Consider the following 265,493-nt stretch of genomic DNA (forward strand, 5'->3'; position numbering starts at 1 on the left):
CATAAGGTGGCGTGAACATAAAAAATCTCGTAACTAAGTGGGCCATGGCAGGAAGTCACATCTTTAGCTTCCTTCATAAAGTTAATCTGGGCCTATCTGTTGTCTTTTTGCACCTAAGATAACATCTTTGGAATGTCAGTAATCCTTTTTCCGCACCAGGGCTAGAAACTGCAAAATTCCTCATTATTATGCTGTCTCCTGATTACCACCTCTATGTGCTGTAAAAAGCAAACTGTTAACTATCCTGCACCCACCTATGTAAAAGAAGGACCTGTCTCTCCAATGTACTTTAATCCAATCCCAGTGATTTCCCCCACTTTGCTTTCTCCCACCCACTTAATCTATCACCAATGGATTTCATGTAACCTTCCTCCTTTGGTTTTATGTATAAAATAAATGTAAACAGCTATTTCGTGGAGCATTTTCAATCTGTTGAGATTTTGCTTCCCGGCAATTGTCGGTTTGGCTCAAATAAACTCTTACAAGTTTTCTCTTAGATTGGGTGTTTTTCATCACCAAAACTTTAAGTCAGATTTCACTTTATTTCTTTCTATCCATGGCAAAACAAACTCTTCAAAGATTTATAAAAATATCACAAGTTGGCTGTCACCTGGAAACAATTTATTATTGGTGGATTTACATCAAGCAAAAGCATCTAACACACTCAAGATTACGATGAAACAATATACAGGTACATGTCTGCCTTGACTAATAAATCAACGGCCCCTGAGAAAACTCCCAATACTCAAGAGACATGTAAAAATAAATGTCCTGTTAATCTCAATGTTGCCAGCAGCAGATCTCCCTTGATCCTTAGATGATGAGGTTAAAACTGACATAATTACAATTTAGGGGAGGGGAGGAGGAAGAGAGCATGAAAACCCAGGAATCACAAGTGGGAAGTAATCCAATTAACAGCAGCACTAAAAATAGGTTATCATATGACAAAAAGAGTAACAATTTGGAAAATTAATGTCTTTGGGCATTTTCTTCCCCAAATAGGGAGCAGAGTGAATGTGAGAAATTAGATTTTTTAGCAATATTCCTAGGACCAAAGGAAACCAGGTATCTGGAGCTACTAAACTCTCCAATGCTTGAGTATTAACAAACTCTTCATGGAGTTAATTATCCTAATAGTTTAAACTTAACTGAACCAACCTCGCAACAGCCAACAAATTCAAATTTTTATTAATCAACCTCTAGTTCTCACATATTCTATGAAAAGAGGTACATAATTGTGCCCTTTTTAAAGATTCAAATGATTTGCCCATTATGCAAATGAAGCTCAGCAGGTCTCCACAGGCAGTGCCTGCCCTGGGTTCCTGTGGGGCAGGAAATGAGGGCAGTTAGAAAGGCATCCAGTACCGTGTGACTTGCGGGTGCCAGTCACTCAGCTGGAAGCGCCTCCTGCAGCTGGAAAGAGCTGCATCCTAACAAGAGACTGAGTGAGCAGTAAGCAAAACCTGTGGGGGCGGCTTCAGGCCTGATAGCGGGTGGGCCAGGTCTGTTCTTTTCTGACCTCTGCTGGTCTCCAGGAAGATTCCTGAAGGCAAGCCGAGTGGCTCATTTTAACCAGGCGCTGCTCTGCGAGTTTTAACCACCTGATGGGATTCTCACACCTTGGCTCTCACCCCAACAGCATTCTGTGCCCCTGCTTGGGAAAGTCCTAGGGAAGCAGATGAAACTAATGAGGACACAGCTCATCCAAAGCAATGCAAATATTTTACCAGCTGTGTACAGGAACTTCCCCACAGCTGTGCCAAAGGCCAGGGAAGAAACGTTTTTACCAGAGGATTCCACAGTCACTGTTCTCTGACTCTGTCCTCTCTTCTTTAGCTCTCTGTCCCAACAGCCTCAGCCTATCTTCACCAGGTTTCTTCTCCCAGAGGCAAAGTATTTCTTTTCAGCTTATTTTTGAGAAAGGCTTATTTTGGGGATTTATCCAACTAAGCATGAAATGGTTTGTTGGCGTAGGGGGTAAAACTAAACAAAACAATCTTCGATGTCTGCAAAATGGCTGCTGGGCCTTTCAACGTCCTGAGATGCACGGGCCAGCTGTGCTCTTCTATGCAGGGTCCTCTTCGTCCATTGTCCCATCATAGTTGGTATTTGTCTTGTGCTCAGTGTCAGGGCCTGCAGGCAGAACGCTTGTGACAGTGTGGAGGAGTGCTTCAATCTGCTCCTCTGTGAGCCGTTCCTCACTCTCTTCCACCATCTGTGGAAGGAAAGAAACCCTCCAGGGGTTACCAATGAGCCTCAGAGACTGGGCCACCCATGTGGGTCCCAGTCCCAGCCCAGCCTCTTAGGCACAGAGCTCGGGGCCAACTGAGCCACCTCAGGTCTCTAGCTCCTTTCTACCGTGGTTTCACAGGAGGGAGAAGCCAGCTCAAATCCAGGGTAAGCCAGTGCGACAGCTCAAAATGGGGCAGTGAAAACAAAAGAGTTGCAGGTTAGCAAATTTCTGTAAAGAAAAAGAAAACCCTAATAGTTCTATACTCGTGTGTATGTGAATATGTTGTATATGCAAAGAAAACTCACCACTGGGGAGTAAAATATGCTTTAAACATGCTTGTATTTCACAGCCAGCATACCTGTAAGTCAGGAACTGCATCAACAGCTGTGCGCCAGGTGACTTCTGTAGCTCCCTAACCCTCACTCATCCCCGGCGCTCATGACAGCCCTGTGGGAGCTCGTAGGCCTGGCGTTGCACCCTGCATTTTATACTAGTCTTTCCCCACCCCCAGCAGCCCTGGCGAGGGGCAAAGCCAGAATTCCAGGCCAGGCCTGCCCAACTCCCATGCCTCCAATCTAGCATGTCACTGGGCCTCAGTCCCCTCCGGGGAAGGCAGAGCAGGAGTGCGACGAGTGACAGCTGGGAAACAATCCCACACTGCCTCACCAGTCTGGTTTCTGACATGGCTCTGGAAATCTGAACACAAAGGTGACAGCCACAGTCATAGGCCAGTTTTCTCCACCTCGCCTCCAATTCTCAAGGTGTTAATGAATACAAACGTAACGCAGAGCCAACCACCTTTTAAAGCAGTGTGCGGACAGTCGGCTGCTTGCACATTCACTTGGTGGCATCGGCGTCTCTCACAAACAGCTTTCTCAGCTAGAGGTGTCCACGGTCCTCTCTGGCATTTCCCACAGCAATCCCTGACATCTGGCAACTAAGACCGAAAGGAATTTTAGAAAGAAATCCTGGCATATTTAAGTACAGAAAGATGAAAGGCTAAGCTTATAATACTGAAATCAGCCTGTCTCACTTTACAAATAGTACAGAAGCTAAAGAAGTCAAGTGACACATCCAAGATCATATTGCAAACTCCTGGCGAAACAAAGGTCTCTTAATGAAGAGGTCTCTTAATATCTCAGTCCTAAGATATTTCCAGAACTACCGTGTTTCCCCGAAAATAAGACTTAGCCAGACCATCAGCTCTAATGCACCTTTTGGAGCAAAAATTAATATAAGACCCGGTCTTATTTTAATATAAGACCGAGTATAATATAATATAATACCGGGTCTTGTGTTAGTTTCTGCTCCAAAAGACACATTAGAGCTGATGGTCCAGCAGGTCTAACTTTCAAGGAAACACGGTAGAGAACAGCCCTGGGTGTTCTAGGGTGAGGAGATCCTGAGTGAGCTGATGGTGGGAGTTATATCTCACCGTGCTGGGAAATAACTGACCATTTTCTAAAGATTCAAAGGTTCAGCAAAACTTCTCTACTGAACAAGAAATAACTCTCAAAACCCCATTTTAAAAACCAGACATGCAAAAGTGGGGTTTGTAAAAGGCAGTAATCTCAAACAGACTGCTTCCAAAGAACAAAAGAGTTGGAAGGAGGGACATGTCCAGTTTGGTTTAATCCTGAAAAAAGATCATCTCCACCTGAGAAGAATGTCTCCACGTGTCTGAATAACTGGCACATGCAGTCACTGATGGAACTGCTTCCCGTGGCAGAGAAGAGAGTAAAGAGCTGAGCCATTGTTAGAACGGGGCCGAACTCCCACCAGGATGTACCGTGCCCACAGTTCACCAGGGGCTTTACTGGAACCACAGCGACCAGCTTCTCGAGAACGCTGCATACCAAGTCAGGACAATTTACAGGTAGGTAGAGGCTCCCTGTCCCAGGAACACTGGGCCTCACAGCAAGCAGGGAAAGGCCTCCTGCCTCTGCATCCCAACTCCTTCTAGGACACCACACACTCCAGCAGGAGGTTTCTGTCACTTCCTCTCACAGATGCAGACTAGAGCCCACTGGTTGAAAGGAGTTGGTTATTTGACCTCTGAGGGGCCTTCTTTTATAGAACACCAAACAGTCCACCTTCCTACATCCTCATCTCTGGATGTGGCAGATGCAACACTAAGATTAGGTGTCAGCTAGGTGTGTTCTTGGTAACAGGGCTTATGTGCTTTCTATTTTGCCAAATTCTCCAAGAGCAGAAAAGAAGCTTTGATTAGTACAGAAACCTCAGGGATAATCAGAGACAGGAACTTTTCTTTTCAAGCCAAGAGTCCCAGTCACAGGAAGAAAACCTAAGCTGCATCAAGCAAAATGAAATATATGCTAAAAGAAACTTTCAGAAACCAAAAACTTACTAACCCATTTAGATCACAAGGGTAAATGATAATAACTATATTATTCTTCACCTTTTATTCCCAATACATAAGAAACAGAGCCCAAATAAAAAAGTGCAAAACACCATCTCAACATTCTCAGATACCCAAGGTTTCGAGCTGTTCAGAATAGAAAGGCAAATGAAATTTAAAAATCCAAAGTATTTGCACGAGGTCAACATAAATGATAAGTGTTTTTAATCATATACAAAGATTATATCAATTCCCAGGGGCTGCCAAACTGAGCTGGTGTATTCCCAAAATGGTTGTTTCTCATTCTATGCTGCCAAGCCTAACCCCCTGCTTTCCTCAAAACATCTCAAAATCTAATAGCCACCAACACTTTCAGCTCTTAGACCCAGAACAGTTCACTTAACCTCTGTAAATTTCAATTTCCATTAATATACTGTGTTTCCCTTAAAATAAGACCTAGCTGGACAATCAGCTCTAATGCGTCTTTTAGAGCAAAAATTAATATAAGACCCACTATTATATTATATCATATTATACCCAGTCTTATATCATATAAGACCCGGTATTATATGTTATGTTGTGTTGTGTTGTTATATTATACCCGGTCTTATATAGTAAAATAAGACCAAGTCTTATATTAATTTTTGCTCCAAAAGGCACTTTAGAGCTGATTGTCCGGCTAGGTCTTATTTTCAGGGAAACATGCTAAAATGAAAGTAATGCCCATAGTAAGGACCAAATAAGAATACACATTATAGTGTTTTCTAAGCCATAAAACTCTGTAATTCAAGACCTGTTATAATCACTAAATTTTCATAAGCACAGATGGGTAGTGCTGTTCACAACAGTGGCCTGTGAGATGACGGGGTTCACTGTCCTAATGACTAGAGGGCTCCCAAACTGTCCCAAATGAAAACACAACAGGGGATGGCAGAAGTCACAGAGGCTGGGTGGCTTCCTCATTTCTCCACAGATAGCAGTCACCTATGCGTCTGAGAATCACAACAAATCATAGCTGAGGTATAACTGGAAAAGAGAGGCTTCAGCTTCAAAACCTAAATAGTAACAAATGTTAGATGCTGGGATTACTTCTGGACTCAGGAAGAATAAATGGTTGTTAAGTTCACATGGGGAAATTCTCAGGTCCTTTGCACTTTCTGCTCTATGTGAAAACCTAACTTCTTATCTCGCTCTGGTGAGAAGATATACTGCTACAAGCCTTGGTAAATGACTTGGTATCTTTTACAGTCAAATCCCAGGCTGGGAAAAATCTGGCTATGAATGGTCCAACTACTGGGAAACAACATACACCATTTTTACCAAGGAAAGAAGACGAGAACGAACAGTCTGATGGCACGCCACACGCATTTTTCTCCTCACCATGGAAAAGCACGTGGCTTGGAGGGACACAATTAGACTTTTGAATCAGACTCTCACTGGCCAAGACTACGGTGAGGGCATTAGAGACAACATATACAAAGCCCACACTACATCTGGCATACAGCAGGCGCTCTTCATAGCAGCTTATCTCACCAGGCAATGACAGAGCTTTCTACAGGCTCTGGGATGAGATCACGCTAATCCTTCTGCATCTCTTCTCTCCATCTGTCATTAAGTCACGAATAACATATGTTGCTGATTCAAGTTGGAAGAAGAGACATGACATGTGATCTTTAACCCAGAGGGACATGGATTAGTTTCTGGCTGTTCTGTTTTCTCTTTTCTAAGTGGAATCTCCACAACAGTTGAAAGCATCAGAAGAATGAGGGTACAAACAGGAATCTCTATGTAGTCTAAAGGCCAGTTCTCCCAGAAAGGCACGCTTTGTGGAAGGAATTCTTCTAATTTAATTTTGAATGCATTTTGAAGGGTAGAAACACCACCACAAAGACAGTAAGTTCTGGTCAAAAATTATATACCCCATCACCCTTTACTTACCTGGCAGGGGAGATACCATGACCTTTCAAATGTTTTTTGTTTGTTTGTTTGTTTGTTTTTAAGCAACTCTAAAGATCAAGGTGTTTTGGCCCATTTTCTTCCATACTTTTCTGAAGAAAATTTGACAAAGAGCTGTATTTAGCTGTACTTCTAAAACTGACTTTGGAAACAGTTTTATTCTCATTGTATTAATTCTCCAGCCACAGTTTCTTACTGGTAGTTAAATGGCCTGCCTAGTACATGCAGCTTAATGATGCTCTCTGCTATGTACAATGGAAGGAAACTGCCAAGTGTGCCGATGCGGCCACCCATTCAGTCTGTTACTGGGACTCGTTTTCACATGCCACTTACACCACCCCAGCTGCCTCCCATAATTCTGAAGCTTTGTGCCATGCCTGCAATTTAGACTTCCAAAGCAATGAGGCTCCATTGAGTGGTTTTATGCAGGGAGACAAGATAATCAAATGTGTGGTTTTAGAAAGTGAACTATGGGGGTGCTGTAGAAGATAGACTGGAGGAGCCAGACAGGGGCAGGGAAATGGTGAGAGGGTAACTCCAAGAGCTGAGCTGAGAAATGATGACAGAAAGTAACGCAGTGCAGCAGGGAGAGAAGAAAGACTAAGAGGAGACAGAAGCAGAACTTGGAGACTAACTGAATACGAGATAATGGGAAGACAATGGCTTCCAGGTTTCTGGCTTGGGAGACTGGGCCAGTAGGGTGAGAGAGAAAGAGAGCACGTGGGAAAGTGCACAGATGCTCCACTGACCAAGAAAAGAACTCAGGAAGAGTAGGTCAAAGGGTGGGTGTGGGGGGTGATTTACACCAGAGTCATGTTGAATCCAATGTTTTTATGCAACATCTGGGTTGGCAATAACCCTACAGGGAAGCACTGGCCAGAATGGGGAGGACATCAGGGGAGATAAATCGCTACCAAGTCACAGGCCCAAATCCTATAGAAGGAATCACATTTCCTCCAGTCTTCCACTTTCCCTAGGTCTATACTAACTCGTATCAAATTGGTGAGGTTTCCTTTCACTTATAAAATGGGGTGGTCCGGCAGTCTTCTCAAGAAATGTCAGTTCCTGGCTGTCTGTTCTCAGCCTTCCTCATGCGTCCTACGTCTCATACCCAGAAACCGCCCCCAAGTACAGGCCTCCTTCACTCACCAGCTGGATCTCAACAGCAGTCATAGGCCTGTGATTCAGCAGCTGAAGTTTTTCAGCTCTGTCAAAAGAAAAGCACAAAGCACTTAAGTTTTATATTCTGAGGATCTTGAGTCTTGACCACGCTGTTCAGCGAACACTTTGTTAGGGGAGGACGACTTGGAACGTGGCCCTCAGTTCCTCCAAGTATAAGATGGCAGGATGGGAACAGGAACAGGGACTTACTCAAGGGTCCAAATGTGTATTAGAATTATTAGAATCCTGTAGGATACAGAGGCTTGGATTGTAAGAAATGGAGCAAACACAGAAATGCAGCTTTAATAAATTTCATTTGGAAAATGTGAAGAAAATAATGTTTTTTTAATTCAAATTATAGCAGGTACTCGTAAAGTAGGATAATGTACAGTCTTCTGCCTTCAAAGAGCTTACAATCCAGCTGGGAAAAGACAAATGACAAACACAAGCAAACTGTACAAAAGACTTAAGTAACAGTTGAAGATAATAATTGCCATCTGTCACAAGGCAAATACAAGCAAATTGTACAAAACACTTAAGTAATAGTTGAAGACAATAATTACCATCTGTCATATACAACTCATTGCAGAAGGGGTGGTTGAAATGTTGGGACTCTCAAAGATGACAGGACTTAAAAGAGAATGGCTTCAACTGCCACCCCTGTGCAAGGAATAACTTCTAAATTTCTCTCTCAATCTGACACTGGAGCTCCAGATTCATCTTTCAATTCAATTAAATAGTTTATTGAGTTTAAAGGTATTCTAGAATAAAAAGATGAGTCAGCCACAATTCCCAGAGTTGTTTGTGTATTTGGAGAAGCAGCACAAGTTACCCAGCCTCCTTGAGCCTCAGTTTCATCATCTGTAAAACAGGCAGGATAATGTATTTACTATCTCACAAGAGTGAGGAAGGATGAAAATCTTATCATGGATAGTGGCAGCAGCTACCATGTGTCACTTACATTCCATCAGGCAAGCACATTTAACCCGCAGACTTAACTGACACTGAGATGGTAAATAACTTATCCAAGGTTACAGAGCTAGTAAATGGCAGAGCTGGGACTCGACCCCCAAAGCACATGTTCTTAACCATCTGCTTCTAGTAGTCACAGTGTACATAAGGCGAGCTGTCATACCATAATTTCTCCATAAAAGGCAGTCATTATTAAGGAAGTTATAGTCAAGTTCTACTCCTCGTAAACCCATAAACATCTAGACTCAAAGATGAAGACCTCACAGAGGAGAAGACCTTACACTGGGCTCTGAAGGATTTTCTGGGTGGAAAGGATAAAAAAGAACGGGCAGTCAGAGCAGGAACAGCACCAGTACAGAACTTCAGAGAGCTTTAGGAAATGGCTCCTAGAGAAGCTGTGACACAAGGTTGAAAAAGTTATCTGGGCGAAGACTCCAAAGGGCCCTGACCACCAACAGGCAGGATGCTACTTTGGAGACACTGGAGGGCAACCAAGGAAAGGACTACCATGCTTGGGCCGACACTTGTAGCAATTCTGGAAGACTTAAGAAAATGGTGGCAGAGACTGGAATGCTCAGGGGAGAGAACAAAGTCGTGAATTTGGGCGGCAGCAGCGGGATGGCAACGAGAGTCTGGACATATGAAATGCCGTTGGTCACCCTCAGGGACAGTCAGTCAACCTGACAGCTGCCCAGATTCGGTGGGGCAGGGGTGAAGGAAAGGGAAGAGTCAAGGTTTACTGTCAGCGTTGTAGTCTGTTTGGGGAAAATATATTAACTGAAATGTTTGAGTTTGTGGTATTTTTGGACGATACTGAAAAGGTTTCTGTCATGCACATTGTCTAGTTTTAGTTCTAGTTTGGTCTAAAACTGAAGAAAAAGACAGAGCTGGATTTATTAGCAAGGAGTTATGTGAAACCTTGACAGTGGATATCAGAGCCCAGACACCAACAGCGGAGTAAGTGAAGACCCAGGACAACACCATAAAGCACCTCCCTTTAATGGGCCAAAGGGAAATGAGAAGGAGCAGAGAGGAAAAAAGAAGACACGGGAGAGTGGTGTTAGGAAAGCCACAGGAGGAGCTCAGAACAGGGATTAGCAACAATATCAGATGCTGCACAGAGGACAGCAAGCTGACAGTACGGAATCACTGGATTTGCCAAAGAGGGCACTAGTAACCTGCAAGCACTTCAGGGGGACGACATCGTGGTGACAGCTGGACTGTGGACATTGAGGGATAACTGTGGAGGAAATAACCTCTTTTTTCTGTAACGCAATGTCTTCATTTTATTCAAATCTTCACAATAGTTTTTATTCTACATTTTTAGTACAAAAAATTCACAAAAGTGCACTACAATGCCCAGAGAAACCTACAACGCTGAACTTCCCTAACAGTCAACAATACAGTCAAACATCGCATAGACAGAACACAAAATTTAGATGAACTGAAATTATAAAATCAAATTTCACAAAACAAAAATCAAAATATTAAGGGTCCCAAAATATCCTTAACCCCAATGAGATCTCACTGGCCTCAAGTCACTTTTCAGTGAGGCAGTCACAATATGACCTATTCACTCAGCTTAGGAATTCTCAGAACCATGAGTGGTTGCATCAGGCTCTCTAAACAATAAATGGTAATTTCTGACCTAAAAACTCCCTTTAATTTGGCTCTAATGTCATCAGCCTTTTGAAATTCACCCTCCTCGTTGCCCCTCATATTTTAAACAAACTGCTGTGCAAACAGTACTGCAAAGTACTGTCTTTGTTGATATCCTTCGTTCAAACAAAGTTGTTTTTCTGGCACCCAAGCAAATCTGGGTTTGGTTGGTGTACGAAGAGACAACCTATGAGGAAGTCCAAAAGGCACCTTCCACTTCTGCCTGACGAGACGCAAAAGCAGAGGTAAAGGAGTCTGTGCTTGGGGTACAAGGGGTTTCAGAAGATCCTTGTGAAAGACTACGGAAAAGCTGACAAACGGGGAGAGGGCAAGGAGAGGAGGCATTAGTGTGCCTGGGTCTCTGTCCTGGACCACTGATCCAGTGGAGACTGGCGGGAAGACTAAGGTTGAGAGGGGCATGTGGGCAAAGGATGGAAAGGAAAAGGCAGACAACAAATGTTTCATTTATAACAAGTGACAGAAATTAAATACTTAAAGGAGATTAATAAAGACCCATCAAAATAATTTGGCAACTTTAATTCTTAGGAAGGTCAAAGTTCCTTCCAAACCTAATTTGATGTCTTACCATGTTTCCCCGAAAATAAGACCTAGCTGGACAATCAGCTCTAATGCGTCTTTTCGAGCAAAAATTAATATAAGACCCGGTGTTATTTTACTATAATATAAGACTGGGTATAATATAATATAATACCAGGTGTAATATAGTATAATATAAAATATAATAAAATATAATATAATACAACATAATATAATACCGGGGCTTATATTAATTTTTGCTCCAAAAGACGGATTACAGCTGATTGTCCGGGTAGGTCTTATTTTCGGGGAAACATGGTATTAAAAGCAAAGACCAGTATGGTACAGAATTATAATTCTTGAGGAATTAAAGGACGGTAAGATCCTTAGGGCTGCCTCCTCCCCATTCGTTTCATAAATTGATACTCCCCTACTTCAAAATGCTTTAGGGAGGTACTTCTACCCATTACATGAAAAGTGCCTAAAGGTCTGGGCATCAGGAAGATACCCAATATGGGTGTGAATTACAACTTCAGGTTAATGTGGCTAAAGCATTTACTGAGAAGCGCTGAAGTTACATGATGTCTTTCCTTGCACAGAGGTGGCCTTGGTTCCTCACCAGATGGCACAGCCACCATCTGAGCCACCCATGAAGGAGTTTCCCGCCCGCTGAGTCACGGGGACACTGGCTCCTGCATGACTGCAAGCTGAGCAGCCCTGGAGGACGTTCTGGGGTGGAGAGGAATGCTGCCAGTGCTGCCCCCACTCCAAACCTGGCACTCCACCATACCCTCCTTCCACCAGCACTGCTGAGCCAGGTGAACAGATGGGCCAAATGGACAATAAGCCATGGGGACTGTGGAACCTACAGGGCCAACAACCACAGACTAGGCCATAGGAACATACAGTGAGGCGCCAGGAAAAGCAGCTGACACGGTAGGGCCTGTGGCAGCCCCTGGGTGCACAAAGCCAGGGGATAGAGCTCTGAGGAGGCAGGTGGCAAGGTCTGAGGGCACACTACATTCCCAGGAGGCTGTGCAGGAAAGGCTGGCTGTGTCGGACACTGACCTTTGCTGTTCCTGGTGGCTGTGGGTCAGCTTGCAGCCCAAAATAACCTCTTGACAGGATGGAAGTAAAAAAGCAATTATAGCCTGAGAGCGTAGGTTCTGGAAGGAGACTGGAACATGTCTGCCAGCTAAGGAGACAAGCATGTGGAAAGGCTGAAATTATAGGCGAGAGAGGGAAAGACCCTTAGAAAAAGGGTCCAAGGTTGCAGTGAAGGGGCCATACTCCCAATGAGACCACAGCAATGTGGAAAAAGAGAGCGGATCTGAGGAGAGGTGAGAGAATTGGGTTCTTTGTGGATAGTTTTCTTAGGGAAGCAGAAGGGAAGTAACCATCTGAGAGGTCTGGGTACGAAAAGGGTCGACAGGACTAAAAGCTGCAGAGAATCAACAGAGGGGACAAGAGGTGATATCAGCAAGCAGTTCTAAAGGCCCAAGTGAGCTGGAAAATATGAACCCTCCCAAAACCAAAATTTATTTTAACCATCATCCAACAATATAAATAAAGACTAGAAAGAGCAGGAACAGAAAAAAGATACAGTGAGTAAACGAACATCTCAACTACAAATCAATTAAAGCAACGGAACTCAGCTCACAGAGCAGTCATTATCCTGCCAGGCTCGGACCTGCTGCACTGTTCCTACAGCAAGAGAACGGATCTTGCAAGTCTTCTAGCAACAAAACATTCACAGCTGCTCCCTAAAAATCACCACCTTGTGGCCCAGCCAACAAGCCAGCCTCTGCTCCTACACCCAAGGGGCTGAGCACTGGAGTAAGATCAACACCAAGTACACTGGAGGCTCCAGTTTTGGGAGGAGGGTTACAGACACCCCCGACTTCATAACCAAGCCTACTTTTATCATCCCTACCTTCTTCCGTCCACCTCTTAACCCGCGGCACTTCAGCTCCTGTCCCAGGTGATCACCAAACCTGTTTTCGCCATATTGACAACTGTGGTGGATGTTCCTGCCCTGCTCTGCCCTGCCTGATACCTAACACTGCTGATCACTCCCTCCTGCACACTGTCTATTCTCATGGCTTCCACACTGCCATTCTTTCCTGATTCTCTCATCTTTCTGACCGTTCCTTTTTCACCTCTTTTCGAGGTTCTCTTCCTCTGCTGCCTCTGTAGACGTCCCCTGGTGCCATCTTCTGCCTGTTCTGTGCTCCGCATCCAAATCTCACAATTTTATCTGCTATTATAGGTTTTAACCAAGAAATCCACGTTTTCATGCTATGTAAACGTGAGGAGGCAGGTGCTATGTGAGCTGAGCTCCAGACCTTTGTAACCACTGCCACCTAAACATCTCAGACACACTTCAAACTCAACTCATCTCAAAGCAATCTGACTATCCCTCCCAACAAACCAGCTCCTCTCTCTACTTCTCATCTTGGTGAGGAGCCAAACGCTTGTGCCAGAAACCCAAGGGTTATCTTTGACTCTTCCCTCTCACCCACTGCCCATATTAAATCACATAATTACTGATTATTTTTTCAAGATATCTGCCCCTCTCATCATTTCTACAGCCACTTGAATTCTTCCTGGTTAGAAGTCTATCCTCAGAGGTCTGCCACTTTTTCAATCTATCTTCACTCTTACAAATAAAGTTTATTTTAAAAGATGAAAATCTGCTCATCTCATTATCCTGCTTATAATCCTCCTGCTGTCCCCACAGGTTTTTGTGTGAGCTTGTATTTCTTTAGTTCAGCCTCCAGAAGCCACTGAAATTCAGTCTTTGTCCGTCTCGCCAGGTTGATATGCCTTCATTTTCCCTAAGCACTCACACCTGAATTACAGTAGCCCCCTCATCTGCGGTTTCACTTCCAATGGTCCAGTTACCCTCAATCAACCACAGTCCAAAAAAGTTAAATGGAAAATTCCAGAAATAAATAATGTATAAGTTTAAACCCACACACCATTCTGAGTATGTGATGAAATATCCCGCCATCCCACTGCATCCTGCCCAGGCCATGAAACTTCCCCTTGTGCTGTGTACCCATGCTGTCTACACCGTACAGTAAGATAACTGAGAGTGAGAGACCACATTCACAGGACTTTTTTTACACTGTGTTGTTACAACTGCTCTCTTATTAGTTACTGTTGTTAATCTCTTAACTTAAACTTCATCACAGATATGTAGGTACAGGAGGAAACAGGATATATAGGATTTGGTACTATCACCAGTTTCAGGCATCCACTAGGGTCTTGGAAAGTATTCCCCTCAGATAAGGGAGGACTAAATGAAACTGCAAACTCTACACAGGAAAGCATCGGGCTAGTTCCTGACTCCACGACTTAGCACATCACGATCTTTCTACTTAGAAAGCACTAATTCATCTGCATTTGGCCAACTCCTATAGACAAAATGATATACTCAAATTCTGACCCTACAGTGTCTCTCTAGTATGTCCTCACATAGCACTTACAATGTATTCATATCTTTGTATCCCCAACAACTGAGGCAAAGCTGGCATGAGATAAATGTAATCTGGAAGATAGATTAAAGAAAGAGCTAGGGTAGCACCGACTTCCAGGAGAAGTTCAAGGGAGAGACAACTGTTAACACTAGGGAGACATGGGGCAGGATTCCATGTTCTGAAAGCAGACAGGGTAACCACACTCCAGACACCAGGGAAACCTGACAAGCCACCCATCTACAATGAGTTTTGCTGGTCCCACAGGTAAATGCCCCAAATATGGTGCCAAATCCCAAGAGTAATCTGTACACAGAAGAGCCGCTTTCAGGGACTGAAGTTATTCACAGGCATACATAAACTGGGTCTCGAAAGCAAGCCCTTCCTCCATTCCTGGCAGTCAGTCATAGCTGTATACCTTAGGGAGGTCTCAGGATGAAGTCTGGGGCTGCAGTTCTAAGAAGTGCCTTAAGCAAAAGCTTAAAATGATTAAACCACCAAATGCTTTAGGAAATTAACATGCTGCGCTCTAACCAACTGAGCCATCCAGCCACCCACTTTAACAATGGTTTTGTTTTCAACCTAATTTAAAATAATTTAAAATAATTATGAGTACCATATTTTGCCGTGTATAATGTGCACTTCTTTGCCCAAATTTGTGAGGGAAAAATAAGGATGCACATTATATTGGGTAGTACTAATTCCGTATCTATATAAATGCTTTTAATTCTTTTATTTATGCTTATGAATTAAAAGTGTAACTCCAGAAATCAATAACGATATCCGTATGCAAAATAACACCCTAGAATCCGATAATCAGTTTTGTTAAACCTGTAATGAACTTGTAATGATAAAGAGTTCTTGGCCTTCTATGATGCGTAAATGTCGTAATTTTGTCATCGATACACAAAATTTCTTGTACCTTGTAACTGTTCTTGTGTTTTTTATTTGTTACATATAATTTCTTGTACCATAATATGTTAAAAAATAAATGCTAAAATTCCTTTATAATACAAAAACAAGTACCGAAATGTAAACAAATAAAAAATTGAATTAAACAATTAAATCGAAAGATTTTTTTCTTGGAAAGTTTGGGCCAAAAAGTGGATGTGCATTATACACAGCAAAATATGGTATGTTCTGGGGTACACAAGGTATAAATAAATAATTTTGTTTTTTCAACAACTGAAAGGGATGGGAATGAAGCTGTAAGGGAGCAGAATTTTTGTATGTTACTGAAGCTAAAAAAGTATAAATTCAAATTAACAGTGTTATAACTTCAGGATGTAAACCAGGAGCTAGGGGGAGGAGAGAATGGGGAGTATTGCTTCATGGGTATAGCATTTCAGTTTTGCAAGATGAAAAGAGTTATGAACACAGTTGTGATGGTTGCATGATATTATGAATGTATTTAGTACCACTGAACGGTACACTTATAGTTAAGATGGTCAATTGTATGTTATATACGAGGTCTGACAATTAAGTTCATGAACTACTTGCAACGATGTTGCTAACCGTTTTTGATATTAGAGGAATTATTCATTATGAATTTGTACCAACTGGACAGTTAACCAAGTTTTTACTATTTGGAAGCGCTGAATTAAGCTGTGTGAAAAAGTTAGATGACCTGAACTTTTTGCCAACAATTCATGGACCTTGCATCACAACAATGCATCAGTTCACAGGGCACTGTCTGTGAGGGAGTTTTCAGCCAGTAAACAAATAACTGCATTGGAACACCCTGCCTACTCATCTGATCTGGCCCCCAATGACTTCTTTCTTTACCTGAAGATAAACGAAATATTGAAAGGAAGACATTTTGATGACATTCAGGACATCAAGAGTAATACAATGACAGCTCTGATGGCCATTCTAGAAAAAGAGTTCCAAAACTGCTTTGAAGGGTGGACTAGACGCTGGCATCAGTGCATAGCTTCCCAAGGGGAGTACTTCGAAGGTGACCATAGTGATATTCAGCAATGAGGTATGCAGCACTTTTTCTAGGATGAGTTCACAAACTTAAATGTCTGACCTTGTCGTGTGTGTGTGTGTGTGTGTGTGTGTGTGTGTATTCAGCCATAAAAAGAATGAAATCTCACCATTTGTGAAAACATGGATGGACGGAAGGGCATTATGTTAAGTGAAATAAGTTCGACAGAAAGACAAATACCATATAATTTCTATGTAGAATCTTAAAAAAACAAAAATAAACAAACAAACAAAAACCCCCAAGCTCACAGATACAGAGAACAGATTAGTGGTTGCCAAAAGAGGGTGGGAAAAATGGGTGAAGAGGGTTAAAAAAAAAAAACAACTGTAGTTGAATATTTTTAAAGAATTTATATAAAAAGCAAAGGAAGTAGAAAAGTCAAAACAAGCTGAAAAAGAAGAACAAAGCTTAAAAACTCATATTATTTGATCAAGCAGTGATCAAGACAGCAGTACTGGCAAAAGAACAGGCACATCAGATCAATAGAACAGAATACAGAATGAAGAAATAGACTCAACAGATCTCTTACAAAACTACAAAGGCCACTCAATGGGAAAAGGATAGTCTGGTACTAAAATGGTACTAAAACAGTATGAAATCTGCATACACAGAAAATGAATCTCAACCCCATCTCACATAATACTCTCAAAATTAACTTAAAGTGGATCATTTTTTAGAAGAAAGTATGAGAGAAAATCTTTGTGACTTTGGGCACAGCAGAGTTTTTACATGATGTTTTACAACATCAAAAGCAGGATGCATAAGAGAAAACAGAAAGGATAAATTTGCCTTCATCAAAATTAAAACCTGCTCTGAGAAAGACAGTGTTAAGAGAATGAAAAGACAACCACAAACTGGAGAAAATGTTTGCAAATTACATACTGAAAAAAGAAATTATATCCAGAATATACAAAGAAGTCTCAAACCCTATAATAAAAAAAATAAAATAAAGGGGAAAATACTTGAATAGATACTTTATCAAAGAATATAAGCGAAATAAGAATAATGCTCAGCATTATTCATTATTAAGGAAATGCAAATTAAAACCACAATGAGATACCATTTCAAGCCAATATGAACAGCTAAAAGTAAAAATACTAAAAATACTGGGGAGGATATGGATAAGTGAAACTCTTACATTCTAGGGCAAATGCAAAATGGTGCAGTCATTTTAGGAAAGAGTTTGGCAGTTTCTTATAGTTAGACTTACTCTTACAGTATGACTCAGCAATGCCTCTTCTGGGTATTTACACAGGAGAATGAAAACTTATGTTCATACAAAAACCTGTATGCAATGTTTATAATAGCTTTATTTATAATTGCCAAAAACTAGAGACATCTCAAATAACTTTCAACTGGTGAGTGAATGAACAAACTATAGTACATTCATATAATGGAACACTACTTGGCAATAAAAATAAACTGATATATTCAACAACATGGATAAATCTTAAATGCATTAGGCAAAGCAAAAGAAGCCAAACTCAAAAAGTACATACTAAACGACTCCATTTACATGACTTTCTGGAAAGTACAAAATTATAGGAAAAGAAAACAGATCGCTTGCCAGGCACTGGGCACAGGGGAAGGGATTAATTACAAAAGAATAGGTAATTTCTGGAAGTGGCAGAACTGTAGTACACTTGAATTGCTTGTGTATACTAAAGCCATGATAAATCATTTTAAAAGAAATATTTGTATGAGTCCAGCATTGACTCAAAATTTTTAGGGTGAAAAATTCCCTTGCCTGACTGCTGGAAGGGAGTAGCTGTTCTTTTCCCTAGAAGAAAAAGCTCCTTCTCAATGCCCAGGCAAGGACACAAATAAATGGAAAAACATCCCATGTTCATGGACTGACAGACCTCATCTTGTTAAGATGTTAATAGTACCTAGTGATGAGCTACAGATTCAATGCAATCCCTATCCAAATCCCAATGGCATTTTTTGCAAAAATAGAAAAATCCATCCTGAAATTCATACGGAATCTCAAGGAACCCTAAACAGCCAAAACAATCTTGAAAAAGAAGAACAAAGTTGGCTATCTCGCACTTCCTGATTTTAAAATTTACTACAAAGCTGCAGTAATCAAAAGAGTGTAGTACTGGCATAAAGAAAGACATATATATATACCAATGGCATAAAGAGCCCAGAAATAAACACTCACATATATACAGCCAATAATTTTTGACAAGGGTACCAAGACCATTCAGTGTGTAAGGACAATTTTTCAACAAATGGAGCTGGGAAAACTGGATACAAACATGCAAAGAATGAAGGTAGAGCCTTACTTTACACCACACACAAAAACTAATTCAAAATGGATCTAACACCTAAACACAAGAGATAAAAGTATAAAACTCTCAGAAGAAAGCCGGGGAAAAGCTTCATGACATTGGATTTGACAATGATTTCTTGGATATGACACTAAAGGCATACATAACAAAAGAAAAACAAACTGGATTTCAAAATTAAAAACATTTGTGCATCAAAAGACACTAGCAACAGAGTAAAAAGGAAACCCACAGAATGGGAGAAAATATTTGCAATCCCTGATAAGGGATTAAGATCCAGAATGTATAGAAGACTCCTAAAACTCAACAAGAAAACAGAAACCCAATTCAAAAATGGGCAAAAGACTTTGAAAGGACATTTCTCCAAATAAGATTAGGAATGGCCAATAAGCACATGAAAAGATGCTCAACATTATGCAAAACAAAACCATAATGAGACACCATTTCATACCCATTAAGATGACTATTATCAAAAAACTTATCAAGAAGATAAGTATTAATGAGAATGTGGAGAAATTGGAAGTCGCGCACAATGCTGGTAGCAATGTAAAATGGAACAACAGCCACCAGGAAAAACAGTACAGCAGTTCATCAGAAAATTTATAATAGGATTATTGTATGACCCAACAATGACTTCTGGGTATATACTCAGAACTGAATGCTGGATCTCAGAGATAGCTGTGAATTCATGTTCAGAGCAGCATCAGTATTCACACCAGAAAAAAGGCGGAAACAACCCAAGTGTACAGCAATCAATGAATAAACAAAATAGGGTGGATACATAAAATGGAATACTGTACAATATTCAAAAGGAAGGGAAATCTGACACATACTCAGGGATGAATCCTGAAGACATTATGCTAAATGAAATAAGCCAGTCACAAAAGGACAAATACTATACAATTCCCTCACAGGAGGTGATCAGTCAAATTCATGAGACAGAAGGATCGGTGGTTACCAGGGGCTAAAGGGTGAAGAGTATGGGGAGACACTGTTTAATCCCTTCTGTGGATGGATGGCAGTGATGGTTGTAAAACGGGAATGTACCTAATGCTCCTAAATTGCACACTTAAAAATGGTTCAAACGGGGCGACCGATTGGCTCAGTCGGTTAGAGCACAGTGCTTATAACACCAAGGTCGCCGGTTCGATTTCCAGGTAGGCCAGTGAGCTACGCCCTCCACAACTAGATTGGAGCTGAGCTGCATCATCCACAACTAGATTGAAAACGACTTGACTTGGATCTGATGGGTCCTGGGAAAACACACTGTTCCCCAATATTCCCTAATAAAAATTTATTTAAAAAAAAAAAAGGTTGCAACGGTAAAAAAATAATAATAAATAAATATATAAAACAATATTTTGATTTTTATGAAGATAAATACTGTATGATTCCACTTATATGAGGTATCTAGAGTAGTCAAATTCATAGAAACAGAAAGCAGAATGGTGGTTGTTGGGGACTGGGGTGAGGGAGAAATGGCGAGTTGTTCAATTGGTACAGAGTTTTAGTTTTGCAAGATTAAAAAGTTCTGGATATTGGTTGCACAACAATGTGAATATATTTAACACTAATAAACTGTATACTTAAAATATTAAATTGATAAATTTTATGTTGTGTATTTTACCACACTTAAAAATAAAACAAACTTGACACATACACAGACACACACGTACACACATTTGAAAGACGTCTGTCTTTAGAGTTCATTTGGAGAGATGCAAGGGGAGAAGTGCACTTAGTTTACTGATTGTGTACCAACTGTGTGCCTGAAAAATAATACCAATGGTTCCTCCAAGATAAAATTATTGATTACCCTGAATGAAATGACAAAAGCTTTTGGGATTTATCAACTCTGGTATTAATTCTAAAAGCCTAGGGTTAGTTTTCTTCTCATGTAAACTCTTAATCTAATTCTTAATGATTTAATTCCTAGAAGCATGTCTTCCTTACTCAAGAAAGTCACCAGAAAAGTAATCAGGCACTAGAACAGCAGACAGAATATTATTAAGCCGTTTTTTTGCCCCAAGCAAACACAAACTCATAGACTTTATAAAAAGTTTAATTTGCAAACCCTATTTTTCAACCAATTTGGTCTAAATGCTTGGAGGGGATGATGGGACAGGTCATAGAACTGGGACTCAAAAAGAAGATTTTGAGATTAAAAAAATCCCATTATGTTCTGTTCCTGGCTCTAGAAGGATCCCTATGTCTAAGTTTCAGTTGATACATCTACAATACTATCACACTACTTTAAAAGAGCACACTGTGTGTTAATTACAATTCAAAACCCAACTAAATATAAATACACAGTTGCTGAAGTTGGCTTTTGTAAGTTACCTTCATTATGTGTCACTCTTCCTACAAGATAATTTTTACTTACTTGGTCAACTTGTGGCTTTTCATTGCAGTGAGAAATTCTCTGACAATCTCAGGAGTCTGGTGCCTGCATGGTGTTTTTGATATGTACTTTAATGTCTTAAAAAAAAAGGAAAAAGTAAGCATAAGATCAAGAACCCTGAATAAGAAAAAGGGAAGGCAATGACTATAATTTAGTACTCTAAAATTTTGTTGCAAAAACCTTCTATAAAACAAATGCCTTTAGGCGAGTCAATCTTCATATAACAGGAATTCCTTAAAAAAAAAAAAAAAACAGTAGCTGGAAGAGGAAAAATAATTAATGAAATTTTAGAAGAAAACTTTGATCTTAAAAAAACAAAATAAGAAAAAGCAATCTGACAACTGCATTATAGTTTAATTTTTTTTAAAATACGAGGAACCCAAAGAATAAAATATATAGCCCTAAAACCATATGGATATAAATGACTGAAAAAATAAACAAATGGATGAGAAGTAACAACTCTTTCTTATAGCAGAATTCTAGGTATTAAACATAGAAAAAAAATGAGGAAAATAAATCACTGCTAGGCGGTCCTACCACAGTAATAATTACTGCATGAAAGACACACCAACGAATGCTAAAATTAATGGGCAAAAGCTTAAGGAGAAATGGGATATTTGCATAACCTCAAAGCATCTTGTTATTTACACTTTTTTATAAACATTTATTAAATTACTGTGATGGTTTTAACACGTCCTCAAATTCTTTGATATCCCTCCCTTCAAGAGGTGAAGCCTAATTCTCTTCTCCTTGAATGTGGGCTGCACTTGGTGACTCCTTTCTAACTAACAGAACATGGAAGAGGAAAAACAGCAACTTTACAGTGGAGTAACCAGGCAGAAAACACCTTAACCAAGTGATCCAAATTAACAGGATCAGTAATAAGACACTGACATCATGTACCATGCATGGTATCATGTAATATGCATGTAACATGCAATTAGAAGAGCACATGGCCTCGGTGGTATTCTTCCCCAAAAGCCATAACTTCAATCTAGTCATGAGAAAATATGAGACATATCAAAATCGAGGCACATTCTACAAAATACCTGATCAGCACTCTTCAGAAGTGTCAAGGTCATGAAAGACAAGGAAAGACTAAGGATCTGCTACATATTGGAAGATATTAAGGAGACATGTTAACTAAATGCAAAATGGTGTCCTGGATTGGATCCTTGAACAGAAAAAATGGAGATGGGTGGAAAAACTGGGAAATTCCAAATAAAATCTTTAGTTTAATAATACGTACCAATGTTAATTTCTTAGTTTTAATAATTGTACCATGGTTATATAAGGTTTACATAAGGAAAACCAGGGGAAAGGTACTTGGGAAATCTCAGCACTATCTTTATAAATCTTCTGTAGGAGTAAAATTATTTCAAAACAAAAGATTTTCATTTGTTTTTTAAAGAGGGAACCTACTTAGACATATTTTGAAAGGAATTTTAAACCTGAAAAAATAAACAGTAACCTAAGCATCTAAGAAAAGACTCTCTCAAAAGTGCACACATCAGGCTGGTCTCACATTTCTCCATAACAACAAATACTAATAAACCCAGTAATACGTATAGAGCCCTGCAGAATAGAAGTGGAAGCCAGGAACTCCATATTCAGATAAATAGTCATTCACATTAAGAACACTAGAAATATATTCTCAGGTATAGAAAGTCTCAAAACATTTAGTACCACAATAACTTTCCGTAAGGCACCATGAATTAAAAGCAAGAATTTAAGGAGGGGCAATGAGCTGAAACAATTAAGTGTGTAATTAAAAATTACGTGATGGTTTTAAAATTTGTTTATAAAACTAATTACCAACAAATATTTTTTTCTTCTTTGAAAGAAATGAACTATATAATGTAAAAGAACATGAATGAATAAATGAATGATAGGGTTTTAAATACATGATTAAATGAACAAACTGGATGAGGAAGGGTGGTGACAAAAGTGCTAAACCCCTTATTTCCCTTAAAATGGATTACGATAACTTAATTCAAATTTAATAATTCTTTGAAAATATAAAGAAATTAAAACCAAATTCTCTAGAGAGACAAAAATCAGACTTGGAAGGAAATAGGAAGAAAACAAATTAAAATGACAGATACAAAATCAAACATCACTTATAATAAATATAATGGCTTAAACTTTTTTAAGGACAAAGCATGAAGTTGGGAGAGAATGAGTTTGGGAGAGAACGCAGCAAAATGTCCACTAGATATTAAGATTATTAATTACTTTTGCTTTCTTCTTCATGCTTTTTGGTACGTTTTGGGTTTTCTACAATAAAAAGTGTCGCTTTTTGTGTAATAAAGAGTTTGACTTTGCCCAAAGAGAAGGTCCAGCCTTTAACCTCAGCTTCTGGATGAAATCTCCAGACTCTTGGAATGTTACACGTAACAGGAATATCTCTGTCTGGGGCCTGAGATCGTCCTGGATTGTCTTAACAATGTAACTTAAGGTAGAGGCTTTGGTTCATGCAGTATGGCTGGGCCTGGAAGCTGAGATTAACTACATGGATAATTAATCATTAATCATGCCTGTGTAACAGAGCTGAGCTTCCCTGGTTGGCAATACTCTGTGCATATTGTGACACACAAACTTCAAGAGAAACGTGTGCTGAGTCCACATTAAGAGGACAAGGGAAGTCCTACATTTGATATTTCTCCTAGAATCTGCCCTATTTGCTTCTTCCCTTGGCCAATTTTAATCTGTAACCTTTCCCCGTAATAAACAGTAACTGTGAATATGATAGCTCTCAGTGAGTTCTGTGAGTGTGTCTAGTAGATTACTGAATCTGAGGGTGGTCCTGGGATCCCCGACTTGAAATTGATGTTAAGAGTGAGGGCAGTCTTATAGACTAGTTCCTTTAATTTTGTAGTTGGCTAATCCTCCAATTGGCCAAATTCTTTCCACTTTTATAAACAGAATAAAAACTGGGTAATAGTAAAACTATTCAAATCAGGTGACAGGAAGTCATGATTGCTTTGGTGGCAGTCAGCAGCAGAACAAAGCAACCCCCTCAATGGTAGTTCAGGCAGACCCTCCAGAAGCCTAGGCTTACTTCATAGGTGATAGTATTCAAATTCTGTTGCCCAGAACTGTGTTTATTCTTTCCACTTTCTTTACGCTGCTCTTTCAGATCAGTTAGTAACTGGAACACCTAGGAAGAGATATATAAAAGATTTTTATAAAAACACTTGAGAAATGTATCTCCAAGGTCAAATACTTCAAAGGATAAATAAGATAGTACCTCTTTTCTTCCCACAAACCCTCCCTCCATCTCTAGCATTAGAGCAAATATGAATCCAACAAGTATGTGCCTTTTTTTTTTGAGATTTTTTTTTTTTAATTAAAATTTATTGGGGTGACAATTGTTAGTAAAGTTACATAGATTTCAGGTGTACAATTCTGTATCACATCATCTATAAATCACATTGTGTGTTCACCACCCAGAGTCAGTTCTCCTTCCATCACCATATATTTGATCCCTTTTACCATCCCCTTCCCCCTTACCCTCTGGTAACCACTAAACTATTGTCTGTGTCTACCAGTTTTTGTTTCTCATTTGTTTGTCTTGTTCTTTTGTTGTTTTTGGTTTATATACCACATATCAGTGAAATCATATGGTTCTCTGCTTTTTCTGTCTGACTTTTTGCTTAGCATTATAAACTCAAGATCCATCCATGTTGTCATAAATGGTCCTATTTCATCTTTTCTTACTGCCGAATAGTATTCCATTGTGTATATATACCACAACTTCTTTATCCATTCATCTACCGAAGGACATTTTGGTTGTTTCCATGTCTTAGCCACCGTAAATAGAGCTACAATGAACATTGGAGTGCACTTGTCTTTATGGATAAATGTTCTCAGATTTTTTTGGGTAGATACCCAGGAGAGGGATGGCTGGGTCATACGGTAATTCTATTCGTAATTTTTTTGAGGAGCCTCCACACTGCCTTCCATAGCGGCTGCACCAGTCTGCATTCCCACTAGCAGTGTATGAGGGTTCCTTTTTCTCCACAGCCTCTCCAACACTTGTTACTATTTCTCTTGTTGATGATAGCCATTCTGACTGGGGTGAGGTGATACCTCATTGTGGTTTTTATTTGCATTTCTCTGATGATTAGTGATGTTGAGCATTTTTTCATATGTCTATTTCCCATTTGTATGTATGTGACATTTTTAAAATGCTCTTGTATCTAAGTCAATTCAAATTCATAAGTTTACTTCAAATATTTCAAATATTTCCTACTAATATACACCGCATCTCTGATCTCAAAAATATTTTGTTTAAAAGTAATTTTCCTAAAATAAATAATAAATTTTCCTAAAATAAATAAACTTTTTTTTTTTATTTAAAAAAAGGTTCTACTCCTCTAATATAAAAGTCTAGCATAATGTATTTCTGGAAAAGAGAAATTATGAGGCAAGTACTAAAATATAGTTTACAAAAAAAAAAAAGGAAAGGAAAAAATGCTATAGAACTTTTGAAGTAAACTTTCCCCAAGAGGAAGAAATGGGTGTATTAACTCTAAGTAGGGTGTGGGGAGTAGATCTCTTTCTGTTTTAGAGATTATTCCAGAGAACTGAGGGAAGTATAGACTCACAGACCATTACTAGATACCTGCCTATCCTTTTCAGAAACAGTGGATGAGACCCTATTAATGCAATCAATGTTTCCCCAATGGATAAAACACCCAAACACCTAGCAGAATCCAAACTGAACAAGAAGGTTCCTAAAAGCCCATGGCTTGACCAACAAGCATTTCTTTCCTGTTACAAGCAGCAACCATTTAAGGTGAACTTTAAGAAAGAGAAGAATATGGCCAACTGTGTTAATTCTACTACTTTCTAGACATATCACACAGTGGAGAACCAAATCTTCTGTAAGTGTTCATGAGTTTAGTCTCTGGAATATGAAAAATCAACAATGACTGTATAAATGGTTCTTTCTACACCTGGCATTAACCTATCAAATGATTTTGCTAGTATCAAACAAGATCCAGGCAAAACAGAAGATAGGCAAAATTAATGTTTATCTCCCCTCTCTCCAATCCCTTTCCTTCTTTGCTGCCTTTCCCCAGCAACCCTAAATTCCAAATGTTAGTTCCTACTAAATTATTCATAATGGTAGATCAACAAAGCTCTCACCTTCAAAATGAAGGTTTTGATGCTTAGACTATCATGAGCATCACAGTAATGATGTATAAAAGCATTTTATAGGTAAAGATAAAGAGTGGTAGTTAGGAAAAGACACATATTTTAATAGAAACTTTTGCAGACAGGAACAGTTGCAAAATAGATGCTTTCATCCCATGAAGACATCCCAAATGAAGATCTAAAATTTCTGGATCTGAGAAAAGTTGCCTACTGTACACTAAAGTCGTCCCAGCTTCCCTGAATTACAATGTAATTTACTAAGCTTAGAATATTCCAAGGTCCACCAGATGGTGCCATCTATCCTATTTTAAAGTGGAAAATCCAAATGAATTTAGTCATTTCTAACCACAACTGATTCAATAATCTTCAGAAGCAAAGAGCAAACGGTCAGCAAGGAAAATACAAAGTCCACTTCAAAGCTATTTACCTCATAGTTACTGAGCAGCGCAGAATTGGCGTCCTTCCTGAAAAAGAAAAGTAAATTATCATAGTCTGGGCTCACAACCATTTGTGTGAATTAAATATCTGTAAAATAATTCCTCTGTCAAAATTTAGTCATCCAGTTCAGGATTTAGTGACTACAACCCTTAAAAGAAATGTCCGAGGCCCTACTGGCTTAGCTGGTAATGGGCAATTCCAGAACATACTTTCCTTTTCACAGCCAGAGTACATCATACATCCATTACCACATACGTGATTAAAATACTCTACTTATCCCTAGTCTATGGAGCCAGAAGTTCAGAGAAGTCAGACATCCAGAAGAAGTTAGTTACAGGAAGAACACCAGGGGCGGTGTGGGGATCGATAAACAGTATGAGGGCGCTGGAATTAGCTAAGAAACAGAACGCTGGCTCGTCCCACAGCCATGACCTCTCCCCAATACCATGTGCCTTTCACCAGCCATTGACATCTTGGGCAGAAACACGAACATCACCACTGGGAACTCCAGCAATGTCAAAACTCCTGCCAGACACCCACAAAACTACTAAGATGTTTGTCTTCTGTATCAATTCAGCAGGTACAGTTCATGTGTCAAGCAGAGGTCAAAAGCCTGGCAGCCCTGTGTAATAATCAAGGCAAAACATCATCGTTCATTGATGAATGAAAAGAGCAATGTGACTTGCATTAAATTATAATCGATCCATTCTACAATATCGTATCAGAATTTACAGTTTTTAGTAGTCTGAAGGCAGTATAGTATGATAATTATGAACAGTTTTGAAAACAGACAAATCTGGGTTCATATTCCAGCTCTGCTACTTAAGAGGTATATGAGTTTTAGTAAGTTAATTAGCCCCTCTAAACTTCTCCATCTAAAAAGAAATGGAGACAAACTAGTACCTAGAAATATAGCCTGGATTCTAAACCCAGCTCTACTGTACATTAGCTATGTGAATTTGGACGGGTAGTTTAACCTCTCTATGCTTAAATTTCCTCATCTATAATGTAGCAATTATAGTACCAACTTCATAAGCTTGTTTACAGGATTACATTGAAATATGTCAGGTACCCGAACACAGCAAGTGCCAGGTAAATGCCATCTATTGTCACTACTTCCTGTGCTGCCACCACCACCACTTGTTCCTGCCTCGTGCATCCACTGTAAGGATGAAAAGAGAGCACAAATTTTTAAAGTGTAGCATAGTTCTTGGTACTTATTAAGATCTCCCTAAATGAAGGATACTATTTTTACAAGATATCACTTAATCCTCATTAAAAATCCTGTGATGTAGAAACTATTATGACCTCTTCTTTATTGATGATGAAACTGAGGCTCAGAGTTAAACACCTGCTCAAGGTCACATAGCAAGAAGCCTAACTGAAGTGGAAGGTAACTATAGTATTGTGAAAAATTTGACGGGACTGGACAAATGGAAACCGGAGGTGATGCAGAATCCTGAAAATTCAGGAAGGAGTTTGGACTTGACATAATGGGCAACAAAGACTACTGTGTGTTCTGAAACCAAGAGTGAGGCTATATAATGAAAATGATGATACAAAATTTCAAAAATATGGGTAAAATAGATAGGTGATTTCCCCCGTCAATAAATAAAGCGAAACTACTAGGTGGTTCACATAAGGATAGGGCGTGACCTAGGCCTTAGGTCACCAGCACAGCGATGTCAGCACTGGAATCCAATCACCATGAGAAGCTTGCTAGTCATTCAACAAATAGCTGGGGTTTCACAGAAGTGCTGCTTTGCCCAAATGACCATAAGTGCACTCAGGTCACAAAGAATATCATATTTAAAAGGAACCTACCATAGGAAGGACAATGCGTAATTAGTGTATTGATATGGTTCATTTAAAATTGAAAATGACAAATTAAACCACATGTCATCTTTGCCTGCATAATCAGGAAGTCAGCCCACAAGGCTTCCTCCCATCTTTGGCAGAAATTGAGTTACAAGTCCCTGGGTGCCCTACAATACACAGCAACTAAGACATCCCTGCCTGGAACAGACTGGGGGAAAAATACAAATGGTATTTTTCTTCAAGGCTAATGGATCCATCCCAAGTGCCATTGTTACAACTTCATTTCCAAATCATGGTTCCTCCTGTCATGCAGAATATTCCATGCCTTGGGAAATCTGTCCCTGGCTCTTTCAAGTTATTACCTCACTGTTCAAGTCAATATTGTTAACGCAAGATTCCAAAGAACATCACCTGCCTTTTCTAGAACCAATATCTGAAGAAGGGAAATTCTCTCTGTTTATTTTAATGAACCTCTGTTTTGGAGCTAGGAGCACAATGGATGTTTAAATAGTACCGTATCCTGCAGAATCTGGCTGGCAGAAGCTGATTAAGTCATTGATTCTTTTATTAGGAAGAGAATTATTTTTTTAATCCAGCTAAATACTAATGTAGTAAATGCCAATATATGCGAGGCCTTCCTTTATTTAGTAAAATGTAAATAACTGTACAGTATCTACCTTTTATGAAGTCCTAAATGAACTGTGTGTACAGGGAAATTTTTTTAAGGCAGTTTTTATCCTAAAGAAGTTACTGTAAGCACCACTAAATGGCAGATTGTTAGGAACAGGATATGGTAAGATTTTTTTTTTTTTTTTTAAAGATTTTATTGGGGAAGGGGAACAGGACTTTATTGGGGAACAGTGTGTACTTCCAGGAGTTTTTTTCCAAGTCAAGTTGTTGTCCTTTCAATCTTAGTTGTGGAGGGCGCAGCTCAGCTCCAGGTCCAGTTGCCGTTTCTAGTTGCAGAGGGCACAGCCCACCAACCCTTGCAGGAGTCGAACCGGCAACCTTGTGGTTGAGAGCCTGCGCTCCAACCAGCTAAGCCATCCGGGAGGCAGCTCAGCTCAAGGTGCCGTGTTCAATCTTAGTTGCTGGGGGAGCTGCCCACCATCCCTTGTAGGACTCGAGGAATCGAACTGGCAAACTTGTAGTTGAGAGCCCACTAGCCCATGTGGGAATCGAACCAGCGGCCTTCGGAGTTAGGAGCATGGCGCTCTAACCACCTGAGCCACTGAGCCGGCCAGGATATGGTAAGATTTGACCATCAATCAGGTTTAACAGCACCAACAATGATGACGTGATGGACTGAGAGAGACACTCCTTATAGCAATCCTGTCAAAATATGTTTAATTTGAATCTAGCCATGAAGATATAATCAGACAAATTCAAATTCAGGAATATACTTCAAAACAGCTGGCCTAGATTTTTCAAAGTTGTTTGTCAAAATGCCAATGTCACACAAAAAAGGCTAGGAAACTATTCTTAGAATAAAGATTAAAGGAACATGACAACTAAACGAAATGTGTGATTCTTGACTGGATCCTAAATCGGTTTAAAAAAAAAAACCCAGCTAAAACAACATTATTGGGACAACTGGAGAAATGTCAATACAGGTTGTTATTTTAACAATGGTGTATCAGTGCTAAATTCCCTGGGTACGATCATGGTATTGTAGTTACACAGGAGAATGCCTTTGTAAGATTAGGTAAAATGACATATCTACAATTCTCACATAGTTCAGTGAAGTGTGTGCACGAGCCAGAAAGCAAATGTGCACGTGTAAGAGAGATAAGGTAAATATATCAAAATGTTAACAAATGCTGACTCTAGGCAAAGGGTATAAAGGTCAGTGTGGTGCTCTTTTTGCAACTGTTCCATGGATTTGAAATTTTTCAAGGTAACATGTTGAGAAAAGTAAAAATGTACAATAAAAGCATTCCACTAGGTTAAAAACACAACATTAGTATAACTTATAATTGAGGACATAAAATGATTTTTCTTCAGTGTTTTTTAGGGTAACTAGAATCGGTCAGTTACCACCTCTGTCAATTATATTTACAAGCTGTTGATCCCTACCTAGCAGGAATTGTCTGCTCTATAGCTAACATTTCAGTATTATGGGGTGTCCAAACTGCGGCCCGCGGGCCAACTGCAGCCCACAATCCATTTTTAATTGGCCCGCAGCAAATTCCAAAAATATATTTAGTTTACTTAAATAAACCAGGGGAGGCAACACGTACTTTACCTCGAGTGAGTGGCCCGGCTGTTTGTGTATTTTACCGCATATGCCCCTTGGTGAAAAACGTTGAAAAACGTTTGGACACCCCTGATGTACTATATTTACAAGCATTCAGACTTTTAGAAACTGCTGACCTACCCAAAACTCTATATTCTCTTGTAGGACTTGGATTATTACTGATTTTTTTTTACAGGTGTTTAAAGCAAATACACCAAGTGAATTTTAAAGATTGTCTAAATCTATACTTATAGGTAAGCAGTCACTTAATTTCCTTAAGTAATGAATTAATTGACTGAAGTTGACTTGCTGTTTGAAATTTAACCTGCAAATTTTGCTTAACTGGCTGAATCAATTTAACAGATGTAAACAACTACTTTCTAAAACCGAATTCTGAAAAACAGAACAGAATGATCTATTGGCAGACTTTCCTTAGAAACACACACATACACAAAAAGCCCATGCAAACAGTACCTACTAATTGCCACATAGTTAACTCTTACGAAAGCCGTGACGACTGGAATTGCTCAAATTCTCCTATGTTCAACCTATGTTATCTATTCAAATCATGTTCGGAAAAACTAAACTCTGGTACAAGAAAACTGGGTGGCCGTCCAAGTCAATGAACAATTCAACCTGTAGCTTCACGTGGGAGCTAACAAATAAGTATTCTCTTTCCAGTCCTGTTACTGAATTGTTATAGGATTCATTAGTTAACTTCTTTAAACCTCAGTATTTGCAGCTATAAAATGAAGGAAATTCTGACAGTCTCTCAAAAAGATGGTACAGAAGATAAGTAGAGTCCATTTTCCTATGCGTACTAAGTTCAAGAATAAAAGAGTGAACAAAAGCTTTCCAGGTATATAAATAATCCTAAGGCCTTAGATAAAGTTAGACAAAAAGCAAATACCTTATATACAGTACATAAATACTTAATTTTGCTATGAAAATTTTGTATCCTTTTACCTGAGGAAAATAAGTTTCCAAATGATAGTCAAAAAGATTTTATTTTTAAATTCTGTCATTCAACCAAATAAAGCATAAATATTCCTCACTATGAACAATTTATAGTGTATGTCTAGTATATATTATTTACCCAATAGTTATTTACTCAGTGACTGAAGGAAAATAGTAGTAATAACTCAGGGGAGTTTTCTATTCATGCCTTCTTGCTCCAGGTCCTAGCGGTGATGGAAGAACAGTAAGTCTGCCCTCTCAGAGACTCAGGGCTCTACCGAAGATCCTACGGACCACAAGCCAGAGGTTATGCCTCAGGTTGGAGGCCAGGCAGGAACTAGAAGTTAGGCCTCCAGACCTTTCCATTTAAGGGGCCCTTCTATTCCCAAATCACATGCCCACCTCAGAAAAACTCATTTTCCCATAAACTGCTAGCTTCAAAATTTTTGATTAGCTTCAGTAAGTCAAGAACTCCTTGGGAGAAGTGGAGAGGTTGCTACAGAAGAAAAAACTCTTGATTCAAACCATTTCACTTAGGAAAATCAGAAAAATCTGTATGCCTAGCAATTAGGAAGCTAGCTAATTAACTTACATTTATTGAATTAATGAAGTGTTATTACTTCATTCAACAAATATTTGCTGAATGCCTACTGTGTGCCAGATGCTGTGCTAAGCACTAGATGAACAGACATTGTTCCCTGCCTTCATAGTACTTACACTCCTGTGACAGAGACAAGGCACTAAACGTACATGTAGTATAATTGGTAACTATTTAAGGGAAAGGTGAACCAGGGTGCTATAGAGAGACAAAAAGCAGCATTATTTTGCATTGAACAAAGAGGAAAGGCAATATTGAAAACGGACACTCAACCTGAGCTATCAAAAGGATAAGAGAGCCAGACAAGAGAAAAAGTATACCAATGCAAAGGTCCTGAGGTAGGAAAGAGCTTGGAAGATTACAAAATCTACCCAACTGCCAGTGGAAAGTGTATGTCTGGGGGGGTGAGGACAGTGGCAAGAGCTTCGGTTGGTTGAGTAGGTGAGGTTATAAAGGATCTTAAAAGTCCTAATAAGGAATGTAGTACAAGAGAAAGCCAATGAAGGGTTTGGTGGGGGTGGGGGGCTGACTTCATCCAATTAACATTTTAAGATCACTCTGGCTGCTGTGTGGAGAATAGAACAGGGGAGGAGGAGGGGACAAGAATGAAAGCCAAAGGCTACTGCCTGCACTATACACAATAGCCAAGACACGGAAACAACCGAAATGCCCATCGGTAGATGACTGGATTAAGAAACTGCGGTACATTTATACAATGGAATATTACACAGCCATAAAGATGAATGAAATCTTACCATTTGCAATGATATGGATGGACCTAGAGAACATTATGCTAAGTGAAATAAGTCAGACAGAGGAAGACCAATACCATATGATCTCACTTATATGTGTAATCTAAAGAAAAGAATAAATGAACAAACTAATCAGAAATAGTCTCAGAGACATAGAGGAAAACCTGAGGGTTGCTACATGGGGGAGGGATAAGGGGGAAGGTGAGGGGGATTAGAAAGCAGGTGGTAACCACAAGAGGGCCACGGGGATAGGAAAGTAAGTTTAGGGAATGTAATCAATAATGTAAAGATTTTATAGAGAAGCCGATGGACACTTGTCTCATTAGGGAGACCACCTCAGGGATGATGTAGATGCCTGATCACTGCACTGTATACCTGAAGCTGAAGCTGAACAATAATGAATGTCAACTACAAGTTTATATATATATATATATATATATATGTATATATATATATATATTTATATGTATGTATATACATACAAGAAGTGGAGTACAGCATTAGGAATGGAGACAGTGGAAATGTAATGGCTCTGTGCGATGTCAGAGGGGTAGTGGATGGGGGGAGGGGGGTTGTCACTTTGTGAGGGATATAAATGATAAATGTCTAACTATTACATTGTTTTGTACACCTGAAACTAATTTAAAAAAAGGCTACTGCTTAATCCAGATCAGAGTTGGAGTAGAAAATTAGTATTGCACATGGTTAGAAGCAACTACATTAAAATATACTCTGAAAGTGGAGATGACAGAACTGGCTGATGGACTGGATTTAGGGGTGAGGAAAAAAGGCTAGATTCTTGGGGTGGCCAGTGAGCTCAGTTGGTTAGAGCATGGTGCTAATAATACCAAGATTGCTGGTTCGATCCCCACATGGGCCACTGTGAACTGCGACCTCCTTAAAAAAAAAAGCTAGATTTTTGGTCTAAGCAACTGGATGAATGATGAGGGGAAAGGGCTAGAAATGTACTTTTGGGAATCATCAGCATATAGATGGGTACAATGACCAGGGGAGACAGTGTGGAGAAAAAGGGTCCCAGTATGAGTCGTAAGATACCTCAACATTTAGAAGCCAAGAAAGGGAGGAAGGGGGAGCCAGGAAAGGAGACTGAGAAAGTCTTCAGGAGGAAATCCAGGTAAGCATGTCAGAAAGCCAAGAGAGTTTCTAGTTTCTGTACCAACTGTTGCTAAGAGATCAAGAGAGTTAAGGCCAGAAAATCAGCCTTTGGAAGTGACAACACGGAGGGCTCAGGTGATCTTCACAGACCCATTTCTGTAGACTGGTGAGGATTAAAGCCGAACAGAATGATTGAGTGAATGAGGGGATACACAACACTTCTAAGTTTTGTTGTGACAGGAATGATGGGAAGCAGAAATGGAGCAGTAAGTGGACATGAATGTGGAAACAAGGAAGTTTTTAATATAGATAAATTAAAGCAGGTTTGTATGCTGACAGGAAATGCTCTAGTAAACGGGGAAATTGATAATGATGGTTTGAGGTAGAGTAATACGAACATTTTTCCAGTTGCAGATTAAACCCCGTTAGTGAATAGCGAAATCAATTTAGAGGGTCAACATTCATTTTTAATAAATGAGTAGAAACTGAGGAAAGAATGAAGATGGGGAAAATATAAAATGGAGTCACTTTAACCAAGCTGCTAAATTATTAACATTATGAAGGTTGAAGTATGAGGAAACGATTCTTTGTCTTTTCTTAACTAGCCCCGGACCTGAAACTTTGGAACTTTCTAGTCCTGCATCAATACCTAGATATATACCAGTCTGTTGAGTGTCAATGCCCAGACATACATCAAACCTGCAGATAACCCTCTGACTACTCCTAAGGACTCAGAACAGACCTCCTGGCACTCATCCTCCAGACCATGGGCATTCATCATCCAGACCACCTGACATCTGACTGATAACTGTCCTCAACCAATCAGAGGCCCTAAAATGCAGGACTGTTTATTCTCAAGGATATAACTTTTACTACAAGAACTCAACTTTTCTTTCTTCTTCGGAACACTTCTTGAGAGTTTTGCCTAGCTGTGCTTCCACTTAGCAAACTCTTAAGACCCTTGAATAAATCTTTTTATTTAAATATTTTTATTCATTTATTTCTAGCCAGAGCTTCCTGACTCTTTTTCAGTAGTTTTGACAATATCAAAGTGTACTGCATACGGTAGGTGTTGTTTCATTAAGTTTTCACTTAAGGTACATATACGTATTGTGTGTTTTTTTTAAGTTTGAACAATAGTAGTATATATAACCATTAAACATGAGGCAAAAGAACGTAAAGAAAAATGTATTAAATAATCAGTGCCAAAGATGACACAATATAGGTATGCGTACGAATTAATGTCAACCATGTGAAAACACACATGCAGAGTAGCTGCAAAAGCTCCATTTGCATGTAGTACAATGAGCAAACATGAAAAAGACCAGGTGGAGTTAAACTGTCAGAATGGCTGTTCCTTCCTCCCTCCCTCCCTCCCTCTCTCTCTCTCTCCTCGGCTCTTTCCGTGGTTACAATCCAGGCTCAAGCACTTTCTTCTTCCCAGAAAACTCGCCTCTTCCCTCCCAGGGTTAACTGCTCCTCATCAAACTCGGGTGGCACTTCTGAGTCAGGGCCGCCCAGGAGCCCACTGCCTCGGACAGTTTATCCGTCTGTCCCGTAGGTACTTCCAGGGCGGACTCCAGGCTTTCTACCTTCTGAGTTCCCGCTCGGACACCCGGCCGGACTCCCTACTGTGACTTAGAAGACGCTAGTAAATGAATAACGGAGGAGGCAGCCACCGTGAAAGGCACTTGGCCCCAGTCCTAGGCACCGGGTGGGAGTGCGGGCGGAGGTTCAGAAGGGCAAAGCGAGGCTCTTTCTTCCCCGCCTCCGCCGCGTCACTCTTCCCACAAGCCCGGGCTGGGGGTCGCCCGGTGTCCCCGCCTCTCGGCCCCCAGCATGCAGCCGTCCCTCGCCAGGAGCCTCGGCCCACAGCCGGAAACGCGCCCCGGGCAGCTTACACTTCCATGCCGACCCCGCCTCGTCGCCTCCGGCCGCCAGCACACACACGACCTCAAACCTCACGGCCGCCGGCGTCGAACGCCAGGTCGCCCGCTCCGCGCGCCGCGGGGCACGCCGGGAGCGCCGCGCTGCACGCCGGGAGCCCGGCGGACCGGGCGGTGCAGCCTTACGGGCGGCTGCGCTCTCTTTCAGGTGTAGGTGCCATTCGCCCAGCCTGACGTCAGCCTGTGAAGCGTTTGCACACAGAACTTAGCTCATGTTAAGATTTCAAAGACGTCACCGCATTAGTAAACCTTTGCGACGTTAAAATCGTACCCCTCGGACACGTTACGGTGAGGGGGTGAGGCGGCTTTGGGCTGCTGGAAATAATCTTTTCATGATCTGAGTGCTGGGTACGCGGTGTGTTCAGTTTTTGAAAATTCAGTGAGCTGTACACTTATGTCCACTTTTGTGTATATATGTTTTAATTGGATAAGACATTTTAAAAGGGAAAAAAATCCCATCCTTCCTTCTCCCTCTTTCCATTCTTCCTTGAGAACGACTTGGCAAAAAAAGAAAAGTACGCATAAAGAGCCTTACCGTCAAGCACAGTCTGATCTTCCGGCCTTTCTAGGAACTTACCAAAGGCAATTACCAGGTGCTTTAAGAAAGATGAACGTGTAGTGATGTTTTGACTCGGAGATGGTCTAAATGCCCAACACTGGGGAATTAATAAATCATGTTTCAGTCATATAGTATAACATGCGGCCATGACAGGTTATGTAGCATATTTGGTACCCTGGGGAAATGCTCAAGATAGGGTTTTTTTAAAGATAGAAAATGATGTGGTGTGACCCTAACCTAAGGAAAAATAATGCATACGTAGGAAAAAATAAGGGTTTGGGAGGTAAAGCAACCTAATCTACCACATTTCAAGCCTTTTAGGGAAAAAAACGGGTTGGAGGTTGTGCTCGCTTCGGCAGCACGAATACAAAACGGGTTGGAGGTTGATGTCTATTATTTTCTGGATTTTTTTTAATATATCTGAAATATTTCCTAAAGACCGGATGGAAATGTGCCAAAATATTAACAGTGGAACGTGTCCTTAGATGATGAGTCAATTGCTATTTTTTTCTTTTTTATAGTTCTATTAGTTATCATTTACTAAACTCATTCTCTTCGTAAGGCCCTTGCTAAGCACTTTGCTATTCCATGATATTAACAGTTAATTGTGCAGGCTTTATAGTCAGAGAGCCTGTGATTCTGTTTACCTCCATCATTTTCTTAGGGACTGTTTGACCTTGAGAGATGACATACCGTCTCCTAACCTCAATTCCCTAATCTGAAAATCATAGATCCGTTAGGTAATCCTTATAATGTACCTGGCATGTAGTAAGGGCTCAACAAATATTAATTACTGTGACAATACAACCATAACACTATATGAGGTCAATCCCATCATTATTCAAATTTTATTATTGAGGAAATAGAGGCAGGCTTAGAGAGATTGCAATTCACCCAAGATCACTCATCTAAGAACTTGCCCAGCAGGGATTCAAACCCAGGGAATCTGAACAAATACAGGAATTGTATTTAATTGTTAATAGTGACTGATGATTGGATAAATAAAATGTGCTATATTAATTCAATGCAATGCTATATTTAGCAATAAAAGGAATGGAGTTACTGATACATGCTACTACATGGATGACCCTCAAAAACATACTAAGTGGAAGAAGCCAGACAGAAAAGACCAGATGTTTTATGATCCCATTTATATGAAATGTCCAACAATAGGCAAATTTATAAAGACAGAAAGTTAATCACTGATCACTGATGGCTTAGGGCTGGGAGAGGGGAGGCAATGCTAAGTGACAGTTAATAGATACAGAGTTTCTTTGGGGGAAACAGTGATGTCCTAAAATTAGGTTGTAGTAATAGTTGCATACCCCTATAAATATACTTAAAAAAAACACTGACTTGTAGACTTTAAGTGGGCAAATTGCATGGTATCTGAATCGAATATTGAATATCCACAAAGCTGTTAAAAAATGTTTTACTGGTGTTTGCCTATGGGTATTGGATTAGAAGAGAACTGAGGGGAATTTTTAACATTTAACTTTACACATTCAGAATTTTTAAAATATTTTTCAATGTACATGTTATTTTTAAATTATAAAAATATTATTTTAAAAAACACTAATTTACTTAAAATTTTTTTTTAATAAAATGCCACCCCAGGCCCCAGCAGTGCTAAAGACACACATGTGTTCTGTACTCAGCAAACAGTGGCGGTGGTGAAACAAATGTGAACAATGTATACTTCTTGCCTGGCTGACAGCCTAGTCTGGGAACCAGCTCTGGATATCGATAACTACAATATGTTGTGTTTAAACACAAGGAGCAGAGGAGGAAATGACTAATGAGGTGGAGAGGCATCATAAAGTCAGGGGGTTTGAGCTGGGTGAGGGGAGGAGCACACAAACACAAAACTGCAGGGATGAGCTTCCATACAAGAGAGGCTAGTGCCTCTGAAGGCCCCACAATAAAATGGCTGAGCTCCAGGTACTCCAAGGGTGGCCACCCTAAGACCTTGGGAATCACATGCAGTCACCTGACTTATCCCCTACGAGCAGCTTTGTAGTCAGGAGTGAGACCCTCTCCCAGGGGAAGGCTGCCCAAAAGGATCCTGCAGGATGAGCTAACCCAGCCAACAAGCTGGGACAATCAAAGGCTGAAACTCCCACCTGCACTGGCCCCAGGCGGGGCCTCCTTGCAGCTTTCCTAACTTGAGGATGCCTAATGAGTCCCTGTTCTTTGCCACCCAAAGCACACAAACCTAGTAAGTGTCTTGTTTTTCTTTTTCAACAACTGGCCTTTAAGCAGAGGTAGCAAATACATAAACAAAAGCACAGAATTTGAGCAAAGTCTGTATGTCTTCCAAGTGGAAAGTTCTGTTGAACACTGAAGCTATTAGGTCTAGAGCTCAGAAGAAAATCAGGAGATGGAGCTTTTGAAGTAGAAATGAAGCCTTCAAGTTAAGTCACCCAGGGAAGGTCTAGAAGAGTAAGACTTATTGCTTACCTGATGCCAGGGATTTGATCTACCGTATTTCCCTGAAAATAAGACCGGTCTTATATTAATTTTTGCTCCAAAAAACAGATTAGGGATTATTTTCAGGGGATGTCTTATTTTTTCATGTACAACAATCTACATTTATTAATGTACAAAAATCCACATTTATTCAAATATAGTCATGTCATCATCTTCTTCTGGAACATCGTCATAACTCTCCAAACCCCGAATTGCAGCTTGAATTTCTTGCGACTCCATTTCCTGTAGAACCATTGGCCCCAATCTCTCATGTCCAGCAATAGAGCGCTCCTTAAATGAGCACTTCTTGTCCATGTAGCCTGCTCATAGTGCAATAGTAACACAGCTGTCAGTGATTTTATCCCATGAATTCTTCACCCAAGTCACGACCTCTTACAGGCTAGGCTTCACAAAGTTTCCACAGATTTCCCTCCATTCTATTTTCAATGTAGTCATTGATTTCCATACACAAATGGTCCTTGAATGGCTTGTTTATTGCCATATCAAGAGTCTGGAGACAGGCAGTCATTCCTGCGGGAATAATTATTTGATCTATTCTCTCTGCAAGGAAGTTCTTCATGTCTTTAGCGCAGTGAGTGCTGGCTGAATCCCAGACTAGCAGACCTCTTTGGCCACCTGGCAAAACCAGTGGCAGCATTAAATTGACCCACTTCCTTATAACTGCTTGTGTGCACCAGGTTTTTTCGGTTTCAAGAACATAAATGCCTGAAACATGTTCAAACTTATTTTTCTTGCCCTTAGTGACGATTAGAGGTGGGGCTTTCTTTCCACCCAGAAGAATTGCCAAAATACAGGTAACACATGCACTTTTGTAACCAGTGGAGGGAATGTAGATTGACGAGGCACCCCTCTGATCAATTGTCATTTGAGATCCTTGGCCCATAAACACTGCAGTTTCATTCATAACAATCATGTTGGAGAGCTGGTATTTATAAAAGTTGTTGCCATCGACAAAGGACTGGAATGCAAGTGCACGTTTAATAACTTCAGTATCTTCCAGCTTTAACAGTGTTGTCGATCTTAGAGACAGTTCATATCGCTGAAGGAAGACATCCAGCCAGTGTTGCGAGGCTTTGAATTCTTCTGGGGTATTTCTAACTGTGGTGCCACTACAAGGTCAAATGCTTGAATATCAGCCCTGTGCACAACCAAAGCCTTTGCTCTCCTGTCAGCAGTCCATTCACAGATGATGTCTTCCAGCTCAGGAAATAATGATTACTGACCTGATCCACACTTGTGCTTCTTAGCGTTTCCCTCGTACACCTGTTGACTGAGGCTATTGTACTCTGCTCGCCATTTTTGAACCATTCGGAGATCCAACTTCTTCTCTTTGCAGAAAGCCTTAAGATTCTGGCCCCGGGAGTCCCCCACGATTCCTTTCTTGTACTCGACGGAATAGCTCTTTTGTTTTGCACTCATCTTGTCTGGGGATCAAAATATTATTCCCTTTAAATCTACCATTAAATCAAGTGTTACTTGAAGACTTACGACACAGGAGTGGCAACAAAAATGATGGCAGTTAAGATGATGGTCCACACAAAAGCGACGAAAAATTGTAGGCACCAAAATTCAGAAAATGTTTCTTTATTTCACATGAGTGCAATAAGTACATCCATTACAACACATGATGTATTGAATTCTGAAGATTCATATTGGACACAACCACGTCCGTTTGTTATCAAGTGCACACGTTATTCATGCGTTGTGCCTGTACACTGATCGGTCATTTGGCAATAAGTCTCAAGTTCATCTGTTTACATAGGCATTTGCCTCTCATCCAAAGGCACTCACTTGGGTATTTATAGATAATTAATTATAATTTATATTATCATTTATTTTAAGTATTAATGTCAATAGTATTATTTGTTTATATTTAATTATATATTAATATTATTTTATAATTCAATACATCCGTTGTGTGTTGCAACAGACGTACTAAATGTGTCCATCTTGCTGACAATCTTTACTGGGGCTTAGTTTTGGGGTACAGCTTATGTTACAAGCATCCTGAAAAATCATACTGGGGCTTATTTTCTGATTAGGTCTTATTTTCAGGGAAATATGTTAAGTTCTTCACATGTGTGTACTTTTTAATCTTCAGAAAGTTCCATGAAGGTGTGTGCCAGGCACGGTCTCATTTACTTCTCTCTGGAGGTCTAGGAGTTAAGCACTATGATGTAGGAAGGATGTTAGGCTAGGAAGATGTTAGGTTAAGAAAATTTGCCTTCATTGGCTAATGTTAACTTTTGTCTGTTAGCTTTTTGTTCCCTCACATGAGGTGCTGCTGTTTTTCTGTCATGTGAGGTGATGGTTAGGGTTTGTGTGTTAGCTTTTTGTTCCCTCACATGACGTGATGGTTAGCTCAGGGTTAAGAAAATTCTCCCTCGTCTCATCCCGGGCAGGAGAGATATGGGATTATGTTGCTTTCTGTCTGTTTCGCCCATATCAGCAGATGAGGTGAAGAAGTAACTAAGTTATATCAGAGTGATGTAACAGTCATGTTGCCAGGCTTTGGAAGGCCTTGGACCAATGGTCCCAGGTGAGAACAGTAGGCATTGTTTGTCCGCATAAACTGGCTCTTCAGCCGGATAAGCAATATTTTTATCACAGTAACTGCTGAACCCTCCTGGAACTGACCATTCCCTGAGAGTGGAGGGGGTTGGGGGGAAGCAGAAACAAGAAACTTGGCTCAAAAATACATCTAAAGAGATATATAAGAAAGACCTCAGTTGGCAGTACCTTCATCATTCGTCATCATTCGGCATTGGCATTGGGAACTTGTATGCAGCCTGCAGTATCAAGAGACGTCCTGACTTCGAGTTGCAGACCTGGTGAAATCTGATCAGTTCCCAACCTCTCCAGTGTTGCTTCCCCACGGTTTGATGAGTTTTTGACATCTACTGTAATAGTTGCTATCCTATAGAATTTATTACTGCTTTTGGATGCGCCCTACGTATTAACTTTCTTTAGCTAAGTGATTTTTGATCGATGGTAAATATATATATATATATATATATATATATATATATATATATATATATATATATACTAAAACCTTTTTAAACTTGTGTGGGTACTCCTTTGTTTTCCCTGCTCGTCATTACATATGCCCAGCCCATTTCCTAGAGAGGACAGTGAAGCTCAGAGAGGAGTTAGGAAGTGGCATAGTTAGGGTTGTCCTCTTTGGCCAACTCCAGAGCCTATGTGCAGCAGCACCACCCCAACTTTACCTCTCAGTCTCAGAGCCTGCCAACGTTAGGGGTACCTCCCCGTTCTGCACTAGATACTTCCTCAGTTATTTTGATGCACCAAGGTAGAAATTTCAGGGGAGAGGCCAAGCAAAGTTTTCACTCTTCCGAGGCAGATAAATCCTGTACAGCATCAGCCGTCAGCTAAAAATGGGCATTGTCCATTGTCTGAACAGTTCTGGACCCTCAAGGTGACATGAGGATGGACACAGAAAGTTTGTTTATGGTCTAGACCCTGAAGGAAATACCAGCAAAGTATAATGGGGTTGCGATCCCTTTTTTATTGTCCCAGGAGCAGGAATTGTAGACCCTTGGTGACACCCACTCATGGGTTATATTCCTGGGGATACACAGAAATGAGGCAGTCAGGTGTGGTGGTTATAGATATGGGCTCTGTAGCCAGACAGTCTGAGTTAAATGTGGGTTCTATCACTCACTAACTGTGTGGCTTAGGCAGGTTTCTTAACCTTTTTGCATCTGGTTAATTCATCTGTGAAACAGTAATAGCAGTACCTCCCTTACAGACTTGTTGTGCCTGGAATAGCACTTGGCAAGTGGGAAGCATAGAAAGAAAAAAAAGTTAACTATTATCCTCCTATATCTACAGCAAGGAAATAAGATTTTGAATAAAGAAAGCTTTAAGCATAAGGTGATACTTGCATATCATCTAGTTCTCATTGCAGATATACTGTCCATCTTTCTGGGAAAATAATGGAGTCCTTCCTTACCCACCTTACCTCAGAAGAGTTGACATGAGTTGAGTTAGAGGTCTCCAGTAGGTAAGAAAAATGTGTTGCCTGACAGTACAGGCCTGGGGGGTGGGAATGGGAACGAGTGGTCAGCCCTGTTTAGAGACGTTTTCCTGGAGTCTCTCCATATGGCAGAATAATGGTTCCCCAAAAATTCCACACCCTAATCCCCCCAAACCTTTGCGTGTTACCATGCATGGCCAAAGGGACTTTGAGATTATCCTAGATCATTTGGACAGGCCCAATCTAATCACATGGGTCCTTAAAAGAAACCTTTTCCAGCCAATGTCAGAATCAGGTGTGAAGAATGGTCAGAGACGTGCAATGTTGCAGGCTCTGAAAATAGTGGAAGGAGCCAAGGGATAGAGGTGGCCTCTTGAAACCAGAAAAGGCAAGGAAATAGATTCTCCACTGAGCCTGGAGGACTACAGCCCAGCCAACACCTTGATTTTAGCCCAGGGCGGCCTATGTGCGACTTCTAACTTCTGGAATTGTGAGGTAGTAAATTTGTACCACGAAATCTAAGATTTTGTTCCACGAAAATGTTTCTTTATTTCACATGAGTGCAATAAGTACATCTGTTACAACACATGATGTATTGAATTCTGAAGATTCATATTCGACCAACGTCCGTTCGTTGTCAAGTGCGCGCGTTATTCGCACCATCTCATGGTGTCCTGTGCACACGCAGGCATGAACACACCCAGAGCTGCGGGCCTCCCTGTGGTGACTGCCACTGGCCTCTTTGCAGTGATGGCTGCTGTCTTGGTGCTGCAGGACAAGGTGCCACTGTTCCTGGGTCCCCAAGGCATGCCTCCTACCTGATACCATTGCTGCAGCGCCTTGGGCTTCTTTAGTTTGTTTTCATTCTCTGGCTGCTGAAGTCCATGCAGAATGACAGGCATAATCCTCCTGCCTTCCAACCAAGCAGAGCCTTCACTCTGCACTCTTGGGACAGAGATTTTCCTAGAGGCTTCTTGGTCCTGGTTGCGCCTGCTCTCCACTCCTGGCCCCGTCAGCCCGAGCCTGGCTCCTGGGGCCTCTCTGTGCTTCTTTCACTTACCTTACTTAGTTTCTTATTAAGTGCTTAGAACGGTGCCTGACATGCAGTAAGCACTACACAAGAGAGCTTATAAACAAATATTCCATGTATTTTATGCTCTTTGTCTAGCCTCATTTTTAGAGCATAGGGATTAAGAACACAAATTCTCAGGTTAGACTGCTGCCCTTAGTTTGGATTCAGACTCTACTACCTACAAACTTTATAACTTTGGCTGAGTCACTTAATCTTCTAACCATTTAATCTTCTAAATTTCCTTATCTGTAAAAGAGTGATAATTGTGCCTACCTCTTAAGATGATTAAATGTGCTAATAAACAGGCAGTGGTTTTAAAACATGTCTGAATTCTTTGACACTCCTCCCTCATGGGGGAGGGTAACCCGTCACCCTTGAATCCCTTGAATACAGGCTGCCTTTAGTGACTCACTTCTACTGAACAGAAGGCAGCGGAAGTGACACTGCATGACTACTAAGACTGAGGCAGAAAAGACATCCAGCTCCCACCTAGAGCTTTCTCTCTCTCTCTCTCTCTCTCTCTCTCTCTCTCTCTCTCTCTCTCTCTTTCTCTCTCTCTCTCTCTGACCCCACCCCCATGGGTCTTTGGAGCCCTGAATCACCCTGTAAGAAGCTAAGGTACCTTCAAACCACCATGCTGGAAGGACCACATAGAGAGACCACACAGTTATGCCAACTATTGCAGCCCCAGCCATTGAGTCTCCCAGCCTAGGCCTCAGATATGTAACTGAGGAAGCCTTTGAAATGACCCCAACCTCAGCCAGTTTCTGACTACAACTGCCTGAAAAACCCTAAGCCAGAACCTCCTGGCTGAACGCATTCCACCTCCATAATGACCAAAGGTAACAATAATTATGATAGTTTTATAATTTTGGATGTTTTGTTTCACAGCAATAGAAAACTGATATACACCTAAAACACTTTGCACATAAAAGCACTGAATAAATAGTAGTCTTAATTATAATTATTTCCAACCAGCATCATCCTGGTCCACAAGGGCTTCCTTTATTAATAATAGCACTACCATTTATTGACTACTTAGTATAAATCAGACATAGTACATATACAATTTCTTCCCTACTCAATGCCTGGGTATCATTATCCCCTTTTTACTAACGCTTCAAAGGGTTAAGTCACTTACCTGACATCACACCCAAAGAGTGATGTGGCTGAGATTCAGCCCCAGCTCCTATGACTCTAAGAGCCTGTCAGGAAGCATACTTCAGTATGGTAACTGTCGCTTGAGCCCCTCTAAAATGTGGCCAGCCCTTTGTGAGACCTCTACCCAGGCTGAGTCACCAAGAACTGTCTCCATGAATAACTAACAGGACTGGTGCTCTTGCCATCCCTTGCAACATTCTTCCAGGATAGCTTCTGCACCCTCAATCTTAATTCAGCATATGAAAAAGTATAGCAACCCACATAGCCTCAAGACCCCTTGTCCAACTTTTGTTTTCACCACAAAGACTGGAAAGTTGATTGTCACGTGAGATTCAGTAATGATGCTTTTAGCCAGTTGTTCTTAACTTGATCCCTCGGGTAATTAATTTCGGATAAATCAACCTCTTGGCATGCACCCGATATGGATGTTATTGGTGCCCTGGGCAAAACAAGGCTTTGTGGCCAGGCTGCTAGGTTCAATTCCTAGCTTCGTCACTTCCGAGCTGGGTGTTGTTGGGCAGGTCATTTGGTCTCTCCCAGACTCAGTACCCTCATCAGTACAATGGGAGTAATTACAACATGACCACAAGGGGCAGTTGTGAGGATTTTAGGAGGTAAACAATACCTTATATATAAGACGTTTGGCATACTGTAGTGCCTGGCACTCTGTTAGAGCTCAAGAAATTGTTACTGAGGGGCCGCCAGTGGCTCAGGAGGTTGGAGCTCCGTGCTCCTAACTCCGAAGGCTGCCGGTTAGATTCTCACATGGGCCAGTGGGCTCTGAACCACAAGGTTGCCAATTCAATTCCTCGAGTCCTGCAAGGGATGGTGGGCTCCTCCCCCTGCAACTAAGATTGAAATGGCACCTTAAGCTCAGCTGCAGCTCAGTTGGTTAGAGCACTGTGCTGATAACACCAAGGTTGCCAGTTGGATCCCCACATGAGCCATTGTGAACTGCGTCCTCCTTTTTTTAAAAAAAAGCTCAGTGCAGTCATTAGGGAATGCAAATTAAAACAATAACGAGATACCAGTATGCACTTGTAAGAGTGAATATGTTAGTACACCTGAAACTAATATATTAATACCAATCATAATTGAAAAATAAAAAAAAATATTTTTAAAAAAGAGTGAATAAGTTAAAAAGACTGACCATTCTAAGTGTTGGCAAGGATGTACAGAACTGAACTATTGTATATGCACTTCTGATGGGAAAAGTAAAATTGTACCATTGTGGAATACTATTTGGAAATTTCCTAAAAAGTAAAACATACATTTACCACGTGATCCAGCCATTCTACTCCTAGTATTTACACAAGGGAAATGAAAGCATTTGTCCATAGAAAGACTTGTACATGCATATTTTATTTGTAATTGCCAAAAATTGGAGGCAACTCACGTTTCCACCAATAGGCAGTTGGACAAAAAAAAGTTGTATATCCATACAATGGAATACTACTTATGGATAAAAAGGAATGAACTATTGATGCATGTAATAACATGGATAAATCTCAAAGTAAGTATGCTGAGGAAGGCCAGACATGCATACACTCATATATGTATAAACTATATCTATATAGATAGATATAAATATAATGCAAATCTATAGTTACAAGAAGCATATTAGTATTTTCTTGGGGGTGGATGGGGAGAGGCAGGAGGAAGGAATTACAAAGAAGCACAAGGATACATTTGAGTATGACAGATACATTCACTATCTTGATTATGGTGTAGTTTTATGGGTGTATGCATATGTTGACACATCAAATTGTATACTTTAAATATTTGTATATTATTGTGTATCAATTATATCTCAATAAAGCTGATATATATACATATATACATACATATATATCCTACTCATGTATATACATACACACATACACATACAGGTTCATTTGGGTCCATTAGGGTTTTAACAGTGGGACTGTTTTTAACACTTTTTTAACACTTGGAAATATTCAAACATACCCATTTCAACAACTATTGATATTTTACAAATCTTCTATCTTACCCACTTCATTCCTTTTTGTTGTTGTCTTTGTGGCATTTTAATATAAACTCCAGATATCATATCATTTCACCCAAAAAATTCCTCAATATGAATCTCTAAAAGATAAGAACTTTTAAAAAACGTAACCTTATGGCATTATCTATTGTAGTTATTTTCTAGAGTGAATGTAAATGGCTTTTGTAATATGTTTTTATTGACATTTTTCTTGAGATAATTCTAGGTTCACATGCAGTTGTAATAAATAATACAGAGACATCCCTTTACCATCTACCCAGTTTCCTCCAATGGTCACATTTTGCAAAACCATAGTATAATATCACAGCTAGGAAATTGACATTGATAAAATCAACTGATCTTATTAACATATCCCCATTTTACTGGTACTCTTTTTATGTGTGTATCTATATACGTATTAAGTTCTACACAATTTAATCACCTGTGTAGGTTCATATATCAAGATACATCATGGTCAAGATACTGAACAGTTCCAACACCACAATGACCCCTCATGTTGCCCTTTTATAACTGCCTCTCCCTACCACCCCTAATCCCTGGCAACCACTACTCTGCACTCCATTTCTAAAATTTTGTCATTTCAAAAATGTTGCATTAGTAGAATCAATGTTACTTGCTTCTTTTGGGATTGTCTTTTTTCTTTCCCACTAAGCACAAAATTTCATGGTGATTCAGCCAAGTTGTTGCATTTCTTTTTATCACTGCTATGTCCACGGTGTATATTTACGCTGTAATATTTTTTATGGATCATTTTTAAATCCAAAGCTTATTATCATTATCAGCTGCTTGCAAAAGGCACCAAGAATTTATTTTGCAATTGTTGGGTGACATGTTGTATAAATATCAATTAAGTCAAGTTGGATCATGATTTTGTTTAGATCTTTTATATTTTTCTTTTTTTTTTTTTTTGAGTACTGGTTCTGTCATTATAGAGATAGGGATGTTAAAATCTTCAATTATAATTTTGGGTTATTTATTTATCCCTTTAGTTCTGTTAATCTTTGCTTCATATATATTTTGACACTATGTAATTAGGAGCACACCCATTTAGGATTATTAGCACTTAATGATTAATTGGCCCTTTTATTATTATATAATGATCCTCTTTATTTCTGTTAACATTTCTTGCCTTAAAGTTTACTTTGTTATGAATTTATCCACTCCAGATTTCTTATGATTAGTGTTTACATGGTATATTTTCTATCCCTTTACATTTAACTTGTCTTTATGTATTAAATGGATTTTTTACAAACAGCATATAGTTGGACTTTACTTTCTTAATGCATTCTGACAACCTCTGTCTTTTATTGGAGTGTTTAATCCATTTACATTTAGTGGAATTATTGATATACAGTTGACCCTTGAACAACATGGGTTTGAACTGCGTGGGTTCACTTACATGAAGATTTTTTTCAATAAATACATACAGTTCTGTAAATGTATTTTCTCTTCCTTATGATTTTCTTAATAACATTTTATTTTCTCTAGTTTATTTTATTGTAAGAATACAGTATGTAATATAACATACAAAATGTGTGTTAATTGACTTTGTGTTATTAGTAAGGCTTCCAGTCAACAGTAGGCTATTAGGAGTTAAGATTTGGGGGAGTCAAAAATTATATGTGGATTTTCAACTGTGTTGGGGTCAGCACCCCTAACCCAGCATTGTTCAAGGGTCAACTGTAGTTGTTTTTCTATCATCTTGCTATGTTTTTCTATCTATACTTGTGTCCTTTATTCCTGACTTCTTTTGGATTGAGAATATTTTAAAATCCCATTTTATGTCCTCTATTGGGTTTTTAAACGTACATTTTTTTTGGTCGTTGCTCTAAGAATTACAATATGAATCCTTAACTTATCCCAGTTTGCCCTGAATTAATATTATACTTCTTCATGTACAATGTAAGAACCCTACAACAATATAATTCCATTAGTATCCTTCTCCACTTGTTATAAAACTAATAATTCATTGTACTGGTTTTAAATAGTCATTTGTTTTTTAAAGAAATTAAGAAGAAAGAGAAAACTCTTCTATACAGAGTTGTCTTTTCTGATGCTCTTTATTCCTTCCTGTAGACCCAAGCTTCCACTTGATATCATTTCCCTTCAGCTTGAAGAGCTTCTTTAGCATTTATTGTAGTTTGGGTCTCCTGGCAATGAATTTGACCATGTGTCATTTAATAAGTCTTGAGAATTTGACTCAATCCCATCTACCATTTCTGCTGCATTATAGGATTCAGACAATTCTAGCAATTCCCTGGGAATAGACTCACCCCAGTCCCCAAACCCCAGCAGCCCCATCCTGACAATCTGAAAAGGAACTGGGTCTGATGATGATCAAAGAGGTCCTTGAAAATGAGATACCTGCAACTGCTTCCCAGAGTGGCCGAGAGCCCAGTCTTCCTTCCAGTCATGCTCCCACAACAAATCCAGCATCCACCTAAACCTCCACTTGGAGCAGGAGCACTAAATTGTTATATGGGCTGAGTGTTGCCTCTTGAAAGCCTAAGATAGCCTTTTTTTCTGACCTCTCTATGGACTACAGATAGCAAAGGGTGCCATCCTGGTGGCTAGAGATGACCTGCCCATCTTCCCTGCACTGGTAACAGACTGACCACTGGCAGGAACACTTTTCCCAGTGTCTCATAGCCTCCCAGAGGTTTTGGCTCAGGAGCTTCGGCCTTTTCAGAGGGAATGTGGCTAATCAGCTCCCATGAGTCTTTAAGCTAAGCACATTTCTTCAAGATTAAGGGTCATGCCCACTTTGGTGTATACTGTCAGGGCCTTAGCTGCAGACTCCTTTGATTTGTCTGGTGTTTTCTTTACAAGCCTTTATACTGCCTCATTGTCTTCCTCCTTCCCTTTCCCAACCATGCAGTGGCCGCCATGCAGGCCACGTTTGCTATTTGCAGCAAGCAAAACTGGGGTGATGGACTCACTTCTGTTATGTGGTGCAGTGTGGGCAGCCAGACTGTCCCCTTCTAACTGGGTGCCCATAGGTACATCCTCTAACTCCTAACACCTTACAGCTTCAGTTTCTTCATCTTTATACAGGACTGTTGTGAAGATGAAATAAGATTAATCATGTGAAGTCTTTAGCGCAGAGCCTGGAACCTGCATTAGGTATTGTGGCTACAGCCCTGCTCTCAAACATCTTCCCCAACTCCCTTTCGAATCTCAATTCATTTGCCAAAGGATTTGGCTCCTGTATATTAATATTCAGGAGTGTGATCTCATTTTGCAGAGTACTACTGGCTTTCACACGGCTCCCAGGACGGGATGTCTGGCCTCATACACTAACAGGTAGAGCCTAAGGACTTGCCATATGCTCTCAGTTTTCAGGACCACATACATGGCTCATAGCTGATCTTACTGGTTTTCCTGTCCACCTAATGGCCTGCTGGGGGTCACAGAGGTAAAATGTCTGAGGTCTTGCTTCCAAGGAACTCACATTTGTGTAGGGGAGAAGACCCAGAAACACAATTGCTGTGCTCCCAATTGAGGAAAAGGCTGCTAGATGCCCCTATGCTCAGGATCCCTTGGGAGCACCTGGATCCAGGATGCACCTGGATCAGCTGAGTGGCTTCCCAACATTGATGATGCTTGGCTAGAATGCTGATGGACTAACGGGAGGTAGCAAGATAGACAGCAATGAAGGGCATTCTAGGCATAGGGAACATTTAAAAAGGCTTGGAGTTCTCCAAGTAGGCCTTTGCCCAGGCTGCTGCCTCTGCAGGGAATATTCTAATCTCCACTGAGCTAAGTCCCTCTCATCTTTCAAGACCCCACCTTGGATCTCCACCAGAAGCCCTTCCATGGCAGGAGTGCGAGGCTGTCCCCCCAGTGTGTAGAACACGGTCTGCTATTTTTGTTTAATTAATCATGTCAAGGAAATCTTCCTTAAGTATTCTAGATAGACACCCCCTCTGCTCTGCGCTGCCCTTTGTGACCCACCCGCACACCTTGTCCATGCTTTGTTAAAGCTTCTTGAGGCACGCGTCATTTCTAATGCTTATTTCTTTTTCTTCAGTATCTGTGTACCTAGTACATAGGAGGTACCCAGTTCGTGTTTGGTGAATGAATGAATGAACGAATGAATGACCGCGCATGCCATTTCACATTATACTGTATCTTGTGGGCCCGCCAGGCCCGGCCCGGCGTCTTCGCCTCTACCCTTAGCCAGTGTCTCCAGCGCCCGGAGCATCTGCTGCCTAGAGCGCTGTTCCCAGGCAGCACCCTCTGCGTCCCCTACCCACCCCCTGGGGCCGATCGGCGCGAAGCCGGGTTGAAGACCGCCCCGCCCACAGCCGAGGCTGAAGGGCTGAGGCAAAGCCCACCTCGCCCGGCCTCCTGGGATTGGTGCGGCCGTCGCCAGGAGGCGGGGACAGGTCCAGCTGCCGGTGACGCACCCTCAGCCATTAAAGCCCCGCCGGCTGGCTGGCGCGACAGACCGAGCGGCCAGGGGCGGTGAGTGCGCGGCGGCCTGGCGCTGGGCACGGGCGGGAGCGCAGGGCGCGGAGGACCGAGGCGCTGCCCACGTCCGCCTCCCCACCCGCGGTGTTCCGCCACGTGCAGTGCTGGCGCCGGAGGCTGGCCCCGCCCTGGGGACCCCGCCCGGCGGTGGAGGAGGTCGTCAGTCTGGTCTTGTCTTCCAGACCCGTAGGATCGAGGTTCCCGGACGACTAGGAACCACCCAGCATGGCATCGGAGGTAAGTAGGCCTTCAGGGACGCCGGTCCTCCGAGCTTCAAACCAGGGGTGGGGGGGGCGCCCTGGGGGCCAGCCGGGTCGTGACTCTGCACGAAATCTCCTGGTGCCAGACCTGCCTCCGCCCGCCCTCCGGGTGATTGTCCTTCCTGGCTCCAGGCAGTGGGCACTCCCGTCTCTCACTCTTCTCCAGGCAGTCAGTGTGGCAAACCCATCAAAGCATTCTGCTGGGGAAGGTGGTCCTGACCTGACCTCCTGCTGTAGCAATTGTCCTTGTGTAGCAGAGTCCATATGACTGTGCTGTGTGGAAAGATCCAGGAGGTAGAAGGCTGTGCCCTGTGGCCCCAGTGCCCAGAAGCTTCCTGTCTCACTGGCCTCTCTTTTTTAGAGACAGAGGACTCCTGGGTTCTCTTCCTGACCACTGAGTGGCAGGAGTCTGAGGCACAGGTTGCTTTTCTTGGGCCTCCGTTGATTTATCTGGCAAATGGGGATAATAATAGCCGTCTGCCTCCCTCTGTAAAGTACTGGGTCATGAGGTCATTGCTTTGAAGCCTTTGAGTAAAAAGGGGGCTGTTTTCTTGATGTCAACCGGCCTGGAAAGCAGTAGGTCTGGGTTCCAGTCCCTTCTGGCTTTCATTAGCTGGCAAATCACTTCCTCTCTCTGGGCCTTAGTTTGTTCATCTGAATAAATGGGATAAGAATGCCTGCCCTGCTAGCGTGGGTCATGGTGGAGGGCCAGGGGCAGGGCCTAGACTTTGGAGCCAAACAGACTTGGTTTCTGAAGCAGTCACTTGACCACCCTGGACCTCTTTCCTCCTTTGTAAAATAGGGGTGACATGCCCACCTCATAGGAGGCTGTAACAACACATAGAATGCCTCCCACAGGGCTAAGCAATAGTAGGTGCTCAGTAAGGAAGTGGTAGCTAATGGTACCAACAGCAACAAAGGGTATTCTCTGTGCATTCTCAGGGGCTATTGCTCGTTCATCCCAGCCCCACCCGGTGTCCCTGCCCCTTGCCCCAAAGGGATCGTTCTGGCCCAGGTGTGCCCTGGTTTGGAGCAGTGCCCTCTCCCACCACATTGGTCCTCCCCATCACCTCAGTGCCCAGGTGGAGGCACCTCACTCTGACATCTTCCTGGGGTCTTTTTAAGCCTGCTAGTAGGGTGGGAGCTTGGCCCCAATGCAGAATGGGGCGCCAGGTGACCTCTGCTTCCCCCAGGCTGCCCTGTGGGTTGTAACTAATTGGTTTGGCTGAGGTCCTGCTCGTTAAGTTGTTATTACTAACAACACAGGCAGGGAGTCTTGCTGGGGGAGGAATGCCAGGCTTCTGGCTGAGGAGCAGACTGGCTCCCTATCCTTACTGGCTGGCCCTGACCTTGTGGCCCCAGTAGTCAGGACCGGAGCCCCAAGTGGTGCTTTGCTGAAGATCTGGGCTTGCTGGGGCAGCAGAGGGCTAAGGGCAGTCCTGACTCAAAGGCTGAGGGGGGTGGAGGCTGCTGATGCAGGGCAGAGTCCTCTGGTGGCCAATGCTGGGCACTGAGGGGTCAGCTCACAGCCTGTGGCTGGAGCATGCTGGAGGCCCTGTGGTGCACTCCCTGGCCCCAGCAGCCCTTGGCCTCTCCCTTAGTAATACCTAGAATTTACTGAGTGCCAGGCACTGTGCTATGTAGGTACTTAGCAAATTTTATCAAATGGGCAGAGATGCAACCCTGAGGCTTGGAGAGGTTGTATAACACACCCATGGGCCGGAGGCTAACAGAGGTCTGAGATGTTGCAGGGGGACAGAGGAGGACAGTCCCCAGTGGCCATTTAAATGCCCTTACACAAAGAGATGCACTGAAGTACCACGCACACTCCCTGCCGCACTCTCCCCTCCCAGGCCCTGGCACTCTGGCTGCTTGGACTGCTTCACACGAGTTCTGCACCCCTCCCCCATCTGTCCCATGGCCTATGCCCTCTTTCAAAACAGAGGTGACTCTATCTCTTCCCTCTGCCCTTGGCTCCTGGGGGGCAGAGGGTCAGCTAGTGACCTCCAAGAAGGATAGTGATCACGGGTGTGTCAGGGGAGCTCCCCAACGGAGTGGTGGGGGTTGAACCTTCAGGCTCTGCTCCAAGCTACGGGAGGGCAGTGCAGGTAACTTCAGCCTGATGGGGCCCCTCAGGTGCCTCCTTGCCTGTCCCTACAGCAAAAGTTCAAAACAAAAGAGCCAGCACAGAGGTCCTGGCAGCACGTGGGGTTCAGAGCGTGGGCTCTGACTTCAGACGGCTGGGCTGCAGTCCTGGCTCTCACTCCCGGAGAGGGCAAGCTACAGAGCTGCTCTGGGCTTGGCTTCCCTCTCTGTAGCAGCAGAGTACTGGTATCTGCTTCAGAGGGCTGCTGTCAGTACATGCAAGCGATGAGAAAGGGCCCAGCAAGCAGGGAGACTTTCGTGCGTGATAGCCAGTATTACCATCACTGGTACATCAGAGCTGGATTCAGACTCTGGGTTCTGGAGTGACTTCCCACCTTGTCAGTGGCAGGAAAGGCTCCAGGAGTTCTGCTGTGGTCTCAGGGTGCCTTGTACCCTGCTACCGTCTCCCTGGGGCGGTCTCTTGTGGTGGGAAAGAGCCCTAATTTCAGTGCACGGCCACTTTCACACACTCACTCCCTGAGTGACTTTGGGCAAGTTCCTGACTCTGAGCCTCAGTTTCCTTCTGTCTGGTTCCCACTGCCATCACACTTGATCATTCTCCTGAGGGCCCTTGTGAGGGGTACTGTCCTCGCAGGGTGGAAGGAGATTAATTGCTCCTGCTCTCCTGACCAGAGCGGGAAGCTGTGGGGCGGCCGGTTTGTGGGTGCTGTGGACCCCATCATGGAGAAGTTCAACTCGTCCATCACCTACGACCAGCACCTGTGGGAAGTGGACGTTCAGGGCAGCAAGGCCTATAGCCGGGGCCTGGAGAAGGCAGGGCTCCTTACCAAGGCTGAGACGGACCAGATACTCCGAGGCCTGGACAAGGTACTTCCCGTGCCTCGAGGCCCACCCCGGCCCCTTCCTGTGGCCCCCAGCTCCCACCAGATCCCCAGGTGCATGTTGCAGTGTCATCGCAAGCCCTTCGTTTGCCCTGTGGTGTCTGTGTGCCTGGAGAGCTGCCCTTTACCCACCTGCTGTGCTCACCGTCTCTCTGCATCCTTTATCACCCCATGGCTCCACGGCTCATGGGCACAAGTGCGCTGGGCCTGAAATGCTTCCTCGGATGTGGGCTGCACGGGGTCCTCCTGTGGCTCTCCCAGGACCAGGGCAAAGGTGGGGACAGGGCTGGGCCCTCTCGGCTGTCAGTGCCTGCCTGCCTGACCCCGGTTACTGCCGTCGGCTACAGGTGGCTGAGGAGTGGGCCCAGGGCACCTTCAAGCTAAATCCCAATGATGAGGACATCCACACAGCCAATGAGCGGCGTCTGAAGGTATGACCCCTCCCACTCCCCTGGCGTGCCCGCGCCGCCTTGCCCTGGGCCACTTTGAGCATAAGCACCATCATTCTGTTCCCTTCGTCACTGGCAGAGTACAGGTGGGAACTCAGAACAGGAGGCCTCGGCAGAGATGGCAGGGCTTGGGCAGGACCAGGGGCCCTGGGGCAGGGAAGGGGGCTACATACAGGGAGGGAGGAAGTGCACCCACCTGAGGGGACTCCTCTGGGCTGCAAGCAGCAGACCCCAACCCGTGCCTCCCTCCACCCCTAGGAACTCATTGGGGAAACTGCCGGGAAACTGCACACAGGACGAAGTCGGAATGACCAGGTGCCGCCAGCCCCCCTCCCTACCCCGCGCCCAGTGCTTCCCAACCTTGGGGGGTTTCAGACAGCAGAATTGGAGCTGTGCAGCGGTCCTGGCTCCCCAGGGAAGTCACACATCTGTCTCCCTGAGTGCCACCTCCTCCTCCCACAGGTGGTCACAGACCTCAGGCTGTGGATGCGGCAGAACTGCTCCACACTGTCTGCTCTCCTCTGGGAGCTCATCAGAACCATGGTGGACCGGGCAGAGGCGTGAGTCCCCTGCGGACACCCAGGTGGCAGAGCGGGCCAGGAGGGCAGCCAGGGTTTCCTCTCCCCTGACACAGGCAGCTTGAGTGCCAGACCTCAGCAGCTGGGATGAAAAGGGTAGAGGAGCCAGGCCTGGGGTACAGGGTCGCAGAGCATCTGGGAGTGGGGCATTTCTTGCAGTGTCCCCTTCCCCTGTGCCAGCTTAGTCAGGCAGGGCAAGCTCCCCGCTACGACGATCCACAAGCAAGAAGCCGAGGCACTTGGCAGGAGTTCTGAAGCCTGAAGATGGGGGTGCTGGTGCCTGGGGCAGCCGCGTGTGCCCCACGTCCCCACCCCACCCCACGTCCCCACCCCACCCAGCATGGCAAGGAAAGGACAGCCGAAGGCCGCCTCCCACCAGCCGCCTCCTAAGCTTTAGCTCTGTGCCCTGACTGCTGAGGTGTCCCTATTTGTTGTCAGAGACAGGGTTGACCACACCTCCTCCCTTGCTCCCCATGACCCGTGTTTCACAGACCTCACCCTCTGGGGGAAACGAGCACAAGCACCATTTTGGGGATAAGGAGTGCCTGCTAATGGGACAGGGTTTCTTTCGGGGGTAGTGAAGTGTTCGAAAATTGATGTGATGGTTGTACACTGAAGTATACTCTTTAAATGGGTGAATTATATCTCAGTAAAGCTGGTGACTTAAAAAAAAAAAAAAAGACAGAACCACCACCACAGCCCCTCTGCCTCTATCCTACCTACTTTGAAGTGCCCCCAGCTTTTCTGGGGAGCTTCCCGCCTGCTCACAAACAGTCCCACCAGGTGCCTCCTTACTCCTACCCACCACCGCCCTGGCCCCTGCTGAGAGATGCTGCAGATGCAGACACCACGCTGAGGGTGTAATCCATGCTTGGTACTGGCCAGGCCTCGCCCTGCGGAGGCCCCACAGCTCTGGTCCAGGCCTTGGATCACACTGCCCCACTTCTAGTCTCTTCCTGTACAATGTGTCTGTCCCCAGGAGACCACCGTGCAGGCCGATCCTTCTTAGGCCTGCCCTGCTCTTCCCTGGAGGGGCCCAAGGCTGCAGGGTCCAGGTGTCACAGGCAGACCTCACTCAAGCCTCCTGAACCCCTCAGGTCCCCTACCCCTACTCTTCCTCCACAGGGAACGTGACATCCTCTTCCCAGGGTACACACACCTGCAAAGGGCTCAGCCCATCCGCTGGAGCCACTGGATCCTGAGGTGAGCTGGGCCCTGATGGAGGGACTGTGGACGGAGGGCCCCTGGGCTGCCCTGACCTTCCTGTCCCTGGCTCCCCACAGCCATGCCGTGGCACTGACCAGAGACTCTGAGAGGCTGCTGGAGGTGCAGAAGCGGATCAACGTTCTGCCTCTAGGGAGGTGAGTAAGGTCCCAGTGCTCGAAGGGTGGGGGCCAGGGTTGCTGCCACAGAGTTAGCATGGCCCTTGGGGACTGACAGAGGAAGAGCCAGGAAGGACAGGGGAGCAGAATACCAGGTAACCTGCCTCCTCATCCAGGGGTTTTCTACATGGGCAGACAGGACCCTGTATGGACTCCCAGTTCTCTTTATGATGTGGACGACTGAGATGACAAGTGTGTCAGAGCAGGGTCAGAGCTCTCCAGACAGACAGCCATTTGCCCATAGCCTGTCGTGTCCCCTGCACGGGACAAATTTTTGGGCACCAAGCTGACTGGGCTCAGCTCTGGGTGTGAATGTGTGTGTGTGCCAGGGCCTGCTTGCCCGAAGCCCTGGTCACTCAGAACCCCTGTCCCTGCAGCGGGGCCATTGCAGGCAATCCTCTGGGTGTGGATCGGGAGCTGCTCCGAGCAGGTGAGCCCACGCCCCCCTGCAGATCCCGCCAGGTCTGGTAGAGAGGGCAGGGGCCTGGGTGAAACCTCCGTCTATTACCTATGGACACTGAAGTTTGAAAGGTCAGGGAGGCCTGTGGTGGGGTGATGGCCCTGGGTAGACTCAGGGCTCCTGCCTCCCTCCTGGGACCTGTACCAGAGACCCTCCCCCACCTGCCCCTCTCCACGCTGCTTCCCTGCAGAGGGACCAGGGAAGTGGCTGGGCAGCTGGGTCAGGTAGAGGAGGCTCCTCCTTGCCCTCCAGCCCAGCCCTGTTGCTTCCCCACCCTCCCCTCATCCAGCACTGAACTTTGGGGCCATCACTGTCAACAGCATGGATGCTACCAGTGAGCGAGACTTTGTGGGTGAGTCCTGGGGCAAGCCCGCTCATCCCCTGCACTGCACCCCACCTTTGTCCCTCAGCCCCGGCTCCTCTCCAGCCTCTTCCCACCCCCATGTGGTCCACCTGGAGCTTCTCCAGACTGGGTGAAGAGCAAGAGAAGCTGGGTGACCAGAGAGCCTGCTCTCCCTTCCCCTCTCCCAAGCTGAGTTCCTGTTCTGGGCTTCGCTGTGCATGACCCATCTCAGCAGGATGGCGGAGGACCTCATCCTCTATGGCACCAAGGAGTTCAGCTTTGTGCAGCTCTCAGATGCCTACAGGTAAGGCTGCACTGCCGTGCCCAACTCTGCTCCCACCAGCATGGCTTCCTTCCTCTCACCTCAGCCAGCAGGCCAGCCAAGGGGCAGGGGAGCCCCTTGAGCCCTAGCATCTCTGTCCCCAGCACTGGAAGCAGCCTGATGCCCCAGAAGAAAAACCCAGACAGCCTGGAGCTGATCCGGAGCAAGGCCGGGCGAGTGTTTGGACGGGTGAGAAGGACGGGAGGGGGTGAGGCCTGTGGCTGACGGCATGGGCTCCGAGGCCCAGTCTGCTGACCCTCACTCTTCCCTTAGTGTGCTGGGCTCCTGATGACCCTCAAGGGGCTTCCAAGCACCTACAACAAGGACTTACAGGTACAAGGCTGGAGGTGGTGGGGACGGGGCGGGGCAGGGTGGGGCCCACCTGCATGTGCACCACGAAGCGGTTCTCAGGGCCCTGGCACTCACAGGTGGGGGCCCCACAGAAATGCCACTTTCTGTCCTGTGCACCCTGAGCGCACTCCTCTCACTCGGTGCGGGCTGTGCAAGGGCTGAGTGTTCCCAGGGGAAGGCAGAGAGGGACCCTGGGGGGACGGGGCTGTAGGGCCCTCACCCCTGCCACGTGCCTCCCAGGAGGACAAGGAAGCCGTGTTTGAAGTGTCAGACACCATGAGTGCCGTCCTCCAGGTGGCCACTGGCGTCATCTCTACGCTGCAGGCAAGACAAGCCCCTTTTCCCCTCAGTCCCTGAACTCGGGTGGACATGCCAGGAGGGTGACCTGACAGGAGGCGAGGGTGGGTGGTCCTCGCCTGGGACAGGGAGAGGGGGGTGCTTGTTCCTGCCCTTGAGGAACAGTAAAGGGACAAAACTTTAGCTGCTGCAGTACAGTGCATGTGGGTTAGACTCAAGGAGTCTCATCAATTTGTCCAACCAAATTTCGTTTTTAATCTCTTGTGGGAAGTTTCAGTATACAACAGTTGAGAGGATGTATAATGAACCCCTATGTGCCAACATCCAGCTTCAGCAGTAACCACCTCATGGCCTTTCTTGCTTCAGCAGCTGTCTTTACCCACAACCCCTCCCCTCCCCCTTATTTTGAAGCAAATCCCCATTTTCATATCATTTCATTCCTAAATAGTTTAGGATGTGTCTCAAAAGCAGTGGTTCTCAGTGTGGTCCTGGGACCACAGCATCACCTGAGAACTTGATGGAAGTGCAGTCCAGGCCTCACTCCAGACCCACTGGATTGGAGAATGGGGGTGGCCGTGGGGATCTGTACTTGTAATAAATCCTCCAGGTGATTCTGATGTGTGCTAAAGATAAGGACTCTGAAAACATAAAGGCAGCCCACCTCATAAAGGCAGTCGCACACCTCAGAATTACCAATTATTATGAAAAGATGGCTGAAACAGAGAGAGCAGAACAGGGTGGTAAGAGTGGATCTGCCCAAGGCAGGGGACATCCTGGCTTAGGGGTGGGCTTGGGGCTGGCAGCTTAGGCCCCGAGTCCCCAGGACTCACCACCCCCCGGCGCCTGCCTCCAGGTTAACCGTGAGAACATGGCGCAGGCTCTTAGTCCTGACATGCTGGCCACTGACCTCGCCTACTACCTGGTCCGCAAAGGGGTATGTGTGGGGTGGCTGGGGTGGAGGAGTGAGGGGACGACGGGTGGGGTGGGCAAGATGCGCGGGGTGCCCACCACCGAGCAGGGCACCGAGGCAGCCAGTCAGCACTGTCCATCCGGCACCCGCAGATGCCATTTCGCCAGGCTCACGAGGCCTCTGGGAAAGCCGTGTTCATGGCTGAGACCAAAGGGGTCGCCCTCAACCAGCTGTCGCTGCAGGAGCTACAGACCATCAGGTGCAGCTCCTCCCTTCCCTCTGCTGCCTCTCAGGGCTGGAGCTTGGGCCCCTGAGGCCCAGGTGACCAGGCGGTCCTGGCTCATCTCCTTCTTCCCCCCAGCCGCCTGTTCACGGGTGACGTGAGCCAAGTGTGGGACTACGGGCACAGTGTGGAGCAGTATGCTGCCTTGGGTGGCACCGCGCGCTCTAGTGTCGACTGGCAGATCGGCCAGGTGCGAGCACTGCTGCGGGCACAGCAGGCCTAGACCCTTCCCCACCCTGCTCCCAAATAAAGTGGGCCCAAGGGGAGGCTGCTGCGTGTTTCCTGCCTGGCCTGTCTCCGTCAGCGGTGGGCTTGGGGGCTGCAGAGAGGCAGTGGAGGTCGTCAAGGAAGTGGAGAAACGGCAAGAAAAGCCAGTCCCCCGTGGGGAAGAGAGGAGCGGGAATTGCATCTCACCAGAGCTTGTGCCCTGCTGAGGTCTCACCCCCTTTCACTGCTGGGCATCACAGTGACCTCCTGCCTTGGGTGTCTTGGTAGGACTGGCCTCCCCAGAGCCCTGGTGGGAGCTGATGGGCTTGGTTAACCCAGTCAGTCCCTGCCCATCAATCTTCCTTCCAGTGTCCCTTGGGCTCCCCTGCGCCCATTCTCCTCTTGCTTAGCCTTCCTTTCCCTGGACCATCAGGAACAACAGCAGGGTATCGTTGCCCTCCTGAGGGGATGAAGTACTTGCTGTGATGCCTGGCCCTAGGTGAGCTTCATACACAGGCTAAGAAGATGCCTCCTGTACCCTCCAGAGTGACGTGCACATGAATTCCAGCACTAACAAACCTGGAGGGTCACAGCTAGGTGGTGCTGCAGTCAAGGGTGGGGGGAGTCCTCACACTGAGACTGCAAGGGGCCTGAGGCCAGGCCTGGCACACAGGACGCGTCCAGTAACACAGAGTCCCCAGAGCCAGTGGAGCTGCAGACCTGTTCTGCATGAACCTCACCAAATCCTTACAAGCAATGCCTGCAATTTACACTTAATTAACAACAAAGATAAGCTAAACTCAAGGAAGAATGAATAACCCCTCCAAGTGAATCTGGGAATGATGAAAAGACTACAGAACCAAAACCCAGCAGTGGGGGCATGACACTGAATTCCAAAAGGGGTCACAGATACAACCTTCTAGAGTAGTGGTCCTCTAAGTATGGTCCCTAACAGTTATCACCATCACCTGGGAACTTGTTAAAAATACAACCGTTCAGGCCCTACTGAAGACTCATAAATAAGATTCTGGGTGGGGCCCGGCCATCTGGTTCAAGTCCCTCCACGTGGTGCTGATGTGCACTCGGGCCTGCGAATCACTGGTTTCTAGAACCTTGTTACGTAAAGTTCCTGCAGACCAGCTACATCCGCCCTGGGTCCCACCTGACATTCAGAATCTGCATCTAACAAACTGCCCAGGTGCTTCTGCTGCATGTTAGAGTCAGAACTGCTGATCCAGAGAATACTTAAAATCTACTCAGAAATGAATGAGGGAGTTAGTCCATCAGACAACTGATAGGATTAAAATAAAAATTGTAATACATAGGACATGGGACAAAGCCTATTTGACCACCTCCATCAATGGGGCACACCCCAATCTAATTATGAACTGTTTCCAGACAGAAGATTATCCTTAACTAGAATCAGCTCCTAGTGCCTCCCACCAATGAGCTTGGCCACCTGTGATCTGAGCTGAACAGAGGGAATGAGCCTCTCAGGCAGAGCAAGAGTCTTATCTTTTCTCCAGACTGCCCATATGTGACAGCCGCTCCCCATATCTGTCTCTTTCTGTTCTGCTACTAATTGGCTTCATCTTTTCCTCACATCTTTTTTTTAAAAAAAAAAACATCAAAACCCAGTGTGACCTTGTATCGGTTTCCTGTTGCTCCTGCAACAAATTAGCACTCACTCGGTGGCTTGAAACAACAAACATAATTCTTGAGCTCAGAAGTCTGAAATGGGTTGTACTGAGACAAAATCGAGTGTCAGTAGGACCCTTGCTTCTTCCAGTGGCTCTAGAGGAGAATCTGTTTCCTTGCCTTTTCCTGTCTCTAGAGACCACCTGCATTCAAGTCCACCAATAAAACATCTTCAAATCTTTTTCTGACTCTGACCCTTTGCTTCAGTTGTCAAATCTTCTGATTTTCTACCTCCCTTGTGATTACTTTAGATCCACTTGGATAAACTAAGGTAATCTTTCAAGATCCTTAACTGAATCACATCTGCAAAGTTCTGTTTACCATGTTAGATAATATTCACAAGTTTCAGGGATTATGATACAGACTTCTTTGAGGGATCATTATTTAGTCCACTACATTGTACTGTCTGGCTGTCAAAGATGAATGTCCATCCCTATGGTGCAGGGAGTCACGTGGGGTCTCTGGTCCCGTTCCCCACATAAGAACGCAGGACATGGTGAGGCCAAAAAGGAACACCCATGGAGCCATAGATAAGGGAGTCATGCCACTATATTCTCGCTGGCAGCTGGATTGGAGACACAGGAAGCAGGAGCCACACTGTCCGCAACCCGCCGTCCTAACTGAAATTCGCACTTGCCAGCCACCATCTTCTTGCTAGCCCCCATTTCCTGCTAGTGTAGCCACAGCAGTTATATTCGTGGCCAATGGCTCACTGGTTACAGCTGACGGCCAACTAGCCACAGCTGATGGCCATCCAATCCCAGTTGATGGCCATTTACTAGCTGAGCCAGCACCTTTCTATGTGAGGCCGAGAGCCTGGAAACTGCTTTCTAGGGATCTGTCCCCACAATCCCATATGCAAAATACACTCCATCTCAAGTTTCCCCAAAGACTCAACCCATTACAGCATCAAATTTATGTTCTGAATTTCCTCAGAATCTCATCAGCTCAAATGTCCCATATTTCATCATCTAAATTAGGTATGAGTGAGTGTGGATATGATTCGTCCTGAGGTAAAATTCCTCTCTATGAAACTGACACTCATATGACTGTTGTGAGTTCACACATACAGACTCAAGAAACAAATTACTCCCAAAGTACAATGCTGGTTTAGGCATAAGAGAATAGTTAACAGATATTTCAATTTAAGGAAGAACATGGAAGGACAAATGGAGTTACTGGTTCCGAGCAATTTTGAAATCCAACTTGGAACCGGTTTCAGGACCTGAGAATAATCCTCCGTGGCTTTCAGCTCTGTCCTCTGTGCCTGCACCACCATCCTGAGTCATCTTTTTCTTAAAGGGTAGTACATGTTTGCAGTTGAATGACATCTGCCTATTTCCTGCTTGTAGAATTTTGAGAGAATTTTGAAAGCCTTCTTTATTTCCTCCTCTCTCTGTTCCTTTTAGCCCTTGCTGGTAACGTTTTTGCTGATATAAAGGACTTTGTGGGTCTCCTGTGTATGTCACACATGTTTACTTCACTATACAATAGATTCCTCCACAGATCTTTCCTGGACAATCCCCTCTCTATTCCTGGCTTCTGCTGAGATATCTCAGGGGATCCATGAGTCATGTGCCAAATCTTTTCAAAGAGCACACTTAACTACAGAATACTCTGACATTTTGATCCTTTCCAGGCACTAGCAAAAGATTGTCCAACCATACCCTTGGCTTTCTAAAGTATGCTTTCCTGACAGCGAATATCCTAATTTTAGGGTCTTTTGTAACTGGATAGCCTGAAAATTTCCCAAATCATCAAGTCCTGGTTTCTTTTTGCTTAACAGTCCTTACCTTAATTTATCTCTTTCTCTTTGCATCTTACATCCTTAGCTGCAAGGGATGCTGATAAAGCAAGTGCCTGGCAAAAGGGAATGAGGTTGTCTTACCAGCTCTTGCATTAAATTTTTTTAAAGAGTATTTTGTTTTTGTTGAATTAAATTTATTGGGGTGACAATGGTGAGTAAAATTACATAAGTTTCAAGTGTACATTTCTGTATTACATCATCTATATATCACATTGTGTGCTCACCACACAGAGTCAGTTCTCCTTCCATCACCATATATTTGACCCCCTTTATCCTCATCTCCCACCTGCCCTTATCCTCTGGTAACTACTAAACTGTTGTCTGTGTCTATGAGTTTTTGTTTCTTTGTCTTGTTTCTTTGTTGCATTCAATTATATATCCCACATGTGAGTGAAGTCATATAGTTCTCAACTTTTTATGTCTGATTTATTTCACTTAGCATAATAATCTCAAGATCCATCCATGTCACAAATGGCAGTGTTTCACCTTTTCTTATGGCAAAGTAGTATTCCATTGTGTGTGTATACCACATCTTCTTTATCCAGTCATCTATCGAGGACACTTTGGTAGTTTCTATGTCTTGGCCACCATAAATAATGCTGCCATGAACATTGGAGTACATATATCTTTGAATACATGTCTTCAGTTACTGGGTAATTCTGGTAATTACCCAGTAATTACATATGGTAATTACATACGGTAATTCTATTCTTAATTTTTTGAGACACTTCTACACTTTTCCAAAGCAGCTGTACCAATTTACATTCCTACCAGCAGTTATGGGGGTTACTTTTTCTCCACAGCTTCTCCAACACTTATTATTATTTGTGTTGTTGATGATAGCCATTCTAACAGGTGTGAGGTGATATCTCTGTGATTTTGATTTGCATTTCCCTAATAGATAGTGAGGTTGAACATTTTTTCATATATTTGTTGGCCATTTGTATGTCTTCTTGGGACAAGTGTCTGTTCAGGTTCTCTGCCCATTTTTTAATTGGATTGTTCGTTTGTTTTGGTGGTGTTGAGTTGTATGAGTGCTTTCCATATTTTTGGATATTAGCCCCTTATTGGAGGCATTGTTTGCAAATATCTTCTCCCACTCAGTTGGTTGCCTCTTTGTTTTGTTGATGGTTTCTTTTGCTGTACAGAAGCTTTTTAGTTTGATATAGTCCCATTTATTTATTTTAGCTTTTACTTCCGTAGCCTTGAGGTCAAATTCATAAAATTCTCTTTGAACCCAGAGTCCATAACTTTAGTACTTACCATGTTTCCCTGAAAATAACACCTAGCCAGACAATCAACTCTAATGTGTCTTTTGGAGCAAAAATGAATATAGACATGGTCTTATTTTTCTATTATATAAGACCCAGTCTTATGTAATACAGTGGTACCTCGGTTTTCTAACGTAGTCCGTTCCAGAAGACCGTTCAAGTTCTGAAACATTCGAAAACCGAGGCACAGTTTCCCATAAAAGTAATGCAATAATGGATTAATCCATTGCAGACCTTTCAAATCAATTTAGCATGAATTGATTTAATGGTAGATTTAAAGGGAATAATAATTGGACTCCCAGACAAGATGAGTGCAAAAAGAAAGAGCTATTCCGTCAAGTACAAGGAAACAGCAATTTAGCATGAATTTTACTATCTAATGATACCATAGATCCATAAAATGAAACACAATGAAAGCAATAAACACAATATACTGTACTATAAAAGTAATAATAAATAAACAATGTAAAAACAGTACTGTAGATGATAAAAATGAAAATGTAATTTTTTTTTACCTGCAATGATGATAGTCATGGTTTGGATGGGGGGGGGTGCCCTTCAATAATCACAATAGGTGAGTGGTGTTCAGGTGTTCTGTGGCCCTCTTCCAGAATCACTGTAGGTGACTCCTCTCCTGCCATTCCTTCCCTTGATTTTTTTACATCACTGACACCTGGTTTAGACTCACTGGATCTTTTCCTCACTAAAAATTTTTCAATTGACATTTGCTTTTTCCAATGTGTTAAAATTTGTCTAAAGTGAGACAGCATTATCATTGAAAGTGTTAGTGGCATGACTTACAGCAGCTTTATCAGGGTGATATTTTTCAACAAAAATTTGCACTTCCACCCATTTTGCACACATTTCTTTCATCAGTGCAGTAGAAACACTTTGTCTTCCCTCCTCTTCTTAAGACAGTTCCTCAGTTGCTGCCTGTTCCTGCTCCATCAGAATGTGCTGAAGTTCTTCTGTGGTGAGTTCAGTCCTGTGGTCTTCTACGAACTCCTCCACATCATCACTGCTCACTTCCAAGTCCATGGACTTTCGCAGAGACACAATGTCCTCAACAATAGGAGCATCCTCTTTAACATCCTCAAATACATGTTCAGGGACAGCGTCTGGCCACAATTTCTTCCAGGCTGACTTCATTGTTCTGTGAGACACGTCCCTCCATGCTTTGTCTATGAGATGTAAGCAATGTAGGATATTCAAATGATTCTTCCAGAACTCTCTGAGGGTTAGCTCTTTGTCCGAGGTCACCTCAAAGCACCTTTGGAACAGTGCTTTGGTGCAAAGCTTCTTAAAATTAGGTATAACCTGCTGGTCCATGGGTTGGATGAGAGGAGTCGTGTTGGGGGGCAAAAAATTTACATTGATAAAACTGAACTCTTCCATCAACTCGTCCTCCAAGCCTAGGGGGTGAGCTGGAGCTTTAGCCATAACAAGCAGGCACTTCATTGGAAGATTTTTGTCTTGGAGGTATTTTTTTACACTTGGCCCGAACACTTCATGAACGTACTCAATGGAAAATTGCCTGGTTACCCAAGCTTTGCTGTTTGCCCTCCACATCACAAGCAATTTGCTTTTTTATTGTTTTTCTTAAATACCCTGGGGTTCTCAGAATGGTAGACTCGCAAAGGCTTCAACTTAAAATCCCCACTTGCATTCCCACAAAATAAGAGGGTTAGCCTGTCTTTCATGGGCTTGTGTCCTGGCAATGGTTTCTCCTCCTTTGTTATGTAGGTCCTCTTTGGCATTTTCTTCCAAAAGAGGACTGTCTCATCACAGTTGAAAACTTGTTGGGGAAGGAAACCCTTTGTCTCTACATAATCTTTAAATTCCAAAACAAATTGGTTGGCATCTTCTTTATTGGCTCTGGCAGATTCACCATGTCTCACCATATTGTGTATGCCATTTCTCCTCTTAAACTTTTCAAACCACCCTCTATTTGCCTTGAAAATATCACTCTCAGCACTTGTTCCAGGGGTGTTTTTGATGAGGTCAGCATGCAAATGTAAAGCTTTTTCACAAATTATGCTCTCAGAAATGCTGTTACCGGCCAACTGTTTTTCATTTATCCATACGAAAAGCAATTTTTCCACTTCTTCAATTGTCTGTGTTCTTTGTCTTATAAGTGTTTTAACACCTCTTGCAACATTGACTACTTTAATGGCTTCTTTATTTTTTAAGATGGTACAAATTGTAGATTTGGCAATACCAAACTGAGTTTCCAGATCACATACATGGACACCACTTTCATATTTGGAAATAATTTCCTTCTTCACCTCTATTGTTGTTCTGTTAATGATTCTCTTGGTTTTGCAGCTTTTATCCATTTCTCACAGCAAGGCGTGATTGGCAGAGGGCTCCACAGATGACATGAACACAGATTGATTGCACACAGTCGCAAAAACAAACTGGTTGCAAGAGTGCTCCTGAGATGAGATGAGCACAGATTGATTGCGCACAGTCACCAAATAAGCCCAAATATCACCTCCGTGTTGCGCAGGTGCTCAGGACTCAACAGCCGACAGCTAGGCCTCAGGATCTTGCACTCAATGGGAGCTGGGTAACATGTTCATCTTTCAAGGTGTGTTCGAAAACCGAAACATTTACTTCTGGGTTTCCAGCATTAGTAAACCAAAATGTTCGTCAATGGAGACGTTCAAAAACCGAGGTACTACTGTATAATATAATATAATATATTGTAATATAGTATAATACCATGTCTTATTTTAATTTTTGCTCCAAAAAATTCATTAGAGCTGCTTTTCTGGCCATGTCTTATTTTCGGGTAAACAGGGCACTATTTGATTTATTCTCTCTGCAAGGAAGTTCTTCATGTCTTTGACGCAGTGAGTGTTGGCTGAATCCCAGACTAGCAGACCTCTTTAACCACCTGGTAAAACAAGTGGCAGCATTAAATCGACCCACTTCCTTATAACTGCTTGTGTGCACCAGGCTTTTTCGGTTTCAAGAACAGAAATGCCTGACACATGTTCAAACTTATCTTTTTTGCCCCTAGTGATGATGAGAGGTGGGGTTTTCTTTCCATCCAGACGAATTGCCAATATACAAGTAACACGTGCACTTTCCTAACCAGTGGAGGGAATGTAGATTGACGAGGCACCCCTCTGATCAATTGTCGTTTGAGATCCTTGGCCCATAAACACTGCAGTTTCATCCATAGCAATCATGTTGGAGAATTGGTATTTAGAAAAGTCGATGCCATCGACAAAAGACTTGAATGCAAGTGCATGTTTAGTAACTTCAGTATCTTCCAGCTTGAACAGTGTTGGCGATCTTCTTAGAGACAGTTCCTATTGCTGAAGGAAGCCATCCAGCTAGTGTTGTGATGCTTTGAATTCTTCTAGGGATATTTCTAACTGATTCCATTGCAAGGGCAAATGCTTGAATATCAGCCCTGTGCACAACCAAAGTCTTTGCTCTCTTGTCAGCAATCCATTCACAGATGATGTCTTTCAGCTCAGGAAACAGTGATTGCCAACCTGATCCACACTTGCGCTTTTTTCCCCTCATCCACCTGTTGACTGAAGTTATTGTACTCTGCTCGCCATTTTTGGACCATTTGGAGATCCAACTTCTTCTCCTTGCAGAAAGCCTTAAGATTCTTGCCCCGGGAGTCCTCCACGATTCCTTTCTTGTACTCGACGGAATAGCTCTTTCGTTTTGCACTCATCTTGTCTGGGGGGTCAATATATTATTCCCTTTGAATCTACCATTAAATCAAGTGTTAATTGAAGACTTATGAGACAGGAGTGGCAACAAAAATGATGATATTTAAGAATGATGGTCCACACAAAAGCAACGAAAAATTGCAGGCATCAAAATTCAGAAAACGTTTCTTTATTTCGCATGAGTGCCTTAAGTCCGTCCGTTACAACACTCGACATATTGAATTCTGAAGATTCATATTAGACACATCCACGTCCATTCGTTATCAAGTGTGCACGTTATTCGTGCATTGTGTCTGTACTCTGATTGGTCATTTGGCAATAAGTTTCGAGTTCATCTGTTTACATAGGCATTTACCTCTCGTCCAAAGGCGCCCACTTGGGTATTTACAAATACTTAATTATAATTTATATTTTCATTTATTTTAAATATTAATGTCAATAATATTTATTTATATTTAATTATACATTAATATTATTACTTTATAATTTAATACGTCCACCATTTGTTGCAACAGACATACTAAATACATCCATCTGGCTGATGATCTTAACTAGGGCTTATTTTCCAGTCAGATCTTATTTTCGGTGAAATACGGTATGAGCACTGCTCTCTAACCACAGAGCTAACCGGCTGCCCCCATTCCTTTATTTTTTTAATAATAGCTTTATTGAGATATACTTCACATTCCATAAAACACAACCTTTTAAAATATTCAATTTAATAGTTTCCCCCAGTTTGCCCTTTAGTTTCCGCTAGGATACTTTCTTCTCATCTATTATGGACTGAATGTATCGGTCCCCCCCAAATTCATATGTTGAAGGCCCAATCACCGTTGAGCCTATACCTGGAGTAAGGAAGTAATTAAGGTTACATGAGGCCATAAGTGTGGGGCCCTGATGTAATAGGATTAGTGTTCTTAGAGAGTCTGCCTCTGTGTGCACACACTGAGGAAAGGCCAGGTAAGGACACAGTGGGAAGTCATCTGTCTGCAATCCAGGAGGAGAGTTCTCACCAGAAACCAAATCAGCCTAAGCCTTGATCTTGGACCTCTAGTCTCCAGAACTGAGAAAATAAATTTCTGTTGTTTAAGCCACCCAATCTGTGGTATTTTGTCATGGCAGTCTCAGTAGACGAAGATGACATCATATTTGGAATTTGATATGATTAGTAATACTGAAAAAAATACAAAATCAATGTGAAATTAAGGCATATACAAGAGCAATTCAAATACACTTAACAATAGCTGCTACGTTGGTACTAAGCTACATACTTATGCAATCAAATTACTCTTCTTCAACACCCATCGATTTGTTGATAAATGCATGTGGGTGTTTTGTTACTGAAAGTTTTGTTTCTTCAGCCACGACTCGTGCCATCTCTGTGGCTCTAAGGCCTACCACCTTCAGAAGTCTACCTGTGGCAAATATGGCTGACCTAGTAAGTGGAAGAGAAAGTACAACTGGAGTGCCAAGGCTAAAAGATGAAATAGCACCAGGACTGATTGAATGAGGCACCTAAAAATTGTATACTGCAGATTCAGGCATGGATCCCATTAAGGAACGCTTAAACCCCGGAAGGCAGCTGTTGCAACATCCAGTTCATTTTAAGGATTTCAACAATGAGCTGCAACATAAATGTTCTGGTTTAAAAAAAAAATAGTGCCAAGCCTTCTGGCTTTCACATTGTGCCCTATATTGTTAGTTGGCTGAACGGAGCCTGTCATGCCTTTTTCTTCAAGTTTCTCTGGGCACTTAGCAAAAGTAGCTAACTCGACAATTCTTGTAATTACCTTTACTCACATTTCATTCAAGTTATGTTGCATGATCTAGTGGTTCCCCTTGCACCCGTACCTTAACTCAATTCATAACAGATAATTATGCTATAACACCCCAAAACTATCACCCTCTATTTACTAGAGCAACAGCCAGTCCTTGCTGCTGAGTGACTGGAAAAGTAGTCTAGTTCCGAACCCCATCCTGAGAGGTGGCTTTCTAGAGCTGCTTATGGTTGGATTTTCTCGAAAGCAGAGCTTAAGATGAAGACCTATTCATCTTAGGCATTTATTTAGGAAGTGATCCCCGGAGTATGGTAACAGGAAGAGTATGACAGAGAAGGAAAAAGCAATTATCAAAGTGCATTATCAAGGTCACTTCTTGACTGCACATGTCTCCCACAGTTGCCTTCCTAGAGGAGGAAAGGCTGAAGCACTCCTCTAATGGTTCCTGTGTCCCTTTGGATGAGGTGTCTCCAAGTTATTAATACCCATTTCACCCCCACTTCTCAACTCCATTGAAGAAGCAGAATTTAGCAATTTAGAACCTGCTTGGGGTGGGTTGCTGTTATCAGGGGTGAGCCCGAGCTTTCAGGGAATCGGTCATTGGTAATGGAGCTTTCAGGGAATTCAGCGCTGGCTGAAATCAGAGGCTGCTGAGGGGAGGGATGTAGGGCACCAGAGGTTCTGCTATCTCCTATAAACTATCGCCAGCACCCCTCTTAGGGCCTTAGAAGGAGCTCTGGCAAGTGAGGGGCCCTGAAACTTAAACTTTTATCTTCAGGGTTAATCCATCTCTGCTGGGAACTCACAGTGAGCAGGAATGTTTTACTGAAGTCAACTCTCCACACGAGGGTTTGTCCTCCTTTCCTGGTCTCCCAGGATCTCTCTCAGACACATTCTGCCTGGTCCTCTGTCTAGCCTTCTAGAATCCCATGGGTGGGGGAAAGGACAGTTAGAAAGCGTCAGTCTTGTCACGAGCTTTATTGGGATGTTACTGAGTTGCTAAGGGTCTTCGTGTTTAAGAAGGATGAGTTCATGTGTCAATTGCCTCATTGAGATAAACTAGAATGGAGATGAAAAAGGTTGGATTTAGCAATTGGCAGACAGGAGGACATTCCCTGGGGTGCTTATTCCAGGTTATGGAGGAATTAGTCCTTCAAGGCCACTTCAGATTTTCAAACTGTTCTCTGGAGGTCGAGGGGACACATGATCTGCTGGCCAGTTGAGGCAAGTCCCCTCACAGATAGGACTTCGGAGGAAAGTCTCAAAATAAAGGCAGGAACTACAGACCAGTGCCCATGAGAGTTGGAATTCAGTAAGTAACTTACCCGCATTTGTTAGCTTGGTTTCCCCTTTCTCCTTCTGGCAGGTGAGTCCTCAGGATAGAAAGAGTTTGTGCACCTATGTTTGAGAGCAACCAAGAGGGAGCTGGTCTTATTCCCAGGCCAGGCTTGGGGTCTGTGGAGGAGGGTTCCCCTAAGGATGGCAGCTAGTGAGAAAGAGAAAAGGGGAGGCAGGGGTGGAGATGCCCCAGAAGAACAGCAATGCAGCAATGCAGTAAAGACCCGAGGGAGACACAGGGCGTTGGTGGAAGAATGGCTTACAGGCTGAAAAACCAGGAGACGACATCTCTATTCAGAAAAAATGGGGAGCTTCAGTCTGGTAAAGGAACAAGTTTAGAGTAAACAGGGATTGTGAAAATAGGAGATGGTAGGCTGGGAAAAATTTCAGTAGTGGGGTTTCAGAAAATGAAAGAATCTACAGTACGGTCCAGTAAATGAGCAACTATGGGAAAAAGGAAAAGACTAAAGTCAAGGAGGTCACAGAACTAAGGCTCAGTATGGGAAGGCCATTCACAGGGACATGCAGTGGATGGAGAAGAATAAAATTATTTCCTCATGCCTCAACCTACTTGATTTTAGTAATTTATTTAGTAATTTAGTAATTTATTTCTTCACTCCATTCCTCAGCGAAAATCAATGTGTACTAATTAAATAAATAAAGACTTGGGGATAAATGAAAAATCAATTTATTGATTTATAGGAGCAGACAGACCTTCATTGATTTAGTTTTGCCTGTTTGTTGTTTTTTAAAAACACTTGTTGGTTTGATTCTGATTATAAATATTAATGCATGTTCACGTGAAGATTTTTAAAAAAGAGAAAAGTATGAAGAACAAAATAATGAAATAATGAAACCGGAGGCCAAACGAATCCGGGGCTCGTGCTGCCTGCGCCGCTCAGCCAATAGACCGACACAGGAGTTGGCTCAGAATAAGCGTTTATTATCAGAGCACCAGTGGTATGAGAAGGCAGTGGGTTAACACCTCCAAAAACTGCCTTAACATTCTCAGACTAGCCTGGGGCATTTAAGGGAAAATCTGGGCATTCCTCTAAAGGCTACGTGATGGTTCTGGGGGACTGCATGGAGCCTCCCCTCTGGCGTTGTGGCTCTCTAAAGTGATCACCAACCCAGGAACAGTGATGACAATAACCTGGAAAGAATGCTAGGCCATAAAGATCCTGTTCCCCTTCCCAGATTAAAAAATAAATAAATAAATAAGATTGTAATTGGCAAGCACAGGGGGCATTGTGACTAGTAAGCAAGCATAAGTTTCAGGGTAATTATCTAAAGCAGGGAACTGGGACAGGGGACATTCCAAGCTCAAACTGCAGGAGGGGGTTGATCATTTGTCAAGCTCTAGGGCAGGGAGAGGCGGAGCCGTCTTTTGTGGGGGTCAGAATGAGCTCTGTTTCAATAACACCAGTAATATTTCACACCTATCTTATCTCTATTTAAGTGGGTTAACTTTAACAATATTGTATTGTATATACATTTACATCCTACTGTCTCTTATTTTTATATTATAAGCACTTGGGGAAAAGCCTTTAGATCTTGTCAGTTCCTAGAATGTTTTATTTTTTTCTGTCCTGGGCATTCACTCCATTTCCAGTATCAAGAAACTTGCTTAGGTGAGCATGAAATCAGAGCAAGAAATGAAAAATAATAATTAAAAAAACTAGGCAATTGTACGAACAATTGTATCCAGGCCATAAGCCCCCCTCCTCCTCTTTCCATATTTATGTGCCTGCAATGCCAAGAGGGAGCCCTTGGGTTTGGGGTCCAGGTGACTACAGTTGGAAGCCCGAGGTCAAGGCTATGGCCTAGTCCTTGAGAAAAGCGTCCCTGCGGGAGACGCCTGGGCATGATAAAGACTTTGCCCGGACTCACTGGGTGTCCGGCAGGCATAAGCAAGTGAAGATGTCTCACACTGGCCTCCTTGAGGAAACAGGGGCCGGGGCGGGGGTGGGGAGGCGGTGAACTCGGCCATTTCCCAGGCTCTCGCTCTGGCCTGCGGTCCTGGACCGGCCAGTCATGGAAGGTACGGCGGGGAGCAGGCAGTGACCCCCCGAGTGCAGGCGGGGCGGGCGCAGAACCGGGGACCTTCGCCCTTGGGAGCCGGAGGCTCGAGGGTCCCTTTCCCTCAAAGGCCCCCTCGGGGTCCCCGATGGCCGTCTTCCATCTCCGCCAGCCTCGCCGGGTCCCTCCAGGGGCGGCATCCGTCTTAAACCAAAATGGCGAGTGTCGGGGGCGGGACTTCAGGCGGGGCACGTGACTGCGGGCACCGCCCCGTGCCCGCCTCCTGGGCCACTCCAGCCCTGCGAACCACAGCTCTGGGCCGGCGGGAACTATGGCCCCGGTGCAGGCGCGGGCCTGGGCCGTGCTCGGCGCGCTTCTTTGGGGCTGCGGGCTGGCGCTGCAGGGCGGGATGCTGTACCCTCGGGAGAGCGCGTCGCGGGAGCGCAAGGAGCTCGACGGCCTCTGGAGCTTCCGCGCCGACTTCTCCGACAACCGGCGCCAGGGCTTTGAGCAGCAGTGGTACCGAACGCCGCTGCGGGAGGTGAGGGCTCCATGCATCGGGCACACGGGGCCTGGGCGGGGGAGCTCCTAGAAGCCAGGCGCGGGGCGTGGGAACCTCCCCCTGAGACAACGGAGCTGCGGGCCTGGAGGAGGGAAAGATGAACGCGCTTGGAGGCCTGGGGGGTGGGGGTGACGGGGGACGAGGCACTGGGGTCTGCCGACCCGGAAGGAGGATATGGACGGAGGGGGGGCCAGGACCGAAAGTCTGGGGCGCGGGGAAAGGGCCTCTGCTCCAGCCCAGTCGGGGAGGCCCAGTCAGAGTCGGGTCCGCGGCACGGAGCTGGGCGGGCAGCGGGAGGAGGGCAAGCTTTGGACGTCTTGGGACCAGCTCTGCCCTGGCAGGCAGGACCTTGGATTCCAGGTTCAGCTGGAGGACGGGCCTTGGCACCCAGCCAGCCAGAGACCCTGCTGCAGGTCTCCGCTCTGACTTGGGTCGGGTGGCGGAGAAGTGGGGGTGAGGGCAGGCCTGTGTGCCCGTTGCGGTGCCCGCCTCTCCTAGATCCTCTTTTCGGTCTTTGTCTCCCAGCATTCAGCAGGGGAAGAAAACGGGGTGGGGTGGGGGGTTGGGCTGAATGCTAGGCATGTGCCCCACTCATAGGGTAGTTTCCTCAGCAAAGCAGCCGCTGCACGGACAGCCTTCCTCCCTGGGCAGTCAGTTGATCATCTTCCTCTTAGTCAGGGTCTGGTCTCTGCAGATGCTTCTTCCTTCATTCAGGCTGTGTTGTGGCCCTGGGCTCACCCCTTTCAGTGGAGACCCTGGATCCTGGTGCTGGCTGCCTTGAGAAAGAACCTTAAGTCTCACCAGCCCTAGGACACAAACCATCCTGTCAGTTGATCTCTCATCAGCAAGTTATCCATCCATCCAGCCATTATTTAGTGGGTTCCTATTGTGTGACAGGGCTTGTGTCAGGTGTTGGGGGTGCAGCTGTGAAGGACAGAGGAAATCCTCTCCTTAGAGGTCACACATCTCCACTACAAGATGTCTTCAGGAAGGCCAGGCTGCTTCCAGGCTCACTGAGCTATCTGCCCCGCTCCTGCCTAGCCTTCTCCTTGAGGGACTCTGGGGGATTCCCTGCGGGGCTCAGGTTCACCCAGTTCTGTCAGATTGTCCTGAGGCAGTATCCCATGGGCCCTGGCCCCAAAAGACCTTCCCTGACTCCTAAATAGTCCCCTGCCACTCTCCACACTCTTAATAGAGATGATCACCTGACAGCAAAGGCCTGTTCACCGTTTTATTCCTGTTATCTAGAACAGCACTGTAGGTGTTCACTGTCCATTGTCCACTGAATGAGTGACTGATGTCTACTTCATGGAGTTGTGAGAATTAAATGAGCTCGATAAAGGGCATTGTCACTTGCTGGCAAGGAATAACAGTGGTGGGGTGGGTGGTCTGGAATTCCACCCACCTGTTAGGAGCCTTCTTCCTGCAGGTAGGATTGCTGGGGGACCTGAGATTCCTAGGTGGTCTGCACCTGATCCCCCGCCCTTCTTTCCCCAGTCAGGCCCCATCCTGGACATGCCGGTTCCCTCCAGCTTCAATGATGTGGGCCAGGACGGGCAACTGCGTAGCTTTGTTGGCTGGGTGTGGTATGAACGGGAGGTGACCCTGCCCCAGCGATGGACCCAGGACCTGGGCACGAGAGTGGTCCTGAGGATTGGCAGTGCCCACTACTACGCCATTGTGGTCAGTGCAGCAGGCGAGTGGGCGGGTGCAGCTGCTGGGCATTCCTGGGGCTGCCTTGGGGCGCTGGCTCCTAGCTGCCACCTGGCAGCCTGCCCCCTGGAGTGGATGGGGGAGGAAACACTCATGCCCCACACTGGGGTCTGTGCCCCGGGGGAGGTGCTGCGTGATCCTCACTGGAGTCCCTTCCTCTCATCAGGCTGGTGAGGCAGGTGGCAGCTCAGGGCACCTCTACGGGCGTGCCTGAGATGGCACTGACCCTTCTCATGCTCTGCCCTGCTGCCCTCACCCCGTATCTCCCTGTGTCTGCAGTGGGTGAATGGGGTCCATGTAGCAGAGCATGAGGGGGGCCATCTTCCCTTCGAGGTCGACATCAGCACACTGGTCCAGAGTGGGCCCCTGTCTTCCTGCCGCATTACTATCGCTGTCAACAACACACTCACCCCCTACACCCTGCCGCCAGGGACCATCCTCTACAAGATGGACACCTCCAAGTGAGCAACACCACGCCCCACCCCCCCTCCCAGTCCCAGCCTGCCACTGGTTTTCCCACAGGGTGGGGGAGCCTTAGTAGGGGTGAGGCTGAAGAACTCCAGGCAAGGCCCACTTGGCCATTGTCCTCCCACCCTAGGTACCCCAAGGGTTACTTTGTCCAGAACACAAACTTTGACTTCTTCAACTACGCGGGACTGCACCGGCCGGTCCTCCTCTACACCACGCCCACCATCTATATTGATGACATCACCATCACTACTGGCGTGGACCAAAACACTGGTGAGGGCTCGCAGCAGCATCGGCCCTCAGCCAGGCCCAAAGTGCCTCTGCTCCCTGTTTGAAAAGATGCCCCAGGAGAATGGTTCTCCCAGACCTGTTAACCCTCATAGGTTCCCATCTACCTGAGAAGCTAAAATCCAGCCTGTCTGAGCTGGCAAGGGTTTCGGAAACCCCCATCTGGTCCGACCTCATTTTGTGAGGCGATCAGGCCCAATGAGAAGTAAGGCTTGCCTAGAATCACATCGCTCAGGATGCATCGCTCAGGGGCCCCCTTGTCCTTTCTCCATTGTGCTGCCCTCACTCAATCTCTCCTCACTGCACATCAAGCTCAAGAAGTAAATGGTTGTTGGCTGGGGTCTCAGGGACCAAGCGGACTCCTCAGAGTGGTGGCTGCAGGTCACGTCCCTCCTCTCTTGTCTTGTCTCCCTTGTCTCCCACAGGGCTGGTGAATTATCAGATTTTCGTCCAGGGCAGTGAACACTTCCAGCTGCAAGTGTCTCTTTTGGACAAGGAAGGCAAAGTCGTGGCCCAGGGGCTGGGGAGCCAGGGCCAGCTGCAGGTGCCCAGTGCCCACCTCTGGTGGCCGTACCTGATGCATGAGCACCCTGCCTACCTATACTCGTTGGAGGTAATGGTGGTTAGGACTGGGGCTACAGGAGGCCTTTTGCCCCCATCCAGCAGCCCTGCCTGGCTTCAGCGGGGATGCAGGACAGATGGGCAGGCAGGCATGTTCCCAGCCGGAATTTTTCAATCCTTGGTGGGGTGACCCAGATTTGAAGAGCAGGCCCCAGGGGCAGTGTGGGCAAAGGTTCCCCCTTTCAGATGGCAGGAGCCTGTAATTTCTGCATCTCTCTGCTTGCCATCCGAGAGGTGGGCCGCTGTGGTTTACCAGGGGCCTTCCTGCTGACGGGCGGGCTGTGTGGGGCTCAGGCCATCCAGAGTGTCTCACGCCGGTGCTTGGCTTTCACAGGTGAGGCTGACGGCACAGACAGCAGCTCGGTCCGTGTCTGACTTCTACACCCTCCCTGTGGGGATTCGCACTGTGGCTGTCACAGAGAGCCAGTTCCTCATTAATGGGAAGCCTTTCTATTTCCATGGGGTCAACAAGCATGAGGATGCTGATGTGAGTTGGGGCTCCTGGGTCCCTGTGGGGGATATTTCTCATCTTTACCTGCCCCGTTCCCCCTGAAACGGTTGAGGGCCGCTCAGAGCACTTAAGCAAATTGCTCAAAACCACCACCTGATCGGACCTCTGCTTGGGCTGGGTAGAGGGCTAATGGGTGACTCTTGAGGGTCCAGCTCTAGAAGGAAATGCATCTTGGACACGGATGGGGCAGGGAGTCATTCTACTCTGCTGTCCTCTAGATCCGAGGGAAGGGCTTTGACTGGCCACTGATGGTAAAGGACTTCAACTTGCTTCGCTGGCTCGGTGCCAACTCCTTCCGCACCAGCCACTACCCCTACGCAGAGGAGGTCATGCAGCTCTGTGACCGCTATGGGATCGTGGTCATTGATGAGAGCCCTGGCGTGGGCATCGTGCTGGCGTGAGTGCCCACCGCCCGTGCTGCTCAGCCTGCTCAGCTTGGCGGGCGGTGGTGACGCCCTCCCCCTTCCTCCCTGCCCACAGGCAGAGCTATAGCAATGCATCTCTGCAGCACCACCTGGAGGTGATGGGGGAGCTGGTGCGCAGGGACAAGAACCACCCGGCCGTGGTGATGTGGTCTGTGGCCAACGAGCCCGCTTCCTCCCTGAAACCTGCTGCTTACTACTTCAAGTGAGTGCCCCACCTGCCCCGGGCTGAGTCAGGGAAGAGGCCTCACCTTTGGCCCAGCTCAGCCTTGGCTGGCGGCCGCTCCGAGGTGGGCTTGTGCTGCATGAGTGGGCCCCGCTCAGCCCAAACGTGAGAGTGCATCCCACACCCGGTCAGCTCAGGGGACTGAATCTCTGCCCACTCACGTTGTGATGTTAGCCCAGAGGGACCCCGTGTCTCCTTTTCACGCCTGAATTTAAATCCAGAGCTAACCTAACCTACTTACACAACTTCAAATGAAAAAACAAACTGTTATCTAAAGGAGAGTCATTTATAAAACGATACATGAATGCTTTGGCCCAGTGAAGGGGCAGAGGCTTACATGTAGGTGTAGAGTCTCTGGAAAGCACAGCTATAATCTTCCCTTACTTGTAGTGCAGTCTCTAGTCTTGGGAAATTGAATGTGTGTTAGGACTTCAGAAAAACACTTTGGGATGCTTTAGGTTCATCTGTAAAGTGGAGTCAGGCTTTATAAAACCAGCTTACTGGTGCAGGTGATTATAAACAGGTTTGGCAGTGATGTGCATAGTCGAACTAGTCTGGTTACATTGTTGGGCAGGACCAGGCCATCCACAGTTCATGGTCTCATTCACTGAAAGCCAGTAGCTCCCCCCTCCCTGCCCCGCCCACTGCCCTGCCATTGCAGTGGAAGGGAAAGAAACACCACTTGGGTACAGTGTTCCCGAAGTGGGAGTGTCTGCCCTGGGCGTGTTCCTCGGCCCCTTCCGTTTTTTACAGTCTGTAGTTGTAACTTGGCCTGCAGAGGGGACTTATTTCACTTGCTATAGAGGCAGGAGGGGCCATCAAAACTCTCTGAGGCAGACTCTGCGTCCTTGACTCTCGGGGCGCTTTGAAATGAGCCCCACTTGTGGAAGGCTCTGGGGAGTGACCCCCTGGGCAAAAGACAGCTCAGACCACATAGCCCCTGAGTGTGTGGGGCGTGGGGGTGTGTTGAGCCAGGCTGGTGGGCATAATTTCTGTGGTGAGGGTGAGAGGGGTGTATGTAGTCTGCTAGGAACGGGTGCCTGAGGTTCCTGTCAGGATGGGGCGGGATGTGGAGAGCGCTGCCTGGGCTGCAGCCGCTCGGCTAGGCTTTGAAGCTCCCCAGCTGACAAACAGGCCGTTTCAGAGTGTTGGTTTGGGACTTGAGAATAAGGGGTACTGTTCTGGCCTGTGGAAACTACAGCCTTTAAATGAGAAGAGCAATTATGGGTCAAGGGTGTGAAGGAAAGAAAATTATCTGTGCGGAAAGAGAAGAGAAAAATAGCCTTAAACAGTGGTTGAGGGCGACCTGCGGTAGGGAGGCCTCTGACAGCTTCCTCTGTCGGGAAGCCTCTTGCCGTCCCTCCTTGGTTAGTGCAATTCAGCATAAATGTCCCTTCTTCAGAGGCTGTCACTGAGTCTCCACTCTCAGTTGTGTGCCCTGTACTGTCTCAGGAACCCCCTTTCCTGCCGCCACTGGTCATTGTAGTTTGTAAGCCCTGCCCCCCTGCTGCAGGCGGCTGTGGAGGTAGCTGCTGAGGTATCCGGTGAGTCCCCGGCACGCGGCACACGGCATGCAGCCTAGCACACACTCCCTCATTGTTAAGTTAACATCCATCCTAATCCACACGCGTCCATTCCTATTTTCAAGAGTGTTTTCAGATTCAGAACCTGGTTGTTGGCAGCGCCCAGCCCACGGACCTCAGCTCTGTGTCTGCTTGTCCTTGCGAGGTGGCCTCTTCTGGGGGGGTGGGGCGACATTTGGTGAGGGAGAAAGAATGTCAGGGAACATGATGTAAGACCGGAGGAACATGCTTGTTTATCTAAAATGCACTTACAGGTAGCGAGGAAAGCAGGTTTTCTTGTTTTGGGAAGATGGACGGGAGAGGATGAGAGGTGGGTCTTGAGAGCCCTTCGCAGCCTGATGCAGCTGTGTCTCCTGCTCTCTGTGGACAGGACGCTGATTGCCCATACCAAAGCCTTGGACCCCTCCCGGCCGGTGACCTTTGTGACCAACTCCAACTATGAAGCAGACCTCGGGGTGAGCCTGGGGTCCACGTACCGCTTCCCTCTCCTCCCTGTCCTCTAGTCCTGTCTGATGCTGGCTCTAACGAACGCCGTGTACGTTGTTAGTCTGCCGATGGGGGGCCTCGGGTCACTAGGGGTACATAGTAGGGGCCCCGCGTCAATAAGGGAATACGGTGTATGGGGTGAGCGCGGAACTGCCGGGCCTGCTGCGCTAGGGGAACACCTGGCACGGGGCGCGCTCCTGATGTGGGCGGGGCCGGGGCAGCGGGGTGGGGGGGGCTCCTGGGCGGAGCGAGCCCAGCATTTTCACAGATGGTCTAGGTTCAAGTGCCTGTTTATTCGCTAGGCACTGTGGCTTCCTAAATTCAAGGAGGCTGGGCACAGGGAGATATAATCCATTCTCAGTTCAGACTCAGCGTTTTAGGCACCTGAGTTTAATTTTATGCACCTCAGTTTATTACGCTCATAAAATGGCAAAGGTTTAAGGGAGCTCAGAGCCTTCATTGTCCAGTGTTTCTCAAACCTGGCTGACAGAAGGAAAGCTTTTTGCAAGTATGGATCTCTGGATTCTAAGATTCTGATTTAGTCAGTCCACGGTGGGACTCTGAGTTTTTTTTTTTTAATTAGTTTCAGGTGTACAAAACCCTGCAATAGACACCTATACCCCTCACAAAGTGATAACTCCTCCCCCAATGTACCCCTCTGACACCGTATGTAGCTGTTACAGTTCCACTGTGTCTGTTCCTTATGCTGTACTCCACGTGCTGTGACTATACATACACATCTCACAAAACTGGAAATGGAATCTGAGTTTTAAACAGCTCTTCAGTGATTCCAGCCATCAACCAGCATTGGGAACCACTGACTGCATCCAGGCTGAGATCGAAGGGACAGGCTCACACAGCCAGCTGGACCACACGGCCTCATGCTGTCCCGGGCACAGCAGTCCCTCAGAAACCATGTATTCAGGTGCACTGCAAGCTGTAAAAAATGGGAGCAGGAAAATGCTCCTTCCCTAGAGAGCCGAAGGCCAGTACTTAGGAGGAAAGTCGTACAGAAAGAAAAGTCATCTAAAGAAAGAATGGATGAGAAAACATTTGTACAGATACAAAGTGTGAACACTTATTTTAAAACATGGAAGGAAAAGGTTTGTAGCCCTGGTGCTCCCTTGCTGTCTCTCAAGAACACCCCCTTCAAAGAAACATGAAGACTGTGGTAAAACACCAGCGGGGCATGAGGCAGCCCTGGGTGTGGTAGGAGGCCGAGGGCATCTCCTCCGCTCCCAGTCTTCCATGTGCCGAGCACCCTGTGCCTACCTCCTCAAAGGTTACCCGACTCATCCGGTGGGACCTGTGATCCATGGACCTGTGTCCACGCAAAGGCCTCTCTCCCACTTCCTCTTCCTGTCTGCATTTTCCCACCACCACAGTTTGGAAAGAGCAGGCCATGACTTGGAAAAGATGGACCACGTCAGTCCCAGTGCATGTGTTCAGGTGACATTAGAGACTGGACATTGTCCTGCCTCTTCTGCTGCTCAGTCCTGAGTGCCACATCATTGATACTCATGGCCATCCCACCATGTCTCCTTGGCTTCCCTGCTGGTGGGGAATTTTCCAGGCACTTGACAGCTTAGCTCAGGAACGGTATGGTGAAGGAAGACTCTTCGTGAGAAGAGCTACGTCTATCCCTCAGTTGGGAATGTTTCTCCAGGGCCAGCAGCACCACGGAGAGTGGAGCAGGCTGCAGTCGGGATGGGCCCAGGCCTTCCACTTAGGCCAGCTCACTGGGCGCCTGCTCTGCCCTCAGCAGAGCCCCGCTGCAGCCTGGTCAGGAGTGTCAGTCCAGATTTATAGACAGGCTCCATTCAGGTCACTCCTTGACTGTATTTCCTACACATGTAAGCGTCTAAATCATTTTCTGTCTCGCCTTCTTACCTTTGCCAGAAGAGCCCCGAGTATGAGAGTCCTGACACTTATTCAATTTTATGGTTCATGAACACGATTTACCACCCTTGTCCTAGGCACCATATGTGGACGTCATCTGTGTGAACAGTTACTACTCCTGGTACCATGACTATGGGCACCTGGAGGTCATTCAGCTGCAGCTGGCCACCCAGTTTGAGAACTGGTATAGGACATATCAGAAGCCAATTATTCAGAGCGAGTATGGAGCAGAAGTCATCTCAGGGTTTCACCAGGTAAGAAATGCAGAATGTTCTGTTTATTGTTCCACTCTCTTGGGCAGTGATGTCCCTCATTGCCCCAAGGTAGGCATGTGCCTCCTTCCTCGGCCCTCACCTGTCCTGATGCTCTCTGCAGGTCTTCAGGCTTAGCCCTCACACTCATGGCTGCCCTGGACTCTGGCCTTGGCCTGGCTTGGTTCTGAGGCAGCCTCCTTACTGGCTTTGTTTCCTGTTTCCTTGTTCCCACTAGCTGCCCAAAAGTAGTCTTGAACAAATCCAAACCTTGGGAGTCATGTCACTGGCTTCCCCAGCCCATAGGAGGAAGCCCCATCTCTGGTCAGGGCAGTCAGCGCCCTTTGCTCCCTGCCCTCTCCCAGGTTTCATCCTCCTCTGCCTTTGCTCTTGGTCACTGGACTGTGCTCTGTGCTCGTTGGCACCTGCTCTGGCTTTGGCTGTTCCTTCTGCCTGGAGTGCCCTTGTTAGCACCACAATCGCCAACTAATGGATTCTAATTCCATGTTCAAGTCTCAGCTTAGATGTTCCCTCTTTGGTGAGGTTCACCCCACCTCCCCTAGCCAGAGGAAACTGTTCCCACTGCTGGTCTCTGTCTCGGCATTTCTCACCATGAGCTGTCATTATTTCTTTGGCTCTCTCCTTGACCACTGTGGGTTCCAGAGGGAGACTGACTCCTATTGTTGCTTCCTAAGCAGTGGTCAGCACACGGAGGGTGCCAAACAATATTTGTTAAGGGAATGAGTGAAATCTTGGAGCAAGTTTTTGTCACTAGTTTTCTTCTCATTGTTTTGTCTACTTTCTCGCCAGATATGCTGCTTTGTCTTCTGAGGATTTGTTTCATGTGCATTCTTGAACCACAGCCAGCCCCTCATCTGCACCCCAGCCACCTCACACTTGCCTGTCACATCTACTGGGGTTCCTTGTTGACACACATTTCTTAATTCACTTATCCTTGCTCTGTTGAACAGCTGCCCACGGGTGCTGTATTACTCTGTTCATCCCTTAAATGCATCTTGCTTACACAGGATACCACTGCTGCAAACTGGTGAAGGGGGTATAGCTTATGGAGACGATGTATATGTACATTTGTTTTCCCTCTTTGAAAAGGTAGCCAACTGCATGTTTAAGACACTGAAGAGTCTAGCTTAGCGCTCTCTGACAGAATCTTGAGCGGTGATGGAAATGTCCTGTATTTTCGCTGTCCAAAGGGGCATGCACGAGCCACCTATATGGCTGCTGAGGACTGGAAATGTGACTAGTCTGACTGAGTTGATTTCTTTTAGTTTTAAGTTTAAATAGCCATTTGTAACTAGCATTAACCGATGCAGGGTCATTTCCATTAACAAAGTAAACAAATCTGAATTGTGCCCTGCTCTCAAATTCAGCTTTGGAACTGGAATAAAACATGGCTCAGTTTACAAGTTACGTTTTCAGTGGATCTTATACAACATTTTCATCCTCATTGGAAAAGAAAGCCAAAGCTAACAGGGTGTTCTCTCACAAATGACTGGAATGCTGCGTCCTCCAGCACATAAGACTTGAGCTCCCCAAGTTCCCATGAGATGAAAACTCAGACTCAAGAACAAGAACCCATACCTAAGACCATCTGAAAGATCGTTATGTCTCAGTACAAGACACTTCGGAGCTCTTCATCAGATACTGGATGAGTCCACACTTGTGGCCTCTGCGTTTGCTGTGGATAGATAGCCTTCTCACCGGGCAGGTCTTGGCTTACCCACTTCCTGAGGGAAGCTCCCTGTGGCCCCGTGTCAAACATCCTGCTAAACATCTGCCCCCCCCCCCCCCCCACCTCGGGCTCCAGCTTTGCACTCTCTTTCTCTACCCTCATTACACTTACAACTTGTGTCTTTCCTGCTGGATTGTGAAGCCTGGAGGGCTGTGGCACTTATCTTTCTTGTTTATCACTTTATCTCCAATGCCTGCCATATAAGCACATACCGAATAATTATTTGTTGAAAGGATGGATGTGCAGCAGCTACTTACCCAGACCACATACAAATGAATCTGAAGTGATTTAGACTGAATTCTGAGTTCTCAGATTACACACTGGCAGCTACTTGAAATTTTAGCTTTATTTATTTATTTTTTTCTGTTTTTTTTTAAAATTTTTATTCTATTCTATATATTTCACATATAAGTGAAATCATACAGTGTTTGTCTGACTTATTTCACTTAGCATATACTCCGTTGTATATATGTACCATCTCTTCTTTATCCAATTATCTATTGATGGGCATTCCGGTTGTTTCCATGTTTTGGCTATTGTGAATAGCGGTGCAGTAAACATAGGGGTGCACATATCTTTACAAATTAGTATTTTGGATTTCTTTAGATAAATACCCAGAAGTGGAATTGCTGTGTCATAAGGTACATTTTTTAATTTTTTGAGGAACCTCCATACTGTTTTCCATAATGGCTGCAACCAGTTTGCGTTCCCACCAACAATGCACGAGGGTTCCTTTTTCTCTACATTCTCGCCAACACTGGGTTGTTGATTTATTGATGGTGGCTAGTTTGACACGTGTGAGGTGGTATCTCATTGTGGTTTTAATTTCTCTGATGATTAATGATGTTGAGCATCTTTTCACATGTCTATTGGCCATCTGTATGTCCTCTGGAGAAATGTCTATTCAGGTCCTCTGCCCATTTTTTATTTGGATTTTTTTTTTTTGGTGTTAAGTTGTATGAGTTCATTATACATTTTTGATATTAACCCTTTATCAGATGTATCATTGGCAAATGTCTTCTCCCATTCAGTAGGCTGTCTTTACATTTTATTGTTTTTCCTTTGCTGTGAAAAAATGTTTTAGTTTGATGTACTCACATTTGTTTATTTTTGTTTGTTTCCCTTGCCCGAGGAGATAGATCAGAAAAAATGTCGTTAAGAGAAATGTCAGAGAGTTTACTTTACTGCTTATGTTTTCTTCTAGGAGTTTTATGGTCTTGGGTCTTACATTTAAGTCTTTAATCCATTTTGAGTTTATTCTTGTATATGGCATAAGAAAGTGATCCAGTCTCATTTTTTGGCATGTACCTGTCCAGTTTTCCCAACATCATTTATTGAACACATTGTTTTTACCCCACTGTATATTCTTCCCACCTTTGTCATAGATTAAATGACCATATAGGCGTGGGTTTATTTCTGGGCTCTCTATTCTGTTCCATTGATTTATGTATCTGTTTTTATGCCAGTACCGTGCCATTTTGATTACTATAGCTGTGTAGTATAGTTCGATATCAGGTAGCGTGATACCTTCAATTTGTTCTTCTACAGGAATGTCATGACTATTCCGGGTCTTTTGTGGTTCCATAAAAATTTTAAGATTATTTGTTCTAGTTCTGTGAAAAATGCCAGTCGTATTTTGATAGGGATTGTATATAATCTATAGATTGCTTTAGATGTATGAACATTTTAATGACGTTAATTCTTCCTATCCATGAGGAGCACGGTGTATGCTTCCATTTGTTTGTATCTTATTCAGTTTCTTTCTTCAGTGTTTTATAATTTTCTGAATACAGGGCTTTTCACAGGTCCTTGGTTAAATTTATTCCTAGGTGTTTAATTTTTTTTGATACAATTGTAAATGGGACAGTTTTCTTAATTTCTCTTTCTGACAGTTCATTATTGGTGTATAAAAAGATAACCTATTTCTGAATATTAATTTTGTATCCTACTACTTTACTGAATTCATTTATGAGTTCTAATAGGTGAAATCTTTAGGGTTCTCTCTATATGGTATCATTTCATCTGCAAATAATGACAGTTTTACTTCTTTCCAATTAGGGTGCTTTCTATTTCTTTTTCTTATCTGAGTGCTGTGGCTAGGACGTCTAAAACTATGTTGAATAAAAGTGCTGAAGGTGGACATCCTTGCCTTGTTCCTGATCTTAATGCTTTATAGCTTTTTCCCATTGAGTATGATGTTAGCTGTGAGCTTGTCATATATGGTCTGTATTATTTGAGATATGATCCCTGTATTCCCACTTTGCTGAGAGTTTTTATCACAAATGGGTGCTGGATTTTTGTCAAATGCATCAATTGATATGATCATATGATTTTTATCTTTCATTTTGTTTATGTGGCATATCACGTTAATTGATTTGCTGATATTGAACCAAGCTTGAATCCCAGGAATAAATCCCTCTTAATCATGGTGTATGATTTTTTTCAATGTATTGCTGAATTTGGTTTGCTAATATTTTGTTGAAGATTTTTGCATCTATGTTCACCAGGGAATTTGGCCTATAATTTTCTTTCTTTGTAATATCTTTGTCTGGTTTTTGTATCAGGGTAATGGTGGCCTCATAGAATGAGCTTGGGAACCTTCCCTCCTCTTGAATTTTTTTGGAATATTTTGAGAAGAAAAGGTGTTAATTCTTTTTTAAATGTTTGGTCAAATTCACCTGTGACGCCGTCTGGTCCAGGACTTTTTTATCTGTTGGGAGTTTTTTTATTACTGATTTAATTTTGTTAGTAGTAATTGGTCATTTCAGATTTTCTGTTTCTTATTGTTCAGGTTTGGAAGACTGTATGTTTCTAGGAATTTATCCATTTCTTCCATATTGTCCAATTTGTTAGTGTATAATTGCTCATAGTATTTTCCTATAATCCTTTGTATTTCTGTGGTGTCCACTGTCACTTCTCTTCCGTTTCTGATTGTATTTATTTGGGTCCCCTCTCTTTGCTTTCTTGAGTCTGGTTAAAGGTCTGTCAATTTTGTTTATCCTTTTGAAGAACCAGTTCTTGATTTCATTGATCTCATCTATTATTTTTCAGACTTTAATTATTTCTGCTCTAATCTTTATTATTTCCTTCCTTCTACTCACTTTGGGCCTTGTTTGCTGTTGTTTTTCTAGTTCCTTTAAATATAAGGTTCGATTGTTTAGTTGAGATTTTTCTTGTTTCTTCAGGTAGGCCTGTATTACTATGAATTTCCCTCTTTGGACTGCCTTTGCTGTGTCCCATAGATTTTGGGTCATTGTGTTTTCATTTTCATTGTCTCAAGGTATCTTTTGATTTCTTCCCTGATTTCATTGTTGACCCATTCATTATTTAGCCTGTTATTTACTCTCCATGTGTTTTTGTGTTTTTCCTTTTTTTCTTGTGATTGATTTCTAGTTTCATACCACTGTGGTTGGAGAACACACTTGATATAATTTCAATCTTCTAAATTTATTGAGACTTGTTTTGTGCCCTATCTTGGAAAATGACCGATGCACACTTGTAAAGAATGTATATTCTGTTCCTTTGAGGTGGAATGCTCTAAAAATATCAATTAATTCCATCTAGTGCAGTGTCATTTATGTCTGCTGTTTCCTTGTTGATTTTCTGTCTGGAAGATATGTCCATTGGTGTCCCCTACTATGATTGTTACTGTTGATCTCTCCCTTTCTGTTGGTCAGTATTTTCCTTATATGTTTACGTCGGGTGCATAAATGGTTACTAGAGTTAAATCGTCTTGTTGGATTGATCCCTTTATCATTATGTAATATCTTTCATTGTCTGTTATTATAGTCTTTGTTTTAGGTGAAAAGACATTATTGTTTTACTATATCACATTAGAGAATATACGCGACTACATTTTCTCATATGGTAAATGAGACACAGGATAACAGTTCTCTTTGATTACAGAAATCCTCAATATCATCTTCCTTTTGGAGAATTCATTTTCTTACGACATCTATGATACTGTCCATCAGGATTCCAGTGATGCTTAGTGATAAAGAACATTTTGCTAAGTTGTTCTATCATGGGTCCTTGCTCAAGGTGTTCATCTTTTTCTTCCAGTCTGGTTTTTAGCACTTTGTCTTGGGTTTCTTCATGATTATACACAGGATCTGGCCAATGGATAGGTTTTGTGTGTTCATATGGAATGTCCACAGGATGGTAGCATACTATTGTCTTGCCATTATATGTCAAAGCAAGCTTTACTTTGCAATTATATTCATCTGGAAGAGAAGAATACATGGATTTCTGACAAACACAATAAAAAGCTCCATTTTTAATTGGAAATAAATGTTTCCGGATGGATCTGTTTGATTGCGCCCATTTTACTGCTGCAACCACCATGGTGAATCAAGATGCTTATCAGGTGGTTTGAAAAAAGGTGATTTGAAGGGAAACTGCTTTTAAAATTTTCTCTAACATTTGCTTCTAGGCACACCTATTTTTATCCCTTGACAGCTGCTCACTGTGAGCCTACCATCTTGCCTCAGTCTGGGTCCTACAAGCTTATAGTCTTTGTTTTAAAGTATATTTTGTCTGATATAAGTATTGCTCCTCCAGTTTTTTGTTTTGTTTTGTTTTCATTTGCATGAAATATCTTTTTCCGTCTCTACATTCAGTATATGGGTGACTTTCAATCTGAATTGGGTCTCTTGTAGACAGCATATGTAAGGTCTTGTTTTCTTATCCATTGTTCTACCCTATATCTTTTTTTTTAAAAAAATTAATTTTATTGGGGAATATTGGGGGACAGTGTGCTTCTACAGGGCCCATCAGCTCCAAGTAGTTGTCCTTCAATCTAGTTGTGGAGGGCGAAGATCAGCTTCAAGTTCAGTTGCTGTTTTCAATCTTTAGTTGCAGGGGGCGCAGTCCACCATCCCATGTGGGAATTGAACCGGCAACCTTGTTGTTGAGAGCTTGCGCTCTAACTAACTGAGCCATCTGGCCTCCCCTACCCTCTACCTTTTGATTGGAGCATTTAATACATTTACATTTAAAGTGATTATTGATAGATACATCAATAAAGACTTCTTAAAGAAGTCCCTCTAACATTCCTTGTAATACTGGTTGTTTGGTGGTGATGAACTCCTTTAGCTTTTTCTTGTTGGGTAGAGCAGTCTTGGTTGTTGGTCCTTCGTTTTTATCACATTGAACATTTCCTGCCAATCCCTTTTTGCCTGCAAAGTTTCTGTTGAGAAATCAGCTGACAATCTTATGGGAACCTCCTCATAACTAGTTGCCTTTGTCTTGCTGTTTTTAGGACTGTCTCTGTGTCTTTAACTTTTGCCATTTTAATTATAATATGTCTTGGTGTGGACCTGTTTGGGTTCATCTTGTTTGGGACTCTCTGCGCCTCCAGGACTTGTATGTTTATTTACTTTGCCAAGTTAGGAAAGTTTTCAGTCATTTCTTCAGATAGGTTCTCAATCCCTTGCTCTCCCTTTTCTCCTGGTACACCTATGATGTGAATGTGGTTACAGTTGATATTGCACCAGAGGTGGATTAAACTATCTTCATTTTTTTTTTTTTTTATTGTTTTTTCTTTTGTTGTTACCATTGGGAGTTTTCTGCTACCTCGTCTTCCAAGTCATTGATTCGATTCTCTGCTTCATCTAATCTGTTAATTCCTTCTTATGTATTCTTCATTTCAGCTAGTGTGTTCTTTATTTCGGACTCGTTCTTTTTTATGTTTCCTGTGTCATTTTTTATGCTTCCTATCTCTTTGTTGAAGTTCTCACTAAGGTCGTTGAGCATCCATGTAACCAGTGTTTTGAATTCTCTTGTAGGTTGGTTGCCTCCATTTCACTTCTTTTCCTGGAGTTTTCTCCTTTTATTTGGGACTTCCCCTCCCCACCCCACCCCCCTCATTCTGGCTGCCTCTCTGTGTTGGTTTCTATGCATTAGGTAGATCTCCTATATCTCTCAGTTTTCGCTGGGTGACCTTATACAGTATGTGTCCTGTATGGCCCAATGAAGCAGTCTTCCTGATCTCCTGTGCGTGTGCTCCAGGAGTGTCCCTTATATGGGCTGTGTGTGCCTTTCTGTTGTAGTTGAGCCTTGACTGCTGTTGGCACATAATGGGTGGGATTAACTCTCAGGGTGACTGGCTGTGAGGAGTGGCTATGCCCACAGTGTAAGAGCATAGTGTGTGGGGGACTTGCCCCAGGGGGGTTCCTGTGCCTGTTGTGGCCACCCTTTGGGTATGCTGTTTGTGGAGCTAATTGGGTAGTGCTCATCTGTGATCTGAAGCTGGCCTCCAGGTGTGTTGTTTCTGGGGCCTCTTGAGAGGGACTCCCATGTAGGCGAAGGTCAGCTGCTACCTATGACCAGCATGTGGCTACCTGGTAGGAGCTACAAAACTATCTGTGGTTGTTTGCTGTTTGTGCTAAACCTGGAGGTGCATGGGGGAGGCCATTGTGAGAACTGAGGCCGGCTGCCACCAGTACCAGGCCTGGGGCAACTTAGCAAAAGGCCCAGGGCACCCTGAGGCCTGATGCCACCTGCTGGCTTTTCATAAAACTCAGCCGCTGAAAGAGCTTCAGTTGGTATGCGAGTTGGGTGAGGCAGGGTCCCAGGTAATCAATGGGGTAAGGTGAGTGTTCACAAGGTTAATGCAGATTCATCTTTGGCAGCCAGTGTTGAGCCCAGAGCCCCTTGCAAAGGTCTCAGAGCACACCTTGGCCAGCTATCGCCTGACTTGGGTGTGCAGACCCCTGAGAGTTGTTCCAGAAAGATTTTAGCATGAGTTGGTACTGGTTTGCCAGCGCGCAGAAAGTGCCTCTGGTCTTGCTGCATGAGTTAGCTGGGGCAGGTTCCCAGGGAGTCACTGTGGTGGGGTGAGCAGAGTTCACCAGGCCAGTGCAGTTTCAGGTTTGGTTGTGTGGGAAAGGTCTCTCGCCTATAGGCTACACGTGAGGCAGGGTGAACACTAATGGAAGCTGTCCCACTAGCCCTCGCTTTGAAGCCACACAACTCAGCCTTTCCCTGTATGTCTCTGATGCTTCTTTAGTTGCCTTCCCTCTGCCAGTGCCCATGGTGAATGCCTGCAAGCGAGTCTGTGTGCAGGCCCTATAAGAGGACATCTGGGTTTCCAGCAGCCTTCTGTCTCGTCTGGATGGTCTCGTCTGACACTGCTTTTCACTGTCAGATGTTGTGGGGATTTCTCTTCCCAGCACGGGAGCCCTGGGCTGGGGAGCCTGGTGTGGGGCTGAAACCCCTCACTCTTCAGGGGGGACCTGTGGCTGAGATATCCCTCCTGATGCTCAACTACTACACGTGGGTGTGGGACCAGCCAGTTTCACGTCTCTGTCCCTCCTACCAGTCTCGACATGGCCGCTTTTTCATATCCTTAGTTGTGACACTTCTGTTCAGCTAGTGTTCAGATGGTTCTCCATGTTGATTGTTCTGTAATTTAGTTGTAATTTTAATGTGGTCATGGAGGTGGCTGGCATAGTATTGATCTACTCTTCCATCATGCCCAGCCACCTTAAAACTTGAGGTTTAAATTTATTATTCAAAGATATTTTTACTTCCAGTGTAGTTTAGCTTTTTTTTTTTTTTCAGTGTAGTTTAGCTTTAAGACTCCACTGGTGAATAGAAATGGAAAAGTAAGAGAAAGCAAGTATCACATTATGTTGATAAATTAAGTAGTTACTAATTAAGGGTTTTTTAGAAATATTTTTCCTCTGGACTGCGTCATACCCTGGTGGTGTCTCCTGCAGTCACTGCAGCCCCTAGGGACAGATGTTTAGGTCATTATCAAATTTTTTTGACATTTACACTTCTGCCATTCCTGACTCTTAACTTCTCTCTTTGCCTTGCATTCCAGGACCCACCTCTGATGTTCAGTGAGGAGTACCAGCAAGGCCTGCTAGAGCAGTATCATTTGGTTCTGGATCAAAAACGCAAAGAGTATGTGGTTGGAGAGCTCATCTGGAATTTTGCTGATTTTATGACTGACCAGTGTAAGTGGCAGTTTGGTTTAGGGGAATGTACCATTTCTGATTTTTTCAGGGTGGCCTTTCAGTTCAGGACATTTGGTTGTAAGAACAGTGGAAACAGGATGGGAAAGTTTATCTAATCAATGCAGGTGACAGAGAATTTCCTAGGAAAAGTAAGTTGCATTTAGCAAACAGCAATCACTTGCCTGCTTCCTACTGTGTTTTCCCAAAAATAAGACCAAACCGGAAAATAAGCCCTAGGATGATTTTTCAGGATGACATCCCCTGAACATAAGCCCTAATGTGTCTTTTGGAGCAAACCTTAATATAAGACCCAGTGTTATTTTCGGGGAAACATGGTAAATCATTTCATGGTAAAAAGAAAATGGGTACTGTCTTGAGGCAAAGTGGCTGACTTGCCTTGTCTTTTTAACAACAGTATGAGGAAGAAATGGACCTTGTATGGGATTTACTTGTGGGATACACTCATTCCAGGGTAGTGTATAAAGGCTGAGAAATGTGATTAGTTCAAGTCTGTTTATATATACACTTTTACAAGGCAGGTTCACTGAATACAGGAAAGCATTTTGAATGTGGGAGAGTTTAAAAGTGGTCAAAGAAAATAATGTATGTAGTCTTTCTCAAGTGGGGATCGATGAGGGCTACTTCATTTAAGTTCCAAATGAATGCTTCTCATTTCTTTATACACCTCTGGAGTACCAGTTTCTTGTTATACCATGAACTTGGGATAGCAATTGGGGGGTAGGGAAGGATTTGGTAGTCGTGGGAATTATAATACATTACTTATGGAGAAAGACCAGTCTTTCTGACAGTTAAAGTTTAACTAAAAATTAGGATGGAAGAAACAATGAGATGAGCCTCTGCTCTGCTTGGCAAATGTGATTAATGGCTTCTGTAAATATCCCACATGGCCGTCCAGTTTCATGAATGGGTGCACCAGCTTTGTGTAGTGAGAAATTAGCTTTGTGACCTTGGACAAGTGACCTGACCTCATCCTACCACCTTGCAGGTTCATATAGGGATTCCGTCTGACGATGTGCTTGTTAGTGCCTGGCATTTGCTTATTGTGGAGAGATTATTAGTGTCTTGAACTTCTTGGTGAAGAGACCTACTTCCCATTTCACAGAAGCTGTGGTTTCACTGGAGGGTGGAGTGTGTGCTGAGAGTACACTTCTGACAGGCTTTCCTAGCTTTTCTCCTTTCACAGCTTCAGCAGAAGTGGGAACTCTACTGGAAGTGTGCCCAGGACTCTGAAATCTAGTAGATCCTGCCCGGCACCTTGACTGCTCAGGACTGTAGCTCCCACTAGGAGTCTTGTCTTCCCAAGAGTAACTTTTGTCTCAGTCCCCTAACAGTTACCAGGTAGCTGGGTACTGTAATGTTCTAAACCTTATTTTGCAAGGAAAAGGTTAACAATTTTGGATCTTTCCCCCTAACAGATGAAAAATCCACACACCAGTGAGCTGAGGTGTTTTGGGGGAGTGGTGGTAGTTAAAACTTTAACCCATTAAGTGGCCACTTCAGAGCAAGAAACCCTGACTATATGAGGCTATTTCTATTTCGTGCTCAGCGTGGACCCATCAGAAGTCACCTGAAACATCTTCTGCTTTGTTTTTAGCACCAATGAGAGTAATAGGGAATAAAAAGGGGATCTTCAGTCGTCAGAGACAACCAAAAAGTGCAGCATTCCTTTTGCGACAGAGATACTGGAAACTTGCCAATGAAACCAGGTACCATCGGTCAGCTGTGAAGTCACAGTGCGTGGGAAAGAGCCCATTTACTTTTTAAAGAACTACCTCTTCAGACAGCAGCTGTGTCAGCCCCTTCTCCCCAAATAAGAGGCAACTTCCTGGACTGTGTGTGGCAGATCAGAAAGTTTCTGGTCTGGATTTTGTAGTAATTTGCTAGAAGGGAATGCGGAGATGAAAATCAAGGCTTTTGTAGTATGGGAATAGAGTTGGCTCAGAAGTGACCATCCATAAATTAAATGATCTGTACTGCAGAAAAGCATCTGAACTTATCTTTATGTGTCAAGCTGTTTTCATAGGCTTAACTGTGTGATTCTTGTGGAAGGCCTGCTTCAGCACTCCAGCCACATGCAGAGCTGGTGACAGACTGTGCTCCCAAAGGGACAGCCACGCAGCCTTAGGCCACCTGTGCTCGTGCCCCAAACCAGCCCTGCCTCGACTGAGGAAGGGAAACGCCACAGATGATCTGAAGTCCCAGCACACTTAGACATGCTGCCATGCTGGGATAAGGAACAAGGTCTGCGCACTGGTTTCCACACCGTTAAGCAGACAGGTACGCCTAAGAGGTGAGAGCTGAGGAATGTCTGAGTTGGGAGGGAGCTCAGAGGTTACCAGTTCCGTCAGGACATCATTCCAGCCTCAGCCATGCAGTCTGGTCTTGACAGAAGTGGGCAGATGGTTGTGAAGGCCCTGTCGCCACATCATGACCGCCTCCACTGAGCGTGACGAGACCTCTGTAATTAAACAGGCTGGGCCTGTGGACAAGTAGTTGACTTTTGAACAACATGGACTTAAACTGTGGATCCACTTTACACATGGAATTTTTTATTGACCATTCAGTCCAAACCCGTGCTGTCACCTCCGCAGTGGGGGTCGCGTACAGGGAGGGCCAACTGTAGTTATACGCGATTTTCAACTGCACAGGAGGCTGGCACCCCAACCCCCACGTTGTTTGAGTCACCTGTACTGGAGGCCTTTGTGCCCCTGGGTGACACCACCTGCCCTGCTCCCAGAGGATATTCTTTCCTTATGCAGTCGTTTCTCCTCTTCACAGGCTCCATTAAGGCAAGTAAGGTCCATTAGTCCTAAGGTTCGGTATTCAGCAAGCCTGGCTTCAGGCTGAATGCTTTGGAAAAGTACTCGTTGGTATCCAATCACACGGAATACCACAAACCAAGACAGTTAACACAGAACTTGATCCACTTCCTTTGTGGTCAATTCCACACATCTCGACACGTCCCTTTCCAAGCTCCATGAGAGAAACAGTCAAGGTAATTGGACCTCATTTTAATGGTCATCTTTAGACGACTTTTACGAAATCAGAGTGCAGTCAGTTCAAATAATAAGTTAGGAATTCTAGTGATTACATATTACTTTTTTTCTTTTTACCACTGACCTTATTAAGTTCCTTTAAGGAATCAAGTTTTGTGTTCCAGTTTAACGTCAAGGAATAGTATATAAAACTGTTTACTTGACAAACATCAAAAAACATTAAACATAATAGACTCTTGAATGTTTTATAAATTAGGGGTAAGGCCCATTTCTTTTTTTGATTTTTTAGAGTAGAGGAGTTTATAGGTTTATTGGATTTGTTTCTTCTCAGCCACAGAGAAAAACACCCAAACAGAAGTCCCTACATTTTCTTGTATAACTTAAAATATACTATATCATTACTACATATTTATACTTCAATAAATCTTAATCTACAAAGCACATTTCTTATCACTGTTATCAGAATGTTGCAAAAAAGCCTATTCTGCCTTGAGTTTATTACTATGCTTCTTAAGAGGCTCATGCAAATCTCACCTTCCATTTGTTAAATTTGATCCTAGAACCAGATATAACCAAAATCTCTGGAACTATGAAATATTTTTATTCTCACGGTTCATTTTCCACACAATGATGCCCACTCTAGAAAAGCCTTTTCTCGCATTCTATATTTTAACTTCCAGAGTTTTGTACTAAATAGTAGAACCACAGTACTTGGGAATCTCAGCCAAGGAGTATATAATTCTATTACTACAATGTATTACTCACACATTTAAAAAAATGTATTGACTTAAAATAGTTCAGTCAATTCTGACAGTCAATAAACTAGTTGTTAATAACTTATTTTTTAAATAGAACAATCCATTCAACTTACCATGTAAGTACAACCTCAGTGCTACTACAGATTAGTTTTTTAAAAAAACCCACAAACCTCCAAACTCTGATAGAAGGTATCTTGGATTCACCTCCGAGAACTGCTGGAGAGATGGCTAGCTCTTCCTTTCCCCCAAGTATAACACCCTGGTAAGAGAACTATGGCTCTGGGAATTTCAGAGGTGACCTCCCCCAGGACTGCTCAGACGAGCAGGAGGCTAAGTCACATAAAACCGCTTGTAGGAAACCCCCAGTGATTTGCAGTGGAAGAAGTACCTACCTACTTAGGGTAGGGTTCCAGTACCCAGCACAGTACCTTGTCTTAATAATAAATGAACGCATGGCTGTTCTAGCCTTTTGTACTGGAGTAAAATAGCAAACCTGGTGCTTGTTGCCCACCTGTCAGGGACTTTTTCTGTCTTAACAGAAATGAAAGCAAAATAATAATGAATTAGATCTTCAAGTCTTTTGTTTTCTGAAAGCCAAGACAGACCATCTCCCTTTTATATTTGCCCTTCAGCACTGCCATTCACTGCAAATTCTCCCATCGTGTTATCATTTCTACTTCCTATTTATGATTGTTTATTATTTAAACTGTCCACTTTCTAATGATACATGGAAGAACATTATTTTCATTTGTGGGATGCCTTTAAATTACAGACAGGGTATGCTGTTGTTTTAGTTTTCTTGCAGATAGATAATTACATGTAGGTAAATTCTTGATACACTTCAGTTCTTGGATCAAAGTATTTTTGTATCTTCCTCAAGCTAGGTGTCCCATTCACTTCTGATGTCTTATCACAATCAGATCTAATCTGAGTTTTAAGACTCATTTTATTTAAAGGCTTCTAGTCATCCTTTGTCTTCTATTTTCTGAAATGCATCTCTAATTTGGGTAAAAGAAAACAGAAGGGTAAATTTTGAAAAGATGGTTTCGGTTTTCAGAGTTTATAATCCCCGTGCTGCCTTTTAACGTAAAAGGGAAAGTCTCCTTGCAAAGAACATTCCAATGATCAACGCAAATAAGCTGGGCATCCATAAGGCCCACTTAGGTCCTAAGGTTCTAGCACAGAACAAACTGTTCCAGAAAATATGGCTAAATGATATGGCAAATGGATTCATCTTTCTTGTAGATGTTATTTTTTAGAAAAATTGTAAGAGTGGAGTACTCAAGGTGAGCTGAAGTAAAGCAGTGAAAACAACAGCTGATTAATACATTCTGTGTGCTCACAAAACTGAAAGCACTAACACCTTTCCATTAATTCTTGACAACCGCATACATCATAAACCTACAGGAATTCCAAGAATTAGAATCTCTAAGAGAATCTCTTGTGTTTTCTATAAGTTACATACAATTTAAGAGAAAAAGAATCAACTTAGTACACCTGTAGAAATAATGTTACAGTATGAGTTTGAGTGAATTCCTTTCAGCTTTTTTGAAATGTCATACTATAAGAACGATGGCAGCACAATTTACACTGGCAACTTCTACATTTATTTTATACCAAAAAAGTTATGTGCAACAAATAAACATTCTTACATATTTACATTTGTTTTTACCAGTTAGCAAAACTGTGTCCTAAATCTCTGATAAAGAATATTCCTCTCTATATTTAAAGGGGAAATCTGCCCAGTGAACTCCATTTTAAATGAATGTTTACTATGGAGTGTAAAGCACTAGTAATAAATATTTTTGATGGAACATATTATACAGATCATACACCTCATACTTAGGCCATGCTTAATACAGTTTTATAACAAAGCATTTTACCTTTTCTGGGCTAATTTGTCAAAAACATGTTGAACCAAAGTAGCCTGGACTCCCACCCGGTTCATTTTGTTTTACTGAAGGGAAGTTCTCACAGATTAGGAATCCCAAGTGCTGCCTAACACGTCTGAATAGAGATGTTGTAGGACTTGCATGTGGAGGGAAAATACGTGAGGACAAAGGTTGCATATTAGGTACTCCTTCCCAAATAGGTTATCAAAAATGATAGTTGGTTTTCTGTTGGCATCTGTTTAATTAATACTGATTTTCAAGATCTGTCTGCAGTGGTACCAATCCAAGTTAGGAAGTAACTGCTGAAGATAACTCTGCACTTTTGCTGATGTCTTAAAAATAAATAGAACTACAAGCAAACTAAAGCCAACAAATAGTTTTAATTTCACTGTAGTCTTGGTCCTCTACCCTACTAATAGGCCCAGAGATCTCTTGTACCAAATGACAGATCTTTGTCTCTTCATATGAAAATAGTCAATGCTTTCACCATCTTTAAAAGTAATGGATTTAAGGAGGGTACATACATCAAGTAAAAGTAATTCCTGGCACACAGCTAGTTAAACCTGAGTTATTTCACCAGAAGTTTACCCTCACTGACAGCAACTAGCTGCAATGAAAAACCAAATGAAATTCTCCAAACCACCTAGAAATTGTCATCTAACCAGAACTCTTATTTCTTCAAATGATGTGACTGTCAAGTAAATAAGAGGCTTCATTTGTTACAAATCATTTCAGAAACCAGGAAGCATGGAATTACTGCCAAAAACAGAAATCAGTTTCCCCCCAATCTGCTCTTCAGTGCTGGTGGCTAGTAATTTTGCAGTGTTTGAATATTCAGTCTAAAACAGTGACAACAATCCTACAATTTATAACACGTGTCCCGTCTCCCCCGTTCTGTGGGGGCACAGACGATGCAGAGAAGAAGCCTGGATTCGTCCAGGGCAGACACACCCAGTGACACCCAGCAGGGTCTGCCGCTCACTGAGGTGCTGGCACCACAGTGCTGGCACTCACTGATAGATGAGAAAAAGGACATTCATTCTGGGTCAGAGGAATGTGGCAAAATTTTTTATACAACTGAAACAGTGGTGTTTTCCCCCAGGCTTAGGAAAGCAAAGGAAAACTTGAAAGGTCTGGCTGAACATTTGTGAACATTTGTACATTTTCTCATTGAGTTGTAGACATTTACAAGAATGTAACATCAAGACAAGCTTTAACTATACTCTGCTGACTGATCTAAAATATCAGGAAAAACCATTTTAAATTGGGACACAAGGACCTTTTAACACAACCAGTGTTATATATACCACAGAAGTCTCAACCGTTAGCCTTCCACGCTAGCGGGAAAAGAGAAGCAGTAAACGGCTTGGTAGAACTGAAGCACTTTTAACACATGACTTCATTGTACAGTTCAACTTCAATATTAGGACTTGTTCATAAACACGAGACATCTACTAATCAATGCTTTCTACAGTTCTTTATAGAAATAAGAACAATACACACATAATAAAGTAGGCATTGAAATATTCACATTTATGGGAAAACATCAGTCTGGATGAAATCTGAATTAAGCTATCTTTTACCAAACTGATCTAAACTCCTTAATAGGTCATTACAATTCAAATTTTATACCTGCTCTAGGCCAGGAGAATACCCTGCATCAATTATGACAGTAGTTGGAAATTGCAGCTGACTACACACATACGTTTACAGAGCAGAGCCTGACCCCTCCCTTCAAAAGGAAGGTGAACAAAGCATTCAATTTACGGGTCTATTTTTAACATAATGGTTAATCTAATTGGAAGCAAAACATTGCTACTACTTCTCAATCTAAGGAATAAAACGATCATAGAGAACTTTTCTATAGAATGCAGGCTGTGTAGGGAGGAAGGGAGGGAGGGAGGAAGGACACTTCTGCCCAAGTTCAACACAATATTTGGTTTGAGATTTAAGACAGAAGGCACTTTTAACATTTTGACATAAGGTGTTAACCATAGAAACACTGTCACAATTTTAGCTGGATGTATTCAAATCACTTAAAAAGCCTGCATTTGTGGAGTTATCAGAAAGAGTAATGACATTGCTGCATTTCACCTTCAGATATTTCTACTGGAGTACGCCTCCCAGTTAAGCAAATTGAGCAGTGAGCGTGTCAGCCCTAAAGTTTACAAATCCAGTATTTGACTCTAAAACAATTAAACTAGACATCTAATTAGTGCAGAAAGAAACGGAAAACACTACCCAAGAGCAATCGTACTCAGGAGCGACTGGGTTATACTGATTATTTCAGAGCCATAATACTGTTTGGTTGGCACCAATGTTAAGGACAAATGTCTGTGTAAAAATTCAACTGTTCTAAGAGACTACCTTAAAATGCCATATGAGTATTTCCAGCTTTTCTCCAGAGACATTGACCCATTTTCCCATCCCTGGTGTCCTGAAGCCTTGGGCTTGACGGTTTGGTCACGTGACTCCGTCTGTAAGGTTAGCAATGATGTTTGTTTGAATATCCAAACAGTTTCTTCCTTTCAGAGGAAGGACATGAAAGGGAATCAACCACCGTATTATTTTGGCTGTCAGTGCTGGACCCACAGCTGTCAGTACTTTTCACAAGATGCTCTCTGTGTGCACCTAATACTTTCACTATTTCTTCAGTTATTGCTGAGCTGACAATTCTTCATTGCTACACTTCAATTAAACTGTGCAGTAAGTTTTGTAGAGTTGGATCCAATATTTCTACCTTTATTTACAAATGTCACATAAATGGATTCTAGTTGACACTACATGTTTAAATCCATCGACTAAAAACATATTACATATTGTAAACATGGCAATATTTAATACAGTATCTATTCTAAAATATTTTCATGTCATGATCACATATTGTTATACCTGAATTGAATTCATACACATTGGAAAATTACTAGCAATGGTTGTTCACTTTACCATTGAGGGGAGGGGACTAGGGCTACATTTAATTATTTCAGAAACATCTTCAAAGTAAAGTTAAAGCTTGTCTTTGATTGGTTCGTCATATGCTTTTTTTTTGTATCCATAAAATGAAGATTGACACAGAAAATACCCTTGTAATTTACAAGATATCAAAAAATCAGTTTAAGATTCTTAGGGAAACTGTCTGTTTTGAAGAATAAAAAAATGCTGCAAAATAAACTTAATGGAAAAGGGACTTCAGACTGTCAGGTAAGAGTTTGTCAGGTGGTCAGTCCTGCTTGGGCTGCAGCTGCCGTTTCCAGGCCTCATTCAAGTAAACTAGTCGTTTGTAGTTGATGATAAGAAGAATGAAGTTCAGCACGTAGGTGACCACGCAGATGATGCAAAACTCCTTCAGCACAAAGTACAGAATGTAGGCCAGGTACAAAGAGCCTACCACAGACACGATGGAGGATGTCATGAGGATTAAAGCTGCAACTGCACTTGCTGTCATGCCTGCAAGAGAGAGAGACACTGGGCTCAATCAGCTCTGACACTGAGAGGAAGTTGCTGAGTTAAAAGGTAACATTTTGTGATTTGCTACAGGGTTGGAATACTGATCTTACTGCAAAACACTACTGACACAAGAACTACTGGCCTGTTTTGTTAACATTACGCAGGTTGACTTTGCATACAGAATACCAGTGTTAGAGCTGCAATGTTTTTGACTTGTCAATATTTAGACAAAATAGTCCTTATTTCATAAACTAGCCTTAGTTGAGACATACAAAGAAAATATGCAATCTTGCAATCACATTATGCAATGAAGCTGATTTGTGAAGCTGACAGCCCACTTTTTTCCTAATGAATAAAGGGACGTGAGGCCCACAACCTTCTCTTCCAAACAGGACACATTCTCCCTGGCCTTTTCACTACAGCTCCCCATCTGTGGAAAGTAACATTTGCTTTCCCATGTTTAGATCAAATTTATCAAAAATCCATAATGGGAGATTATTACATCAACATGCTCCTAAAGAAGGAAAAAAAAAACCCCAACATTTCAGAAAGCGCTCACCCTGGAGGATAAGGGAAACCACACTTGGCCAGTTGGCCATGTGTGGGTCAAACCAGATCAAGAAACAAGGCAGTTATGTGTGTGAAGTGGGGGCCCTCATGGCAAAAACCTGCCTGAATTCTGGATGCTATCTGACATCTTTACACATACTGCTTTGTAATTTCCTGCAGCCAACAGTACTGAGAATGTACATTTATTTTCAAGGACAGAGGAGACAGCAAAGTATATTAAACTACCTTCTCACCCAATAACTAACTAGTGGGTAAGAATAACAGGAACAGGAGAAAATAAGAATAGGTGGCTAGGTAGCGGCATGGCTGCCAGGTCAGGTTAAGGAGCTGAACAGCCTGCTGCCTGTAGAAGAGGAGCTGTGTGCATGGCCCCACCTGCCCAGGCACCAGTCAGTACCAAAGCATGAGGCTTTAACGAGGCCCTTTAAGACTACGATGCTGTCGGGTTACTTATGTTAGGGACTGGCAAATCCAACTGGCCACCTGCTTTTGTAAATAAAGATTTATGGGAACCTGGTAAGGTCCCCACTGACTCAGGTAAGGTTGTGGCTGCGTTCACACTGGAAGGCCTGCGTTGAGCAGCTGCAACAGCAAGCAAAGCCTAAATTATTTTCCATCTGGCTCTTTACTAAAAAAGTCTGCTGACCTCATCTATGCTAAACATCTAAAACTTCAAAGATTATGCTGTCACCTTAATTTTAACCTAAGAAATTAGTTTCAAAGTGGACAAGTTATTTACTTTCTCTGTGCCAATCTTTTCCTTAACCGTAAAACTGGGATTATAATCATGACCACCTCCTAAGACTATTGTGTGCATTAGAAGAGCAAATAATTATAAATGTTCCCTAAATACTAGCTGTTAGTTAAATACTTGAACCAAACTTGTCCTAATGTAATGCAACTGGTGGCTTGGGATAAAATTCCCAATGGAATTTAAAATGTAATAAATGATTGTATAATCAAGCAGTGGAATTTTTGCAGCTGTAAAAAAGAATGAAGACACTTAATGTACTACTATGGAAAGCACCACGATATATGTCAAGCAAAACAAACAAGAAAAAAACTACAGAGCACAGTGTGTAGTATCTACCTTTTATGTTTAAAAACCAAGGAAAAATTAAGAGTATATACTTATATGTTCTTGTGTCTGCCTGAAGAAACTATAAGGACAAGAAGAAGCTACTGCTCAGGGATCAGAGGCGGTGGTGGGAAGTGGGCAGAGGGCGGGACAGGCTTTTCACTGCATAGCATTTTACTTTTTTTTTTTTTTTACTTTTGAACCATGTGAATGTATTACCTATGGAAAAATTAAAGTAAAAATAGAGTATCTCAAACAATGTAGGAGGGAGTGAAGATGATGCGCTCTGGAAACTTAGATGATTTTAAATGTGCCTCCCATGGTAAAGACACTGATATTAAAAATGAATGTGAACACATAAATGTGAATAGAAAACAATACATGATACGTGATTTAAAATATGTATATAATGGAATTAGATATGATAAACAGAAATTTGTTCCACATCTATCTCTAAAAATTGACATAGTCAAAGCATTTCTTAGATTATTTTAATTTGGGCTTATATTTTCTAGAGTGAAAGTCTCAGCCCAGCCCCCAACCACCAGACCCTTTTCTGTGCATTTACATGCTTAGAAACATACAGTTGTCCTATACCTTTTATACCACAATTTGCTTTCTTCACTAAACTACGTCTTGATCTTTCCAGGACATACATGTAGACCTACTTTTTATTTAATGGCTACATTGTTTTCTAATATGGATGTAACCTAATGTATTCAACCATTACGTTTTGCTAAGCTACTTCCAATTTTTTGTTATTTTAAACTGTACTGCTGTGAACATCCTTGTGCGTTATTTTTGTGTTGCTGCAGGACACATAGGTATGGAATTGGGCAAACTTGATAGGACTATTGAGAATTTAGATTCACAATTTGCTCATAACAAATCAACTTTTGCTAGACAGTAGAACACAGGAGAGCTGGCAGATAATAGGATGAAATATTAACAAAATACAAGGGCAAAAATGGATGGATTTAACTCTAAAAGTATAAAAATTTGTACAATCAAAATTTACAAAACTAATATAAAAAAGGACAAAGAATGGGTTAAGTGTTTGTAACAAATATGTAAATCAGGGATCCCAATTACTAAATTGCCAATAAAAGGAAATTAAAATATCGTAAAATTAATAGCTACTAATATGTAAGTATTAAATTCTTTTATAGAAAACACTTTTTAAAAGTGAACGTGGGTAAAGCTTTCGGAAAACCTGACAATTGAAGGAAAAGTAGTTTGCTAATACCTATTAAAATCCATTTAAAAATCTGTTTTAGACTCATCCATCCCATGCTTGGAAATCTATTCTATGGAAATAATTCAAAGAGGGAAGGGTCTGTGTATGTGGGATTTTAAAGATGATCACCAGTGTTACTTAGAACACACACACACACACACACACACAAATTGAAACCTTGATGTCAACAATAACAAAACACTTAAGAGAGATAATATAAAAGTTTGTATAAAACTAAGTGAAAAAAGCAGAAGACAAAGGAAATAGTGGGTATGTAAAAGTGATGGAATTATGAATATCATTTATGATCGTTTTCTCAATGCACATATTTTAAAATAGCTACAGAATATGTAAAATAGCAGACGCAAAGTTTTCCAGGGAAAACTGTTTATAGAGGAATAATTTCCCTGAAGAGGACTGGTTTTTCTGCACATCATGGGATGCCGCTATACCTGATTAAACACCAACAGATGCCACGGTCACCATGAGCAACATCAGAATCTTAATGAATCAAGTTTTATGACACAAAAATGTGTAACAAACTATTGGTTCTATCATTAACATGCTTTTATTTAATAAAGACACACTTCAGGGAAAAAACACAAAGTACTAAATGGAATGTAACAAAAACCTTATTTTTGTATTGCTGTATAAATACTTACCAAGTAATAACTGAAGAATATAAAATATAAGTCCAAAGACACTGTTTGGCTGGTTTAATACACCATCCTTTCCAAAAATGGAACCCAAAAGACCAAATCCTCGACCCCATCTGTAAAATAAGGAAAACCAGTAACCCTATATTTGAGTTTTCCAATTCTGAAAAATGTGAAATTATCTGAGAAAGTCATGCCAAAATACCCATCTGAATTGTCTAAGGAGCCAATTTCTATATAGTCTCTTTTCTAAAAGGTCAGGCAAAGTATTCTTTTTCTGAGGGGATCAGAACGGCTAATTTGCAGAAGAAGGGTTCTCTCAATTTCAGCAAGGGTCTCTTAGCAGCAGCAGCAGCAATGATATTTTGGGCTAATTCTTTGTAGTGGGGCGGTTCAGTGCATCACAGGGTGTTTAGTTAGCAGTATCCTTGGCCCCTACCCACTAGATGTTAGCAGTACCCTGCCAGTTGTGACAACCAAAAATGTCTACAGCCACTGCCAAACGTCCCCTGGAGAAAATCACCCCAGTTGAAAGCCATTGATGTAAGTTGTCTTAGTTCTTCATCCAAACTATGTAGACTGAAAGACTACCAAGAATGCATGGAATGTACACCTATATTTAGAGCAATTCCTCCTGAGAGACAACTGAGAACCAGTTGAACGGTTTCTGCACAACAAGCAACAGAGACCATGTAGAGAAGGTTGGGGACCCCTGAGACCTCTCTGGGAGCTGATGGACGCTCCAGGACCGTAGGAACTGGTGAGCGCCACTGCTTAGTTTCCCAGTGGACAGTGAACAGTGGGCAGGAGCTCCATCCAGGTTCTCTGGTGGACCTGCAGGGCTGCTGCAGCGCACACCAGGCCAACCTTCCCAGAGCTACTAGCTCCAGCAGAAACAGAAGGGCGTCACAGTGTGCATGCAGGAGGCCCCTCTGCCTGGAGATTGATCCAGCAAGGAGGCAAGGCACTGAAGAGAGTGGAGCTAGCAAAACACTGTGGTACCCGCTTGTAGGGATGCCCTGTCCGTAAGCTGCAGAGATAGTGGGGCGCTGCTGTGCATGAACGTGGGGCTGCCCCACTGGGAGAAAGTGTAGAGCCAGCAAAGCATTATGGTACTGACAGCAGGGCTGCTCTGTGCAGAGTGAATGGGGAGCTGCTGCTCCTGCACGTGGGGCTGCTCCAACCCAAGAGGGTGCAAAACGAGAAATGTGTACACTCATGGTCTGCCCCATCTAGAGAAAGTGAGGACATAGTAGGGTTTTGCACTGCACTCAGAGCAGCCCTGCCCAGGTCCAGCTGGGGCCATAGATATGCACCACATACCTACCCTGACTGCAACTGGCTTGCTAAAACCATCCTGCCCAGTCTACACGGAGACTACTTTCTCAAGATTGGGGGAGATAGCTATTTCATCAAACTCACAGGAACAGAGAAAGTCAAATAAAATGGGGAGGCAGAAGAATATGCCCCAAATGAAGGAAGAGGGGAAAAGCCCAGGAAAAACAACAGAAGAAGGGTTCTCTCAATTTCAGCAAGGGTCTCTTAGCAGCAGCAGCAGCAATGATATTTTGGGCTAATTCTTTAGGAAATTACAACAGGAAAAACAACAACTAATGAAATGGAGAAAAGTAATTTGACTGATAGAGAATTCAAAGAAATGGTCATAAGAATGCTCAACAAACTGGAGAGTATAATAGAGGAACTCGAGAGAGCACTTTAAAGAGTTAGGAAATGTTACAAAGAACCAATCAGAGATGAAGGATACAATAACTAAAATGAAAAATACATTAGAAGGAATCAGCAGCAAATTAGTTAATACAGAAGAATGGATTACTGATCTGGATACAGAGTAGTGGAAATCACCCAATCACAACAGCAAAATGAAAAACGAATTCTAAAAAAATGTGAGTATCCGGGACTTCTGGGATAACATCAAGTGCTCTAACATTCACACTATAGGAATTCCATAAGATACAGAGAAAGGAGCAAAAAGTTTATTTTGCTCAAAAGCAAATAATGGCTGAAAAGCTATCCTAATCTATGGAAGGAAACAGACATCCAAATTCAGGGAGCACAGAAATTTCCAAACAAGAACCCAATGAGGCCCACAGCAAGACACTTAATTAAAATGGCAAAACTTAAGGATAAAGAGTCAATTTTAAAGGCAGCAAGAGTGAAAAACAAGTCACACACGGGAAACCCCATAAGGATATCAGCTGTGTTTTCAGCAGCAACTCTACAGGCCAGAAGGAAGTGGCAGGAAATAAAGTGCTGGAAGAAAGGAACTACAACCTAAAATACTATATCCGACAAAGTTATCATTCAGAATTGAAGAAGAGATAAAGAATTTCCCAGACAAAAAGTAAGGGAGTTCACTAACACTAAACTGGCTTTACAAATGTTAAAAGGTCTTCCTTATGCAGAAAAGAAAGTCATAATCAGAAATAAGGAAATACAGGAAAGAAAAAAATCTTACTGATAAAGGCAAATATATAACAAACACAGTGAATCAATCACTTAAAAAGCTACTATGAAGGTTAAAAGACAACACAAAAGTAGCAAAATTAAGTATAACCACAATAGTTGGGATACACAAAACAAAAAGATATAAAACAATGTCAAAAATAGAGCGGAGGGGGAAAACTGTAGTGCTTTTAGAATACATTTGAATTTAAACACCTATCAGCTTAAAATAGACTACTATAGATACAGATGGATATATATGAACCTCATGGTAACCACAAACCAAAACCTACAAAACATACACAAAGAGAAAGGAACCCTATCAAAACCAGTAAATGACAAGAGGTCATGAGAAGGAACAGGGAAGAATAGCCAAAAAATGATGAACAAAATGGCAGTAAGTACACATCTATCAAAAATTACTTTAAATGTAAATGGACTAAATTCTCCAATCAAAAGACAGAGGGTGTCAGAAAGGATTTAAAAAAAAATAAAACTCATCTACATACTATCTACAAGAGACTCACCTATTTTTTTCCCACAGTTCCTGCTTTATTTTCATTTGGTAATACATGCTTTAAAAAACATGCACATGCTTGCAAAATACCCAAACATCGGGAATTAGAAGGGCATAAAGCAAAGAGTTACAGGCTTAAAAGAATATCCTGGACTTCAGAATAAAACAAAACCTAATATTGAAAATTTCTTTGTTCAAAACACAAAGATATTTTAATAGAATTTAAGTGTTTTTGTTGTTTTTTCCTAAGGAACACTTAGAACACTAAGGAACACTTCTTGTGTTACCTGAGGCAGGCCTATCTTCTCTTCCTTGAAGGCCTTTTGCAACATACAAATGTCAGGATACACTGGCCTCAATGTTACACACACACACACATCCCTGCCATCTGTAAATGCAGCACCTGGGGCCCACCCTGGGGCCCACTGGCAGGGGCTACAGAGCATCCAGGATATGGTCCACCTCCACGATTAGCTCCTGTCCATTTCCCGAGATGAGTTTCTTGTTCTCAAGGTACATGTCTTTTTGAGCTTGCCAGCCACCAGCTGCTCAGCTTCCACTGTCAACTTCAGCACCAGTGCCTCCAGTTTCTGCATTTTGCTGACTTTGTTGCACAGGTCAGAGCCCTGTCTTCAGCCTGGACTGCAGCCTGACCGTGAAAACTCTCCCACATTTACCCTTAATTTTGGTAACTTCAGCTGCATGCCAAGGTGTGCCAGGTGGGGCTCGAGCTCTGGCTTCAAGGCCAGAAGGAGGGAAATGGCATGGGGGTGGACCAGGACCAACTCGGCCATTACCTTGGCCAGGTGGCTGCTCAGGGCCACTGTGCAACGCACGTCCTCGTGTGATAAAAATATACGGTGACTGTTTAAATAAAAAAAAGTTTATTACAGTAAAAGACACATTGCCATTAATCCCTTTCAAAATTCTCCCCCTTGCTTTGAACACATTTATCCCCCCCTTCTTGCCATTGTCTGAAACAGTGTGGAAGTCCTTTCTCGTGAGTGTCTTTAGTTGCGCTGTCATGGTTGCCTCGATGTCCTGAATCATTTTGACTTTGGGGAAGAGCCAGAAGTCACACGGTGCCAGATCTGGTGGATAAGGTGGATGAAGACACACCGTAATGTTTTTATTTGACAGACATTACCATATACCAGAAGTGATGTGTGTCATGGAGCATTGTCATGATGGAGGATGATTTACGGCACACTTTAAAACATACCATCTCTTAACCGAGTCTCACCTGATTGACTGCACCAAACAAGTTGAAACTTGTCACACACTGTTACTAAGGTTCGACGCGCCGCTTCCCGTATTGAAGATCCCTGCCTTTCCGTTGGATGGCACTCAGCAGCAGCATTCACTGTATTTTGTGATCACAACGGAAAGGCTGTGACCAAACTATAGGTCTTTCCTAGAATCGTATCTCAAGACCAAAAAATTGATACATTTGCCCCATCAGTTTTTATTTATAGTTACACTGCAAATTTTACAGTTCACTCAACCTTTTCAGAATCTTCATGTTTTTGAAAAAGATTACGAAATTCTGACTTAATAAAATTTGATATAAATATCAAACTAACATTTAATTTCGATAAAATACTTTACAATAACTTTAATTATGAATCAGTGCTTTTTAAAAAACAAAAAAACCAACAAGTCATGGTTTTAAGTTCATAACAAAGCACTCAAAAAACCCCAAACTTTGTTTCTGAAGACAAACTACTTGAAAAGGATAAGTAAATTGATTATTAGTCACGCTACTTTACTAGTACTCAGTGTCCAAGAAATAGAGTAAAACCTCTTTATAACCTTGGGAGATAATAATAACCCCAATTTTATAAGCAACTGGGAGCCATGAATATTTTTACTGCAGTTACACATTCAAGGAACACAAAATAAGGTCACCACTTTCATGCATCTTTTACACATCAAATTCTTACTGAGCATGTCCCAGGTGCGGATAAAGGATCAGGCGCTGGGATCCAGGAGTTAGCAAGTCAGACAAGTGGGTGCCCTAGGAGCCCCTTTCATTCAGGGAGAATGAACAAGTAAATCAATGACTAAGTGACCTTCAGAAAGGGAGGGGCCTATTAGCAGGTACACAGGGAAATTGAGGTTATTCTACAACAGAGTTTTTGAAAATTTAAAAGGGCATACAAATCACCTTAGGGTCTTGTTAAAATGCAGCTTTCACTTTAGCAGGTCAAGGGTGGGGCCTAAGATCCTGCATTTCCAAACAAAACAAAACAAAATGTGCCCATGCTTCTGGTTCGGGAACACACTGATAATGGGTGGAGAAGGGGTGGGGGGGCTACTCTAGCAAGATGGTCAGGTGAGGCCTTTTCCAGGAATTAAATCCTGAATGTCAGGAGGAATGGCAAGTTTAAAGGCCCCACGGCAGGAATGAGCTATGAGCGTGCAAGAGAAGGCCACTAAGGCTGCCACAGTGCCGAGGGGAGAGCGACAAGAGACTGAGGCAGCCGTCCGGTCATTTACATCATGTGTGGCCTTCTTTGTGGGCCATGATGAAGCGTTTGAATCGTATTCTAATTGCAGCGGAAGTGACTTGATGGCTTTTAGAGAGGAGAGTAATGTAAGCTTATTTATGTTCACTCTGGACTATTGGGTAAAGAACAAACTGCAGGAGGGCAAGAGTATAGGCAACAGAAACTCTGTGCAACCAGACTTCTCAGCCCCACCCATCTGAAGCCAGGATTCAAATGTAAACCAGCACCACAGATTTACAATGTGCCCAATGGAACTAACTGGGCACACTGCCAAAATAATCATGGGCAAGCAGAAGTTTTATTATTCCAAGCACTAATGACTCATTATTCACATCGGATCATGTGGATATTTTCCTTGAAAACAATACAGTAAGTCACACAATGAATACATCTACCGTGTTTCTCCGAAAATAAGACCTAGCCCGACAATAAGCTCTAATGTGTCTTTGGGAGCAAAATTAATATAAGACCTGGAATAATATAATATAATATAATATAATATAATATAATTAATATAATAATATATAATAAATATAACATAATGTAAGACCAGATCTTATATTAATTTTTGCTCCCAAAGACACATTAGAACTAATTGTCCGGCTAGGTCTTATTTTCGGGGAAACACGGTATCAAAGTAATACATGCAGAACGTTTAAAAAATAAAGTTAACACTGAAAGCCTTGTAAAACAAAATAGACATCCTCTACGCCAGCCCCCTCCATTCTCCACACTCAGTTCTAATCCCCAGAGGCATCCACTTTGATGTCTTTTAACTGTTTTTCCCTATTTACTTCCACATTTCTAAATAATATGCTTACATTGCTGTTTATGAATTGTTATCTTTTGACTTTCTAATATGGTAGACTAGAATATTGCTTTAAAAAAACATTTTATTACGGAAAGCTTCAAATGTATATATACAAAGTGAACATAACAGTGTTAATAACCTCAGTACCCATCACCCAGCTTCTGTGCCTTTCTTGTTTCATCTCTACCCCTACCCACTCACCACTCGATTATTTTCATTTTTAGTGTAAAATTTACATACACTTAATGCACAAATCTTAACTGTATAATTCTGACAAATGGAACACCCAAAGAATCCTAGTACAAGCAGACCTCAGAGACATGGTAGCTTCGGTTCCAGACCACCAAAATAAAGCAAGTATCACAATAAAGTGAGTCACACAAATATTTTGGTTTCCCAGTGCATATATGTTTTCACTATACTGTAGTCTACTAAGTATGCAAAAGCACTATGTCTAAAAAAAACAAAGTACATACCTTAATTTACAAATACGTTATTGATAAAAGATGCTAACCATCATCTCAGCCTGTTGAAAACATGTGCCAAGACTTGCTCAAAGCAGGGTTGCCACAAATCTTCAATTTGCAAAAAATGCATTATCTGCCAAGCGCAATAAAAGGAGATATGCCTGGATACTAGTTGTAATTCAGATATACTAAATCTAAATACTTAGCAACAGTGTGGAAGGAGAGTTTAAGTACCTTTCATAAACAAACCCATTCCAACATCAGACTGAGTGTTTCCATCTCCCAAGTTCAATAAACTCTGTTGGTCGCTTCCCATCAATCCACACCCCTCCCCACCCACGAGCAAGAAGTACTGGCTGAACAGGCTTGTAGGAATCCAGCCCTGGAATCCAGGATAGTTCTCTGGATGGCAGTGTTACAGTCTTTCCTGTATGTCACATGAAGTGATGAAACGCAATCACCATTCTAGCATTTTCAACCAACAGATTATTTAATTCCTTGATAAATACAATAAAGTTTAATAAACTTTGATAAAGTTGATGTAATAAGTGTTAGCGAATCAACTCACAAGCAAAGTAGACTGGTATTATCTAATATTATTTTCCTGGGAAAGGTGAATAAGCAGATTTTCATAAATGACACTATACTTTAAAATTGCTAAGGATGGAGTAATTTAAAAACCTTTTAGTAAAATTTTTTTCAAGTTGGGACATTCTAAAATATTTAGCAGCTTTCTCCCACTTCTAAAAGCTATACAGAACTGTACGAAATATATTTTATGTGCTAACTTTATTCCTGGCTTTATCTTAGTTTCTAACCATTTTTTTTTTGTCCCATCTACATTCAAAAGTCTCCAGAGCTGCCCCAAGTAATTTATGGAACAAGGTGGGATATTAACCAATTGAGTAAAAGGAAATGATTTTTAAAAATCATAGACACCTATACAGATACTCTTTTTGCTTCAGTATAGTAACATCGATGAAGTGATTATACAAAACAGAATTTCTTTTTCATCTTTGATTCTTAATAAAGGTTCATCTTTGACTAAAAAAGTACCTTCCTTGAATATTTTGTGTTTGGGGGCATAAACAACTAACACCACACCACTTCCTTAAGGCATGAGTAAGAAATTGCTGAAAGTTCATTCCTAATCTTGCCAGAAACACCACGTCATAAAACTGAAGGTTCTCCAACTCTGGCCTCCTAGGTCCCTGAGGATAAATCTAAACATTATTTGCCTCTTTCTCTCATAAGGATATAAGGAAGTTTCCCAAAGGCTACATGGATGATGTGTGACATTGACAGTACAGCATCAGATGTGAGAATGAAACAGTCTTCTATTATGGCAGAAGTTAGAGATTTGCAGTAAGAGAAATAATGCCACTCTTCACTAGTGTGTGTGCGCGTGAGTTTGTGTGTGAAAAGTTATTTAGTTAACATGCAATGGGTTTACTGGTTTTTGTTTATTTTTTATTAGGGGATATTGGGGAACAGTTTTTCCAGGGCCCATCAGCTCCAAGTCGTTGTCCTTCAATCTAGTTGTGGAGGGCGCAGCTCAGCTCCAAGTCCAGTCGCCGTTTTCAATCTTAGTTGCAGGGGGCACAGTCCAGCATCCCATGCGGGAATTGAACCGGCAACCTTGTTGTTGAGAGCTTGCGCCAACCAACTGAGCCATCTGGCTGCCCCTCTGGAAGCTCAGCGGCAGCTCGTTGTCTTCAATTTAGTTGTGGAGGGCACAGCTCACTGGCCCAGGTGGGGATCAAACCAGCAACCCTGAGAGCTCGCACTCTAACCAACTGAGCCATCCAGCTGCCCCAGGTTTACTGTTATTTTTAAATGAATGCATACATTTAAATAATTTTTGTTTTTAATTTCTAATACAGTAAATATCAAAGCTATAACCCACATAAATAAAAACTTTTGGGGGTCCTCAATAATTATTAATAGTGTAAACAGGTCCTGAGATCAAAAAGTTTGAAAATCACTGCTTTCAACCAATTCCAGCCCCCCCCCAAAAAAAAACACACGTCACAGTTCAGACAAATTTTTAAAATTGGGGTGGGATAAAGTAGGGAAAACTTAAAAAAATAATTAAATAATATGTATTATAACAAATTATATTTTTAAAAGATTTCATGGCTAGATTTTAAAAAAAGGGAAGGGGATAACAAATATTGGTAAAGATGTGGAAATATTGGAACCCTTGTACATTGTTGGTGGGTAAAATGGTGCCCACCATTTTACTGTGGAAAACAATTTGATGATTCCTCAAAAAGTTAAATGGAATTACCATATTACCCAGCAATTTGCACTCCTAAGTATGTACCTGAAAACAGGTATTCAAGTACAAGTATTTGTTCACAGCAGCCAAAAGGTGGCAACAACTCAATGCCCATCAACTAAAGAATGGATAAACAGAATGTGGTCCATCCATACACTGGAATATTATTTAGCCATAAGAAGGAATGAAGTACTGACACACATGGATGAAACTTGGAAACATTTCTAGGTAACATAAGCCAGAGACACATTTGTATGACTCCATTTGTATGAAATGTCCATAGCAGGCAAATCCATAGAGACAGAAGGTAGACTGGTGGTTGCCAGGTGCTGGGGAGGGTGCTGCAGTGATGAATGACTGTGTAACGGGTACAGTGTCTCCTTTGAGGGTAAAACAAATGCCTTGGAACTACACAGAAGTGATGGTTGCACAACACTGCAAATATACTAAATGGCACTGAATGTACACCTTAAAATGGTTAATTGTGTTAACATAAATTTCACCTCAGTTTAAAAAGAAAAGAATCTGTATAGTGGGAGGACAGGTAATTTTTATTTTCATTATTAAACTTTTATGTATTTTCCTAATTTTCTACCAAGGACATGTATAACTAATTGGAAAAAGGATAAATTATTTTAAATAAGAAAAATAAATACTACAAAATTATCAGTTGTTTCTGGGTAGTGGGGAAGAGCTTAAAAGAGTACTTCCCCCTTTTACTTTGCTGTATTTTGTAAATTTTCCTTAGTGATCAAATATTACTTTTATAATGATAGCAGCAGCAAAAAAAAAAAAAAAAGCTATATCAAGTTCATCGATAACATTTAAATTAATAATGAACCTTAATGTCTTCCCAATTCAGCTCTCTCCCTCTCAATCAAATTTAAATTTTACTGCAATCTCTTTCCTCATGTAAAGCCTACTGAGGTCATGACTAACACCTTCCGGAATACAGAATTAATGAGGAGAGGAAGTAACAATGTAGGTGCTTCCCTGATATTTTCCTACTCTGCGGAAGAATTTATTGAAATGCTAGCTCACATACACCATTTACAAATATTCTTTTCGCTTACAAATATATTTGTAAGATCACTGAATTCTTGCTTCTCTTTCTTTTTTCCCTCTATGTTCAAGCTTGGTGAAGGAAATATATTTTGCCTATAATTTTCTAATTCTAGACCAGCCTTTTGTAATGGCTTACTGGTATAGTAAATAATCAAACATTTTAAATTGCACTGTGCTTGATGGTTATGAAACTGGGAAGCACATTTTACTGAAAAGACAAACCTAAGTGAGCTGCAACACTCAGAAATAAAAACCGAGTTGGCTTTCAAAGTTGGTTGGGCATTATAAAGAGGCCTACTAAATATGGCAAAAAGTTTGGCATCTTCAAGAAAAATACTAACAATGTAATTTACACAAAGGAAGTGTCTATCCAACATGGACCAGCTTCCTGACAAAGAGACACCCCAGTGCTAGAAGCAGCACGGGCTTTGAAGCCAGCCAACCTAGGGTCCGTTGTTAACAGGTTGTGTGACTTTGGGTCGTAAACTCACTTAACATTGGACTATGAATTCCCTCATTTATAAAATGGAGATGATTAAGGTACCCAATTCATAGTACTGTTGTGAGAAATAACTGTGTTAAGAATAATTATGTAGCGGTTTAATATCAAAATGTAAGTAGCATGTGTACATAAGACATCTGATATCGGTATTCTCTCTCCAAGTCCCAATGGTTACGAAATAGCATGCTGTTAGCGACTGCGCAACTGAAGACACTCACGAAAGAGGACTTCCAGAACTGCTTCAGAAAGTGGCAAGAACGATGGGATAAGGGTGTCTAAAGCGAGAGGGAGTACTTTGAGGGGGATTAATGGCAATGTGTCTGTCACTGTAATAAATTTTTTTATTTAAACATTCACCATATTTTATCGCATTTCTTATATACTTATTTGATAAGAATTTTGTTTTCATGATATTCAGTTTTACTAAAGTTATACAGTTTTAAAAATCAAATAGTACTATTATTTAAGACTTAGGACAAAAAAAAAACACAGCAGTCCTCTGACCTCTGAGTCACTCTCTTCACAGGTAAGCCCTTTCAACTAATTTTGGTGGTTTCTTTTGGTATCTTCCTACAAATTTCTTTTTATAAAAATGCTTTGTCACTTTTAGATAATCTATTCACTATATGGAAGACCAGACTATGATTTAGTACTCTTTCACTTTCTCCTCTCCCCATTTCCCAAATTCCCAATTATATCACACTTCTTAGTTATATATCAGAATATTCGGTTAAATGAATATACATTGTTACTCTTGTATTGCTCAACAGAGCTAGGAATGGTTTGTTCTGTTACAACACAAATCTCTGGATAGCAAATCAAGTCATTAGTAAATAGGAGAATGACATGAACACAAGTTGAATGGTTATACACAATTTTCCCCAGCATGTTAAAGTTTCACACCACTGAATAAAAGTAGCTGACTGCAAAGTGGATCCAGCAGGCCACAGAGAAATACAGTCCACACCAGGGTTTGGCCTCACCTGTTCTTGAAATTGCTGAATGTGTGGTTCTCCGCAGTCTTTATTCCTTTTATTGTTGTCTCCATAACTCCTCATCCACCAAGATTCCTTCACACTTTTCCCTCTACCCCCAAGGTAAAGTCCTACACAGACCATACTATTCATTTATCTAAAATTTAACAAGTCTTTTAACTCTGCCAGTATTTATATTAAGATAATTGTTGCTTTCTCTTAATCATCTGGTTACAAAGTTATATACATTTGAATGATCTGCCCCTGTTCCAAGAAGCCCTGGTATTTTTAAAAGTATTTTTGTATTGAAGACTCATTTACATGTAGAAAATTACAGTGGACCCTTGAACAACACGGGTTTGGACTACGATGTTCAGTTATGTGGATTTTTTTTTTTCAATAAATACAGTAAGTGTGTTTTCTCTTCCTTATGATTTCCTTAATAACATTTTCTTTCTCTAGCTTACTTTATTGTAAGAATACATTTATTGTGAATAAAATACCTATAACATACAAAATGTGTTAATTTGACTGCTTATGTCATTGGTAAGGCTTCTGGTCAACAGTAGGCTATTAGTAGTTAAGTTTTTGGGGGTTAGCACCCCTAATCCCTGCGTTGTTCAAGATGAGTGTACAAAATTCAATGAATTTCCATGAGCTGAATATGCTTGTGCACCAGTGCCTACATTAAGAAACTAGCAATATCAGGGCCTCAGAAGCCCTTACAATCCGCTTCTCCCAAGATAACCACTATCCTGACAGCTTTTTTTTTTTTGAGTCTGAAACATAGATTGATTTATGGAGCAGAGCCTAGATTACAAACTTCAAAAAAACTTCCCCCAGATGATACTCATAGTCTAATTTCTTTCTTTTCTCCCCCATCAGTCTAGATGTGGCCTCCTCTTTATACCCTTAGTAACAGGGATTCTCTTCAGCTAGTCTTCACATGGTTCTTAAGGTTTATTGTTTTACAGTTGAGTTGTAATTTTGCCGTGATCCTGGGATGCAGGAGGCATAGCTTTTACCTAATCCGCCATCTTGAGTGAAATACGGTAGTTCTATTTTTAATATTAAGAAGAATAATATTAAGGAGAAGTCCCTGATAGCTTCTTTAAAAATAATTATATTACAAATTTAAATATATTATTTAATAACATATTACAAATTTAAATATTTAATAACATATTAAATATTAAATATTTAATAGTATATTATAAAAATGAATTATTATAAGTTGAACACCCTTATAACCACCATCTAGGTCAAGAAATGGAACTTTTGCTACCGCCTCCATGGGCCCCAACCTAATCAAACACCACTTCTCCCTAAAAGCACTAACACTCCTAACTTTTATCCTTGAGTTTCTATACGGATGTATCACAGGTGAGCATTCTTAGATACTATAGTTTAATCTTGTCCCTCTCCCATTTTCTTTTATTTGATATGTTAAGCTACTTTTAAGCTATAAATTCCTAGCATTGACATTTTTAATAAGACTCAATTCCATAGAAAATGAAGTTTTTAGGAACATGTATCAGAAATACCTATAATAAACTATGATTATATTTCCTTTAGTGCACAAATTGCTTTTCCTGGAATTAATGATTCATATTATTTTTTGTTTTTCTATGCCACATCATTTATTTTCCAAAATCCTTCTGAGCAATAGAAATATTTCCAACAAGATCACCCATATTAAGAAATCTATAAGGTGAATTCTTCTTTGCCTGGAGACATCTTCCCTGGAACTCTCAAACGTCATGATCCACTCTCTGGACAACTTGATTCAGGTTGGGTGCTCTCCAGGCTTGCTGCACAGGTGTCATCCTAACACTTCTAGTATCTTCCCTACACCGAATCTTCCATTTTTTAGATTTGGTATCTTCCTTTTCCCTTTGGTTTAATCACCTGTTTTGGTGAAACAATCTTCTAATAGCTTCTTTGAGAGAATACATACTTGAGGTAAAATTTCTGAGATACTGAATGTCTAAAAATATCAATTTTACCATCTCACTGGATTGATAGTTTGGGTATATAATCATAGATTAAAAATAATTTCCCTTCAGAATTTTTAAGACATTGTTCTACTACCCTGCTTTCAGAGCTAGTCCTTGAAAAATCTGATGCCATTCTGCAAGAATACACAATGGGTAAACACTGTCTCTTCAATAAATGGTGTTGAGAAAACTGGACACACACATGCAAACGAATGAAACTGGATCACTTTCTTACACCGTAAACAAGAATAAACTCAATACAGATTAAAGACTTAAATGTAAGAGCCAAAACCATAAAACTCCTAGAAGAAAATATAGGCAGCAACTCTTTGATATCTCTCTCAGTAATATTTTTTTTGGACGTCTCTCCAGAAAGTGAAAAACATTTAAAATGGGACTACATCAAACTAAAGTGTTTTTACAGAGAAGGAAACCATGAACAAAATGAAAAGACAACCTACTGGATGGGAGAAGATATTCACCAATGATATATCTGATAAGGGGTTACTATCCAATATATAAGTCATACAACCTAACACCAAAAAAAAACCCCCAGAAAACCAACAACAATCATCCAGTTAAAAAATGGGCAAGAAGACCTGAATAGACATTTCTCCAAAGAGGCTAATAGACATGTGAAAAGATGCTCAATAACACTAATCATCAGGAAAATGCAAATTAAAACCACGAGTTGTCACCTCACACCTGTCAGGATAGCTATCATCAATAAATCAACAAACAATTGCTGGCGAGGGTGTGGAGAAATGGGAACCATAGTGAACTGTTGGTGGGAATGTAAATCGGTGCAGCCACTATGGAAAACAGTATGGAGGTTCCTCAAAATATTAAAAATAGAACTACCATATTTCACTTCAGGTTACTTATAATCAATAATATTGTGATATGTGTAATACTGTGTATGGTGTCAGATGAGTATTAGACTTATGAGGGTGATCACTTCGTAAGTTATATAAACGTCTCATCGCTATGTTGTATATCTGACACTAATATAATATTGCATGTCAACTGTAACTGAAATTTTTTTTTAAATGTGTTTTGGAGTGGAAAAAAAAATCTGATGCCATTCTGATCTTTGAATAGGACCTGTTTTTGTTCCTTCATGAAGCTTTAAAAAATTTCTTTTTAATCTTAGTGATCTAAAATTTCAAAAAGGCTGTAGGTCTTTAGTCCTTCATTGCGAAGAACCCTTGGTAGGCCCTTTTCAATGTAGAAATTCATGTTCTTCAATAAGCTAATTTTCTTTTTTACATATTATGACTTAACCAAATGTTGAACCTCTTAAATTGATTGAGTCTCTAATATTTTTTACCTTTTTCTTCTATTTTCCACCCTTTGTTCTTTTCTCCATTTTCTCAGAAATTAACACGATGTACTCTTCTAAGCCTTCTATTAAATTCATTTATTAAACTTATTGCTTCCATGTTTAATTTCTAAGTGTGTTCTCGTTCTCTGATTGTTCCTTTTACATAAGTAGCATCTTGCTTTGTTTAAGGATAATCACTTTTTTTCTTAGATCTAAGGAGATAAAACGATGTAAGTTCAGCCTCACTTTTCTGTTTCCTCTGAGTTCCTTGGTGTATGTCTATATATGTCTGTCTCATATTGGAGATTTTAATCAAATATCTGATGACCCTTAACTTTCAATTCACTTGTAAGACCATGGCATTAAAAATACGAATGCCAATTCCAATGCTGGACAAAATGGAATATGCCCAATACAGCCTCTTTTCCCCATTGATTACAATTAAAAATTGGACAGAATATAAAAAGCAGCTCCCTGAGGACTCTGAAAAATAAAAACAGCAGGTAGACAAGGGAGAAGTCAAAACTTGAAAACAACTAGTACAGTGGAGTTTTCTGTTTTATTTTTTTCCACCTTTATCGTCTGCCTTTGAACAGAAGACGGACAACAGTGGCCAAAATTACAGAATTGCCCAGGGAGAACAGATAGCAAGAAAGTCCCTCTTTCTGGCCATGTGAGCTGGAGAGTGTAGGAGTAACTAGTTTGTTTTCATATTTGTTTTTTCCTCTCCTGACCTTGCCTAAGGGTGATGCAAGAGTTCTGTACTTGTAGTCCAGGCACCTCAAACTCTGACAGAAAACCTATCTCTGACTGGCAGAAATGAGAAAAGGGACCTACCTCCCTGTGGTCTTAAATTTATGGGAGGAATCTTGTTATTTTTCTCTCACTGCTTTACTCTGCGGGTGAAGTCAATCACGTGGAATTCGGGTGAAGTCGGAATCACGCGTGTGATATCGAGAGGCCTAAAACTCTGTGAGAAACCTGTCTTTATAGCAAGAGAACTAGGAAAGGGGCCACTGGGAACCAGAGATTGGGAAGAAGATCCCAGCAAGAAGGGATCCCCTTATTCTGTGTAGGACCTAACACAAGCCCCAGATACACCGGAGCTGCATACACATGGAACAGACCTAAAGAAGCCCAGCAGTCTTTGAGAACTAAACCACCACTCAAGTTGAAGACTAACTACTGAGTGGTGGCATGTGAGAGAAAATTCAAACAGGATGGCAAAAGCTTTGAAAATGAAAGTGACACAGAAACCATCATCCAGAAAGGGAGAGAGAGAACTGGAAGTCTTAATATAACTGGGCTGATTGTCAAAACAAAAAGCAACATTCTCCAGAAGATTTTATCAGGACCCAGTGTCTAACAGCATAATATTAAAAATACACTGAAGATAATGCTCCAAAATTACATGACACACAAAGAACCAAAAAAAGTGACCAATTCTCAAGGGGAAAAAAGCAGTTAACAGAGATCAATCCTAAAACGACACAGACGTAGGAATTATCAGGATTAAAACTTAAAACAATTATACCTATGTTCCATAAGGAGAAGGTAACAAGAAATGTCTGGAAAGATGGAAGACCTCAGCAGAGAAAGAATAACTATAAAAAAGGAACCAGGGGTGGCCGGTTAGCTCAGCTGGTTATAGTGCGGTGCTGATAACACTAAGGTTGCTGGTTCGATCCCCACATCGGCCACTGTGAGCTGCACCCTCCTAAAAAAAAAAAAAAAAGCAAACAAACAAAAGGAACCAAATGGAAATTATAGAACAATAGATTATCTGAAATAATATAAAAATTAAAAATTAAAAAAAAGTCAGGGCCACCCGGTGGCTCAGGTGGTTGGAGCACCGTGCTCCTAACGCTGAGGTTGCTGGTTCGATTCCCACATGGGCCAGTGAGCTGTGCCCTTTACAGCTAAGATTGTGAATAACACCTCTCTCTGGAGCTGGGCTGCCGTGAGCAGCCAGAGGTTGGCGTGAGCTGTCGTGGACTGCTGTGTGCTGCCATGAGTGGCCAGTGGCCAGCATGAGTGGCCGGCAGCCAGCATGAGCTGCTATGGGTTACTGTGTGCTGCCATGAGCAGCCGACCAACAACTGGAGACCCACTGCCTCAGCGGGGGGGAAGCACAAGGCTCATAATACCAGTGTGGGCCAGGGAGCTGTGTCCTACACAACTAGACTGAGAAACAACGGCTTGAACTGGAGTGGGGGGGGAGGCGGAAGAAGGGGGGCAAAGTCCACTAAAGTCCATAGCAGAATGGAGATAGCAAAGGAAAGATTCAGTGAGCTGAAAGATTGATTAATAGAAACTATCCAATCTGAAGAATATACACACCTAAAAAAGATGAAAAAAACCGAAAGGAGACTTAGGAACTTATAGAACAATATTAAATGGTCTAACATTCATTCATGTCATTAGAGTCCCATATGGAGACAGAAAAGGAAATTGAGGCACAAAAAATGTGAAGAAACAATAGCTAAAAACTTGAATTTAACCAAATACAAATATTCTTAGATTTGAAAAATTCAGCAAAGATGATAGAGTTGATAAACTCTAAGAATGCCATACACAGACACATCATAAATTGCTAAAAATCAAAGACAGAAAAAAAAACTCTTGAAAGCATCCAGAGAAGAATGACACCTTATCTGTATGGGAACAATAATTCATGCAACTACTGATTTCTCCTCAGAAACCACAGAGGCCAGAAGACACTGAAACAACATTTTTAAGTGCTGAACAAAAAGAACTGTCAACTGCAAGAATATCTTCCAGGGATCAAGGAAAATAAAGACATTTCAGAAGCAGGAAAACATTACCAGCAGACTTGCACGAACAGAAATGCTCAGAGTTTTTTACACAGAAGGAAAATTATACCAGAGGGAAATACGGGAACTACAGAAACGAAGGAAGAACAACAGAAATGATAAATGCCCGAGTAAATATCACAGACTATTTTTCTCCTCTTGAGTTCTTTAAAATATGTAAGACTGTTGAAAACAAATGTTCTAACACTATTCAGTGGGGTTTTCAATGTACCTGCATCTCAAGGATGATAGTCCAGGCACCTCAAACGTAAATATAACACACATGACAACTACAACATAAGGGGGGAGGATAAAGGGACCTTTATAGTTGTAAGATTTCCACATTCTCCTTGAAGTTGTAAATAATAAACTATATAGACTACAAAAGGTTATGTACGTATGTTGTAATCTCCAGAACCACTAAAATATAATTCAAAGAGATATAAATAAAATGTCTATAGATAGATTAAAATTAAATACAAAAAAATCCAACATTCAAAAAGAAGGTATGAAATGGAAAATGGATGACGTAAAAGAGATGATACAAACAAAAACAAAAAACGAAAAGGTAGACCTAAATCTAAACATGTCAATAATTACATTTAAAGTAGATGGTCTGAATACATCAATTAAAAGACAGATCATTATGTTGCATACCTGAAACTAATACAATGTTATATGTCAATTATAGCAATAAAAAATCATCCCCCACTCCAAAACTTAAAAGACACTAAGTGCACTTAAAAACAAAAAGGACTAGGTATATGCTACGTACAAAAAAGTCACTTTAAATATAATAACATAGGTTAAAACTAAAATCATGAAAAAGGATATACAATACAAACACCAATCAAAACAAAGCTACAAAATGGTTAACATGGTAAATTTTGTGTTTATGTATATGTTTTAAAAACTAGAGTGGCCATTTTAATGTAAGAAAAAGTAGTATTCAGAACAAGAGGACTTACCAGGAAATAAAAAGAGACATATAAAATGGTAACAGGGTCAATTAACCAAAAAGAGAAAACAATCCTAAATGTATATGCATCCAGCAAAAGAACTCTAAAATAAATGAAGCAAACAGTGGTAGAACTGAAAGGAGAAGTAAATGAATCCATAATTATAGTCAGAGACATCAACAAATCTCTCTCAGTAATTGATAGAACAAACAGGAAATCAGAAAGGGTATAGAAGACCTAAGTAGAACAATCCAGCAGCCTAATCTGACATTTACACAACATTCCACCCAACAATAGCAGAATATTCTTTTCAAATACGCATGGAAATTCACCTAGACTATATTGTAAACAAAACATAAAAATGTTGTAAACAAACTTTAACAAACGTAAAATAATTGAAATTCTACAAAGTATATAACCTTGCACAATAATGAAAATTTAAATAGAAATCAGATGTCTGAAAAATGCTCCCGATTATTTGGAAATTAAAAAACACAGTTCTAAAACAAACCCATAGATCAAAGATGAAGTCTCAAGGAAATTAGAAAATATTATGAACTGAATAAAATATATCAAAAGTGGTGGTGCGTAGCTGAAGTAGTGCTTAGAGGGAAATTTACATGATTAAAAGTAGGGAAAAAATGAAGATTAGAGCAGAAATCAATGAAATAAAAAATGGAAAAACAATAGAAAAAGTAAATGCAATGAAAAGCTGGTTCTTTGAAACAAAACTGATAACCTTCTAGTTACACTTGAAGGAAAAACAGAGAGACTGGGAGAAAGAGAGAGGGAGGGAGAGAAGAAGGAAAGAGAAACAAAGTGTCAAATCAGAAATGAAAGAGGGGATATCACTACAGCATGTATAGACATTAAAAGGATTATAAAGGAATACTACAAAAAAATTCCATGCCCATAAATTTGACAACTTGGATGAAATGGACCAATACTTCAAAATTCACAAAAACCAAAATTCACTCAGGAAGAAACAGAGAATCTGAATAGTCCTAATTATAATTTTAAATCTTCCAAGAAAACAAAAACAGGTCTAGATGGTTTCATTTGCAAATACTACCAAATATATAAGGAAGAAATAATACCAGTTCTATAAAATCTCTTCCGGAAAACACAAGAGAATGGAACACTTATCAACTCAATTAATTTGTGAGGCCAGCATTACCCTGACATCAAAATTAGACAAAACATTACAAGAAAAACAAACAAACAAACAACACTACAGACCATTGTCATTCATCAAAATAGTAACAAATCAACATTATAAATCAAATCCAGCAGTATACATAATGGACAACACATAATGGCCTAATGGGATTAATCCTGAAAATGCAAGACTTGATCAACATTCTAAAATCTAGACATGTGATTCATCATATTAAGACTAAAGAAAAACTACATGGTGATTTCAATAGATGCAGATAATACACATGACAAAATACAACATTCACTCATGATTTCAAAAATGCTCAGCAAACTAGGAAGAGAGGGGAATTTTCTTTGATATTATAAAGAAAAAAACACCCTACAGCTAACATTACATTTAATAGGGGGAAGACCAAACTTTTTAATCCTAAAACCAGGAATAAAAGCAAAGATGTCTGCTTTCACTACTCCTAATCAACACTGTACTAGAGTCCTAGGCAGTACAATCAAGGAAGAAAATAAATCAAAGGCATACAGACTAGAAAGGAAGAAATAAAACTCGATTCGCAGACCACATGATTGTCCACATAGAACGTCCCAAGTGAGACACTGAATATACAGACAATAGTCAGACCATATATTAAAACAGAACACTAACCCATAACCTCTGCAGCAACCAGTCCAGGAAGCCAAACCATAATTTCCATAGCAACTGAATCCAAATAGCCAGGACTTGATCAATAACTGCCAGCTTCCCTAATTTTTGCCCCCATTTCCAATTTAGGACCAACCACAGAAAGTCAAATATGCCCCACTAACCCATCATGTAAGATGCTCCACTTCTGGTCAGGCAGACTTGCTTTCAGCTTCCCCACACCGACAACTTCTAATTAGGACAATACTCGTATAAAGCTTTCCCTTTTCCTCATAATAAAGCTTCTATACTCTCCTTTTAGATTTCCTTTGGAGTCTGCTAAATGCAAGTAATGGGGGATGATGCCCTACTTATTCTCATTTGGGTGGTCTTCATTTATTTTCATACAAGGAATCTACAAAATCTCCTAAAATTAATAGGTAAGTGAGTTTATAAAGTCACTTACACAAGGTCAATATATAAAACTCAATTGTATTTCTATGTACTAGCAATGAATTATTAGAAATAAAGAATTTTAAAGTATCATTTACAACAGCATATACTCTCAAATAAAGAAAATACGTAGGTATAAATCTAACAAAATATGTATAGTATCTGTATGCTGAAAATTATAAAGCACTGATAAAATAAATCAAAGACCTACATAGATGTACAAAGATACTGTGTTCATAGATTGGAAGACTCAATATGGACAGGATATTAATTCTCCTCAGACTGACCTATACATTCAATGCAATCTAATCAAAATACCAGTGGGATTTTTTTGTAAATAGTGACAAAAATTAATACAGAAAGGTAAAGTAACTAGAAAAAACAAAACAGAACACATACTAATTTCAAGATATTCTAAAGCTATAGTAATCAAGGCAGTGTTTGTATTGGTGAAAGGACAGATACAGAGATCAAAAAAATAGGATATACAATGCTAGAATGCCAAAAACCACCACTTCAACCCATGCTTCAAAACAATTCATAATGGAGAAAACTAGCAAAGTGGACTTTATCAAAACTTAAAATATTTGCTTTGCGAAGGACACTTAACGAAAACATAAGCTAGAGAGTGGGAGAAAATACTTGAAAATTATGTATCAGACAAAAGACTTTTATCCTGAATAGATAAAGATCTCAAAACAACTCTACCATAAGAAAACAAACTTTATTTAAAAAAAAAAAACCAGCAAAATATTTAAACACATCACCAAATTATACAGCTCATAAGTACATGGAAAGACGCTCAGCATCTTCAATCATTAGAGAAATACAAACAAAACCCCAATGGTATACTACTACACACTCGTGGGATGGTAAATAAACGTAACAAAACACACACACACACACACCTAAGTGCTGGTGAGGGTGCAAAGCAACTGATCTCCCATACATTGCTGGTGGTCATGAAAAATACTACAGCTATTTTGGCAGTTTCTTATGAAGGTAAACATACACTTATCATATGACCCAGAAATCCCACCTGTTTACCCATGAGAAATGAAAATTTATGCTTACACAAAAATCTGTTTGCAAATGTTTATAATAACTTATTTATAACTGCCCAAAATTGAAAACAATCCAATTATCCTTCAACGGGTAAATGGATAAACTGGTACATATCATGTAATAAAATGCAAAGGACTACTGATACATGCAACAACTTGAATGAACTGTAAATACATTATGGTAGGTTAACAAAGCCAGACTCAAAGAGTAGATACTGTAAAATACCATTTAAATGATATTCTGGAAAAGGCAAAACTATAAGGACAGAGAATAGATAAATGTCTGCCAGAGGTTAGGGATGGAAGACGTTGTTCTGATGGTGATGATATTAGTGACTGTATGCATCGGTCTAAATTCAACCAACTAGAAACCAAACAGTGAATTTCACTGTATGTAAATTTTTTAAATTGAATTTAAAAAGAATGGAATTTCTATTATTGGGTGTGGTTTTGTCAACATTAGATGTTACCATAGGTGGGTAATCAGAGAGCTAATCATATCATTAAGGGTCCCTAAATGTATCTACACGTTTTTCTAGAAAAAAATGTTTCGCTAGAAAAAGAATTCCACCCATCTCCTACTGCTAGGGGTAGGGCTATGGACGAAGATGCATGGCTGATAGTGTTTCAGAGCTGTGTCTACTTTCCCACTCTACGTGTCCTTTTATGCAATTTCTTTTATTCCTTTATTCTCATTTCCTAAGGGTATAGAGATACATACATGCATAAAATACATTGTATTTATCTGGAAATCTAAAATTCAATTACTCAAATTTTATCAAATACATATATGCCAAGCAGTAGGTGTCTGAAGTAGTAGGGGTTGTGAAGTTGGACATATAAACACAGGAATTACAGTCCCTACCCTCAAGAAGCTTAGTCTTTAAAGAATAGAGAGAAAAATCATACTCAGAAACTAGTAATAAATACAAAGTAATAAATACTGTAAAGTACTTACGTACCTAAGAGAAGAGGGCTTAATTCTGCCTAAGAGGGGTAACAAGTAATTGCAGCATTGGTATACAGCATGTATCGATCAGAGGGGTCAGAACTGCAAAGAGTAAGACCAATTAGGAGACTACTGCAACAAGTTATGTGCAACATTAAAGCCTCAACCAGGACTAAGTGCACAAAAGATGGATTCAAAAGATAGAATGTAAAATGGACACATTTGACAACTGACTGAGTTGTGGAGGAAGGACTGACTCCCAGGTTCCCAGGATGGCTGGGCAGCCGGTGAGGCCGCCCACGAGAGAGAGGCCGCCCACGAGAGAAACGAGCATGGGAGAAGGAACAACAGCTGCCTGAGTTTACTTTTGACATATTGAGATTTCACATATCTCTGAGCCACACAGATAATTATGTTTAATAAGCAGCCAAAAATAAAAATCTGAAGGTTTACAAATGGGTCTAAAAATATGAATTTAGAAGTGCAGTTCTAAAAACTACAACCATAAATAAGAATTCAGGGCGAGTATTCAGCAAAAAGATGGTAGAGAAGGAATCCATGAGGGTACCTGAAAATGGGCTAGAGCAGTAGGGAAAACCAAGAGAGTATAATAATAAGAAGTCATGAATGAGAATTTAAGGAAGAATATTTAGAATCAAATCCTGAGGAAAAGATTAGTAAACTACACAGTAAAAAGTACTTTCTAGGGCCTGCCTGGTGGCTCAGGCGGTTAGAGCTCCATGCTCCTAACTCTGAAGGCTGCCGGCTCGATTCCCACATGGGCCAGCGGGCTCTCAACCACAAGGTTGCCGGTTCAATTCCTCGAGTCCCGCAAGGGATGGTGAAACTAAGATTGAGCACGGCACCTTGAGCTGAGCTGGCGCTGAGCTCCTGGATGGCTCCGTTGGTTGGAATACGTCCTGTCAACCACTAGGTTGCCCGTTCGACTCCTCGAGTCCTGCAAGCGATGGTGGGCAGCGCCCCCTGCAACTAGCAATGGCAACTGGACCTGGAGCTGAGCTGCGCCCTCCACAACTACGACTGAAAGGACAACAACTTGAAGCTGAACAGCACCCTCCACAACCAAGATTGATAAGATTGAAAGGACAACAACTTGACTTGGAAAAAAAACGCCCTGGAAGTACACACTGTTCCCCAGTAAAGTCCTGTTCCCTTTCCCCAATAAAATCTTAAAAAAAAAAAAAAAGTACTTTCTAGATTTGGCAATTACGCTAATGATTAACCATTAATTAAAAAAATGGGTAGGCATAGCTGTCAATCACCACCAACCAAATACATAGAAATAAAACTAATCATTTGAACATTTGTTTGTTGCCACATTTGAAAAAATTGCTACTGATTTACACAAAATTTCAGGACCATGTGGCATAGAAAAATTTACTAGGAAGTATGCCATCGAAGTCTGACAACAGTTCCACTGAAAAATATCTTGGAGGTTTCATTTGACCAGAGGTTGGTAAACTACAACCCATGGGCCAAATTCAACCTACTGTCTGTTTCTGTAAATAAAGTTTAATTGGAACATGACCACTTTCATTCATATTGTCTCTGGCTGCTTTCACACTATTAACAGCAGAGTCAAGTTCGTTGGGACAGAGACCCTGTGGCCTGCAAAACCTAAAATATTTGCTATCTGGCCCTTTAAATTAAAAGCCAGCCAACCCCTGTATGTGATCATAATAACGTCACTACTGGTAAAGGTATGCAATTATAGGATGTACAGTGGTTGAAGGCTGAGCCTCACTCTGCCCCCAAATTTTAGTGTGGTGCATTTGCCAGAGTCCAGGGTCTAGCTTTGGATTTTAAGATCTTAAAATATTGAAAAGCCTTGAGAAGCTGCTATGTCCAGCCTCTTGAGCCATGTATGAAGATGCAAGAGTGTCCTGTATCCCTACTGGGAAGTGTGACCTGGCTAGGTCACTCTACCAACAAATAGGCTCATCCGAACCATACAGTAAAGCTTGAAGAAGGCGCCATCTCATGTGCTCCCCCACCTGAAGGGGCAGACTTTGTAACCAGGACAGGAAACCTGACGGCCCCTTTTACCTCAGACACTGGCAGGACTGATCTCCTCATGCCTCGCGTCATCCCTGTTACTTGTCATGGCCAGAAACTCAAACTCCCTAAGACCTCCACCATCATGTGAATCTCACACTGCTCAGCACTTTCCATTAAAACCTAATCACTCATTCCTCTCCCTGAACACCCAAACCTCTGTTAAGTCCTCTGAAATTCCTGCTTGTCGATCAATAAGCTCTTAACTTTAAAATAAACTTTTCCGCCATCTTCAGCTCGGTCCCCAACAGGAATTCGCCTGCAGCCCATTCAAATGGAGAGACTTTTTTCTCTCTTACTCCTCTCATTTGTCACAAGCCAGAAAATACACTCCCTTCCTTCTCATTTCGGCTTTTAGGCCTTTGCTTCTCTTTTCTGTCTTGCAACGCTCCCTGCTCCTTGCAGGTGTGTTTCAATGTAACTATACAGGCCCCAGCCATCACTGTCTCTGTTGCCACCTACAGTCATATTCACACCCTTCCATGACAGGAAGGCTTTAGCTCCTGGTTCAGTCTCTCTCTCCTCCCCAACTCCTATCATCTTCCCAATAGACCTCAGTATCACATACATGAACCATCCAACCACATCAACACCCCCTCAATAACTCCAACTCAGATTCAAGCCCTTCACTTTGTTGTCACCAGAAACAGAATGGGACAGAAGCAGTATTTTAAGAGATAATGATTAAGAATTTTCCAAAACTGAAGAAAGACACCAAGTGCTGAACCCCAAGCAGGATGTATAAAGAAAAACACATGCAGGCATACCATGTGAAAACTCCAGAAAAGAAAAGAAAATTAGACATCTTAAAAAGTGGCCAGAGAGGGGGGAAAAAGACACATTACACTTCGGTCGGCAACAAGCCTGACAGCTAACACAACAGAAAGGGAAGCCAAGACAATGAACAGGCTACAATTCTGTATTCAAACCTAACTATGACTGGAAAATGAAGGCAAAATACGTTTTCAGATGAATAAAACTGAACTTGTTCACTAGCAGATACACACTAAAAAGAGTTCTTTTCAGGCAAAAGAAATATGATCCCAGACAGCAGCACTGCAAGCTGGAAAGAATAAAGACAAGGAGAAATATGAGGGAGAGCTAAACGAATACCGACTCAACAATGTCAGTGTGTTGTGGGATAACAGATAGTAGAATTAAAATAAATGACAGGGACACAAAGGTAGGAGAGGAGTAGGTGAAGCATAAATATTCCAAGGGTCTTGCACTGACAGAGAAGTGATAAAACTATTAATTTATACTAGATTTCAATAATCAAAGAATGCACGATATAATCTGTAGGGCAGTGACCAAAAGTATTAATGAGTGTATATGAGAAAGTAAATGAATAATACAGTGGGTAAAAATGGAGTAAGAAAAAAATGTTTGAGTAATCCAAGAAAAGACAAAGAAAAATGGAGACACCTTTTTTGTCTCATAGACCTGGTGGGAGAAATGGAAATTGTTAGATGCTATTTTTAAATCCAAATATATCGGTAATTCAACTGACCACATAAAAGGTCTATAAAAATACCTACTATCAACACTTGTGGGATATAGCTGTGTTTAGAGGGAATTTCTAACCATAAATGCACGCATTAATGATCTAAGTATCAATCTCAAAAAGTTAGAAAAATAACAGCAAACCTCCTCAAGTGGGAGAAACCAACAAATATGTCGTTAAGGAAATAGGAAACAAAAGTATAATGGCACAAACAAAGATTAATGAAAGGGATCAATGCCTAGAAAAAAGAGAAAAATAGCATCAGGAATGAAAAAGGGCATACCACTTACAAAAAAAAGCTCCTTCATCTTTCATATACCAGCTTTCGACACGTGACCAGGGAAGAGCCTCCCCACACCTCCTGTCAGCGTCCCAGGTTTTATACTCATCCATCCAAGCACCTTTCCTGAGAGCTTTTATCTGATTCTGTACATACACATTCGTGTTCATCAATTACTGTCTCCTGTACTAGTCTGTGCCCCAGGAGGACAGGGATTACTCACTAATGATTACTCAAGGTCTGGCATCACGTGTAGCATATAGGAGGGCAGGGACTCAATGACCATTTATTCAACAACCAATGAGTGCCCACCCATGTGCCTGGTACTGTTTTAGGTGATGGGAATACAATACACAAAACACACAAAGTTCTATGCCTTCACGGAGTTTACATTCTCATGGAAGGAGAGACAGCAAACAAGTTAAGATATATACTCTCAGATCGGGATAAACAAAGCAGGGGAAGTGAGCACAGGGCTGAAAGAACTCCAATTTAAACCCTACATTTTTAATTTAAAGCAGGTACTGAGAGGTCTGACTGAGGTGAGAAAGCAGGCCATGCCCACCTGGTGGGTTTGAACAGTCAGGAAATATGGGTGGAACAGAGTGAGCAAATGAAAGCAGGGGAGAGTGACAGCAGAAAAAGTCAGACAACATCAGGACAAGGGCAGCAACAGACCATTTGGGTATTTTACGCCATTATTATGACTCTGAATGAGATCTGTGGTTTTGGCCACTGTTTCTATTTTAAAAGGATCATTCTGGCTGTGGTGTTAGAAGGAGCGTAAGAGGGAGAAGGGTGGAAATAAGTCCTGTTAAGAAGCCACTACAGTAATCTCAGAAAGAGACCTGGTGGCGTGGACTGGATGACAGCACAGGGGTGGCAAGAAATGGTCACACCCAGGGTACACTTTGAAGGGAGGGCCGCCAGGCCTTGCTCCCAGATTGAATATGTCATGTGAGACAAAGAAGATGGTCTAAGATGATACCAATATTTCAAACTGAGCATCAGGAAAGAAAAGTTGCTATTTTCTGAGATAGGAAAGACAAGACTTTGAGGAAATGATCAGAGGGAATTCAGTTTTGGACACATCAAGTTTGAACTGCCTTTTACATATCCAAGTGGACACGTCAGGTAGGCAACTGGATGTATCAGTTTGCAGTTTAAGCTAGAGATAAAAATTTAGTGCTTAAAGTCATGAGATTAAATGACATCACCATGTAATCTTTGATAAATGAATCAATTTATCAACCAATGCCTAGTAAACAGAAGACTATTAGCCATGAGAGCTGTCAAGGATGAAAAACTGGTGTAGAACTTTGGGAACATGAGATTCTGTGGGAGTGAAATCACAACTATGCTGTTTGTTTTGATTTTTAAAGAAGAATCTTCCTTTGTCTTCAGATATTCACAAATACCCTCTTCAAGAAAAAATACGCACAGCCAACATTAAAGCAAGTTTCCTTTTAACTTGTTCTCCAAATTTGGGAGATTTCCCCTTAACCGGTACCATGTTACCTGCCCTCTATATATCTTGAAACAGATGCTGTACATGTCATCAAATCCTGGCTGAAAAAAGTGCCCTTTGTGGAATATTTAAAGACCATCCCAACCATTTATTTCTATGGGTTTTAATTTGAAATCAACCTGGACCGTCAGAAATCTACGCCTTTGGACAATACTGTCTCTCCTATGTAAAGCTGTTGCACTGAGTTTCATGTTGGCAATTACGTCTTGGTAACTGCTAAAGAAAATGGTCATACAAACTCCTTTACTTTGCTATAGGAATGTTGATGAAAATACTGTGTCCTTTATGTGAAACCCTACAAGAGAGTTTTTTTAATAATTAATGGGGAAAATTTTGCCTTCCCTGAAGATTTATAAGCCATGTTTCCTTTTTTGTTAGGCAAGACTGCCATGAAGTACATGTTTAATCCCATTTATATATTCTACAACAAACAAAGCTATTGTGGGAAAAAAAAAATCACACCCCTAGTTAACTCTGAGAGCTTGGGGTGTGGGATGGGGTACTGACTGGCAAGAAGCATGATGAAACTTTCCAGGGTTGTGGTGATGCTTTATGTCACGATTTCTCAAAAGTGGCACTACTGACAAAAGCACTGTGACTGGACACTACCCACTAGATGTCAGTACTACCCCACCATTACCCCATCCAGTTAGGACAGCCAAAAATATCTTTAGAACTTGTCAAATGTCCCATGGGAAACAGAGTTTTGGCTTACACAGGTATATGTATATTCAGAGAACATACACTTAAAAATCTGCGTACTGCATTGTATACATTTTTGGATCAAAAGAAAACAAACTGTAAACAAAAAATAAACTAGTTAATAATATGCACGCTAAAATATTTAGGAGAAAGTTTTTAGTGACGGTTAGAGAGGGGTGGATTTTGTATAGGCATGTAATCATGCAAATATAGTAAAATGTTAATGGTAGAATCTAAGTGATGGGTATACAAGCGCTCTCTAGAGTCTTTAAACTTTTTTGTATATTTGATAATTTTCATAATAAAATGTTGGGTAATTCTCACTGAATTACCCAAATTGGAGCCAGTTCAGAAATATGGGGACACACGTGCACTGAAAAGTATCAGCTGTAAATACTGTGAGATCTTGGAAAGAGCCACAAATTACACCAAGAGAAGAAACAATACTCTCCAGCTCCACCATTACTACTAAGTTACATTTGTAAATCCACTCCTCAAAAACATTTAAGTTCATGTCTACTTTAAATGTTCGGAAATTTCAGAACAGTAGATGCCTGAAGATTCTTCCATGAAGGCATTGTCAAATATTTGAAAATTAAAGTGCAATAATGACTAAATATAAGTTATGGTATGTCTGTTTCTAATATGACATTCTCTTATCTTAATATTATCTCATTATGGAATTACCTCAGTAGTGTGTAATGTGCTCTGCTGTGTCATGTAACAGGTATCAAACAAACCCTTTTAAAAGATGCAGTGAAACTGGTTATTTCCTATAGACTTAAGTATTAGTGCACAGAAAACCTAGGATTTTATTGGGGGTGATACAATCCACGGTGGGTAGGGGGGTGACACCATCTACTGCCACTAAGAGCCTGGATCTCAAATCAGTGATGGCCTATGAACTATTTGTTATGGATTCATGATGAGATCAGTTCAGAAATTGAAAGTAAGCACTTAGAAGCTTTTACAGAAGTTTGACATTGCCAAGACATCAGTAATTATTGCACACGATTAGTGGGTTTGTCTTGTTGTTCAGCATATAGACAGATCCAATGGTTATCAAAGTCATGTGGTCAGTTCTAGTTCTATAGGTCATGATGTGTGCTAGTCAGGTATAGTAAAATCAGGTTACATGTAATATTTTAAGTTATTCTGTCAACTACCTAAAGGTGCATAAAAATCTGAGAATGCACAGCTTTATTCATTTTTACAACTAGTTAATTTTACAAACATTTTAATCTTAAGCTTGTTTTTTTTAATTTGTAATTTAACATCATTAGCTAAGTAAGAGAAATAAATTTCTGTTAATTTAACTTACTTAACGTGGACAAACAAGCATCAGTGGATTTTTCGGCATCTTTTTAAAGACATACTTTTTCTGAATGCACCAGTAGAAGGAAACCAAATGAGGGCGAAAAAAGTGATTCTGAACAAATAAAGACCAAAAGAGGCCTACTTTCACTCAGGAGCATAATTTCTTATACAATGAATTCAGTTCTGTAGCCATAATTGGTGAGGTGCCAATATCAGTGTGTCAAGTGCAAAGATATACTGATTAATGGAGCAACAAAACCATCAAAATTTAAGAAGTACATACATACAGAATGCACACAAAATTAAGCTCAAAACCAAAAGAGTTCTTTGAAAGAGCACTGAATTTAAAAAACTAACAAACAGACATTCAGTATTTTATCCATGAATGTTTGTTTCACAGGCTTCCCTATCCTAGAACTTTAGATTGCTAAGACTAAAACGCTAAATACAACTGTTAAGAAACAAGTGATCAGTTACATCAGATATGTGCTTGAAAATTATTAGCTAAATCTTCACTTTCCAATGATAGCACAGCTCACGTTTAGAAACTAATGATACAGAAGACTAGTTTACAAAACATAACTACCAAGTCTTTTTCATTGCATCTTGGCAAGCGCACACATATTGCAAATGTGCTATTTGAACATGATGGTAATATGAAAAATTGTTATTCTGTTTTACAGCCAACAAACACAACTAGCTCTGAACTGGGTAAAACTATGAAGATTTACACTGTCAACAAAAGTGGTCTATAGTTTAGCAGAGAAGAATGTTCTGATGGCACAGCTACAATGACCAGAAAACATTCTGGAATCATTCCCCAGTTTAAGGGGTACCAGAAAGTAAATCTACACATTGCGTCTTTCAATGACAAAATCTTGGCACAAAAGAGTCAGCTGAACTAAACAGCATGTTTAGTGTCATAACAACCATGAAACGGTAAATGCTAAAGCATTAAAGATCATTCTTTTTATAAAGAGGTATCAGAAATGACTGCTAATGAATTAAAACAATGTCAGTGTTAAAACAATGGTTACTGATGGGAAGTTGGAATTACAAAACAAACTCCCCCCCACACACACACTCCAGTTAAAGCCGCTGTTTCAGTCTAGTTATGTAGGACACAGCTCCCTGGCCCAAGCTGGTATTATGAGTCTTATGCTCCCCAGGGGCTGAAGCAGGTGGTCGCCAGTCGTTGGGAGACCTGTTGTTCACAATCTTAGCTGTAGAGGGCGCAGCTCACTGGCCCATGTGAGAATTGAACCCGAGACCTTGGAATTAGGAGCACGATGCTCCAACCACCTGAGCCACCAGGCAGGCCCCACAAAACAAACTCTTAGAGCTTCAAGATAAAAAAAAATTTGGTTCCAACTTTTAAAAGATGTAAATTGGATAACCTATTTGTCTAACATCTTCTGGATTTTAATGATCTTAAGATTTCCTTATAAGGAAGAAATGCAATATGCTTTTCAATGGCAGGTAAGATTAAAGGCAAAAACAAAAGTTAGAAGCCTAGAAGAACAGTTTCTACAGATTATCACCATACGTGTTATAAATGTACAGAACATTTTGAAATTTAATTTTCTAACCAAAGGAAATCCACAGATAGGAAATGTAATAGAACTGGATCCATTTATTTCATTTAAAGATAATTTTAACTATTCACAAAAGAAACCGGTGGAACTGTTGAAAGATATACAGTTAAAACTATGGCATCACTTGTTTTTGGATAAAAGTCTAAGTGAATATCCTGAGCTTGAAGAAATTGATTTTAAGATTTCTTCTTCCAATCTCACCAACATAATTCAGTAACAACGGTTTCTCTACTTAAGAGTATTGTTAAATCAGGGCATAGCAACAGTTTAGCTACATGGTATCTCCTGAAAATGGTGCTATCTTCAATCCAACCTAGACAGGTTAATAAGCAAGAGGCAAGCTCATTTGTAACGAGAAACAGAGTTCAAAGTACTACCTTAGGTATTTAAAACACCCAGTAGTTATTTCATAACTCTAGTTACAGTTGCAAAATCACAAAGTTAAAAGTGTAATAGAGGAATTTGCAGTAGTAATTGGCTAGACACGTACAGTTTTTCTTCATATTTACTGTTATCTTACTGAGTATATTATTAAAATGTAATTTTGCTAGTTGAATAAATTACTTGAGCTTGTATTTAGCATGTTTTCATTTATTTTCTAATAATTCATTTGCAAACATCAGTCTACAATTGGTGAGGAAATTTTAAAAACTCACCCATCACCACATTTGGAAAAACACTGGGCTTGCCTTAAGTAGCTACTTGTTTGTATTTGGAGTTTATGTCAACAGAGTAAATCCACAAATCCTGAATGAATCCCTATTAATTTTTGCAAATACTTCAGGTAAACAAATTTTTAAGTATTTGGAAATCTGAAGGGTACAGGGAAAAGTCTCAACTGGCTGTTAGCATGACATGGAGGGTAGTTCGGGACTCCATGTAGTGGAGGAGTTAACAGATCTGGTGCATTGCTTTGCGTTCACAGTAAATAAGAAAACCTGGACGAGAGCACATTTTCATATTTAAAACTGATGGAGGGACACTCTCTTAAAAACACAACCTATCTACCTTAGATTAACAAACTGAACAAAATTATCTTTGAAGACTCCAAAATGTTCTGATTATAATCTCAGACTCCCTGAAGTTCAAGTAAATTTAAATTTGAAAAGTAACTAAACACCTGGCTCAAGATCTATAGCTCATTAGCCTAACTAATATCAAAGAAAAATGTCAGATTTTTCTTCCCCCATTAAAAAACAAAAAACAGTATATCGCTACTCAAAACCTAACTCTGGGAGGTCTGCTGTGGGTCATTCTGGAAGGTGAAGGCAAACCTAAGCCACTCTCTTTCAAGACAGTAATCAGTGCTGCGAAAGAGGATGCCTGAGGCCATCAGAAACATAACTACCGTGAACAGTTTCCAGGCATGAGGAAAAAACAATAAACCTTCATTTTAATTTAAGGTTTGAATGATTAATTTTGCATTGAATGTGAAAAGCAATGAGGATTCTAGGAGTTATGCACAAATGAGGTTGATTGTCAAGCACTTCCTTCGTTGCTCAATCTCATTTTCCTTCAAATCATTTTTCTTGAGTCAATATAGGTATTAGTTTCATTTTCCAACCCTATACATGGACTCTTACTGCTAGGGGAAAAAACCATAAGCCTCTCTCTGTAATTTTTTTTTCTCATCCCAGGTTAAAGTCTATTACTCCAAACTGCAATCTCAAATCTCCTTCATTCTGCATAAACCTCTGCTGGCCTCTCAGTAGAAAACAAAGACCACAAATTATGAACCTCTTCACCTTCTGGTACACCACCACCACCACCACCCGCCACCACCACCACCACCACCAACCGCCACCACCACCACATTTTGTTGTGATGCTTATTTTGCTTATATCATCTGTGTCTGGTATTAGACTGGGCTCCTTGAGAATAGGAACTCTCATTCATCTTTGGGTATCTAGGGCCAAATTCCAAAATGTAAGTAATTAAGGAAAGGAATAACTCCAATTCTTTCAAGTTCTGAATTTGTGGTCCTGTCAAAAATAAGTGGTTTATACAGCAGGCCCCTCTTATCTGTAGGGGATACATTCCAAGATCCCCAGTGGATGCCTGAAACCGAAGATAGTACCAAACCCTGTATATACTGTTTCCTCTTATACCTACATACTACCTGTGATAAAGTTTAACTTATAAATTAGGCACAGTAAGAGATTAATGACAATAACATTATTGACAAAAATTATGTGAATGTGGTCTCTCTCTGACAACATAGAAAGCTACTAAGCAACTAACAGGTGGTAAGTGGATACATTGGACAAAGGGATGATTTACATCCCGCAGGATAGAAGCAGGACTGCATGAGATTTCATCACGCTACTCATAATGGTACACAATTTAAAATTTATGAATTGTTTATTTCTGGAATTTTCCATCTCATATTTTCAGACCATGGCTGACCATGGATAACTAAAACCCTGGAAAGTGAAATCCTTGGATAAGGGGAAACCACTGTATCCAAACTTTGATTATTTGCTTCTTTGGTCCAGTTCTTTATTTTGGGATCTCAAAAAATAGGTCAAGGAGCAAATGTCTGGAATACTCCCACATGGCAGTATTTGCTAATACAGCCATGAAGTACTTAACAATGCAGATATGTTCTGAGAAGTGTGTCATTAGTTTATTTCATTGTGCGGACATCACAGCATGTATTTCCACAAACCTAGATGGTACAGCCTACTACACACCTAGGCTGTATGGTGTAGCGTATTGCTCCTGGGCTACAGACCTATACAGCATGTTACTGTACTGAATGCTGTTGGCAACTGTAATACAATGGTAAGTGCATCTAAACATAGAAAAGTGTGTGTTCGTGTGTGTGTATTAGAGGGGCTGAGGGATGGCTGTGGAGGGAGGCACCTTTGGAGGGAGAGTAGATATCAGAAGGAAGGAGGGAGGAAGGGAGAGAGGTAAGGAAGAGGAGAGAAAGGAAGGGCAGAAGTTGAAAGACCCAGAGAGATACATCTTGAGACAAGAAATAATAATGACAGAGATGGATGTGGGACGGGACTGGGAGGAAAGAGAAAGAAAAATGGAGGGAAGTGAGTTTGTGTACAGGTGTGCGTGTGCATGTGTACGTGCAGAGGTGTGCTTGGGCAGGCTCCCAGGCTCCCCTCCTCCTCCACCCTCTCCAACTCCACAGGCTCCAGCCCTGGGCAGGTGAACAGCACGCTGAGCCTCCTTGTCTGTTTAAACCACCAAGAGCTAGAAGTAAATTCGACATCATGATTGGGTTCAGCCTTTTCTTGCAATCTTTTGACTGATAATCCATTATGGGACCACCATCGTGTATGTGGTGCATTGCTGACCATAGTTATATGGTGCATGACTGTAAAAACTCTTCATCCCTAACTTTCTCCTACTAAAAATCTTGTGATACCGTATTTTGTGTGTTGAGGTGGTTCACGTACAGAAACAAATGACAAAATTAATAAACAAATGCACATAAATGGACAGCACATTATATGTATACATATACATTTGTATATATACGTACAAATATATACACATGTATACACAAAAAAATCAACTAGAAGCAAGCACAGTAAAATGTTAACGGTGGTGAAACTGGAGGTAATTTTTATCCTCTTTTACTTTGCAAAATTGCTTTTTAACCAGAATGAATTTTTCAAGACCATTTTCATTTAATGTAGTAATAGACTGATATGGCTGTTTAAATCTGCCAGCTTGCCGTTTTCTATTTGTCCCGTCTGTGCTTTATTCCTTTTCCCTTCATTTCCTGACATCTTTAAAGTAACTGGAGTATTTTCTTAGAATTCCATTTTATCTCTACAATTAATTTATTAGCTATACTTCTGTTTGTTTATAGTGATTGCTTTAGGCTTTACATTAGACATCTTTAACTTATTCTGCTCTCCTACAGTATAGCCCTTTGTGAACTTGTACTTCCCATTTCCCTCCCTCTCATCCTTTGTTTTATTGCCATACATTTTCTTTCTACATCTGGCAAACTCCACAATACATTATTGTTTTAAACCAAGTATCCTTTTAAAGCTACTTTTTAATTCACAATGTTGTGCAACCATCACCATTATCTAATTCCAGAACACTTCCATCATCCTAAAAAAGAAAACCCATACTTGTTAGCAATCACTCTCAATTCAACCATCTTTTAAAATGGATTTTAAAAATGTCTTTATATTTATCCCCACATTTACCATTTCCAGTACTTTTCAATCCCTTGTAAAGATTCAAATGTCCATCTTAAATACTCGTAATTTTCTTTCTGCCTGAATAGCTTCCTTTAACATTTCTTATTGGGCAGGCCTGTTGGCAACAAACGCTCTCAGCATTATTTTGTTCAAAATCTTTATTTCACTACTATTTCTGAAAGGTATTTTCCTAGGTAAAGAAGAGTAGGTGGGTAGTGTTATTTTAAAGCACTTTAAAAATGTCTCTCGTTGTCTTTTGATTTGCTCAATTTCTGATGAAAAATCTGCTGACATTCTTGTTTGTAAGTCTATACATGTCCTTTTTTCTCTGCCTGCTTGGTGTGGTTTCCTTTATATTTACTCTCCTTGGGATTTGTTGAGCTTCTTGGATCTATAGGTTTGCAGTTTTCATCAAAGCAGAAAACTTTCCAGACACTACTTTAAAAAATACTTTTGTCTTTCCATCCCCCTTTTCTGGGGCTCCAGTGTTAGACTGTTTTTGTCCCTAATATCCCCGTTTTAGTCACTGATGATCTATTAATTTTCCCCACATTCCCCTATCTCATTTTGGACAGTTTCTATTGTTACATCTTCAAGTTCATTTACCTGCTGTTAATCCCATCAGTGTATTTTTTCATTCCATTTCCATCTCTCTAAGTTCTACCTAGGCCTTTTTCATATCTTCCATTTCTCTCCCCATTATGTTAACCATTTCCTCTACCTACCTGAATATCTAACGCATAATTATAATAGCTGTTTTAACATCCTTGTTTGTTAATTCCATCATTTCTGTCATTCCTGGGTCTATTTCTGTTGATTGATTACAGGTCATATTTTCTTGGTTCTTATGCATACCCGGTAATTTTCGACTGGATGCCAGACATTGTGAATTTTGTTTTGGGTGCTGGATTTTGCTGTATTCCTTTAAACAGTGCTTGGCTTTGCTGTGGCATTCCATTAAGTTTCTTGGAATCAGCTGGATCCTCCAAGGTTTGCTTTTATACTTTGTTAGGGCAGATCTAGAGAAGCCTTTAATTTAGGGTTAATTTAGCCCTGTTGCCAAAGCAATACTCTTTTGATACCCTGTGTATACAGACTATTCCCAAACCTTTGTGAGTTCCAGCCTACTGTTTTCCAGTGGGCTTCTTCCTCTGGCCTCAGATGGTCTCCTCTCATGCATGTACAGGTCAGTACTCAGCCGGACTCAAGGAGACAGCAAACTGTTATTTCATACACTGTCTAGTTTTCTAGTTGTTTAAGGTAGCCAGGTACATTTAGTTCTTGTTATTCCATCATTGCTGAACAGGATAAACTTTGTAAATCAACTAGTGATGTCACAGTATCCTATCTAAAGTCTTTGTCTTAGTCTTCGGCCAGCTCTGCCTTTTAAAAATATGTAACAATGCTAACTACTTCTTTTTTCTTGGAATTTGCTCCACTCTTAGTTTGACACTATTTTAATTCTCCTACCACTCTGATTATAATTTCTTATTCTTGAATCCTCAAATATAGGCAAATTTCCAAAGTTGGGTCCTTGCCACATTTTCTTCTCTAACTGTGCAGAATCTCACCATGTATAGTTTCAACAAGCCCCACAATTTCATTTACAACCTCTTTTACTACTGACTCTTAACACAACAGAGGTACCATAATACACACCTGGCTTTGTACTTCTTCATTCAAAAATAAACACAAAGGAAAACAGCAGAATACAAAATGTAAAACCTCAACTACACCTTAAAATGAGTTTATATATGTACTTCTATGTATGTAACCAGGGAAAAACCACAGAAGGTAACAATTAAAATGCTAAGAATGATTGTTTCATGAACAATTTTTTATACTTTTTGTATTTTCTACACATACACACACACACACACAATTTATAATGAGAAGGTATTTTTTAAACCCCCATTTCTAGCTCACAGCTCCAACTGTTTTGTAGGCCAGCATCTCAAACCAATATTTTAAAAACCCTGTCATGTGTCTCCCACCTAGCACCTGCCTATACACTCCTTTGCTCTAGTTAATAGTACAAAGTCCTTCCATAAACTTTAGAGCCATTTCAACTTGATCCTGTGTCCCCACTTCCAGTCAACAACCTAATGGAAACAATATTACTGCACAAGACTCTTGAACAATGATCTCAATCAGCGCCTAGTAGCTAGCAGAATAACACCCTCTCCCCTTTTCCCCCAGATAAAGGAGAAATCTGTAAAAAGGAAGCAATACACTTGGCATAGAATCAGACTGTGCTGGGGGTAAAGAGGTAGATTTTAAGGAGGGGCCAAAGTCACAAAATGAGCCCAGGGGAAACCACTGAGCAGGCTGGAGACATGATGAAGCTACATTTGGCGGGCACCTGGAGATGGGAAGGAGAAACACATGAAATAAGGCTTCAAATGGGACTTTGGCATAAAGTTATTTTGCTGCCAAAACTGGTGTTTGTTGAGCTGAATAATATACACTATCAACTGTTTACCATACAATTAACCAATTCTGAATTCTAAGGTCATAACCTTTTTATTTTTAATGCTCTTCTAAAAATAGGCAATTAATGAACATGGTACAAAATTCAAAGGTCACAAAATAGTATGGATAAACCTTGAGGACATTATGCTAAGTAAAATAAGTCAGTAAAAAAGAAATACTGTATGAATCCACTCACATGACATACTTAGTGTAGTCAAATTCAGAGAGACAGAAAGTAGAATGGTGGTTGCCAAGGGTAGTTGTTTAATGGTGATGAAAATGTGGAGACTGGTTGTACAGCAACGTGAATATGCTGAACAGTACTGAACTGTACACTTAAAACGATTAAGACAGTAGATTTCACGTTATATGCATTTTGCCACAATTAAAAACTCAAAAAAAAAGTCACTAAATAGTATACAGAGAAAAAGTATCGCCCATTTCGTTCCCCAGTCACCCGCCTGTCCTCAGAGAGCGCCAGTATTTTTCTATCCTCCTAGAAATACTCTATTTATACATGCTCTCATGTACATGCCTTGAAAAATACCCATACAGAAAACACACTAGGTAGACCATTCCCGCTCTGTGGACTTTTCATTTAATATACCTTAGAGACATTTCTAAATTAGTTCATACAGGACTGCTTTACTCCTTTTAAGAGCTGTTACCAACCCACTGTACGACTATACCATTTGTTATTTTACCAGTTCCCTACTAATGCTTAATTAGGCTTTGTCCAAAGCTTTGCTAATTACAAACACAGCAATGAAGGTCCTCGTACCACTTTACCCCCACGTATACAAGCGAGTACGTGCATGTTTACAAGCATAGAGGGAAGTTGTTAAAACAAAGGGTATGTGCATTCTTTAGGACTGTGTGTATACACACAACTTTTATTTAAAAATTTTTATTGAAGTATAGCATACATTCAGAAAAGTACTCAAATACTAAGTTTATAGCTTGATAAAATTTCCCAATGTAAACACAACCATGTAAACAGCACACACATCAAGATACAGAGAACATTACAAGCCCCCCAAAGGCCCATGTGTTCCTTTTCTGTGAGCTCCCCCAAGGGTAATACTACCCTAACTTCTAACACCACACATTGCTGTTGTCTGGTTTTGAACTTATGTTTTTGTGTCTGGCTCTTTCACTTAACAGTATGTGAAATCATCTATGTTCTGTATGAATTGTGGTTAATTCAATCTTGTTCTCTACCATTCCATTGTGTAACTACATCACTCTTTACTTATCCATACTACTACTGAGGTATATACAGTCATAATTTTAGTGAAGATCCTCAAGCTGCTTCTGAGTTTAGAATCCTACCATTACTGCTACCAGTAGCTGTTTCTCTGCATCTTAGCCAAGTTAATTGAACTGTTTGATCTTTGCCAACCTGGTATATTAAAAATGTTTTCAATATAGTTTGTTTGCTTTTCTCTTATTATGACTGAAATTGAGGATCATTTCCTGTTGAAGAAACATTTCTCTTTACTTTCAAATGTCTTTTAATGTCCTGTGCCCACTAGTCTATTGAGTTGTTGGACTTTTCTGTACTGATTTAAAAGGACTCCTGGGTTTTTTAGAAGGAAATTAGCTCCTTGACCATGATGCACGGCAAATAATTTTCCTCACTTTATCTTTGGAGTTTCACCTTTGTTTATGCTAGTTTTTGCCCTGCATAGGTTTTGTCTGTCTTTATGCAAACTCATCAACTTTTTTTCTTTTCAGTTTCTGGGGTTTTGTAAACGTTAGAGCAACTGAAACTCTCATACATTGCTGGTAAGAGTGCTAAGCTGGTACAGTTACTTGGAAAACTGTTTGGCAATATATACTAATATTAAACATACATATATCCTATGATGCAGCAGTTCCACTCATTTGCGATAGAAAATAAGTGCTTATGTCCACCAAACATGCACAACAATGTTCTTAGCAGTTTTATTCATTTTAGCCAAAAATATGTAAACAACCCAAATTTCTATCAACAGTAGAATAAAGTGTAGCATATTAATACAACATAATACCACACAACAAAAAAACAATTGCTACATACAATCTAAATGAATCTCATAGACACGTTAAGTAAAAGAAGCTAGCTAGGCACAACAGACTTACTGTATGATTGGATTTATTTGAAGATCAAAAACAGTCAAAACTAATCTATGGATGGAGGTCAGAAAAGTGGTGACCACTGGAGAAGGTACTGGACTAGGAGGAGCAGAGGGAGAATTTGGTGTGCTGGAGACGGTGTATCTTGATCTAGGTGGGGGCACTTTATGAATACACACATATTTGAGTTGGTCCCTCAAAACATGTGTACTTTCCTATCTGTGAATTACACAATAAAAGTTTTTTTTAAGTGAAATAACAAGCTAGCTTCCTTTCTTCCCAAATGGCGACTTAGGTGACCCAATACTATTCACCGAAGAACCGTTTTCCTCTTTATCACACACAACATTTCTATAAATGTGGCTACTTCAATACTCTCCACTCTGGTCCAGTGACAGTCTGTCCGCTGTGGTGGTCTTAATTATTTTGGCTTTAACACAGACTCTAAGAGCACAAAGCCATCCTTCATGAAGACTGATTTTTGTAATTTTTATTAAAAATTTCACTTTTGTTCCTTCATAGAAACTTTAGAATCAAGTCTTGAAAAGCCTGCTGAGATATTAATTGGGATTGCACTGAATTTACAGATGTTATCAATTCCAAGATATCATCAGCGTAAGATGTACAATTATTTTCTGCAGCACCAAGAAGACCTTGCTACACTATGACATAATGCTGCCTTAGAGTGAAGGTTTTTATTTTATGCCTATTAAAAGAGCTCTTTTAGACTTCCATAGTTTTGTCTTTATATAACGTGAGTTGTGCTTATAATGAAAGGAAAATGAGTGAAATAAATTCGTTATGTTCTTAACACTTCTTTACCACTACCGCATGGCCACAAGTGATTGGAAGATGCCATAAATTTTAAGGCATATTTAAATTTTAGAAATGACAAAATGAAAGTGTATCTAACAATACAAAATATAGCAATTTAGAGAGGATACTGGTATCTTTCCAAAGTGAGAGTTACCCTATCCAAGAAAAAAAATTATGTTTCAGCATTTATTTTTTTTATGTTCCTTAGTGAAGTTTTACAATATTTTTCAAAGATATCCTTCATTTTCTTGTTAAATTTATTTCTGTGTAGACTTTTTTTTTTCCCTTCAAAAATTCTGTTGGGAAGATGTGCAAAACCTCTATGGTATTTAGAAATCCATAAAACGTTATTAAGAAAAAAGCTGAAGAAGACCAAAACACATGAAGAGAGAATGTTCATGAATTGGAAGGTATAAAGATTTAAATTATCCCTAAACTTATTCAATGCAATTCCAATAAAAATCCAAACAGGTATTTTTCTGGAACCTCACAAGCTGATTCTAAATGTATATGCAAATGGAAAGGGTCAAAAATAACCAAGACTTACTATATATTGGGTATCAAGATATATAAAACTAGAGTACCAATTCTCAAACTTTGTTTTGAGTAATTCTCAAACTCCTACAAATTATTAAGACTCCAAAGAGCTTTAGTTTATATGAGTTTATCTATTATAGCTATCCCACTCCAAATTAAAACAAATTTAAAAAAATTTATTCATTTAAAAATAACAAGAAATCCATTATATGCTAACAGAAATAACATTTATTATGAAAATAACTATTTCTCAAAACAAAAAATGTAGTGAGGAGAGTAGCACTGTTTTACATTTTTGTAACTTTCTTTAATATCTGGCTCAACAGGAGATAGGATTCTTCTAGCTGCTTCTGTATTCAATCTGTTTCACTATCATATGTCACGCAGCCTCTGCACACTCATGAGAGAATGAGAGTGAATAAGGCAAAGAGCACCCTATTCTTACTATGACAATAGTCTCAAGACCTTAAAGACCTAGTGAAAGGACCTCAGGGACCTGAAGTGGTCCCTGAACTACTGACACAGAATACGTAAAGACAGTGGTACCTTGGCACAAGGACAGACAAACAGAAGAATGGAACAGGACAGCCCAGCCAAATCCCTGTATCTACACACTCAGCCAATATATGACAAAAGTAACTACAGAGAGGTGGAGAATGGTCTTTTCAATAAGTGGTGGTGCCACAGTAATTATAGTCATACAGGAAAAAAATGATATTGACTCATCTCACACCATTAAAAATTCCACATAGATTGTTGATCTCAATGTGAAAGGCAAAACATAACAGAAAATCATACAAAATATCCTCATCACTAGGATATAAAATGTTCTAATTATACAGAAAAAGACTGACATATTTAACTTCATTAAAATTAAGAATTTCTGTTAATCAAAAGATATCTTTAAGGAAGTGAAAGGCAAGGCAAGCCAGAGTGGAAGAGGATATCTGAACACAGATGAGTAAGACACGGACAGAACACCAGGTAGAAACACTGGCAAGACTGTAATGAACCCTTAATGAACCTTTCAAAGAGAAGATATCCAAAGGCCAATAAACATATAAAAGGCTGCTCAACCTCATTAGTAAACAGGAAAATGCAAATTAAAACCACAGAGGAGTGTTAAATAATACAACCACTTTGGGAAATTGTTCCGTAGTTTCTAATAAAATTAAACACCTACTCTACAACCCCAAAATCCACTCTCAATATAAACCCAAGAGAAATGAGTGTGTGTGCATAGAAAAATTTGCATGAGACTGTTCATAGCAGCTTAATTCACTATAGCCAAAGCCTAGAAATAATAAGAAAATGATAACCACACAATGGAACTAAGCAATAAAAGAAAATAACTAACTAATAAAACCAACAACTGAGATGAACTGCAAACAGCAACAAAATATTATGCTGGGCAAAAGAAGCCAGACACAAAACAGCACATACTGTTATGAGCACATATTGACACAAAGTTCAAGAACAGGCAAAACAAATTGACAGTGGCTGAGGTCAAAACAGTATGTCAGAATAGCAGCTTCTGATTGTAAAGGAGCATGAGAGAACTTTCTGGGATGGTGGAAAGGCTCCACACCTTCATCTGGGTACTGGTACATGCACATGTAAAACAGTCTTCCACCTGTACCTCGAAGATTTTTGTATTTTACTGGAGATGAAAGTATACCTCAATTATATGTAAAAATCCATTATATGTACACCAGAATGATTAATACAATTTAACAGATTGACAATTCTAAGGCTTGGCAAAGAGGCAGAAAAACAGGAATCCTTATACATTGTTGGCAGGCATCTAAATTAGTGCAACCACTTTGGAAAACAGTCTAGCATTACCAACTAAAACTGAAGATACACAAAAATGTTCAGAGCAGCGTTTTTCATAACTGCCACAGCGAAAACAATTTAAATGTCCATCCAAAAAGAGTAAATAAATCAATTGATATATTCCTATAATATTCAGCAATGTTAAACTATAGTTCCATAAAACATGGGTGACTTTCACAAAATAATGTTGAGTGAAAGCAGCCAGAGTAAAGAATACAAACTAAATGGTTCCATTTATATAAAGTTGAAAAAGCAAACAAAACTAAACTACCAAGTTTGGATGCAATCTTAAGTAGAAAAGAAAGTGATTAGCATGAAATTCAAGACAGGTTACTACTCTTGAGGAGGGAGTTTCAGGAGGGCTTCCTGGGGCTCTGACAATCATCTATCTGATGATGTGAATGTTGGTTACAAGGTTTATGCTTTATAATTATTACATCAAAAAAGATGCACAGCTCAATGACTTTTCTGTATGTATGTTACAAAACAGAACAAAAGAAGAAAAAAATCAATTGGACCTGGTGACTAATTGGATTTGGTGGGGGAGGGGAGGGGACAGAGGCAACTAAGGACAACTCGCAGGTTTCTGACTTGCACAACTGCTTGGGTGGTTATGCCTTTCACTGAGATAGAAAACAGCATTTTCTGGGAAGAATATGAATTAAATCTTGGACATGTTAAATTTATAGTACTTTTGAGATATCCACAGAGACGTCCAGCAGGCAATTAGATATGCAGATCTAGAGCTCAAAGATGTCCAGGCTTGAATACAAATTTTGGATTCATCTGTAAGTGAAGCCATGGATATGGATGTGACAGGGAAAGAAGACTGACAAGAGGGTATAGAGCAGATCCCAGGCACATCAACATTTAATGGGCAGGTACAGGAGGACAGGCCAGTAAGGAAAACCAAGAAGGAAACAAGTGGTAGGAGGAAAATCAAGAACAAGTCATGAACCATTAAGCAAGGGAAGAGTAAGTCTCATGAGTAATTAGTCACTCACTGCAGGTTGATACATAGTTAAGAAAGAATATGGGTTATGTGCAACACTCAGCAAACCAGTTTTTACTCCATCTCTTTTTGGTTGATTTGAGACAAGTAACAACCCAAGAGAAAACCAATGCTTCTGAGAATGGCTCAAAGTTTTTGTGTTATCTTTAGAAGTGAGGAATCAAGGCCCCTCTCACTCTTCTTTCCCCCTCTCAGATAAAAGATGGCAGATTTGAGAGTACTAATTGGATCTGTGTGCTACTGGGTAGGATCATCATTAAAAGGTCAGCACACAGCAGGCTCACTCTTCTGCTTCTTCCCAGGGACTTAAGTGGTATGAGAAGCTTTCAAGAGAGGGCTTTCCCTTCTCCAAGTAAGAGCCCCGGCCAAACCTACTACTTGAGCAGAAAAGGTCTGAGGCAGGTGGCCAAGGCCAGATCAGTCGTCGGCCAGGGCAAACAGGTTCTCTCTGGTTCCACGACCCTGAGCACCAACAAGAGAGCAGGCTCTGCTCAAACCACAAGGAAAGGTCCAGCTGGGTTTGAGAAGTGGGGAGGTCCACGGGGTGCATCTCATGGTCTATTTCAGTTTGAAACAAATTAAGCTTCACTAGATTGGAAAAACAGCTTCTCCACATGAACCAACAGGGCTCATTCCAGCCTTTTGTCTTGAGTTTGGTACCCAAGTCCCAGTTAAAAATAAAACGAAAAGTGTTTTGGTTTTTCATTTGCCAGTACAAATATTTAATATAAATCTCTCCCTCAGGGACCCTACAGAATTGAAAATAGTGGCTGTTGACTCAAAAGAATTCTAATATTCCTGGGATCCCCGACTGGTACACAATCATAAAATTTCTCAATTTCTAGTACCACATAAATCCCATACAAAACAAAACTATAATGGGCATCTACGTTAAAATGGTATCAGATTAGCAACTCCAGAATAAACACAAAGACCCAATATTTTTGTTCCTTAATGGGAAGATTTAAGTGGGGATTGACTCCTTCCCAAATTCATCTATAAATCAACATCTCAATGGGATTGTTTTAGAGCTCATCAAAATAAATTCTAAAATTCACCTGCAACAGTAAATGCATGAGAACAGCCAAGGCAATTTTAAACCAAGCATTATTTGCCCTATCAGATATCAAACTCACTCTACATAAAGCCACAAGGGAGAGTGGGACTGTGGTAATGGAATTGTGTGGAAACACAGACAAACATATCAGTGGAACCGAACTGAGAATCCAGAAAGAGGTACTAGGTATATAAAGAAATTCGTGTAGCATTTCAAATATGGACAAGTCAACTAATGGAGATAGGCAAAAATCTATCAACCTAGAAAAAAGTAAGTTAGATCCCTATCTCACATCAGACAAAAAAGTAAATTCCACACAAATTAGAAGAGCTAAATATGAAAACAATTTTTCAAACAAAATGTTTTAAAAAAATCTTGAAACGTAGAGATTTTGTAAAACAAAGTTAAAGAAAAAACAAAACAAAACCCAAAAGCTACAAAGAAGTCTAAGATGGGAACACATACAAAGTTTAAACTTCTACATAAATAAAGATACCACAGACGAAATTAAAAGACAAGTGAGAAACTAAGAGAAAATATGTGTAACACATGTAACAAAGGATTAATTAACTACTGTGGTATCTAAAGAACTCCTGCTAACCAATAAGAAAAGAACACAACCCAGAAAGGAAAAAAGGTGAAGGTATAAACAAGTAATATCCAAAAGAAATACAAATGTTCATTAAACATGTCTGTACAAAACTTTAGGTTACAGACTCATCTAACACCTGATAAGCTATATTCTAGATGATTAAGGAATTTTTTCAATCCTAAAAGAAATTATAAATGCACATTCATCTGATATCAGAATGAGAAATGCTCTTGTAAACTTAAAACATATGGAAAAAAACTACAAAGAAAAATTAAAATTTTCATATACGTACTTAAAAAAAAAAACCCCGATCTACTACAAAATGAAACAACTAAAATGGCAAAAGCATTAACAACTAATATAATAAGATACTCATATCCTTTAAATATATAAAGCATTTGTCTAATATGAAAAAATTCTAACCTATTTAGGCAAGACTCAAGAAAAGAAATGCCAACAGTTAATAAAAATGTGAAAACCATTAAACCTTGCTTATGCTTGGGGGGAATGCAAATCAAAATAATGAGATGACATTTTCATATATCAAATTGATAAAGATCTAAAAAAATGAGAATGCCTAATACCGGCAAGGATACAGGGCACCTGACATTGTCTTACACTGCTGGTGGAATTTAAGATGTGAGAAAATAGCTGTGACATGTTAAATGAGGGGAAAAAGTATAAAATACATACAGTGTGACCTCAACCATGTTTTAAAATACAGGTGAATTTTATGAGCACTTACTCTTGGTTCCAGGAGCTGTGCTAAAACTGTTTACAGGTATTGGCGCAACGGTGCACTCCATATCCACAGTAATCTTGAATTAAACACTATTATTATCCTCATTTTATGGAGCAGGAAACGGAGACGAGAGAGATCAAGTAGAAGCCAAGATTTCAACCCAAGTACTCTTGCTCTAGAATCTGTGATCTTAACTATTAGCACAATGCTCAGGAGGAAATAAATAAAACTCTTAAAACACAATGTGGAGTTGAGTACAGGCAACTTTAATTCCTATTTTGTCACGGATCTTCTACTGTTTTACTTCTCAAATACAACAATTGTTTTTACAAAGGTCAATAATCACATAACAGCAACAATAGTTTCCTTGAAATTCCTGTAAGTTACAGACGTTAATAACAGAAAATTTATAAATCATAAAACAATGGCTTAAAAATATTTTTTTAGCCAAAGAACTTTTTTCTGAATGAAATTTTATGTGTATCTGCAATATAAGAAACAGACTGAAGTAGTATTTTATTTTATCAGTGTATTTTAAAAGCTCGCATTTATAACATTTACAATGAAGCCCTTCTGATGAACACAAACTTGAAATCATGGATGATTGGGGCTGTCAAATTTGTTTTGATTGCACCATATCAAGAAAAACCTGATTCAGAGATTAGCAGTTGCAAATAAAAGAGTTTTTTTGTTTTATAAAGATTAGCACATTAATGCTATCTAAAGATTGTATTGCACCTGTCCAGAAGTCTGAGAAATAGAACATTTCTAAGTTAAATCTCTACTAATATTAAGGAATAAGAATACTTGGTAATCACAAATATTTTGGTACAAAATAAAAATCTTAAAATATATATACAAATCATGACATCAGGATATTATGCATAAGGCAGTCACGTGTTATTGCAAAATGCAATCAGAGTTCTATAGTAGTGAATTTGCTTATATATTACATTGGCAAACAAGCACTGGCCTAAATTTTAAAAATACCAACATAAAGCTACAATCTCTCTAAACAATAGAATTTTTTAAAATTCAAGTACATGCACAGAAAAAGCAAGAAACTACTATAAGGATTGTTATCCTGGGTGTTGGCATTATCAATGATTTTAACATTTTTCCTTTTGCTTAATTTCCCTCTGATATTCTAAATACATCACCTTTTTTTCTCTTTTGCTGTTTTACTTATATTTTAAAATAATTATAAATCACAGGAATTTGCAAAAAATGCACAGGAAGGTCCCAAGCACCCTTCACCTAACTTCCCCCAATGATAACATCTTGTGTAACTCTAGTACAATATCACAACCAGGAAACTCACCGTGTACAATCCAGTTTATTCAGATTTCACCAGTTTTATATGCGGTATGTGTGTGTGCGCAGTTCTACACAGTGTGGTTCTACACAGTGTTATCACATTTTTAGCTTCGAGTAACCACAATTGAGATACAGAACTATCCCCTTCCAGGAAGTTCCCTCATACTATCTCCATAACCACACAATCCTTTCCCCCATTCCTAACTCCTGGTGACCACTAATCTGTTCTCCATTTCTGTAACTTTATTTCAATGTTATACAAAAGCAATCATATAGCATGTAACCTTTGAAAATTGGCTCCTTTTCACCTAGCATAACTTCTTTGAGGTAACTAGCAGTACAAATCAATGGTCCCTAATGTGTTAAAATATAGCATGATACACATTAGAGTACATATAAATGTTTACAGTGTTTTAAAGTTTAAAATATTTAAAATGTGAATCAAATGCTTATGAAATCCCTGCTGTACTACCACCGAAGTAGGATTCTGGGGAACGAATTTTGAAAACTGATAAGCAGTGCAATCTAGTACAAATACTGTCCAGGAGAGAAAGCCAAGGCTCCATGCTTGTAAGCCTTCACTGTGTTCACAAGGACATGTGGCTTACAAGAATGCCTGGCTCGGCTTTTTTCTGGTCAAGATCTAGATTCCAGTCCTGTTCTAACCTAGATGGGTTTATTACATCCAAATATGACCACTGCTATTCACCCAAGTGGCAACCATTCTCTGCTTTTCCTCATGCTGTTCCTTAGAGCTCTTCTGAATCATGAAGAATATGAATCCCTCTTTAATTCCTAGTTCTGCGTGGTGATTTAGCCAGTACCACACCCCAGGCCCAAATCTCCAGGCTCTGTGCTGTAGGTCCATTTGACTCAACACCTCTCAGAAAGGGCTACCCCACCCTCGCAAATTGAGTCTCACTCTTTTCCCCCTCCCTCCTTCACTCCATATGCCCAGACCTACTTTATCTTTCTTCCCTTGGCTATTCTGTTAAGTCTTCCTGATAACTCACCCCACTACGTATCTGTTCATTAATTAGGTGTGACAAATGCCGTATCTTCACAAGTTTAGGCTCAGCAGGTAAACACTCCAGGAACTTACTTCTTGAACATAGTGCTTTCCATTCATAGTAATGTTTTTCCTTTTCCAAAATGATTGCTCTAGACTAGACATAAAAGCTATAATACAAACAAGGCATTATGGCACAAAATGTAAAAAAATGGCCCAAATATTTGTGTATTTTTAAAAATTTGGCTGATATGGGTATCACTCTATAAATATTAGATCTAAATGCCATTTAAAGTAATGGTAAAGAGCTTAGACTCTTGAGCCAGACTGCCTGGGTTAGAATCAGGCCTCTGGTACTGTATTATCTAAATCAAATTTTATTTACATTCTGTGTAACTCAGTTTTCTCATCTGTAAAATGGTGGCAAAAGTGCCTCACAGGGACTGTTATGAGAATTAAATAACATGTGTAAAGCATAAGAACACTGCCTAGCATAAAGTGGGCATTATGTAAGTAGGAACAGCCCTCTAAATGCATGGCAGTCCAGATTCACTTCTTTGTGATTATCTCTTTACTCCTCTTGAATTCTTGAGTTCATATGGCTTCTGAAATTTCCATACCAAGAAACAATAACATTGAAGAATCTATATTTTATTTGTTAAATTCATCTTATTCAAAACTTCTAGGAAACTCGCTGACAACACTCTTGGTAATAATTTTGTGGCTATGTCTCCTAGGGCAAGGGAAACAAGAAAAAATAAACAAATGGGACTACATCAAACGGACTTTTTGCACAGAGAAGGAAATCATCAAGAAAATAAAAGACCTGCTGGGTGGAAGAAGATATTCACCAATTATGCATCCAATAAGGGGTTAATATCCAAAATATATAAGGTACTTGTATAACTTAACACCAAAAGAACAAACAATCCAATTAAAAAATAGGCAGTGACTGAATAGATGTTTCTCTAAAAAGGACATATTGAAAGATGCTCAATGTCACTAATCATCAGGGAAATGCAAATTAAAACCACAATGAGATATCACCTCACACCTGTCAGGATGGCTATTATCAGTAAATACGTGTTGGCAAGGATGTGGAGAAAAGGGAATGCTTGTGCACCGCTGGTGGGAATGTAAATGGGTGCAGCCACTATGGAAAACAGTATGGAGGCTCCTCAAAAGAATCAAAAACAGAATGACCTTATTGACCCAGCAATTCCACTTCTGGGTATTTAACTGAAAAAAAATGAAAACACTAATTTGAAAAGGTATGTGCACCCCTATGTTCACTGCAGCATCACTTACAATAGCTAAGATACGGAAGCAACCTAGGTGTCCATCGACAGATGAATGGATAAAGATGTACATGTATACAACGGAATATTACTCAGTCATAAAAGGGAATGAAATCTTGCCATCTCCAACAACATGGATGTACCTAGAGGGAATAATGCTAAGTGAGTAAGTCAGAGAAAAGACAAATACTGAAAATAAACACATACGAAACAGAGAACAAGTTGATGGTTGCCAGATGAGAGTGGGATTGGCAGGATGGGTAAAATAGGGGAAGGGATTAAGAAGTACAAATTGGCAGTTATAAAAACAGTCATGGGGATATAAAGTACAGCACAGGAAATATAATCAATAATATTGTAATAACTATGTATGGTGCCAGGTGGGTACTAGTCAGGGATCACTTTGTAGGTTACATAAATGTCTAATAATTATGTTGTACTAACCTGAAACTAATATATTGCACGTCAACTGTAATTGAAAAAATTTTTAAATAAAAAAACAAACCTAACTACTAGAACACATTTTTTTACAAACTAGTAGTTATGAACATTCTACTAAATATGAATGTAAGCACTTAAAAGTATGGTCGTGATGGAAAGAATGCTAGCAAAAGGAAGGTACAGATCGGAATATGTGATAATTTTATGTTTAAAAAACGGGGAGAATAATATGGTAATATTTATGCTTGTATATGCATAAAACGGCTTTAGAAAGTTTAATGGCTGCTTATGGAGGGAAGAACTGTATGTTTGAGGGAAGAGGTATGAAGGAAACTGTTCACTGCATGTGCTTTAGGATCTTTTGAATTTGAAGCAATGAATGTATTAACTATACAATAATTTAATTGAAAAAAATGGAGGAAGAGGGATTCTAAAAACACTCTGGAAGCCAGGCTTCTAGTCCCAATCTGCCACTAACTATGTTACCTTTGGCAACTGTACAAAGCGAGAAGCAGCAAATATTTCTAGATTCTAATTCTCAAAACGTCTGATCTCAGGGGAGTGGGGGTAATAAGTATACGATACTAATTTTTATTTAAGACATGTGAGAGGTATTAGTCCAACATTTTGCAAAATAAGGTACCTTTTTGATGGTTTATAGATACTATTTTTACAGTTTTAAGAACTATAGAATTATCAAGCCTATTAAACTTCCAAGATCACTTGTTTTACATAAAAACCTTTTTTGGAAGGGGTCTAATGTAACTTACAGGAAATACCTATAAAAATATTCTGCACACTTTTTTGTTTCTCTTGCAACACTTCTAAAATTGTTTTAAACAGACTTTAACTCTTTATCCTATGCCATAGAATGAGCAATGGACACTAAAACAATTTACATTTGAAATACATAAATGACTATACCTATAACAAGAAACGTATACTATTTAAAGGTGTTTATTATCAGACACTGCAAAAAAATAACATTTCCAATCAATGACAACAACTATAATTAATTATTCTATTCCAGGTATGGATTCCATGTATCATCTTGAATGCTACCATTCATCTGGTAAAGTAAGTTTTATGGTCCTCCTTTAACATAAGAAACAGCTGAGACTCTGGATAATTAATGACTATGTTGAGGCCAGTTTAACAAGTGGCAGAGCTAGGAGCCCACCTGAACCTTTGGATCTGAGTTCAGTGCACCACACAGGGGTTACTTAATGTTGGCTGGCATGGTGGTGCAGGTTTGCCACAGTTTTTACTGATTTACATAAAAATGAGGAAAAATAAGGAGAAGTAAACTTTTTAATAAAATTAAATGAGTCCATTTAAAGGGCCTTTACTCTGAGATTCTGTCCTTTCAAATTGAGTTAAAATATCCTTTTGTAAGAAGAAATGATGGTGACAGTAGATAGCAGTGTGGGTTACCGTTGCTGTTTTTATTGGCTATACCTGGCAGAACAAAAAACTGGCAAATCTATTACAGCCTCCCAATTTGAGGGGTGGGAGGGGGGGTAAGTATGTCTTTTGAAATTGAAATCCAAAAGAACTACTCCCTGAGACAGTGATGCCTCCCAAAATACTAGGGAACTTTACACACACACACTCAAGATTCCTTCATTAATCTACTTTATTCTATTTGGATTAGGACACTCACAGATGAAGAAATGAGAATAAAGTGAGTTTCAGCAATCCAAAGTCACGTGAATTCACGCTGGATTCTGGTATAGGATTTTCCTCAGGATTCTTTACATCAGTTAACTTTTCTCATCCTTTATCTTTTACACTCCTCACTCAAACCTGACTCAAACTTTCTTTTCCTAAAATAGTAACTTTTTTTTAACACAACTGCTAAATGGCAATCAATACTCAAGACAAATAAAAAGAACTACTTAAAGTCTCCAATAATCTGCTTTTATTTAAAGCGTTTTTCACTTTGACAAAAATAAAAACTTTTAATGATTGTTCACTCTACCTATTTCCAAAAGAAAACTAGTCTACAAATCAGACTCAAGCCACTTTAATTTCCAAATCTCTGTATCCCCATTAAATATATGAAGTTTGTAAACAGTTACAAGACAAACTCCAATGCTAGCTTGTTCATGTAATCACCAATATGTAGGTCAAAATAAAACTAGTAAGCTTATACGTTACTGTTTACCTAGCAAATTACAGATCAACAGGAGGGGAAAAACTGTTCAAAGCTAATTACTGTTAACAAATTCAAAATATTAGGCATAATATGTCTCTATTAAAATTGCAACCTATCAATTTCAAATCATTTCTTTCATTTTTGCTACGTTTTTAAATTAACCCTCAATAATAATAATAATAATAAGCAGCCACTTTTAGAATGTAAATCCTGTGGGTTTTTTTTTAAAGTAATTTGCCTAGGTAAATCTAATGCAGAAAATAAAATGTAACGATAAATTAACTACATTTTAAAAAACCTAATATTATCAGTAAAACAAACCAAACACTCCAGTTTAGCAATGCATGTACTTTTCATCTGTGGGGACCCCATTATACTAATCAACAACGTTTAAAAGTCACCCCACTTCCCAAAACATCATCACTACACATGACATACTCATATTTTACTCAAATTAAGCTTAAACGAGACCTAAACTCAGGCCATTTCCCTGTCCAAAGCACACTGAAACAGACTAAGGGGAAATCCAAGAAATCAGATATATTAAGTGCTGATATCTTCTTCCAGGGTAGGGTCAAATTCGTGTTTGACTGCAAATGTCACCGTCTCAAGAAGTCTGCAAATTCTCATTAGCGCTACTGAGCACAAAGAGGCCTGACAACGAAAACACCTGTCCTAGAACGGGGAAGGCAGTGGGAAAAGCCACCCCGAGCCCACGCCGGCTGCACAGCCTCGGCTGCACGATCCGAAACGAGGGGTGGACACCTACCTCCCGCACGCTCCCTCCCGCAGGGTCTCACACCCACACCTGCCTTCCCGAGCGACAACCAGGAAAGGTGTCCCGCCCGCCAGGACCCAGCCTGCGCGAACCTCCCGCTCCTCCCTGGCCGGCCCGAGTCCTGGTGCGCTCCGGCCTCCCGGCTGCACTGCCACCTCATCCCTCCTCGCCGGTCTCGCGGCCCCGCCACCTCCGCCCCGGCAGCCTGGTCTTGGGCAACCCCGGAGCCGGAGCCCCCGGCCGCCGGCCGCGTCCGGGTCCCGCTCGCAGCGCCGCGGGTCCCTCCGCGGCCCGGCACCCACCGATCCCAGGCCCAGCTCCCGCCGCGCGCTCCCCGCCCCCAGCCTCCGCCCTCACCCCGCTCGGCCGTTCCCGGCCCGCTCCCCCAGCCGGGATACCTGGAGGCAAGGGCGGCGGAGCACTTCACCCAGGGCCCCAGGTCGCAGAGGGCCCGGTGCTCAGGGTCCCGCTCCTTCTCCCGCTCCACGTGGTAGGCGTAGATGGAGAGCAGGATCCCGGCGGCGCACACGGCATACCGGGCCACCCGCTCCCACCGCGGCACCGACACTCTCAGCAGGACGGGTGCCGCCATCTTTCCCCCTCCGCCGCCGCCTCCTTCGCCGCCGCCGCCTCCCTCCGCCTCCACCTCAGCCGCCGCCGCCCGTCGGGGCCCGACCCAGCCGCCGCCGCTACCGCTGCCGCCGCCGCCGCCGTGTCCACCTCCGCCGCCGCCGCCGCCGCCGCCGCGTCCCATTGGCTCGATCGCCTCCTCCGGGCCCCGCCCCCACAGGCGCGCGGCCCAACCGCCCAGAAGGCGGAGAGCCGGGAGAGGCGGGGAAGGCGCGAGCGGGCGCGGAAGAAGGGGCGCAGCGCGCAACCGCCGGGGAGGCCTGGCCGGCAGGCGGAGACGTAGGCGGTGCGGCGAGCGCAGCAGGCGGAGCCCGGGGGAGGGGAGGGGCCAGATGGAGGGAAGGGCGGGGCTCCTGGAGGGGGAGGGGCGGGGCGGGCTCCAGGAGGGCCTAGGGGACGTGGTTCAATGAATAAATTTCAAAGATTTCAGCGTGTGTGACTAGGTCAACCTTTGGCCCCGCCCCCTGGAGGTGGTGATTAATTGCCATCCTTTAATTTCATTAGCACTTGATCTTTTCCGACCCAATCCAAATTAACCCTGGTCAAATGCCTACAGCCGTGAGCCACCCTTGAATTACCTCACCTTCCCCACAACCACCTCAAGGCACTTCATGTTCAACAGGTGTGAACTTAACTATTTTTTTAAAGTATTTCTGAATGCTGTGCTTCTCTGTAAGCTGAATTTGAGGTGGCTTAACATAATTCATGCAATATAGAAAAATATAAAAATGAACTGAAAAATCAGGATGAAGGAAAAAACAAGTCGGAATAAAAGGAAAGACCAGGAGTAAAAACACAGATAAGCAGGCCATAGTGGTCTTACACAATTACTATTAATACAGTTGAGCCATAAGTTTGGCTCTAAGCTTCGTGGTGGCCAAAACTAAAAGGAAAATACATGTGTGTTATTCTTACTGTAAGAAGAAAAAAATATACCATTTCTTGGAGTTTTTTCCTGGTTGCAGCTCTCAAAAGAGATTGCAAAGCTTTATATAGTGATTTTGAGTAATCAGTATCCTTTTATTAGTTATCTTTTTTTTAAAGACTCATTTATTCAGCATCATGATCAGATTATTACATTTAGCAATAAACAGCATGGGTGCAAAAAAAAAAATCTACGTTAAAACCCTTTATTGGAATGCTTTATACTTTCCACAGAACAGAAACTAAAATAACCTGTTATACAATTAGTCACAAGTACAGTCCTGGAGTTTTTTGCCCATACACATGATTATTGTCTAAAACATGTCTTTGTAGCAGTTAGGCCCTGCCACCACTGTGCTTGACTGAGTCCACAAATCTGTTGTAACCTATAGCTTCCTTGTCACTTTTCTGGCTCTCCTTTCCTGCTAAGCTTTGATTAAAACCTTAGCAGTGATTAAAACCTTCTGCCACTGCCATAGCTACGGCTGCTGCTGGAACCGCCATAGCCACCTTGGTTTCATGGTTTGGCGAAGTATTGGCCTCCACCACCATAGGGGCCAGAGCTTCTGCCTCCAAAGTTTTCTCCTTTCATAGATTCACAATTTGAAGATTGATTGGTGTAATTCCCAAAATCACTGCAACTTCCGCCACCTCTCAAATTGTTTCCCTCATTACCAAATCCATTATAGCCATCACCACGACTGCCACCAAAGACACCTCGACCACCAAAATTTCCTCCATGACCAAAGTTGTCATTCCTACCAAAACCACCTCCCTGACCACCACCGAAGTTTCCAGAACCACTTTGACCCCTCTGGCTGGATGAAGCACTAGCCATCTCTTGCTTAGACAGCGCTTTCCTTACTTCACAGTCGTGGCCATTCACAGCACCGTATTCCTGAATGACAGTCTTGTCTACAGAGTCCTGTTCATCAAAGATTACAAAAGCAAAGCCTCTCTTCTTGCCACTGCCTCAGTCGCTTCAGTTTTTCCATACTATTCAACATTATCTCTTAGGTGATTGTGGGGACAGAGCCCCAAAAAAGCAGTTTCCAGGCTCTCGGCCTCACATAGAAAGGTGCTGGCTCAGGTAGTTAATGGCCATCAGCTGTGATCGGATAGCCATCAGCTGTGGCTAGTTGGCCGTCAGCTGTAACCAGTGAGCCATTGGCCACTAATATAACTGCCGTGGCTAGGCTAGCAGAAAATGGGGGCTAGCAAGAAGATGGTGGCTGAGCCTGCAAGCGGCGCAGTGAAGGTTGAGAATTGTGTGGCTCCTATTTCCTGTTTCTCCAACCCAGCCGCCAGCGAGAGTATAGTGGTGTGACTCCCCCATCTATGGCTTCCTGGGTGTTCCTTTTTGGCCTCACCATATCCTGCGTTCTTATGTGGGGAGCGGGACCAGAGACCCCGCCAGCCACCCTGCGTGACACCCTGCACGACAAATGGCGCAGCAAGCAGGGTCCCCCGCACGACAGTGATAATCTTCAGTGTCTTCTTTGATACCACTAACAAACATCTTTTTCACTGTGAAGTGCGCACCAGGTCTTTGAGAATCTTCTCTTGAGACAGCCTTCTTTTTCCACAACTCTTCACCCACCTAGTGTGACCTTGCCTTCGTGGCTGCACCCACCTCCTCCACGGTGGCATAGGTGACAAACCCAAAGCCTCTGGAGCACGTGGTGTTTGGGTCTCTCATCACCACACAGTCTCTGAGCATTCCCCATTGTTCAAACTGGCTCCTCAGATTCTCACTGGTTGTCTCAAAGCTCAAACCTCTGATGAAGAGCTTCCGCAGCTGTTTGGACTCTTTGGGAGACGACTTAGACATGATGACCGTGGGAGGGGAGACTTTAATGATGCTTACTCGTGGGTGTCCACCATCAGAAAAGGTAGTTATCTTTTGTTGGGTAACAAATTACCCCAAATTTAGCAGCTTAAAACAAAACCAAAAAAACCCCTTACTTTCAAAAGTTTCTTTGGGTCAGAAATTTGAGTGCCATTTAGCTGGGTCCTCTGGCTCTGAGTCTCTCAAAAAGTTACAGTCAAGGAGTAGGCCAGGCTGTAGGCATCTCAAGGCTGGAGAACCTTCCTTTAAGCTCATTCACATGGTCTTCCTTCTGGCCAAGTGTGGCTATGTATTAAAGCTTTTTTTCTTAGAATATTTCCTCTGGTGTTTCTATATTTGTATTTCTGTATTTTCTGTGTTGGCTTGATCCACCATGCCAGACCCAGATAATCCAAAAAGATTTCTATAAGCTTTTTCATTACCCCAGGCTTGCTTTGCTGGGTTAGAATGCTGTACTCTACATTTTCTGCAAAAGTTTTGGAAAAAGTCACAGTAAGATACAGCAGTTTCCTTGAGGTGTGGCAGTAGCTAGCTAGACATTTTTTTCTAGCAGTATCTGTGAAAGCCCAGGCCTGCCAGGACCCTTCAGGAAAACACCACTCAAAGTAAATGTCCTATGGAGAGGAGATGGATGTCTCGTTTTCTGATATTATTTCATTATTGTCAGTCCAGAGGAAATGCTCGTTTTTAAATACTGGATAAGGAGTGGACCAATAAACATCCTACGCACACAGATGACCTGCTGACTCACCAGGTGAAGAGGCACTCCACTGAGCATATGTCTGTCAAATGCTAGGCACTGTGTCGGCCTCTTGATATGTTATATTTAAACTTCATAAGATCTGTACAAGGCAGGTATCATCCCCAGTTTTCATGGGAGAAAAGTAAGTCTCAGACGGTTAAGTAACTTGCCCAGTTACCATAAAAGGCAGAGCTTTAATTAGTACCCAGGCCAGTCTGATTCAAGTGCTCCCTCTTTTCATCACGTGTGGCTTCTCTGAGAAAACACCTCTCAATTTGACATGGATGCTCTTCATTACCAGAATGTAATGAATGGATTATTCACTAACCTTCCCCTTCCATTTTACTTTGTCAGAGTAATTGAGTTCCAAGGTCTTTCCTTGTTCCTGCCTCAAGGTGAAAACAGCTATTTTCTTGTGGTCTTCAGTAGGCTGAATCCAGGATTAAATCCTGAAGTCTACTGAGATTCCACCTGCACGCTACCATCTCAGAACTATCCCAAGGCAGCCTGAGACCCTGTGATGAGTCTCCATTCAGGACCTTTCCTCCCAAGATCCGTGAACCCCAGCATGGGTAACCTGACTACCAGCCCAACCTTGGTCCTAAAGCTCTAGTCGGAACCCTGAAGCCTGTGACTTCCCCCACCAGGCCTCACTTCCTGTCATCCTGTTCTAGGTTTTTTACCTGTATTATTTAATCCTGACAACAACTTTTGATGTAGGGACTATTATTTTCTATGTTTTACAGATAAGGAAACTGACGCTCAGGGAGGCCAAGTAACCTGCCTAAAATCGCATAGCTACTAAGTTGCAGACTAGGATTCAAGCTCCAGCAGTCTGGCTCCCAGATCCATGCTCTTAACTCCTGTGCTATGAGCTAATATGCACAGAATTTGGATTCTTACCCCTCCCCCACCCCGGCTCCCACAGCATTTATCACCATATAACATAATGCTGACAGAAAACATATACTTTTTTAAAAATCTCTTTTATGTCTGTCTTTCCCACTAGAATATGAACCTAGGTCAGAGCTCTTTGTCTGTTTTGTTAACTACTGTATCAGCATCTAGAACAGGACCTGACCACAGAGTAGGTATCCACTAAGTACCGTCTGAATGAGCACTGAAAACATTAGTATCTTTTTGTATCTAGTATCTATAGCTATTAGAATCTATAGCTGTTAGTATCTAGCTATCAGTATCTTTGCACAAACAGTAGGGCCACAGCAAATACATTTTCTCAAATAAAAGAGAAATCCTCCCCACAGAGATTACTTTTTTCACCATCCCAGAACAAAAGCTGGAAACTCAGAAAGGTTTTACAATAGTGTTTGTCCTCTCTGCCTTCACTATATCTCTCTCAAGTCCTCTGCTTTCCTGAGGATTCAGTGTCCATGTGGACGGCCATGTAATTCCCCTGACTCATGGTCCCATATCTTCCTCAACTCTGATGACCTTTGCTTCCATTCCACGTAAGCTGCCCCCAGGAATGGCCCTTGTGATCCTTTTGAAGGGCCAGGTTTTTGAAATCTTAAACTCTGATATTCTGCTCTTTGTACTTACAGTCTACGGAAGATTGCATTTTCCAAGATGGCTGCAACAAGATCTCCCAGCCCACCTGCTCTTCTTCACTGCGAAGTTGGCCTTGCTCCCATTGAGAGATTGTGTCTACGTTCCTTCCCCTTGAATCCATGAGGGTCTGTGACTGTGGCAGAAGTGATGCTCTGTATCTTCTGAGTCCAGATCAAAAAAATTGATATCACTTCTCTGTGATCTTGGGATGCTCACTCTTTGAACCCAGCACCTGTAAGGAAGCCCATATCACACAGATAGGCTGCACTTAGATCTTCCTGCCAAAAGCCCCAGGTCTCAGCTGACAGCCAATATCAATCATCAGACATGAGACTGAAGAAGCCTTTGGCAGATAGCCCCAGCCTTGGCAACAGCATAAGAGACTTAAGTGAAAACCACCTAGCTGAATTGAGTCAACTCCCAGAATCATGGGGGGGAAAAAGATTGTTGTTTTAAGCCTGTAAAGTTTTGGGGTTATATATTATGCAGCAAGAGTAACTGAAATACCCAACCAGAGTTCCTTCCAATACCCAGTTAGAGTTCCTTCTAACTCTCCAGTTCTCCTACTCACCAAATCTAGCCTCTCCCTGGAAACCTGCTGTGCCCTAATCAATGTTTTCTCCATAGTCCCAGCAGGAGGCTAGTTCGGGCATCCTTTGCAGTCCCCCTCCATGGCTATGTCCAGACCATTTTCATCTTGAGTGGCTAACGTAAATGTCTCTGTGTCTTCTGCGTTCTATCACCTGGAATACTCAGTGTACGTAACTGCAGCAAGCCCTGACTTTATGGGGTTCCCTCCCTAAGTATTTCTAAGATTCTCTGAGGAGGCTCCCATAAGAGGTGCCACCCATAAAGAGGGGAGTTAATTTGTCCACAGTTTATACTCCAGCCAGAAATGAAGCCAAATACCAGCTATGCCTGGCTTTCCCACATACCACACTTGCTCTTCTTGCATATATTTTCTTTACTGTATGAGGACAAGAATATTTTTGAGCTAATTAGTGTGCATGCTTTCTGTTTACAGTAAAACATATAATAAATAAATCCCTGCTAAGATGCTGAATGCCTAGTGGGACTATGTGTTAAAAACAGTTGTCTTCAAATATAATTCTTATGAATATTCATCATTTTGTTAATCTTAAAACTTCCTAATTAGAGACTTCCCAAGACACTCTGTAAAGTCCTCAACAATTCACCAGAAGCCTAAGAATAAATAATTAAAAAATAATTAACAAAAGCTTTACCTTCCTTCATAATTCAGTAGTGATCTTCTCTTGCTAGCATACAAAATATTTTTTAGAATAGTCCCCTGTGTGTTTAGAGCAAGGCCTCTTCTAACAACATTTTGGCGATGAGTTGCACACAGCACAAGGTGAACCAGTTCTTTTTTTCTTTCAATTTCACGTGTACAAAACAATGTAATAGTTAGACATTTATACCCCTCACAAAGTGGTAACCCCCCTCTCCCTATCTACTACCCCTCTGACATCATATATAGCTGTTACAGTTCCACTGACTCTATTCCTTATCCAGCTCTTCTATTTACAAGGTCCGCCAATTAAGTTTGTGAACTCATTCTAGAAAAAGTGCTACATGCCTTATTGCTGAATATCACTATGGTCACCTTCGAAGTACTCCTGTTGGGAAGTTATGCACCGATGCCAGTGCCTAGTCCACCCTTCAAAGCAATATTGGAACTCTTATTAATGAATGACCATGAGAACTGTCGTCATATTACCTTTGGTGTCCTGAATGTCATCAAAATGTCTTCATTTCAATATTTTCTTTATCTTTGGGTAAAGAAAGAAGTCATTGGAGGCCAGGTCAGATAAGTAGGGAGGGTGTTTCAATACAGTTATTTGTTTACTGGCTAAAAACTCCCTCACAGACAGTGCGGTGTGAGTCATGATACAAGAGCCATCAATTGTTGGTGAAAGGTTCAGGTTGTCTACCTTTTTCACACAGCCTTTTCAGCACTTCCAAATAGTAAATATTGGTTAACTGTTTATCCAATTGGTACAAATTCATAATGAGTAATCCCTCTGATATCAAAAAAGGTTAGCAACATCGTTGCAACAAGTTTGTGAACTTCATTGTCAGACCTCATATGAAATCCAGTTCACAAATCGTGCTGCATGAAAGCATATTTTGAGCACCAGAGGAACTGGTCTGGAGTAAGGGCAGAGAGGCAGATTGTGTCAGGTTAGAACATGGGTTCTTCTACCTCGTTCCTGACTGCATTTGACTGGAAAGGTACTTAACCTCCCTCTGCGTCAGTATCTTCATCTATAAAATGTAGGTGGCAATAGTACCTGCCTCAGAGGGTTTGAGGAGGATTAAATACATGGTGCCTCACACATAGTAAGTGCTCAATTAATGTTAAAAATTGTTATCTTAATTTTTGTTCCTATGGTTTAAAAAAAATGCAACATTCAGTGAAATTCTTCCAGAAGCAATGGCTGAAAATAAACCATTTGAAAACTAAAATTGTCATAGTGGGTATATGCTATCCAAAATTTAATTTGGATCTATATTCCAATAACTCCATGAAACACATCAATTCGTGTAGTTACTTAGAAGAACATGTAACAACTAATTTGAAATTCAGATCCCTGAACTTTGCCGCCTACCTGATTCCCATCAGAGGAGAAGCCTAGGAATATGTATTTTTCTCAAGCCCTCTAGATGATCTTTATGATCAGGCAAATTCAGGTAGTAACAATGATTGAAGGGTTGGTAAGTGCATGGTTTTCCTGGGGAGGGTAATTAGTAAGCCTTACCTTAAATATTCTCCAGGTTAAATGATGTTGGCCATAGAGCAGCTATTTTGAAATTCTAATGTGCATAATAAGAATCTCCTGGTCCTACCTACCAGAGATCTGGGGGACACGCAGGAATCTGCATTTTATTTTAACCAGCCCCTCCCTTCTAGGGTGAGTCTTTCGGAAGCACTTTTGACTCTTGTCATTCACATGTAGAGAAAAGCCAGACATATTTTTTAAAAGAAAAACTCTGGTCATCAAAATGGCAGCATGAGGTGAGCTTCTGGAAATCTCCCCTGAAATTCACAACAAATTGAAAAATTATAACTCCACAAAGGACTCCCTGCACAGCAGACAGACAAGATGAGGGTCTCACTACTGAATTCGCCTAAAGGTGGGCAAATTGCGCGAGCAGGGGAGGAGGGTAGGGAGAAGTGCAGTGAAGGAGTGGCGTGGGCGCAGGACGCAGACCTGGCTCAGTGCTCCGAGCTCGCTGCATCTCGGAGCTACCGCAGCTGCAGGAGAGGGAAGAACTCGGACTGCTAGGGCTCCGCTTATGGCCCACAGGGCTGAGGGGACAGCATATAACACGGCTGAACCCAATGCTCATGGCAGAGACCTAGGAGCAAAGACTGACGGAAGAAGGCTGAAAATGGTGATCTAAGACCTCACTGCCGAGCAGAGAACGGAAGCCTTAGGCACTGAGACTGGCTGCCCCCTCCTTACCCTCCCAGAGCTCGCCCCACCCCCACCTGCCCAGTGCTAGAAGTGGAACAGTAGCAGAGTCAGATCAAAAGACCAGAACATTTGTTGTTCTGAGAACTGTGGTCCACAGACAGAGATTCACAGCCCAACTAGTTCCGGCAAAGGGGAGGGAGCTGTGGAAGCAGCATTGGCTGTGGTGGTGGTCGTCACCATTGCTCTGGGCCAATTCTCACAACTCACCCCACCCCTGTCCCCACCTATCTGGGTGGATCGCTGTAGGAGTAAACAGAACTGCTGAAACACACGGGCTCTGAATCTGGTGCAAGAAGAGCTTTGGAACTTCAAAAACTCTCAACATTCCCACTGGGACGCAGTGTCCTGTGACCCAGGCGAACTATTAGCAGAGGAGAACCTTGCCTTCCAGGGAATTCCCCCATTGTGTGAGAAGCTGGAATAGTGCAGAGAAAACATAACAATACAGAGTGAGAGAGAAAAAAAGCCTGCAGTCGGGGAAAAAATAAAACATTCTACCAACACGTACTGGAAAACAAAAGAAAGACCTCTTCCTATCAACCTGTTGCAGAAGCCACTCCTGTAGATGTCTAAAAAGAGAAATAATAAATCCTTAATTGCCATGAATAACCAAGGCAACAAGACAGCTCAGAAAGAAAGTGAAAAGTTTCCAGAAAATAAACTTAAAGATATGGAAATCTGTGACTTAAATGACAGAGAATTCAAGATTGCAGTTCTGAAAAAACTCAACGAGATGCAAGAAAACACAGACAGGCAGTTTAATGAACTCAGAAACACAATCAAAGAACAACATGAACATTTTACCAGAGAGATAGAAATTTTAAAAAAGAACCAAATAGAATTTCTGGAGATTAAGAACTCAATAGAAGAAAGGAAGAATGAAATAGCTAGCTTAGGTGGTAGAGTTGACCAGATGGAGGAAAGAATCAGTGACATCGAAGATAGAGACCTGGAAATGACATGGATGGAAGAAGAAAGAGACTTGAGACTTAAAAGTAATGAGAGAACTCAACAAGAACTTCCTGAATCCGTCAGAAAGAACAATATAAGAATAATGGGCATATCAGAAGGAGAAGAAAGAGATAAAGGAACAGAGAGTATATGCAAACAAATAGTTGACGAGAACTTCCCAAACTTGTGGAAAGAACTGGATCCTCCAATCCAAGAAGTAAATAGAACACCTAATTACCTCAACCCCAACAGGCCGTCTCCAAGGCACATTGTATTGAAGCTGTCAAAAATCAAGGACAAAGAAAGAATCCTCAAGGCAGCCAGGGAAAAGAAGACAGTAACCTACAAAGGAAAGTCCATCAGATTATCATCAGATTTCTCAGCAGAAACTCTACAAGCCAGGAGGGAGTGGAACCAAATATTCAAACTATTAAAAGAGAGAAATTACGAGCCAAGAATAATATACCCAACAAAGATATCCTCTAGATATGAAGGAGGAATAAAGACCTTTCCAGACATACAGAAGCTGAGGGAATTTTCTAATACACGACCTGCACTACAAGAAATACTAAAGGAGGCTGAGGCTATTCGACCACCATCAACAGGGACAATTTGTGGCAATCAAAACATAAAAAGGGGGAGAGTAAAGGCCTGAACTGGTATATGGGAATGGACAAAGTAGGCATGCTGAAGAAAATGGAATACTCTAAATATCAAACTTTCTTTTACATAAACTTAAGGGTAACCACACAAAAAAAAATCCAGAACTGAAATATATACTGTAATAAAAGAAGAAACAGAGGGAAACACCATAGAATACCACCACACAGAAATAATAGACAACAACAAAAAGGCAAAGAAACAATGGAGACACAGTCTTACCAGAAAACTAAAGATAGAATGATAGGAAATGCTCACATATCAATAATCACCCTAAGTGTAAATGGGCTGAACTCACCAATAAAAAGGCACAGATTAGCAGATTGGATCAAAAAACTAAACCCAATCATATGCTGTCTCCAAGAGATGCATCTCAGCTACAAGGACAAGCATAGACTCAAAGTGAAAGGGTGGAAATTGACACTCCAAGCAAATGGTATCCAGAAAAAACCAAGTGTAGTCGTGCTGATATCAGATGAAACAGACTTCAGGGTGAAATAGTTAACAAGAGACAAAGATGGACATCTCATGATGGTAAAGGGGACTATACAACAAGACGACGTAACAGTCATCAATATTTATGCCCCCAATCGGGGAGCACCAAAATATACCAAGCAACTACTAACAGAACTAAAGGGAGAAATTCACCAAAACACAATTATACTAGGGGACCTAAATACGTCATTGACAGCTATGGATAGATCATCCAAACAGAAAATAAATAATGAAACAGGAGCACTAAATGACACATTAAATGAAATGGACATAATTGACATTTATAGAGCACTTCATCCTAAAACATCAGACTATGCTTTTTTTTTTCTAGTGTTCATGGAACATTCTCAAGGATAGATCATATATTGGGACATAAAACTAACCTCAGCAAATTTAAGAAGATTGAAATCATACCAAGCATATGCTCTGATCTCAAGGCTTTGAAATTGGATATCAACTGGAAAAAGAAAGCAGGAAAACCCACAAATACATGGAGATTAAACAACATACTTTTAAAGAACAACCGGGTCAAAGAAGAAATTAGAGGAGAGATCAAAAGATACATAGAAACAAATGAGAATGAAAATACATCCTACCAAAATTTTGGGGATGCAACGAAAGCAGTTTTAAGAAGGAAATTTATATTATTACAGGTCTATCTCAAAAAACAAGAAAAATTCCAAATAAATAGCCTCACATTACACCTTAAATACTAGAAAAAAGAAGAACAAATGAAGCCCAAGGTCAGCAGAAGAAAGGAAATAATAAAAATCAGAGCAGAACTAAATGAAATAGAGAACAAAAAGACAATAGAAAAAATTAATGTGAGAAAGAGCTGGTTCTTTGAAAAGATTAACAAAATTACAAACCCTTGGCTAGGCTCACTAAGATAAAAAGAGAGAAGACACTAATAAACAATATAAGAAACAAAAAAGGGGAAGTTATCACGGATGCCACAGAAATACAAAGGATCATCCAAGAATACTATGAAGGACTATATGCCACCAAATTCAATAACCTAGAAGAAATGGACAAGTTCTTAGAAACATATAGCCTTTCTCGGCTGAACCATGAAGAAGTGGAAAATCTAAATAGACCGATCACCAGTAACGAAATTGAATCAGTCATCCAAAACCTTCCCAAAAGCAAAAGTCCGGGACCAGATGGCTTCACTAGTGAATTCTACCAAACCTTCAAAGAGGATCTAATACCAATCCTGCTCAAAAAATTGAAGAAGAGACAGTACTCCCTAACTCATTTTATGAAGCCAACATTACCCTGATACCAAAACCTGGTAAGGACAACACAAAAAAAGAGAACTACAATATCTCTGATGAATACAGATGCAAAAATCCTGAACGAAATTCTAGCAAATCAAATGCAACAATGCATTAAAAAGATTATTCATCACGAACAAGTGGGGTTCATCCCAGGGGCACAAGGATGGTTCAACATATGCAAATTCATCAATGTGATACATCACATAAACAAAATAAAGAACAAAACCATATGATTATATCAATTGATGCAGAAGAAGCATTTGACAAGATGCAACATCCATTTATGATTAAAACACTTAATAAAAGAGATATAGAAGGAAAATACCTTAACGTAATAAAGGCCATATATGACAGACCCTCAGCTAATCTCTTAATTAACAGTGAAAAACTGAAGCCCTTTGCTCTACGTTCAGGGACACGACAGGGCTGTCCCCTATGACCTCTGCTTTTCAACATACTGTTGGAAGTCCTCGCCAGAGCAATGAGGCAAGAGAAAGAAATAAAAGGCATCCAAATTGGGAATGAAGAAGTTAAATTGTCACTCTTTGCAGATGACATGACGCTATATATAGAAAACCCTAACGACTCCACCAAAAAGCTCTTAGAAACAATCAACGAATACAGTAAAGTTGCCGGCTACAAAATCAACGTACAAAAGTCCATTGCAGTCCTATATACTAACAATGAAATCTCAGAAAAAGAAATAAAAAAACAAAACAAAACAATTCCTTTTGCAATTGCAGCAGAAAGAATAAAATACCTAGGAATAAACTTAACCAAGGACATGAAAGACCAAATGCTGAAAACTACAAGACATTTTAAAAATAAATTGAAGAAGACACAAAGAAATGGAAAGACATTCCGTGCTCATGGAATGGAAGAATCAACATAGTTAAAATGGCCATATTACCCAAAACAATATACAGATTTCATGCAATCCCCCATCAAAATCCCAATGGCATTTTTTAAAGAAGTAGAACAAAAAGTCATCAGATTTGTTTGGAACCACGAAAGACCCCGAATAGCCAAAGCAATCTTAAGAAAAAAAAAAACAGTGCTGGAGGTATCACACTCCCTAACTTTAGCTTGTACTACAGGGCTACAATAATCAAAACAGCATGGTGTTGGCAGAAAAACAGACACGTAGACCAACGGAATAGAATTGAGAACTCAGAAATAAAACCACATAAATACGGACAGATAATTTTTGACAAAGAAGCCAAAAACATACAATGGAGAAAAGACAGCCTCTTCAATAAATGGTGCTGGCAGGATTGGAAAGCCACGTGCAAAACAATGAAACTGGACTGCTGTCTGTCACCATGTACCAAAATTAATTCAAAATGGATCAAAGACTTACGCATAAGACCTGAAACAATAAACTGCACAGAAGAAAACATAGATGGTAAACTTATGGACCTTGGTCTCAAAGAGCATTTTATGAATTTGACTCCAAGGCAAGGGAAGTAAAAGCTAAAATAAATGAATGGGACTATATCAAACTCAAAAGCTTCCAGCAAAAGAAACCATCGACAAAATAAAGAGGCAACCAACTGAATGGGAGAAGAGTTTTGCAAACAGTGCCTCCGATAAGGGGCTAATATCCAAGATATACAAGTAACTCATGCAACTCAACAACAAAAAGACAAACAACCCAATTGAAAAATAGGCAGAGGACCTGAAGAGACATTTCTCCAAAGAGGACATACAAATGGCAAATAGACATATGAAAAAATGCTCAACCTCACTAAGCAATAGAAATGCAAATGAAAACCACAATGAGATATCACCTCACCCCAGTCAGAATGGCTATCATCACCAAGACAAATAGTAACAAGTATTGGAGAGGCTGTGGAGAAAAAGGAACCCTCATACACTGCTGGTGGGAATGCAGATTGGTACAGCTGCTATGGAAGGTAGTGTGGAGGTTCCTCAAAAAATTACGAATAGAATTACCGTATGACCCAGCAATCCCTCTCCTGGGTATCCACCCAAAAACTCTGAACACATTTATCCATAAAGACAAGTGTGCTCCAATGTTCATTGCAGCTTTACTTACGGTGGCCAAGACATGGAAACAACCAAAATGTCCTTCGATAGATGAATGGATAAAGAAGTTGTGGTATATATACACAATGGAATACTATTCGGTGGTAAGAAAAGATGAAATAGGAACATTTGTGACAACATGGATGGATCTTGAGATTATAACGCTAAGCGAAATAAGTCAGACAGAAAAAGCAGAGAACCATATGATTTCACTGATATGTGGTTTATAAACCAAAAACAACAAAAGAACAAGACAAACAAATGAGGAACAAAAACTCATAGACACAGACAATAGTTTAGTGGTTACCAGAGGGTAAGGGGGGAGGGGGGTGGGAGATGAGGGTAAGGGGGATCAAATATATGGTGATGGAAGGAGAACTGACTCCGGGTGGTGAACACACAATGGGATTTATAGATGATGTAATACAGAATTGTACACCTGAAATCTAGGTAACTTTACTAACAATTGTCACCCCAATAAACTTTAATTTAAAAAAAGATATTTATTGTGTGCCTACTATGTGCCAAGTACTGTGCTAGGTTCTGAAAACAACAAGATGTCCTGCAATATGGAACTTATGTTCTAATTTAGGGAGAAGAACATACAATTATTTTTTAAATTTTTATTGGAGAATAGTGGGGATGAGTGTGATCTTCCAGGACCCATCAGCTCCATGTCAAGTTGTTGTTTTCAATCTAGTTGTGTGTGGGGGGGTGTGGGCACAGCTCAGCTCCAAGCTCAAGCCGTTGTTTCTCACTGGTCCATGCTGGAATCGAACTGGTGACCTTGGTGTTATAAGCACTGCACTCTAACTGCTGAGCCAACCAGTTACCCTGAACATACAATTTTTAAAAATAAATAATGAGCTAATTTTTGAGTGTGATATCTTCTCTGGGGGAACTAAGCAGGGTGGTGTGATTGGAAGGAGGATAAGTTCCTCCTCTAGACAGGATGAGAATGTAATCCTCTGCAGAGGTGGTGCTTGAGCTGAGGCCTAAAAGGTGAGAAAGATTGGTATTCTGGGAGCCACAGTAGTAGTTAGTCAGTGCTTTCCTCAGGTTTGAATACTTTTCTTTTACTTCAAGAGTAAAGTAACTTATACCCCAACTTGATGAGCCTGCTCTCTACTCACCTAACTAGGAAAACAGATGAGTTTTTCTGTCACCTCAGGCATGTGGGGAAGGAGTTTCGAGTGGGGGGGAAGTTGGCACACCTCCAGCCTTTGCCCTCAATAGCAAACAGAATGGAGTATCTCTTAGTTCAGCAGTTTACACTGTTCAAGAGTTTGCACAAACACAAAGTTGAGAAATACTGCTTGCTAGAGGGGGTGTCAAAAGCAAAGGATGAAATGGTTGTTCCCTGAGGTAGAGACATTACTGCATTGGCTTTAGCTGTTCCATATGGGATCCCTTATGGGAATGGTTAACCTTCTCTACTTGGTGAATTTCTTAGCTCTCTGAAAACCCAATTTCCTCATCTTTAAAGTGAGACACATGTTCCCTAAGATCCTTTCATCTGGGCTATTCTATGAGTTATTAAGTTTTGTTTTCCAATTAGCGCACACCCCCAAATAGTGTTGTAATCCATAAGGTAAGCCTTACATATGTTCTCATAATCTTGTAATCACCCAAAATGAGGAGGGAATATTTAAGGAAGGAGGCTTTCCTCTCTCCCTCCCTTTTTTCCCTCCCTCCCTCCCTCCCTGCCTTCCTTCTTTCCTTCCTAGCTTCATTGTTTTTTTTTGTTTGTTTGTGTGTTTGTTTGTTTTGTTTTTTTAAAGATTTTATTGGGGAAGGAGAACAGGACTTTATTGGGAAACAGTGTGTACTTCCAGGACGTTATTTTTCCAAGTCAAGTTGTTGTCCTTTCAGTCTTAGTTGTGGAGGGCGCAGCTCAGCTCCAGGTCCAGTTGCCGTTGCTAGCTGCAGGGGGCGCAGCCCACCATCCCTTGCGGGAGTTGAACTGGCAACCTTGTGGTTGAGAGCCCACTGGCCCATGTGGGAATCGAACCGGCAGCCTTCGGAGTTAGGAGCACGGAGCTCTAACCACCTGAACCACCGGGCCGGCCCTCATTGCTTTTTTATAGCCTAAATTGCCTTCTACAATCTATTGTTTTTGGAGGTTAGAGTTGACTTTTATAAACAGCCATTTGAGCCAGGGCTTGAGAATAAGTGAGTAGTCAAGCATGCTGCCAGCTCTGGCTACAACAGTCTCCCAGAGAATGTGCTGTGAATTCTGAAATGCTGTCTGCCAGTCACTGGGCTACAGTTCACACTTCTTGCCAAATTCAGAATCGCATGGAAAATGTCCTTAATGTTAAAGGAGTAAAGCTCTAGGGCCTTCCCTTTCTTTTAATCTGTTTTTCTTCATTCTGGAATTTTTAACTTTTGACTTTGATATCTGGTTTTGGTCATAGAAGATACTCTCACTACTTTTTTCTTTAAAACTTGCTGATTTGTCCAGCTCTTTAGAGATCTTTGGTGTTTTATATGTGAAAATATGTGGACTAATATAATTGCAGAAACATTTTACGAGTACATATTCTGGGTTATTTTAAAAATTAGACCAAATCTTTATTTACAATTTACTTTCAGTTTTCATCAAAACAGTTAACCGTCATTTAAAGAGAATAGACTCTTATGACTTTTCCATCATTTTCCATCATTTTCAAAGGGTGCCTGCATGGGCATGGGTGAATGTTTCAGGCTGATGTTTTCTAGCCCAGTGTAACTAGGAAAACATTTCTAACCATGTCATTGTGCAGATGTCGAACAAAAAGCCACTTGGTAGAGGGCTATTTCAGGAATGCAGGCATCATGTGGGTGGCTAGATTTATAGGGCCTTTTCTTTTCAGCCAGAAAATTCTACAATTCCGTGATTCTGACCCATTCCCTACCTTCTGTGCACACCTGTGGTCAGCAGCTTCTGACATGGCTTCCGATAATCCCACCACCTGGTGTTTCCTCCCTCATATGATACCCCCTCTTAAGTGTAGGTTGGACCTGGTGAGTTGCTTCTTAGGAATTAAGTACAGTCAGGCACCACTTAACAACAGGGATAGGTCTGACGAATGTATCTTTAGGCAATTTCATCATTGTATGAACATCATGGAGTGTACTTACACAAACCTGGATGGTACAGCCCACTACACACCTAGGCTGTAGGGTACCACCTATGGCACCGAGGGTACAGGCCTGTACAGCATTACTGTACAAAACAACACGGGATTAAATCAGGCACAGAGAAAATGCTTCTGGCATACTATTTTACAGCAAACTTTTTTAATAAGTAGAAAGAGTATACTCCAAAATAATGATAAAAAGTACAGTATAGTAAATGCACCAACAAGTAGCATAGTTGTTTATTACCAAATACTGTGTACTGTGCATAATTGTACCTGTTATACTTTCATAGACTGGCAGGGCAATAGATTTGTGTATACAGCATCACTACAAATATCTGAGGAATGTGCTGTGCTATGATGTGATGGTGGCTACAGAGTCACTGGGTGACAGCAATGTTTCAGCTCCATTATAATTCTCTGGGACTGCTGTTGTATACGTGGTGTGTAGTTGACTGAAACGTCATTATGTGGTGCATGACTGGATCACAAAAGATGTGATGTTGCATCCATAATTAGGTCCTAAAAGATTGGGCTTCCATCTCGTTAGCACTCTCTTGCTGGCACTATTTCTTGCTCTCCCTGCTTGCTCATTCTGATGAAGCAAGCTGCCATATGGAGAGGCTCAGAGAGCAAGGAACTGAGGCCCTCAGTCCAGCAACCAGTGAGGAAACAAATCCAGCCAAAACTACGTGCAGGAACTTTGACGCAACTTCTTCTGCACTTGAACTTTCATATAAGACTGCAGCCTTGGCTGATACCTTGATGCAGCCTTGTGAGAAACCCTGAGATAGAGGACACAACTAAATTGTGGATTCCTGGGAGTCTAGATTCCTGACTGGGAGAAACTGTGAGATAATAACTTGCTATAAGGCACTAAAGGTTTAAGGTTTGGGGGTAATTTATTAGGCAGCAACCAATAATCAATACATCATCCAAGATTGTCAAGAACCCTCACTCTCTTAACATTGTTTTATCTACCAGAATTCCATTTAGTGTATCGTGTGTTTTGCTTACAGATTTAATTGTACTGAAATGTTGTATCAAAGGGGTTAGACTCAGTCATCTTGAAAGTTCTCTTCAGCTGTAAATTTCAGAGTCAAATTCTTTGCTCCAAAAAACAATCAATCACTTTTTCATCCTCTTGAAATCAGAAGGCTTAATGGATGGCAGTTGCCAGCACAGGACTGACTGGCTGTCTGTCAGAGGGCTGCTGGCATGAGCAGTCAGAGGCACAGTGTGCAGCTGTGACCCTCACCAGCTCCTCTGCACCTCCACCGCTGGGGAAAACATGATGGGAAGCTTTACAGACAGCACGGTTCTCACCGTCAGCCTCCCTTCTCCCACTCTGCGTGAGCTCCGATACAAACACTGTTTGGGTTCCTGTCACATAGCATTATTAAAGATACTTCGGGGATTCCTTTTTTGTTTCTTTTTCAAGAACATTTGAATTGATGGTAAATCAATTCCATTCTTCCTTTGAGGGCATTAAAGCCAAGACAGGTGGTTAAGTGGCCCACCTATGGCCAGACCCTGGACTCCTCCCTCAGTATGTCAGGGCATCCCTAACCTTGAATTACCTTTATTGAGAAATGAACTTTAGGCCTCCCTTAGAATGGGGATGATGCTACCAGCACACCCCGAATCGCCTGAATTGGACAATTCATGCTGTTGCCAAAATTCTCTAGAGTTGCATGAAAGTGATGCTGTCAGCATTAAACTATTTTCCCTCTTTCTTTTTCTTTCTCTTTCCCCTATTTTCTGTCCCTTTCTCCCTCTCTTTGTACCATCTTCTTATAGCACTTTCTACAAGTAAAGGCATTAAAAGAGCTTTAAAAAATCAGATGGATAGTCCTCAATCAAAAATTTAGACCAACAACAAATTCCAGAATTCTGCCCCTCTCAGCCCCAGGCATTCTAACAAGCCTGATGGCCCCAATTTTGAGGTTAGAGTCTGTGACCAGAGCCTGGCCCACAGGCTCTCTGGTGTGCACTGAATGTTGTGGAGTTGTGGGCTTCCTGGGGCTGCCTCAGCCTGTGACTAAACCAAAGGTCATGTCAATAGTTGTGATGATCCCAAATGTCTCTGGGTCTCACCCTCATCTGCCATCACAGGGTCTTCCACCATAAAGGGAGTTTTCTGTGGTGTATTACTGGTGCTCCTGAGAACAAGAAGGATTGCTACCCCAGGATGTCTGCCACATTCTTCCCCTGCTCTGGCCTCTTTGGCTGATGTCCACAGCTCCTTGCCAGGTTTACCCCTGCTGGGCCAGTGGCATCCTTGTAGTCACTGGTGTCCCTGCTGAGGGCACCATGCTCTGAAGCTTCTGGAGTTAAAAGATGCTTAAAGTGTCAGTATTAGCAAAAGCCCTATGGACAAGCATCACAACCAACTCTGGCTAATTTAAAAAGAAAAGGAATTTATTAGAAGCCTATTGGATAGTTTCCAAAATTCCTGGATGGTCAGGGAAAACATGATAGGAAACTCTATAGACAGCAACAAAGGCTCAGATCCCATCTGGGAGCTGCTCTGGTGAAGATGCCCTCCTTGATGCTCTGGACACCCAGGCTGCCCCCACTGGCACTCTGGACATTAGATGTAGATCCCACCACTGTGTTTACCCTCCCTGACACAAAGCCAGTGGTTCTCCCCACATCCCACCTCCAGCAATGCTGGGAAAAGCAAGTGTCTGGGGTTTTCAGCTCTCGCAGTGAGAGCTGGGCTCTGCCTCCAATGTAGGTGAGTTTCAGATCCTGGGTACCTAGTAGAGAAACAGACATACACTGCTGTGGGGCTAGATGCCCTAGTGTCCTGGTCCTCTCAGTGCTCCAGCCGTCTGAACCTACTGACACATGTGCACCACGGTGCATGGTGTGGGCTGCAGTGACCACAGAACCACTTGTGAGAAGCACTCCTCCTGCCTCTCGCTGGGTCCTTCTTTCTCTAGGGCTGACTCTGACTCTGGGTAGGCTATCTCTTCATGCTTCTCCTCAGCTCCTTCAAAACACCTACTGAAATCTGTTCCTAGTGAGGCCATCTCATCTGTCCAAGGCAACAGTTCTCCCATCACATCAGAAGCCAAGGAAACCATGAAAACTCTCTCATGGCTGCCTCCTGAGCAGGGCAGTGACTGAGGGGTTCTGGCAGGCGTGACAGGGTATCCTGGCAGGCAGGACCTGGGACTTGGATGTATTCACTGTCTGGGCCTAAATGGCTCCCTTCATCTTAAGTGCACATCTACATCTATTAACTTATATGGGGGATTCTGGGGAAAATCCAGTTCAATCCTGTTCACCATTTAGAACTATAAGAATATGTAGGAAACTTGTTGTGACTCAACGGAAGAAGACTGTGGAAGCTACCACATTCCTAATGTTACCTGCTGTGCTGGCCAGGGCCCGGGTGAGGATTGGGGAGCAGTCGTGCAGAGGGAACAGTGCCGGCTCTGAGGTCAGAACCCATCTAGGAGTGTCTGCTCCAGGGAGAGAGAGACAGCTGAGAAAATGGTTTTACTACAGGACATTATTTTGGAGCCCAGACAACAGTCTCCACGACTGAGCATAATGCTGAGGGAAGGAGTTGTTTATTTGTTTAATTGTTTTATTTGCTTTTCCTGGACATTCTTGGGGGAATCAACTGGCAATTGCCCCTCAGGAGCGAGGCAACAGTAGGATATGGGGGCAGGTTAACTCAGAGATGGCACCTCTGTGGAAATGTTGGTTTGCCTGCCAGTGTTTGAGATTGGTGACAAAACTACACTGAGGCAGTTACAACAGTGGATTGCAGCCAGTCAGTGTGGGGTCTACTCACTGGCATCTCTGAGGAGCTGTGGGGACCAGCAGATGCAGCATGTTGACTCAGCCAGCAGGCACACCAGCAGCCGTGGAATATTTACTGGCAGTGACAGTGATTCAGGGAAATGGAGGCCACAGGCAGTGGTGTACTCGGGCTCAGAGACACACTTCTGAGGACCCGTGGGGGCCATGACTGTACAGTCCTAGTTCAGTGAGCAACAAAAAGGTTAATGAGGATAATGGTGATAATAATAGCTAGTATTTATGGAGCATGCCAGATATTATTGTGAGTGCTGTCCATGTATTTATTTACTTAGTCCTCACTACAGCCCTATTAGGTAGATATTATTATTATCCTCCTTTTACAGATGAGAAACTTAAGCTTGGATAGGTTGTTACGTGGCAGGTTGCATTTTCCAAAGATGGCTGCCATAGTATCTTCTAACCCCCATGTTATTCTGCAATGTACCTCGATCCTCCTACCATTGAGAAATGCAGTCTATTCCCCTCCACTTGAACCTGGGCAGGTTTCTGACTCTCTTGTGATCTATAGAATGCAGCAGAAATGAGGCAATGTGACTAGGTCAGAAAGGGAGATGCACTCTTTACCTTGTTTCCTGCAATACTTATCCTGGAACCCCCAGCTGCCATGTAAGAAGTCTTACAGCCCTGAGGCCACCATGCAGTGAGGAAGCTCCAATTAACCCACGTTGAGTGACTACACAGAGAGGTCCTGAAACTACATGAAGAGGGAGAAAGTGATACCCAGCCAGCCCAGCTGCTCCATCCCCCTGCTGCTCCAGTTCCAAACACTATCTGATTTCAACTACATGGCAGACACTGAGCCAACCCAGCTCTTCCTAAAGTCCCAACTCACAGAAACTGAGAGAAATAATAAAATGATCATTGCTGTTTCAAGCCTCTAAGTTTTGAGATATTTTGCAATGCAGTAACAGATAAATAAAAGGTAACTTGCCCACAGCTTGTACAAGGTACAGCTGAGATTTGAACCATCAGTCTGGTGAACCAAAAGACTATAAATGACGACAATTCTTTTGAAATCTACAGATATACATGGGGAGGGCAACTGATTCACGTATAATCATCTGGTGTTTAAAATTCACAAAATTCGGGGACCGCCATCTTCCAGTAATTCGTCAAAATGACCAACACAAAGGGAAAGAGGAGAGGCACCCGCTATATGTTCTCTAGGCATTTTAGAAAACATGAAGTTGTTCCTTTGGCCACATACATGCGAATCTACAAGAAAGGTGATATTGTACTTATCAAGGGAATGGACACCGTTCAAAAAGGAATGCCCCACAAATGTTACCATGGCAAAACGGGAAGGGTCTACAGTGTTACTCAGCATGCAATTGGCATTGCTGTAAACAAACAAGTCAAGGGCAAGATTCTTGCCAAGAGAATTAATGTTCGTATTGAGCATATTAAGCACTCTAAGAGCCGAGATAGCTTCCTGAAATGGGTGAAGGAAAATGATCAGAAAAAGAAGGAAGCCAAAGAGAAAGGTACCTGGGTTCAACTGAAACACCAGCCTGCCCCACCCAGAGAAGCACAATTTGTGAGAACCAATGGGAAGGAGCCTGAGCTGCTGGAACCCATTCCCTATGAATTCATGGCATAAGTGTAAAAAAATAAAAGACCTCTGTAAAACTATTTCTTTTAATTGAGGAGTGTGGCGTCCCCTCCCCCAAAGAAATATTTAAAGAAAAAAAAATTCACAAAATTCATGGGACCTTGTTTGTGCCTACAAATTGATGATATTCAATTTGGATATCAATTTGGTTTTGGATATTCAAATTACACAGCAAAATCAGACTTTTCTTTTTATTTTTTTGAAAAGCTGTTTGCCAGTTTATTATACAGTTGAACATATACCATCCTATGACCTAGTAATTCATTCTCTTTAATTCAATTTTTCTAATTAAAGTTTATTGGGGTGACAATTGTTAGTAAAGTTACCTAGATTTCAGGTGTACAATTCTGTATTACATCATCTATAAATCCCATTGTGTGTTCACCACCCGGAGTCAGTTCTCCTTCCATCACCATATATTTGATCCCCCTTACCCTCATCTCCCACCCCCCTCCCCCCTTACCCTCTGGTAACCACTAAACTATTGTCTGTGTCTATGAGTTTTTGTTCCTCATTTGTTTGTCTTGTTCTTTTGTTGTTTTTGGTTTATAAACCACATATCAGTGAAATCATATGGTTCTCTGCTTTTTCTGTCTGACTTATTTCGCTTAGCGTTATAATCTCAAGATCCATCCATGTTGTCACAAATGTTCCTATTTCATCTTTTCTTACCACCGAATAGTATTCCATTGTGTATATATACCACAACTTCTTTATCCATTCATCTATCGAAGGACATTTTGGTTGTTTCCATGTCTTGGCCACCGTAAGTAAAGCTGCAATGAACATTGGAGCACACTTGTCTTTATGGATAAATGTGTTCAGAGTTTTTGGGTGGATACCCAGGAGAGGGATTGCTGGGTCATACGGTAATTCTATTCGTAATTTTTTGAGGAACCTCCACACTACCTTCCATAGCAGCTGTACCAATCTGCATTCCCACCAGCAGTGTATGAGGGTTCCTTTTTCTCCACAGCCTCTCCAATACTTGTTACTATTTGTCTTGGTGATGATAGCCATTCTGACTGGGGTGAGGTGATATCTCATTGTGGTTTTCATTTGCATTTCTATTGCTTAGTGAGGTTGAGCATTTTTTCATATGTCTATTTGCCATTTGTATGTCCTCTTTGGAGAAATGTCTCTTCAGGTCCTCTGCCTATTTTTCAATTGGGTTGTTTGTCTTTTTGTTGTTGAGTTGCATGAGTTACTTGTATATCTTGGATATTAGCCCCTTATCGGAGGCACTGTTTGCAAAACTCTTCTCCCATTCAGTTGGTTGCCTCTTTATTTTGTCGATGGTTTCTTTTGCTGGAAGCTTTTGAGTTTGATATAGTCCCATTCATTTATTTTAGCTTTTACTTCCCTTGCCTTGGAGTCAAATTCATAAAATGCTCTTTGAGACCAAGGTCCATAAGTTTACCATCTATGTTTTCTTCTGTGCAGTTTATTGTTTCAGGTCTTATGCGTAAGTCTTTGATCCATTTTGAATTAATTTTGGTACATGGTGACAGACAGCAGTCCAGTTTCATTGTTTTGCACGTGGCTTTCCAATCCTGCCAGCACCATTTATTGAAGAGGCTGTCTTTTCTCCATTGTATGTTTTTGGCTTCTTTGTCAAAAATTATCTGTCCGTATTTATGTGGTTTTATTTCTGAGTTCTCAATTCTATTCCGTTGGTCTACGTGTCTGTTTTTCTGCCAACACCATGCTGTTTTGATTATTGTAGCCCTGTAGTACAAGCTAAAGTTAGGGAGTGTGATACCTCCAGCACTGTTTTTTTTTTTTCTTAAGATTGCTTTGGCTATTCGGGGTCTTTCGTGGTTCCAAACAAATCTGATGACTTTTTGTTCTACTTCTTTAAAAAATGCCATTGGGATTTTGATGGGGGATTGCATGAAATCTGTATATTGTTTTGGGTAATATGGCCATTTTAACTATGTTGATTCTTCCATTCCATGAGCACGGAATGTCTTTCCATTTCTTTGTGTCTTCTTCAATTTATTTTTAAAATGTCTTGTAGTTTTCAGCATTTGGTCTTTCATGTCCTTGGTTAAGTTTATTCCTAGGTATTTTATTCTTTCTGCTGCAATTGCAAAAGGAATTGTTTTGTTTTGTTTTTTTATTTCTTTTTCTGAGATTTCATTGTTAGTATATAGGACTGCAATGGACTTTTGTACGTTGATTTTGTAGCCGGCAACTTTACTGTATTCGTTGATTGTTTCTAAGAGCTTTTTGGTGGAGTCGTTAGGGTTTTCTATATATAGCGTCATGTCATCTGCAAAGAGTGACAATTTAACTTCTTCATTCCCAATTTGGATGCCTTTTATTTCTTTCTCTTGCCTCATTGCTCTGGCGAGGACTTCCAACAGTATGTTGAAAAGCAGAGGTCATAGGGGACAGCCCTGTCGTGTCCCTGAACGTAGAGCAAAGGGCTTCAGTTTTTCACTGTTAATTAAGAGATTAGCTGAGGGTCTGTCATATATGGCCTTTATTACGTTAAGGTATTTTCCTTCTATATCTCTTTTATTAAGTGTTTTAATCATAAATGGATGTTGCATCTTGTCAAATGCTTCTTCTGCATCAATTGATATAATCATATGGTTTTGTTCTTTATTTTGTTTATGTGATGTATCACATTGATGAATTTGCATATGTTGAACCATCCTTGTGCCCCTGGGATGAACCCCACTTGTTCGTGATGAATAATCTTTTTAATGCATTGTTGCATTTGATTTGCTAGAATTTCGTTCAGGATTTTTGCATCTGTATTCATCAGAGATATTGTAGTTCTCTTTTTTTGTGTTGTCCTTACCAGGTTTTGGTATCAGGGTAATGTTGGCTTCATAAAATGAGTTAGGGAGTACTGTCTCTTCTTCAATTTTTTGAGCAGGATTGGTATTAGATCCTCTTTGAAGGTTTGGTAGAATTCACTAGTGAAGCCATCTGGTCCCGGACTTTTGCTTTTGGGAAGGTTTTGGATGACTGATTCAATTTCGTTACTGGTGATCGGTCTATTTAGATTTTCCACTTCTTCATGGTTCAGCCGAGAAAGGCTATATGTTTCTAAGAACTTGTCCATTTCTTCTAGGTTATTGAATTTGGTGGCATATAGTCCTTCATAGTATTCTTGGATGATCCTTTGTATTTCTGTGGCATCCGTGATAACTTCCCCTTTTTTGTTTCTTATATTGTTTATTAGTGTCTTCTCTCTTTTTATCTTAGTGAGCCTAGCCAAGGGTTTGTAATTTTGTTAATCTTTTCAAAGAACCAGCTCTTTCTCACATTAATTTTTTCTATTGTCTTTTTGTTCTCTATTTCATTTAGTTCTGCTCTGATTTTTATTATTTCCTTTCTTCTGCTGACCTTGGGCTTCATTTGTTCTTCTTTTTTCTAGTATTTAAGGTGTAATGTGAGGCTATTTATTTGGAATTTTTCTTGTTTTTTGAGATAGACCTGTAATAATATAAATTTCCTTCTTAAAACTGCTTTCGTTGCATCCCCAAAATTTTGGTAGGATGTATTTTCATTCTCATTTGTTTCTATGTATCTTTTGATCTCTCCTCTAATTTCTTCTTTGACCCGGTTGTTCTTTAAAAGTATGTTGTTTAATCTCCATGTATTTGTGGGTTTTCCTGCTTTCTTTTTCCAGTTGATATCCAATTTCAAAGCCTTGAGATCAGAGCATATGCTTGGTATGATTTCAATCTTCTTAAATTTGCTGAGGTTAGTTTTATGTCCCAATATATGATCTATCCTTGAGAATGTTCCATGAACACTAGAAAAAAAAAAGCATAGTCTGATGTTTTAGGATGAAGTGCTCTATAAATGTCAATTATGTCCATTTCATTTAATGTGTCATTTAGTGCTCCTGTTTCATTATTTATTTTCTGTTTGGATGATCTATCCATAGCTGTCAATGACGTATTTAGGTCCCCTAGTATAATTGTGTTTTGGTGAATTTCTCCCTTTAGTTCTGTTAGTAGTTGCTTGGTATATTTTGGTGCTCCCCGATTGGGGGCATAAATATTGATGACTGTTACGTCGTCTTGTTGTATAGTCCCCTTTACCATCATGAGATGTCCATCTTTGTCTCTTGTTAACTATTTCACCCTGAAGTCTGTTTCATCTGATATCAGCACGACTACACTTGGTTTTTTCTGGATACCATTTGCTTGGAGTGTCAATTTCCACCCTTTCACTTTGAGTCTATGCTTGTCCTTGTAGCTGAGATGCATCTCTTGGAGACAGCATATGATTGGGTTTAGTTTTTTGATCCAATCTGCTAATCTGTGCCTTTTTATTGGTGAGTTCAGCCCATTTACACTTAGGGTGATTATTGATATGTGAGCATTTCCTATCATTCTATCTTTAGTTTTCTGGTAAGACTGTGTCTCCATTGTTTCTTTGCCTTTTTGTTGTTGTCTATTATTTCTGTGTGGTGGTATTCTATGGTGTTTCCCTCTGTTTCTTCTTTTATTACAGTATATATTTCAGTTCTGGATTTTTTTTTGTGTGGTTACCCTTAAGTTTATGTAAAAGAAAGTTTGATATTTAGAGTATTCCATTTTCTTCAGCATGCCTACTTTGTCCATTCCCATATACCAGTTCAGGCCTTTACTCTCCCCCTTTTTATGTTTTGATTGCCACAAATTGTCCCTGTTGATGGTGGTCGAATAGCCTCAGCCTCCTTTAGTATTTCTTGTAGTGCAGGTCGTGTATTAGAAAATTCCCTCAGCTTCTGTATGTCTGGAAAGGTCTTTATTCCTCCTTCATATCTAGAGGATATCTTTGTTGGGTATATTATTCTTGGCTCGTAATTTCTCTCTTTTAATAGTTTGAATATTTGGTTCCACTCCCTCCTGGCTTGTAGAGTTTCTGCTGAGAAATCTGATGATAATCTGATGGACTTTCCTTTGTAGGTTACTGTCTTCTTTTCCCTGGCTGCCTTGAGGATTCTTTCTTTGTCCTTGATTTTTGACAGCTTCAATACAATGTGCCTTGGAGACGGCCTGTTGGGGTTGAGGTAATTAGGTGTTCTATTTACTTCTTGGATTGGAGGATCCAGTTCTTTCCACAAGTTTGGGAAGTTCTCGTCAACTATTTGTTTGCATATACTCTCTGTTCCTTTATCTCTTTCTTCTCCTTCTGATATGCCCATTATTCTTATATTGTTCTTTCTGACGGATTCAGGAAGTTCTTGTTGAGTTCTCTCATTACTTTTAAGTCTCAAGTCTCTTTCTTCTTCCATCCATGTCATTTCCAGGTCTCTATCTTCGATGTCACTGATTCTTTCCTCCATCTGGTCAACTCTACCACCTAAGCTAGCTATTTCATTCTTCCTTTCTTCTATTGAGTTCTTAATCTCCAGAAATTCTATTTGGTTCTTTTTTAAAATTTCTATCTCTCTGGTAAAATGTTCATGTTGTTCTTTGATTGTGTTTCTGAGTTCATTAAACTGCCTGTCTGTGTTTTCTTGCATCTCGTTGAGTTTTTTCAGAACTGCAATCTTGAATTCTCTGTCATTTAAGTCACAGATTTCCATATCTTTAAGTTTATTTTCTGGAAACTTTTCACTTTCTTTCTGAGCTGTCTTGTTGCCTTGGTTATTCATGGCAATTAAGGATTTATTATTTCTCTTTTTAGACATCTACAGGAGTGGCTTCTGCAACAGGTTGATAGGAAGAGGTCTTTCTTTTGTTTTCCAGTACGTGTTGGTAGAATGTTTTTTTTCTCTCTGACTGCAGGCTTTTTTTCTCTCTCACACTGCAATGTTATGTTTTCTCTGCACTATTCCAGCTTCTCACACAATGGTGGGATTCCCTGGATGGCGGGCTTCTCTTCTGTTAATAGTTTGCCCGGGTCACAGGGTGCAGTGTCCGTGTGGGAATGTTGAGAGCTTTTGAAGTTCCAAAGCTCTTCCTGCACCAGATTCAGAGCCGGTGTGTTTCAGCAGTTCTGTTTACTCTTGCAGGGTTCTGCCCAGATAAGTGGGGACAGGGACGGGGTGAGTTGTGAGAATTGGCCTAGAACAATGGCGGCGACCACCACCACAGCCGGGCCTGCTTCCACAGCTCCCTCCCCTTTGCCAGAACTAGTTGGGCTGCAAATCTGTGTCTGAGGACCACCATTGTCAGAACTGCAAATATTCTGTTCTTTTGATCTGACTCTGCTACTGTTCCGCTTCTAGCACTGGGCAGGTGGGGGCGGGTGAGGTCTGGGAGGGTAGGGACGTGGCGGCTAGTCTCCATGCTTACGGCTTCCGTTCTCTGCTCGGCAGTGAGGGCTTAAACCACCGTTTTCAGCCTTCTTCCATCAGTCTTTGCTCCGAGGTCTCTGCCGTGAGCGTTGGGTTCAGCCATGTTATTGCTGTCCCCTCACTCTTGTGGGCCATAAGCGGAGCCCTAGCAGTCCGAGTTCTTCCCTCTCCTGCAGCTGCGGTAGTCCGGGATGCAGCGAGCTCAGAGCACTGAGGTAGGTGTGTATCCTCCGCCTGAGCAGCTGTGTCTCCGCACTTCTCCCTTCCCTCCTTTCTTGCTCGCACAATGTGCCCACCTTTAGGTGAATTCAGTAGTGAGACTCTTCGTCTTGTCTGTCTGCTGTGCAGGAAGTCCTTTGTGGAGTTATAGTTTTTCAATCCATTGTAAATTCCAGGGGAGATTTCCAGAGGCTCACTTCACGCCGCCATTTTGATGACGTCCAACAATTAATATCTTTAGAATGAATGAGCATCAAGGAAGGGAGACTTTGTGATTTGCCACCTTCATATGGAAATTCTACTTAACATTAAAATGTTCCATCTGATGGCATTTTCTACTATCGAATCTGAACTAATTAAAAGAGAATAACCTGTTGTTGGTTGTGATCATTATTCATTCATTCATTCATTCATTCATTCATTCATTCATTCAGTACAAGATTCCTTCTTCCAGAAGGTATGAGTAAAATAACAATAAGCATTAAAGATATAATATAATGTTAGGATGTCATAAATCTATGAAGAAAAATAAACAAAGAAAGGGGATAAAGAGTGACAGGAAGCTGATGTGGAATGGTCAGGAAAGGCCTCTCCAAGGAGGTAACTTGAGCAAAGACCTGAATGGAATAAGAGAGAGAGAGCTACAGAAAGACCTTAGAGTCTTAAAGCAGAGAGAACATACTCCCTATGGCTCCCAGAACACACACACACACACACACACACACACACACACACAAACAAAACAAAACAAAACAAAACAAAACAAAACAAAACAAAACAAAACAAGGGGAGAGATAGGCAGGGGGAGGAGGGAGAAGGAGAAGGAGGATTTGAGCAAAACCTGGGGAAATCCCCAGGAAAGTTGATGGTAGGTCCAAGCTCTTGCTTTACTGCTCTCCCCTGCAATTCTATATTTTGCACAAGAAAAGATTCCAAGCCATATTTTGGTTTATAGCTCATATTTCCACATCCATGCCTGTTCCTCAAGTATTAGTTAGGGAGGAAAGCTGTGAGCTGGTACAATCTGCTCCCCCATCGCTTCTGGAATTTTCCCCATGGAAATAGGACACAATAAGTCAGATGATGCAGGCATTCACTGCAGGACAGCCAGGGATGCCTTTGTTCTGGTGAACCAGAATGAAGATTAACTAAATATGCTGGGCAACTGCTTAAGCAAAGTGGCAATGAAAAAATGATTTGCCACTTCTAGGATAGTAAAATGCATTAGCAATAGCTTTTGGGTCTAAGAAAATCCATTAGGTTACAAAGGATCATTTTCATTCTGATCTAACGCATCATGATTGAAATAAGTTAATAATGATTAAAGTTAATGAAAAAGGTATCTACTACAACTTGGTTTTCTTTAAAGTTGTGGCTCACACACATACTTTATTAAGGTATGACTGACATATAAAATCTGTACATATTTAACTTACAATGAATTTAGGGGGGCAATTGTGTTCTTTTTGTTAATTGTGTTCATATGTTAATTAGAATGCTTACACATTTTAGACATACATGAATGGTACCCGGATCATTTAAAAGGCAGTGTGTGATAATACTAGGTCTAAATTTAACTATTTTATAGAAAGCTGTATCTTTGATTAAAAGAGGGAGTTTAAAAGACTCCAACTAGGAGCTATTACAGTGCTCTAGGCCAGAAATGACCATAGCCAGATTGAAACAGTGATGGTGGAAATGAAGGGGGGGAGGAGGCAAAAAGGAGAGATGGTTCAGAGATATAACCAAGCAGGACGTGGAGAGCAAGAAGGTCTGGTGAGAAAGGTGAAGGGATAACCAAAGGAGGCTCCCAGGTCCCCAGTTAGATGGCCGGTATGGCCCACTGTGATGCCAGTCACTGAGCTGGAAGATGGAGGAGGAGGAATTGCATGCACCATGCATCCCATCAACACATTCTCACCAAGTGCCAGCAGAGAGCTGTGTGTCTCAGCTTGCTGCCTAATTGTGGACATCTCACCCACCCTGATTGCCTGTCTTCACAGTTGCAAAATGAAGTTGTTTTAAGGATACAGTCACATCGTTGGGTTTAACAGTTGGTGCGGATATTCAGAAGTCCTCAGACAATGCACATTTAATGAATTGTATGAGCACACAAATTATTAATAGATAAAAGTAAGTGAACTCCATGAAGCCAAGGATATTCCATTTGGTAATCCCTCCTTCTACACACTGTGCTGCTTCCCAAGCATGTTGGGAGAGCAGTCCCGGGGGACACGGAGACTGAGGAGGTGGGCCAGGTGCAGAGGGACAGACACAGCTATGGTGACACCCTCTTCTGCCTTGACACAGGTCTTGTGCATTCCTTTCTAAAATCCAATCATTTAAAAATGGTTTTCCATGTACAAAATATTTGCTTCATTCAATGACAGAACACTCATTGTTTGAATCTACTAGGAAGGAAAACAATTCAAATACCATTTGGGAACTTTTCAAAACATACATAATTCAAAGAAGCTGAAAAAATAGTTCAATCAGAGGTATTAGTGGGAGTAAAACCAATTTTAAGGGACTTAGTATTTTTGAAGGCAAGACTGGTTGGTTTCTTGGCCCTTTCTCTTCCCATTTCTTTCTCCCTCTCAATGTGTGGGTTTCATTTTCAAACTTGAGGAAAGAGGCATTTGGGAAACTTTCATCATTCAGAAGCCCACTGCTGCTGAAGGGATGTTTTGAGTCATAACTAAGACACATTGACTGGGAGACTGTGACAATGATTTCTGTGTGTGTGAATGCTTGAGCTACACATACCCCACTCTGTTTGCAATCAGATGGAGCAGACTATGAGAAAAGACAGGCCATTGTCTCCAATATCAAAGGGATTAGTCAAAATGTTGATTTTGAACAGCCAACCATTTCCCAAGAAGCCTCCACAGGCACAAATGTGAGGATGAAAGGATCTGGGACTGGGCCATATTTTCTCAGAGGCCTCCCAAAACTCGGCCTGCAGTCATCAAAAGACGGTGATGTGATGGCTCCTTACCAGTTGTCCTCTTCCTTCTCTTACACCTTCATGTCTAGTTTCTTGATAAGCAGCCTCCAGCAGCCTCCCAGAGATGTTAGACGAAAGACCAAAGAACTTTCTAGAATCTCAGAAACCCTTCCTGACTGGCCTCTGCCATCCCTCTGACCTCATCTCTCCTGCCTCTCCCTCCTGCTCTGGCCACATTGCCTCTCTGCTACTTCTCAAACACACCAGGCACATGATCTCTCTGCTGGAATACTCTAGGGTCTTCATGTAGCTCTCTCTCTCTCTTATTTCATTCAGGTCTTTGCTCAAGTTACCTCCTTGGAGAGGCCTTTCCTGACCATTCCATATCAGTTTCCTGTCACTCTTTATCCCCTTTCTTTGCTTTATTTTTCTTCATAGATTTATGACATCCTAACATTATATTATATCTTTAATGCTTATTGTTTTTTTACCCCTACCTTCTGGAAGAAGGAATCTTGTACTGAATGAATGAATGAATGAATGAATGAATGAATGAATGAATAATGATGACAACCAACAACAGGTTATTCTCTTTTAATTAGTTCAGATTCGATAATAGAAAATGCCATCAGATGGAAAATTTTAATGTTAAGTAGGATTTCCATATAAAGGTGGCAAATTACAAAGTCTCCCTTCCTTGATGCTCATTCATTCTAAAGATATTTATTGTGTGCCTACTATGTGCCAAGTACTATGCTAGGTTCTGAGAACAACAAGATGTCCTGCCATATGGAACTTATGTTCTAATTTAGGAAGAAGAACATACAATTATTTTTTAAAATTTTTATTGGGGAACACTGGGGAACAATGTGTTTTTTCAGGACCCATCAGCTCCATGTCAAGTTGTTGTTTTCAATCTAGTTGTGGGGGGGCACAGCTCAGCTCCAAGCTCAAGCCATTGTTTCTCACTGGTCCATGCAGGAATCGCACCGGCGACCTTGGTATTATGAGCACTGCGCTCTAACCATTTGCCCTAAACATGCAATTTTAAAAAATAAATAATGAGCTAATTTTTGAGTGTGATATCTTCTCTGGGGGAACTAAGCAGGGTGGTATGATGGGAAGGAGGATAAGTTCCTCCTCTAGACAGGATGAGAATGTAATCCTCTGCAGAGGTGGTGCTTGAGCTAAGGCCTAAAAGGTGAGAAAGATCCAGCCATAGCAAGAGGTATGGGAAGTCTGTTTCATTCAGGGGAGAGCATGTGCAGAGGTCCTGAGATGGAAAATGCTTGGTGTTTACAGGAGCAGAAAAAGAAATCCATGTGGCGGGAGCACAGTGAGCAAGGGGGGAAAAGAAAGTTAGAAGATGGAAGGCAAGGCCAGATCGTGCTAGGATTTGGTTTTTATTTTATTTTAAAATCAATTCTAAACCATTAAATGTTGTCAGTGGGAAAGTGACCTAGTATCATTTATTTTTGAAAATCACTGTGTGTATCAATTATCTATTGCTATGTAACAAACCACCCTAAGCTTAGTGGTGTCAAATAACACTCATTATTCTCACAGTTTTGGAGGTTGACTGGACTCAACTAGGTGGTTCTTGGTCTCTTATGTTTTAAACCATTACCTTTGAACAGTGACTAAGGCTCAGGTCATCTCAAGGATTTCTCACTCAAATATCTAGTGGTTAATGTGGGCTGTCGGGCAGAAACTTACACTCTCTCCACGTGACCTGGGCTCTTACGGAATGGTGAATGGGTTCCAAGAGCAGCCATCCCAGGAAAAAGAGCCAGCTGGAAGCCAATCATCTTTTATGACCTAACCTTGGAAGTCATGGGCATTCTATTCTTAGAAGAATGTGACAAAGTCCATATTCAAGGGAAGGGGAGCTGGATTCCACCTCTTGATGAAAGAAGTGTTGGAGAATTTACAGACATGTTTTAAACCACCACATCCCGGTTCCTAGGTGGAAAATAAGTTATAGGGGGACAACAGTGGAAGAAGGGAGGCCAGCTAGGAGTCAGTGCAGTATCCAGGAAGAAATGACAGTGGCGTGGAGATGAAAGACATGCAGTATGCCAGGATACATTTGGAAGGTAGAGACATCAGGACTTGGTAGTGGACTGGGTTTAGGGCATGAGGAGAAGAAGACACTGAAGCCTTTAGCTTGAGCGATAAGGTGAGTATTGGTGCCCTGTACTCTGATGGAGAAGACTGAGGGAGAAATAGGTCACTGGGAGGAGGGAGATGAAAACCAAGAGTTTCACCTATTTGGATTTTGAGATGCATATTAGATATACAAATGGAAATATCAAGGAATCAGTTGAAATTTAATTTGAGTTCAATAGAGAGGTGTGGGCTAAAGGTATGACTATGCCAGTCGTTAGAATATACATGACATTCAAAGGCAAAGGACAGAAGAGATTACCTAGCCAGAGGATTAGACAGAGAAAAAGACTAATCCGAGAGATGCTACATTTAGAACCCTGTTTGTAAGAAAATGTAGGCCAAAATTAGAAGAAAATGCCCCTGCAAGTGCTTTGAATCAGAAGAAAAAGAGCACAAGCATAAGAAATGACACCAGATTAGATGAAAAAGGGAATTATAGAACTAAGGAAGCAAAGAGAGGACCAAAACACCACTATTAAAATCTAATCAATTAGAAACAAGGAAGAGTACCAACATGATCAAAAATAAAAGTTAGTAACAGAGGAAATGTTTGATATAATCAGCGAATTCAGAGGATTAAAGAAATAGATTAAATGTGACAACATGGATGGACCTAGAGGGTATTATGCTACGTGAAATAAGTCAGACTGAGAAAGTAAAATATCACATGATCTCACTTATATGTGGAATCTAAAGAACAAAATAAATGAACAAACAAAACTGAAACAGACCCATAGATACAGAGAACAAACTGATGGTTACTAGATAGGAAGAGGTTGGGGGATGGGCAAGAAAAGTGAAGGGATTAAGAAGTACAAATTGGTAGTTACAAAATAGTCACTGGGATGTGAAATACAATATGGGGAATATAGTCAATAATATTGTAATAACTATGTACAGTGTCAGATGCATAATAGACTTATTGGGGTTACCACTTTGTGAGGTATATAAATGTCTAATCACTATGTTGTTTTATACACCTGAAACTAATAAAAAAGATTAAAAATTCAATTAAGTTAAAATCCAGGAATAAAGCATTATATAAAAAAATAGATTGAAGCACTTGAAAAAAATGAATAATTATGGAAATTAAAACAGATGATCCAACTCTAGGTTGTCAATTGGTGACCCTGAGGCAGAGAACCTAAAAAATGAAACAGGAAACGTATGCAGAGATATAGAAGAATATAATCAGAGGTCAAAGAGCACACCATATACCTGGAAAAATTAATGACTAGCTCAGAGCCAATCTTGGCTAAGCTATTGAACTTCAAGGATAAAGAAAGCATTCCACAGGCCTTCAGGCAAGAAAACATGACCTACACATGAGAAGAGCCTTCATCTAGCCTCAGAACTTTCCATAGCCACAGCCAACTCCAGGAGATACTAGAGTTATAGCTCGAAAGAAGAACTAAAGAAAAGGAGCATTAATCAAAAATACCAGAAAGATGTCATCCAAATACAAAAAGGCCTTAAGAAGAAACTCAAATATGTACCAGTTCAGGAAATAAAGCATACGTGAGCTAAAAATGCAAACTGCAGATTAAAAAGAATCATCATATTTTCTATTATCTTTTTTATAACCTTAATGAATCTTGAAGAAACAAATATCACTATACATAAGCATTTATTTGAAGTTCAGAAAATTTTTCATCTTACTTTAGTTTCATTAACTATATCTGTTATATCAAGCAAAATTAAAGTTAACATGTATTTATTTAAACTAAAATACATATAAAATATGTAATTTAATTCATTCATCTATCTATCTATATTTGCTCAGAAAGATATATGAAATGGTTATCACCAAATGTTAAAAACAGTTATTTCTATTTTTTTCCTTTAAATTAAAGTTTATTGGGGTGACAATTGTTAGTAAAGTTACATAGATTTCAGGTGTACAATTCTATAATACAGTATCTATATCTGACATTGTGTGTTCACCACCCATCACCATGTATTAGACCCCGTTTACCATCTTCTAGAGCCCCACTTCCCCCTTACCCTCTGGTAACCACTAAACTATTGTTTGTGTCTATGAGTTTTTGTTCTTTCAGTTGTTTGTCTTGTTCTTTTGTTGTTTTCGGTTTATATACCACATATCAGTGAAATCATATGGTTCTTGATTTTTTCTGTCTGACTTATTTCGCTTAGAATTATAATCTCAAGATCCATCCATGTTGTCACAAATGGTCCTATTTCATCTTTTCTTACCATCGAATAGTATTCCATTGTGTATATATACCACAACTTCTTTATCCATTCATCTATCGAAGGACATTTTGGTTATTTCCATGTCTTGGACACTGTAAATAAAGCTGCAATGAACATTGGAGCACACTTGTCTTTATGGATAAATGTGTTCAGATTTTTTGGGTAGATACCCAGGAGAGGGATTGCTGGGTCATACGGTAATTCTATTCATAATTTTTTGAGGAACCTCCACACTGCCTTCCATAGCAGCTGCACAAATCTGCATTCCCACCAACAGTGTATGAGGGTTCCTTTTTCTCCACAGCCTCTCCAACACTTGTTACTATTTGTCTTGTGGATGACAGCCATTCTAACTGGGGTGAGGTGATATCTCATTGTGGTTTTTATTTGCATTTCTCTGATGATTAGTGATGTTGAGCATTTTTTCATATGTCTATTTGCCATTTGTATGTCCTCTTTGGAGAAATGTCTCTTCAGGCCCTCTGCCCATTTTTCAATTGGGTTATTTGCTTTTGTGTTGTTGAGTTGTATGAGTTACTTGTATATTTTGGATATTAGCTCATTATCAGAGGCACTATTAATAAATAAAAAAGAAAACAGTTATTTCTTGGTGATAGGAAATTTCATGATTTGTTACTTTCTTCTTTGTACTTTTGTATATGACTTGATTTTATATAATTACAAGTTATTTTTTACAAAAACAATAGTCATTCTAACATTTTTAAAATTAAGAAGTCATTAAGAACAAGCTGCAGGAAATAACATTTATTCAGAACGTATTATGTACCAGATGTTTTGCATATTGGATCGTCTAATCCACATATGATTCATCATATTATAATCTATAAATAGAATTATAATCTTCGTTTTCCAGAAGAGGAAACTGAGGCCCACAGTGTTTGTTAACTTTCTAGAGTCACAGAGATAGCAAGGGCAGGGTCAGAATTTTGCCTGATGCCAAAGCTAGCATTCTCCTACCAGCCTGACTCCTGCTGGTTTTATGAAATTCACCTCCCACCCCCACGTACGTGCACTCAAGTGTTCACACACACACATTTTTGCAATACTCCCATTTGCCTAGGCCAGGAACTTGTTAAGACAAGCCAAATGCAATACTCATTTCCTGAGCAAGGCTGTTACTCAATATCTCTATGATTTGGGAAATAGCTGCTAATTTCACCCTGACAAGGGTCAGACTTAGGTCTTAAGAGAGGTGATCATTACAGAACCTCCTGATCTTTGTGCAAGGGTTTCATGTTCAGATATATCAAGCCCTTTGAGATGCTCTGTTGGAAGGTGGTTGAGTGCAAAGTACTCCTGACTCAGGTCATCTCTGATTACCTTCATTAATAATGATACTTTGTACTTCTTTAGTGTTTGCTCTAAGGGTGGTTTCAAAAACCTGAGGAAGCTTATCCATTTCTAGGTATTCAAATGTCTCTTTCACAATGAGAGTGTGTGTGTGTGTGTGTGTGTGTGTGTGTTTGTATTCATACTATATAACTTAAAAAGTAAATTCTTAATGATAGATGAAAAGCAAATGGTAATAAAGGTGTGCCCCTGTTTCCCAGGTCATGCTAATGCTAGCCTGCAGGTGAAAAATGAATCCACCATCATAGTCATGAGAGAGAGTCATTGGTTTTGTTCCTACCCCACCTGCACTCAAGAAACTCCATTTCCTATGAAATCCTAAGCTGCCCAGCGTGTTCACATGTGTTCTTGGCTACCCCACTGGATCTTCCTCTGATGTGGCATGTCTCCTGGCGTTGTTAGGGCCATGGCCCACCTGAGGTCCCACTGCCACCACAGGACCCACACAAAGCTACTAACCCTGCTTCCACTTGTCCCTCTACAACTTAGTTTCCACAAGACAGCCAGAGTGGTGTATATAAAGGATGAAGCAGACCATATTACTCCCTGTCTCCAGCCCTACCGTGGCACGCATCCCACCACACATCCTGAATGGCTCACCCAGGCAATGACCCTGTGACAGATCTGGCCCTGTCGCCTCACCAACACCTCTAACATGACTGAGTTACAGGATGATGAGAGACACAGACTGAGCAGGCCTCTCAGAATCACTTTTCCCTTGACCCCAGTGAACCAGACATGGTGCTCATTCTTCCAGTGAGACCCCTGTTAACAGGCCCTGATAGGTGCTGCATCAATCCCTCAGATTTGCCAAGAGGTGGGGTTGGGGGCTTCACTATCCTCACATCTTCACCATTCCCCACTGACGTCACACCAAGTAGAGTCCCTACAATCTAAGTGAAAAGGGTGTGTTAGTTATACAAACACAGATTCAAGACAAGTCAGGTAGCTGAACTCCTTTCAAACCCCACTACCCCAGCTCAATTTCTGCCTCTAAGTCTTCAAGGTGGAGATTCTGGAGCTACCACTAGTAAAAACTGCTATGGAAAAAATATGAAAAAGGGACTGTGGGATCTTGGACAGAACTCTCTAACTTCAGCTGGAAAAGTAAGAGAAGGTGGAAGGTGAGGTAGTTTTTAAGCCAAGTTTTAATGTCAAGTAGGAGTCATCATGAGGGCTTTGTATGACAAGCCAAGCAGTTCTTTTGTTCAATTAATTAATGATATCCAAAGTAGGCAAATACTCCTCAGGAGATTCCAAAAATAACTATTGAGATGTGGAAAGAAAATACTATTCTATTTATATTTATTTTTACCTTGCCCATTTTCATTTTTCTTTTTGTATATATTGTATTATATTCATAATTTTAAGTAGAGAGGTACATCTATTGTGGTAGTATGCTCAAAAATATTTTAGTGATGGGATCCAGAAACAAACTTTAGAGACCACTGTTATAAACAGTGGGAACCCATTTGAAGAATTTAAGCAAGATCAGATTTTATTTTAGTAAAATCACTCTGTCTGAAGTGTGGCGAATGAAATGAGGTGAAAATACAGGATTAGGCTTCAGGCTCAGAACTCTCTGAACCCTCTGAGCAAGGCTTGAACTAAAGCAGTAGGAGTGGGAATGGAATGGGGCAAGGGGAGGTCAGGAGGATGGGAGGATGAGAAATGCCCTGCAGACAGAATTGTCTTGGCCTGGTGTTAACACATGGGACAAGAGGGGAAATGGAAGTTTCAGATGACTGTCAGGTTTCTAGCCTATGTGACTGAGTGGAACCAGCATCCAGAATAAGGAAGCACCTATGAAGCAAGAGCTGGGACTGGAGAATCTGCCGATGTCTGCAGACAGGAGCACATCAGAAGCAAGAAAGAAAACTTCCTCCTGCAATGTCTCCCCAGTACCCTCTACTGACAAAGCAGGACATCACAGCAGCTGGCAAAGAAAACATATTTAAAGGGCCCATTTTTATTTCTGCAGAGCATGCAGTGAAGAATGGATTTGGAGCTGAGAGGCAATAAATTTAAAATTGGCTGTCATGCAGGGCATCATGTGGGGTCTCCTGTCCCGCTCCCACCTAAGAACGCAGGATATGGTGAGGCCAAAAAGGAACACTCATGGAGCCATATCATTATATTCTCGCTGGCGGATGGGTTGGAGACACAGGAAGCAGGAGCCACACTGTCTGCAACCCGCCGGCCTAACTGCAATCCGCGCTTGCTAACTCGGCCACCATCCTCTTGCTAGCCCCCATTTGCTGCTAGCGTTGCCACAGCAGTTATATTAGTGGTCACTGGCTCACTGGTTACAGCTGACGGCCAACTAGCCCCAGCTGATGGCCATTTACTACCTGAGCCAGCACCTTTCCACATGAGGCCGAGAGCCTGGAAACTGCACTCCTGGCTCTGTCCCCACATTGGCATAATCCACCCCTTTGGCTTCTCAGCTTCCATGAGAGATTGTCAATTGCATCTGGGTCCAAACACACGTTCCCATTCCAAGTTTTAGGATTCCATTCTTTACCAGTTAATGCCCTAACTTTCACTTGAGAACCCTGGTAAAACTGTGATCTCAACTCTTGTAATTCAGCAGTCCACATACTTAAATTGGTGTTTGATTTTCAACAACAGCCCTGTGGCTATAAGAAATGATAGGAAGTTATTTGAACTGTCTTTCTGGAGTGAGTGAGTGAGCCCAGCTGAAGCTATAGAGGGCCAGGGCATAGAGGAGCTGCTGGCAAAGGCGGAGTGGGAGGAGGCAGAGAAGCTGCAGCGCATCACGGTGCACAAGGAGCTGGAGATGGAGATCGACCTGGGTAACCTGCTGGCCTCGGACTGGGGGCGGGGGCGGGGGGGAGGCGCTGGTGGCGCAGCTGCCGGAGCCCACCACTCGCCTGCCGCGCGAGAAGCTGGTGCCCCGGCCACGGCCGCTTACACAATGGCAGCAGTTCGCGCGCCTCAAGGGCATCCGTCCCAAGAAGAAGACCAGTCTGGTGTGGGACGAGGTGAGCGGCCAGTGGTGGCAGCGCTGGGGCTACCAGCGCGCCCGCGACGATACCAAGGAATGGCTGATCGAGGTGCCCCGCAGTGCCGACCCCTTGGAGGACCAGTTCGCCAAGCGGATTCAAGCTAAGAAGGAACGAGTGGCCCAGAACGAGCTGAACCGGCTGCGTAACTTAGCCCGCAGCACAAAACACAGCTGCCCAGCGCGGCTGGCATGCCCCCTACGGGACACCAGGAGCTGGGCCGCGCCTTGCAGGTGGCCAAGGTCTCCACCGCCTCAGTGGGGCGCTTCCAGGATCCTACCCAAGGAGAAGACTCCCCGGGGCTCCGGCAAGAAGAGGAAGTTTCAGCCCCTTTTCAGGGACTTTGCAGCCGAGAAAAACAGCCAGTTGGAGATGCTGTGAGTCATGAACAGCAAAAAGCCTCAGCTGGACGTGACGAGGGCCACCACTAAGCAGATGAGAGAGGATGAACAGGAGGAGGCGGCCAAGGGACGGAAAATGAGCCCAAAGGGCAAGAGAAAGGGAGGCCGACAGGGTCCTGGAGGCAAGAGGAAAGGCGGTCCGCCCAGCCGCCGAGGGAAAAGAAAAGTGGAAGGCAAGATGAACTCCGGACGGCCTCGCTGGGGTGGCAAGACCAAGGAGGGCGACACCAAGGAGGAAAGAGGAGGAAGTAAATTTCACCCTCGGACCTGCCTGTAAACCAAGAACTACACTAAATGTTAACTTCTAGGACCTGTAGGAGGATGCAGAATAAGGGGGCTGCCTTCATTGAGCTTGAGGTTGAAGGGATAGGATTGCCCTCCCCTCGAGATAGTGTGTAAATGTTGGACTGTACAAAGTAATGTTTTTCCCACAACCAAGACTTTGGCTGGAGATGTAAAGGATGTGTTTGAGGACTTAAAAGTTAGAGAAGGAATTTGTTGGAAACTAGGAATGAGTTCTATTTTTCAACTTTGTGTATGATGTGAGGGTCACATTTCACAGACTTAGATTGATTTCTGTATTATTTTTCTAACAAGCTTGCGTATTTATCAAAGCAGGTGTGTGTGTGGGGGTGGTGCGAGCACACAGAAAGATTACATTTTCAAAACTGGCCTTACAAGTAACTTGTTATTTAATAGAAGTGTGTCTGTATTTAAAAAAAAAAAAAAAAGAAAGAAAAGAAATGAGAGATTCTTTTAGGCCTATCACAGCAACTCTCTGGTTCTTAGACCATGACTTAAGCTGCGAATTAAATGTAAGCTTGTTTTTCTCTCTGTAGGGGCTCAAGTGCACTCACAAGGATCCATCCCACTCCACAGTCTTCATAATCATTACTGTGTAGTAGCCACTCAACATCCAAGGCATGAGCTTCAGCTGGCATTTCATCACAACAAACAAGTGATAGCTTGATTAACTGTGATGTCATTTCATGTCATAAATTACCAGCATCCCTGTGGGGACAGAGTCCCAGAGAGCAGTTTCCAGGCTCTGGGCCTCATGGGGAAAGGTTCTGCCTCGGTTACTAGATGGCCATCAGCTGTCATCAGATGACAATCCGCTGTGGCTGGCTGGCCATCAGCTGTTACCAGTTAGCCATTAGCCACTAATATAACTGCCGTGGCTACGCTGGCAAGGGGGTTAGTTGGTTGGCAGAGAAGTGGAGGGCAGATTCCAGATCGTGTGGCTCTTGCTTCCTGTGTCTCCAAGCCAGCTGCCAGCAAGAATATAGTGGTATGACTCCCCTATCCATGGTTCCATTGGTGTTCCTTTTTGGCCTCACCATACTCTCTGTCCACCCACCAGGAGTGAGACCAGAGACCCTGTGTCATGCAGAGTCTCATGCAGGGTCTCAGCACGCACTCCCCACATAAGAACGCAGGATATGGTGAAGCTGAAAAGGAACACCAATGGAGCCACAGATAAGAGAGTCGTACCACTATATTCTTGCCGGCAGCCAGGCAAGATATACAAAATAGGAACCATAAGATCCGCAATCCGCCGTCTGCTTTTCTGCCTGCCAACCAGTCAACCAACCAACGCAGTCACAGCAGTTACACCAGTTGGCCAACCGGTTACAGCCAACAGCCAACCAGTCACAGCTGACGACCATCCAATCACAGTTGATGGTCATTTACTCCCCGAACCAGCACCTTTCCACGCGAGGCCGAGAGCCTGGAAACTGCACTCCTGGCTCTGTCCCCACACCCTGCGTGACCATTCCACTTCCCACTGATAAGGAGCACTGCTCAGCACTGCACTCAAGGCCAAAGGCATGACCAAACGTACACCCAAATCCCATCTTTGTGGGTCTCTCTACTGGTACCACTCCTGATACCAATTCTGTGTCAGGGTCCAATCAGAACACAAAAACCACACAGACGTTGAGCAGGTGTCATGCAGGGACTCTGGTCCCGCTCCCCACATAAGAACGCAGGATATGGTGAGGCCAAAAAGGAACACCCACGGAGCCATAGATAGGGGAGTCATACCACTATATTCTCGCTGGCGGCTGGGTTGGAGACACAGGGAGCAAACATCCACCAGTACCCCAACAAGGGGTCTTTCTGCACCCTAGTCTCACTGGTGGCCAGGGCAGACACACAAAGTAGGATCCACACGATCCTCAATCTGCCAGCCACTTCTCTGCCAACCAACCCCCCACTTGCTAGCTGCAATCCGCCAACCGTTTGTCTGCCTGCCAACCAACTAACCAACACAGCCATGGCAGTTATATCAGTAGCTAATTGACTAACTGGTTACAGCTGATGACCAACCAGTCACAACTGATAGCCATCTAGTACCCAAGCCAGCACCTTTCCATGTGAGGCCGAAAGCCTGGAAACTGGTCTCTGGGACTCTGTCCCCACAATAAGTAAAGTTTAATATAAAGAATTATAACAGAGGATCAGAATGGCAATGCACTGTCTACTAAAAGTAGAAAGAACTCCAAAGAATAACAGCTCTAAGAAGCAGGAACCACCCTAGGTTCAATAGCATGCCCAAGGAAGGGATCTCTACCCCTGCCCCAGGGCTGAGATCCAGACCTCCTAGGAGAGCACAGTCACGGGTGACTGAATGCAAAGAGGCCCCTGTGCAGCACTTAGTGAAGCACGGTAGAAATCCACACTTCAAGGTTCTAGATTAAGCTGTTAATGAAGAGATGTCTCACTGGAGGCACCACTAAAAAACACCCAAGGCGGTGCTGAAAAAGCTGCTGACCAGCATGCACCACAGGAGCCCTGCTGGGAAGCGCTGTGCCTGTGAAGATTAGTACACCAGGACCTGAAAGAAAATGTCTTTCCAGCGCCCTCTGCTGATTTGCGTCACCTGGCAAAAGAAACATTGAAAGGACCCATCTTCATGTTTGCAGAGCAGGCCATGAAGGGTGGATTTGGAGCTTAGAGGCAATCAGTTGATAACTGGCACATGATACATCATTTTCACCTGCCAAGGAAAGAAGGGAAGAAAGAAAATGAGGGTGAAAAGAAGGGGGGAAAAGGCTGGCTTCTCCAGATTTGCAGACTCAGTGTGAGAGGGATAGGAGAAAAACCCTGGTAACCACACAGGTTGAGGCCACTGTCCACTGAATGCCTCTCTTCACTGGACCCTTGATGCTTTCAAGCAGTTGCTTACATGTCCTGAGCCAGCTTTTATTTCCCATATCCCCCAGACGCCTTTCTGTGCTCTTCATGTGTCTAACCCCAGGCATTTGCTCCTCACTTGCAGTCAGTGACCCCATCTCCTATTTCACAAAAACTTAGAAACCATCTGACAGAAAGTCCCTCAACATTTTGCCCCTAAATCTACGTACTATCCTGTATTCCACCTTTCCTCTTTCCCTCAAGTTATAAAGAAAGTGCTAATCCCCCATCTGGGGGATCTCCTCTCCTCCTACCTTCTCTGGAACCTCACTTATCAATTTTCTTCCCACTTTCCTGTATTTTTAACCTGTCTTTTTAAGTTCCTTTCCATTAACATTTAAACTACTCACATTTCTTCCATTTAAAAAGCCCTCCCTAAACTCAGTATGTTCCCCAGCGGCCACCCCACTTTTCTTCTACTTCATAGTGAAATTTCTTAAGGGAGTTGTCTGTGCTCACCGTTTCCACTTTCTCACTTCCCATTCCCCCCTCAACCACTCAGTCTGATTTTCATCAATAATCCAGGGCATGAATCTATCAGACATTTCCCAGGGTTCACTTTGTCTCCTCCGTAATAGCCAACACTATTGACACACCCTCCTTCTCAATACATCTCTTTCTTTTGGTCCACGATACTTCTTTGACTCTCTCTTATCTGTAGCTCCTCTTGGCTTTCTCTACATTTGTTAATTTATAGTCTACTATATAAAGGAGAGTTTCTCTTCTCCCCATTTATTTTTTAGGTCTGTGTGGACTCATGAATTCCTATATTTTTTCAGTTGGTTTTAACCAATTACTATTATTTGTTTTGATGGTAAAATTGTCTCAGATTTGGCAAGTGGGAGTTCCTTCAAATTACACTCTGTCTTTTGGCATGTTCTCATTATTATTTGAATACTTTCTTCACAACAGAATTTTCCAGGTCCATCTTATATATTCTCTGCCCAAACCTTGCCTGAGATTAGTCATTTTTCAAATAGCCTTGTTTTGTTTTGTTTTTTAATGTGGAATAGTATTTAGAGGCCAAGTTCTAAGTGCTAAGCATATTTATCACTATTCGAATGTCACTGCTCCCAGGGCCTCTCGGTGGACAGAAGAGGGAATAAATGTACGTATTCACCCTTCCACTCCCCCCACACTTTAATATCTATACTTATATCCATATCTCTCTACATTATGAAGTATGAATTTATACCAACCATTCCAATTCCAAGCCAACACCACAGGGCTCGTTCTAGTTCCCCCTTTCCATATTTGTACATTTGTACCTCTTCTCTCTCTCTCTCTCTCTCTCTCTCTTATCCCCAGTAAGAAGTCCATTGTTTTAGGTGCCAAGGATCAAAGTGTTTCATGCCTACCTGATGTACTGTTTTGTGCCCTGTTGGAAACCAATAACCCAGCTGTTTCTTGGTGTTGGTTCAACGCTTCTCTATTTCAGAGCTGATAGGCTATATTCCCTCACCATGGCCAAGCATTTCTAGATCATTAATGTTTATATTTTCAACTAAGTTCTTGTTGCTATACAGGCCCCAATACATTTATAATTTTCCTGTTTTGTAAATTCTGAAGAAACCAAAACTATAAATCAAAACTGTGCTTTATTTTGTTTTGCTTTACTTTATGATGAACTACTTTCAAACATAAAAAATGATACCTCTGTATTAATTTATCACTTTATGGTGTATTAGAAAGTATAGTTCCACATATTGATTTATTTGACCCTTGGAACAACTTGCAAAGTATTATTATCCCCATTTTACAGGTGAGAAATTAGAGGTTCAAAGAGGTTTTTCTAATTTGCTCAAGGTCACACAACTAACAAATGGCAAAGCCAGGGCTGAAATCCAGGTCTTTGGATAGCAAATACCATTCTCTTTACATTGGAAAGAACCTTAGAGATATTTCATTCTTAGCCCAAAGGAGAAACTGTAATTCAGTGAGACTGAGTGACCTTCTCCAGGTCATCTGTCTGGCAGGTTTGTTTGTGGCAGAGTAAAAGCATTCTTTCTCTTCTTTTCACACTGTACAAGGATCTGCCATGTTTGAAATCATACATATGAGGTTGGACAATTAAGTTCGTGAACTTGTTGCAACGCTGTTGCTAAACTTTTTTGGTATCAGAGGGATTACTCATTATGAATTTGTACCAACTGGACAAACAGTTAACCAAGTTTACTATTTGGAAGTGCTGAAAAGGCTGTGTGAAAAAGTTAGACGACCTGAACTTTTTGCCAACAATTCATGGCTCTTGCATCACGACAATGCACCAGCTCACACAGCACTCTCTGTGAGGGAGTTTTAAGCCAGTAAACAAATAACTGTATTGGAAAACCCTCCCTACTCACCTGATCTTCCCCCAATGACTTCTTTCTTTACCCAAAGATAAAGAAATATTGAAAGGAAGACATTTTGGTGACATTCAGGACATCAAGGGTAATGCGATCATAGCTCTGATAGCCATTCCAGAAAAAGAGTTCTAAAATTGCTTTGAAGGGTGGACTAGGCACTGGCGTCCATGCATAGCTTCCCAAGGGGAGTACTTTGAAGGTGACCATAGTGATATTCAGCAATGAGGTCTGTAGCACTTTTTCTAAGGTGAGTTTGCAAACTTAATTGTCAGACCTCGTGTATCTAGAGGTATAGAAATGGGTTGAATTATGAACCATTTAGTGATTAGGCTGAGTAACCTGAAAGATATGGGTCACATTCCTTTATCAAAAATCTCCAAATAACTCTCCAAATATCTCAGCTGTATTAAATATTGTACTGAACAATGCTCAAAAGACTTGGGCTAAAACCATCATTGGACAGTACTGTGATATTCCTGCGGTACTCAAGTAGTATGTATTTTCCTATAATCTGAACAGTGAAATTTGTTGACTGCTAGGAATTTTTTGACTGCTATGCCTAATGCCAAGGTAGATTGACTTAAAAGAGTAAAATCTATGGACATTCAGAAAAGGAGAGACCTAACTAAACTTCTTTGGTAGAAGTACAGTATTATTTTGATGTATGTTATGAAAATTCACGAACATCACATTGCTCCATTTGTCGTAAATAGCAGCTACTACATATAGAGCACCTACTTTGTGCCAGTCACTGACCTAAGCTCTCTAAATGTATCAGACACATCCCATTTGCCCCTGTTGCTTCCTCTCTTGGGTCATGCAGTGATCTAGGATTATTTGGCAGGAATTTTGGCAGTGTAGCTCCCCAACAACCACACCTTGTGTTCAGCTTCTTAACACCCACACCCACTGCTCACACCGTCAGTGGGCTGGACTTTCTTAGCAGACACATGGCAATAAATCACAGGCTCCAGACCCTCGCTGAATCCAATCCAAAGCCAACCCCAATACTCCAGCTCTCATGTTGGCCAGTTCCACTTCCTCCACCCTCAGTAGAATCTCTTTGAACTGATGTTTACTCTCCAAAAAAAGCCTTATGGGTGGGGAGAAGCAGGGTAAGGGCTCCTACTTTTACCCTCCACTTAGGGTTGTCAAATGAAGCCAATATAAACATAGGATACCCAGCTAAATTTGTAAGCAGATAAACAACACATTTTTTTTGGGGGGGGAGACAAACTTATATTGAAAACTTAATTGATTCTTTATTTGAAATGCAAATTTAACTGGGCATCCTATATTTTATAGGCAACCCTAGCTGCACTCCCCCTTCCCCAGCTTTGCAACATGAAAGCTGTCAGGAATCTTCTAGGGATGGGGAGTCCTAATTCAGAACACAGAAGCTTCTTGGATGGGGAGGAAAGGAATTAAAAATATCTCTCCTCTGAGTCTCCCACGGCAGTGAGACTAAAGCACAAATGAATAGTTTTACTCTGCCCCTGAAGCAAGTTGATCTTTAATGGCAAGATTTTTAGAATACTGTCTCTGGGACAAAAGAAATTTGGTATTCTAACCTAGAGTAGAATCTTGACATTCACAGGTCTAGTCCTGAGACCTTCCGAAATTCCCAAATTCATGAATACCTCTTTAGTATAAAGTTTAGTTGAAAATTTTAAGTTACCCTTCAGACTCTTACTGATTTTTATATATACAGGATTCAAAAGTCAATTATAAAATAGCCTTCTGACTAAAAATGATTAGATGTCTCTTTTAGTCATAAGCTCTAGCATTGACTTTCATTTCAGGCCATTTTTCGTTAAGAAATATGTTTTATCACTTTATACCCACTAGGATTATTATAATAAAAAAGAGTAACAAATATTGGCAAAGATGTGGAGGAATTGTAATCCTCATACATTGATGGTGGGAACATAACATGGTGCAGCTGCTTTGGAAAACAGTCTGGCAGTTTTCCCAAAGGTTAAATATACAGTCATTAGAGGCTATAATGATTCCACTCCTAGGTATATACCCAAGAGAAATGAAAACATGCCCATACACAAACTTGTCCATTAATGTTCATAGCAGCATTTTCCACAATAGCCAAAAAGTAGAAATAAACCAAATGTCCACCAACTAATAAATGAATAAGCAAAATGTAGTCCATCCATACAATGGAATATGATTTGGCCATAAAAGGAATGGAATGAACTACTGACACATGCTACAAGATGGATGAACCTTGAAAACGTTATGCTCAGTGAAAGAAACCATCACAAAAGACCACATGTTGCACAATTCTATTTATTTGAAATATCGAAATTAGGCAAATCTATAGAGACAGAAAGTTAGTGGTTAGTGGTTACCTAAGGCAGGACACAGAGAAACGGGGAAAACATCGTGTGGGGTTTTTGTTTACAGGGTAAGAAATAGGCCCTAAAATTGATTGTGGTGATAGATGTACAAACCTGAATATTCTAAAAACCAATGAATTGTACACTTTAAATAAATGAATTGTATGGTATGTGAATTACATCTCAATAAAGCTGTTATAAAAACCAAAAGGAAAGCAAATTTTTGTCACTTTGTGAGAGTAACCAAGTTTGAGGAGGAGTAGAGAAAAACACGAAAGTAGGAGATGTGATGCTGGGCGGCTAGTTAGGGTCAGTCACTAACTAAGTGGCTTCTGAAACTTCACTGGTAAATTACAACTCTGGAGGGCAGTCCTGCACAAACTATGAATGTTAAATTCATTACAAGTGCCAGTAATCTATATTTTTAAATGTGCCTTCTGATTAAAAAAATTAAAAGTGCCTAAATAGCAGGTAATCTGAAATGATAGCAGCTGTTTATTAAAGATTATTTTTACAATGGCACCTTCTTCAATAATGACACCCAGAATGTCCCATGCTAAAGAAGCTCTAAGGATTGATTTGATTTAGCCAATATAACACCAATCTTGGTTAAAGTGTGCAAATAACATAATTTCATTTTCTCATTAATCAAAACTAATTTTAGGGGGGAAATAATTAATGAGGGAACCAGTAAAATATTACAAGCTGTTCAAAGAATTCCAAAAATCATATGTATCAAGCATGATGAAAAGAATTTGATTAATAGATGAAAAAAACTGATTAGACAGGCAACTATTACTGTGCAAGGGTCTCCTAAGCATTAGCAACACAACTCTGTGGTGTTGCATGGGATACGTGGCCAAAGAGGGATCTATCTGATTTGAGATTTTTTAAATCTAGCTTCCTATATTTGGTAGGATTGGGAAAGGCGGTATTATTTTTTAAAATCACTTAAGAATTCCACAGGAATAAAACTCAACCATGTTTGTTGTCTTTCCTCTGTCAGGAAATTTTGTTGATGATCTTCAAAATGTATCCAGAATCTGACCACTTTCACCACTGCTATGACCCTGGTCAGAACCACTACCATCTCCCACCCAGATGTTGCAACAGCATGTTCTCCCTGCTTCTATCCAAATCTTCCTGCAGTCTCTTCTCAACTCAGCACCCAGAGGATCCTTTTAAATCAGGAGACAGATTGTGTCACCTCTCTGCTGAGAACCCTCTCGTGATTTCCATTGCAGTCAAAGTAAAAGCCAGTCTTGGCAATGACCTGCAATGGCTCACATGATCTGCACTGACCGTGGCTCATCAACTTTCTGAACTCCTCCCCTACTTCTCTTTCTCACTCTCTCTGCTTCACTGGCCTCTTTGCTGAACCTCAGATACACCAGACAGCTCCCTCTTAGGCCCTTTATTCTCTTCCTTCTGCCTGAAATGCTCTTCCCCCAGTTAGCCCCTTGGTTGGCTCCTTCACCTCCTTCAAGCCTTTGTTTAATTTTCACTTTAATAAGGCCAACCCTGACCACTCTATTTTATATTGCTCTGTGCCCATTCCCACTATTAATTTCCGATTGCCACTATAACAAATTACCATAAACTTTTTGGCTTAAAACAATACAAATTCATTATCTTACAGTTCCAGAGGTGAGAAATCAGTCTTATAGGACTGAAATCAAGGTGTCTGCAGGGCTGCATTACTTCTGGAGGTTCAAGAATCTGTTTCCTTGCCTTTTCCAGCTTCTAAAAGCCAACTGCATTCCTTGGTTCATGGCCCCTTCCTCCATTTTCAAAGTGAGTAACATGGCATCATCAAATCTCTCTCTCTCTCTCTCTCTCTCTCTCTCTCTCTCTCTCTGTCTCTGTCTCTCTTTCTCTCTCTCTCTCTTTCTCTCTCTGATTTCTGTTTCCATTGTCACATCTCTTTCTCCAGCTCTGACTCTCCTACCTTCCTCTTTCCCTTTAAAAGAAGCCTTGTGATTACGTTGCTTTGACCCAGATAATCCAGGATAATCTCCCCATCTTAAATCCTTAATCACATCTGCAAAGTCCTTTTTGCTATTTAAGATAAAATATTCACAGATTCCAGGAATTAAAACATGGACATTTGGGAAAGGCCGTCACTCTTTTCAGCAGTAAGGATTTCCTCACCTAGCTCTAGTTATTTTCCCCCCAAAATAGTTATCTACTTTAACAAACTTTACTCATGTACTAGATTTATTGTTGATCATCTATGTCCCCCTGACAGAATGGAAGCTCCCTGAGGGTATGAATTTTTGTCTCTTTTGTTGACTAATATATCTCTAGCTATTAGAACAGACCCTGGCATATAGTGAGTGTCTATTGAAAGAAGACTACTCATCTAGACAAATCAAGAAGAGAAAATATTCTTTATCTTTCCAAACTTGTTAAAAGAAGCCTATTCTACAGCAGCCAGCTTTCTGAACCAGTTTGTAATTGTGGGAACCTAGGGGTTCTCCAACTTCTCTTGTCTATAAGAATCATCTGGGAAATTTATTTACAAATACAGATTCTCTAGCCCCATGCTTCCCAAGCCCAGATTCAGATTTACTAAGTCTTGATTGGGGCTCAAGCCAACTCCACTGGGCTGAGGGCTGTAATCAGTGGCTGGGCAAACACTGCTAGCTTGTCCTTGATATACCTTTTAAGCAGAGGTTCTCAACCTTTGCCTGCACATTGGAACTTAGGAGGCAGCTTCATAAAATACCAATGCCTGTGTGCTATCCCCATCAAGTCTGGTTTACTTTGGGGTGCAGCGTGGGCATTGGGATTCTTTAAAATTCCCCACATGTTTCTAGTGGGCAGCCATGGTTGAGACCAACCCACTGTTCTGTAAAAATCAAACTCACTCTGATTGTACATGGCTTCCCAGGGTAAAGACTATATTTGCCAGCCTCTCTTGCAGCTAGGTGAGGCCAAGTAAGTTTTGGACATAACAGGAATCTTCCTCAAAAGATGGCACACACCCTTCCCTCTTCTTTTTCTCTCCCTCCTTCCTGCTGGGATACAGATGCTGTCCTTCTGAAGGAGGCCACACAGAATGGAGCACCTGGATCAAAGGAGCTCAAGACTCTGACACCATGGAAGACCATTCTAGCAACTGGACCACCAGTCTAAACTTTTTTCTTTCTTTTTTTGGGGGGAAGGGGAACAGGACTTTATTGGGGAACAGTGTGTACTTCTGGGACTTTTCCAAGTTAAGTTGTCCTTTCAATCTTAGTTGTGGAGAGTGCAGCTCAGCTCCAGGTCCAATTGCCATTGTTAGTTGCAGGGGTGGAGCCCACCATCCCTTGTGAAAGTTGACGAGTTGAATTGGCAACTTTGTGGTTGAGAGCCCGCGCTCCAACCAACTGAGCCATCTGGCAACCCGGGAGCTGAGCGGCAGCTCGTTCACTTCGTTCTAGTTGCAGAAGGTTGCAGCTCGCTGGCCCATGTGGGAATCGAACTGGCAGCCTCGTTGCCCAGAGCTGGCACTCTAACCAACTGAGCTACTGTCCACCCCCAGTCTAAACTTTTAAGAGAGACAAATAAACTTCTTTCTCGTTTAAGAGAAAAGTTATTATGCACACACACAGGTGTGTTTATTGACACTTTACTTGTGGGGTTTCTGCCAATAAATCTGTTAAATTTAATTCTATCTCATTTTATAGTGGTGCAGATAAAGTGTTAGGCCACTAAATAAGGAAAAGGAGAGAGAAGAAAATAATACTTGCTAAGGACTAACTTTATGTTGGCATAATGTAACATATGTTACATTATGCCACCTAATTCTCACTCAGGTAAGGTAAGGGGCGTGCCCAAGATCAGATCATAAGGATTTAAGCTCAATTTTTCTAAATCTGACACTATGTTTACCTCTGTACCACACTAGTTCTGGCCAGAAATATCTGCCTCCATGATCTTGAATCAGGGAAAACATGTCTTTCTTCTTTCAGAAACATGCAAGAATTTCAGGCAAACTCAAAAAGAGAGTGTCTCAAAGGTCATTCTAAGTCTTGTGTTTGTGAGATCAATGAAGGGAAACACCCTTCAAATATCCATGCCCTTGGAGAAGGAACTTCTGTTTTTGTATGTGAGTTGACATGTAAGCAAGTATTTGCCAGCATTCCCTGAGCACACTGTGAGTCACACCTATGGCTCAGGTGGTAGCACCAGGTAGGATCTGGCCTGGGATGTTTAAGAGCAAGCACAGAAGGTGTGTTTTCTAAGGATAGACACTCAGTAGAATTATATAGCAATGTAGAGATATAGCAATGATAGTGGTTGCAGTTGGTCAAGGCAGTAGTAGACTCCTGTTTCTCCTATCTCAAAGGTAAGAGCCCCTCCTTATCAAGGGATGAAAGACCAAAAACTACAAAACATTGCTAAAAGAAATCAAAGAAGATACAAATAAATAAAAAAGACAAGTTCATGGATTTGAAGACTTAACATTGTTAAAATGTCCATACTTCTCAAAGCAATCTACAGATTTGATGTAATCCCTATCAAAACACAATGATTTTTTTTTTTTGCAGAAATAGAAAAGCTCATCCTAAATGCATATGGAATCTCAAGGGACCCCCAAAGAGCCAAAACAATCTCGAAAAAAAGAACAAAGCTGGAGGACTCTTCCTGGTTTTAAAACATACTACAAAACAACAGTAATCAAGACAGCATAAAGACAGACACATAGACCAATGGAACAGAATAGAGAGCACAGAAATAAACTCTCACGTATATGGTCAAATGTTCTTCAACAAGGGTGCCTACACAATAGGAAAAGGATAGTTTCTTCAACAGTGTTAGGAAAACTGGATATCCACACACAAGATAATGAAGTTAGACCCTTACCTTGCACCATATACAAAAATTAACTCAAAATGAATTAAAAACCTAAAAGTAAGATCTAAAATTATAAAACTCCTAGAAGAAAATATAAGGAGAAGGCTACAGGACATTGGATTTGGCAATGATTTCTTGGATGTGACACCAAAAGCACAGGCAACAAAAGCAAAAATAGACAAATGGAATACATCGAATTTAAAAACTTCTGTGCATCAAAGGAAACAATGAACAGAGCAAAAGTCACCCTACAGAATGGGAGAAAATATTTGCGAATCATATATCTGATAAGGGATTAATATCAAGAATATATATGGGTGGCAAGTTAGCTCAGTTGGTTGGAGAGTGGTGCTAGTAGCACCAAGGTTGTCAATTCGATCCCTGCATGGGCCACTGCGAGCTGCACCCTCCTTAAAAAAAAAGGTAAGAAAATAATAATAATAAAATAAAAATAAAAATATAGAAAACGTTTAATATATATAAATTTATATATAAAGACCTCTTAAAATTCAACAAAAAACGGTAAAAAAATAATAATAAAATAAAAATATAGAAAATTTTAATATACATATATAGATATATATACATCTATATCTATCTATCTATCTATCTATATACATATATATATATATATATAGAGAGAGAGACACCTCTTAAAACTCAACAACAAAAAAAATCTTATTTTATTTTATTTATTTAGTTTTTTAAGGAGGGCACAGCTCACAGTGGCCCATGTGGAGATAAAACCGGCAACCTTGGTGTTATTAGCAGCACACTCTAATCAACTGAGCTAACGGGCCACCCCCCAAAAAAATCTGATTTTAAAAATGGCCAAATAACTTGAATAGATATTTCTCCAGAGAAGACATACAAATGCCCAACAAGCATATGAAAAGATGCTCAACATCACTAATCATAAGAAAAATGCCAATCAAAACCATAATGAGATATCACCTCACACACATTAGAATGGCCACTATGAAAAGAATAGAAAATAAAGTGTTGCTGAGGATGCAGAGAATTTGGAAACCTTGTGTACTAGTGGAGGAATATGAAATAGGGCAGCCATTAAGGAATACAATGTGGAGGTTCCTCAAAAATTGTTTTAAAAAAAATCACCATATGATCCAGCAATCTCAGTTCTGGGTATATATGCAGAAGAATTCAAAGCAGGATCTTGAAGAGATATTTTACACCCATCTTCATTGCACATTATTCACAATAGTCAACAGATGGAAGAAATCCAAATATCCATCAACAGATGAATGGGTAAAGAAAATGTGGTGTACCTTTTCTGATGGTGGACACCCACGAGTAAGCATCATTAAAGTCTCCCCTCCCACGGTCATCATGTCTAAGTCGTCTCCCAAAGAGTCCAAACAGCTGCAGAAGCTCTTCATCAGAGGTTTGAGCTTTGAGACAACCAGTGAGAATCTGAGGAGCCAGTTTGAGCAATGGGGAATGCTCAGAGACTGTGTGGTGATGAGAGACCCAAACACCACGTGCTCCAGAGTCTTTGGGTTTGTCACCTATGCCACAGTGGAGGAGGTGGGTGCAACCATGAAGGCAAGGTCACACTAGGTGGGTGAAGAGTTGTGGAAAAAGAAGGCTCTCAAGAGAAGATTCTCAAAGACCTGGTACCCACTGTGGAAAAGATTTTTTTAAAATTAAAGTCTATTGGGGTGACAATTGTTAGTAAAGTTACATAGGTTTCAGGTGTACAATTCTGTGATGCATCATCTATATGTCACATTGTGTGTTCACCATCCAGAGTCAGTTCTCCATCCATCATATATTTGATCCCTTTTACCCTCATCTACCAGCCCCTCACCCCACCCTCTGGCAACCACTAAACTATTGTCTGTATCTATGAGGTTTTTTTCTTCATTTTTTTGTCTTGTTCCTTTGTTGCTTTCAGTTTTATATACCACATATCAGTGAAATCATGTGGTTCTCAACTTTTTCTGTGTGACATATTGCACTTAGCATTATAATCTCAAGATCCATCCATGTTGTCGCGAATGGCACTATTTCATCTTTTCTTATGGCAGAATAGTATTCCATTGTGCATATTTACCACAACTTCTTTACGCAATCATCTTTCGAAGGACATTTTGGTTATTTCTTTGTCTTTGCCAGTGTAAATAAAGCTGCAATGAACATTGGAGCACATATATCTTTATGGATAAATGTTTAACAGATTTTTCGGGTAGATACCCAAGAGAGGGATTTCTGGGTCATATGGTAATTCTATTCTTAATTTTTTTAAAAGATTTTATTGGGGAAGGGGAACAGGACTTTATTGGGGAACAGTGTGTACTTCCAGGACTTTTTTCTAAGTCAAGTTGTTGTCCTTTCAGTCTTAGTTGTGGAGGGCGCAGCTCGGCTCCAGGTCCAATTGCCGTTGCTTGTTGCAGGGGGCACAGCCCACCATCCCTTGCGGGACTCTAGGAGTTGAAGTGTCAACCTTGTGGTTGAGAGCCCACTGGCCCATGTGGGAATCGAACCGCCAGCCTTCAGAGTTAGTAGCACTGAGCTCCAACCGCCTGAGCCACCAGGCCGGCCCTATTCTTAATTTTTTGAAGAATCTCCACACTGCCTTCCATAACGGCTGCACGAGTCTGCATCCCCACCAACAGTGTCTGAGGGTTCCTTTTTCTCCACAGCCTCTCCAACACTTATTATTTGTCTTGGTGATGATAGCCATTCTAACTGGTGTGAGGTGATATCTCATTGTGGTTTTTATTTGCATTTCTCTGATGATTAGTGATGTTGAGCATTTTTTCAGATGGTCTATTGGCCATCTTTGGAGAAATGTCTTTCCAGGTCCTCTGTCCATTTTTTAATTGGATTGTTTGGGTTTTTATTTTTTATGTTGAGTTGTATGAGTTCCTTATGTATTTTGGATATTAGCCCCTTATCGGAGGCGCTGTTTGCAAAAATCATTTCCATTCGGTTGATTGCCTCTTTATTTTGTCGATGGTTTCTTTTGCTGTGCAGAAGCTTTTAAGTTTGATATAGTCCCATTCATTTATTTTAGCTTTTACTTCCCTTGCCTTTAGAGTCAAATTCATAAAATCCTCTTTGAACCCAAGGTCCACAAGTTTAGTACCTATGTTTTCTTCTATGCAGTTTATTGTTTCAGGTCTTATGTGTAGGTCTTTGATCCATTTTGAATTAATTTTGGTACATGGTGACAGATAGCAGTCTAGTTTCATTCTTTTGCATGTGGCTTTCCAGTTCTCTCAGCACCATTTATTGAAGAGGCGGTGTTTTCTTCATTGTATGTTTTTGACTTCTTTGTCAAAAATTATCTGCCCATGTTTATGTGGATTTATTTCTGGGTTCTCAGGTCTATTCTATTGGTCTGTGTGTCTGTTTTTCTGCCAATACCATACTGTTTTGAATATTGTTTCCCTGTAGTACAAGCTAAAGTCAGGGAGTGTGATACCTCCAGCATTGTTCTTTTTTCTTAGGATTGCTTTGGCTATTTGGGGTCTTTTGTAGTTCCATACAAATCTGATGAGTTTTTTTGTTCTATTTCTTTAAAAATACCACCGGGATTTTGACGGGGATTTCATTAAGTCTGAATATTACTTTGGGTAATATGGCCATTTTAACTATCTTGATTCTTCCAATTCATGAACATGGAACATCTTTCCATTTCTTTGTGTCTTCTTCAATTTCTTTTAAAAATGTCTTATAGTTTTCAGTGTATAGGTCTTTCACATCCTTGGTTGAGTTTATTCCTAGGTATTTGATTATTTTTGTTGCTATTGCAAAAGGAATTGCTTTTTGTTTGTCTGTTTCTTTTTCTGAGGTTTCACCGTTCATATAGAAATGCAATGGACTTTTGTATGTTGATTTTGTAGCCGGCAACTTCACTATATTTGTTTATTGTTTCTAATAGCTTTTTGATGGAGTCTTTAGGGTTTTCTACATATAGCATAATGTCATCTGCAAAAAGAAACAATTTAATTTTTTTGTTCCCTATTTGGATGCCTTTTATTCCTTTCTCTTGCCTAATTGCTCTGGTTAGGACTTCCAATACTATGTTGAAAAGCAGAGGTGATAAGGGACAGCCCTGTCGTGTTCCTAAACGTAGAGCAAAGGGCTTCAGTTTTTCACTGTTAATTATGATATTAGCTGAGGGTTTGTCATATACAGCCTTTATTATGTTAAGGTATTTTCCTTCTATATCTCTTTTATTAACTGTTTTAATCATAAATGGATGTTGTATCTTATCAAATATTTTTTCTGCATCTATTGACATAATCATATAATTTTTGTCCTTTATTTTGTTTATGTGATGTATCACATTGATCGATTTGCATATGTTGAACCACCCTTGTGCCCCTGGGATGAACCCCACTTGGTTGTGATGCATAATTTTTTTAATGCACTGTTACATTTGATTTGCTAAAAGTTTGTTTAGGATTTTTGCATCTGTAATCACAAGAGATATTTGGTCTCTAATTTTCTTTTTTTCGTGTTATCCTTACCAGGTTTTGGTGTCAGAGCAATGTTGGCCTCATAAAATGAGTTAGGAAGTATTGTCTCTTCTTCAAATTTTTGGAAGAGTTTGTGTAGGACAGGTATTAGATACTCTTTGAAGGTTTGGTAGAATTCACTAGTGAAGCCATCTGGTCCTGGAGTTTTGCTTTTGGGAAGGATTCAGATGACTGATTCAATTTCCTTACTGGTTATCGGTCTATTTAGATTTTCTAATTCTTCGTGATTCAGACTAGGAAGGCTATATGTTTCTAAGAACATATCCATTTCTTCTAGGTTATTGAATTTGGTGTCAGATAGTCCTTCATAGTATTCTTTGTATTTCTGTAGCATCCATGGTAACTTCCCCTCTTTCATTTCTGGTTTTATTTATTTGTGTCCTTTCTCTTTGTATCTTAGTGAGTCTAGCCAAGGGTTTGTCAATTTTATTAATGTTTTCAAAGAACCTGCTCTTTGTTGCATTAATTTTTTCTATTGTCTTTTTGTTCTCTATTTCATTTAGTTCTGCTCTGATTTTTATTATTTCCTTCCTTTTGCTGACTTTGGGTTTCATTTGTCCTTCTTTCTCTAGTTCTTTAAGGTGTAACATGAAGCTATTTATCTGGGATTTTTCTTCTTTCTTGAGATAGGCCTGTAATGATATAAACTTCCCTCTGAAAACTGCTTTTGCTGCATCCAAAAAAGTTTGGTAGGATGTATTTTCAATCTCATTTGTTTCTCTATACCTTTTGATTTCTCCTCTAATTTCTTCTTTGACTCGGTCGTTCTTTAAAAGTATGTTGTTTAATCTCCACATATTTGTGTTTTTTCCTGCTTTCTTTTTGCAGTTGATATCCCATTTCATAGCCTTGTGATCAGAAAATATACTTGGTATAATTTCAATCTTCTTAAATTTGCTGAGGCTAGTTGTATGCCCCAATATATAGTCTATCCTTGAGAATGTTCCATGTACACTAGAAAAGAATGTATAGTCTGATGTTCTAGGAGGAAGTGCTCTATAAATGTCAATTATGTCCATTTCATCCAATGTGTCATTTAGGGCTACAATTTCTTTTTTTATTTTCTGTTTGGATGATCTATACATAGCTGTCAATGATGTATTTAGGTCCGCTTTTATAATTGTGTTTTGGTCAATTTCTCCCTTTAGTTCTGTTAGTAGTTACCTGGTATATTTCAGTGCTCCCTGATTGGGGGCATAAATATTGATGATTGTTATGTCTTCTTGTTGTATAGTCCCCTTTATCATTATGAAATGTCCATCTTTGTCTCTTGTTACCTTTTTTTAACCTGAAGTCTGTTTCATCTGATATCAGTATAGCTACACCCGATTTTCTCTTTTTAATACCATTTGCTTGGAGTGTTAATTTCCACACTTTCACTTTGTCCTTGTAACTGAGATGTGTCTCTTGGAGGTAGCCTATGGTTGAGTTTAGTTTTTTGATCCAATCTGCTACTCTGTGCCTTTTTATTGTTGAGTTCAGTCCATTTACTTTTAGGGTGATTATTGATATGTGAGGATTTCCTATCATTCTATCTTTGGTTTTCTGGTAGAACTGTGTCTCTATTGTTTTTTTGCCTTTTTGTTGCTGTCTACTATTTCAGTGTGGTGGTATTCTATGATTTTTCCTCCTCTGTTTCTTCTTTTTTTTATGTTGTATATTTCAGTTCTGGAATTTTTTTGAGTGGTTGTTGTCACACAGCAGCATGTCTGTCTGTCCCCTCGTACCTACCCCTAAAAAGAAAGAAGAGTCTGTGAGACTATTCCTTTCAGGGACATTGCTTCACCTTTATGCCATCTCCTTGTTTGGCCCCAAAGGGTGGCTGGCTAACCAATGACGGGTAAGATTCCTCAAGAAAGGAATGACCTAAGACAGGCACAGTCGCGTGGGGACCACCAGGAGAATTCACGGGGGTTGATAGAGGTGGGCACAGCCCCCTACCTTCCCCCGTCTAAGGAGAGCTTCTGCCTCTGTGGCTGTATTCCTTCCCACAACCTGCTTGGGAAGTGATTCTAGATGTGATGACATCAGTTCTCCATCTCAGTAAGTTTTCAACATAAAGGTTTTGTCCCCTGGGGAGATACAAACAATAGTTATTTATACATCATGGGACTTCAGACAGGCAAGCGTGATTGGTTTGAAGCAGTTTTCTGGTATGGTGTATGGGACTCACAGACCGTCGTAAAAACAATGCTACTTCCTTGTATGTGCATCAATAAAAGCCACGAGGTGGCCTGATTTGGGGCTCTCAGTCCTTTGAGGCTGTGAGACCCTTGGCCCCTGTTTCAAAACTTTCTTGATTTCTGTTTCTTTTTTAACCCTTCACCACCCCTTCTCATTCTCTCACTGCCCATGTTGCGATGGACACAACAAGTGGTTACCATTAAGTTTATGTAAAAGAAAGTTTTATATTTAGAGTATTCCATTTTTTCAGCATGTTTACTTTCTCCATTCCCCGTACTGCTTCAGACCTTTACTTTCTCCCCTTTTATGTTTTTATTGTCACAAATTATCCCTATTTATGCTGTGAGTTGGTTTCTGCACTGCAGGAGCAAGTTGTCTTTTTCCTCTTTTCTTTTTTAAGTTTTTTTCCCTTCTTCTTTAACTTGCATATTATCTTTAAGTGTAGTGTCTTATTTGGTAAAATGTTCATGTCCTGCTTCTTTGTGTCTGTTCATAATACTACTCATGGTTTTGTATTCTTGTATTCTTTTTTTTTTTTTTTTTTTTTAGGTCAAACAACCTCCTTCAGTATTTTTTGTAGTGCAGGTCATGTATTAGAAAATTCCATCAGTTTTGGTATGTATGGAAAGGTCTTTATTCCTCCTTCATATCTAAGGGATATGTTTACTGGATGGATATGTTTATTTGGCTCATAATGTCTCTCTTTCAATAGTTTGAATATTTGATTCCACTCCCTCTTGCCTTGTAGAGTTTCTGCTGAAAAATCTGATAATAATTTAATGGGCTTTACTTTGTAGATTACCGTCTTCTTTTCCCTGGCTGCCTTGAGGATTCTTTTTTTGTTGTTAATTTTTGACAGCTTCAATACAATGTGCCTTGGAGAAGGCCCACTGGGATTGAGGTAATTAGGGTTCTATTTGCTTCTTGGATTTGAGGATCCAGTTCTTTCCAAAGGTTTGAGATGTTCTCACCTACTATTTGTTTGAATATACTCTCTGTTCCCTTTTCCCTTTCTTCTCCTTCTGGTATGCCCATTATTCTTGTATTGCTCTTTCTGATGGAGTCAGAAAAGTTCTTGTAGAGTTCTTTCATTTCTTATAACTCTCAAGTCTCTCTCTTCTTTCATCTGTGTCATTTCCAGATTTCTATCTTCTATGTCACTGATTTTTTCCTCTATGTGGTCAGCTGTATTACCTAAGCTAGCTATTTCATTCTTCATTTCTTTTACTGAGTTGTAAATCTCCAGAAATTCTATTTGGTTCTGTTTTAAAATTTCAATCTCTTTGGAAAAATGTTCATTTTTTTTCTTTTATTGTGTTTCTGAGTTCATCAAACTACCTGTGTGTTTTCTTGCATCTTGTTGAGTTTTTTCAGAACTGCAATCTTAAATTCTCTATCATTTAAATCACATATTTCCATATCTTTAAGTTCATTTTTTGGAGACTTTTCATTTTCTTTCTGAGCTGTCTTTTTACCTTGCTTATTCATGGCAATTAATGAATTATTATTTCTCTTCCTGGGCATCTACAGGAGTAGGTTCTGCAGCAGGTTTATAGGAAGAGGTCTTTCTTTTGCTTTCCAGTAGGTATTGGTAGAATGCTTTATTTTCTCTCTGAGAGCAGCCTTTTATTCTGTGTCATGCTGTAGTGTTATATTTTCTCTGCACTGTTCTGGCTTCTCACACAATGGGGGCAATTCCCTGGAGGGTGGGCTTCTCTTCTGTGAGCAGGTCTCCGGGGTGTTAGGTCATTGCCTCTGTGGGGGGACGTGGAGAGCTTCTGAAGTTCTGAATTTCTTCCTGCATCAGATTCAGGGCCTGTGTGTTTCAGCGGCTCTGTTTACCACTGCAGGGATCCGCCCAGATAGGTGGGGACAGGGGTGGGTTGGGTTGTGAGAGGTGGCCCAGAGCAATGGCAGCAACTACCATCACAGCCAGTTCTTCACCCAAGGCTGCCTCCTTTTTGCCAGAACTAGTTGGGTTGCGAGTCTGTGGCTGCATCTGCAGTTCTCAGAACTGCAAATATTCTGTTCTTTTGATCTGACACTGCTAACTTTCCACTTCTAGCACTGGGCAGGTGGGAGTGGGGGGAGCTCAGTGAGGATGGGGAGGGGGCGGCTAGGCTCCGTGCCTAAGCCTTCCATCCTCTGCTTGGCAGTGAGGGCTTAAACCACCATTCTCATCCTGCTTCCCTGTCTTTACTCCGAGGTCTCTGCCGTGAGCATTGGGTTCAGCCGTGTTATATGCTGATCCCTCAGGCATGACTGTGAACCATAAGGGGAGCGCTAGCAGTCTGAATTCTTCCTTCTCCCGCAACTGTGATAGCTCCAGAATGCAGGGAGCATGGAGCTCGATCCGCAATCTGCGTCCACGCAGCCTGCATCTCTGTACTTCCCCTTTCCCTCCTCCCCTGCTTGCCCAATTTGCCCACCTTTAGATGATTTCAATTGCGCGTCTCTTAGTCTTGACTGTCTGCTGCACAGGGAGTCCTTTGTGGAATTGTAGATGTTCAATTTGTTGTAAATTCCAGGGGAGAGCTCAAGAGGCTCCATTCATGCCACCATTTCTATTCAAAAAAAGATTTTTATTGGTGATATTAAAGAAGACACAGAAGATCATCACCTAAGAGATGATTTTGAACAGTGTGGGAAAACTGAAGTGATTGAAATCATGACTGACTGAGGCAGTGGCAAGAACATAGGCTTTGCTTTTCTGACCTTTGATGACCATGACTCTGTAGGCAAGTTTGTCATTCCAAAATACCATAGTGTGAATGGTCACAACTGTGATGTAAGGAAAGCCCTATCTAAGCAAGAGATGGCTAGTGTTTCGTATAGTCAAAGGGGTTGAAGTTGTTCTAGAAATGTCGGTGGTGGTTGAGGAGGTGGTTTTGGTGGGAATGACAACTTGGTTGTGGAGGAAACTTCAGTGGTCGAGGTGTCTTTGGTTGCAGTTGTAGTGGTGAAGGATATGGTGTCAGTGGGGGTGGCTATCATGGATTTGGTAATGATTGAAGCAATTTTGGAGGAGGTGGCCATGGTTACCCTGGAAGAAGCAGAGGCTATGGAAGTGGTGGACAGGGTGATGGAAACCAGGGCAGTGACTATGACGGGAGTGGCAGCTATGACAGCTCTAACAACAGAGGAGGCGGAGACAGCTTTGGCGGTGGTTGTGGAAGCAATTTTGGAGGTGGCGGAAGCTACAGTGATTTTGGTAATTACAATAATCAATCTTCAACTTTTGGATCCATGAGAGGAGGAAACTTTAGAAGCAGGAGCTCTGGCCCCTATGGTGGTAGAGGCCAATACTTTGCCAAACCACAAAACCAAGACAACGGTTCCCCAGCTAGACTCATTATGTGCACCTGAAAACAGATTCTTATTTTTCTCCTCAAGACCTCCTACTCTTTCATCATTCACATCAAACCAATCATCACAGACTTTATTGATCCTACTTTCTAAGAAGCTCTGGATGCATTCTCCTCAATTCCACTGTAATCATCTGGGCTATTGCAACTGAAATTGCTGAGTGCAATGTGTGACAATTATTAAAATCTTAGTAAATAGTAACTGACAAATTTCCTTCCTTCCTCTCTGTTTCTCTCCCTCCCTCCTTCTTTTTTTCTCTTCCCATCTTATCCATTGTCCATGCTGCCACCAAAGTTATTGTTCTAAATAGAAAAGTTGGATCCCTTATGGTCTCTAAGAAAATTCAATCTTTTTCCCCCCCGTTTCTTCCACCTTCCCCTCTTCCACTCTGGTTCAAGCCATTGTTCTTGCACTCCCCATGGCTGAGGCAGTCGTTGCCCGTCGTTAGTTGGTCGCTCACAGCAGCTCTCACCACCTGCCGGCTGTTCATTATGGCTGCTACTGGCCACCAGCCACTCGTGGCAGCCCCCAGCAGGCCTGCTCCAGGGAGAGCTGTTGTTCACAATCTTAGCTGTAGAAGGCTCAGCTCACCGGCCCATGTGGGACTCCAACCGCTGGCCTTCAGCATCAGGAGCACGGCATGCCAACTGCCTAAGCCACTGGGCATTCCCTAAGTTTATTTCCAGGTATTTTATTCTTTTTGTTGCAACTGCAAATGGAGTTGATTTTAATGGCTTTTACTGAAATTTTGCTGTTATTATATGTCGCGTCCAGCGCAACACGGGCAGTGAGTGTGCGAGAAGAGGCGATTTGGATTAAGTTTTTAAGAAAGAAACAAACAGAGACTTAATGCAATTAAATCTCTCTAAAGGCCAGGGGTCTCTCAGTCTCAGAGGACTGGAGCCCAGAATAAGGCCGACTGAAGGTTTTTATTGGTAGACATACAAATACAAGAAAGTAACATTGTTTCTTACATGGTCTGTGAGACTCATACATCATAGCAGAAAAATGTTTATTCCGATCACCCTTTGTCTGTAAACAGCCAAAGCACAAGGTCCCATGATGTCTAACCTAAGGTATGTACCTTTTCAGGGTCAAGTCTCTCATATTGTAACAGCTCCGTTGAGATAAGTGGAGAGAACTGATCTTTGTTGTCCTCATGACTTCTCTCACAAACAGGTGCAAGGGAAAAGCCAGAGCCGGCAACAGCTTTTCCCAGGCAGGGTGAAGGGGAGGCAAGGCCCCTTCCCATATTTTTCTAAGGCATCACATCGGGGGGTCCCCACTCGGTTCCGCCTGGCTTAGGTTGTATCTCCCGTGAGATATCTTACCCATCTTTGGCTGCAAACCATCTTTTGGGGACCAGACAGAGAGACATAAGGTGTAAACATAAAGGATGGAACAGAGTCCCAGAAAGGCACACTCTCACAGACTCTTCTTTCCTTAAGGAAAGACCCAGGGGGACAGTTGGCTAGGCTGTTGTGTGACTACAATTATATAGTAACACAATGGACTTTTGTACATTGATTATCTATCCTGCAACTTTACTGTGTTTGTTTATTGTTTCTAATTGATTTTGTATCCTGCAACTTTACTGTGTTTGTTTATTGTTTCTAATAGTTTCTTTGGTGGTGTCTTTAGTGTTTTCTACATAAAAAATCATGTCGTCTGCAAAAAGTGACAATTTGAATTCTTCATTCCCAATTTGTATGCCTTTTATTTCTTTTTCTTGCCTTATTGCTCTAGGCAGGACTTCCAGCATTATATGAATAACTGGTAAGAGTGGGCATCTCTGTTTTGTTCGTGATCTTAGAAGAAAAGATTTCAGTTTTTCACCATTGAGTATAATATTAACTGAGGCTTTGTAGTATATGGCCTGTATTATGTTGAGGTACTTTCCTTCTATACCGATTTCATTGAGTATTTTAATTATAAATGGATGCTGTATCTCATCAAAGGCTTTTTACAGCATCTATTGATATGATCATATACTTTTTATCTTTTATTTTGTTGCAGTTGTGTATTGTGTTATATATTGATCTATTTGCATATGTTGAACCATCCTTGTGTTCCTGGAATGAACCCCACTTGCCCGTGATGTATCATCTTTCTAACATAGTGTTATCTTCACTTTGCTAGTATTTTGTTAACATTTTTGCATCTAGAGGCCAGCCCGGTGGCTCTGGTGGTTGGAGTGCTGTGCTCCTACTGCCAAGGTCACTGGTTCTATTCCCACATGAGACAGTGAGCTGCGCCCTGTACAGCTAAGATTGTGAACAGCAGCTCTCCTTGGAGCTGGACTGCCGTGAGCTGCTGGAGGTTGGCATAAGCTGCCGCAGGGTGCTGAGTGCTGCTATGGTGGCCGGTGGCAAGAGTGAGTGGTCAGCAGCCGGCTGCCGTGAGCTGCTATTAGCGGCCGACCGACAACTGGCAACCTACTGCCCCAGTCGGGGGAGCTCAAGGCTCATAATACCAGCATGGGCCAGGGAGCTGTGTCCTACCCACCTAGACTGAGAAACTAGGGCTTGAACTGGAGTGGGGCGGGGGACGCAGAAGAAGGAGGAAAAAACAAAAAAAAACAAACAACAGAAAAAGATTTTTGCATCTATACTCATCAGAGATATTGGTCTGTAATTTTATTTTTTGTGTGTGTTCTACTTGCCAGGTTTTGGTATCAGAGTAATTTTGGCCTCATAAAGCGAGTTAGAGTATATTGCCTCTTCAATTTTTTGGAAGAGTGTGAGAAGGATAGGTATTAAATATTCTTGAATGTTTAGTAGAATTCACTAGTGAGACCATCTGATCCTGAACTTTTATTTTGAAGAGGTTTTTGGTAATGTTTTCCATTTCCTTAGTGTTGATCAGTCTATTGAGATTTTCCAGTTTTTCATGATTCAGTCTTGGAAGGTTATATATTTCTAGCTTATCCATTTCTTCAAGGTTATCAAATTTGGTGGCATATCGCTTTTTATAGTCTTTTTTTCTTTTTCAAGTTTTGCATTTATTAATCAGTGTAAACTCCAAAATACATTTGGAGGGGAAATATTTCCTGGTTAAATGGCAAATTGTGCAGGTGGATTCTGGAAGACCTTCATTCTAAGCAGCTTAATAGTGAATATTACATTTAGAAATCTGGACCTTCTTTCTTCAGTTTGCTGTAATCTACATTCACTGAGTAGAACTTGTACTGATCATTGGGACCCAGTTTGTTCCAGGGTTCCAGGTTATTCTTTTTGTCCCAACAAACATCTGTAATGAACAATGCTAAGCACAATATATACAGTGCAACTCCAGTACCTCCAGCTTCAATAAATACAAGGAGGGGGATCAACCTTGGATGCTTCTTGGCCTGACTGAGGATTTGGTGGAGGCTGGTTGCAGCAGAGGCCTTGGGTCTGGAAGCAGAGAAAAAAAACAAAACTGTAAGGCCCAGGAGCAGGTAATTTCTGCCTAAAGTATTCTTTATAGTCTTTTGTATTTCTGTGGTGTGCTTTGTAAGTTCTCCCCTTTCATTTCTGATTTTGTTTATTTCATTCTTTTCTCTTTCTTCTTACTCTAGCCAGAGGTTTGTCAATTTCATTAATCTTTTCAAAAAACGAACTCTTTTTTGTATTAATTTTCTATTATCATTTTATTCTCTATTTCATTTAATTCTACTGTAATTTTTATTATTTTTTCCTTCCACTGCTTGTGGGCTTCATGTGTTCTTCTTTTTCTAGTTTTTAAAGGTGCAATGTTAAATTGTTTATTTGAGATTTTTGTTTCTTGAGGTAGATTTGTAATGATATACACTTCCCTCTTATTACCACTTTTGCTGTATCCCAAAATCTTTGATAAGTCATATTGCCATTGTCATTTGTCTCTACATATCTTTGGATCTCATCTTTTATTTTCTCTTTGACCTAGTCATTGTTTCATAGCATGTTGTTTAATCCCCATATATTTGTGTTTTTCCCCACTTTATTTTTGCAGTTGATTTCCAATTTCAAAGCATTGTAGTCATAGAATATGCTTTGTATGATTTCAATCTTCTTAAATTTCTTGAGGCTAGTTTGTGACCCAAATACGGTCTATGCTTGAAAATGTTCCATGTGCACTAGAGAATAATGTGTTCTGGGATGACAGGCTCTGTAAATATCAATTATGTCCATTTGGCCTAATGTGTCATTTAAAGCTGGTATTTCCTTATTGATTTTCTGTTTCGATAATCTATCCATTGCTGTCAATATTTAGGTCCCCTACTATTATTGTGTTTTTGTCAGTTTTTCCATTTAATTCTATTAGTTGTTTTATATGTTGGTTCTCCCAAATTGAGTGCATATATACCAATAAGTGTTATGTCTTTTTGATGTATTGTCCCCTTTATCATTACAAAATATCCATCTTTTTCTCTTGTTACCTTTTTTATCATGAAATCTATTTTCTCAGATATAAGTACAGCTACACTGACTTTTCTGTGGATGCCATTGGCTTGGAGTATCATTTTTCACACCTTCACTTTGAGTCTGTTTGTCCTTGCAGCTGAGATGTGTTTCCTGAAGGCAGCATTTAGTTCAGTTTTGTTTCTTGATCCAACCCACTACTCTGTGCCTTTTATTGGTGAGTTTTGTACATTTATATTTAGGGTGATTTGATATATGAGGATGTAATATAGCCATTTTACATTTTGTTTTCTGGTAGCTCTGTGTCTCCATTGTTTCTTTTCCCTTGTGTTTCTGTCTGTTATTTTGGTTTGGTGGTATTCTATGATTTCTTTTTCCCCCTCTGTTTCCTCTTTTTTTTTTATGTTATGTGTCAGTTCTATATTTTAATTTCTGTGGTTACCATTAGGCTTATGCAAAAGAAAGTTTCATATATACAGTAGTTCCCTTCTGCATGCATTTATCTCCATTCCCGTCTGCAAATTCAGACGTTTACCACCTCTCATTTTATAGTCTTGTCAAAAATTGTCTGTTTTTAATGTTGTGAGGTCATTTCCAAATTGGAATAGATAATTTTACTTCTTTTTAAATATTTCCACCTCCTATAACCTTTATGCTATATTTAAGTGTATATTAAACTATTCTGAACAAGGGTTGCAATTTCCTGCTTTTGTCTGCTTGTTAGTTATCTTACTCATAGTTTTGTATTCTTCTGTATTTTTGTTTTAGGTAGAAGAACACCCTTCAGTATTTCCTGTAATGCTGATCTTGTGGTGGTAAATTCCATCAGCTTCTGTATACCTTAAAAGTCTTTGTATCTCCTTCATATTTAAAGGATAACTTTCTGGATATATTATTCTTGGCTGGTGATGTCTCTCTCTCCCTAGCTTATAGGGTTTCTGCTGAAAATCCCAGGATAATCAAATGGGGTTTCCTTTCTAGGTTACAGTCTTCTTTTCCCTGACTGCTTGAGAATCCTTTCTGTGTCATTAATTTTTCAGTTTTAATATAATGTGTTTTGGAGAAGGTGTTTTTGGATTGAGATAATTAGTTGTTCTGTTTGTTTCTTGGATTTGAGGATCTAGTTCTTTCCATAGTTTTGGGAAGTTCTTGTCAACTATTTGTTTGAATAGGCTTTCTGTTTCCTTCTCACTCTCTTCTCCTTCTGATATACACATTGTTCTTATATTGCTCTTTCTGACGGAGTCAAATAGTTCTCATAGCATTCTTTTTTTATTATTATTACTCTCAAATCTCTTTCTTCTGCCATCTGCATCATTTCTAAATTTCTATCTTTGATACCACCAATTCTTTCCTCTATCTGGTCAGTTCTATTTCCTAATCTTTCTAGTTCGTTCTTTGTCTCTTTCATTGAGTTCTTCAGCTCTGGAATTTCTGTTTGGTTCTATTTTATAGTTTCAGTCTCTTCAGTAAGTACTCTTTTTGTTCATTGATTTTTATTTCTGAATTTATTAAACTGCCTTTCTGAGTTTTCTTGTATTGCATTGAGTTTTTTTTCAGAACTGCAATCTTGAATTGTCTGTCATGTAAATCACATATTTCCATGTCTTTAAGTTTATTTTCTTTCTGAGCTACCTTGGTTATTCATGGTATTTGATGGATTATTATTCTGCCTAGGCATTTATGGGACTGAAATCTGCTTTTTTTGAAGAGTGACATTTCTCTATTTGGCAGGTTGATAAGAAGAGATCTTTCTTTCCTTTTCCAATAGGTGGCACTAAAGGACAACTTTTTATTTTAGCTTACTTGCACTGCCAGAGCTTCAGGAATCTCTGTGGGGTGGTGTCACCTCAGCCATGGAAAATGCCCTCTATTCCCTGGGGAGGTGGGCATCCTTTCTGTGGCATGGTCACCTTCAGTCTCAGGGCACCAGCCCCGTGGGGGATGTGATGAGCGAAGGGGTTCTGAGCCTGTGACATCCCAGCGCTGCCTCCTGCAACTAGATGCTGACAGCAGTGTTGTACTATCTGAGGTGCTCCTGATGCCTCCACTGGGCTCTGCTGTGATCGTCGGGGGGCAGAATGGGCTGGGAGAGGCCAGATCATGCATTTGTGGCTTTGTTTTCCTCCCAGCCTGGAGGCTACTAGACCACAGCTGCCCCACCTCTGTCTCCGCCCGTCACTAGAATTAGCTGCAATGTGTGATTGCTACCTAAGCTTCAAGTGAAGTGAAACAGATACCAGTCCTTCAGCCCCAGACAGGTTAGAATGGTGCAAATAAGGTGTGCTTCGCTTCCTCTGGTTCAATGGGGGGGAATTTGGAGCTGGGCTCCTGCCTCCTCCAGACCAAGACCATTACTGTGCCCTGGAAGGGATGAGTCAAGAGCAAGTAAAAACAACATGAAATGTTCTGTTGGAATGTGACTTTTTATTTGTCTTGTTGCTTTAGACATGTGACTGTCTTCCAGAGCTCCTTGAGGGTTACTTTAGCCCGTTTCTGGGTGTTTTGTATGGGAACAAGAGCTTAGAGCTTCCTAGTTCACAATTTTGCTCATGTCAGTTTTGCTGTCTGCATTTTGATCTTGCTCAGATGCTGCCTCCTCAAAAAGACCTTCCAAGCCCTTTGTCTGCAATATCACATTTGTGACATTCCATGCTTCATATATCTTAATTGTACTTATTACCAAGAGAGATCATATGTTACATATTTTTTATTGTCTGCATCTTCACACTAGAATATAAACTGCATGAGAGCAGTGAACTTTCTCCTGAAAGTCTAAAACAATACCTGGCATTTGAAAATATTTATTTGTAAAGATAAATGTACCTCTACGTTCATTGCCGCATTATTCACAGTAGTCGAGACATGGAAACAACCAAAATGTACTTCAAGAGATGACTGGATAAAAAAGATGTGCTACATATACCCAATGGAATACTACTCAACCATCAGAAAAGATGAAATACTACCACATGGGACAACATGCATGAAACTTGAGAATATCATGCTAAGCAAAATAAGTCAGATGGAAAAAGTCTATAACTACATGACTTCACTCATATGTGGGATATAAAATGGAAAGCAACAAAAGAATGAGACAAATGAAGAAAAACTCACAGACACAAACAATGTGGTTACCAGAGGGCTGCGGGGAGGTAAAAAAGGATAAAAGGGGTAAAAAATATGGAGAAAGAAGGCGATTTGACTTTGGGTGGTGAACACCCAAATATAGATGATGTATTATAGAATTGTACAATTGAAACCTATATAATTTTATTAACTAATGTCACCCCAATATATTTAATACAATTAAAGAAAACATAATCATAATACCGTGATCACACTAACCACCCTACACAGTTATTCTTTAATTTCAAATATTCTACTCCAAATTTCCAATTATCTTATCTGTGCTCATTGTGTTTTAATTTGCATTTTTCTAATGATTAGTGACATTGAGCATTTTTTCATATGTCTGTTGGCAATCTCTTTTAGGAGGAAGGTCTATTCAGGTCTTTCTTTCATCTACTTTTAAGTAATCTCAAATCCTGCCCCAAAAAGAAGAAAAAGAGGTGCTTTTATGACAGAAAGGTAAATCATTGCTACTCATCACAAAACCCTTTAGAACACCACCTCAGTCGTCTGTTGATGGGCATTTCAGTAGTTTCTATATCTTGGCTATTGTGAATAGCACTGCAATAAACATAGGGGTGCACATATTTTTTTGAATTAGTGTTTTGGATTTCTTTGGATAGATAATAAGGAATAGAATTACTGGATCATAAGATAGTTCCATTTTCAATTTTTTGATTTACCTCCATACTGTTTTCCATAGTGGCTGCACCAATCTGCAATCCCACCAGCAGTGCACCACAGATCTCTTTTCTCCACATCCTCACCAGCACTTGTTGTTTGTTCATTTATTGATGGTAGCCATTCTGACCAGTGTGAATTGGTATCTCATTGTGGTTTTCATTTGCATTTCTCTAATGATTAGTGATGTTGAGCATTTTTTCATATGTTTATTGGCCATCTGTATGTCCTCTTTAGAGAAATGTCTCTTCATGTCCTCTGCCCATTTTTTTTTACAATTACACCAATGAATTTTAATACATTAATAACAATACAAAAACTTCACTGATACAGTTTCAGATTCCACATTACAACTAACCTTTAAAAAACTACCCTTTGTTTTCTGATGTATCAAAGAAGAGAATCCACAATTAACTGAAAGGCTAGCAGAACACACCTCCCTTTTCCAATCACATATTTATAAGGCCAGATTTTCTTTAGATTTCAACCAAAACAATATTTTGCAACAAACTGAATGCAGACGCAGATATGAAAACCCAGCCAGACATTAAAGTGTTTTGCAAAATGGATAAAACAATGTTCACTAAATTTTTCTTAAAATTTCTCTTCTCACTAAATATATATGGCTATTTTTCATAAAAATATTTGTTAACATGCACCAAGATTCGTATTCTAAATGCGTTAATGATTAAATAAATTTTCTCAGTTTTAATTTCTAACACAGTATATACTGGTAGACATAACCTACCTAAAACGAAAGCTCTATGGGTCTTTAATCATTTTTAAGAGTGTGAAACAGAAAATTTAAGAACTGTTGCTACAACAAATACCAAGATACCTGGCTACCTAGGACCCTCAGAACACCAATCTTTCAGGATAAGTTTTTCAGATGAAATACTCCTAAAATTAACATTATTTTAACACTTCAATATTTACAATTTTTTTAGTGTATGATTTTCCCACCCTCTTAAACAGGTGGTACCAAAAACAACAGTCTCATTTCATTACCAAATCATCAATCATTTTACTGGTTTAAAATACAGCTGTAAATGCCGTATCTAAATTGTGCTATACTTGTACTTCATTTGACAAAAATTCTTCTAGGATTCACTGTGTGCCAGGCAGTGTTTAGGCCTTGGGGATATAAAGATGACTGTAATCTAGTCCCTGTTGTTAAGAGGCTCATAGTCTAACCTGGGCAATATCAATTCTTTAAAAATATTACTTTTATGATCAATGCTTTGGGAGTTAAAAGCACTATCAAAACACAGACCATAGAACAAGTAATCTGGGTGAGTGGCAGGTAGTAAGAGGAGAGGAAGAATGTGAGAATAGACAAGAGGTAAAGATATCTGAGGCCGGCCTTTAGGATACAAAATTAGCCAGATGGGAAGAGAGGCAGAAAAACTGCATTGACAGAAGCATGGAAATGGAAACGCTTACTGATTTATACTGCTAGTAGCATACTAGGTTGCTGATTTCTAATTTACTAAATAAATAAAAAATCAAAAAGTGAATTTTGTTCAAAGTGCCTAAAATTAGCTTTAAAAGACTCTGAGCATAGGTCTGAGAACTTTCCTCTAAATTAAAGTGTTATAGAATTAGTGCATGGGCCTGTTTTGAACTCGACTGGTTGCTCTCAGGATCTCTGGTTGGTTCCAACTGGGATACTGAGTGCAGAAATGACACTTTTTAAATATACAGCTCTCAAAAAAATCTTTAACATGATTTAAAATATCATTTTCAAAGATATGGAATGTTTTCATCAACTCAAAAACATTTTAAATCATGCTATAAAAGAAACCTCAACAGTAACTGATAATTATCTAAAAATCTTGGGAACTACATATTAATACAAAAGGATAATGAATGTGGAATAAAAAAAGTTCTATCAAATATATGGTGACGGAAGGAGAACCGACTCTGGGTGGCGAACACACAATGAGACCCATAGATGATGTAACACAGAACTACACACCCGAAATCCATGCAATCCTACCAACAACTGTCACCCCAATAAATTAAAAAAAAAAAAAAATTCTAAAAAAAGCACAGGTTCCTCTGAACAATGGATGGCCTCTCCTAGCCTAGGCATTACTCTACCACCTTTCCACCAACCTATCAATAGTGTTTTGTATCAAAAAATTTTTTATTCCAAAGGAAGTAAAACTTGTTTCACATTTTTGCTCAGATTTGATTTCTTTGCCTCTGAGAACAACTTACACACTAAATCCTTCCTGCTTCAGCCTTTTCAATCTATCTGGGAGATCTTCTAAAGATGTATAATGGGTAAACTGCAAACATAGCAACTTGATACCTTAAACTTCTCAGGGCCTCCGTTTCCTCAAAACCCAAAGAAAATGTTTGCACTCGATAATCTCTAAGGTCCCTTCCAGTTTTATGATTCTGCAGAAGGAAGCAGACTGAAGAGAGTGTCATACAGCCCATAGCAAAAAGAAAAAAGACAAAGTATAGTATTAAAGGGTTGAAAACTCCCAAGAGAAAGGTAAGGAAAGTTCCAGGGAATAAGACTTGAAGCAACAAATAACACCTGAAGCAGCAGCCAAATGAGGAACTGAAGCAACCAATAAAAAGGGTTTGTGAGTTTGTTAAGAGAATAATAGTGATACCTAACATTTAAGAGTTATTATATTACATGCCAGTATTATCTGGATCACTTATTTAATGTTCATATTTCCTATGTACATTTAACAAAACAGATGGGAATACTAAGAAAGAAGTTCTCAATGCTTTCCAAACTTCATGTACAGTAGTCTCCCCTTATCCAAAGTTTGGCTTTCCACAGTTTCATTACCTGAGGTCATAGCATCATCACAAGGATGAGTGCAGGTGCAGTAAGATATTTTGAGAGAAACTATATTCACTTTAATTTTATTACAGTAGATTTTAATTATTGTATTTGTTATTGTTGTTAATCTTTTACTGTACCTAATTTATAAATTAAACTTTATCATAGGTCTGTACATATAAGAAAAAAACATAGTGTATACTGAGTTTGGTACTATCCATGGTTTCAGGCATCCACTGGGGGTCTTGGAATATATCCCCCATGGATAAGGGAGGACTACTGTATATGAATCACCTGGGGATAAATGCAATTATTATTCAACAGGTCTGGGTGAGACCTGAAATTCTGCATTTCTAACAAGGTCCCCGATGATGCTGAAACAGCTACTCAAGGATCACACTTTGAGTAGCAAAATGTAATTCTAAATGGCAATCCAACTCCAAAACAAGACATTATTTTAAAGGAATTTATTATATTTAAAGTAAAATTGGTGGCCTATCTGCTTTCTTGTTCTGAACTAGATATTTAAAACTTAGCATTATCATTTAATGAATACTAACAAACCAGGATTATACTACGATAAGCCTCTCCTTTATACTCGTACATCTCAGGGTAGAGCTCAAAGTCCTGAACATTTTTCACTAATTTATTATGAAATTACCATTACTTCCTTTCTCTGCATCTACATAGCTATACATAGGAATATGTAAAGAAGTTAGCATCAAAGACCACAACAATAGCTCACAGAAATCTTAATAAGATTACATCCATCCATCCATGTTTACCAATGGCTATTCAATTTTTCAAAAGAATTAAATAACTTCATTTACAACTACAAAAGAAACAATTTTATCCCTCGGAAGATCCAAAGTAACTGTATGATTAATTTTTCAGTAGGTTGTTCTTACACAGTTAAATGATAAAATGGGCATACAACCTCACTTACACAGAATTTCAAATGAAAAGAATAGGAAAATAAGTTTTGGAAGTCACACTATTTAAAGTCGAAGAGAACGCCTCACATTCTAATTTTTACAAATCTCTCAATAAACACCACCACCACCACCCTATTTCTAAAGAGTATTAGAGGCACTGAAAACAGAAGCAGCTTCTTTTCACTAAAGCAAGGTGATACTTCTTCAGAAAAAATGAAAATGTTAAAAACTACAGCCAAGATTCTGATCAAGATCTATGTAGGGAAGTAAAAGGAGGCATGATTTAGAATTATATACTTTGAGCAGTTTGAACAAGTTCTCTTGGGCAGAGCCGGTGCACTGGCAGAGGAGATGTACTCAGTGATGCACGGGGTGGAGCAGAACAGCTGCGTAGACCCTTTCCTCTGGTAAGCAGTTTGCCCCTTCTGGAGGGTTTTTTTACAACCAGCAAAGGTAACCTGAACAGCTGTGGCTGGAACTGAAGGAAGCATTTTATTCATGCCAGATGATGTCAGAGAAATCAGAATGCCTGTAGTCAACTGTGAAGCACTGTCTGAAAACGTAGTGTTTATTTTCATTTCATTCTCCTGAGTTTTGGAATGTTTGGCTTGACAATACTCCTGGGTATTGTTGGGTTCTGTCTTAATTTCATCTAACGGCAGCAGCTGTGGTGCCACTGCCTTGTCAGGTTCACCCTCTATTGGTGATTCCTTCATCTGAGTGTCTGACACTCCAGTTCCAAACCAATAGGTTTCTTTTTGGGGAATAGTTTCCTCCAGATTCCAATTTCTCTCCCGGACGCCCGCCACGCGAGGATTCTCCCCCATTTTTTAATTGGGTTGTTTTTTTGTTTGTTTGTTTGTTTGTTTGTTTGGTGTTAAATTGTATGAGTTCTTATAAATTTTGGATATTAGCCCCCTATCAGATGTATCGTTGGTAAATATCTTTTCTCATTCAGTAGGATGCCTTTTTGTTTTATTGCTGTGAAAAAACCTTTTTAGTTTGATGTAACCTTACATGTTTATTTTTCCTTTTGCTTCCCTTGCCAAAGGGGACATATTAGTAAAAACATTACGAAGGGTAATGTCTGCAAACTTACTTTGTGTATTTTCTTCTAGGAGTTTTATGGTTTTGAATCATTTCAATCTTTAATCCATTTTGAATTTATTCTTGTATATGGCATAAGAGGGTGGTCCAGCTTCATTTTTTTTCATGTGCCTGTCCAGTTTTCCCAGCACCATTTATTTTATAGACTGCCTGTACCCCAATGTAAATTCTTGCTGCCATTGCCATAGACTAAATGACCATATAGGCATGGATTTATTTCTGGACTTTCTATTCTGTTCCATTGATCTGTGTCTGTTTTTATGCCAATACCATGCTGTTCTGATTACTATAGCCTTGTAGTATGATCTGATGTCAGGTAGCATGATACCTTCCACTTTGTTCTTATTTCTCATGATTGCCATGGCTATTCGGGGTCTTTTATGGTTGCATATAAATTTTGAGATTATATATTTTAGTTCTGCAAAACATACCATGTATTTTGATAGGGATTTCATAGAAGCTTTAGATTACTTAGGGTAACATGTATATTTTGATTATATTAGTTCTTTCAATCCATGAGCATGGTATGTTTCTTCTTATTTCTATCATCTTTAATTTCCCTCTTCAATGTCTTATAATTTTCTGAGTACACTCATGTATTTTACTTCCTTGGTTAAATTTACTCTTAAGTATTTTATTGTTTTAGAAGCAATTGTGAGTGGGGTTGTTTTCTTAATTTCTCTTCCTATAATTTCTTATTGGTGTTTATAAATGCAACTGATCTGAATATTATTTTTGTGTATCCTGCTACTTTACTAAATTCATTTATCAGTTCTAAAAGTTTTTTGGTGGAGTCTTTGGGATTCTCTGTATATGGTATCATGTCATTTGCATATAATGACAATTTTACTTCCTCCTTTCTTATTTGTATGCCTTTTACTTCTTTTTCCTGTTTGATTGCTGTGGCTTGTGGGGAGCCATGATTTCTTGTTTATTCTGTAACCTTGCAGACTGGCTCAGTTTTAGCTCTTAAGGCGTTGTCTCTGCTTACACCTGGAGGGTGCTTGCAAGCTGCTGAGGAATGAGGTGGGAACGGCCAGTTCCCGGACACAGATCACTGATGATTATCAGGGTAATTGGTGGGCTTTGTCATTGAGATAATGACTTTGGGAGAGTTTCAGTGAGTCTGTAGTTCATATGTAAAAGTTGCAAATTTTACTTTCAATGAGAAAATGCTCACTCGTGATTGTTAAGCTGCACGTACACAGGTGGTATATATTGGTAAAGGAAAGTAAACTCCGTGCTTCAGGATCACTGGAGACCGGCCGCATCATCATCATTGTGAGTGTCTTTTCATTCCCACTCCCCCTTTCAGGATCCGCGTTGATTCGTGGCTGCTGGTCGGCCGCAGTGGCTAAAACTCTAAGAATGATGTTGAATAAAAATGGTGAAAGTGGGCAACTTGTCTTGTTCTTGATGTTAAGGGGAATGCTTTTAGCTTTTTTCCCATTGAGTATGATGTTAACTGTGGGTTTGTCATATACAGCCTTTATTATGTTGAGTTATGATCCCTGTATTCCTACTTTGCTCAGAGTTATTATCATAAGTGGATGCTGGATTTTGTCAAATGCTTTTTCTGCATCTATTGATATGACCATTTGATTTTGATTTTTCATTTTGTTAATGTGGTGTATCACATTGATTGATTTGCAGATATTGAACCAACCTTGCAAACCAGGAATGAATCCCACTTGATCGTAGTATATGATCTTTTTAATGTATTGCTGGATTCTGTTTGCCAATATTTTGTTGAGGATTTTGGCATCTATGTTCATTAGGGATATCTGCCTATAGTTTTCTTTTTTGTGTATTCGTCTGTTTTTTGGATCAAGGTGATAGTGGCCTCATAAAATGAGCTTGGGAGCCTTCTCTCCTTCTGGGTTTTTTGGAATAGTTTGAGGAGAATAGGTGATAGTTCTTTTTTGAATGTTTGGTAAAATTCACCTGTGAAGCCATCTGGTCCAGGGTTTTTGTTTGTTGGGAGCTTGTTGATTACTGATTCGATTTCACTGGTAGTAGTCATTCTATTCAGATTTTTTGTTTCTTTTTGAGTTAGCCTTGGAACGTATTATGCTTGGAACATTGAATTTTCTTAAAATTTTTTGTATTTCTGTGGTGTCTGTTGTCACTTCTCCTCTTTCATTTCTGATTTTATTAAGTCCTCTCTTTTTTTTTTTATTAGTCTGGCTAAAGGTTTGTCGATTTTGTTTATCTTTTCAAAACACAAGCTCTTGGTTTCGTTGATCTTTTGTATTGTTTTTTTGGTCTCAATTTCATTTATTTCCACTCTGATTTTTATTATTTCCTTCCTTGTACTCCCTTAAAGCTTATTTTGCAGTTCTTTTTCCAGTTCCCTTAGGTGTAAGGATAGACTGTTGATTTGACATTTTCTTGTTTCTTTAGGTAGGCCTGCATTGCTATGAATTTCCCTCGTAGGACTGCTTTTGCTTCTCACCATAAATTTTGGGCCATTGTGTTTTCATTTTCATTTGTCTGAAGGCATATTTTGCTTTCTTCTTTGATCTCATTGTTGACCCATTCATTATTTAGTAACATGCTATTCAGCCTCCATGTATCTGTGTGTTTTCCAGTGTTTTTCTTGTAATAGACTTCCAATTTCATAGCACTGTGATCAGAGAAGATTGATATCTTCTCTGAAGCTTGATATAATTTCAATTTTCTGAAAATTATTGAGACTTGTTTTGTGGCCTAACATTTGGTCTATCTTGGAAAATGTTCTCTGTGCGCTCGAGAAGAATGTATATATTCTGCACCTTTGGGGTGAAATGCCCTAAAAATATTGATTAAATCCAACTGGCCTAAGGTGTCATTAAGGCCACTTTCCATATTGATTTTCTGTCTGGAGGATCTGTCCCTCGTTGTCAGTGATGTGTTGAAGTCCCCTACTATGATATTGTTATTGTTGATCTCTGTCTTTATGTTCATCAATATCTGTTTTTTATATTTAGGTGCTCTGATGTTGAGTGCATAGATGTTTAGTAGGGCTATGTCCTCTTGTTGGATTGATCCCTTTATTATTAAGTAGTGCCCTTCTTTTTCTTTTATTATATTCTTCATTGTAATGTCTATTTTGTTCAATATAAGTATTGGTACTCCATATTTTTTCTCATTTCCATTTGCATGAAATAAAGGTGAGTCTCTTGTATACAGCATATGCATGGGTCTTGCTTTCTTATCCACTCAGCCACCCTATGTCTTTTGATTGGAGCATTTAATCCATTTACATTTAAAGTGATTATTGATACGTACATACTGTGTTTCCCTAAAAATAAGACCTAGCCAGACCATCAGCTCTAATGCATCTTATGGAACAAAAATTAATATAAGACCCGGGTATTATATTATATTATATTATATTATATTATATTAACCCAGTCTTATATTAAAATAAGACTGGGTCTTATATTAATTATTGCTCCAAAAGATGCATTAGAGTTGCTGATCCAGCTAGGTCTCATTTTCGGGGAAACACGGTAGTTATTGCCATTTTGTTATTTGTATTTCTGGTCTTCATTAGTTAGATTGTTTTCATCTTTCTTTTGCTTAAAGAAGCCCTTTTAACATTTCCTGCAATTCTGGCTTGGTGGTAATGAATTTCTTTAGCTTATTCTTTCTGAGACGCTCTTTATCTCTCCTTCAATTTTTTTTTTTTTAATTTATTGGGGTGACAATTGTTATTAAAATTACATAGATTTCAGGTGTGCAATTCTATATCACATCATCTATACATTACATTGTGCGTTCACCACCCAGAGTCAGTTTTAAATGATACCCTTGCTGGATAAAGCAATCTAGGTTGTAGGCCTTTGCTTTTCATCATTTTGAATATCTCCTGCCACTCCCTTCTGGCCTGCAAAGTTTATGTAGAAAAGTCAGCTGATAATCTTATGGGAGCACCCTTGTAAGTAACTCGCTGTGTCTCTTGCTGCTTTTAGGATTCTCTCTTTAACCTTTGTCATTTTAACTATAATGTGTCTTGGTGTGGGCTTGTTTGGATTCATCTTAGCTGGAACTCTTTGCACTTCCTGGACTTGTATGTCAATTTCCTTCAACAGGTTAGGAAAGTTTTCACTCATTATTTCTTCAAATATGTTCTCAATGCCTTGCTCCCTCTCTTCTCCTTCTGGTATTCCTATGATACACATGTTGTTGTGCTTGATGTTGTCCCACAGGTCTCTTAAACTATTTTCTTTGTTTTTTTTATTCATTTTCTTTTTGTTGTTCTGATTGGATGATTTCTGCTATCTTCTCTTCTAAATCACTGATTCGATCCTCTGCTTCACCTAATCTGCTGGTAATTCATTTGAGTGTGTTCTTGATCTGTTGTTGTATTCTTTAATTCTGACTCATTATTTTTTATGATTTCTGTATCCTTCTTTATGTTTGCTATCACCTTGTTGAGATTCTCACTAAGTTTCTTAAACATTTATCCCCCCTTCTTCCACCTCCCCTCCACTCCAGTTCAAGCCATTGTTTCTCAGTCTAGTTGTGTAGGACACAGCTCCCTGGCCTATGCTGGTATTATGAGCCTTGCTCTCCCTCCAGCTGAGGCAGTCGGTTACCAGTCATCAGTCGGTCGCTCACAGCAGCTCACGGCAGCTCTTGCCGGCTGCCGGCGGCTCACGATTGCTGCCAGCCACTCACACTAGCTGCCGTTCACTCACGCTGGCCACCGGATGCTCATGGCAGCACACGGTAGCCCACGGCAGCTCACAACAGCCCACAGCAGCATAGGCCAACCTCTGGCTGCTCATCACAGTCCAGATTCAGGGAGAGCTGCTTCAGGGAGAGCTGTTGTTCACAATCTTAGCTGTAGAGGGCGTAGCCCATTGGTCCATGTAGGAATCGAACCAGCAACCTTGGTGTTAGGAGCACGGCGCTCCAACCACCTGAGCCACCTGGCCGACCCTAAACATTCTTTTTTTTTTTTTTTAATTTATTGGGGTGACAATTGTTAGTAAAATTACATAGATTTCAGGTGTACAATTCTGCATTACATCATCTATAAATCCCATTCACCACCCGGAGTCAGTTCTCCTTCCATCACCATGTATTTGATCCCCCTTACCCTCATCTTACACCCCTCACCCCCCTTACCCTCTGGTAACCACTAAACTATTGTCTGTGTCTATGAGTTCTTGTTTCTCATTTGTTTGTCTTGTTCTTTTGTTGTTTTTGGCTTATATACCACATATCAGTGAAATCATATGGTTCTCTGCTTTTTCTGTCTGACTTATTTCGCTTATCATTATACTCTCAAGATCAATCCATGCTGTCACAAATGGTCCTATTTCATCTTTTCTTACCACCGAATAGTATTCCATTGTGTATATATACCACAACTTCTTTATCCATTCATCTATTGAAGGACATTTTGGTTGTTTCCACATGTTGGCCACTGTAAATAAAGCTGCAATGAACATTGGAGCACACTTGTCTTGTATAAATCTTTTCAGATTTTTTGGGTAGATACCCAGGAGAGGGATGGCTGGGTCATATGGTAATTCTATTCGTAATTTTCTGAGGATCCTCCACACTGCCTTCCATAACAGTTGCACCAGTCTGCATTCCCACCAACAGTGTATGAGGGTTCCTTTTTCTCCACAGCCTCTCCAACACTTGTTACTAATTGTCTTGTTGATGATAGCCATTCTGACTGGGGTGAGGTGATATCTCATTGTGGTTTTTATTTGCATTTCTCTGATGATTAGTGATGTTGAGCATTTTTGCATATGTCTATGTGCCATTTGTATTCCTCTTTGAAGAAATGTCTCTTCAGGTCCTCTGCCCATTTTTCAATTGGGTTGTTTGTTTTTTCGTTGTTGAGTTGCATGAGTTCTTTGTATATTTTGGATATTAGCCCCTTATCGGAGGCACTGTTTGTAAAAATCTTCTCCCATTCAGTTGGTTGCCTCTTTATTTTGTCGATGGTTTCTTTTGCTATGCAGAAGCTTTTAAGTTTGATATAGTCCCATTTATTTATTTTTGCTTTAACTGTCCTTGCCTTTGAAGTCAAATTCATAAAATGCTCTTTGAACCCAAGGTCCATAAGTTTACTACCTATGTTTTCTTTTATGCAGTTTATTGTTTCAGGTCTTATGCTTAAGTCTTTGATCCATTTTGAATTAATTTTGGTACATGGTGACAGATAGCAGTCCAGTTTCATTCTTTTGCACGTGGCTTTCCAGTTCTCCCAGCACCATTTATTGAAGAGGCTGTCTTTTCTCCATTGTGTGTTTTTGGCTTCTTTGTCAAAAATTATCTGTCCATATATATGTGGTTTTATTTTCTCAGTTCTCAATTCTATTCCATTGTTCTATGTGTCTGTTTTTCTGCCAACACCATGCTGTTTTGATTACTGTTGCCCTGTAGTACAAGCTAAAGTCAGGTAGTGTGATACCTCCAGCACTGTTCTTTTTTCTTAAGATTGCTTTGGCTATTCGGGGTCTTTTGTAGTTCCAAACAAATCTGATGATTTTTTGTTCTATTTCTTTAAAAAATGCCATTGGAATTTTGATGGGGATTGCATTAAATCTGTATATTACTTTGTGTAATATGGCCATTTTAACTATGTTGGTTCTTCCAATCCATTAGCACAGAATGTCTTTCCATTTCTTTGTGTCTTCTTCAATTTCTTTTAAAAATGTCTTGTAGTTTTCAGCATACAGGTCTTTCACATCCTTGGTTAAGTTTAATCCTAGGTCTAATTTTTGCTGCAATTGTAAAGGAACTGTTTTCTTTTATTTCTTTTTCTGAGATTTCATTGTTAATATATAGGAATGCAATGGACTTTTGTACATTGGTGTTGTAGCTGGCAACTTCACTGTATTCGTTGATTGTTTCTAATAGCTTTTTGATGGAGTCTTTAGGGTTTTCCATATATAGCATCATGTCATCTGCAAAGAGTGACAATTTAACTTCTTCATTCCCAATTTGGATGCCTTTTATTTCTTTCTCTTGCCTGATTGCTCTGGCGAGGACTTCCAACACTATGTTGAAAACCAGAGGTGATAGGGGACAGCCCAGTCGTGTTCCTGAACGTAGAGCAAAGGGCTTCAGTTTTTCTCTGTTAATTATGAGATTAGCTGAGGGTTTGTCATATATGGCCTTTATTATGTTAAGGAATTTTCCTTCTATACCTATTTTACTAAGTGTTTTAATCATAAATGGATGTTGCAGCTTGTCAAATGCTTCTTCTGCATCAATTGATATAATCATATGATTTTTGTCCTTTATTTTGTTTATGTGATGTACATTGATGTACACTGATGGATTTGCATATGTTGAACCATCCTTGTGCCCCTGGGATGAACCCCACTTGCTCATGATGAATCATCTTTTTAATGCATTGTTGCATTCAATTTGTTAGAATTTTGTTTCGGATTTTTGCATCTGTATTCACCAGAGATATTGGTCTGTAGTTTTCTGTCTTGTTGTTGTCCTTACCAGGTTTTGGTATCAGAGTAATGTTGGTCTCATAAAATGAGTTAGGGAGTACTGTCTCTTCTTCAGTATTTTGGAAGAGTTTGAGCAGGATTGGTATTAGATCCTCTTTGAAGGTTTGGTAGAATTCACTAGTGAAGCCATCTGGTCCTGGACTTTTGCTTTTGGAAGGTTTTGGATGATTGATTCAATTTCGTTACTGGTGATCGGTCTGTTTAGATTATCCAGTTCTTCATGGTTCAGCCAAGGAAGGTTACATGTTTCTAAGAATTTGTCCATTTCTTCTAGATTATTGAATTTGGTGGCATATAGTCCTTCATAGTATTCTTGGATGATTCTTTATATTTCTGTGGCATCCGTGATAACTTCCCCTTTTTCATTTCTGATTTTGTTTACTAGTGTCTTCTCTCTTTTTATCTTAGTGAGCCTAGCCAAGGCTTTGTCAATTTTGTTAATCTTTTCAAAGAACCAGCTCTTTGTCACATTAATTTTTTCTATTGTCTTTCTGTTCTCTATTTCATTTAGTTCTGCTCTGATTTTTATTATTTCCTTTCTTCTGGTGACCTTGGGTTTCATTTGTTCTTCTTTTTCTAGCTCTTTAAGGTGTAACATGAGGTTATTTATTTGAGATTTTTCTTGTTTCTTGAATTAGGCCTGTAATGATATAAATTTCCCTTTTAAAACTGCTTTCCCTGCATCCCCAAAATTTTGGTAGGATGTATTTTCATTGTCATTTGTTACTATGTAGCTTTTGATCTCTCCTGTAATTTCTTCTTTGACCCGGTCATTCTTTAAAAGTATGTTGTTTAAGCTCCATGTATTTGTGATTTTTCATGCTTTCTTTTTCCAGTTGATATCCAATTTCAAAGCCTTGTGATCAGAGAATATGCTTGGTATGATTTCAATCTTCTTAAATTTGCTTAGGTTAGTTTTATGTCCCAATATATGGTCTATCCTTGAGAATATTCCATGCACAGTAGAAAAAAATGTATAGTCTGATGTTTTAGGATGAAGTGCTCTATAAATGTCAATTATGTTCATTTCATCTAATGTGTCATTTAGGGCTGCTATTTCATTACTTATTTTCTGTTTGGATGATCTATCCATGACTGTCAATGACGTATTTAGGTCCCCTAGTATAATTGTGTTTTGGTCAATTTCTCCCTTTAGTTCTGTTTAGTAGTTGCTTGGTATATTTCGGTGCTCCCTGATTGGGGGCATAAATATTGATGACTGTTATGTTTTCTGTTTAAATAGTCCCCTTTACCATTATGAAATGTCCATCTTTGTCTCTTGTTAACTATTTCACCCTGAAGTCTGTTTCATCTGATATAGGATAGCTACACTTGGTTTTTTCTGGATACCATTTGCTTGGAGTGTCAATTTCCACCCTTTCAGTTTGAGTCTATGCTTGCCCTTGTAGCTGAGATGCGTCTCTTGGAGACAGCACATGGTTGGGTTTAGTTTTTTGATCCAATCTGCTACTCTGTGCCTTTTTATTGGTGAGTTCAGTCCATTTAAAATTAGATTACTGATATGTGAGGATTTCCTATCATTCTATCTTTAGTTTTCTGGTAAGACTGTGTTTCCATTGTTTCTTTGCCTTTTTGTTGTTGTCTATTATTTCTGTGTGGTATATTCTATTGTGTTTCCCTCTGTTTCTTCTTTTATTACAGTATATATTTCAGTTCTGGACTTTTTTTGAGTGGTTTCCCTTAAGTTTATGTAAAAGAAAGTTTGATATTTAGAGTATTCCATTTTCTTCAACATGCCTACTTTCTCCATTCCCATGTTCCGGTTCAGGCCTTTATTCTCCCCCTTTTTATGTTTTGATTGCCACAAATTGTCATAAATGGAGCCCTAGCAGTCTTGAGTTCTTCCCTCTCCTGCAGCTGCGGTAGCTCCAGGATGCAGCGAGCTCGGAGCACTGAGCTAGGTCTGCGTCCTGCGCCTGTGCGGCTCCGTCTCCGCACTTCTCCCTTCCCTCATCCCCTGCTTGAGTAATTTGCCCACCTTTAGGTGAATTCAGTAGTGAGACTCTTTGTCTTGCCTGTCTGCTGTGCAGGGAGTCCTTTGTGCAGTTATGGTTTTTCAATCTGTTGTAAATTCCAGGGGTGATTTCCAGAGGCTCACCTCACGTCACCATTTTGATCTTACTATATCAAATTTTGTTTATTTTCATTCATAATTTTTAATGGTTTGGTTTGTTTATATATCCATGCATGTATTTATTTAACAGGCATTTATTTTACACCTACTGTGAACTGGAGATGGGGCCAATGGCATTTCTAATCTTAGAGGGGTGATGGACAAATACATAAATAATGCAAAAGCATGAATAAATGAAAGAATGGTAAATGTTGGAGAGAGAAGTATTGAATGTCAGCTGTAGGTAGCTCTGAGTTTGCAAATGAATATTCTTTAAGTCCTACATGAGGGACCTACGGGACAGTAGCAAGTTCTTTAAGCCTCGACTGCAGACACAGGAAGTCACTCCACCATGGTTGTTGGGCAAGCAATATGACCTGGCTGAATCTCCCCATTTCTTTTTCTACTACCTTATGAGGTAGTTGCAATGATTTATTGAGAAAGTGATAAGACAGAGCTTTATAATTTGTGCATAGTTATGCTAATATAAGGAGTTAAAGTCTGCTTCTGAAGCATGAGTGTTAGTTGTTTGTCCCCTGAGTCTAGAGTTAAACCACTACGCAAGATACAAAGTCCACTTTAAAATCTTACTACAGTGATGTCATTAGCATTAGTTTAGAGTCCTTAGGCAGGAGAGTAGAGCAAGGCAGATGGTGGCACCTGCTTTTAAATATCATCTCAGATGCTAGGATGGCAGTGATGTTTAGTGATTTGTCTGTGAACTGAAAAGTGATGAGTTCATACCAAGAGGCACAGTAAAATAGAAGAAACATTACCTAAGGGTCAGAAGATCTCATTCAGTCTGGCTCTGCTTTTTATTAATTATATTACCTTGAGAAAGTTGTTAAACTTTTCCTCATCTAGAAACTGGGACAGTAATATCTCACAGGGTTCTTGTAAAGATCAAGGGACATAATACACTTACCACTAACACTGTTGTCTCTAAATCCATTTTCCACACTAAAAAAAATCAAGGACTCCCTGGAGAAATGGCTGACGCCAGGTATGGGGCATAAAATGTACAGGATGAGCCTGGACATCTTAGTTTACCAGAAAACATTCTCCAAGATTACTATGTTAGTGCCAAAAGAACAGAAGAATCACACAAAGGAGCTCACACTGGCCAAAAATGGAAGAATTTGAGCACTACAAAAGAATAAAAATAAATGAAATTGATTAAAACACATTACTATGTTTTAAAAAGATCCATGATTTCATAATGATTGTCTAGGAAAAGTAAAGTCCATTGGAACCCCTGAAAACCCATCCATAGAAGGAAATAATTAAGCATTTGTCCTGCTTTTCTTGTCAAAATGTATTTCAGGGTAACCAAATAGTCTTAGTTCATGAGGGAAAGAATTCTAGCTAATAAATTTAGAAGGAACAATTGAATACAAAATTACCATTTCACAACCCTAATGGTATATTAACAAATAAAGTGATGAAATATGGATGAAACCCTGAGCTAAAAGTTTAAGGTGAAACTTTACAATTGCATGAACACCTGAGCCCATTGATCAGTCATACAGCATCACTAAAATTAGGACAATGAGCTATTGTGGGTCTCCCAGTGTGGTGATGTCAACACATCACTTCCTAGGAAGTTTTCTTGCCCCCAAAATTTAATCTGAGTATAAACAAGCCTCTAGATACAACCTCAAATTTCAGGAAATATGGGGGAGAGAGGAACAAATTAAATGACAACACAAGAAAGCAGAAAAATCCACAAAGTGGGGAATTTTATAGGACAGCTGACCAGATTTCTGCAATAAGTCAGCGTCAGAAAAATGAAAAGGACAGGGAGACTGCTGTAATATAAGAGACTTAAAAGCCATAAAAGTACATTGCATGTGTAGATATTGTATGTATTCTGAGTTATATGTTCAAGATCTGACAATTTAGTTCACGAACTCATCCTCAAAAAAGTGCTACAAAGCACTATGGTCACCTTTGAAGTGCTCCCTTTGGGAAGCTATGCACTGACACAAGTGCCTAGTCCACCCTTCAGAGCAATTTTGGAACTCTTTTTCTGGTGGCCATTAGAGCTGTCATCGTATTATCCTTCCTGTCCTGAATGTCATCAAAATATCTTCCTTTCAATATTTCCTTTATCTTCGGGTAAAGAAAGAAGTCATTGGGGGCCAGATCAGGTGAGTAGGGAGGGTGTTCTAATACAGTTACTTGTTCACCGGCTAAAAACTCCCTCACAGAGAGTGCTGTGTGAGCTGGTGCATTGTCGTGATGCAAGAGCCATGAATTGTTGGTGAAAAGTTCAGGTCGTCTAACTTTTTCACGCGGCCTTTTCAGCACTTCCAAATAATAAACTTGGTTAATTGTTTGTTCAGTTGGTAAAAATTCATCATGAATAATCACTCTGATATCAAAAGAGGTTAGCAACATTGTTGCAACAAGTTTAATGTATTAAATGTATTCACGAGGTATGGGTAGCCTTAAGAAAGGGAACAGAGTTCTTAAGTTAATCAGTGAGGGGAGAGACAAAGAGCAAACAGCCAAATATTAGGATGGATCTAACTGCAAACTAAGTCTAAATACAGGTGGCTAAATAGCAAACTATGCAGTGAGTCAAACTGCAAACTCACCAAGTCTAACTGTGTTATTGATTTACCGAATTTTACCCTTACATTCTATTCTTTTCACTTTTGAGAATGTCTGAATATTTTCATAAAGACAAAGCCTAGAGAGATTTTTTTGGAAAGAGATAACGTATGCGAGAGTGGTATAGGGATAAACATTAGTTTCTTTTTCCCAGTAGCAGATGTAAGATGTGTGGGTATAAGAGAAAATCCCCTCCGGTGTTTAATTAAAAACACTCTCCTGGGATTTGTTAATTTAAGGAACCACCAAAATTGCTCTTAGAGGGCAATATGTAGGCCATGCCTCACCAGGGATAAGGCTTCATAGTGCAGAAGAAAAAACTCAAATCGGCAGTTTGGTCATAGACAAACTCAGCAAGATCAAATACCAAAGTCCTCTTTTAAAATTTTTATTTAAGTAGAGAATTCTTTTCCATCTAATAAAAAGAAAATTCCCAAGGGGGTAGTTGCAACTCTTCTGGCAAGAGAATAATCTGTGCTACTTATCAAGATGAGAAACATCCAGAGAATTTTTATGAGTTTATTTGAGCCAAACTGATGAAAATGTCTGGGAGCAAGATGTCAAATACTCCAGAGAATAAGTTTTGCAGTTTTTGTTTTGTTTATGCATTTGAAATTAAAGAGGGAATTTAAGGAAGATTATATGGAGGTGGGAGAAGAAAGGCAAGGATTGGATTACAGGATAGTTAAAATTATGTGCTCTGGTGAGGGTGGTTACAGTTTATTTCAAAGCTGTGTTATCCTAGATGCACAGAAACAATTGACTGGGCTTGCTTAAGGCAAAGATAAAGCTTTTACTAAAAAGTTGTATGCCTGGGGCATGGCTATTCACCATGACCTGGCCAGTTAAAAGTTTATGATCAGATCATTCCATGAGGTTAATTTTCATAGAACTCCTTTTTTCATCTACATAGTTAAACCAAAGCAAGAAAAAAGTCTTTGAAATAACTCCTTGAGAACAGCATTTAAGGAAGCAGTAATTAGACCTGGGAATTACAGCAGAGCCTGGGTGGAGGGGTAATGACCCCCACTCTGCAGTGCAGCATATCTCCAGAGGTGTAAACTAATGAGACAAAGAGTTAACAGCAGTGGGCTTGTGAGCTGGCAGGATGGGACAGGCAAAGAGTTAACAGGAGTGAGCTTAAACGTTAACCACTGGGCTCTGAGTCCCCTGGATAGCACTGCACCTGCAAGCTCACAGGCACCTTACATCCCTCATAGGTGAGAACAGAACGGTTCTCAATTGCAACGACAACCCCCTGCAAACTAACAAACACCCATCATGGATGGGAACAGAACAGTACCCAACTGCAATAGCAATTCTCTACAAGCTGACATCCCTCATAGATGGGAACAGGATTGCAGCCTCCCTCCTCCACTCCCCTGCAAGCTGACAAGTATCCAACATCCAGCATGGAAAAATATAAAACCCCAGCACTCCTTCTCATGGGTGCAGCTCTTCCCCATAAGACTCTACCCTGGCTAAACTCCATTTCCCAGTATCTCTCTCTTACCCGTCTCCGCAGCTGTCTCCATCAGACTGCCCTGGCAAACTTCTGCCAGTTCCAAACAGAACTCTCTTTTTCCCTTTTTGACTTTCAATATATCTGTGCTTAGTTTTGTAGTCTCGTAAATTCTTTTTACATTCTGCGAACGACCAGGGGTTAATTCTACACCAAGACATAAAAGTGACCTTTTCCAAGCTCTGTTCAGCTTCCTCTCTGCTGCTCTGATGGAGGACCGTCCCCCATGATGGCGGGCCAGGCGTAGTCAGTGGGATGCTGGGCTCCTGCTGGTTTCCCGGCTGAGTTTCTCAGACTCTTCCCCCCTCATCCCAAACTGCTGGCGACATAAAGTTGTCACGCTTATGCCTCCTGAGCCAGGTCGTGGGCATCCACCGACAATCCGAAATTGTGCGGTTCTGGGCCTTGCAGCAGTCAGGGTGACTTTTCCTTCTTAATGGCTCTTAATACAATTAACACCTACTCCTTATCAAAAACATGGACTTGAGGAAAGGAAAAAGAACTAATGTATAGCTCTACCAGCCAGAAATACTTTCAGCGTTATGCTGGATTTCCTCTCAGTCTTTCATAAACAGATGTGTTTTAAAAATACGTTACTGGGCATGTATTCAGAAGCTAATTCTTCGGTTTACATCATTATTGAGCCCTTTCTCATGTCATCAAATAGTAACAAAATGTTTATTGCTGATAAAAGTCTTCGGGAGGAATGCACAGCCCTACATTTTCTTTAAGCAGTCCCTCACTGTTGGACACTTGGGTAGTTTCCCATTTTTGGCCGCCATAAACCAAGTGCTCAGTCGGATTTTGCCTTCTCGGCCGGTGGCACAAATGCTCTGGAAAGGAAGTCACGGTTCCTGGCAACCCAGTGCAGAAGCCTCGCGCGGGGCAAGACCCCTGCTCTGTGACGTCAGGATTAGGCTCCGCCCCTTCAGACGGAGCCAATCGTAGTGCGGGTCCGCCATTCACAGGCGTCCGCGAGCGCGGGCGGGGCGGCCGGGCCGCCTGGCACAATGGACCTGGCGGTTCCTAGGACCCAGGCTCAGGCCCAGCCGCCGCCACCCGAGGCGGTGAGCTCAGAAGAGGAGCTCTACGACTGCATCGATTACTACTACCTGTGTGACTTTCCGGCCTGCGGTGCCCGGCGCAGCAAGGGCCGGACTCGGCGCGAGCGGGAACTGCGCACCAACTGGCCAGTGCCTGGTGGCCACGAGCGCAAAATCGCACAGAAGCTCCTCAACGGCCAGCGCAAGCGTCGCCAGCGCCAGCAGCAGCCCCGGCCGCGCTCTCGCCTCGCCTGAACGCTGGTGCGTACGGCCGCGACCGGTCAGGGCCGTGGGTAGCCCCGTGAGCACCGCGGGCCACCCCTGGGCTTCGCTCCCGTCGGCCTCCTGCTACTTCACCGGGGCAGAGTCGCCCCCATTTGAGGCAGTTCCGCGTTAGCTACCCCGTTTACCCGGACAATCAGCTCTAATGCGTCTTTTGGAGCAAAAATTAGTATAAGACAGTCTTATCTTATATAAGACCTTGAAAATAAGACCATGTCCTATATTAATTTTTGCTCCAAAAGACGCATTAGAGCTGATTGTCCGGCTAATTCTTATTTTCGGGTAAACACGGTAGTCATAGCTGGATTCCCGCCCTCAGTTTATCTCCTGACTGCAGCTGGAGTGGTGGAAAACTATACCTGTTGGAATTCTGCAGTTCGGTAGAAAAGGCACTGGGAAATACCTTTTTAAAAAATACAAGTGAGGGCTTTACTTCCAGTGCTTATGCTCGGACTAAAGAGAATACCTGACTTGTTTTTGTCTGATTTTCTACAGGATACCCAAAAGACCTGATAAAAGTATTTTCGCTGACTCCCACCGTAACTGTAGTTCTAAGGGGGAGAGAATCCGTGTTGGTCAACAATTTCTTTTCCACATCACTCTCCTGCAGTATCTTCCTTAATGACTGTTAATTGTAACATCCCAGTGGGTATGCCTTTTTAGGGTTTTTAATTAAAAGAAACAGCAAGAATGGCATTTTAACTCTTCTGGGTTTTTGTTTTTAATTATCATAACTTTTCAAATCCACAAATATTTGAGTTCTCAAATGTGTGAAGAGGTCGCAAAGATGAATGAGAGAACAAAGATTGGAATTTATACAAGATTTCAACCCAAGTGTCAGAGACTACTGTGTAGGTTTAATATGTTTGTCCAAATAGGAATATTTTATATAATAGTGTCTGTTGAACTTAGTTGCTAGGTTCTCTGCACCCCTCATCCCATGACAATCCTTTTGAGGTAGAGGCTGTTGTGCCATTTTTATAAAGGGGATTCTTGAGGCTCAGAGAGTTCACATTACTTTCCAGAGGTGACACAGCTGGTTAGAAAGACTAGCATAGGGCCCGCTCTGTGGCTCAGGTGATTGGAGCGCCATGTTCCTAAAGCCAAGTCGCCAGTTCGACTCCCACAAGGGCCAGTGAACTCGCCCTCTACAGCTAAGATTGTGAACAACAACTCTCCCTGGAGCTGGGCTACCATGGGTTGCCATGAGTGGCCAGTGGCCAGTGTGAGTGGCTGGCAGCCATTGTGAGCGGCCAGCAGCGAGCTGCTGTGAGCTGCAGACCTTCGACTGGCTACCCACTGCCTTACTCAGGTGGAGTAAGGCTCATAATACCAGCATGGGCCAGGGAGCTATGTCCTACACAACTAGACTGAGAACAACGGCTTGAACCAGAGTGGGGAGAGGTGGAAGAAGGGAAAAACAAGAAGGCCAGCATAACAGATACAATAAAGCATTCACTCCTTCCAGTGTCACAGCTTTCCTCAGCTGTAGACAATGTTCTGTGGTTCAGAACCACCCACAAACTCCATGTCCAAGGACAAGAGTTGAGTTTTAGTTAAAAAATTATGCAGAATATGGCAGGGTTGTTTTTCTTTATCTTCAGTCTGCATTTAGTCAGGACTCTGCATCCAGTGGTGAATCCTTGGTTAGGAGAAAAGGGTGGTGTACTGGAAGGAGCGCCCCAAATTTTAATCCCAGCTATGACCTCATTGCTCTGGCTGTCAGCAAACTTCTGAGTGATAACTCCTTTCAAGTTCCACCAAGCTTCAGGTTTCTCACTTGTTAAGATGGGAATAATACTGGATTATCTTGCCAAACTGTGGATTACAGATAAAATATATAAAACATCTGACACAGTTAAAGGCACATAATAGGTACTCAATAAATGGTAACTTTTTAAGCTTACCCTCCTTTCCCTCCTCTCTAGTCACAAAGTCTTAAATGATTTCAATCACTGCGTTTAATTCCTTTAAAATATCTCCCAAGATCCAGGCAGTGTGGTATGGTTGGAGTCCTGACTTTGGAGTCAAACAACTCTACTGACTTGGGCAATTTGCTTAAACTCTAAGCATGTTTTCTTACCTAGAAAAATCGGGATAATACAGTACCTATTTTAAGAGTTCTTGTAAGGCATAAATGGAATAATGTATGTAAAGCTCTTAGTGTCGGTATATAATAGGCAGTCAAATAATTAGTAATGTTTCCACTGCCACTGTCTTAGCCTTCAGGACTTTTTCCTTATTCCTAGTGTCCCTCTGCTATGTCTCAGACAGTATGTCTAGATTAATCTACCTGAAGACCATTTTATCGTATAAAACCCTCAATAACTTCTCTAACCTTATAGGGTAAACGCCTATATTCCTTATATTGGAATCATCTATTGGATTTTCTTAAGTTTTGACCTACAACTTCCAAAAATACACTGGTTCTTGACATAGGTCTTTCGTCCTCTAAACTCACCATAATTATGCTTCTTCATTTGAATCTATTTAGCATGCTCTTTCCCCCTTTATAATTTGAATCCTGAAACTAATTCCACCTATACTTATTAAGGGCCACTTTCTTCCAGAAGCTTTCATCCACGTTGAATTCCTTTGAAGTCCTATAGAACTTCATATGAATATCACTTAACTATCTGTTCATATAGCATTTTGTACTTTTAGGTGAACAGTTAAAAACATTCATTCATTCTTTTTTGTCTGATAAGTGCAAGGCACTGTTATAAGTAGGTTTTAGTTATCCAAAACAAACCAAAAAAAAAGTGTAAGAACCTTAATGTCTGAAACATCTCAGTTCCTATAAAATTCCTGTTGTAGGGGCCGGCGCCGTGGCTCAGGCAGTTGGAGCTCCATGCTCCTAACTCCGAAGGCTGCCGGTTCGATTCCCACATGGGCCAGTGGGCTCTCAACCACAAGGTTGCTGGTTCAACTCCTCGAGTCCCGCAAGGGATGGTGGGCAGCGCCCCCTGCAACTAAGATTGAACACGGCACCTTGAGCTGACCTGCTGCTGAGCTCCCAGATGGCTCAGTTGGTTGGAGTGCATCCTCTCAACCATAAGGTTGCTGGTTTGACTCCCGCAAGGGATGGTGGGCTGCGCCCCCTGCAACTAGCAACGGCAACTGGACCTGGAGCTGAGCTGCGCCCTCCACAACTAAGACTGAAAGGACAATAACTTGAAGCTGAACGGAACCCTCCACAACTAAGATTGAAAGGACAACAACTTGACAAAAAAAAAAACAAGTCCTGGAAGTACACACTATTCCCCAATAAAGTCCTGTTCCCCTTCCCCACCAAAAAAAAATTCCTGTTGTAAAGTACAGCATACTTAGACAGATATAAACCATGTTAAAGCAACTCTGTAACATGTTCTAACTAGATTTTGCTTATTTTAGATACTAAAACTTTTACAATTTAAATATAGTAATTGTAGAAATCGTGTATTAGTTACTATTGCTGTGTAATAAATTACTCCAAAACCTAGTGGCTTAAAACAACAAATACTTATTATCTCAGTTTTTGTAGGTCAGGAATTCAGAAGTGGCTCAACTGGATGGTTCTAGCTCAGTGTCTCTCATGAGGTTGCAGTCAGACTGTTGGCTAAGATGACAGTCATTGAAAGGCTACTTCCAAGATGGTGCTTACTCACGTGTCTGCTGGCAGAAGGCTTCACTTTTTTGCCACATGGGACCCTCCATTAGGCTGAGTGAGTGTCCTCATGATGTGACAGCTGACTTTCCCCAGAGTGAGTGATCTGAGAGAGTGAGCAAGGAGGAAGCCACAGTACCTTTTATGACCTAGTCTCTGCTTTTTTAAATCCATTCAAAGTGAGCCACACTCAAAGGGAGAGGAATCAAGCTCCACCTTTTGAAAGGAAAGACAATTTGTAGACATATTTTAAACCACCATGGTATGTTTATTGTAAGTATGTTCATTGTAGGAAAGTTGGAAAATATGGACGAAGTTAAAAAAAAGGAAGAAAGAAATCACTACCCAATGGCTAATGTCACTCCTTGGGGATATATAAAGCTAGTCTTTAAAATATATGAATTTTTCTCAGAATATGAACATATTATGTATACTATTTTGTAAAGTGCTCTTTCATTTAATATATTGTGAAAAATACCTTTCATGCCAAATATTCTTTCATACCATTTAAATGGCTGCACAGCATCTTATCATATGTGTGTATCATAACTTATTTAAGAAAGTCTACATTGTAGGACACTTTGGTTGTTTACAGGTTTTTCCTACTTTATACATTTTGTTGAACATCCTTATAGTTAATTTCCACATACTTGTACCATGACTGTTTCTTAAATTCCTAGATATGGAATTTCTGGAACAGGCTTTGTACAATTTTAAACTTCTGTTACCTACTGCCTAATTTGAGTAGAATTTTTAATGCAATTATCAAGAGTCTGTTTAGCCAAATGTCTGTGTCAAACATCTGTAATAATGCCTGTAAGAGTTTCTTGTTCAAATTTTGGTCATCATAAGAAAATTTGTTGAGAATGACTGAAATCACTATGGAATGAGAAGTTACATAAATTTTACGAAAGAGTGAATTTCATTCAGCACGTCTCTCCAGTGAATTACAAATACGTAGCAGAATGTGGTATTTATTTTCAATTCCCACTTTTTTGTTACTAGTTTTAATTAACCTTTTACATGTTCTTAATTTGGTTTTGAGTAACAGGAATACATGAACTCTTTCAAAATCCAAAAGACAGACAATGTTATCATTAAAAGTCCCACCCCTGTGCCACAGCCACCGAGTCCTATTGCCTGAAGGCAAGCAGTGTTACCAGCTGCAGTGATTTTATGCATATGCAATATGGTCTTTTCTATTTTACACAAATAATGGCACATTATACTCAATTCTGCCCCTTGCTTTTCCCCCTGACAGTTTATTTTGGAAATCATTTCACATCAATACATAGAGAAGCTTCTTTATTCCTTTTTATAACCATATATTGTGTGAATGTGCATAATTTTTAAACCAGTGTTCTACTAATAGAAATTTACATTGTTTCCAATCTTTTAGAAATTTAGGTTGTTTCCAATCTAATATTCTCTCTTCAATTTAGAAATTAATGCTTAGCCAAGTATGATTAAAATTGTCTCTTTTCTGGTCTGGATGCCTGTCTTGATTGTCCAAAGTTCTGCTCTCTCTAAGCTCTTGTGCCAAGGCATCCTTCCTTTATAAGGTTCCTTTTCTCCATCTCTGCTTATGAATGATCAAAAGGCAAGTACTTATAAAGTCTTAATCACTTATAAAGCTTTCTTTAAGAAGTCCTGGGAAAATAAAACTTTGTTTTTCACGAAAAGTTTTTGCATTATTTACCCCTCAGTTCCACAAACATCTGCTGTTGCTGAAAAGGTTGTATTCAACTCTGCTACCTCTAGTGGAAGGAGGACATTTCTGATGAACATCCAAGTAGAAATGGAGGTTCCACCTCTGCTTTCTCTCCTCCAAAAATCCCACCTCATCCCCAAGGGCCTTCTCATGAAGCCTCCCATGAAATGCCAGTAGTCAACTTTTCCCCTACTGCAGAAGCTCTAAAATGTTACTGTTAAAAGCATTTCACACTATTATTAAAACAGACCCTTGGGACCTTCGCAGTTGTTCCCTCTGCCTGGAATGCTCTTACTCTTGATAAACACATGGGCTTGCTTCCCACTTCAAGGACTGTTGAAATGCGTCTTCAAAGAGCCCTGTCCCTAACTTCCTATCTCCCTTAACCTGCTGTTTGTTGCTTCATGTCACCACCACCTGATTTATATAGGCGTTGTTTCTCCCCTCCCTGAATTTAAACCATTAAAGAATAGCCTTGTTTTATTTGGTGCTATATTTCCAGAACCTAGCTATCACTTGTGTATCATTCAGAACATTTTTGTTTAGGTATCAGTGAATGAATACTATTCCAATTATGGGCAGAAATTCTATAATATACACGAAATGGGGGGTGAAAATGTATAGTAATACATAAATGTAAGGCACTATTACTGTCTCAATTTAACTTTTGTTTACTAGATCCAAGAGAAGGAAAACAAACAGAACTCAAGTTCTCTGCCTAGTTTTCAACGTCCTTCCTTCAGTTCAGATTATGTGCGCGCTGTTAAAAAAAAAAAATGTATTCAAATAAGCAACTTGCGCCAGGTCCAGTAGTAATTACGCCAGAGATCTGACTCTCAAAGTTGCATTTGACCTAACATGTTAACACAAATGTTTGAAGGAAGCAGCGACGGTCCTTCTGCTCTAGGAAGCACACTGCTAGCAGTTGTGACTCATGCTGGGTTCGGACGAAAGGTTTGCCGGGAATCCGCAAGCACTTCCGGTTTTCTAAACAGCCGGGGCGCCCAGCTCCAGTCACCAACTGCGTACGACGACGTGCCGCCATGTCGTTCTGCTATTCCAGTGACCTTCAGTGCCCGCGGAGACATCGGACGGCGGAAGGCCTCTGGCTCTGCGCTGATTGGTTGCGCGCTGAGGCCAGCCCCGCCCCCTGTCTTCCACTCTCCAGTTCAGCGGAAGCTGCCGAGTTCGCCGCCGAGTTCTCCCCGGAGTCTTTACCTTGTAGACGCTGAGCGGTCGCGCAGCTGCGATGCCGCGTGGAAGCCGAAGCCGGACCTCCCGCATAGCCCCTCCGGCCAGGTGAGGCCACCGCGGGGTTTGGGGCCCTGCCGGCGCCGTGACGCAGGGAGGCCGCGCTAGGCCTCGGCGCGGCGGGGCGGAAGCTGGCGGAGGCCGCGACTAGGGCGTCTGAAGGCCGACGCGGCGTGGACCACTCTCCGCCCGTCGCAAGCACTTTGTAAACGGGCTTTGGCTAGATTTCCCGGTGGTGGCAAAGTTTCTAATTTCGCATGCCCATGATTTACTGCTTAAAATACCTCACAGCTCATTTTAAGTTGCAACAGTCAAGTTGTAAAAAGAAGTGGACGTTTTGTAAGTGTAAACCGCTGAAACGTCAAAAGTAGCAAAGAAAATGTAGAAGAAGGGTAATATAATCGGGGAATGATCGAATTTCAATTTAGTGAATAATCTTTGAGCACCTGCCATGAGCAGTGAGTGTTCCAGGGGCTGGGCATAGTAGGGAACACGGTCACTAAGGCCGTACGTGTACATATGTGCACGTGTACATGACATTTTCTAGTTCATGAAGTACTTTTAAAAAGTACTTCCGGTTACCTCATGATAACCCAAGAGATCGATGTTATTCCTATTTTACAGAAATAAAGAAACTGGAGACTCAGAATAAGTGTCTTGTCTACACGGCCATGTCTCCAGTAAGAAGAAAGCCAGATCTCAGACCCTAGTTTTTAGATGACCACCAATTCAGGACATTTAGCATAGTACCACATTGCTTTTCTGGACTAAGGTGGATTGTGTTCGGTGTGCTAGTAGTGTAGGGAAGAAACTTTCGCTTATGGAAAGAAACTTCTATCCAAAGGACAGCAGACCACATTTTATAAAGTTATGCCAGATGAAGTCATAAACTTTTGACCAGCCTTATTTGGGTGAAGAGCACCCAAGCGAACAATCTGAAAAATAGGCAGAGGGAGGATAATATAGGTGAAGATTTTTAAAGCAGGACTGGACATATTAGTGAAACTGTTGAAAGCATCCAAATGCCCTACAGATGGGAAAGAATTGAAATTAATTTTGATATAACAGTTCAGGCAAGTCACTTCCAGTTACTGGTCTTCAGTGTTCCATCCGTAAAATGAAGGAATGGGACTAGATTGTTTCCCTAGATGACTGTCTGCAGGCCTTCATTCATATGTTACCAGCTCAGGGAGATTTCCCTTGACTATCCTAAAATTGTGACATCCCACAACATGGTCTCCCTCTCTTGATATTTTTTCCTTAACATTTAATACCACGTGGAGAATTCTGTAAGGATATTTTAACCTCTTAATATTTTACAATTTTTATGAAGTAATGGAGTAACTGTGTTCTTTAAAGGTACTGTGGGATATGTGAATATGTGGAAATGGTTGCAAAAGAGCAGGAAAAAATAGTTTATAGTTGGTGATTACAACCTTAACAAAAGGTTAAAGAGATAAAATTATGCAATAAAATAGTTCAGGGAATTGTGTTCTGTAAAGTTTTCTTGTATGTGTATAGTATTTGTGTTTAATAATTTAAAATGAAAATCCTGAGGTTTATTGTAATACAAGTTTTTGTTTTGTTTTTAATTTTTATTGGGGAATATTGGGAAATAGTGTGTTTCTCCAGGGCCCATCAGCTCCAAGTCGTCCTTCAATCTAGTTGTGGAGGGTGCAGCTCAGCTCCAAGTCCAGTTGCCGTTTTCAATCTTTAGTTGCAGGGGGCACAGCCCACCATCTCATGCGGGAATTGAACCGGCAACCTTGCTAAGAGCTCACGCTCTAACCAACTGAGCCATCCAGCTACCCTACAAATTTATTTTAAGTTGACAATTTCTAGACCTGGTTAGAAGTGGGAACTTCATACTTTTTGTTCTTTTCTTTCACAGCCGGGCACCTCAGATGAGACCTGTGCCCAGGCCAGCGCCAGCAGCTCAGCCACCAGCAGCAGCTCCACCATTTGCTGTTGGCTCACCTGCTCCGGCACCCCGGCAGCCAGGTCTGATGGCCCAAATGGCAACCACTGCAGCTGGTGTGGCTGTGGGCTCTGCTGTTGGCCACACATTAGGTCATGCCATCACTGGGGGCTTCAGTGGAGGAAGTAATGCTGAGCCCGCAAGGCCTGACATCACTTACCAGGTAAGATTTTGACCAGTGTTTCCCTTCAGTGGTGTATTTTATGAGAAAACCTAGTTATTTGTAAGTTCCGTATGTATAAGAACTGTCTGTACTCTTAGAATCTACAGTGCTGTTAACAGAAAATGTTTTATCAAAAGCCACATTTGGCAGTTGAGTTAGTACCTTTGGCCAGCGTCAGCTAGGACTGTACAAATTATATTTCTTCCAAAGGAGCAGAATTACAGTGTTGTAACCTGATTCAACCTGTAAAACAGCCATTTTCCCCTTTAAATATTTTGTCTAATTCAGTCTCAATCTTAGTTAAGTGTTCAAAAAATCTCTTTACTAGCTCTTTGCTTTCTGATCTCTTACCTGACATTTGCCACTGCCCTCTTTCTGAGGTATGTGAATTTTCTTCTTTACTGAGCATGGGTGTGTATTCTGTTGCATTTCTGGTGTACTTGAAACTCTTCATCCATCCATTTTTCTATAACAGTCCCATTTTTTTCCTCCATGAAACTTCACTGAATCACTGGTCTTTAAATGCCCAGGTAACCATTTCACTTTATTTGCATCTTTGTTCTTGAATCTTTCTGATCATAACTGGAATTGTTAAAGTTCATTTTCTGCCTTGAAAATTTTTCACTTTCCATGTTATTAGATGGAAACTTTAATTTACATCTGGGTTTAGCTCTCTTTCCCCAGTTAACCTCAAAGACAATGGATACTGTTCTTTGTTCAGGTATAAATATGCTTTTCTTTCTAAATGGTCCTGTATCTTCTGCTTTTGCAGGAGCCTCAGGGAACCCAGCCGGCATACCAGCAGCAGCAGCAGCAGTTTGGCCCGTGCCACTATGAGATGAAACAATTTTTGGAGTGTGCCCAGAACCAGGGTGACCTGAAACTTTGTGAGGGTTTCAGTGAGGTGCTGAAACAGTGCAAATTTGCAAATGGTAGGTGATATATCAGTCCATGATTGAACTTTCATGTACACGATTCATTTAATGGTGCTTCTGGGCCCTGTAGGGAGTCTGTTTAATAAATCAAACTGACAAGTTAGAGGAGATTTTGTTAAAATTACTCTAAAAATAATCTAACTTATAACAAGAAGTTGGTCCAGAGGTTTCTAGTCATTACTTAATATTTTACCAGGTCTGAATCTGATTCTTCCTTAAGTAGGTATAGATCAGTGTGCCAGATCTTAATGGTGGTTAACTGTATGTGAGTGATCTAGACTTAAGGTTATGAATATAAAATTCCGTTTTTACCAAAGTCCAGGAGTGCACAAAGAGACTCTGATAATGTTGTCATTCTACACGCCTCATTTGAGAAAGACAAGTTTTTTTAAATCTCAATGGAACACTGAGATTTAGGCTCTCCAAAATGTCAACTTGTCTTCACATAATTTCCTCCTGTCAACTTAAGAATTCACCATCTATTAAAATGCTTATTTTCATTTTCCCACGTTCATTTTGGTAGGACATAGGAGAGAAGTTTATCCTGTCAGGTGGTTGAACCATGAAAGTAAGAGATGCAGGCCCAAGTTTATCAGAATTCTTTGATGTAGCTACATCTCATACCAAAGTGGCTGTATTTGTGTTTCAGGACTCTGTCCCTGTCTTAGTACATGTGCCTTGTCTTTTCTAAGTTGTGACAAGTGCAGAGATGAAGTTTTGTTGGTTGCAGGATGCCTTCAATAACTTGTGAAAGAAACGAATAACCCTGGGCTTCTTCCCTCCTTTCGTAATTGATAAGGTTTCTGTTTTGTTAGGAATATACAGCAAATGCTCCTCTAATGCACCTTTTTTGTTTGCAGGATTAGCCTAATGAAGTTCAAATTGAAGATACGGAAACTCATCTCTCATGACCATGTTAATTTAGTATAAAAATATAATTGCTAGTGAAAGTGTAAAGTATAAAACCACCAGTTAAACCTTTCCTCCAGCATTAATGGCTTCCTTGCCACAGAATTGCAATGGACAGGGTGTTTGTAACTGTCCAGAAGCTAATTGAGATGATAGTGAGTTTGGGGCTGAGCAAATGTTTGTGTGGCCTCCTTATACAAGCCTTTGTGATGTTATTGTTTGTGAATCAATTAGAATAAAGTGATTTTCTTCCAAAATGGTGTCTCATAAGTTCAAGGTCATAAATTATATATGGTGTACACATGCTGAACATACGCGTTTTGCAGATGAACACAATTGTCTCAACATGTCTTTAAGTTTACCTGGTTTGTAGTCTCTGGATGTTACTATCCAGCAGAGCCTCTGGGGAGTTTTGTGGAGATGTAGTTCCGTAAACAGTAGCTCACTAACAAACACGCTGCTCCTTAAAGGCTACCGGATCCTACAGGCCTTTGGAGCCCGTGTTCAATAAACCGAGCGGTAACCGAAAACTTTGAAACGTGAGTCGTTCTAATCAGGTGAGTAACACATGAAGTGGGTTCCCTGTGGCCAGATCTTCACTATGTGTCACTGTTTTCCTAGAATATCCAGTTAGTTGATCAGGGATGAACCCATCCTGTTAGTCCAGGCAGCCCCCTGTAGATGTTTTCTCCCAGGGTGTTGTAGCCCTCTTCCTGACAGACGGGCTAGCTGCACTTGTTCTGAGGAGATGGACTCAGCTGAGGTGCATCCTGCTTTTTTGTTTGTTTGTTTGTTTTTTAAATGAACCAAGCTCCAAACCTTCAAAAAATTGAAAATGTTACGTTAACTTCTTAGGAGTTGGCCTCCAGTCTACATTATGACCCTGTAGTTTTCTCACTTTGTACCTGATTTTTCCCCTCTTAATTTCAGAGACCTATGTTATGTTATGCAAGGTGAGTGAGGCGATGCTGGATGAGTGAATTAGTTGCTGCCTCCTGTTGTCTGTGTTCTTACAGTGCCCACTTGGTACCTAGTACTCATTTACCAAAAGGGGGCCAGACGGCCTCCTCCCAAATGACATAGACAAGTCACTCCTGGCCAGAACCCCAAGTCCTGGGTTCATCAGTGGGCTCTTTGCCTATTTTCCTGGAGGCTCACTGTGTTAATGTCCCTTATGTCTAAGATGTGGTAGTGTATAGTAGGTACCCAAATATTGTTAAATTAGTGACTCAAAGGAAAAGAATCACTGATACCAATAAAACGCGAGTCCGGCTGGCCTGGCCTCTCCCCGGGAGGAACCTGGCTCCACAGGGAAGGGCACAGGGACTAATCCACTATGTACACTGGCCTTTTGCCCTAAGGTCAGAAGGATTTTGTTACGTATTGAAAGTATAAACCAGCATAAGTCAAGTCTATAGCTTAGAACAAGGGAAAAAAAGGCTGCTGAGAGTAAAAGGAGGAGACAGGTATTCTTATCCTTGCAGCCTGGTGGTTGCATCTCAGTAAACCGCAGATCTTTATACATAAAGCTCATACCCTGAAGTCATTTCCAGCTCCTTTCTATATAGCAATTCAGTGAAGCATTTCCCTAGAGTGAAAAGTAGGTGGTCAGCATGATACAACAGAAAGAGAACTTGGGCCCACAGCTGGGGTTAATCTAGGCCCTCCTACTCACCTATCCGGTGACCTTGAGCAAGTCTCATTCTCTAAAATTGGCTAATACCCGAGTTTGGGGTCCAAGCGAGTGCAATCAAGTGCTTGTAAAATGGGTGTTTATGGGCTCAGCTCCTGTGAAGCACTGTATTACCCCCCCCTTAATCTTGTATATCAGAATTAGGGGTTTGAGAAAGATTGCTTTAGAATAAGGGAGAGCAATAAATGTGTCTGTAGTGTGCCAGCATGTTGCATACATGATTTTCAATTCTGTCAATCACTGATGACACCTATAGAGCCCAAGTCGCACAGGTAGAGCTTGCGTGCTTTCCCTGGCACACAACTCTTCCCAGTAGAAACTGCAGGCTGAAAACAAAATGGATTAAGGATGAAATAATGGAGGCAGATCAGAGGTGGTTCCTGAAGATGTTCCCTAGTCCTTAAGGTCTGCATTTTGTAGGGCAGCCACACAAAATGCCCCGGCGGGTCCCAACCTCCAGGCCCTAACAGTAG

The 265,493-nt window shown here is 41.0% G+C and overlaps 9 protein-coding genes and 3 pseudogenes across 13 annotated transcripts; 7 read left to right on the forward strand and 5 right to left on the reverse strand.

Moving 5' to 3' along the window:
• Positions 1-604: 604 nt before the first annotated feature.
• On the reverse strand, positions 605-36,159 carry CRCP (CGRP receptor component). 3 transcript variants are annotated; one of them, XM_033110669.1, is made up of 7 exons: positions 36,018-36,159; positions 26,629-26,665; positions 24,100-24,198; positions 21,021-21,115; positions 7,698-7,755; positions 3,032-3,170; positions 2,059-2,215 (listed from the first exon to the last, which is right to left on the reverse strand). In XM_033110669.1, the coding sequence occupies exons 1-7, from the start codon at positions 36,023-36,025 to the stop codon at positions 2,199-2,201; spliced, it is 453 nt and encodes a 150-aa protein (XP_032966560.1). In that variant the 5' UTR covers positions 36,026-36,159; the 3' UTR covers positions 2,059-2,198. The 3 variants fall into 3 exon arrangements, with proteins under 3 accessions (XP_032966561.1, XP_032966562.1, XP_032966560.1); XM_033110670.1 differs by lacking the exon at positions 3,032-3,170 and having other exon boundaries at positions 605-2,215; positions 36,018-36,154; XM_033110671.1 differs by lacking the exons at positions 3,032-3,170; positions 21,021-21,115; positions 24,100-24,198; positions 26,629-26,665 and having other exon boundaries at positions 605-2,215; positions 36,018-36,137.
• LOC117025083 (DAZ-associated protein 2-like) lies at positions 11,313-13,115 on the reverse strand. Its single transcript, XM_033110839.1, is given in 4 exon segments — positions 11,313-11,704; positions 11,707-11,764; positions 11,848-11,963; positions 12,872-13,115. Coding segments are annotated over 4 exon segments (630 nt in total). The 3' UTR covers positions 11,313-11,492.
• A 15,580-nt stretch (positions 36,160-51,739) lies between the features above and the next one.
• On the forward strand, positions 51,740-60,747 carry ASL (argininosuccinate lyase). The gene is made up of 17 exons (XM_033110613.1): positions 51,740-51,837; positions 52,026-52,080; positions 54,882-55,076; positions 55,438-55,521; positions 55,798-55,854; positions 56,002-56,099; positions 57,243-57,320; positions 57,401-57,478; positions 57,877-57,929; positions 58,249-58,311; positions 58,492-58,606; positions 58,729-58,813; positions 58,898-58,957; positions 59,216-59,299; positions 60,126-60,206; positions 60,335-60,441; positions 60,544-60,747. The coding sequence occupies exons 2-17, from the start codon at positions 52,069-52,071 to the stop codon at positions 60,686-60,688; spliced, it is 1,395 nt and encodes a 464-aa protein (XP_032966504.1). The 5' UTR covers positions 51,740-51,837; positions 52,026-52,068; the 3' UTR covers positions 60,689-60,747.
• Positions 60,748-74,551: 13,804 nt separating this feature from the next.
• On the forward strand, positions 74,552-95,042 carry GUSB (glucuronidase beta). Of its 2 annotated transcripts, XM_033110814.1 has the most exons (12): positions 74,552-74,822; positions 76,341-76,526; positions 76,836-77,017; positions 77,155-77,297; positions 77,738-77,925; positions 78,268-78,420; positions 78,663-78,841; positions 78,925-79,071; positions 81,046-81,130; positions 83,138-83,314; positions 92,890-93,025; positions 94,641-95,042. In XM_033110814.1, the coding sequence occupies exons 1-12, from the start codon at positions 74,613-74,615 to the stop codon at positions 94,808-94,810; spliced, it is 1,956 nt and encodes a 651-aa protein (XP_032966705.1). In that variant the 5' UTR covers positions 74,552-74,612; the 3' UTR covers positions 94,811-95,042. The 2 variants fall into 2 exon arrangements, with proteins under 2 accessions (XP_032966705.1, XP_032966706.1); XM_033110815.1 differs by lacking the exons at positions 74,552-74,822; positions 76,836-77,017; positions 77,155-77,297 and having other exon boundaries at positions 76,460-76,526.
• Positions 88,980-89,405, reverse strand: LOC117025036 (39S ribosomal protein L42, mitochondrial-like). The gene has a single exon (XM_033110817.1). It carries the CDS (start codon positions 89,403-89,405, stop codon positions 88,980-88,982), a length of 426 nt encoding a protein of 141 aa, XP_032966708.1.
• Positions 95,043-99,340: 4,298 nt separating the features above from the next.
• On the reverse strand, positions 99,341-160,647 carry VKORC1L1 (vitamin K epoxide reductase complex subunit 1 like 1). Its single transcript, XM_033110816.1, has 3 exons — positions 160,383-160,647; positions 105,687-105,796; positions 99,341-102,139 (listed from the first exon to the last, which is right to left on the reverse strand). The coding sequence occupies exons 1-3, from the start codon at positions 160,574-160,576 to the stop codon at positions 101,913-101,915; spliced, it is 531 nt and encodes a 176-aa protein (XP_032966707.1). The 5' UTR covers positions 160,577-160,647; the 3' UTR covers positions 99,341-101,912.
• Positions 160,648-161,992: 1,345 nt separating this feature from the next.
• Positions 161,993-163,369, reverse strand: LOC117025037 (heterogeneous nuclear ribonucleoprotein A1-like; annotated as a pseudogene).
• A 19,319-nt stretch (positions 163,370-182,688) lies between these two features.
• LOC117025051 (60S ribosomal protein L21-like) lies at positions 182,689-183,237 on the forward strand. Its single transcript, XM_033110832.1, has one exon. It carries the CDS (start codon positions 182,713-182,715, stop codon positions 183,193-183,195), a length of 483 nt encoding a protein of 160 aa, XP_032966723.1. The 5' UTR covers positions 182,689-182,712; the 3' UTR covers positions 183,196-183,237.
• A 15,884-nt stretch (positions 183,238-199,121) lies between these two features.
• LOC117024656 (ribosome biogenesis regulatory protein homolog) lies at positions 199,122-202,121 on the forward strand (annotated as a pseudogene).
• Positions 202,122-215,902: 13,781 nt separating this feature from the next.
• Positions 215,903-224,613, forward strand: LOC117024657 (heterogeneous nuclear ribonucleoprotein A1-like; annotated as a pseudogene).
• A 27,743-nt stretch (positions 224,614-252,356) lies between these two features.
• On the forward strand, positions 252,357-255,612 carry NUPR2 (nuclear protein 2, transcriptional regulator). 2 transcript variants are annotated; one of them, XM_033109847.1, is made up of 2 exons: positions 252,357-252,713; positions 255,552-255,612. In XM_033109847.1, the coding sequence occupies exon 1, from the start codon at positions 252,420-252,422 to the stop codon at positions 252,705-252,707; it is 288 nt and encodes a 95-aa protein (XP_032965738.1). In that variant the 5' UTR covers positions 252,357-252,419; the 3' UTR covers positions 252,708-252,713; positions 255,552-255,612. The 2 variants fall into 2 exon arrangements, with proteins under 2 accessions (XP_032965738.1, XP_032965739.1); XM_033109848.1 differs by lacking the exon at positions 255,552-255,612 and adding an exon at positions 253,230-255,216.
• A 3,612-nt stretch (positions 255,613-259,224) lies between these two features.
• CHCHD2 (coiled-coil-helix-coiled-coil-helix domain containing 2) lies at positions 259,225-263,347 on the forward strand. Its single transcript, XM_033110868.1, has 4 exons — positions 259,225-259,390; positions 261,234-261,483; positions 262,256-262,415; positions 263,279-263,347. The coding sequence occupies exons 1-4, from the start codon at positions 259,341-259,343 to the stop codon at positions 263,287-263,289; spliced, it is 471 nt and encodes a 156-aa protein (XP_032966759.1). The 5' UTR covers positions 259,225-259,340; the 3' UTR covers positions 263,290-263,347.
• The last annotated feature ends 2,146 nt before the right edge of the window (positions 263,348-265,493 follow it).

This window comes from Rhinolophus ferrumequinum, chromosome 7 (assembly GCF_004115265.2).
Source record: "Rhinolophus ferrumequinum isolate MPI-CBG mRhiFer1 chromosome 7, mRhiFer1_v1.p, whole genome shotgun sequence".
NCBI classification, from domain to species: Eukaryota; Metazoa; Chordata; class Mammalia; order Chiroptera; family Rhinolophidae; genus Rhinolophus; species Rhinolophus ferrumequinum.

What these genes read in the sequence shown, in the direction of transcription:
- CRCP (XM_033110669.1), bottom strand. An exon ending in TGAATACTATCACCTATGAA is followed by an intron (nt 21,116 to 24,099) that starts GTAAGCCTAGGC and finishes TTTTTTTTTAAG; the next exon opens with ACATTAAAGTACATATCAAA. An exon ending in CTGCTGTTGAGATCCAGCTG is followed by an intron (nt 3,171 to 7,697) that starts GTGAGTGAAGGA and finishes TTTCGGTCTTAG; the next exon opens with TTGCCAGATGTCAGGGATTG.
- ASL (XM_033110613.1), top strand. An exon ending in GACGAAGTCGGAATGACCAG is followed by an intron (nt 55,855 to 56,001) that starts GTGCCGCCAGCC and finishes CTCCTCCCACAG; the next exon opens with GTGGTCACAGACCTCAGGCT. An exon ending in CAGCTCTCAGATGCCTACAG is followed by an intron (nt 58,607 to 58,728) that starts GTAAGGCTGCAC and finishes CTCTGTCCCCAG; the next exon opens with CACTGGAAGCAGCCTGATGC.
- GUSB (XM_033110814.1), top strand. Translation starts at nt 74,613, where the DNA reads ATGGCCCCGGTGCAGGCGCGGGCCTGGGCCGTGCTCGGCGCGCTTCTT. An exon ending in ACCGAACGCCGCTGCGGGAG is followed by an intron (nt 74,823 to 76,340) that starts GTGAGGGCTCCA and finishes TTCTTTCCCCAG; the next exon opens with TCAGGCCCCATCCTGGACAT. An exon ending in TCATCTCAGGGTTTCACCAG is followed by an intron (nt 83,315 to 92,889) that starts GTAAGAAATGCA and finishes CTTGCATTCCAG; the next exon opens with GACCCACCTCTGATGTTCAG.
- LOC117025051 (XM_033110832.1), top strand. Translation starts at nt 182,713, where the DNA reads ATGACCAACACAAAGGGAAAGAGGAGAGGCACCCGCTATATGTTCTCT.
- VKORC1L1 (XM_033110816.1), bottom strand. Translation starts at nt 160,576, where the DNA reads ATGGCGGCACCCGTCCTGCTGAGAGTGTCGGTGCCGCGGTGGGAGCGG. An exon ending in TCCGCCGCCCTTGCCTCCAG is followed by an intron (nt 105,797 to 160,382) that starts GTATCCCGGCTG and finishes CTTATTTTACAG; the next exon opens with ATGGGGTCGAGGATTTGGTC. An exon ending in TATTCTTCAGTTATTACTTG is followed by an intron (nt 102,140 to 105,686) that starts GTAAGTATTTAT and finishes TCTCTCTTGCAG; the next exon opens with GCATGACAGCAAGTGCAGTT.
- NUPR2 (XM_033109847.1), top strand. Translation starts at nt 252,420, where the DNA reads ATGGACCTGGCGGTTCCTAGGACCCAGGCTCAGGCCCAGCCGCCGCCA.
- LOC117025036 (XM_033110817.1), bottom strand. Translation starts at nt 89,405, where the DNA reads ATGGTGGTTGCAGCAGTAAAATGGGCGCAATCAAACAGATCCATCCGG.
- CHCHD2 (XM_033110868.1), top strand. Translation starts at nt 259,341, where the DNA reads ATGCCGCGTGGAAGCCGAAGCCGGACCTCCCGCATAGCCCCTCCGGCC. An exon ending in CGCATAGCCCCTCCGGCCAG is followed by an intron (nt 259,391 to 261,233) that starts GTGAGGCCACCG and finishes TTTCTTTCACAG; the next exon opens with CCGGGCACCTCAGATGAGAC. An exon ending in GGCCTGACATCACTTACCAG is followed by an intron (nt 261,484 to 262,255) that starts GTAAGATTTTGA and finishes CTGCTTTTGCAG; the next exon opens with GAGCCTCAGGGAACCCAGCC.